General features: G+C 50.4%; 2 protein-coding genes across 6 annotated transcripts; one reads left to right on the top strand and one right to left on the bottom strand.

Annotated features, from left to right (window-relative positions):
• The first annotated feature begins 73,232 nt into the window (after window positions 1-73,232).
• On the top strand, window positions 73,233-200,177 carry NOL4L (nucleolar protein 4 like). 5 transcript variants are annotated; one of them, XM_070420133.1, is made up of 11 exons: window positions 73,233-73,614; window positions 122,657-122,812; window positions 129,166-129,277; window positions 138,258-138,367; window positions 171,911-172,052; window positions 188,968-189,245; window positions 191,213-191,398; window positions 191,473-191,664; window positions 191,936-192,058; window positions 192,381-192,582; window positions 195,772-200,177. In XM_070420133.1, exons 1-11 carry the CDS (start codon window positions 73,294-73,296, stop codon window positions 195,990-195,992), a joined length of 2,043 nt encoding a protein of 680 aa, XP_070276234.1. In that variant the 5' UTR covers window positions 73,233-73,293; the 3' UTR covers window positions 195,993-200,177. The 5 variants fall into 5 exon arrangements, with proteins under 5 accessions (XP_070276234.1, XP_070276236.1, XP_070276237.1 ...); XM_070420135.1 differs by lacking the exons at window positions 73,233-73,614; window positions 122,657-122,812; window positions 129,166-129,277; window positions 138,258-138,367 and adding an exon at window positions 163,807-163,868; XM_070420136.1 differs by lacking the exons at window positions 73,233-73,614; window positions 122,657-122,812; window positions 129,166-129,277; window positions 138,258-138,367 and adding an exon at window positions 171,315-171,368.
• A 4,229-nt stretch (window positions 200,178-204,406) lies between these two features.
• On the bottom strand, window positions 204,407-267,639 carry ASXL1 (ASXL transcriptional regulator 1). Its single transcript, XM_070420132.1, has 13 exons — window positions 267,498-267,639; window positions 261,678-261,760; window positions 260,609-260,611; window positions 258,391-258,499; window positions 215,488-215,608; window positions 215,314-215,411; window positions 214,671-214,764; window positions 214,059-214,211; window positions 212,654-212,817; window positions 212,460-212,556; window positions 210,824-210,929; window positions 209,902-210,535; window positions 204,407-209,170 (listed from the first exon to the last, which is right to left on the bottom strand). Exons 1-13 carry the CDS (start codon window positions 267,552-267,554, stop codon window positions 206,339-206,341), a joined length of 4,551 nt encoding a protein of 1,516 aa, XP_070276233.1. The 5' UTR covers window positions 267,555-267,639; the 3' UTR covers window positions 204,407-206,338.
• Between the last annotated feature and the right edge of the window lie 14,016 nt (window positions 267,640-281,655).

Raw genomic sequence — 281,655 nt, 5'->3', positions numbered from 1 at the left:
AAACCAGAAAAGGTTTAAACTGGGTGCTTTTGAGATTCCTGCTAGTGCTAACATTTTCCTTCTGAGATCACCTCACCAAGGCCCAGACTTTGAAGGGGGCTGACGCTAGCTTGTCTGGGGTCCTGATTGGCTGTGGCTACCAGGACAAGTTCCTGTGAGTCTTCCACTTGCCCTCCAAGGCTCGCTCAGCTCAGGAAAGGAGAGGAGCTGCTAGGAAATGGGAGCTGAGCCCTAACCCCAGCTTTACCTGGAAGGGTCTGCATGACCTTGGGAAAGCCAGTGGCCTGTTCAGGACTCAGAGAAAGGGATCCATGACCCATGCCCTGTCTCCCCTCTGTCCTCAGGGCTCAGGGGAGATAAGGATGCCAAGCGCCCTGGGACACCCAGTCCCCTCCCTCTCAGGTGTTGATTAGATTGGGCCTGCTGTGATTATCAACACTTGGAAGCAATTTGCAGGCGACTGCAGGCAGTAGGAGCAGAGGGGAGGAGGCAGCCTCTGGGGGGCCTAGAAAATCTAGTTGCTGAGGAGCATCTGGGTCAAGGTCTTCTCCCAGAGTTGTCTGCAGGCAGAGTCAGGCCTGCCCCCTCATCCTGGTCTTTGTGCCTCACCACTGGGAAGAGACCCTACCCTGCTAGCGGAGAGGGGCCAGAAGTAGCAAGAGTGTCTGGTGATGATGGAAAGAAGAGGGAACAAGTTGGCAAGTTTACACACACAGGGTCCCTGGAAGCCCTTGTCAATGTTACCTGGGATCCAGCATGTGGCTTTTCCTTTTTCCAGACCTATCCTCACTGCCTGAGGGCCCGTGGGCAAGTTGCTCATCTCTGTGCCTCCGTTTCCCCATCTCTGAAATGGGAGCAATGCCAACTCTGGGGCTGTTGGAGGAATACATGAGGCTAGTATGTGTTCTTGGCGCCTACATGAGCCACTCAGTGACAGGGTGGCTCTTATTGTCGTTGGCATCACACCTCGCCTGGCCCACCTCTTGCATTGTTTTGGACACTGTCTTTGGATGGACGACCTCCTTTGTCTGCCAACAGTACCCTGATGGGACTTCCATCTGAGCACCTGAACTGCGCTTGCTTCCTTATGCGGTCTCCCAACTAGGCTGTGAAGCCCTAGAATTCTAGGGCTGTGCACCCCCCACAGACACTGTTGTTGGATGGATGTTTTGACAGTTTCAGCAGGTGGAGGAGGGGAAGCAGGGCTTTTCCTTTTGCCTCGTCTTGCCAGCCTCTCCATCATTTCCTCTGCTGCTCTGGCTTCCTGTGGCCTCCCAGGCTAACTCCTCCTTCACCAGGTCTCAGCACAGGTGCCGTCTCCTCCAAGAGGCCTCCCTCCCATTCCTCATTGTTCTTTACGACTTTTGACAGCAGGTGCAACAGTATGTTTATGTGTTACCCCTTTTATTGTCTTTCTCTCCTTAGCCCAGAGCTTGGCCCAGAATAAATGATTGTTGAATGAATGAGTGAATACTTCACTTGGATGAATACAAACTGGAGGTAAAACCCAAGTGAGGAGCCAGATCCCATGTGGCCTTGCTCACCACACCAAGTGCTGCTCCTGGAGGGCGAGAAGCCAAAAGGATCTTAAATGAGGCAACAACACCACAACCAGGATTGTGTTGTTAAAAGGTTTCCTGTCACCTCCTGAGAGGTGGGGAGAGAGGAAGGCAGGAGCCCAGACTTGAGCCTGCCACAGTCTCTTCCTTCTCTCCCTCCTTCCTTTGTAGGTCTCACCCTTTCTGGAATGGCACTTTGTCAGCTCAAAGCCCAGCTCTTCATGAACTGTTATTGTAAATGTCCCGGGGCCAGGAGATTCTATTTAATTCTTTTCTCCTCCTTGAAAGACTAGCTAAATGAAAAGCTACTGCACTGGGGATAGAGGAGGAAAAAGTACAGTGTGCCTGGGCTGAGAGGAGCCTGTGGATCTTCTAGACTGGGAACCCAGACTGAGAAAGAACCCAGGCCCAGAGAGGGGCACCCCAGGGCCGGAGCAGCCTGCCCCGAAGCGGGGGGGATGGGGGTGCTGCTGCACCATGTGATGGAAAAGTGAACGGAGTGTGTGTCTGGCCGGACTGGAAGGGTAGGTGCTGCAGGAAGCCTGCAGGCTAGGAGGAAAGCCTAGAAATTCAGGACTCTCCTGTGGGAGGTTGGTTCCTGTGAGGAAGCATCCTCACTGCCTATGGCTGGGTGGGCGTTGGACTGGTCCCCTGGGCAAGTGGTGGGTCCTGCTGTTAACTAGCTTTAGGCAAGCCCCTGCTCTGCTCTCAGCCTCAGTGTCCTGGCCACATGGATGGGCCTTTAGCTGAGGATGTAGGGGTGGGAAGGAACCTCCAAGGGAGGTGAAGAACCCTTGCCTAGACTCCTTGAGGTAGAGACACAGTAGTGTGTGTATGTGTGTGGGGGGGACGCAGGGAGCGGAGGGGATGGGGAGAGTCCGGAGGGCGAGGGAGTGCAGGGGAGGGGCAGGTGGGGTGAAGAGTGGCCGACCAAAAGGGCCCCAAACCTCTGGAAGCCAGAGGATAGAGAGACAGGGGCCAAGAGAAAGGATAAGTGGGAGACTCACAGGAGATGGGAAGGAAAGATTGCATTTGGAGACATGAAAATGGGCAACAATGCAGAGGGTAGAGGAGGCAGCAGGAGAAGTTAGAGGGTTGAGAAAGCACCCGAAGCCCACGGTTAGCACTTAATTCATTTACTTTATTTAGGTTCCTCTGGGCCCCTGGATCTGCCATTGTCTTTTTTTTTTGGCCTTGACTGTGCAGGGCCTCAATCTGTTTATAGGAATAATAAGATTTATACCATCAGTTTGTCATGAAGCCCACAGAAGACACTGTACAAGTCAAGTTCCAAATTCTAACAAACTGAATTCTGACAGGGGAGGTTTGAGAGATGGGCTGGAGAGGAATAAGGCCAGCAGAACAATGTAAGAATTTAGGAGTTAGAATTGCCTTTTTTTTGGGTAAAGGGTATTGTTGTGAGGAGGGGCAACAAGGATGTAAAACGTAGGTATTGTCTGTAACAAAAACTTCGAGGGTGAGATGAGGGTGAGATGATGTCCTTAGAGAAAGGCTGGGTATTGGCATTTGTTTTTGTCTTTTAAACCCAGGCTTGCTAGGCTAACCTGACCAATCCCCGACCTAAAGGCGCCCCCTACTGGTTAGTTCTGAAAACACTGAATACTTTTTAGCTTGCTTTTTCTCCTCTATTAAAACAATACATTGTACTTTTTTCCCCTGAGCACCAAACCAATAAATCCAAATACAACATGTCTTCTGTAGGGAAAATTCCTAGAAGAATAGGGCTGGATTTGTCGACATGAGCATTTTAGACATAGGTAGGTTACATTTAAGCCTCTTTCCAAAAAAAGTTTGCACCAATTGGCATTCCTTTTTTGGCTTATTTAAATATAAATACCAAGCCTGGCCAGCATGGCTCAGTGGTTGAGCGTCGACCTATGAATCAGGAGGTTATGGTTCAATTCCCAGTCAGGTCACATGCCCGGGTTACGGGCTCAATCCCCAGTGTGGGATGTGCAGGAGACAGACAATCAATAATTTTCTCTCATCATTGATGTTTCTAGCTCTCCTATTCCCTTCCTCTCTGAAATCAATTAAAAATATGTAAAAATAAATACAAATAAAAATGAAAAAATAAATATAAATACCAACTTGGGACTGGATGGATCACTTCCCCTCAGAAAGACTTGAGAAGGGAAAGAACAGAAACCAGCAAAACAACAGGGCTGAAAAGGAATGTCCATAAGAAGCACACAGGAAGGGAGAGAGAGACAGAGCGAAGCATCCATGTAAGAGAGACAAATCGATTGCCTCCAAGAGGCCAAGGATCAAGCCTGCAGCCGAAGTACGTGCCCTTGACCGGAATTGAACCTGATACCCTTCAGTCTGTGGGCCAAACTCTACCCACTGAGCAAAACTGGCTAGGGCAGGGCCCATGTTCTTTAGAGAAGATTGTCTCCCTAACATTTTCTTTTTCTTCTTTTTATTTTTACTTTTTTTTTAATCCAGTAAATAAGAGCTAGAAATTAAATTTAGATTCTGCTTCCTGTTGGGCCTCAGGTTTGCTGAGTGACATTGGACAGCTCCCTTCTTGAACCCAGGTTTTAACTATCTCATCTGTTAATACAAACAACAATAATGGATAGCATGTAATGAGTGCCTTCTCTGTGTCAGGCACTGCTTGCTCTTAAGCACTTTTATAGGTATAAATCCATGTGCTTCTCCCAGTCACTCCCAGATGGAGAGATGATTATTAATGCCTCTAGTGTACAGATGCAGAAACAGAAGCCAGGCGACTTAAGTATCTTGTCACACAGCTAGTTAGAGGGGCAGCAGAGATTCAAACTCAGGCAGGCTGCCCCAGAGATCACCTAATGACTATATGATACTGAGCATCTAGAAGATTTATTTTTCTTGCTTAGAAATGCAATGATACTATGAGATACAGAAAGTGGCAGCCGTTTCAATTCTAGACCCTTGGCAAAATGTTTCTGGTTGAGTTCTTTAGGCTTTGTTAAATAGCAACCATGCGGATCTCTCCCTAGAAGGAAGGCAACTGTTAGGACAGGGTTACTTGGGAAGGAATTCTGGCAGAGGGGAGGAAAAAGGCAAGAAAAAAGGGCAAAGCCTGTCTCACTGCCTCTCCATGGCTATGTCAGTGTTCCCTGCAGTCCACCGTAGCCACCCTCAGTACAAGGTCCAGGCAGGCCACCTTTGGCCCTCTCCTGGCCGTCTTTCTGAGCAGCCAATCTCACCTGCTCTGAAGCATTCCAAGTGGGGCTGGAGTCAAGCTCTAAAGAGAGCAATCATAGCTCTGGCCTAGTGGCTCAGTTGGTCAGAGCATTGTCCTGATATCCCTAGGTTGCAGGTTTGATCCCCAGGTGTCTGTCTGTCTGTCTGTCTCTCTCTCTCTTCCACAAATAAAAATTTAATTAAAAAACCCCCATAGAGAAACCATCAACAAAATAACAAGAGAGCCCACTGCATGGGAGAACATATTTGCCAATGTTATTTTTTTTTTAAATATATATTTTATTGATTTTTTACAGAGAGGAAGGGAGAGGGATAGAGAGTTAGAAACATCGATGAGAGAGAAACATAGATCAGCTGCCTCCTGCACAACTTCCACTGGGGATGTGCCCGCAGCCAAGGTATATGCCCTTGACCGGAATCGAACCTGGGACCCTTGAGTCCGCAGGCCGACGCTCTATCCACTGAGCCAAACTGGTTAGGGCGCCAATGTTATTTTTTAAAAAAATATATTTTATTGATTTTTTACAGAGAGTCAGAAACATCGATGAGAGAGAAACATCGATCAGCTGCCTCCTGCACATCTCCTACTGGGGATGTGCCTGCAACCCAGGTACATGCCCTTGACCGGAATCGAACCTGGGACCTTTCAGTCCGCAGACCGATGTTCTATCCACTTAGCCAAACCGGTTTCGGCCCAATGTTATTTTTGATAAGGGTTTAATCTCCAAAATTTATAGGGAACTCTTTCAGCTTAATAAAAAAAAGATAAAGAATCCAATCAAAAAATGGGCAAAGGACCTAAATAGACACTTTTTGAAAGAGGACATACAGAAGGCCAAGAGACATATGAAAGCATGCTCAAAGTCACTAATCAACCGAGAGATGCAAACCAAAATGACAATGAGGTACCATCTCACACCTGTCAGAATGGCTATCAACAACAAATCAACAAATGACATGTGCTGGCGAGGATGTGGAGAAAAGGAACCCTCCTGCACTGCTGGTGGGAATGCAGGCTAGTGCCACCACTGAGGAAAACAGTATGGACTTTCCTCAAAAAATTAAAAATGGAACTCCCATTTGACTGACTAATCCCACATCTAGGAATAAATAAGAAACACCAATCAGAAAGAATATATGCACTCCTATGTTCATAGCAGCACAATTTACAATAGCTAAGATTTGGAAACAGCCTAAGTGCCCATTAGCAGATGAGTGGATTAAAAAACTGGTACATCTACACAATGGAATACTACACTGCTGTAAAAAAGAAGGAACTCTTACCATTCACAACAGCATGGATGGACCTGGAGAGCATTATGCTAAGCGAAATAAGCCAGTCAGAGAAAGATAAGTATCACATGATCTCACTAATTTGTGGAATATAATGAACAACATAAACTGATGAACAAAAATAGATCCAGAGACAGAGAAGAATCGAACAGACCGTCCAGCCTCAGAGGGAAGGCAGGGGAGGGGGAGTGTAAGAGATTAACCAAAGGACCTGTATGCATGCATATAAGCATAACCCATGGACACAGACAGTAGGGGGGTGAGAGCATGTGCTGGGGGGTGGGAATGGCTGGGGAGAGGTCAATGGGGGGGAAAGGAGACATATGTAATTCTTTAAACAATAAATAATTTAAATAAAAAACAAACAAAAACAAACCATAGAGCCCAGCCAGGTATGGCTCAACGGTTGAGCATCGACCCAGGAACCAAGAGGTCACCGGTTCAATTCCCACTCAGGGCATATGTCCAGGTTTCGGGCTCAACCCCCAATGGGGAGTATGGAGGAGGCAACCAACCGATGATTCTCTCTCATCATTGATGTTTCTCTCTCCCCCTACCTTCCTCTCTGAAATCAATAACCAAAGCACATCACACCTCTGCTTAAGGTGTCTTGGCATAAAACCCAAGGTGACCCCAGCCCACCTCTCTGAGTTCATCTCATGCCTCCTAGGCTGTGCAGTCCCAACCAGTGGCCACTAGCTGTCTGGGGCTGCTGAGCACTTGAAATGAGGCCAGTCCGACTTGAGATGTGTTTGTCCGTATAAAATACACACCGGATGTCAAGGCCATAGTACCAGAAAAAGAGGAAGTAAAATACCTCAACAATTTTTATATTGATTGCATGTTGAAATATAATGTTTTAGATATGCTGGGTTAAATAAAATATATTATTAAAATTAATTTCACCTGTATCTTTTCACTTCTTTATTCTGGCTACTAGGAAATGGTAAATTCCATGTGTGGCTTGCATTCTGTTACCATTGAATGGCGCTGTTCCAGGTGCACGGGCTTCCCTTCAGTTCCCGGACCACCAGGCTCTTCCCAGCCTCAGGCAGGGCTTTGCATGCTTCTCCCCACAGCTCTTCTCACCAGCCCCTTTCAGTTGCCTCCCCTCCCCATAGCACCTTCAGGGAAAACTCTACCTACCCTTTGCATGTTTATTGTCATTTTTCCCCATAGAGTGGAGCCCCCACTTCCACCCCTCCCAGCAGTCACTCTGCTCTTGGCTCAGCACCTGGCTCTAGGCCAGTGATGGTGAACCTATGACACGCGTGTCAGAGGTGACACGTGAACTCATTTTTTTGGTTGATTTTTCTTTGTTAAATGGCATTTAAATATATAAAATAAATATCAAAAATGTAAACCTTTGTTTTACTATGGTTGCAAATATCAAAAAATTTCTATATGTGACACGGCACCAGAGTTAAGTTAGGATTTTTCAAAATGCTGACACGCCGAGCTCAAAAGGTTCACCATCACTGCTCTAGGCTGACAGTCAGTCAGAGGCCCAGGGGAAGGAAGGACGGTAACTGGCCCGAATTTCTCAGCCTGGGTCCGTGGGAAGGGGTCTTCAGCCAGAGGGCTCTTCCTACTGCTGCTGGCCAGGGTTTAGCTGAAGCAGGAACAGTGATCAATGACTAAGCGAAACACATGGGCCGTAAGAGAGGGGCTTTGGGCTTTGCTGTGTCTTGTGCGCCAGTACAGCCAGGGTGAACTTGGACTTTGCCGAGGCACCCCAGATTCCATCTCAGCCCTGCTGCTCACCACAGGGTGACCTTGGTAGGTCATTCAGCTCCTCTAAATGAGGATCTGCTCCCTGTCTAGGGCTGGTGAGGACCAGAGGGAGGGCTGTGTCCAGCACCAAGGGAACAGCATGAGGCAGAGCATGGGGACACATAGGTGCTCAGGTCATCCCCAACATCCTCGTGAACAGCACCCTCCCCTCCGTCAGCCACCTCTGCTGGACACTGGCCACAGTGGGGATGGAAGGAACGCATGGCCTTGGTTCCTGAGCAAAGTCCCTGCTACAGGAGGACCACGTCATCGCCTCATTCTCTGTTATCACCCCGAGGTCCCCAACCCTGGCAGGATCTGGAGGAGGAGGAAGAGATACCACCATTTCTGTGAAAAAGGCCTGTGGGTTTTAATTGATGGTAAGCTTCGACTGAGCCAGCAGGTGAGTGGATTACGAAGCCAGTCCAGGAGGAGAGCAGAAGCTGCCAGGACCAGGAGGTGGTGTCCAGGATCACACCTGGAAGGAGTGAGGGCACCGTTCTTGGAACTCGCCTAACATGGTGGCTGCCTCTGAAGATCAGGGAGCGTCTTTTCTGCTGTGGTACAGCCCCTGAGAGTGAGAACAGGATGGGGCAGGAGGGGGCGCCAGCCAGAGGCAGGGCTGGATCCCTCCCTGAGTGTAGAACTTGGGAGGGCAAACACTGGGTTCTGTCCTTTCCCAAACACTGATCCTGAATGGACCCAGACAGCTTTTCTAAGACCAGGGGCAGCACCCCTGGGCCTTCCCCTCTCAGGTTAGAAGAAACCCAGAACATTGGGGTTGGAAGGGCCCAGGGAGACCAGATGGACCTGGTGCTTCTGCCCGGCGTCAGGAAGCTGAGAGCCTGCTGGAGGCCCACGGGAGAGGGTGACAGAGCCCAGCTCTCCTCCAGGCCTCCTGCTGCGCTCAGCAGCTTCGAAAGAAATGCAGGGAACACAGAAGATGGCTTCTCTCCTACAGGTGATAATGAATGTTCTGATCTCAGCCTTCAGAGGACGTTTACAAGCTGCAGTGACTCTTCCAGAGGGCCTGGGAAGGGCCTGGCTCCAGAGGGCAGTGTCCCCTTGCTGGTTCCTCCATGGACAGAGGTGGCTGGGGAGTGCTCTCAGCTGGGGCCCTGCAGCTCTGGCTGAGCCTGCGCCCGCCACTGGGCCCAGCGGCCTCCCGGCTCAGCATGGAGGGTGGGCGTGGAGGGAGGTTGGGGGAATGAGCTCAAGCAAGGGCAGCCCCCTACTTTGTTTTTTGGTTTATGTCTAATTATAAAAGCAATTCATACTCATTGTAAAATTTGGAAACTACAGAAATGTAGAAAGGAAAGAATTAAAATCATCTGTTATCCCACTGCCCAGAGATAACTGATAACTGTGGTTGCTATTTTGTCCTATTTTTCTATAAGGATCATATATCTGTATTTATATCTATATCTATATCTATCTATACATATATGTGTGTGTATTTTAACTGTAATCATACTCTATAACTGGCTTTTTTCTCCCCCACATTACATTATATTGTGAACATTTTCACACAGCATTAAAATTTTTTAAAGTTGTTTAATGGCTATATCATATCTATTAATAATTTATTTAGCCATTTTTTCTCATTCTCTTATTTTAAAAAATGTTTTTATTGATTTTAGTGAGAGGGGAAGGGACAGGGAGAGAGAGATAGGAACATCAATGATGGGAGAGAATCATTGATCAGTTGCCTCCTGCACACTCCCTGCACGCCAGTAACCTGAGCATGTGCCCTGACTTGGAATTGAACCATTGACCTCTTGGTTCATAGGTCAGTGCTCAACCACTGAGCAGCCCCAGCTGGGCTCATTCTCTTATTTTGACTCTCTCTCTTTTTTTTTACCAAGGGAATTTGGCAGTTTAAAAATTTTCACTTAACAATATAAGTCCAACTTTTTGGCTGCAAAGATGGGGCAGTTCTGGGGTGGCCTGTCTGCCATTCACACTGAAAGGGGCCCCTCAGTTTTACATCTGAGTGCAAAGGTTGAACATTTGGAAAAACCAAAACATGAAACCCACCCTCACCGGGGAGGTGTGAGGTTAGCCTGTGCCTGCGGCTCATGCGAGGCCCTGGCTGGAGTGCTGTCCAGCATCACCACCCTGCCCGGCCTCCGGGGTGGCACCCTGCGGTGTGAGCTGGTGGAAAGGGCTGGGCAGTGCACAGTTCACATTTTGCTTGTGCCACGAGTTGCACAGTGTGATTTTGGGCAAATCCTTTCCCTTCTCCGCTTCATTTCCTAGGCTGTAGCTGGAATCGAATGCCATCATCTGCCTCTGAGCCAGTCTTCTGTCGTGAGGAGCAAGGGAACAGAGGTATGGAGGCGCCTGGTGTAAGAGTCATGCAGCCCTGCCCGGCTCTGAGATTCTCTGATGTGTCCCCAGCCCTTTGGGTCTGTGGCTGCACCCTGAGTGGCCGGTCTTTGTTGGCCTTCTGTTGTTCAGGCTCCAGACCCCTTTGAACAGCTCTGTTCTCCCCGGGGCCCTGATGTAGTCCCTAAGGAAGGCACCAATCAGCTTCCCCTCCTTCTGGATCCCTGCTCCGTAGCTTGGAACCAGGCCTGAGTGTGACTCATGGAGGACCCCTAGGTCTGCTGTGTCCCCCCACCCTTCCAGAGACATTCCCCATGGTATTCAGGGCTCCAGGTCATGCAAGCAGGGTTTCTGGAGGCTCAGGGCTGAACACAGATGGAGCATACGCTTCAGGAGGGCAGGAGCCTTGTGTTTCTCAGTTACTTGGCTGGCCTACAGCAGACCCTCAGTAAATGCTAGCAGACCCAGGCAAGTGGTGGCCTCTGCCTGCCTCAGTTTCCCTTTCCATTCTGCCTTGCAGTGAGCTCTGTGGAAGCAGAGGTGAGCCTGATTTACCTGAGTCCTCAGTGCCCAGAAAGGCGACAGGCATGTGAAGAGGGTCCATGAATGTGTAAACGAACAGAGAACAGATAGATTGAGGAGCAAGTCATGTCCCAAGAGAGAACTCACAATGCAGGCCCTCCCTCTCCCACCTCCTCTCCACAAGGGTTTTGGATGGTCCTTTCCTCTGCCCCTCCTTGGTTGAAACTGGCCACCAGGAACCTCTGAGGCTTCCTGGCTGTGTGACTTTGGAAAAGTCACTCGACCTCTCTGAGCCTCCATTGCCTCTTCTGTAAAATGGGGCTGATATGACTCATTGAGAGGATTTTTGTGAGGTTTGATGCTGGGTTGCTGGGCACAGTCTGTGCCTGGCAAGTAGCGGGCACTTGTGCAGAAGCAGCCCCACTTGTTGGCAGTGGTTGGGCTTCTGTCCCTGGCGTGAGCTCTCTGATGACCTGGCTGACCGACTGCCGACTGACTGACGGAGGGGCACGGATGCTCTTGGGCTGGAGAGGAGGCAGTGCAGGGTTATGGTTCCCCTGAGGCCCTGGCAGCGGTCCCTGGCACCTTGCCCTGGACTCTGTCATTCAGTGTTCTTTCTCCTGCGGGGAAGGCACACACGGCAGCTGGGGGCGTGGCTCCTCTGAGAGCAGCTCGCCTGTCTCCCCTGCCACGGGGAGCGGAGCCTCCTAGAGCTTTCACACCAGGCTGCCCCCGCACAGGGCAGGGATAGCAGCTGCATAATGGAGACCCTCAGGCCCTCTTAACCTGTCACTCAATTCTCTGGGCCTCCAGACTTTAAAATGGAGGAAATACAGTCAGACTGAAGATTTACAGGTCTGATGAGAGGAGCAAATGAGATGGTGTACATGAAAGCACTTTGGCCACTGTCAGGCCTGCTCCTGAGGTTATAATACAATAACTCTATGAACATTTCTAGGAGCCAGGCCACCGGGGTGGGGGTGGGGGTGGGGGGCGGGCGGGCCTGCCCAGGGCTCCCTGCAGCGGGGAGGCTGCCTGGCCCTGACACATGGTTGCTGGGGGATGTGGACAAGTGACTTTCCTCTCTTGGCCTCAGTTCTCATCTGCAAAATGTGGGCAGCCACCCTTTCGGGTGCCTGGGAGGATCCACTGAGGCCACAGAAAAGGTGTGGCCAAGTCCAGCCTCAGAGACAGTGACTGCTCCAGGCACCCCTGCGTTCAGGACCTCAGTTTGCCCGTCTGTAATATGCAGATGATGATCCCACCCATTGCTCAGGTCATTGGAAGGACTCAAGAGATCAAACCACATAACCCACCTAGCAAGAGTGCCCGGATTGTAGAAAGTGCTCATTCAGCTATTATTATGGGGTTTTTTGCTGGTTGTAGCAAAGCCAGCCAGGATGAGAACTTGCTCCCACCTCTACTCACTCTCTACCTAAGATGTCTCCTCCTTGCTCGCGACATGGGAGCAGAGGGATCTCCATCAAGCTCACCAGGCCAGAATTGCATTTCCAGCATCTGGTGGGTGGGACCACTCTGAGCAGCTGCCACCAACAACTGGAAGGGGGCAGAATCTCCAGGAAGCCGCGGTGGGGGCTGGGCTTTGGGGGTCTTAGCCAGGCCCTGGGGGCGCTGAGCAGGCAGTGAACCTTGGTCTTCTCCTGTGCCATCGGCAGCTGTTCCAGCTGCTCACCATCCACCTTTCTGCTCACACAATGTCAGACAACCTAAGGAACCCTCCCAACATAGCAAATACTTTATCTTTTTTCCTAGCTATAAAAGTAATTCTTGTTTATTGTAGAAAAATAATGTGAACATTCAGAAAAATATGGTTCTCAACCTTCCTAATGCCGTGACCCTTTAATACAGTTCCTCATGTTGTGGTGACCCCCAACCATAAAATTATTTTCGTTGCTACTTCATAACTGTAATTTTGCTACTGTTATGAATCGTAATGTAAATATCTGATATGCAGGATATATTTTCAGGGGTCGAGAACCCACAGGTTGAGAACCGCTGACACCCCAAATACCAAAACCTTTGGATGAACTGGACATTTCACACAAGAATGGAATCTGCCCTGACCAGGTGGCTCAATTGATTGGAGCGTCATCCCTACACCAAAAGCTTGCGGGTTCAATTCCCAGTTAGGGCACATACCTAGGGTTTAGGGTCATCTCTGGTTGGAGTGCTTAGGGGAGGTGACTCATCAATGATTCATTCTCTCTCTCTCTCTCTCTCTCTCCTTCCCCTTTTTAAAACATATCCTTGGGTGAGAATTTTTAAAAAAAGAAATCTTATAATACTTAGTTTAATGTATATACTTTATTTTTTAAAACTTTTTTATTATAAAATATGACATACAAAAAGACCACGTACAATAATAATTCAGTTGATAAATTGTAAGACAAACACTCTTGTAACCACTGTCCCAGTAAAGAACTCTGACAGCCACCCCAGAAGCCCTCAGCGTGCCCCATCCCCCTACCTCTTCCCGAAATGTTACTTACCATTATCCTGACTAAAGATAATCACTTTCTTGCTTATCAACCAAGTGTGCACCCCTAGATGCTATAGTTTTGTCTTCTTTTAAGAAATCTTTTTAAAAAGTTAAATTGAATTTTAGAGTGAGAGAGCAAGGGAGAGAGAGAGAGAAACATCGATTTGTTGTTTCACTTATTGATACATTCATTGGTTGATTCTTGTATGTCCCCTGATGGGGCTCGAACCCACCATCTCGGCATATTGGGGCAACGCTCTAACTGAGCTTCTCTGCCAGGGCTAAAAAATATTTTACATCCTTTTTAATCTACGGGTCTATTTATGTATTTATTTTTGTTACTCCTCACCTGAGGATATTTTTTCCATTGATTTTTAAGGAGAGTAGAAGGGAGGGTGAGGGAGGGAGAGAGAAAACATCGATGTGATGTGAGAGAGATACATCGATTGGTTGCCTCCCACACAGGCCCCAACCAGGGTCAGGGATTGAAACTGCAACCCAGGTACATGCCCTTGACCGGGCATCGAACCCGAGAACCTTCAGTGCATGGGCTGACGCTCTAACCATTGAGCCACCAACCAGGGCTCTACGGGTTTATTCTGTTAACGTTCTTTAAAGTTTGACAGCATGTCTTAGAGCTTGTCCATATGAGTAAATGTGACTCTCATTTGTAATTTTTTCTGACGACCCCATTGTTCCATCCCAGGGTTGAACATGACTGACCTGGTCCACTGATGGGCAGTGGGTTTTTCTCACACTTCACTGTTAAGACAATACTGTGGTGGAAATCTTCATGGATATGTCCTTGTGCATGTGAATGAGTCCTAGATGCAATTTCTAAAAGGGGAGCCATGGGTCCAAAGGACAGGCTCTTTTTTTAAAAAAATAGTTTTATGGAGACATGATTCACATGCCATACAACTCACCCATTTAAAGCACACAGTTGGTAGTTTTTTCTGTACTCAGAGTCGTGCAACAATCAATTTTAGAACATTTTTATCATCCCATAAAGAACCCCTTACCCATTTCTCCCCAATCCCAGCCTTGGGCAACCACAGTTAGGAAAAAACATCTGTTTTCAGTCTCTATAGATTTGCCTCTTCTGGACATTTCATACACGTGAAACCGTACAGTGTGTGGTCTTTTGTGACTGACTTCTTTCATTTAGCATCATGTTTCCAAGGACTATCCACGTCATGGTGTTCTGGTAGTTAGTTCCTTGTTATGACTGAACGATAGTCCATTGTGCAGTCAGACCACATCGTATTTATCCTCTCGTCAGTTGGTGGACATTTGGGTTCTTTCTACTTTTTGGCTATTATCCTATACTAGTAGCCCTGCCCACGAATCCGTGGCCAGTAGGTCGCTGCCCCGCCCTCCTGTAGCTCCCCCCTCCCCCACACCTCCCTCATAGCTTGCTGCCCTGACCTGTTCTGTAGCTCTCTGCAGTCCACTTGTACCTCGATGGCCCACCCACCTGCTGATCAGTGATCTGTTAGTCAAGTGCTTGGTCGTTATGCCTCAGGGCATAACAGCTAATTAGCATATTCCTCTCTTATTATGTAGGATAATAAAAGCCTAATCTGCAAATTGTCCCTTGAGGCAGTTGTTCGACTGGGAGTTCAACCAGGAGATCAGGAGTTCGACCCCTTGCTATAATGTGTGCTGACCACCAGGGGGCAGCATGGAACATGGCAGGCATCGGTGATATGGCGCTGGCAGCAGGCAGCAGTGGAGGCATTGCCGGCCCCAATGGACCCTAATGAGAGCGGGACCTCGGTGGGATGGTGGAGCAGGTGAGTGGGCGGTGCCAGGCCAAGGCAGGTGCGAGCGGGGCCGATCACCCTGCCGATCACCCACCGATCGCCCTGCAGACAGCAACCAATGGTGGAGGTGGGGTGTGTGTGGGGGGACGGGAGGGGGGGCGCTGCCCAGCTCCCAGGTCCCAATTGATCCATCCTGCAGGCAGGATGGTGGAGCAGGTGAGGGGGCGGCGCCAACACGGGGTGCCAGGTGGGGCTGCAGGGCTGCAAGGCTGGGGGCGAGAGCTGGGGCCTGATCTCCACAGGCCACCCCGAGGGACCCCACTCTTGCACGAATTTGTGCACTGGGCCTCTAGTGAATAATACTTCTGTGAACATTCATATAAGTTTTTGTGTGAATGTATGTTTCATTTCTCTTTAATATGTGCCTCCTAAGTGTGGAATTGATGGTCATATGTAATTCTGGCTAACCTTTTGAGGAACTTCCAGTCTGTTATCCAAAGTGGCTGCAACATTTTACATTCCTACCAGTAGTATGGGAAGCTTCTGATTTCTCTGCATCCTTGCCAACACTTGTTACTATCTGTCTCTTATGATAGCCATCCTAGTGGGTGCAAAGTAGTATCTTGTTGTTTTGATTTGCATTTCCCCAATGACTAATGATTTTCAGCATCTTTTCATGAACCTATGGTCATTTGTATATCTGTCTATCTACCTACCTATCTTATCTTTTATATGTATATGTCTATTCAGATCATTTGCTCATTTTTTAATTGGGTTGTCTTTATTATTGAGTTGTGAGAATTCTTTATATATTCTGGTTAAAATTTCTTAACAGATATATGATTTGCAATTATTTTCTCCCATTCTCTGGGTTATCTTTTTTCCCCTAATTTTTAAAAATGTATTTATTGATTTCAGAGAGAGGAAGGGAGAGGGAGAGAGGGATTGAAACATCAATATAGAAAGAGAATCATTGATTGGCTGCCTCCTTCACACCCCCCACTGGGAATCGAATCTGCAATCTGGGCATGTGCCCTGATCAGGAATCAGATCTTGACCTCCTGGTTCATGGATCGACGCTTAACCAGTGAGTCACGTGGGCTGGGTGGGTTATCTTTTTCTTAATGATGCTCTTTAGCAACACAAAAGTTTTTTATTTTGATGATGTCTAATTTACCTATCATTTTTCTTTCATTGCTGTGCTTTTGGTGTGATATTTAAAAAATGAATTCTAATGCTGACTCTTAGGTCATTTCTTCTAAGAACTTTACAGTTTTAACTGTTACATTTAAGTCTGTCATCCATTTTGAGTTAATTCTGTTCAGCTTCCTTCTTTTGCATGTGTATGACCAGTCGTTCTGCATCTTTTGTTGAAAAGACTATTCTTTCCCCCATTGAATGGTCTTGGCACCCTTTTTGAAAAACATTGACTGTAAGTCTCTAATGGTTTATTTTTGGACTCTCAGTTTTATTCCATTGATTTATAGGTGTACCCTTATGTCAGTACCACACTGTTCTGATTACTGTAGCTTTGTAGAATGTTTTGAAATCAGAAATGTGGATCTTCCAACATTGTTCTTCTTTTTTCTATATTGTTTTGGCTGTTGGGAGTCACTGAATTTCCATATGAATTTTTATGATCAGCATGTCAATTTCTGCAAAGAAGCGGGTTGGAATTTTGATGGGGCTTGTGTTGAATCTGAAGATCAATTTGGGGAGTCTTGTCATCTTAACAATATTAAGGTCTTTGCACCCATGACCATGGAATGTTTTTCCATTTATTTAGGTTTTCTTTAATTTCTTTCAACAATATTTTGTAGTTTTTCAGAGCATAAGTTTTATAGTTCCTTGTTAAAATTATCCCTAAGCATTCTCTTTGATGCTAGTGTAAATGGTATTATTTTATTAATTACATTTTGAAATGTTCATTTCAAGTGGCTAGACATACAATTGACTTTGGTCTATTCATCTTGTACCTTGCAACCTTGCTGAACTCATTTATTAGTGTATAAACACACACACACACACACACACACACACACACAGTAGATTCTTTGGGATTTCTTCTTCCTTTGCAATATGGATGCCTTTTTTCTTGCCTGAGTGCCCTGGCTGGGACCAACAGTACTATGTTGAATAGAAGTGGCGAAGAGCAGATATCCTTGTCTTGTTCCTGATTTCAGGGGGAAGCACTCAGTGTTTCATCATTAAACATGGCACTACTGTAGGAAGGCGTATTTTTGTACTTTACAGCCTCACTACCAGCTGCATATGAGGAGGACCCCAGTCCCCTCACCCCTTCCAACACGGTAGCCACAAGCTTTAGCGGTGAGAAATCAGGGCCAGGGAGGGAAAGTGCTGCATGCCTCATCATACAGCTGTCCATAGTCACTGGGGAGTGAGCCTCCTGGAGACCCAGTTTTCCCTCCCCTGGTGGGGATGCCTTGAAACCCACCAAGACCAGCCATTGGTACGGAGAGAGGTCTGGGTTCTGTTCTGGGCTCAGCCACTGAGTTGCTCTATGACCTTGGGTCTCCGTTTTCCCAATTGTGCGACGGGAGGGGTGGTACATTTTGAAGTCCTCTAGTTCTGACGACCCACCCCTAAACCCACAGCTGCTTCTACCAGTGCCCATAGTGGACACCAGAGGGCGCCGCAGACCAGCATTTGGCCCAGCTCCACGCAGGGGCCCTGGGGAGGCTGAACGGCAGGGCGTGTTTTCCAGGAGCCACTAGTTTTGCTTGAATGGGCTCCCTTGTGGCTAGACCTGCCCTGCCCTCTGGCTGAGCCCCGATCACTAAGGAGGGAAGAGGGGGGCATCGCCCTCAATGCCAACGACTTGCACTCATCCCTGCCTGCTTTGGGTTGGCTGCCTAAGGCCAGGCTTCCCAGCGTCAGGGCCGGCAGCCTTGAGTTTCTCTGTCTCAGAAGGCTTTCACGGTCTCTGGGCCTCTTACAGGCGCTGCATTCTTTCTCCAGGGCAGTGTCCAGCAGTCGGAAGCCCCCTCCTGGTGGTGCCTGGTGTCCTGGAAAGGGCACATCACAACCCATTTCAGATGTAGATGGATCATTGCTGGGGGTCCTGGACAGGTCGTCTCTGAAACCACAGCCTCCCGGGTCCCTGGGCACCTCGAGTGACAGACCCCAGAATCACAGAAGCAGACCCCATGGACAACAGGGACCACTTGCACTCAGCAGAGCAGAGGCTCCGACCCCCTTGGGGAAGGGCTCTATCACCCCCTGCGGGCTCCCCAAGACTGACTTCCCTCCAAATACAAGCAGAACCTTTCTTTTGCAAATCGAGCTCCAAGACAAAGTAGCATTTCTCAGCCCCTGCTCAGAGGATTGCCTTCAGGGAGACTGCCAGATGCCTGCTGATTCTGCCTTGCGTTCTCACTGCTTGTGTAGGTGTTTTCTCCCTCCTCCCAGACTGGGTTTCCCATTCTCTTCAGTTCCTGCAAGAGTGGCCGGTTCAGGACTTGGAGTCCAGTAGAAGGTCAGCAAAGGTCATCCTGGAACACCACTAATCCCATCCTCTCCTCCCTCTCAAGGGTCTCAGGGCTGCCTTTGCCCCTTACTTAGCTGTGTGGCTTTGGGCCAGTCCCGTAACCTCCCGGAGCATCCACTTTGTTTTCTTCTTTGCTATTGTACTTCCCCGCAAAGGTTGCCGGCGTCAGGGAGGATGCCAGAGCCCTTGTATGAAAGGTGACATGCTCTCCCTGTGTCAGGTCAGGATTGTCACACGGAGGAGAGGTGGGTGGCCACGCCTGCGCAAGTGCTCCAAGTTGTCAAATTACAATGACTGTCGTTTCCTGGCTTGTTCTATGGACCAGACGCTGTGCTGAGTACCTTACCTGGATTCTCTCTCTTGACCCCCTCAGTGACCCTCTGAGTCGGCAGAATTATCGTCCCACCTTTGCAGATGGGGAAACTGAGGCACAGAGCAATGAGCTATGATGCGGAGGTCACACCGCTGGCAAATGGTGGGACTGGGACTTGTGCCCAGATGTCTGGTCCCTGGAGCCCATGCTTTTAGCCACTGAGTCCTTTGAGCTGATGCTGGGCAGGGACAGGCAGCTCTGGGGTCTTTCTGTCACTGCTCAGGGATCTCCAGGTGTCAGAGAACATTCATTCCAGTCTCCCTTTTTCCAGACTGGAGTGCTGAGGCTGGGAGGGCTGGCTCGCTGTCTCTCTCTCACACACACACCAGGGCAAAGCAGGACTCACTAACATCAGGGAAACTGGGTAGTGCCCAAAGCCCCCGAGAGTCTCAGATCTACGGCTCTAAACGTCGTTTTGGGACCTCACTTGCCGAGCCGGCCTCCGTCTTGGTTGGACTCATTGTCCAATTTGGGGTCTTGGGAGTGGGGGTGGGAGAGAGCACCTCAAGGCTCTACATGAAGCCACCCTCCAGCCCAGATGCTGGGCACCAGCAGGCCCCTCCTCCCCCACACAGGGCCCTTATCTGGAAAGCAATTTGGGTTGGTGGGAGGGGAAGTTTGAGGCCTCGGGCGCTGGCAAGGTGGGTAGGAGAGATAGGGAAGTGGGGAGGGGGCCCTGGGGCCCTGCTGTGTGGGCCTGAGGATGGAAGGCACGCCCAGAGCCATCATGGTGGGGGGCTTTCGCCAAGCGCTGTCCTCACTGGCCTGGCCCCTGGACACGGTGCCAGCGCTGCTCCTGCCTCCCATACTTGCCAGGCAAGACGCCTGCATCTTTAATTAGCAAGCAGCAGCCTCTCCCGATTCATCACAGTCACTGTTTAATTAGCCGCCCCTAGCCCCCAGCTCTGGGTTGAGCAGCCTGCCTCTCTCAGGGATGCTGCCATCACCTCATGGTGTCCCCTGTCACCCCCCCCCCCCCCAATACTTACTCTGCTCCCCAGATTGGGGGATGGGGCAGGCACGCCTGGCTGAAACCTAAAGGAGCTTCTGGGCATTGACGCTTGTATTCAAAGCATCCAGCAAACATTATTAGGGCCTCCAGTCTGCTCCAGGCTGGCGCTGGGCAGAACGCAGGCTGGGCAGTGGCGGCTGGCCTCGGGCCTATCTGACTGCTTGAGGATGGCTTTTCCCTTTGGGAGGTGCTGGGACTTCTCTCCAGCTGGTCCCAGGGTGTTGGGAAAAGACAGTGTAACCCTCCATGTTGCTCCGCCCACAACCCGAAAGAAAGGAGCATTTCTTCTCCCCCACCCCATCCCAGAGCCCAGCAGGCCCCCTGAGAAGGCTGAGTCCTCGGGGATGGGGAGAGCCCACCCCCACCCTACCTCTGGTAGCTAGAGCCCGGAGGCCCAGGCCGCAGGCAAAGGGGGTCTCAGCCCACAGCCCAGGCGTGTGTCTGCAGGGCCCTGGGGAGTCGGGCACAGGAGGGAGCCCCAGTTTGTGACTGAACCAGCTGCCCTCTGTCTCCCCGGAAGCAGGGCAGGGTGGGTGGCCGGGGAGAGGTCCCCGCCCTTCTGGGCAGAGCCTGGCAGCCTGGCCTGTGGCAGCCAGCTGGAGGCAGAAGCTCAGGTTCCACCCCAGCCCTGCGCTCAGCTCCATCCTGTGGCTTCAGGTAAATCAGCTGCACGGGGCCTCAGGGTCCCAGCAGGGCAGTGTGCAGACCCTCCTGCTCTGACAGGGGCGAAGTCTGTGGGAGGACCGGCATTTCACTCTGGAACTGACCCCTCCGCCTGGCCTTGGCCAGCTACCAACCTGGGCCGTGCCTCAGTGTCCCCACAATTAGTAGCTCCCTCATGAGTTGTCATGAGGAGTAAATATTTACAATGTTCAATGCACTCAGAACGGGGCCTGAGCGAGTCCTCTGGAACCACTGGCCGTTTTCCCATCATTTCCCCGCCTTTTACCCATCAATATTTACTCCAGGTCTGAGGGAGCTGGTGATGAGAAAGAGAGGTAACCTCCTGCTTTTCAGAGTTTTCCTTCCAGCGGGGGAAGCAGCTGAAAACAAGTAAATAAATAAAGGAAAAATGCAGTTTCACCTGAAGAACAGCTGCAGTTTAGTTCATGGTAATTCATTAGCGTTAATTTCTTAGTTTTGACAAAAGTATGGTGGTTAGGTCCTGGAATTAGGAAAACTGGGTGAAGCGTATACAGAAACCCTGTGGACGGTCTTTGCAGCTTTTCTGTGTATCTGAAATTATTCCCCCAAGAAAGTTTATTTTAAAAAATACAATTTTGGGTGAGGGTACAAACCATGAAGGAAATAACGGGCAAGAGAGACGGAGAAGACGTGTGGCCATTTTAGACAGGTTGGTCTGGGAGGGCTTCCCTGAGGAGGCAGCACTTGTGAGAAACTGAGTCATGGAAAGGAGCCAGCCTCGAAGAGACGGTAAGGGCCTGATAGGAGGAGGGAGCAGCAGGTACAAAGGCCCGGAGGCAGGAATGGCTGAGGAGGTTTGAGGTCCACTGGCAGGTGGGAGGGGGCTCGGTGGCTAGAGATGAGCTCCAGGAAGCAGGCAGCTCTCTTTCAACCTCATTTGTCCTTTCAAAGGACAGGAAGGAGGTGGGAGACTCAGCCGGAAACTGAATCTAGCACTTTCCGTGAATTTGTACCTCGTCTTAGTCCTTACAGTTACTCTGTGGGGGTGGGGGGGTGCCATCCTCTCATTTACAGGGGAGATGGTGGAGGAGCAGCCATCAGCCCAGGTCACCTGGGAAGCGACAGGCCTGTGCTTGGAAGGAGAGACCTCATGGACCTTGGGGCCCTACAGGGAGACAGGGAGTGGCTAAAAGCAGGGCCAGGACAAGGCCTGGGTGTGGCTACAGGCAGGTGGGCCAAGCTGGGAGCAGGGAGACCCAAGAGATGGGGGTCTCTGGCCAGCATCAGACGGTGTGTCAGGGCCAGAGAGCATCTTTGTACAAGTTACATAATCAACTTCAGTAACGGTAACATTACACGCATATCATACAAAATTCTGAATGTACAAATAACATACAGGGGCAAGTTCAATCCCCCGCCTCCCACTTTTCCTCCCTAGAGATGCCTTCTGAGACCTGTTTCTTGTGCATCTTTCCTGGATGCACAGTCTGGATGGCAGGACCTGGACCACAACAGCAGTAAACGGTCAGCCGGCCCCGAGGGCCGCCAGGCACCACCGACCAGAAAGCCACAGGCTCACTGTGGTCTCTCTTCATCCTCCACCAACCCTGCTGCATGTGCATCGAGCTCTCTGTTTTAAATTGGAATGGGCGGAGGCACAGGCAGGTAAGTCACTCACCCACGGGCACACAGCTAACAAGGTTTGGACTCAGGGACCCTTTGGCAGCATGATACAGATGAGAAAACGAAGGCACAGAGAGCTGAGTGACAGCTCCAGGGGACCCAGCAAGGAGGTCGAGGAGCCAGGACGTGAGTGAGTCTGGCAGTCTTGCTCCAGAACCCACACCCCTGACCACTGCACTGTGCTGGGAGAAAGGATCCCCCAAAAATCGGAGTCAGCCTGCCCTGGGAGTGATGCCCGTCACTGCCTAGGTGCCTGGCCATGGGCAATCACTGTCTTCGCTGTCATCTGGCTGCCCAGCGGGGACAAAGGAAGCCTGCTTCTCAGCGGCTTAAGGATGAGCCAGCGCGGAGGTCGGACCCGCCTCTCCCACGGCCTCTGCCTGTGACGGGCAGGGAGCAGGGTGCTGCCAGGTGGACAGTCAGGGAGCCGAAGCTCGGGTGGGCTTCCTTCCCTGCCGTGTGAAGACACAGCAGGCGAGGGGGCTCCCCGGGAGAGGGAAGGTGGAGTCCCTGCCCTTCCTTGACCTCCTGCCCAGCTCACAGACATGCTGCCCAGCCAGGAATTCTTTGGAATCAAAAGAGAGAAAGGGGTTTCCAGAGGTTTTCCCAAAGGTCATGTGCCCAGCCCTTAACCCTGACCCCAGGTGGTGGTCAGTGGACAGGACGCAGAGGAGGAGGCTACAGGCAGCAGCAGGCAGGAACGACACAGAGATGAGCGGCCAGGCCCAGGTGCCGGCTCAGGCTGGTTTCCAGGAAGGTCTTCACATCGCAAGGCCACCTCAGGCTGGTGGGCTGGCCTTCAGCTCAGCGGCTCAGAACACAGATTTATCTACCTGCACACCCCACCTCCCCCAAGGATGATCAGATTATGAGGCTGAAACAGGCAGGTTCTCCAGGACATGGAGACAAACCCAAATGCTAGTTTCTTCCCCTACAACATGGGCCAGAGCATTTGGGGCCAGACTACATTAGCCTCCCTTCAATCCCCTTCTTCATAGCCCCTGCCCTGAGGACCTGGATTAGTGATGCGAAGAGGGCCTGGGGACTATGTATGGGTGGTCTTGGGCATTTGTTTTGATCTCAGGCAGGCTGCCGCAGAAGGCGCAGTGGAGTGGGGAGCACTGGGGCTGGGGAGGCAAAACCAGGCTTGGGTTTGAATCCCAGCTCTGCTGCATTCCTGGGCATGTTAATTAATGCACCACCCCGAGCCTCAGTTTCCCCATCTGTAAAATGGGGTTGTTATCAGAATTGAAATCTCCTAACGATAGAGCTTCTGAAACAATGCATGATATGTAGTAGGTGCTTGATGAACGTCTTTCTCCTCCATTGACGAGCTGATTAATCTCGTTTTCAAACTCCACGGGGCCTGGAGACAAACTTTGGCACTTGTCCCGTTCACGGGCTGTCTGGGAGATGTCCTTTTGTTGCCAAATGTTGGAATTGCTGAAACATTTAGAGGGAGATGGGAGAGACTAGTTGCCAGTGGCACTGGCCCTGCTAATGGGGCCTGGTGGCCATGGGGCCTGTTCTGCAGGCGCCAGGAGACCGATCCTGCACACACCTCCCTTGCCGGAGGCAGGGCTGGCTCTACCCACAAAGGCTTCTTTGGGCAACTCTTTTCTCTGGAAGGCTCCTGGAAGGCTCTGCCTTCTGTCCTGACAATGTTCTGGGTGTTCTATCTGGTCTGTGGGAGGCAGCTGCAGGGGGTGGCAGGAAGCTGGGCCAGTCTCCCCAGTGTCCCCGAGGGGTCCTTCCTGCTCCCCTCCTCTCTGACCCCTGGAGCGGAGCTGAGAAAGCGTTGCAGGGGCTGGCGCTTTCCCATGGGTGGGTGTGAAATGCTTAAAAAACGGAAGGGCCTTTTCAAAGGCAGAGATGATGACTTTTAGAAAACCTCCTGTCTTTTCTGTGAGGCAGAAACTACGAGCTAGAAATGACCTTGACCATCAGTGTTTTTCCAGGAGGATGTTAAATTGATATTGGGCAGAAAAGGGCGTTCATGGTCCAATAAATTTGGGGAACACCAGCTTGAACATCTGACGGGTTCCTCTCTGCGGGGTTTCTCGGAGCCTTTCTTGTGCGTTTGTGAAGTTCTGAGAGGCAGCGGCTCGCCAGTGCCAGCAGCCAGGCCTATTTGATGTGTCCCTTCCAATTGTCGCCTGCACCTTGTGAGTCTGGAGGCTATGAAAGCCACCTTGGGAAATGCCAAAATCGTTGAGAACTTCCCCCTCCTCCACGTACCACAGCTGGAGGCATCTTGGGGACTCTGGAGGTCTCTGGGGGATCCGGGGTTTAAATAAGTGTAAAGGGTTCAGAGGATGCTCCGGCCTTTATTTTACAGCTGCGACTTTAACCCTCATTTTACCTGTATTAACGCTTTAATCTTCACAAGGGCCCTGCAAAGTAAACACCGTTGTCCTCTCCATTTTCCAGGGGGTAAACTGAGACAGAGAGGCAGTCCTTGCCCAAAGTTCACAGCTGGTACATGGTAGTGCTGGGCTTTGAACCCAGGCTGCTGGAGTGATCGCTGTGCAGCCTGCCTTCACCATGGAGGCCTGCAAAGCGCCCCCTCCCCCCGCCCCCCTCCTGCCCCCTCCATTCAGCAGTCGCACACTTTAGCTTTTGCCCTCGGGTGAAGTTTCCTGCAAGGAGAAGGTCTCAGGTGTTCTCAGGAGAGTAAGTGGCTTCCATTTCACAGGGTAATAGTTTTCTGGCTCTGAGTCCAGAGGCTGGGGACACCCCCTGGGTGAGTCCTGCCGGCCACAGCTTCCCCACCAGCAGCCGGGTCCCTCCCAGAGGCTGTGTTATGGTCTGTTTCATCCTCACCCTGGTTATCTTCATTCCACAGGAGAGGCTTAAAAGGGAACCAAAGCTCAGAGAGGGGAAGTAACTCGCCCACAGTCACACAGCGAGGAGATGGCGAGGCTGGGATTTGAACCCAGGCAGTTGGACTCTAGCTGGATGTTCAAGATACGAGTGCCCTGGGTGATGAAGCTGTGGGTTTCTGGGGCCACGGCAGTGGCACAGCTGTCGGGCCATGCCCCATCAGGCCCCTGCTCTCCTCTGATTAGCTGCTGCCCCTGCAGACTCACTGCAGTCCCCTCTCCTGAGAGATACACTCTTGGGTACCCTGCTAATCTCCCCAGGCATCCCCTTCCCAGCCTCACGTGGGCCAACAGTCAGTAGCATAAAAACAGGCAGATAGGTCACCACCCCTGAGGACGCAAGAGGCACTTGTCATGGTGGCTTCTTGGCTTCTCAGGGCTTTATCTCTACCTCCTGGAGCAGAGCTTCGGTCGCTTCCTCCTTCTGGGGTGCGGACTTTTTGTTCCCGGGGGTTTTTTCTTCCCCTTTGGCTCATCGGTTCTTAGAGATAGAGCTGCTTGCTGTCTGTCCACCTGTAGACAGTAACTGGACACCTCACTGGGCTTGTTTCTGTAGTGGCTGTTGCTGTGCTGGCTCTCCCTGCCCGGGGGCGGGGGGTGGGGGTGGGGGCAGGACTTGAGGGTGCTGCCAGGTCTCGTTGATAGATGGTAGAGCAGGACCTGGATTCAAATTCTACTTCCAACAACTTAATAATAAAGACACAACCCAGTTTTTAAAATGAGCAAAGGATCTGAATAGACATTTCATCAAGCACATGAAAGATGTTCAACATCATTAGCCACCTGGGAAATGCAAATCATAACCACAACGAGGTGCCACTTCACACCCACTGGGGGGGGGGCGGTGCTACAGTTAAAAGACAGATAACAGCAAGTGTTGGAGGATGTGGAGGTACTGGAACCCTCATGCATTGCTGGTGGGAATGTAAAATGGTGTCAACGTTTTGGAAAATAGTATGTCAGTTCCTTAAAAGGTTAAATATAAAATGACCATATGACCCAGCAATTCTGCTCCTATATACACCCAAAGGAATTAAAAACATACATCTACACAAAAAAAATCACACAAATACTAACAGCAGCATTATTCTTTTTTTTTTTTTTTTTTTAGTTTGAGAAAAAGGAGAGTGATCTTATTATTTTTTTTGCGATTAATTTTCAATTTTATTTTTTTTTATTCTTTATTGATTAAAGTATTACATATGTCTCTTTTTCCCCCCATTGACCTCTCCCCAGCCACTCCCACCCCCCAGCATATGCCCTCACCCCCTACTGTCTTGTCCATGGGTTATGCTTATATGCATGCATACAGGTCCTTTGGTTGATCTCTTACCCCCCCATGCCCCCCACCTTCCTTCTGAGGTTTGACAGTCTGTTCCAGTGGTTCCCAAACTTATTTGGCCTACCGCCCCCTTTCCAGAAAAAATATTACTCAGCGCCCCCTGGAAATTAATTTTTTAAAAATTTTAATAGCAATTAAACAGAAAGATATATGCCCCCAAATGCACCTGTGGCCATCACCGCCCCCCTGGATCGCTGCAGCGCCCACCAGGGGAGCGGTAGCGCCCACTTTGGGAATCACTGGTCTGTTCGATGCTTCTATGTCTCTGGATCTATTTTTGTTCATCACTTTATGTTGTTCATTATATTCCACAAATGAGTAAGATCATGTGATAGTTATCTTTCTCTGACTGGCTTATTTTGCTTAGCACAATGCTCTCCAGGTCCATCCATGCTGTTGTGAATGGTAAGAGTTCCTTTTTTTTTTTATAGCAGCGTAGTATTCCATTATGTAGATGTACCACAGTTTTTTAATCCACTCATCTGCTGATGGGCACTTAGGCTGTTTCCACATCTTAGCTATTGTAAATTATGCTGCTATGAACATAGGGGTGCATATATCCTTTCTGATTGGTGTTTCTGTTTTCTTGGGATATATTCCTAGAAGTGGGATTACTGGGTCAAATGAGAGTTCCATTTTTAAATTTTTGAGGAAACTCCATACTGTTTTCCATAGTGGCTGCACCTACATTCCCACTAGCAGTGCTTTTTTCTCCATATCCTCACCAGCACTTGTTGTTTGTTGATTTCTTTTTTTTTAAAAATATATTTTATTGATTTTTTACAGAGAGGAAAGGAGAGAGATAGAGAGCCAGAAACATCGATGAGAGAGAGACATCGATCAGCTGCCTCCTGCACATCTCCCACTGGGGATGTGCCCGCAACCCAGGTACACGCCCCTGACCGGAATCGAACCCGGGACCCTTCAGTCCGCAGGCCGACGCTCCATCCACTGAGCCAAACCGGTTTCGGCTGTTTGTTGATTTCTTGATGATAGTCATTCTGACAGGTGTGAGATGGTACCTCATTGTCATTTTGATTTGCATCTCTCAGATGATTAGTGACTTTGAGCATGTTTTCATGTGTCTCTTGGCCTTCTGTATGTCCTCTTTTGAAAAGTGTCTATTTAGGTCCTTTGCCCATTTTTTATTTTCATTGGATTGTTTATCTTCCTTTCGTTAAGATGTATGAGTTCCCTATAAATTTTTGGAGATTAAACCCTTATAGGAGATAACATTGGCAAATATGTTCTCCCATGCAGTGGGCTCTCTTGTTGTTTTGTTGATGGTTTCTTTGCAGCACTATTCTTAATAGTCCAAAAGTGGAAATAACATGAATGTTTTTCAACTGATAAATTGATAAATATAATGTGGAATTTTATTCACCATAAAAAGGAATGAAGTATAGCCCAGTCGGTGTGGCTCAGTGCTTGAGCATAGGCCTATGAACCAAGAGGTCACCAGTTCGATCCCAGTCAGGGCACATGCCCGGGTTTCGGGCTTGATCCCCAGTAGGGAGCACGCAGGAGGCAGCCGATCAATGATTCGATTTTATCATTGATGTTTCTATCCCTCTGTCCCTCTACCTTCCTCTTTCTGAAATAAATAAAAACGTAAAAAAGAAAGAAAATACAAATAGAAGAAAAAAGAAAAAAAAATATGAGGTCCATAACCCTACCACCTAGAGACAAGCACTGTTACATTTTAATGATACTCTCCCAAATTACACTCTGTTGCCTATTAAATTTTCATTCACTAATATATTGTAGCTATCTTTCCATGTCGCTAAATATACTTCTACACAAAAACCAAACTCTATTCCCACCACTCACTGCTGTGGACCTTGGGGAAGCCACCTCGCCTCTCAGCCTCTCCGTTTGTAAGGGAGGAGTAACTGGAGGACCCACCTCCAGAGGAAGTCAGGAGGACAAAAGGAAGGCGGTCACACACCTACAGCACCTGGGAGAGGCCAGCCGGAGGAAAACACTCTCAAAGGGGAGGCCCTGCTCTGATGACCTTCGTGCCAGCATTGAGCACTCCAACCAGAGCCAGCTCATCTCTGTGCTGCTCTTATGTTTCAAACACACCATAGATTCTGTAGTTTAAAAGTAGGGTGTGGCACTGGCCGGGTGGCTCGGTCAATAGAGTGGCGTCCAGTAGGCCAAAGAGTTGCAGGCTTGATCCCTAGCCGGGGTATGTGCAGGAGGCAGCCAATGGATGTTTCTCGCTCACATCAATGTTTCTCTACCCCCCTAAAAAACAAACAAACAAACAAAAACAATAAACATATCCTCAGGTGAGGATTAAAGAAAATGTAGGGCGTGAGTGTCAGGGACAGACCCTGGGAGAACCCTGGAGGTTGTTGTGACCTTCGGTGGAAATAAACCACCCTTCCTGAGAACCTACTGTGCGCCTGGCACTGGCTCATGTTGTCTTCTCGCCATGACCATTATCAACTCCATGTGACAGAGGGGCAAACAGTGACTTGCCTTTGCAAACAGCTGAGGGTGGAGCTGGTTCATTTCCAGGTTTTTGGGTTTTTTAAAAAATATATTGTATTAATTTTTTACAGAGAGGAAGGAGAGGGATAGAGAGTTAGAAACATCGATGAGAGAGAAACATCGATCAGCCGCCTCCTGCACACCCCCCACTGGGGATGTGCCCGCAACCAAGTACATGCCCTTGACCGGAGTCGAATCTGGGACCTTTCAGTCCACAGGCCAACGCTCTATCCACTGAGCCAAACCGGTCAGGGCCCATTTCCAGGTTTGCCTGGTCGAAAGCCAGTGTTCTTGTCACTTCTCCGTGCTCCCCGGAAGGGATGGCTTCGGAAATACTTGAGTCCTGTCCAAGTGAGGGATTGTGTTGTTATTCCCCAGACCTGGAGGGTGGCATCCAAAGGGGAAAGGCACTGCTCCTAGATTTCAAATCGTGTTTGTGTGCCTCCTGTGTGAGGGGCCTTCCACTGGCTGTGGGGACGTGGGGGGGGGGGGGGGGGGCTGGAATGTGGCGTCTGTGTCCTGCGCTGGGCAGGCTGGCAGGGCGGGAGCCGGGTGAGGGCTAGTGCACAGGCTCTGGAGTTGGTCAGGATTGGAATCCCCCTCTGCTGGCGACTAGGGCCATTACCTCTGTGTGAGAAATCAGAGCACCTTGAGTGGCTCAGTGCGACTGCTGACGCGGGATAAGCTGTGCTATCACCAGGGTGAGTCAGGTGGTGAGTGCAGGGAGCCCAGGAGGAGCGGCCCAGGGAAGGGGCCGCTGCCTGCCAGCTTTTTGTGTGCTTCTCTCTAAGCCCAGTGCATGGGCAGCCAGCCCACATGAAGGGCTGGAGATGAGTCATTCACCCCTGGCTTTCAGACCTATTTATCAGGAGGGAGGAGGGAGGGGGTTCATCTCCATCAAAAAGTCTGCCCCCATGGCCCCAGCCAGGCCAGGTCTCTCCTGTCCCCTTGTCCCAGGCCCTGCTCTGCAGGCCTTGACCATGGATTCCAACCCACCTGGCCCTGGGTCTTTGTACTCCTCCCCTGCTCCCTGTCTCCCTTCCTTTGGTCATCTTCAGTGTCAACTCCAGGCTGGCCAGCTGGTGGGACCACAGCTGTCTCTGGAGTCCTGTGGACCCTGGTGTGAATCCCAGCTCCCCACCCCCTGGCCTCAGGGAGTGACTCCAGCTCTATGAGCCCTCCTTCCTTCTGTGCAGCAGGGGTTCCAGACTCTAATTCTGACTCTGCTTACTCGACGTGGCCCCCTGAGAAAGTTACTCAGCCTCCCCAGCCTCAGTCTTCTCATCTGCAAAACAGGAGGACAATTGCACCTTAGAGATTTGAGAATTAACTGAAAAAAATACAAGAACTCAGAACAGTGCTGGGGACTTGGCAAGTGTTCACTATATGCTGGCCACGTTACCATGCTCCTGGCCTTTCGGAGCTGTTGCAGTCCACAGGGTCCTGCCCCAGAGGCTGCCTCCCTCAATGCCAGGTCCTTGGCCTCACACACAACCAGGCATGATGGCTGTTCGGGTCCTTACCCTGGCCTCTGCCTCTCCCACCATCAGGCTATCAGATTGGGCACGGGCACTTTGCAATCCCCTCCCCACCCCTAAAGAGCCAAGTGTAGCCCCAAAGCTGAGCTAACCCCAAAGAGTTGAGCCCAGCCCCAAAGGGCAAAACCCAGCCCTAGGAGCCAAGCCTAGCCCCAAAGAGCCTAACCTACAGCCTAGGCCAGTCCCAAGGGCGGAGCCAAGCCCTGAAGAATCTAACCTGGTCCCTAAGGGCCCAGCCCAGTCCCTGAGGGCGGAGCCTAGGTCCCCAGAGCCTTGTGATCTTTTAAGGAAAGTTTTACTTCACTTGATAACTTATAGAGGTAGAGAGGTAGCCCCAAAGGGCTGAGCCCAGCTGTAAGGCCTGAAGCTAGTTGCATCTGCATTTTAGAAGGAGCTTTGTTGTGCGAGGGCAGAGGACAGAGAAGGGAGCAATACCACGTCCTTGCTCCTTCTTTTCTTCATTCCAGTGGGCACTGAGCACCGTCCAGGTCTCCAGCCCCAGCCGAGCTGTCTGCGCTGGGTCAGCAAGACAGAGCGAGGGAGAGAAAGCAAATAGTGGAGAATCCAAGTGAAGGGCATATGGGTGTTTGTTGTACTATTTTCTGTAGGTTTAGACATTTTCAAAATAAAATGTTGGGAGGATAAATAAAAATGAATTCTGGAGCCCGTATGTAGCATTGGGGAGGGTGGAGCTAAGGCAGGGTTCTTCCCTCCAGCAGTTCAGGGTCGGGTGAGGAGACCGCGTGGGAGCTCAGTGTGCACGAGGTCCTTCGAGGAAGGGCCCCGGGGCAGGCTGGGAGGCTGCGGGAGTGTAGCCAGATGGAGAGGGAAAGGGAAGGGCATTGGCACAGAGGAACAGCAGGGGCAACAGCATGGAAGCTGGAGGTACAGGGACGTTGGGGCAACGGGTCATTGTGGATCAATGGAGGGTTCTCGGTGGGCCTGGAGTTACCGTTTGCAGGAGGCTGGAAAGGGAAGTCATGGCCTCCTGGAGCTTGTCTCCTGGAATTGGTCTCTGAAAATAAAAGTGATACTGGCCCACTGTTGCAAAATCAGAGAACACAGGAAATTATTTTTAAAAAGGAAGTACAACCCCTAAGTTAGCCCATCACCAGAGATAACCACTGTGAAGCATTTGATCAATTCCCTCCTAATATCATCATCATATATATCCCCCAAATTAGAATAATAAAGTAGGGTGCATTGTGCTGTTTCTTACTTAAAATTTCACTTTCCAGAACCACTGAGTAGTCTCTGAAAACCTGACTTCTTCGGGGATCACTCCAGCCAGTGGTGCATCTTGGCGATGAGGCCGTTCTCCTGGTTGGGCACCGAGGCTGATTCCACGTGTTTGCTCTAACAAAGACACCGTGATAAACATCCTTCATACATACACAATCCCGTGTTTCTTTTTGATCAATTCCTGGACATGAGATTCTTGGAAGCCCTGCTGGGCCCGGAGCTGGCTGGGTAACCAGGAGGGGGGGTGGGTTTCCCAGGACCACATGTCCCCACTTGAGGACAGCCTGGAGCTCAGCTGTAAGGAACAACTTGCACTTTCTGAGTGCCTCACATGCTCTCTTACCTCCAGGCCAGTTTGTCCCGTGTTACAGCCCCCACCCCCAACTCTCTCTCCTCCACCTCTTCCTCATCTCTCCAGATTTCGGCATAACCTCCTCCAGGGAGCTTTCCCCGAGACCTCAGGCTGGAGCTGCCCACTCACACCCTCTCGGCAGCTGTGCCTGGACCAGCTCCATCAGAGCTGCTGTCTTGCTGGGTTACGAGTGCCGTTTCTTTGTCTGGTTTCCTTTGTCCCCCGAGGACAAGGTCCAGGCTGGATTCATCTTTGAATTTTCAGCACCAGGGGCTGGGCTGGCTCATTTTGGTTTCAGTAAATATTTATTGAGCAAAGGAGTGAAGAGTTGGACAAATGACTGAACAAGTGAAACAAAATCCTCGAGAGAAGGCTGAAGCTCAGACGCTGGGCTCCAGTGAGCATCGGTCTAGGGGGAACACAGTGGGGTGCAGTGCAGGGCCCTGAGCCAGGAGTGGGAAGCAGGAAGGTAAGGCTCCTGTGAAGGGAGGTGGGCCAGGGACCTGGGCAGTGCAGTGAAGGAGGCTAGCTGGGGGGCCGATCTGAGGAGTCAGAGGCAGGGGGCACCAATGGGTAATGGAGACAAGAACATTCCAGAAGAGGGAAAGGTGTCATGGGCTCTCGAGGCTCTGTCCTGGTTCAAATCCTAACCCTGCGCTTATGAACTGTGTGACCCTGACTGGTGATTTAGCTTCTCTGTGCCTCAGTTTCTCCATCTATAAAATGAGGGTAATTAATGTTAGTACTTCATTCATACATTCATTTTTCTCTTCTTTCCCTCACTTAACAAACACTTGCTGTGTGTCTGTCCTGGGCCCAGGGAGGAGCTGGCCAGCCCAGCCACACATGCGGTGAGCCCTGCGGCTGAGATCAAACCCGGGTCTGTAGTTACAGGCTCCATCCATGCGGCCTGCGGACCTTGTCCTGGGGCTGCTGTGCGGACGAGGGTGAGGTACCAGCACAGAGGAAGCGCTTCCTAAGCAGTAGCTGCTAGATTGTCCTCCTATGGTCTCATCCTCTGCAGACGGGCTTTAGTTGCTGTCTCAGGCCTGCGCTGACCAGCCACAAGGTCCCTCCCCTCTGAGCTTCAGTTTCCTGTAAGGTGACCAACCCTCCTGACTTGCCTGGGAGTGAGGGTTTTCTGGGGATAAGGGACTCTCTGCACTAAAACCGGACAGCCCCCGGGAGACGAGGAGGTTGGTCCCCCTGGTTCCTTACCTGTAACGTGGAGAACCGCCTGCCTCCCAGGGCTGTTGTGCAGAACAGAAGTAAGCACATGGGAAGGGGAGGAAAACCATGGGACCAGAATTCCAGACCTGGATCCATGAGAGCAAAGAATGCCGAGTGCCATGGAAATCCAGGCATGAAACAGAATGAGCCAGCTCGCCTGTACTGCTTTGGAAGCAGCTCTGAGATACATATTTTAGGGAAAAAAGGCCAAGTACAGAGTGCTTAGTGGGTATGCGCCTGCCGGTGTTGAGGAGGGGTGTGGATACACACACGCATGCTGGTGGGTGTGGGATTCTCTGGGGAGGGAACTGGGCAGCTGGGAGAAAAGGTGGGAAGAAGGTTTGCTTTTCACTCTATATTCTTTTGCATTGTTGGGATTATTTTATTATGATGATTATTATTTTAATCCTCACCCAAGGACATGATAAACATGAGAGAGAGAGAGAGAGAGAGAGAGAGAGAGAGAGAGAGAGAGAGAGAGAGAGAGAAACATTGATCAGTTGTCTCCCATATGCACCCAGACTAGGGATCGAACCTGCAACCTGGGTATGTGCCCCGATTGGGAATTGAACCTGTGAGACCCTTCCATGCATGGGGATGACACTCTAACCAACTGAGCCACAGTGGCCAGGGCAGGGATTATTTTAACTCTTTGTTGTCATGATCTAGCCAAAAAAACTCTCCCATTTTTGTCATCCCCCCACCCCTGCCCCAAACAAAATTAAAAGGCCAAAGTGACAGAGTAGGAAACATGACTAGCCTTCTCCCAATCAAGACCTCTTTGACCACTGAGTTGAGTGGGGGCACAAGGGGACTGCTGGGTCCTTTAATGCAGAGTTTGTCAGGCGCAGGTGCAAGTGCAGTCTGGGGGACACCTGTGGGCTCCCCATGCCATCCACACCCAGGCCTGGGGTCCCGGGGTCCCTCACCCACTTCTCTGCCTGCCTGTCCCAGGTTGGCCTGCGTCAGGTCCCTGCCTCCGGGGGCAGAGGTGGCCCATCTCGAAGAGCAAATGGTCCAGGTTTCACATACCTCCCGGCCAGGGAATCTGTGTCTGCTGCCGCTGCCAAAGCCTGTTCGCTCTGCTTCCGGCCTTTGGGAGAAGGAGCCAAGCTGGTTGAGGAAAAGGCTCCAGGCGCAGCCTCAGACCAGCAGGCCTGGCCCCACAGACCCTGGCTCCTACGAGCTGTCCGTCCAGCCTGCCACGAGCTCCCAGCCACATGGCAGGCTCTTCTTTTTTAATATTAGCATCACATACATATTTTGGGAAAATATTCGTGTAATATCTCAAACATTAGTAAAATGTAGCAAAAAAAAAAAAAAAAAAAAAAAAAAGCCAAGTGATTCCCCGGCACTTTCTGAGCCCCATCCCCCTCAAACATCCTTGTAAGTTTCTTTCGGAATGTTTTACCGCCACATGTATGCATCTATATCTGTTTCTCTATATTTGTATTTATACCCCTATCTCTATACTCTATTTATTACTATACCTTTATCTCCACATCATCTGTAACTGTAGCTAGGCATTGCTAGTAGATATGTGTGCAGTGTTCGTGTTTCTCATATAAATGGTAACATTCTATACGTTTTGTCCTGCAAGGTACCTTGTTTTTCACTGAACATGTCATGAACATTGTTTGGGTCAGTACATACACAGCCACCTCCTTTCACAATGAGCCGGCCCGTCATGTCTTGGTCCAGTCCCCATTGCTTCACTCCCACAGACAGCCCTGGGCAGGCCTCATCGTGCACACTCGTTCTCCAGGAGAGGACCCGGCTGAGCCCCAGGCACTGCTGCAGGGGATGGGTACTGAATCGGTGACAGGTCCTAACAAATCTTGCCCCAGAAAGCCCGAGCTGTGCATCCGCCACAGGACACGGACGCCTGTTTTCATGCATGTCGCCAGCACTGAGCTGTCTGCTTTTTTTTTCTGCATCAGCATCAGCCCATCTTTCCCCAGCATAATCCCCACTCCCCAAGCCTCCAATCACTCCACCGGATTGGCTTTGAAACCTGGGCCACAGAGAACTTTCTAGCCACCTTAGCTTGCCCTGCTGGTGAATGGTCTCCTGCCTGGGTGATTTCAGGGAGAAGGGGGGAATCCACCAGCCCCCACATCTCTCCCCCATCGAAAGGCCAGCCCTCCTGAAATTCCTCCAGGAGGTGGGAGTTTGGTGAAGGCTCTGTCCCCTTTGGGAGCCCTCTTGCCTAAGGTTTCCTACCACACAAGCAGCGTGGAGCAAAGAGGGTTGGGCTCGGGAGCTGGCCAGCACAGGGGGACCCAAAGAAATACAACCATAGTAACAGCCCATTCCTCACAAGTGCCTCCGTGCGCCCGGCACCTCACCAAGCCCAAGGCACACACCCTGCGCGGGTGCTACCCCTCCTGCAGGTGGCTGGGGCTGGCTGTGATGTGCCCTCCTCGGCCCTCCTGATTCAAGTCGCCTTACCCAATAACCTGCGAGTGCCCAGGGCTGACGTTCGGTGCAGGGTGGCTCAGAACCCTCTCTCCTGAGTCTGCATCCAGAATTCTTTCTCCCACATCCCACATGAACACCCCACATGTTGCTGGGCAGCTGAGCCCAACAGAGCTCTGGGGATCAATGGGACTTACCCACCTAGTCCTGGATCTGGGAAACACCAGGCTCTTTGGACCTGGGCCTGGCCAGAGCCTCAGTTTCCCCATCTGTAAGATAGAAGTGGACTGGATAATTCCCAAGGGCATTCCTGTTTGTCTTAGGCCTGCTGTCCCTCTGGCTTCTAGTCAGAAAACATGCTGCTAAGGGGAGTGGAGCCTGGCCTAGCCTCAGGCTCCTGCTAGCCTTTGTCTCAGGAGGACAGGGCACCCCTGGACCAGGGGTCGGCTGTGAGTTCAAGTTCTGCTCCTCACAGGCTCTAGCTGTGTGCAAGTTTCCTGCCACTCAGTGGGTACCTGACACTGTGGCCCTTCTCCTCTCCCTTCTGGGGAGGTCAGCTTGCTTCTCCGAGCCTCAGTTCCCTCCCTGCCCGGCCTAGCACAGGGCTGCTTGAAGCTAATGGAAGAGCCTAGATGGGAAAGAGCTTTGCAGATGGAAAACCTCGGCTCATTAGGGAGACTGGGGAGGCCCATTGCTGTATCTGCAAGCATGAGGTCCAAAGGCCATTGGGTCGCTAAGACTGTGCTGGAACCTTCCATCAGCGAGGGGGGGCAGACGGCCTTCTCCCCGAGGTCCTGGCATCTGGTGGCACCTCAGGGCTGGCCCTCCCTTCCCCTCTTATTTAGAATGTCTGTTCCCATGCAGGGCCCTGGTCAGCACCTACATGACCCAGGTCCGGGGAGGGGGCTCCAGCAGCCTGAACCCCTGGATAGGTCTGGAGAGACAGGCCAAGCCCCCCTCTGCCCCCAGGCCTGTCTATTCTCCTTCTTTCCCCTCTAACCTGCTGCCCCGGGGCCCTAGCCTCACCCATGGTCAGCTTCCCACCTCCCTTGTGCCCCCTTCATTTCTACCCTGGCCACCAGGGGTCTTTGGAAATCAAGGATCCGGCGGATCTCTCCTGCTGAGCTCTCAGGAGCCCTGTGCCAAGTGTCAACCTGTACAGAGTCCCAAGGGTGGCAGGGGCCAGAGGAGGGGAAAGGGGTGTCCCTTGCTCTGTGGCCTACTGGAGTGACCTCCCATTGCTCCCAAACCCTGTATCCTGCTTGAGGTGCACCCCACACTCCCACCCACACACGGTGGTCCCAGGCCCAGACCATGCCCCTCCATCTCCCCTCTGCCTGGACCCCCAGCCCCAGTCCTGACATCTCACCTCCAACAAGCCTCAGTCAGGCCCTCTTCCCGTGCTGCCCCCAGGCTGTGGGAGGTGACCTTCCTGTGTCCCCTCCACAGAGTGAGCTCCGGTGGCAGAGCTGTGTCTCGCTGAGGGTCCGTGAGCCTGGAGGGCAGGGACACACCTGCTTCGCTGCTGGGACTGCATTGTGCCCAGGCCAGCAGAGGCTCCCGAAACGCCCGCTGGGCACCCAAACGAATGGACATCGTTCTCTGCCCCCCGCGTGGCCACCCCAGGCAGTGGGGAGTGCCTGTGACCTCAAACCCAGCCAGGCTGAGCTATATTTAGACACCAGGGCCAGGGTGGACTTCTGGGGCTGAGGAGATGGCGGCCCACAGTAGGGCCCCAGGGGAACCTCTTATCTCGGGCCTGTGTGACAGGCTGGAGCCCAGACCAGTGGCTGCTGGCTCCCACTGTCCCCTAAAAAGCTGAGGAAAGACTCCATTGGAACAAAGGAGGCTTTCTGGCTGGTCGTGTGTGTGGTGTGCGTGTTGATAGCTAGAAAAAATAAGTTCCGGGCTAGTTGGTCAGCTCCAGGGGTGGGCCAGAGATGGGGGGCAGGGGTGAAAGTGGGGGTCTTCCGGGCAGCCCCGTGCTGGCCCCGGCTGCAGCTGGCCTGCCCGTCTGCCCTGCTGCCTGCACACTTTCCTCCCCTTCATACCTCAGGTGGGCGCAGTGCCAGGCCAGGGTGCGGCCACCCGGCGGGTGAGGAGGGGCCACCCTGGCCTGGCTGCTCGCTCCCCTGCTCTCTGGGGCGGGCAGGAGGCAGGATGGATGTTCGCAATAATTACCCAGCTGCAGCTTCCCCAGAGCTGCCGCCATAGCAACGGTGCCGGGCGCCCCAGCAGAGCGGCCAAGTGGCAGGAGGGGGTGTGGGCGCTCTGGGCAGGTCGGGAGGGGGTGGCATGAGCCCCAAGCACAGTCCCACTGGCTCTCTTTGTCAGCTCCCTCCCCCGACAACCCCCTCCCTAGGGGCCAGGGGGTGGGGCTTGTCTGGGCATAGGGAGGTTGGCATGGCCCAGAGAAGGCTCCAGGGGAGGCTCCAGCAGACGCCCCATTCCCCTGAGCAGGTGTCAGGAGGGCTGATGCCCCCACCCGGGGGGCACACCCAGGACCTCTGGGTGTAATCACCCGGGAGGCTGTCTTCGCTTTTCGGAGAGGGCCGTGCGGTCATGGGTGCTCTCCAGGGAGGGTGTTTATGACTCCCTTCCCCGCCCTCCCAGGTCCGCTTAGAGCCAGATGGAGAGTAGCCTCGGAGAGCACTGGCTTTGGGTGGGGGTTCACCTGTTTCAGAGGTCCTGCTCCCAGTGTCTTGGGACACCCAGAATCCTGCCTTCATGGCACCTGTCTTCCTCTACTCTGCAGTAGAGGCCCTGTTGGCCTCTTCTATAACATTCAATCTGATGAAGGGGACTGTGTCTATCTCCATTTTACAGAGGAGAAAACTAAGGCCAGAGTCACGATACCTGTATCAGGCCACACAGCTAAACATGTGGAGCCTCAAGCCAGTTCAGCCTTGTCACCATTTGCCCTGCCATTGATGTGTTCCATGTGGTTGTTCTGATCCCTCTGCCATCTGATGGTGTCGCCCAGTGGTTCGCTGAGCGTAGTCTCTGTGTCCTAGTGGGAGGGGGGAGGGGGTGGTGAGTCAACCTCTCCCAGCCTTGGTTTTCTCCTCTGTGAAATGGGGATAGAATTGAACCTCCCCTTTGGAGTTGTGGGTATTAAAGAAAACAGTGCATGAAAAGTGCAGCACCTGGCATGTGGGAAGTGTTAGCTGTTGTCATTGTTGGAATTATGATTATTTTTATTATTGTTGTTACAACACAAGGAAGCAGACCTAGATGCTCACCAAGGCCCCTTTGGCTCTGGCCCCAGGCAGCTTTCTGAAGGCGAGGCCTTGCCAGCAGGCGCCAGTCAGGATGGGCGAGTGGGGAAGTGGGGAGTTCACAGCCTGGTGAGGAGGCGGGTGCTAATCGCCTAATCCCACAAGTGTGTCTGGGGTGCAGGCTGTAAGAGTGAGGGAGGAGAAGAGCATGAACACGGGGCTGAGATGCAGCCGGGGCTGGGCAGGGTGAGGCTCCGTTTACACAGAGGATCAGGAAGGGCCTGTGGAGGGGGCTGGCCTGGAAAGGTCAGGTGAAGGGCATTCTACAACATGAACTGAAGGGAGGCCAATGTTCTAGAGCACAGAGGGGAACAGAGAGGGTCAGGGAGCCCGAGGTGGGCGAGTCGCCTAGGATTGAATGGCAAATGAATGAGTGATTAAATGAATGGATGTGTTATTCTGCATTGATTTACACAGAGCCCTTCTCCCTCCATTTTTCCTCCTTCCCCATCACCCCAGCCCTCTCTGGCTGGTTCAGTTCAGTCATTTGTCAGCTGCTGCCCTGGGAGCCCACAGTCATATGGTAGAGATTCAACAAATAAATGGAAAAATTCCAGATCAGCTGTTTGGCCAATGTGGAGAAATGTTCCGAGGAAAGAGAACTGACACTAGTTAGGGCACTGCCTGAGAGGGGTGTTGAAGGATCAATAGGAGTTCACTAGGCTGCCAAGGCAGAAGACACAGCACCTGCACAGGCTCAGAGACAGGAAATAGCACAGCAAGGTAAAGTTTTGTGTGTGTTTTACTTTATTTCATAGGGCCAGCGATAAATAAGAATAGCTACCTTTATTGAGCACTGACTGTATACCCAGCGCAGGGCTACCGGCATGATCTCCTTGGAATCACACAATTAAAATCCTTCTCCCTTTTTGGCAGAGGCCTATTTCACTTTTACGAATGAGGGATTGAAGTTCAGATAAGTTAAGTAATTTGCCCAAGGTCACACAGCATAGAGCCCATGTTCTCAAACATCTGGGGTGGGGTTAGACAGACGTCCAAGTTGGGCCCTGAAAGGCCCTGAAGGCCAGCTAAAGGTTCAGGACCCAGTCCCTGGGTTCCTGAAAGGCCTCAGTAAGGTTTTGAGTATGCGGAGAGAGAGGTCAGAGCTGTGTGTGAGAGGGAAGACTCTGTGACCTTGGTGGAGGGTGGAGTGACAGTCCAGATAAGAGCTGATGAGGGCTTGGCTCCAAGGGGGTGCCTGGGGAAGGAAGGGAAGGGATGCCTTTGAGGGGCCCAAAAGGCAGGGGTAAGGACAGAGGGAGCGGAGAGGAGCCGGTGTCGTGGAGGCATGGATCATGATTAGAATTCACGTCCAATGGGTCTAACAGGAAGTTGGTGCTCTTTCTTCCCCTCTGGCCGGTTATTATCTCACTGATGTGTAAAAGACTCGGCATTTTCTCCCTTGTGAGATTGCAGGCATATTTTTTTTAAAAAAAAGGTAGCTGGGTCAAGGCGATTTTTAATCCAAAATGATGGTGCCTGATGGTGACATTTCAGGCACAATGCACCACTGTGGGCTTTCCGGAGTCTCCAAGGCCCCTAACAAGCCAAGGGCAGAAGGCATCGCCCTTGGTGGCAGCGTGTGTGCATGTGGGAGTCAGCACTTGGGAGGGGGTCTGGGCAGGGGTCAGGCTGCCCTGGGTCCATTCCAGAAGTTGCTGGGGCTGCAGAAATTGGAGAAGCTTCTGGAAGCCTGGCAGCAGCATTCCTGACCTCCCTCTTTGGACTTCCCGAGGCTGAGCCAGTGAACTGAGGCCCCTGGCCTGCCTGCCCGCTGCTCTGGGAATATTGTAGCCAGCAGGCCAGGCAGGCAGTGGGTGGCTCGAGCTGCAGGTGCTGTGTCACCTGAGCCCGGGTCATGGCCGCTCCACGGGGAGGAGGGAGCCATGTTCCCACACAGCCTGGCGGCTGGCCCACTTCCTCACGGCCGTGGAGGAACCGTGGCCCAGGGCCTTCCCTGGCCCAGACCTGGAATGAAAGTGTTGTTTTGTCAGCTCCCCACCACACTCCAAACCCCTCCCAGGCCCCTGGTGCCACCAGGAACTGGGATTTGGTGGGAAGTGCCGGTCTGGAATCTATCAGTCCCAGGTTTAAATCCGGGTTTAGGTGGCCTTGGACAAGCCACCATTTTCTCGGAGCCTCCATTTCTGCACCTGTCGGGGGGGTGGAGGGGGGGGTTGGTATAGGAGAGAATGAGATGCTGAACATCAAGGCCAGCTCAGTTCCTTCAGTTCCTGCAGAATAGACAGGGAGTGTGAGCTCCTGTCTTCCCTCCCTTCCCCTGTCAGTGCAACTGGGAGAGGAGATGGGCCAGAAAACAAAACAAAACAAAATCGCTGCAAGCCTGGTGAATCTGTGAACGATCGCTTGTAAGATGCCCTGCTTGAGCCGGATGTGCTCTCAGCTTGGCGTCCAGATGGGCACCCCAGAGCAGGACACGCCTGGCCAGCCGCAGCGCACAGATGGTGAAAGCACAGAAGGCCAAACCTAGGTCTGCAGAGTCAGAGCCCTGACTACCGTGGGACAGGCGATGGAGGTGCCGGGGCCTCCACCAGCCTCCACACCCTCTCTTCCCCCTGGTGGGCCTCAGCTGCCTGGCTCAGTCCCTGCCTCTGGCGGGAAGACTGCTGATCACGGCGCTAAGTGTCACCAGCCTGCTGGAGCCCTTCTCCGTTCCTGGCCTTGTCCCCCAGTGACGAGGCAGACAGCTGAGGCTCTAGCAGTGGGCGCTAGCTTCTGTCAGGGTGGCCAGGTCCTCTCCAGAACACGCCAGGATCCTCAACGGATCCTCAGCTCCTGCTGGCCTCACCACTCTGAGATGTTCTCTTCTCAGAATCTTTTGCAAGGCAGCCCATGCAGCTTAGGCCACCGCGGTCCCATCCCACAAACAGTACTGAGGGGGCAGCCTGTTCATATCGAGCCCTCTGTGGAGCATGCCAAGCCCCTGCTCAGAGCCCTCCAAAATGTCTTATCATCCCTGGAGTCGTCCAGTGCCTGAGAGCCCTGCCCGGCAGCCTCTCCCCACCAAGCACTCTGCTCTACCATTTGCTGTCCCCCAACCACCCCAAGCAGGATCCCAAGTCATGCCTTTGCACTTACCGTTCCCTCTGCCTGCAATGCGCTTCCCCCAGGTCCCACAGGGAAGCTCCTATATCCCCCTGAAGCCTCTGCTCTAATGCCCCTCCTCAGAGGAGCCCTCGCCGACCACCTAAAGCAGTGATGGCGAACCTTTTGAGCTCGGCGTGTCAGCATTTTGAAAAACCCTAACTTAACTCTGGTGCCGTGTCACATATAGAATTTTTTTGATATTTGCAGCCATAGTAAAACAAAGACTTACATTTTTGATATTTATTTAATATATTTAAATGCCATTTAACAAAGAAAAATCAACCAAAAAAATGAGTTCGCGTGTCACCTCTGACACGCGTGTCATAGGTTCGCCATCACTGACCTAAAGGCATCCCCCTCTCACGTGTTACCCTCTGCTTTGCTTTTGTTTCCTTCCTAGCACATACACATATTTCAGTTCCCATGTAACCATCTGTCTCCTCACACCCTGCCCCCCGAGAATGTGAGTTCCACGAAGGCGGGGGCTTAGTCTTGTTTGTGGCTAAATCCAGAGGCCTAGCACAGTGCCTGGCACAGAGAAAGCACAATGGTTGAACGAGTGAGCAAATGAGCGGGTGAACGGATTCATCACTCAGCAAGCATTTATGAGCACCCACTGAGGCATGATCTCGCTGTTAGTACAGGTCTGGGAACCAAATCCCCACACCTGGGCTCGAGCAGAATATTGCCAGGCAGAAGAGCCAAGGATAGGACAGAGACCCAAAGGGAGACAGTCAGGGACCTGACAGGCCTGGGTTCTCTCTTTTCTTGTTGTTGTTAATCCTCACCTGCGGATATTTTATCCATTGGTTTTTAGAGAGAGGAAGGGGGAGGGGGGGGAGACAGAGACAGAGAGAGAGAATCGAAGTGAGAGATCGACTGGTTGCCTCTTGCACATGCCCCGACTGGGGTTGGGGGTTGAGCCTGCAACCGAGGTGTGTGCCCTTGACCAGAATGGAACCTGTGACCCTTTAGTCCATGGGCTGACACTCTAACCACGGAGCCAAACCTGCTATGTTTCTCATTTAAGCCGAATCTCCATTTCCTAGCTATGCGGTTTGGGGCTTAGCACTTGACCTCTTTGAGCCCCACGGTGACCTCTTTGAGCCCTATGGTCCTCATTTGTAAACTGAAGCTAAAAATACTGGCCAGAAGCCCCAGCCTCCGCCCGCGCACCCCCCCCCCCCCCCCCGCCGCCGCCCCTCCTGGCTGCCCCCGAGTATCTATAATCCATTATCCACATTCAGCCAGAGGGGCCTTCTTTTTCTTTTCTTTCTTCTTTTACTTTCAAAAAAGTATTTGTTTATTTTTTGAATAGGTAACAAATTTGCCCGGCTCAAAATTCAAAAGGAACTAGAAAAAATGCAGAAAGAAGAAAGTAGCCCTCCCACCCAGTCCCAGCCAGCCAGAACTCCTCTCCAGAGGCAAGCACTGTTTCCTCCTATTTTCATCTATCATGCCAAAGATAATTTTATGCATATACAAGCCAGTGCATACCTTTCTCTCTCTCTCTTTTTAAGCGCACAGTAGCATACTGCGCACATGGTTCTGCCCCGTGCTTTTTTCACTTGACAGTCTAATCTAGAGAATTTTCAGGAGGTTCTTTTTAAAGCATATACTATAACGGGTCCTTCCCCGGCAAACTAGCCCCCCTGGTGGGTCCCCAGCATTCTCAGAATAAAATCCAAAGTTCCACAGGGTTCTCTGTGACCGGGCCACTGCTGGTACCTCGACCTCACCTCCCAGCTCTCTTGTTTGTACCAGATCACTCCACTCCAGCCGCATGACCGCCTCACTGCTCTTCCAATATCACAGGTACAATCCCACCCCAGGGCCTTTGCACTTGCTTTTCCCTCTGCCTTCTTCCTCCATAAATCCTCTCATCTCCCTCTCTTTCTTTCGGGTCTCTACTCAACTGTCACCTGCCCAGAGAGGCTCTCTCTGATTATCCTAGCAAGGGTATCCACCCTTCCACCCTGTCCCTTATTCTCCTTTCTTTTTCTTGATATGGGATGCAAATTTTAAAAATACCTTTTTATTGATTTGAGAGAGAGAGGAAGGGAGAGGGAGAGAGAGAAACATCAATGAGAGAAATGTCAGTCAGTGGCCTCCTACTGGGGATCAAGCCCACAACCCGGGCATGTGCCCTGACCTGGAATCGAACCAGCGATCACTTGGTTCATGGGACATCGCTCAATCAACTGAGCCACACTAACCAGCACAGGGATGCATTTTTTGTTCATCGTTTGACTCTTCCACCAGACTGAGCTCCATGGAAGTGAGCACTGGTTGTCATAGTCACACTCCATCCCAACAGCTGGATTTTAACGATTATTCATAAATAAGTGTTGTCGGAGTGAATAAACAGATCCCCATTCTAAGACAAGAAAACTGAAGCACAGAGGAAGGGAATCCCTTGCCCAAGGTCAGGGTGGAGTCATTGTAGTTCAACCACCCCAATCTGGGTTCTCATGTGAGCCCCATCTTCCGTGTTCGAGCTGTGCGCTCTGGGGCCGTGCTCTGGCCCTCTCTGAGCCCCGTAGTCCTCAGCTCCCTCCCCAGGGACTGTGAGGAGAGTGAGATGGGTGTCCATGGTGTTTTCCTGGGGAGCACAGCTTTCCTCACACACCACAATGGTCACTGTGGAGCTCTACCCAGGCTGGCCCGTACGGTCACCTAATGCGATGAGAAAGCTCCTGACCATTAACAGTATTTTTAAACAACGATCCCATGGAAATATTTTTTAAATCCCGCATCGTGCTGGGGAGCAGCTCTGAATTATTAACTATCCGGCAGCCCTGCTGTATTTCTTGACAGAGTTTATTCCGACACACACAATTTTCCTCCCGGTAATTTATGAAACTCGCGTTCTCTTCAGGAAATCACACCCTCTTCTCCTGAGCACCGCCTCCCCCACCCCAGCTGAAGTGTTTACTGCATAAACCAACAAACTTTTTTTTTTAATATTTTTTTAAAATATATTTTATTGATTTTTCACAGAGAGGAAGGGAGAGGGACAGAGACTTAGAAACATCGATGAGAGAGAAACATTGACCAGCTGCCTCCTGCACACCTCCCACTGGGGATGTGCCCGCAACCAACGTACGTGCCCCTGACCGGAATCGAACCTGGGACCTTTCAGTCCGCAGGCCGACGCTCCTTCCACTGAGCCAAACCGGCTTCGGCAAACCAACAAACTTTTATCTTAAAGAGTATCTGCTTGCTTGCCTGATGTCAGAGGACATTTCCCGGGGAGACACTACAACCGTGTTTTCCCAAATGCTCAGCCCGGGGCTTTTTAGGAATTCAATAAAACCCTGTCAATTAGGATGAATTAATCATTGGAAGATCTTTTTGCTCACGTCCTCCAGCAATACCCCCTTCCCTTCCCTGCCAGCCTCACACTGTGACGCTGTGGAGGGGGGGTGGGTCAGGGGAAAGCTCATATCTCCTTCATATCCAGGTGGTCACGGGTTCGAGTCCCAGTGGAATCCTGTTTCCTGGGATCCAGCAACTCTCTGTCTCCCTCTGCATTGCCCACCCAGTCCCAGGCCTGGCTGCCAAGGCTGCAGAGCTAAGGAACACAAATAAAGAGGCAGAAGCCCTAGGTTCCAGTACTGATGGTGTCACAGACTTAGCTGAGTGACTTAGCTAATCAGCAAACCTCTCTAATTTTTTTCCTGATCCAGTTTTTGGGGTTTTTTGTTGTTGTTTTGTTTTGTTTTGCTCATGAGGCAGGGAGTGATGTTCTGAATTCTAATGTGATGAGATGGTTCCTGGCCATTAACAGTATTCTTTTTTAAAAAAAATACATTTTTATTGATTTCAGAGAAGAAGGAAAAGGGAGAGAGAGAGAGAGATAGAAACATCAATGATAAGAGAGAATCATTGATCGGCCACCTCCTGCATGCCCCCTACTGGGGATCAAGCCTGCAACCCGGGTATGTGCACTTGACCAGAATCAAACCTGGGACCCTTTAGTCAGCAGGCCAACGCTCTATCCACTGAGCCACACTGGCTAGGGCTAACAACAACCACTCATCATATACACAGAGTGCCCTGTGCTGGGCACGGGGGATCCAAGTCAGTGCCCACCCTCATGGAGTTCCATCCAGGTACAGAGTCAGACCAGCTAAACACACAAATGAACTACAGAAATGTTGGATGCGCCTGGCTGGTGTGGCTCAGTGGTTGAGCGTTGACTATAAACCAGGAGGTCACGGTTCAATTCCCAGTCAGGGCACATGCCCGGGTTGCAGGCTTAATTCCCAGTGTGCGGCGTGCAGGAGGCAGCCGATCCATGATTCTCTCTCATCACTGATGTTTCTATCTCTCTTCCTCTCCCTTCCTCTCTGTAAAAACAAACAAACAAACAAAACAAAATAAAAGAAGAAATGTTGGATGCTGCTAAGGGAGAAAGTAACACTGGGGGTGGGAATGGAAGTGCTGGAGGTGGGGCTGCTTTTAGTAGGAGGTCCAGGACGGCGTGAGATGGGGGATGGAGCAGATCTGGTAGGGCAGCACAGTGGTTTCCCCACCCCCACCCCCACCAGGGAAGACTTTGCACCCCATCCAAGAGGCAGACATGGCAGTGTCCGGAGAGTTTTGGTTGTCACAGCTGGGGGTGGGGTGCTGCTGGCATCTAGTGGGCAGAGCCCAGGGCTGCTGCACTGGCATCCTGCAGTGCACAGGACAGCCCCACCACAGGGTCAGTGGCCAGGCATGTCGCTAGTGCGAGGTGCTGAAGCCCTGCTGTGGGGCCTGTGGGCCATTGCAAGGCCTTTGGCCTTGACTCCAAGTGATCCAGGAGCCACGGGAGGGTTTTAAGCAGAGGGAGGACATGACCTGAAAGGATGGAAAACAGGCTGCACCAGAGAGAGGGAAGGCAGCTGTCCCCTCAGGCGCCTGTGCAAGGACTACTCAGCCACCCCCACCCCCAACCATATTTACTACTGTGTGTGGACACCAGGGGCTGTGTGCACAGCAGGAATGAGGCAGACCAGAGCCTGCCATCACTGAGCGTACGTGCTACTCGGAAGGCTCCTCCCATCTCACTTGGGACAAGCTCCAGGGTTCCCAGACCTGCCTGCCCTCTCTCTGCCCCGTCTGGCTCTGTAGTCCTCCCCACTCCCTCCTCGGCCCCTTGGACACACCAGGTGTGCTTGCCTCCCTGTAGGTCTATGCAGTGTTCTTCCCTCTGCCTAGATATATATCCCCCCTTCATGACTGTTCTCAAATGTCACCTCCTTACCAGGCTCCCCCGGCCTCCACCACTGTTCTAAATAGCCATCACCTCATCCTTCCCCTCTGGCTACTTACTCTGCTTCCATCCATCCATCCCTCAGTCTCCCATCCATCTATCCTTCCATCTATTCATTTGTTCATTCATTTAACAGATATTCAGTGAGTCCCGGCTATGTGCTGGGTGCAGAGCCCCAGCCTGTGCAGGTTCACATTGCCAGGAGGATAGAGGGTAGTAGTCATGCGAGCACATGCCTGCAGCAGTAAGGAGAGCTATGAGGGAAAGGTCTGGGGCCAGGAGAGCATCCAATGGGAGTGCCTAGTACAGGTCAAGGAGGGCTTTTGTGAGGAAGCCATCCTTCCTGAGCTGCGGTCTTCAGGAAAGGGGGAGTTGAGTGGGTAAAGTGTGGGTGCACTGGTCATGGGGCTGTGGGTGGTAGTGGAGGAAGAGTGTTCCACACCTCTGAGGTGGGTGGGAGTGTGGTGCAGGTGAGGAACTGCAAGTAACCCAGTCACTGTGGAGGTGACAGGCATCTAGATTGGGAGGTGAGGAGGGGCAGGAAATGAGGACCAATTGTAACTGGGGCTCGATTGTGTGAGGTCTGTGGACCAGGGTAAGCAGGGCCAGCGGGGGGTTGGAGGAAAGGGAAAGTGGGGGCTAATTGACAACCTAACTTCTGTTCTTGGAGAATGATCTGAAGTGGGGTGAGGGAGGCAGCAGGGAGTTCAGTGAGGGAGGGTAGTGGCCTTAGCCAGAAGGTAGCAGGGGAGACAGAGAAAATTAGAGGTAAAATATAAGACCCTGAGGATGGAGTGGATGTGAGGCTAACAGTAAGTCAAGGACCTACTGAATTTCCCCTTTCCAGGAGCCAGGCAGGCCCCTTGCTGGGCATGAGGAGCCCACTGGCCCAGGAGTCCCTCTCCCCATCCATCCATCCATCCTCCCATCCATCCATCCATCCTCCCAACCATCCATCCATCCATCCATCCATCCATCCATCCATCCATCCATCCTCCCATCCATCCATCCATCCATCCTCCCATCCATCCATCCATCCATCCATCCATCCATCCATCCATCCATCCAAACATCCATTTATCCATCCATTCTTCCATCCATCCATCCTCCCATCCATCCATCCATCCATCTATCCATCCATCCATCCAAACATCCATTTATCCATCCATTCTTCCATCCATCCATCCATCCATCCATCCATCCATCCATCCATCCATCTTTCTATTCTGTGTTCCTCAGCACCTACCATGTGTCAGGCTGAGTGTTGATACCCAAGGCAAAGGCTGTCACTGAATCCAGTTAAAGGGTCTTAGCCAGGCTGGAAGGGGCCAGAGAGGTCAGAGAGGCCAGATGCCATCGCTCCAGGGTCACTGAAGCCTGGGAGAGGTTCAGGTCCCCATCCAAGGTTACATGGCCAGGAAGCAAGAGGATGGGGCTTGGAACCAGAGGGCCCCCATGCCTCCCACTGCAGCCCCTTTTGCTGGTCTCCTGGAAACCCTGCCAAGGACCTGTCACTCCCCAAGGAGGCCTTGCAGCTGGGAGGAGAGCAGCCTTCTGGGGCCCACAGGCCCCTCCTGGCAGACCTCCTTGTCCCACCCCCCTACACACCCAACAGCTGCAGAAGGGGCCTGGCTGGGAAAATGCTTCTGTGCCACAGGGAGGGCCCCTGAGATGCTGATTCATAGCTCACGGGAGAAGCCTATTAAATATGCAGAGCAGGGCTGTGGCCTGTGCCTGTCTCTTTAAGGAGGGCTCGGGCCTCCCTACCCAGCAGCATTCCCTAAGGGATAGGAACTGGGCAGGCCTGGTGTCCTCCCTGGCAGAAAACTATTGGCTCCAACCTGTTAAGGCAGCCTGGGTGGGGCCCACAGGTCTCTGGGTGGGGCAGGAAGGAACTCGGGCTTAGAGGGACCTTTCCTTTTTCAGGCTCACACCCCCAGGAAGGGAGGGAGCCTGGATCTCGGACCAGGCAGCCGGACTCCCAAGCCTGGGACCTAGGAGGTCCTGAGTGAGTGTGACTAACTGTCTAGTTTGCCTGAGTCTGAGTGGGCCAATCAGGAGGAGTTAGTGAACACTCTATTAAGGCCAGAGCCATCCCCATAATGACAGCTCTGTGGGGTGCAAAATCTCTGGGAGCCTGGGACTTAGAGGTGGGACCTCGGGCAGGGCCCCTGATCTCTGTGGACTTCATTTCCTCCGCTGTAACGTGAGGGTGTGCCCATCGATCGCCCTGCTCCCCTCGGGCCACTGGGAAGGTCCGGACTGCGAGTGACTTTGACTCTTCGTCTGGGTCAGTCTCTGAGCATGAGGGTCAGATGTCCTCAGGGACCTCTGGGTTGGCAAGTGTGGGGAAGGGGACCCATTGCTTCCCCAGCACAGGCCTGGCCATAAGAGGATTTGAATAAATGAATGCAAGCACGAATGAATGACTGGAAAGTTAAACACGTGTGTGTGTGTGTGTGTGTGTGTGTGTGTGTGTGCCTCCTCTGTGCAGAGCTGGAGGAGCAGGACAACCAGACCCGTCTCTGACATCAAGGTCGTCATCCTCAGGGAGAGGGGAGACAGAGAGGCGTGCGTTTGGGGTTATACTACTTACCAGCCAGGGGATCTCGGGAAGACCTGCGCCTCAATACTCCCCATCTGAAAACAGCTCAGCAATGGCACCTTCCTCACAGGCTGTTGAAAGAAGGAAATAAGGTAACGCAGGGAGCTCAGCACCTGTGTGTGAGGGAAGCCGATGGGAGGAGAGGAGAAAAGCGGCCAGAGGAGGGGCATTGGTGTGGGAAGAGCCAGGAACCTGTGAGGGTGACCTTGAGGAAGGCCCCTGGCCAGTCTCCGGCCCATTGCAGAGGGAGTTGGAAGAAACAAGCCTCTTGGGTCTGCTGGTCTGTGAGTTTGCACGGAGCCTTCAGGAAGCTGGGCTCCGGGCCTCGGGCCTCGGGCCTCGGGGGCAGGGGGCGGGGTCAGAGGCAGAGAAGCATCCCTGGCGCAAGCCCCTCTGCCCTGCCCACAGCTTGGCTGGCAGGGGTTAGATCCAAGGACAAACCCCGTGATTGGCCACTGTGCCGAGCAGCCTCCAGCCCTTCCATGGGACCACACTTTACAGATTATGAATCCCTGACAGCTTGAGGTTCACCAGCTGCCTGACAAGCCGGGGTGGGGCACCGTTTCCTGCCCCAGAGCCACCTCTGCCCTGACCCTGTCCACATAGAGCTCCTTCAGCTCTGCCAGGGAGGCGCTCTGATCCTGCATGGGCAGATGAGGACTGAAGCTTGGGGTCAGGGGGCCACCTGTGTTGCCCTGTGAACAGAGGACCTAGGTGGCCAGTCCCCACCTGCGCCTCAGGGGCTCCACAGGGCCTGTGGGGGGCAGGGAAGGATGACAGGGCTTCTCCCCAGGGAAGAACACAGAGGCACTAGGGCATTATCAGAGCCCACCACTGGTGCCAGCTGGCCCACTGCCCTCACGCTGCGGTGCCCACGGCTGCCAGTATCTGCCCTGCTTTAGGGTCCCCAGGAGCCCCATGCCCAGACCCATTTGTTGTTCAGGGGCCTGGGGATAGGGCCCACAGTGAATCGGCCAGGTGAGGGGCCTGGGCCTGCCACTGCACTGAAGGGTCCTGAGCCACTTCTGGGTACCGCTCACTCGCTCGGCAGCATTTGCCATAATTATCCAGCCATCCCCTTCAAGTGTACGGCAACCATAGCAACAGACAGATGTTCTGTCCCAGCCACAGTCCATAGTGAGCCAGGAGCCAAGCACGAAATTTAACCCCTTCTAGCTCAGGCAGGCAAGGGCAAGCCTGGACTGTGGGCCTAGAGGCCCGGAGTTCCCAGGCCAGGCACCCGACCGCTCTGGCCCCCCTCAGGTGGGACCCATTCATCTCTGACACTCTCTGCGTTTGCCCCTCCCATCATTTCTGCTCACTTCTTCCTTCTCCTTGGAGCTGAAAGGTAATGAGGAGGAGAGGTCCTATCCGAAAGGCTGAGGCGGGCCTGGCTGAGCCCTGAGTGCTAGTCATGGTGCAGGAGGAAGAGCACTGGACACAGTGTCAGGTCAGCTGAGCTGGGCTGCTGCTTTGGTTCTGCCTCTGATTTTCTGCCTGACTTTGGGCAAGTTACTCACCTTCTCTGAACCTCAATTGCTACCTCCATACGATGAGGAGGTAGACCCGCATGCCCTCATTCTACTGTGTGCCAGGCCCAGTGTAGGCCCCGAGGAGACTCCAGGGAACATGATACAGGGGAGCTCACACGACAATAGACAGGTAAACAACACAGAGGCTGTCATCTTTGTTAAGTGCCACCAGCACCCTAAAAGTGCCCTCTGATGGAGAGTAAGAGGTGGTGGGGGCTGACCTGCTTTAGACAGGAGGCCAGGAGAGCCCTCTGAGAAAGGTGACATTTGAACTAATGCCTGAGGCTAAGCAGGAACCAGCTGCGCAGCTCTGGGGGAGGAGGGTACCTGGCAGAGGGAACATCAAGGGCAGAAGCCCCCTGAGGGGAACTAGTGAGCATGTCCTGCCTCATCTGGGAGCAGGGCATGAGCAGAGGCCAGGGAAGGGGAGGAACCTGGAGTCGCAGCCAGTCTCATGGGCACACCTGCCCCAGGAAGGATCTGAGCAGGAGCCACCTGGTCCGATTGCTGTGTAGTCTCTAAGCCCTTGGCTGTGATTGGGCCTCTCTGAATGGCAATGGCTCAATGCAAGGGGGCAGGAGACAATGGCTCCAGCTGCTCCCCAGCAGGCCCCTTGCCCACTCACTCACTCACTGGGCTTTGCTCCGGAGGCCACGCAGCTGAGCCAATACCTGGAGGTTCCTGGAGGGCCCCGCCTAAGTTAGCTATTAATAAGCAGAGCATGGGTGAGCCCCAGAGAGCAGCAGGGAGGGCCCCACTTGGGAAGGGTAGCCCCGCGTCTCTGGCCCCATATCCCAGCAGGCCCGAGTCCAGTCCCAACTCTGCCACTTTCTTGTTTTGTGGCCTTGGGCAAGTCACTTAGCTTCTCTGAGCCTCAGTTGACCTGGAAAAGGGGCTAGGAAGACTTCGCTCCCTGTCCCCACCGACCCTCCTCGCCTCTGGCTCAGTCAGCTCTGCCTCACTCGTGTTTCACAGCACCCCAAGCTCAGCCCTGTCTCGGGGCCTTTGTAATTCACTGCTCCCTCCACCTGGAACTTTCTTCTTCAGACTCAGCCTTCATTTTCTTGAGTCTCTGCTCAATGACACCTCCTCAGAGAGGCCTCCTGGACCACCCCAGTCAAAATAGAGCCTTCCCCTCACTCTGCATCTGTTCACTGTGCTTTACGGACTCACAGCACTGCTAGATCACACCCCTGTAGTCAGCACATATTTCCTTGGTGCCTGGCACTGTCGTAGGTGTGGGGACAGAGCAGAGAATAGCGCAGACTATCGCTGACTGCCCTTCCCAGGGGGTGCATTCTGGTGGGTGAGACAGACAAAGACAAAGAAAGGAGGGAGGATGGAGGGGAGTTTGGTGAGGGGTGGGCCTCACAGAGATGGTGACATTGAAGCAGGGACCTGAAGAAGCAAAGAGGCAGAGTTTGGGGATCTGTGGGAAAGTCAGGCAGAGGCACTAGAATGTGCCTCCTCTGGGCAAGGACCAAGAGCGTCTTCATTATTGCTCCATCCTTGGCACCCAGCACATAGTAGGTGCTCAGTGAGTCTGGCATTGTCACAGTGGGTGGTTGGACAGCTAGGACCACCACAGAGCCTCTCACATGGGGCCGCACACTGAGGCCCTTGGGAAGCGCACCCACCATCACAGGGTTTCACTGACCAGGGTGTAAGGGAGCCCTCTATGGTGGAAGGAGCCATGAAGTGGCGAGGGCTGGAGGCGGAGGAAGAGGAAAGGGTGGTGGCTGGGGCTGCTCTTCAGGGACTCCCATGCCATAGGGAATCAGGACATTAGACAGGGGGCCATGGACAGTCATTGAAGGGCTTGGGGGAGTGGACAACATGACTAGATCCAGGCTTTTAAAAACCCTCCTGGTGTCCATGGAGGAGAATAGAGTGGATCTGAGAGAGGCTGGGGGACAGATGACAGGGGGCAGGGAGACAGTGAGAAGTAGGAAGGGCCCTGGGAGAGCAGGAAGGCCTCGAGTAGGCCCCAGAGTGGCTGGGGAGGAGTTGGGTCGCATTTATCATAAGCAGAGCTCCCACACCCAGCGTCCATATAGTGCTCTTCCCACTCACTCATTCACCAGGCGCATCTGAGCCCCTGACTACCAGCCAGGCCCCGTTGTAGACCCAGGGGAGGCAGTGGGAACACATGAGCCCAGGACAGAAATCCCGCCCTCCTAGCAGGGTCCAACTGTAAACATGGTAAGTAAGTAAAATACATGGAATGTGAGCGTGTCAGTGAGTGCTAAGTGGGAAGAAGAGCAATGGGGGGAAGGGAACAGAAAGTGGCAGGTGGCAGGTTGAAATTGTGGATAGGGCACCAGGGAAGGCCAAGGAGATGTGTGCTGCTGGGGGAAGACGCTCCAGGAAGCAAACACCCCGAGGCAGGAGCTGCAGTGGCATGAACCTTGGGGCGAGGGAGCAGGAGGGGACCATGCAGGGCTTCAAAGGTCTTTATACCGACTGGGCTTCTCTGCGTGGTGGGCCCACTGCAGAGTAGAGACACAGGAGGCCATGTGGGACTCTCCTAGCAATAGGGTCCCTCTGGCTGCCATGTGGAGAATAGGCTGCAGGCAGCAGGGCAGAAGCCGTGGGAGATCAGGGAGGCAGCTGGGGTGAAGATCTAGGCAAGAGATGGCGGGGGCTCGTCCAGGTGGAGACTGAGGGGATGGTGAGGAGTGCTGGGAACTGAGATGGAGTTAGAGCCGGCAGGACTCGCTGATGTTTCCCATGTGGGATATGAGACAGGGAGAGTCAGAATCAGAAGGAGGGAGGAATTTGGGGTGGCAGCAGGGTTTTGGCGTGGGCCTGGAGAAGAAGGGAGTTGCCATTCATGGGATGAGTAAGGTTGAGGGTGGAACAGGTCACTGTGCAAATCAGAACAGGCCAGAGAGGCTGCGGGGGGCTGTGGAGGAGAACAGCCGATGCAAGGCTTTGGAGCTCAGGGGAGACATCAGTGTGGGGCTTTAAAATCAGGCAGCAAGGAGGGTAGATGGAAAGACATAAAGGATAGGGACTGAGCCCGGGGGTGGGGGAAAGCGGGGGCGCCAGCTGAGGAGGTGGCTCCTGAGAGGTGGGGGCAAGATGGAGGAAGCCGCAGAAAAGGGACTGAGAAGGGGCAGCCAGAGAAGTAGGAGGAAAACCAGGAGGTTCTGACAGCCAGCAAGGGAGGTGATGAGGAGCAGAAGTAACCACGTGGAATACTGTTGATGAGGCCTAGGGCAGTGGGATAGCAATGTGGAGGTCCTCGGTTTCCTGGGAGGGGAAGTGAAAACCCGGGTTCAGGGAGAGTGGGGACGCGAGGAGCTCCTGTGCACGGTGGGAGAGGAACGAGGGTGTGGGCTCAGAGAAGCGCTGTTTTAAGAGAACAATCTGCAGTGTGCATGTTGTTAGGGTTGCTCGGTAGACAGGCAAAAGCTGGGGAGACCTAAGAGCTGAGGACAGCTGCTGGAGCAAAGTCTTAGGGAGGCAGAGGGAAGGGGTCACTCATCGCCCTCACGATAGGAGGTGAGTGATATTATTATTTCCACTTTACAGATGTGGAAACCGCAGCCCAGAGAAGCTGCGTCTCCTGCCCCAGGTCACACAGCTGGGCAGTGATGGCGAGTCTCCGTAACTCTGCCAGACCCTTCGCAGGCTGGCCCGTTTTCTGTTTGACAGATAAGGCCCAGAGAGGTTCAGTTACTAGTCTCAGTTCACAGAGCTGTTGAGCGACCAGATTGGGACATTGATTTGACAGGATGTGGGGGCCAAGAGGCAGTGGGGGGTGTCTGGAGTGACTCCTGTTCTCAGCGGGGTTGCCTGGGGCTTCAGGTGCCACTGCCTGGGCCGGAAACTGGGAGAGGAGCAGGTTTTCAGAAGGTGCTGAGCTCAGTCTGGGATGTGCACGAGTTTTCCTCTGTGCAAAATGGGGCTGGTCATAGAGTTGAGCTCACTGAGTTATTGTGACGCAAGGAGCTGATGTAGGTAAAGCCCTTAGAATGGGGCCCCAAACCCAGTAAATGCCACATTCGGTGTTGGTTCTCATGATTCTGAATCTGCCTAGTGAGACTTCCAAATGTGCACCGGCCGCAGGCTCCTGGGCGAGCCAAGCAGGACAAGAGGGCAGATGAACACGGACCCAGAGGTCCTTCTTGGAGGAGACGCAGCTCTGAGTTTAGTCCCTGGGTTTGAAGGCCCTTCTCAAGGGACCCCAGGAACCCTTAAGAAGCTCCAAGGGTCGGGCTCCTGGAGGATGGGGAGGGTGCTGGGAAAGATACTAGTACTTCTCTTCTCGAAGCCTACGCTCATCTGTACGATGGATGCCCTGATTCTCACTCTGTGGTGACTGCAAGATGTGCTGAGTGAGCCCTGGATTGAGAGTGAGGAGGACTGGGCACCCTACCAGCTCTGCCCTTATTTGCTGTGTGACCTTAAACAAGTAACCTAACCTCTCTGGGCTTTTCTATAAAACCTGGATGATGTAAAGGTCCCTGCAAACTGATAACTTTATTATTACTTAGAATTTCTTTATTCGGTGGCAAGTCCCCAACTATACCAGGGAAGTGTTCCAGCTTTGGAGGTCTGCTTGTCATCAGGGCAGGACAAGGGCCGGAGCAAGTAGAATGCAGGGTCACCTGGGTCAGAAGGGTCCCACCCTGGGGCAGCCCTGCCTCAGGCACACTCTGAGGTGTCTGGGGTGGCATCTCGGGTGGCCTATGTTTTATTGCTCTGGGACAGAGAAATTGTGGGTCCTATTTTCCAAGTGTCCCCATTTGATAGATGAGTAAACTGAAGCTCAGAGGAAATCCAATATACCTACCTTCAGAGCCTTCCTCCTGCCACAACTCCAGGCCATTCTACGGAGCTGGCTCTCAGGGGGCAGACCTCAGGCCCTCCAGGGCATACATCAGTCTCGCCCTTGGCTCCCTTATTCAGCCCCAGTATGTGCCATCTCTCACCTGTCAGGCCCCGTCCTGGGCAATGGGGATGCTAAGAGTACTTGGGTGGGTCCTGGCCTCCTCTAATGGAAAAGACACAGGCGAACAGAAACAAAGAGAAGGTGAAAGGGGTTGGGACACTGGGAAGGAGAGATTCATTCGGATTTAAGGATCTGGGGAGACTTCCTGGAGGAGGGGGCACCAGAGATGGATCTGGAACACGAGCATAACTGTTACCATCTTTTGAGCAACAGCTTTGGGCTGCAGGGCATGGTCTTATCATACCTCCCCAGTCCCCAGTGAGGTAGTTTATTACCCTTAGTCCCATTTTGCAGGTCAGAGAACTGGAGTGACATGTCCAAGGTCACATGGCCTGTGAGAGAGGCCTGGGCCTATTCCCAAGACCTCCCCTCCCCAGGCTGAGGAGGCAGGGAAGGCCCCCACCCCACAGCCTCAGCCCAGGAGGCCCAGGTCTTCCTCTGGCCGTGTCCCAGCACTCAGTTTCACTTCCCAAAACATAGACTTATTTTGGATCCTGCTGACTTCCTTTCTCCCCCATGGCGGTTCTGGCTCCGAGGACTGGGCAACCGTAGCATGGACCCGGTGCCCCTGGGCCTTTCCCAATGCCCCTCTTACACCACCACCCGGGAGCCTTCTCTCTGCTCCGCCTGCCCTGGCCCTTGGGGAGGGCACTGACCGCAGGGGCCGGGTAGGAGCTGCTCCCCGCACCCTCCCCATGAGCCAACGCAGAGGTCCTGCTTCCAGCCCATGTTCAGCCTGAACTGGTCAGGGTAGGAGGCGCCCACGTCCCAGACCCACTGTGTCCTGGTCTCATCACCTGAAGCAAGTCACTTCCTTCCCTGAGGCTCAGTGCCCGTCTCTGTGACAGGAGGCTAAGGCAGCCTCCCACCCAGAGTGGTTAGAACCGTGAGAGAGTGAGTGGAGTTTAACACCTCGGAACCAGACACTTCTGGGCACTGGCGAGTCAGAGATTCTTGCCCTCAGGACGCTGAAATCCTCATGTGAGGTGAGAATAAGCAATGTGAGCAGGCTAATTAAATAGTGGAGTAGATGAAAATTGTGGAGAAAACGAAGCTGAGAAAGGGATGCGTGCTTGATTGGGGGGCTGCCATTTTAAATAGGGTGATCACAGGAGACCTTCTGAGAAGGTGACATCGGATGACTGGAAGGAGGTGATGGAGCCAGCCCTGCAGACAGTGCAGGCAGAGGGAACAGCATGTGCAAAGGCCTTGAGACAAGAGGAGAGTGTGCAGCACCAGCAGCCAGGTGAGGGAGGGAGACTGGAGTCAAAGGGCCAGAGCACGAGGCCCCCAGGGCTGAGGTCAGGACTTGACCCTGAGGGAGGTGGGAGCCACAAAAGGCTTCAGAGCAGGGGAGGGATGTGATCTGACTTGTGTTTTAGCTGTTTCCCTGTGGCTGCCTGACAGGGGGTCTATGGCAGGGGCCATGCTGGCCACAGGGAGAGGCTGGTGCAACTGTCCTGCTGGTGACCAGGGTGGTGAGAGGTGGTCGGAGTCCAGTTATATTGTGAAGGTGGAGCCAAAGGGATTTACTGATGGGTCAGGGTAGAGAAGGGGGTGGGGGCAAGGATAGCTCCCAGGTTTTTGCCCCAAGCGGTAGGAAGAATGGACTTTGTGTTTACTGAGATGGGAAGGCATGGGGGGAGCAGACTTGGGGGTGGAAATCAGGAATTCGGGCTTGGGTACGTTCTGCTGAGGTGCCCTCAGCCCTCTGAGTGGTGAGGCCCCATCAGCAGGTGGGCAAGCAGGTCTGGAGGTCGTGGAGAGGAGCAGACTGGTTCCAGTGTCAGCCACCCTCCCAGGTCTCTGCAGTCCCGTCCCACCCTCCGGTAGGCCAGTCAGTCCCTGGCTGCCAGATGGGTCTCTAAGGAACAAGCCAGGTGGCAGATAGACCTTTCCAGTCCAGTGACTTCCCACTGCTCTGGCCTGGAGGCCAGACTCTCCAGCTCCTCTCTTCAGCCTGCTGTCCTGAGCTCATACTTTGCGCCTTTGTACGAGCTCGTCTGGATTCTGGTCTGTCCCTTCTTGTTTGGTGGCCCTGGATGCGACTCATCTTTTTTCCAGGCCTCAGTTTCTTCATCTGTAAAAGGGGGAGCATGGACTCGTTGAATCCTAAAAGTGACCCTTGAATTTCCACATTTAGGGGCTTTGGGAGCCATGAAGAAGCTGCCCTTCTTTGCTCTGTTCATACCTCGATAGACCTTGGGAAAGATGCTTCGAGTTCCCCACTCCCCTTGGTCTTACCTGCCTTCTGGAGGAGAGAAGCATGGTCCCTGGAGGAGAGGAGAGATTCCGACACACCTGTGTGGCCTAGGGCCAGTTCCTTTCCTGCTCTGATTCAGTTTCTTCACCTGCAGGGTGACGCTTGTGATTCTGGAGAGGTCTGGCAGCCACTGAGCGCCTGCCTGGGGCCTGGACTGGGTGTCCTGACTGTAGGGATGAGAGACTCAGCCCTGCCTCACAGTCGAATTTGCCCCGTGGGCACTGGGTGTGATTACCAAGCAGGGCACAGTCAGGATCCTGCCTCAGGGGGTATGGGGGCTCTAGCAGTACCTTCCAGAGCACCCGCTGCCCAGTTCTCAGCCCACAAGGCCTGACCCAGTACCTCCCTCTAGGAGTTCACTCCCAGGCCAACACATCTTTCTTCATCCTTTGGCCCCCGGGCCCTTCAGAGCCAAGCTGTCATCAGAGCAGGCTCTGGGCAAGAGCCTTCCTTCTGCAGGTCACAAGTTGTGGGACTTGGATAAGTCACTTGCCTAGGCCTTGATTTTCACATCTGTAAAATGGGATGATGTTAGAGTCTGCTTCCCAGGGTGGTTGTGAGGATTCAGTGGGTGATAAAGCACCGGAGGAGTAAAAAATGGTCGGTATGATTAGTGAAGCCGAGGGCAAGAGGCAGAAGCCCCATCCCTTCGGTATGTAGAAAGGAGTGAATCACTTCCTCCTGCTTCCGCCAGGTCAGCTCTACAGTTCACATGTATTAGAAATTACCCCAAACCACTCCCTGCTTTGTTCTATTTATGTGCTAACCCAGATTTCCTCCCTCTTACAGCTGAGGCACAGAGAGGTAAAGTGCCCCAGCCAAGGCCACACAGCTGGCAAGTGGTAGAGCTGGGGTTTAAACCCAGGCAGCCTGGTGCTGTGCCAATACTCAAACTCTTAGGATGCTTCTCGCCAGCATCATCCACTCCTAGAGATCACCCTGTGGGATTATTCATCATCTGAAGCCACAGGGTCATCCTGGGGTTAAGCCCAGGAATCCTCGCCCTCAGCCCAGCAGGAGCAAAGGCTGTGAGTTCAAGAACCACATTTCCCATCCCCCCCCTCCCCCCCTTGCTGCTGCTGCCTGGCCAGGAAAACTGTGGGCCAGTCCGTTTCCCTTCCATCCTTCAACTTCCACCTGAGTCCAATGGAGAATAGAAAGCCCTTCAGCATTGTTAACCCTGGGTCCTGTCCCAGCCCTGTCACACACTTCTTGTGTGGCCTTCCTCCAGCAAGCATGTCCCTTAAGGCTGCTTCCTTTTCTGCTATCTGGGAGTTGATGGTAACTGCCTCTCTCGAGTTCTCGGGGTGGCTGGGAGAGCCTCACTCCCATGAGAGCCTGGGTATGGGTGTGAGTTGTATGCAGGGGCTCCCGGTGCACTCCCAAACATCCTCTCAAGGTAGGGCCTGTCAGCAGTTCACCTCCTGGCAGAGAATGGGAGGTCATCCAACCATCCATCCATCCAACCATCCATCCATCCATCCATTCATCCATTTGATAGCTATTTATTGAGCATCTACTCTGTGCCAGGCCCTGTGCTGGGCACTGGGGACATAGCTGGGACCAAGACAGATCCAGTCCCTGTCTTCATAGAATTCACAGTCTAGGGGAGAACAGCTTTCAACAAGGAAATCACATAAATGTAAAATGCACAGGTGGTTAAGTATCACAAAGAGGAGTACAGGGAGTACCCCCGGAGAGTCCCTCCGTGGAGTGAGTCTGGAGGGGAATGATCTTAGGGCGGGGTTTGGGGGAAGTGACAATTCCACTGAGAGCTGTTGGATGAGTTGGAGTTTATTTGATGAACTTGTGGCAAGAGAGGAGGGTTTGAGCAAAGGTCCTGAGGTGGGAGGGAGTGACGTGTCCAGGGTGACATGGCCTGTGATAGGGGCCTGAGACCATTCTCAAGGCCCTGGCAAATTCAAGGAAGCAAAGGAAGTCCAATGTGTCGGAAACCAATGCCTGGCGGTGAGGTGAAGGAGCAGGGGGAGACTGGACTGGATTAGTCATGGGTTTCACAGTTTCAGGAGGGATCTTGTAATCCTTCTATCTGTATTCATTATGATACAGATGGGGAAGCCAAGATTCAGTTGGATAAGGGACAGGGCCAAGGTCAAAGCAAGTTGGGGGCAGACCCAGGGTTAGAACCCAGACTTTTTCACATCTGCCAAGGCTCTATCTGCCCTAAAAAATAACCCCAAAAAAGGGGGAGAAAAATCAAACACTAATTTAGCACCTACTATATGATCCAGAGTCCCGTGCATGCGTGCACGCATGCATACATACTAGTACATGCACATACACATGCACACATGTTTCTCTGGGCCTAAAGCTGGGGCCATGGCTCTGGGAATTCTTTCCAAAAAGAGAGGAAAAGGAACCTAGGAAGGTAATTTGATCCAGTTCCCTGACCCTGGCCTCAAGGCTTCATCCCATTGTTTCATTTTAAATCCTCCAAAGTGGCCCTGGCCGGTTTTATCAGTGGTTAGAGCATCGGCCCTTGAACAAAAGGGTCTCAGGTTCAATTCACGGTCAAGGGCACGTACCTCGCTTACAGGTTCAATCACTGGTCCTAGTCAGGGTGTGAGCAGGAGGCAACTGATAAATTGCGTCTCTCTCATATTTGTCTCTTTCTCTTACCCTCTGGCTCTTTCCCTTCCCTCTCTCTCTCTCTGTACCCCTCCCCCTCCCTTCCACTCTCTCTAAAAAATCAATGGAAAAATATGCTCACTCCTTGGGTAAGGATTTAAAAAAATCCTCTATGGTGACTAGAAATTATAGCTCCAATTTTGTAGATGAGCAAACCAAGGGAAGAAGAAAGCAAGGCACTCACCTAAAGCCCGACAGAACTCATCAGCCAAAGCTGTCTTGACTCCTAGTTTCGTGCTCTTTCCGAGGTCATGCATAGCCCAGGTGTGAGCTATTTGGCAAGGAGGAAGTCCTTCCTGTTATCTAACTGAAATCTCTCCTGCTTTACCATGTCAACTTCCCCTTAGTTTGGACCGCTGAAGATGTGAAGAAGCACTGTGATCCTTCTCATGGTCCATGGCTATCATCCTGGAAGAGACTGAGCTGGGGGTAGGAGACTCAGAGACACTCCCCTCCACCATGAGTCTGAATCCAGGGTGCTGGTTTGCTTGGTGAGGCGGGGAAGATAACCAGGCCATTTGCCACTGGAGCCTTCCTTCTACGAGAAGGTTCTGGGAAACCACTAGAAAGAATTCCCTGGGGACGAAATCCTTCTAGATTATCCCAAGGACACACACTCTCCCCAGGATGCAGCGGCCCAAGGGCTGAGCTCGAGGGCAGTAACCAGTGAAACCCAAGGCCTCAGACCCACCCCTGTGGCCAGAGGCAGTCTTGCGTTTCCCCCACACACATGCCTGTTCGACTTGCTTGTCAGAAACCACTCAACAAAATCCAATTTATAGAGCCAATATGAAATGGAAGAAAATACCTCTAAACAAAAAATGTCTCCTTTCAAACCGGAGAGGAGGAAGGCTCGGCAGCGGGGCATCCAGAGAAGCAGTCTCTATGTGGGGATCCAAATTCAAACACCACGGAAGTGAGCCCAGCCTGGAGTTGGCATTTAGTTGACATCTTTCTCCAGAGAGACCCGAAGCATCCCAAAGATGTCAGGGTTCAGTGTGTCTAACACAGTCAAACCATCTCAAACAATTTGGTTCTCAACCAAGTCGTTTACAGAAAAAATGTATCGGTTGTCGAACCAAACTTCAGTTATCGAACCGACAACCCTTTCAAGCGGATACCTCAGCATGACAAAAAGCATCTCTCAGGCAACAAAAGAGAGAATGCTTTTGTTGCTGGTGAAATCAAGGATTAGCACAATTTTAAAACACAGAGGCCATCAAGAGTGCTAATGCTGCTAAGGGTGTGAAAGAAGCAATGATCACAATTAAAGAGGTAGAAAAACTGTTGTTGACTTGGATAAACAAAAAGCAGTTAGCATTTCGTAGCAATGACATATGAACAAACAAAGATGCTGCATGCTGACCTGGAAGAGACCCTTGGAACAAATGCTAAAAATGATTCACTTAAGGCTAGTAGGGGGTACTTCGATAAATTTAAGAAAAGTGTTTGTTTATAGATTAAACAGTACATTAGACATGTACTGTATATGAAAAAGTTTAAAACAGGGAATCATTTGGGGGGGTCTGGAATGGATTTATTCAATTTACATTATTTCTAATGGGAAAAAATGATTTGGTTTTCAAAACAAATCACTTCTCAAACAGCCTTCTGAAACGAATTGAGTTCGAGAACCAAGGCTCCACTGTACTAGGTATACTGGTTAATAATGGCGAATTCTGTAATCAAAGAAAACACAATAATGTCAAGAGAAACATCAAAAGTGCTTTATTAAAGTAATGTCCATCGCTAGCTACACGTTTCCCCCATCTTTCAGGTAATTTGTGGATACCGTCCCAGTAGAACTTTTCTTATTTTGAGGCAGACTGTTCAGAGACCCAATTTTCCACTTCTTCGTACATTTTGAAGTGCTGCTCAGAAAGTGTGTGTGCCATTGATTGGAACGTAATCTGAAGGAGCAAGTTCTGGTGAATATGGCGGGTAGATTAATACTTCCCAGGCAAGATCTTTTAACGTGTCTTTAACTGGTTTTGAAGTGTGTTATGGTGCGTCATCATGAAGCAAAATTACTTTGCTGTGTTTTCTGGCACATTCTGGACGTTTCACGATCAAAGCGTGGTTCAAATTGATTATTTGTTGTTGGTAGCGATCAGTATTAATGGTTTCACCTGGTTTTAGAAGCTCATAATAAAACACCATACCTTCCTGATCCCACCAAACGCAGAGCATTGTCTTCTTTCAGAAGTGATTTGGCCTTGCAGTCGATGTTGATGGTTGACCTGGATCAACCCATGATTTTGTGCATTTGGAATTCTCAGAATGAATCCACTTTTCATTGCCAGTCACAATTCGATGCAAAAAAGACTGTCTTTTGTGCCGTTGAAGCAACATTTTACTGATGACTTTTCGGTTTTCCATTTGTCTTTCGTTCAGTTGATGTGGCACCCATTTTCCTTCCTTTAAAATCTTTCCCATTGCTTGTAAATGATCAGAAATTGTTTGCTTAGCAACATTTAATCTTTCTGCAAGTTGTTTTTGAGTTTGACATGCATCTTCACCCAATAATGCTTGGAATTGTTGGTCTCCAAACTTTTTCGGTTGACCTGGATGTTCTTTGTCTTTCACATTGAAATCATCACTTTTAAAGCGTTTAAACCAGCGTTCACAAGTATCTTGAGATGTAGCATGTTCACCATAAGCTTCCCAAAGTATATAATAACTTTTTCTTCAAAATAAAGTAATGAATTAAAACTTCCCGCGAATGCTCTTTTTTTGCACGAAATTCGACATTTTTAAGGGTAAAAATATCGAGGATGTTAACACCTTCAGCAAATTTGACATATGAAGTTTTGAAGCGTTTTGTCAATACAACAAAATGGCACACATATCAAATTGCATATATGTATCAACATATGTGTACCTCCACCTATTGAAAAAAATCCGCATTGTTAACCGGTACACCTAGTATTTCCTGAGAAAGCCGAGGTTGTGGAAATGCTGGCAGCCATTTGCTGAGGGCCTGCTTTGTGCTGGGCACTGCTAGGTGCTTCTACATGGACTACTTCACTTGACCTCACAGCAACCCCATGAGGTGGTGCTGTCATTGACAACACCTTACAGTTGAGGAACTCAGAGCAGTTAAGCCATTTGGCCTAGGTCACATGCTGGTGAGAGTGGGGACAAGACTCACATGCAGGCAGTCTGGCTCCAGAGCTCTTCCTCTTAGCATTTTGCTACAGAAGTGAGTTGCACCTAGAACGGGCCTGCGGAGTAGAAGGGAGAGGTGCGGAGGTGTAGAGGGAGAACTGCCTAGGTGAGTCTTTGTCCCTCTCTGGCTCTCAATTTCCCCATTCCTGAAACTGGATAAGATGATTGCAAGCTGGTGTATGGATTCACAGTGTCCATCAGCAAATTAAAGACCCGGAGAAGTCCTAAAGTGAAACAAGACAAAGCAAAACCGAACCGAAAAACACCAGTGAGTGGTTAACTTGAAGAGTTGATCAACAAAAATAGTTGCCTAATGGCTCACAAGGCCTCATGGCAGTATGACTTTGAGTTCAGCCCCAGTCAGTATCTTAGTCAGTGGACAACTATTTTTTGGTCCTTTGAGAGATAAGAAGTGAATAAGACATGACCCTATCTTTGAGGAGCATCTCATCTGGGGAGACGGGTAGCCAAGCAGAAGACAATAATCAGACCCTATAGTCATTGCTTCTGAAGGAGACCAGCTGGGAGCTCGAGGTGCCAGGGGGGAGAGACATTTCAGCTCACCTGGGGGTCAAGGGAAGTATGGCAGACAGGGCAACAGTCACATGGGATTCGGAAGAGTGAGTAGAAGTTCTCCAGGAAGAAAATTGGAGAGGGGATGGCAGTCCCAGTTCGGGAACAGCATATATAAGTCATGATCATGTAAAGAATTTGTTGTTCAGAGGAATGGAGAGGTCAGTGAGATTGGCAGACCAGAACAGGACAGCGGAGGACCTTGAATGCTAAGACTTTATTCTGTGGAATAGAAGAAGTCATACTTGAGAAAAGAAGAGAACCTTTGGGTTGAGGTAAAAGGGAAAACCTATAGACCAGTGAGGTGATTGGGCTGCCTGGGCCAGACCAGAGGGGCCACACTGCATTGAACAGATAATGTGTCTGACAAGGATCTTTGGGTTGCGAGATATCCAGCACAGAGACCTGAGTGAAAATAAAAAGGGCTTTCAGGCACAGCTGCATCCAGGGGCTCACATGGTATTGTCAGAAATCTGGCCACCATCATAGTGGTCAAGGGGAGGAGATGTTTTCAGTGGCCAGGGTTCAGGTGAGTCCAGCTCCAGCTACATGCTCTGAATATGGGAAAGGGTCCGTTTCTGAAAGGAATTCCAGCTTACCAGGAGAAGAATGTTGCTAGGCAGGTGAAAGCAACAGCTGGCCACTGTGGATGGCGAGAGCTTCGGCTTTTAGTGAAGGATGGGCCTTTGCCCAGCCCAGGCCTCTAAGGCCGAGGCGTGTAACCGAGGACTTGAATGGTTGGGGCCGGCTTCGTGGAGGAATGGGGCCTAGGAGGAGACCTGAGTGGCCTAGGATCTGGACAGATGAATGTTATTTGGGGGAGGGAGCTGTGAGAACAGAGGTACAGAGGTGAGAGGGAGAAGATATATTCTGGAGCCAGTGAGCCTGCCTGGCCCAGAATGCTGGTGAAGGGGAGCGGAGGGAGGTGAGGCTGCAACTAGAGGCCTGGTCCCCTCTGCCCTAACTCGCTGGTCAGGGGGAAACGGTGGCTTCATTGCTCAACCCCTTATGGCTCCCCATGGCTCACCCAGTGAAACCCAAAGCCTGGCCAGGCTTTCAAGACCCCAGAATGTCCACTGGCCCCTCATAGGGCCCCTCCACTCTTCTAAGTGGGCACCAAACACCATTCCCTTTTCCACCTCCAAGCCTTTACTTCAGCGGTTTCCCTGCCCTAAAACACTCTCCCTCTTTGGTATTTTCTCCCATACCATGAAGGCCAGTTAAAGGCCTCGGCTGTGGGAAACCTTTACTGAAATGGGCCTCCTCTCCCTTTTGAACTCGCAAAGCTCTTTATTTAGTTTAGTGTTTTGGGTTTTTGTTTTTTTTTTTACTGTCTCCTTAGTCCAGCCAACCTGATGGGGGCAGGGTGGCAGTAACATGGGGACAGGGTGCCTGGGCTTTGGAATAGGTCAGATCTGGGTTCAGATTCTCCCTCAGCCACTCACTAGCTGTGTGACCTTGAGCGAATCATTTGTCCTCTCCTTGATGACATTTCATGACCTACAAGATACAAGCAAGACCTCATTGAGGTTTAGATGTGGTTATACGTACAAATTTCCTGGCACACAGTAGGCCCTCCTGCAGTTCTATTTTTGTGGTTGTTCAAATCATGAATGATGCCCACCCTCCTAGGAGTTCAGGGCCGGTAGGGAATGCACCCGTTTCCTTCCTAGTCTCCCAGTGCCTGCTACTGGGTACTTGTAAGGGCTGACCTATCAGTTTTCCTGGGCTGTGCAGACCTACTCCCCCACCCTGCCCCACATGCAAGAAGCTGGGGGTAGGCCCCAATAACCCACACATCCTCCCTAAGGCTGACCCGGCAAGCTGCTAGGTGCCAGCATCCAGCATCAATAAATTACTGGCGAGTTCAGGTGACGGGACAGATCCAGTGTCAGCTGCTTCTGTGTCCTGCAGGAAGGCTCAGGCCATGGTGATCCCCCTGCATAAACCTCCCCAAACAAGGGCTCCATCACAATAACAGAGCTGTTCACATGGCACCTACTGTGTGCCAGGCCCCATCTTGGTATTTTGTACCACATTTGATTGACATCTCACAATGATTCTGCAAAGTCAGTACTAGCTCCATTTTACAGATGAGGAAACTGAGGCTCAATGAAGGGAAGTGACTTGCAATAGGCAAAATTACAAACAAAATAAAAAGCCTCCTTCCTTTTCAATTTGACATAAATCTTCCTGGATCTCATTGAAATTTTTAGTTGTAGCACGTGAAGAATACACACACACACACACACACACACACACACACACACACACACACACTTGGGATATATCCTCAATAGATTCATTGACTTATTCAACCAAATATGTACTGAACACCTACTATGTGCCAGCTGTTCTGGATATTGGAGATATTGTAGTCAACAAGATAGAATCCCTGCTCTTTTAGAACATACATTCCAGTGCATGAGATGTCAGAAACAAGGAAACAAACAATACATATTATAATGGGAGTTGGTGCTGAGCCTGTGAAGGTGAATAAAGCAGCGAAGGGGAGAGAGAGTCACTGAGGGACTATTTTTGAAAGGACAGTCAAGGAGGGCTCCTCTGGGGAGGTGACATTTGAATGAAATCCTTAGTTTTGGGGAAGGAGAGATCCTGGACTCAAGGGGTTCTCGAACTCTGCGAGGTGGGCAGAATGTTTTCCCTTTTGGTTATGGTTCCACGGGCACCATGGCATGGGCCACTGTAGGTATGGAGACATTTTCCTCCTTCCCTAGTGTCTTTGCCCTGAGTACCTCTGGCCAGGAACCCTTAGGGTAGGACTTCTCAAAGATGCTCACCTAAGCCCCCGTCAGTGTGATCTCACAGCACCTTTCCGTTTTTCAATTCTCAATCCATTTGTCATAATCTTTTGTCAAATCCTCATCCGAGGATAAATTTTTTATTGGTTGGGGGGGGGGGTAAGAGAGAGAGAGAGAGAGAGAGAGATTGATCCGTTGCTTCTGGTACACACCCTGACCAGGGATTGAACCCACAACCTAGGTATGTGCCCTGACAGGAATCAAACCCAAAACCTTTTGGTGTATGGGATGACACTCCAACCAACTGAGCTACCTGGCCAGAGCATTTGTCATGATAGATAGATAGATAGATAGATAGATAGATAGATAGATAGATTGATTTCAGAGAGAAGGAAAGGGAGAGAGAGAATTAGAAACATCAATGATGAGAGAGAATCATTGATTGGCTGCCTCCTGCACACCCCACACTGGGGATTGAGCCCACAACCCAGGCATGTACCCTTGACGGGAATCGAACCTGGGACCCTTCAGTCTGCAGGCCGGTGCTCTATCCACTGAGCCAAAGCGGCCTGGGCTTGTCATAATCTTTTAAGTCAGCTAGTCCCTGAGCTTCACCAGGGCTGGGGCCAGGTCCATCTTGTTTGTAGCTGTATCCCCAATAGCAGGCATGGCGTCTGACACACAGAGGATGCACAAATGTCGGAATGAATGGTAGACGGACATAGTGATAATAGCAGCTAACATTTATTAAGTGCTTATTCTTACAATAGCCCGGTGAGTTAGGACAAATTCCTATCCCCAGTTTACCGACATTGAAAACAAGGCTGAGAGAAATCAAGGTGCTCACGTAAGGACACTCAGTGGCAGCGCTTACTGGGAAGAGCACACTAAATGCTGATAGACGGGATGACTGTGGAGAGGCAGCGAATGCTGCAGACTTCAGTCTGAGATGTGCACTTTGAGAACCAGCTCATTTGTTTGCTCATTCATTCATTCATTCATTCTTTTTGTTGTTGTTGTTCAGTAATTATTCAACTTCAGCGCCTGTGCTGGGTATTGGTAGGTACAAGCAACCAGGCAATCATGATATTGTGTAGTCAGAGCTGGGAGGGGAAAGGCCCAGAGGTCTGTGGGCAACCACGGAAATCCCTGAACCAAACTGGCCAGTCAGGAAGCCTTTCTGAGCGAGGTGGACCTGGAACAGCAGGTTTGCGTGGCCAGGCAGACTACCGGGGGGAGATGCTTTGAGATGGGCGGTGGCAATGGCTGCACAAGTCCACGATGGAGGTGGCGCCAGTGTCTGGCAGTGAAAACCAGTCCTCTGCAAGGCTGCAGGGCCTCCTCCCAGCCTTTGGTGGACAGGCCTCTGTGGGTGCCTGAGTCACACTGCCCTGCCCCAGGCCTGGAACTCTGCCACACCTCAGGCCAGGTTGGGACATTCTCACTTCTGAGTTGCAGGCATTCCTGTTCACCTGGGCCCAGAGTGGGAGCTCAGTGAAAAGCAGGCGATTTGGGCCAACCCACAGGCCAGGTGCCCCACTCTGCCTGTGACCCTGAGCCTGTTCCCTTCTGTGGTCCTCCGTTTATTCATCTGTAACAGGCCGTTTAAACTATAAACTCCCTGCAGACCCTTCATCACTTACCTCTTGTGACCCAGAATGTTACTGTCAGTATTGGAAGTAGACGTGAGCCCTTTTTGCTTCAATCCCAGCCTCCCTTGGACATCAGGACTAAAGTTTAAAAAATATATATCCGGGGGCTCCACTGAATGATTAATGAGACAAACTACTATGTACGTCCTTTTGGCAGGTTTCTGGTATGGGAAGGCGGAACCATGGACCTCTAGGATCATGACTGCCCACCCCACCCCCATGCTGGGCATTGTGAGAAACCTTCTACCCAGCATGCTCTGGGGCAGGACCCCTGCTAAAGGATGCCACTGAACAGGCCAGAGGTCCAGGGATCTGTTTCCACAGAAGTGGGGATGGGCTGTAGCAGGCCGTTTGACTCCTTGGCTCAGCCACCTCCACTTAGGGCAAGAGGCTGAGGTGTGGCTGGTGTAGAGTGAGCTGATACATGGGAGGAGAAACCAAAGCCTCTGACCTGCAAGACCTTTAATCATAGACTTGGACTGTCGCTGCCCTCCACTTCTGAATTCCCCTCTGCTCCTCAGTGTCTCCCCTATTCAAAACTCACCAATGGCTTCCCTTCACATCTAAAATACCATCCAAAGTTTTCCCCATGGTTTACTGTCTTCTCACCCCGCCTCACTCACCTCACTGTAGTCACACTGGCCTCCTTTTGGCTTCTAGAAAATGCCAATCTCTTTCCCACCTCAGGGCCTTTGCACATGCTGTTCCCCCTGCCTGGAATGCTCTTCCCTCATAACATAGCATAGTTGGCTCCTTTTCATTTAAGTTACTGCTCAAGTCTACCTCCTCAGAGGGGTCTTTCCTCATTCCCATCCATTTTTTTTTCACAGCTCCCCATTTCCCTCATGGCCCTTTCCCCAAGCTGTAATCATTGATAGTTGGTTTGCTCAATGAATGGCCTTTCCCCCCCGCACCCCCGCCCCCCCCCCCCCACACACACACACATCAGTAAATTCCAAGGGGGAAGGACCTCGGTATCCCATGGCTATCTCCCCAGTACCTGGTGCATAATGACTGCTCAAGAAATGTTTGTTGCATGAATGAAACATGAAAAGTATCAACAATGCTCATCCTCTTCCTTGAATACGTTGCAGTCTCTATAAAGGAAAAAAAATGGCATTTATTGGTTACCTGTTATGTACCAGGCTCTCTCACATTTTATTCTGCTAAACTTTTACATTCATGACACTCTGTCCATTGTACAGACCATGAAGTTGGGGTTCAGTGGCCTGTCTGAGGTCACAGAGCAAAGGGTGGACTGATGGGTTAATTCAGTTAGGAGGCAGCCAGTGGGTATGAAGGGCATGAAGAATGCCATGGCATATAATAGTGGTCAGGATGTAATCCCAAGTCTGTTTGACTCTCCCCAAAGCCTATGCTCTCTTCACTATACCACACCTCTGCCACACCAGAGCACAGCCCAAGATTGACAACCAGGTTTTTAGATTCTGAAAGGCAGAGTAAGGCCCAGATTACATGGAGAGGCTGTCTGGCTCAATGCGGGTCTTGGAACTGGACAAAGAGACGTGGTCTCAAAGGGGGACCCTACCCCCTAGGCACCAGGGCAACCTTGCTGAAAGTGATCATTGGCATTGCTGGACTGAAGGAAGTCAGCTGTGGAGATGTTAAGGGGTATATTGGAAAAGTCAGGGCATGGGTTTCCAAATCACACAGGAGCCCCTGCACCCCTGGAGTTGGGTGGCCTTTGGGTAGTGCCTTCCCCGCTCTGAGCCCCAGTGGTCATCTCTGAAAAACATGCATGCCAGTATGGAACCAAAAAGAGCTCTTAGGAAGATAAAGAGGAAAATGACTGTGGGGTTGTTGGTATATATATATAAAGTAACATGGAAATGTAAATTATCTAAAATTAAGTCAATGTGAAATGCAGAGAGAGATTGGGACTTGGACAACCTCTCGGGTTCTTTCAGCATTTATTGGCACCTACTGTGTGCCAGGTGTTGTGCTAGGGCCTAGGGTATAGAGATGAGTCAGACATGGGTCCTGAGCTCCCTGTCTGGGGAAGGGTGCTGGGCACATACAGTGTTGGGATTCCTCCCAGCAGGATGGCAGGGGGAGACTTCTTGTGTGATGTGGTAGCAAAAGCTAGATAGACCTGAACTGAAACCTTCCCCTCCTCCCCGAATGACCTTGAGCAGGTCAGGCCACCACTCCAACGCCCTAGGCCTCTATCTGTAAAAATAGGCCTGTCCCTTTGCCTCTCAGAGTTGCCAGGACATGGTACACTGTAGGTACCAGGGTGGGGGACCTTGGGATGGGGGTAGCCAGTAGTTCCTAGGCAGAAAATGCTCCTGCACTGGCCAAAATCTGGGCCTCAGGCTTGAGTGGTGACTTGCAGGAGAAGCCTGGGAATGTGTGGGCTAGACCCCAGGGAACAGCAGGGAGAGAAACACAGCGATTCCTCATGACCTGTTAAGAAAGGAGGGCAGAAATGCTGGGGAATTGGCCTGTACCTTTATTTATGTTGGTAATTTCATTAAGGAGGAGGGGGCTGGCTCTACTCAAGCTCAGCCCTGCCCAGGGAGGAGGGGGATGGCAGGCCACCTGAATTTACTCAGCAAGAGATTCTAGGCCAAGGTGCATCCACGAAGACAGGTTATTTCAGGCTGAATTTATGGGTGTGTTGAGTGTCCCCTAAAGCCTTGGTGGGGTTGGACGGAGTGAGGCCGTGTTGAGACTTCCTTGGGGCCTGGGGCTGTCCCACAGCAGTGGGAATGGCAGAAGCAAGGTTAGCCAAACTTTGGGGAATTTGAGGTAAGGCCGAAGGGAGGAAGTTGGGGGGCCCCAAGGGCGGCGGTTAGGGGTTCCCCTGGGGAACACTGCTCTTCTGGCTCTGGGCTCGAACCAGAGAGGTCAGACCAGTGGCAGGGAGGGAAGGGGTCCTGCCCTGTACTGCCAGTGCCCGGCTAAAATCAGACGGGGCCGCCCACTGGGGGAGGCAGGGACGCTAGTGGCCGGGCGGGGTCTGTGCCCTACTCCCTGTGAGACCGCAGGTCCAGACAGAGTGTGGCCTGGGAGGCTTGGGCCCGGCCGGCCAGAGGAAACTCAGTCCCTGGGCTGAGCACTGTGCGCCTGCGGCTCCTGTCCTCTCTGTGGCTGCGGGCGCGGCAGCCCCCGCGCCCCCAGGGGCCGGGCCAGGGCGGAGGCTGGGCCCCGCGGGCGGGCGCGGGAGGGGGTGGGGGGAACGGCGGCGAGGGCTGCGACGCTCTAACAGGTGGGATCCCGCGGCGTGGTGGAGGCGGGCGCGGGAGGAGGAGGAGGAGGAGGAGGAAGAGAAGGAGGAGGAGGAGGAGGAAGAGCAGTGGCAGCGGGAGCCTGAGCAAGAGCAGGATGAGCCGCGCGAACTGACAGCCGCCGCCGCCGCCGCCGCCGCCGCCGCCGCCGCCCGCGCCCAGGCTCGGTCTCGCTCCCCGCGCCCCGGGCCGCTCCCCGCCTCCCGCCTCCCCCGGCCGCCCGCCGGGCGGCCCGCCCCCTCTGCACCTCCGGGCCCCGAGCTGCCTCCATCGCTCCTGCATCCCGGCCGGGGGGAGGAGGAGGCGGAGCAGGAGGCGAGCCGGAGCCGCCGCCGCCAACGCCGCCGCCGCCCGAGCAGGACAGAGCGCGTTGCAGCCCCGTGCGTCCGGCCGCCGCCCGTGCCCATCAAGCAGCCGCGCCGGAGCCACACCGCGGGACAGCCCCGGCCGCGGCGCGCCCCGGCCCGGCCCGGCCCAGCCCAGCCCAGCCCAGTCCCGGCACCGGGCGGCCAGGCGGCCGGCCCGCCCCCGAGGGCGCCGGGCGCGGCGGGAGGATGCCGAAGCCGACGCTGCTGCTGCGCGGGGGCTGGGAGCGCGAGCGCAGTCCCGGGGACTCAGAGCTGGGCCGCCAGTTCCGGGACTGGTGCCTGCGCACCTACGGCGACTCGGCCAAAACCAAGACGGTGACACGCAGCAAATACCAGCGGATCACCGAGGTCCTGCAGGGCGGCGGCGGGACCGGCGCGGGCAGTGGCCCGGCGGCCGGCGAGAAAGGCAAGTTCCAGTTCTGGGTGCGCTCCAAGGGCTTCCGCCTGGGCAGCGGCCGGGAACCCAAGATGGGCCAAGTGGTGTATGTGCCGGTCAAGACGGGCTCGGTGAGTGCGCGCGCGGCGGCCGCGGGCCGGTCCCGCCGCGGGGCTCCGGGTGGGCGGGGGCGGGGTGTGGGTGTGGATGTGTGTCCGAACCTGTGTCCCTGAGGCTTTCCGTGGGTCTGGCCCGCCCGAGACGCACGCTTCCCTGCTCACCCGCCCGCCCCGGCCCGCCCAGGCAGCGCTCCGGGTTCGGGTTGTCCCTGCCCCCCTCTGCGCCGCTGCCCGGCCCGTGGTCTTGCGGAGCGGGCCGTCCCGGGCTGCTCACCCCAGTGTGTTCCGTCCTCCTGTCCCCTCCCCCCGCCAGCAGGCGGCTTCTCCGAAGCCCGAATTCCCCCCCACCCCACCACTGCCCGCCCCGGGGCTGCCTGTCCCGGGCGCCTCGCGCTCCCGCCCCCGGGCCGGCTGGGCGGTGTGTGTGTGTGTGTGTGTGTGTGCGTGTGCGCGTGTGTGTGTGTGTGTGTGTGGAGGGTGGTGCCGCGGGCGGGGAGCAGGGGTAGCCACGGGACGGGGAGTCCGCTCGCCTTCCCATGGCCCGGGGAGGGGGCTCGCCCGGGCACTGTCTGCCCGACCCCACCCGGGGTTGGCCCGGGGAGGGGCAGCCTGAGCCGCAGCCTGGCGCAGGAGCAGCCTCCCGCGGGTGGGTGGGGCGCCCCCGCCGCCCCCCGGGCCCCTAGCTTTCCCCCTCCCTGGGACGGGGGCGGCCTGACCTATCCATCCCTTCCCCTCCCCCGTCCCTGGGGCAGCCCGGTCCGGGCGGGGTGGCGCGGGGGAGGGGGCGGGGAACCGCAGCCTCTGCGAGGGAGGGAGGCGGGCGGCCGGGCGGGGGCGTCCCCTCCGGCCCGGGGCGCCCTGGAGAGGGCGTGCGGCGCGGGCCCCGCGGCTCCCCCGCCGGGACCTCATTGTTCTGCCGCGGGTGGGGGCTTGGGAGGGGGGGTCGGTTGCTCCCGGGGCGCTGCTGAGCTTTGAACTTTCCGTCGCGGAGACCCTCCGTTAGTGCGTTCAGCCCCCGGCCCTCCCGGGCCGGGCCGGCCTCCCTCCCTGCCCCCCTCGCTCCCTCCCTGGCCTCGCCCGGCCCGAGTGAGCGAGCGGGGCCACCCCGCGCCGGCCTCCCTCCCTCGCTCGCTCTCCCGCTCCCCCCTCCGCGCTCCTCCCCCGTCCGGCCCGCCCGCCCCGCGCTCAGCCCGGTCCCCGGCCAGAGCGGGCTCTTCACACACAATTGATTCGGTCGTTACGAAAAGTGCACTTGTCCCCTCCCCCTCCCCCTCCCCCTCCTGCGGCCGCCCGGGCCCGGCCCGCGGGGTGAGGGGGCCGCGAGGGAGGGAGGCGGGAGCCAGGGAGCGGATCCGGAGGCGCCTCCCCCCCGCGCCTAGGGGACGGGGCTGCAGGCCGCGGGGAGTGGGGAGCCGTGAGCGCCGAGGGCGGGCGGCCCATCTGCGAGGAGCGCTGATAACCGCGCGGCTGCCGCTGCGGCCGCCAGCAGCCCATCTGCGCCGCTGCCGCCTCGGGCCGGACCCAGAGCAGAGGGCCGGGCCGCCCACGGCCGATCCTCCAAGGGGAAGGTGGGGCAGTGTCCCACCTCCCTGGAGTCAGGGACCCCTTCGACCTAAATCAGTGCTCTCCCCAAACACGGGGAGTCTGGGTCATTGCCCCCTCCCCGATCGAGTCAGGGATCCCGCCCCCAGCCCAAATCAGTGCCCACTTTCCCACAGGGGGAGTACGGGCTATTGCCGCTCCCAGCCTAGGTTGGCCCTCCCCACCCTAACAGTTCCTATCCCTCCTCGGTTCTCCCCCACCTCGGCCAGGTGTCCCCAGCCTAAGTGTGGGTCTTGGAGGTCAGGGACCCACCAGATGGTTGGCTGGGTCTGTGCCCCCCACCCTGGGTCATTGCCCTGAGCCATCCAGGCTTCCCAAACCAGTTGGTGCCCCCCCCCCCCACCCACACACACACATCAGGGTTATTCCTCCTTGGGGAGCTGCAAGTCTTGGCCGGATCTCCTTCTTAGTCTGAGGCAGGAGCCCCCACTCCTGGAGCAGTGGGGCAGGTGACCCTCAGACTTGGCAGCTGGTTCACTGGTTCTCTGTGTGGGTTGACCTCTTCTCTAGGGAGTGGCCATCATGGGACAGTCCCCTTAACCCCTTAGCCAAACAGCTGTCAAGGTGGAGCAAGAACACACTCGCCCGTGCAGGCCACATGCAGAAACTGGGTGCTAGGTCTGGGCCCGGGTTCTGCCAGCCCAGCCAGTCTTTTCATAACCTTCAAGAGGCCCACACTGACCCGCCCTGGCAGCACGGGCCTCAAAAGCCTCCGCCTGGCTTCCAGACCAATAATAAGCCTTCCCCAAGGGACCACCTGCTTGGGAGGCAGAGAAGGGGACCCAGGCCTCCCTGCCCAGGCTGCCAGGAAGACGACAAACACAAGAGACATGCCCTCCTGTGACAGCCTGCCCCTCGAGCTCCCCATGCCCTCCTGCCTGGCCTGCTGGTCCCCAGAGAGCCTGTTAGTTACCTGCTACCTGCCCAGCCAACCGGAGCCAGACACGGGAGATGCCCCTAGTTTTGCCACCCCCATCTTCAAGCACCATCCTGGTGCTCAGTTATTATTTTTACATTTCTGTTTTCCTTTTCACCGATCTAAGAGGAAAGAATCCTGCTGGGAATTCAGGGGCAACCATGGCCTCTTCCTGGGAGGGGTTGAATGGGACCTTTGACAGGTACAAAGGAGACCCCCCCCCTTCACTTGCCTACACACACACACACACACACACACACACACTCTTAAAGTTATCGTTGCTTCTGGTGGCAGTTGGGAGAGATCCTGTAGTTTTGTCCTGGGTGGGTTTTATGAAGGTCATTGGACCATAAACCTTTGTCCAAGGCATTTGTTTAGCACCCACAGGCCTTGCGGGGAGTGCTGGGGCACTGGGATGGGTTGGCCCCTGTGCCTGCTCATGGGGCACCCAGCTGGTGGGGGAGGTGGCCACAACTCAGGATATGATCAAGAAATCAGGCAGAAGAACATTTTCAGGGAAGAGGGGGTGTAGTGTAGGAGTTGGATCATCCAGCAGCTGAACAAGGTTCCCCGGCCTGGGCTCAGGTCCCAAGGGTGGCCATAGTGTGTTGTCTCTTTTCCAGGCTGCTGCCCCCTCCATGGGCCCCCTTTCCTCCTCCCACAGCCATATGCGGTGCTGTGGTCGGGCCCTTCCCTGAGTCCCGGCCAGCAGCGGGTCGATGATCTGACACCACTTGTCCTGTCCCATCTGGCCCTGAGCTTTTTCTGGGTGTGTGTGACAAAGGCTTAATCTGTCCGGACCCGGCCGGGGGCTGAGAGGAGGGCAAGGGGAATTACACTCTGCCTGGGCCTCCTGCAGCTGGGGCCCCGTAGGGGGTGGGGCAGGGCGGGGGTCGAGCAGAAGCCTGGGCGTGGGGGGTGGGTGGAGAGGCAAGTTGGTCTTCAGTTTGCAGGTTGTCACAGGAAATAGAAGTAGAGGCGGAGGGCTGAGGGGAGGAGGGCGGAGTCCTCCACGATGGGCAGGGGTGCTCAAGGGGATAAGATCTTTTTATGACAAGAGCCAGCCGGGCCTCCTGGCTGGGCAGAGCCTGGGTAGGATTTATTATTTCTTGTGTTTGGACTGCTCTGGCCTCCCTGGCCTGCCAAGCAGGGGAAGCAAACCCCTTGGAGGCAAGACCCTCTGATTCCGTTCCAGCGTCGGCCACAAAATGAACCCACCCCTTTCCTTTTCCTCTGGTCTCTTAGGGAGGGACTGTCCCCAGGGCCTGCAAGGGCCACAGGTTATGTCTAGGGTGGGGCCCTGGGCCATCTGTCAACTCCCTGGAACAGAGAGCCCCAGGGCTGCTTGGAGAAAAATGTTCTCAGCCCAACTCTACCATCTTCCAGATGGGAAAACTGAGGCCTCGAGAGAGGAAGTTTCTGTTGGTAGGGAGCCAGGACTGGAACACAGATCTCTGTGCTCCGCTGTGGCTTCTCTGTGGCCCATCACATGCCAGGATGCCTCCATTAGAGCCCCGTTCCCCGAGGGGAAATGCTGGATCGCCAAACTCCACTCTCAACACTAGGCTCTTTTGAGCAGGACCCCAGGTGTTCTTCTGGCCAAATTGACTAATGGTGGTCTTTTCCCAGTTTGCAGACAACGTTCATTTAGTGGAGAGCATTTTCACAGTCTTCAGTCTTTCTCCCCAGAGCTTTTGTGTAAACCTTTGGCACCTGCGGCCGCTGGTCTGGGCGGGAAATGGTCTCTGACTTAGCACAGTGTAATATGTGCTGTGACCTTCGGTCGGATACCTTAGTATTTCCTGCTTTTCTTCAAATTATCACCACGGCGACCCTTTCTGAGTTACGACTCTGTGCCTGTCACTGTGCTGAGAGGCCAAGACGCAGTGGCTTATTGAATTCTCACAGCAGCCCAGGTCAGTGCTGTTATTATTGCCATTCTTCAGATGAGTAAACTGAGGCTTAGGGAGGCTCAGAGCTTTCCTAAGGCCACTGCTGATGGGGGCAGGTCCTGCGCTCCGGTACTGCCCCCACATAGGTGCATTCTGACCCTGTCTGAGGTGCCTTGCAGCCTGACCCAATTTGAAAACCTGGGTCCTTTACGACAAGCTTTCAGTTCATTACACCTTAATCTGAATTAGTTGAGAAGAATCCCTCTGATCCACGTGTCTGTAATCTTAAACTGGTGCGGTTGGCTCTGTGTGAGATGTCTGAGGGCTTTCCTGGGGTTCCCTAGGATGGGAATGGGTAAGAAGAAGGGAGGAGGCCTCTGCTGTCCTGGGTCCTGGGAGGGCTTTGGGGAGAAGGTTGACAGTGGCATCTGGCAGGGCCCAATTTGGATTTCTCATGGCAGAAATGGGCTGTTTTGTTCATTAAGCCTCAGTTATTCTGAATATGGTCTTGGGGACTCTGGGGCTCAGTGTTTTGGATCGTGTGTGATGCTGGAGGATCAGGTTCTGCGTTCCTGGGACCTCCCTTCTGGGTCCTGGGTCAGGCCTCCCATGAACATCCCCTCCCTCGTGGCCCCCCATAGGCTGTCTAACTGCCCCCGAAAGTCTGGGAGTCAGGAAGCCCATCTGGGATCCTAAAAATGCTTCTGGGGGGCCTGAGGGTCAGGGAGCCTGTGGCTGGGCTGCCCAGGGACAAAGTGACCTAGCCTCAGGCAAACCTGGGCTTCTCCAAGGCAGCTCTTACCGTGGAGGTGGTGGGATTGAGGACTGTGCACGTGTGTGTGAACTCGTGGTAGAGCATGTGTGTGTGCATGTGGGCGCTGTGTGCATGTGCGTGTGCGGGCAGCAGTGTGACTGTGTGGGCGTGAGTGTGCATGTGCCTGTCCGTATGCAGGCTGGAGATGCTGTCTGCCTGGGGCAGTGTGTGTGTGTGTATGTGCTTGTACAGGTGGAGGGGAGACTGCATGCTCATGAATGTGTGTGATTGTGAGCGTGTGTGTTGGCAGATGTGCAAGCAACTGGGGTGTGGGCACTGGCAGACCATGAGTGTGACTGTGTGTGCATGTACACATGTTCAGGATCCTGTTGAAAAAAAACCCCATCAGGCTGGCCGCACCATATTGACAGAGGTGTCCTTCATCATAACGGAGCCAGCCTGAGCTGCTGCCCTGGCCTCTGCTGCTCCTCAGGTCTCAGCCGCTGCTGAAGCCAAGTGAGAGGGAGGGAGTGGACATAAGAGGGAGCACTGTGTCCCTGTCCCCATGACAGTGGCCCAGGCACCTCTCTGTTTCCAGCCTTCTTCCTCTACCTCCTCTATGCCTTGCCCTATAGGACAGCAGGGAAAAGCTTGTGACCTTTTGGCATTGTGGCACTTAGCCCAAAGCCAGGCACCATGGCGGGTGGGAGAGAGGGCTTTGGGAGAGAGGGCTCTGAATTTGAAAAGATGGGGCCAGGACCTATGGATCCCAACTCAGCCACTTCCTTGCATGTGACCTGAGTGAGTAGCCTGTTTGATCTCTCCAAGTCTCATCTGGAAAACAGACTCCAAAGCCCCACTTCCAGGAGGCTCAGTAAACTGGAAAAGGCTCTGCTGTCATTTGAGGAGGTCCCTCTGCTAACTTGTGTCAGAGCAGGTCCTACCTCTGGACCCCAAAGCAGGAGATGGAGCAGAAGGAAGCTGGGTGAGGGCCCAATGAGGCAGGTGGCTTATTAGAACAAGGGCTCCTGAGTCTGCTTTCTGCCCCTGGGCCAGTCTGACATAGAGAGGAGGTGAAGGGCTTGGGGTCTCAAGCCACAGGGCCCTGGTTTCAACTCCCAGGTCTGCTCTCTCACCAATCTGACCTTAGTTTTTTTTATATGTAAAATGGAGCTGATAATCCTGTCTCCTTCATAGGACTGGTGTGAAGATGAATGCATTAATGCATGTAGAGCCTGAAGCCTGTAGCCAGTCCTAGGAAATGTTAGCTGCTATGTGATCTCACGGAGCCTGACTTTTTCTCATCGGGAAAATGGGGATGGTGATTAAAGATGTCATGGACATTAGATGGGACAGTGGAAATAAAGTACCCAGCAAAGTTCTTGGCATGTTGTAGGTGGGCAGCAACGATTAGTTCACTAGAGGTTGTGTCTTAGTTATTTCTCTATCTTCAGTGCCATTGGGGCCTGGTTAATATTGTATTGAACTTCATGGAACACCAGGTAAGTCTTGGTGAAGAACATGGGTTTGGCATAGGCCCCCAGAGCTGGGGATATGAAGACTCGGGGTCTCTCTCTGCCCTTGCTGAGCCTCAGTGTCTCTAGGTGATGTAGGGAAGTCTCCTGTGGTTCCTCCTGCCTCTGAATCCCTTCCTGATGCGGGGAAGCCAGATCCCAGAGGTCAGGGTGCTAGAGGGAAGAGAGTGAGGACTTTACCAAGGTTTGTGGTCACTCACCAGGTAGAAACTAGGTAGAAGGATGAGCCTACCAGAGGCCTCTCATTCCCACCCCTGCCCCCCTCCCTGCCCGGAAACCCGAGTTCTGGACTCTGAGATCCTACAGAGAACACAGTGAGGCTGGTTTAATGATTTCCTCCCTGGGCAGGGATCTGAGCACATCCCCCATGTTCTTAAGCCCCTGCCATGTGCCAGATACTTTATTTCATTTACTCCCCCCTGGATTCTGTGAGGTGGATGAGAATCTGGCATCAAAGGCCAGAGAATCTCCCGAGTCCCACAGTAAGCCAGTGGCAGGGTGTGGGTTCTATGGCTGTCTGACCCTCTATGCCCCTGGGGCTTGGAGGCAGGCTTACAGGTGCTGTAGCCCACCCCAGGCTCATGGTGCCCCTCATCCAAGGGCACTCTACAAAAGCTTCTCAGGGCTCAAGGCAGCCCTCCCACTGGCCCAGACCGAGCCTGGTGGAAGACAGATGCCACCTTTCCCCCTTAACCCTTCCCTTCTCATCTCAACCGCAGCCTGGGCAGGCTGCCGGGGTTGGAGGCAGGGCCTGTCTTCTCCCCACGAGGTCCAGTCCTCTTGGCCACCCTGGGACACGGGGTTTCTCAGCTGTAGATGGGGACACTAAGGCCAGAGTGGCGAGAACAAGCTCGAGGTCCCACAGAGCACCAGTGCAGGGCGTGTGCCCGTCTGGTTTCAAAACCCGGTGGGTCATTCATTCAATCGCTTGCTCACTTATTTGCATCTTCCACTGTCCTCCCCATCTTTGCAGCTCCATGCTTTCCTTGCTCAGCCAAGCCTGGAGTCCTTGTTACTTCTTTCTCCTGCTGACTGCCCTCCCCATTCAACCATTTGCAAATCCTCTTGGTTCCACCTTCTACTAGTAAATACATCTCAAATGTTACCTGCTCACCACCGCCACTGCCACCAGCCTCGTCCACGCCTGGAGATGCATCTGCCTCCCCACTAGGCTCCCTGTGTTCACCCTGGCACCCCTGTCATCCCCTCCGGCTCACACAGCCAGAGGAACCTGCAAAAAGTAAATCAGATGCTTTCCCTCCTCTACTCAGAATCCTACATGGCTCCTGTCTCACTCAAAGCAAGAGCCAGTCTTTCCCAAAGCCTATAAGGCCCTGCATAGTCCGGCCCTGGCTGCCTGCGGCCCTCGCCTCCTTCCACTCTCCCCTTGCTCATTCAGGCTCAGCCACACTGGCCTCCGTGCTATCTGCAAACCACCACACACAGTTCTGCCCCAGAGCCCTTGCACTGGCAGCTCTCCCAGCCCGGAACACTCTTCCCCCAGATCTCTACATGGCTGGCTCCCTCTCCCGTTGCTCAAATGTTACCTCCTCCCTGATCACCCAGTCAAGACCATCTTAGGTCCCTTGGACCTCCTCCTCCTACCCTTTTCTAATGAATTTTTCTCCTTAACTCTTATCACCTCCTATATTATTTACTTATTTACTTATTTACTTATTTATTTATACTAGTTTATATGTTTGGTGTATGTCTCTTCACAAGGCTATGAGCTCTACCAGGGCAGACCTGTCTGTTTTCACTGCTGTAGCCCCAAGGCCCAGAACAGCCCCTGCCCTTGGGGGCTCCCCACTGTGGGGTGGGGGTGGAAGGAAACAGCAATGACAGCAGATGTCTCAGAGCTGACTCTGAGGACCACTCATTCAATCCTGCACTCAGAGGGCCTCAGGAGCCCCAGGCCCAGACCCATCCTCCTACCGGAGGCTGTCGGGGTGTCCTCAGGGAGGTGACATTTGAGCTGGACCTTGAGGCCGGAACAAACTTTTCAGCAAGAGCAGAACAGGGGAAGCTCATTCCATGGAGTGGGGCAGGTTTAGGCATGGTCAGCGCCCAGCGCCCGGCCACTTCCCTGGAGAAGTCTGTTCCTCGGAACATTTAAAATGGGATAGGGGCCCTAGCCAGTTTGGCTCAGTGGATAGAGTGTCGGCCCAGGGACTGAAGGGTCCTGGGTTCGATTCTGATCAAGGGCACGTACCTCAGTTGCAGGCTCGATCCCCAGCTCTGGTCGGGGCACAATAGGGAGGCAACCAATTGATGTGTCTCTCTCACATCGATGTTTCGCCCTCTGTCTCTCCCCCTCTCCTCCACTGTCTCTAAAAAATAAAAATAAAAAATCAATGGAAAAATATCCTCAGGTGAGGATTAAAACAATAAAATGGGGTAGGGATGGGTAACGGGTCAAATAAGCTTGAGAAGCATGTGGAGTGCAGGAGGGATGAGCTGGTGAAATTGGTTGAGGCCAGATGGAAGAGGAGGATTGGAAGGCCACTCAGGAGCTAGTGTGCCTCCACCAATGAGAGCAAGGCGTTCACAGGAGGGTGTTCAAGAGAGGGGAGGTAAGGTCAGAAACGAGTCTTAGAAGGAATCCTCGAAATGCTGCGGCAAGGAGATGTGTTCCGGAGAAGGAGAGGCAGGAGGCTGAGAAACGGGTGCGGAGAGAGAAGGCCAGGCCCAGAAGGTGGTGGCAGAGCTGGGGTCCAAGTGCAGGTCTGTTGTTGGCATGTAACCCTCTGGCCTTCCCGCTGGTTGCTCTGCCTGTCAGAGCCCCCGTGGCCTAGGCAGACCCCTCTCCATGAGAATGACAACCCACTGTTTAAGCATGTCACACCGTTCTTTGGCCTGGGTGGGGTCTGGGTAACATGGGAGGCGGGGGGATAGGGAGGCTAGAGGATCACGGATTCTTGGGTGGGAAAAGTGTTATGACACCAGAAATGTAGGAAGACGTACAGATCTGGGCCGAAGGCACAGGGGCAGGGTCCAGTGGGCAGAATCCAAGAGCTGTCCTTCAGACCGGCAGTGTGTGGCATGGGAGGGCCTAGAGGAGACCTGGTGACTCAGGCCTCGATGGGGGCAGCTTGGAAGTCATCATGGTCACGGGGCCCCCTTCCCAGCTTGGAACCTTTCCCGCCGCAGCTGGGACCCGATACAGGCTCCTGGGAGGCCTATGCTTGGGCAGATGACTCATCGTTTTCTCAGCATCCCTGGGCTGAAGAAATGTTCAAGGAAACATGGGGCTCTCCCTTTGCCAGGCCAGCCCCCGACTGGATGCTGGTGGGTTGAGAAAAATGCACTCGGGCCTCCAGCTTTGTCTGAGTGCACCTCAAGGACGTACCTCCAAGAGCCCCCGGCTTACACAATCTTACATAGGCCTCAACCACCCTGGGAGGCCATTATGACCCCATTATACAGGTTAGCAAACCAAGGCACAGCCTCTGCTGGGCACCCGGCCAAGGAAACACTTGGTGTTTCAGTTTCTTCATCTGAAAAATGGGTCTGATGATTATCCCTCCCCTACAGGGTTGTTGGGAAAACCAAAAGAGAGAATTATATGAGATCCTAAACAGTGGAATTGTCATTTTTGTGGGGATGTGGAGAGGAGCCTGCCCAGGCCAAAGGGGCTGTGCCAGGTAGAGCAACCATAGGAAGGCCAGAGGGTAACATGGCTAACAACAGATCCATATTTGAATCTCAGCTCTGCCACCAGTTTCTGGTTCTGGGCAGATGGCTTGCCTGCTCTGACCCCCGGCCCCTTCTGTATAAGGGTGACAGCCCACACCCTGTGGGTTGGTTAGGAAGATGGCATAAGACCAGCTGGCCAGGCAGGCCACAGAGTAGGGGCTGCTTACTCCATCTCAGGGTCCCTTGGAGGACCAGCCTCCCCACTGTGAAGATCTCCAAACTAGACAGCTGTTCGTCTCTCAGGGGTGGTTAGGAGACCCTGTGTGGGGTGAGAGGAAAGCCTGGGCCAAGGTGGGGAGGGAGGGGAGGCAGTTCAGTGAGCTCAGGCTCGGAAGCTCTGTGGGCTGGGGCCTCCCTGGGAGATCTGGAGGCTGGAGCAGGCCAAGGGACAGAGGGTTTTATGTTGAATATGTGGCTCCTGCAAATCAGCAGAGCAGTGGGGCTGTGGGGGGACAGAGGCTGGACCCAGCTCCGCCATTTACTGGTGTGCAATCCTAGGCAGGTCGTTCTTCACTCCGAGCCTGTTTCCTCGTCTGTAAAACGGGCTTATAACAGCTGTGGCTTCACTTCTTTCTCCTCCTCCTCCTCCTTCTTTTTTTTTTTTTTAATTTTTTAAAAATATTTTAATGATTTTTTACAGAGAGGAAGGGAGAGAGATAGAGAGTTAGAAACATCGATGTGAGAGAAACATCGATCAGCTGCCTCCTGCACATCTCCTACTGGGGATGTGCCCGCAACCCAGGTACATGCCCTTGACCGGAATCGAACCTGGGACCTTTCAGTCCGCAGGCCGACACTCTATCCACTGAGCCAAACCAGTTTCGGCCCTCCTCCTTCTTTTTCGTTCTCTCTCTCTCTCTCTCCCTCCCTCTCTCTCTCTCTCTCTCTCTCTCTCTCTCTCTCTCAGCACCTGTACCCGGGTATGGACATAGTCAAGTCCTCAGTAAAAGGTAGTTATAATTAGGATTAGGACTGTGATAGAATCCATAACTCTAGAATCTGTACAAGGCCAATATGGAGCAGTGCAGCTGAGTTGGGTTTTGGAGCTCAGACCCAGTCCCAGGTTTGAACTGAGCCCCACGAGTCATTAGCTGGATGATCTTGAACGAAGTTGTTGTTCCTCCCCGAGCCTCAGTTTCCTCCTCTGGCAAATGGACTCAGTAGTATTTCCCATCACACAGGGTTGCTATGTGGATATGAAGGGAGATTCCATGTCAGTTGCTCAACACAGGAAACAGGAGTGTTCTCTGCTTGTCCTGGGCTGTGACCAGTGTCCTTAGTCCTAGGGATGCGGGGTCTGGACAGGACCGGGGACACTGGAGCAGAGAATTGCCGAAGGGGCAGTGGACAGAGGTAGAAGAGAACGAAGGAGGGGTATGTGTAGGAAAACTGGAGGGAGGACTTCCAGGAGGAGGGGTGGTCAGCTGGATCTGCTCTGGAGGCTTGACAGACCCCCCCTCCCCCACGTCTGGGTGAGAGAAAGCCTTGATGGAAGCCAGAGGGCAGAGGGAAGGCGCTGCCCCAAAGCAGGTAGGAAGGAGGGGCCAGAGTCCTGCTGGTCCAGTCAGGGAAGGAGGGCGAGAGGAGAATTGGACTCCAGAGTCCAGGCTGCCCATTATGGGACTACAAGTGGGCATGCTCCCTGGGGCAGAGAGCCCTAGGTTCAAATCCTGCCTCACCAACCAGCTGTGAAAAACCTTGGACACATCTCAACCTCTCTGAGCCTCCATTTCCACATCTGTAAAATGGGGATAGTAATATCAACTATGTTTTAGGGTTGTTGTGGGGATCATTTGAGATACATAAAGCACTCAGTCAATGCCTGCTACCAAATAAAAACAATGATAACATGACACAGCCAGCATTTGCTGAATGCTTACGAAGTGCCGGCGCTCTGCTAAATACTTTATGCCCATGACTCCGTGTGACTGTTCAACCATTATAATTGTCATTATAATCCTCATTTTGCTGATGCGGATGTTGAGGCTCAGAGAGGTTAAGTAACATGCCTGAGGTCACAGAGCTGGTAAGCGCCAGAGCAGGGACTTGAGCGCATGCAAGCAGAGAAGTGTCGTGTCCTCGGCTCCTTAAATCACCCAGTCTCTCTTTTTTTAATTACTTTTTTTTTTAATTGATTTAGAGAGGAAGGGAGAAGGAGAGAGAGATAGAAACATCAACAATGAGAGAGAATCATTGATTGGCTGCCTCCTGCACACCCCCTACTGGGGATTGAGCCTGCAACCTGGGCATGTGCCCTTGACCGGAATCGAACCCGGGACCCTTCAGTCCACAGGCCAACGCTCTATCCACTGAGCCATACCGGCTAGGGAAAATCACCCAGTCTTTGACAGCGAGGCTTAGATGCTGGGGCCCCTCGTGGTAATGCATGGGCTTGGACAGTGACTTTTCTCAGGATGGGCGACAGGCATGGGTCTGTCTGGCAGAGTGTGCTGGCAGTAGGACATGCTGCTTAGGCACAAATAGGATCTATTGGTGGGGTTGACCCTCAGGGTTACCGAGGTATTCGTTGGTTAAGGGAAGACCAGGGAGTGGCATAGAGTCCCACAGCCCGCTAGCTGAGGTGTGTGTGTGTGGGGGGGGGGGGGGGGGGGGCGTGGAGTGTGTGTGCCCACCTACAGGAGAGAAGGCTCAGCCTTACACCCAGGCTACAGCCAGCTGCCAGCAGTCCCAAAAGGAGATGGGTGGTCAGTGCCCATTCTGGGCGGTACTGATGGGGATCAGTGCAGGGAGAGGGTGCCATGGAAGCTGGGGAGGAGCTAGGAAGAGCACTTACAAAGAGGGGAGCCATGAAATGGGAAAGGGGGGGTTAGGGCCTCCCGCGAGGGGCGAGTGGCTCTGTGGACAAAGCCCACACATGAATTAAAGCCATAACAACCACAAAATAGCAGCCCCAAGGCGGTAAGAAGTGCCCAGACCACCCTCTTCCCCTCCAACTAGTTTCCGAGCCAGAGGGGTTCAGTCCTACATGGCCCTAGGGCTAGGCTCCCCGGGTTTGAATCCTGAATCCTCTGTATACTTGCTGTGCAACTCATTCAACTTACTCAACCTCTCTGTGCCCTAGTTTTTGCATTTAGAAAGTGGGGGTGATGATAGGACCTGCTTCTCTAGATTGTTGTGAGAACCAGCTTCTGAAGCCTAGCAGAGGGCAAGGCCCTTGGTTGAGTGCTCTGTGAGCACTGGCATTGCTATCGTTGTTACTATTATTACTGTGATTACTATTGTGCACTGCCCAGCTCCCCTTTCGGGTCTGAAGCTCAGTTTTTGTGGCTTCTGCCCTTTTAAGCAAGAGGCAGAGGTGAGAGGTCAGCCTGAGGTCAGCCCGTGGCCTTGGATCTTGAGACAGGCCTCCGGTGTGGAGGGGTTTTCTATCATTGGCTGGGCCCCAGGAATTAGTCACTGCCTCGTCCAGGCTCATGATGTGGGGACTCAATATGCTGCCTCTGTGCTGCGGACAGACATGGGCTGGTGGTGGGGAGAGGCGGGGTGGAGGGCTGTTGGCTAGGCCCCAGAACTCGGGGTTTCAAGGCCCTCCTCTGCCACTTCTCAGCCTCAGCTCTTGAAAAAGTTCCCAGCTCTTTGCCTTGGTGTCCTTATCAGCGAGGTGGTACCAGGCTGTGGTGAGGAGCCAAGGCAGTCCCTCAGACGTGAGGGCGCCCTGGGGATGTTCTGCCAGGAAGCCCCCTGCAAGCTCCCTGCCCTCAGGGATTCGCAGTTGAGTTGATAGTGTTATTGATAAGGTCCCAGGGTGGGAGGTGTTCGAGTGTAGCTGAGAAGAACCCAGTCCTGGGTTTACATCTTGGCTGTGCTGCTTAGTAGCTGAGTGAACTTGGGGAAATTAATTAACCTCTCCAGGCCTCAGTTTCCTCCTCTGTAAATTGGGCATAACAATAGAACCCGCCATGCAGGGTGGTTGGACACAGGTAAGAGCCTGGGGCCTGGCTCATGATAAGACTCAGATTGGCAGCAGTTGCAATTATTTTCAGGAACTCTGACGAACATGGGAAGTCACCAGAAAACAATACAAGGCTCCAGACCATCTCTTCATTCACTGGTTCGTTCAGCAAACTTTTATCGGCACCTGCTATGTACCAGGCCCTGCTCATTCATTCCACAAAGATTTAATGAGCACCTGCTACATGGCAGGAGTGGTGAACAGGACAGACTTGATCTCTGCTCTCCCAGAGTTGGGAGTCCCAGGCACCCCTGTTTGGTGCTCAGGGCAGACTAGGGCCTGGCATGCCAACCAGCTAGTTGGCTCAGGCAGCTGGGCCCCTATCCAGTTGTGCCAGACTTGCTGACCTCAAGGGCACTGCTTCTGCCCGGGCCCTTACACTAGCTCTGTTGCCCCCAGGTCCAGCTCCTCTGAGTCCCTTTTCCCAGGGTATGGGGAGCACAGGGCCTTTTCATCACTCCCCTCCCACTCCAGTTCTTGTCACCTCCTCTCCAGCAACAGCACTCATTGTCCTTCCTCCTGCTTTCTTCCCTTTTCACACAGCTGCCTACGTGCTGTGTTAAAATGTAAACCTGACCATATTACTTCTCTGCTCAAAACCTTCCTATGGGTCCCCATCACCTCTGAGAAAAAGCTACCAAGGCCCGTGAGGCCCAGCTCTGGCCCTGTCTCCACCTTCCAGGCTCCTGCTCACTGCCCGTAGGCCACTGGTCTCCAGGCTGTTCCCTCAGCCCTCACTGGGCCCTGGTGAAACGTCACCTCCTCAGTGAGGCCTTCCCTGATTGCCTTTTCAAAAGGCCTTTGTCCCCCATCATTCTTAATCCTTTTACTCTAACTTCAGAACCCTTATCAACCTCTGACAGACACTGATTTTGTGTGTGTTCCTCTTGGGCTCCATGGGAACAGGGATATTTGCCATCTTGCTCATGGCTGTGTTCCCAGCACCTGGTGCATAGTAGGCAGTCAGTAAATATTTGTTCAATGAATGCCTCAAGCCTTTTCATCTTTGTGCCGCAGTTTCCTCCCCTGAAAAATGGAGGGTCAGGCCTGTTATGGGGCCTACATTCGGACTAGAGTGACGGCCAGGACGCATTGGGGCTGTCCGACCTGACCAACAAGCAGGCCCCTCCAGTCCAAGGGCTGAGAGAGCCGAAGGAGGCTGGCAGGTCAACAGGTGGGTACGAAGGCCCCTCGCAGAAACATCTGGATTTATTCCTTGCTAGAAGGGAAGCCCCGGCAGGGCCGGGACACAGCTGTGGGAAGAGCGGAAGAGAAGCTGGCTTGAAGGGAGCCCTGGGGCTGGGGAGATAGGGCTATGTGGTCCCTTAATGGAGCCCCAGAAAGCCAGTTCTCAGGCAGTGGGAGCTATTGCAGAGCAGGGGGACACAGGGATGGGGGTGTTTAGGGAGCTGAGTCTGGTCCATTGTGTGCAGAGCACCCTGTTCCTCTCCAACTAGTTCCTGAGCCAGAGGGGTTCAGTCCTACATGGCTCCAGGATCTCCCGGCTGTTCCCCCAGCCCTCACTGGGCCCTGGTGAAATGTCACCTTCATGTAGGACTGAACCCTCTGGCTCAGGAACTAGTTGGAGGGGAATAGGGAGTCTGAGGCCCAGGGAGGCTCTGGTTTCTAGGGGACAACAGCTCCAATGGGAGCAGAAGCTAGAGAAATGAGGTGAGAGGGCTGGGGGTCTGAAGGAATAGATCTACCAGGCTCTTCCTCGTCGTCTTCCTCCTCCTCCTCCAATCAGTTACTTTCTTCTCCAGAAAAGCCTCTTCATCATTCATTCACTCATTCATTCACTCATTGATTCATTCAACAACTCGGAGGAGCCTCCTGGGGTGCAGTGGTGAGCTCCACAGATGTAGGGAATGCAGGTCCTTTTCCATCGTATAGAGCAGAGCTCAGGATGCATGGTGAGGGGCAGATGCTGCCGGCAATGGTGCTGATAGTGGTGGTGGTGATGGTAATTATGGTAGCGAAGGTGATGATGATGATGATGATGGTAACTGTGATGATGGCGATGATCATGTTGTTGATGGTAATGGTGCCGGTGGTGGTGGTAGTGATGATGATGGTGAAGGTGATGATGGTATTTATGGCAGTGGTGGTGACAACGGTGGTCATTGTGATGGTGATGAGTTGTGGTGGTGGTAATGGTGATGATGACGGTGAAGGTGATGATGGTATTTATGGCAGTGGTGGTGACAGTGGTGGTCATTGTGATGGTGATGAATTGTGGTGGTGGTAATGGTGATGATGACGGTGGTGTGTCAGTTCGCATTTATTGAGTGCTCACTAGGTGCTGGGCGGCTCTAAGCGCTTCCCATGTGTTTGCACAACGGGCTCCTGCAACAACCTGTGAACCACGGAGGTCTTAAGCAACTTGCCCGAGGCCCCCTGTGAGCAAAGGGCGGCACCGGAAGTGAGCCCCAGCTTGCTGACTGGCCAGCAGCTGCTCCCAGCTATGGCCACCTGCCCCTTCAGCTGTAGCTCCCTCCCTAAGGTCCCTTCCTTGCCTCCTGGACCCAGCACAGGGCCGTGCAGGGAAGTGCATGTGCATGTCTGACTTGCCTGAGCAGGGTTTGTGGTCTGGCATTGCCCCAGCAAGCTTGCACGATTGGTGCCCTCACTCCTCTGCCCTCAGCACCTCGTCTGTGACAGGGAAGAGCGGTCCTCCAGGGAGGCCACCAGAAAGGCAAGGAACCATCACCCACACTATGGCAGGTGGTGTTTCCAGGGGGAGAGCCCGTTTTCTAAATCAGGAGGCAAGAAAGAAAAGAAGGTTCTATTCTGAGCCCTGCCTCTGGAATCTGGGATGGGAATGGGGCAGGGTCCCCTAGATGGGCATACTGTACGCACACACCCTGGCTGCTTCCCTTACAGGCCTGGGGAGGGGGCTCTTCTCCCACCCACCGCTGACTCCCATGCCTCTGGGGACCGGGGGGAGGCAGTATCCAGGCCCTTGCACCCTGAGTTCTAGTAAAACCCAAGCATATCCCATGCCAGTGACGGGAGGGAACAGAAGGTAGGGGTTGGGAGCAGAAGGCCTGAGCATAAATGTTCCTTCTGGGCTCCCTGTGTGCCTGGGGCCCCCCACTTTCCCTCTATGGGCTTCAGCATTATTCAGTTTTAAGATACAGGGTTGGGCAAAACTAGGGTTACAGTTGTGAGTACACAAAACACAGAGTTTATTCTTGTATTTTTATTTATTTGTTTATTTTTGGTTAACCCTCACCCGAGGATATTTTTCCGTTGATTTTTAGAGAGAGTGGAAGGGAAAGGGAGAGACAGAGAGAGACATCATGTGAGAGAGACACATTGATTGGTTGCCTCCTGCACGCACCCTGACCAGGGCTAGGGAACCTGCAGCCAAGGTGCGTGCCCTAGACCAGAATCGAACCTGGGACCCTTCAGTCCGCGGGCTGACGCTCTATCCACCGAGCCAAACCGGCTAGGGAGTATTATTATTTATTTATTAGGTATTATTTATTTGTACTACAACTGTAAACCTACCTTTGCCCACCCCTGTATTGATGAAGTAGCAGCTCTGTGGAGACACAAATGAATCTCTGCCCTCGGAGAGCTGACAGTCCAATGGGGGCTGACACTACATAACAACCAAGGAAAGCACCCAGCTGGGCAGACGCTGCGGAGAAAGACCAAGCAGAGTGAGAGGAACCGGAAGGTGCTGGGATGGGATGTACTGGAATTTTCAACAGGGTATCAGAGAGAAGGTGACATTGTCCACAAAGCCCCTAGGGAGGCACAGGAGCAAGTTATGCAGGTGTTTGGTGGAAAAGCACTCCAGGCAGAAGGAACAGTAGGTGTAACACCCAGAGGCAGGAGCTTGTCTCCTTGGGTTTGAGGAACAGCAAGGAGACCAGTATCCCCACCCCCTATATTTGGGAATCAAAAGACCACGTTTTACCCCTTGAGATCTTACACCCCAGGACAAAATTCTTTCTGAGCCCTCAGAGCCCACCCCAGTGGGAGCTGGTGATGCCAGCCTCCAGGCTGGGGCGGGGACTTGCTGCTGCTTCTTCAGCCGGAGGGTGGGTTTTTAGAGTGTGGGGGCTTGGAAAAGAGAACACCAGCCTGACTCCTCACTCCAAGTGGCTGACAACTCTGGGTTCCAATCCTGGGTCCAACCACTTTCCGGCTGTGTGACCTTACACAGATCATTCTCTGAGCCCCCGTGTTCCCATCTCCAGAAAGGGCATACAATGCCTATAGATCAGGTGGTGGTAAGACTTGGGGGAAACACACCAGGAAATGTGTGTAAGTGCCCAGCCTTGTGCCTGCCTGTAGGAGGTGCTCAGTAAATGTTTAAAATTGGAACCTAACATTTGTATGGCTTTGAATTATTTTCATCGCTGTTGGGAAATTATCATATCACTTGAGTCTTCTAAGAACTCCAGGAGGAAGAGAGATCAGAAAATAATATCCCGACTTACAGAGGGTAAACTGAGGCCTGGAGACGATGAGTGATTTGCCCAAGGTCACAGTGAGGCAGGGCCAGTGGAGGGCTAAGATGTGGGTGTCCTGGCTCAGGGAACCCCGGGGATCCAGGGGAGTGGAGATGGTCCAGAGCCTGCCCTCCCTCACAGGCGTGCATGTACACATGCGCACACATCACCACGCAATAAGAGCGACTTTCAGATTTGTGGTTCCCAAGCAGGTTTTGTGAGGCATGGCTTGATGGGTCGGGAGGTCTGTTGTAAGGATGTTGAAAAGCTCAGAGGGTGGGGAAGCTCAGGCCACAGGCAGGCAGAGTCTGGGGCAGGCCCCTGAGAAGAGGAAGAGGCCTGGGCTCATGTGATTGTCCACACGGCCTGCTTGTTTATCCAGTGTCCGGCCTTGCGGGGCAGGTCGGTCTGGGTCCACAGACTGGTCTCCCAGCACCCGGCTCCTAGAGCCTTGTCCAGATGATCGTCCCAATTAGCCTGGGAGCCTTGGGACAGCCCTGGGGGTGAGGGGCATTGCAAAAGAGGAAGCTGAGTTTCAGAGAGGGGCATGCCCAGCTGACGAGGGGGAGCCAGGGTTGGGACGCAGGTCTGCCTGACCTGGCCCCAGCACTGGCCATTCCTCCCACGGAGCTAGTCATAACTCAGCCAGGTGCTGGCAGGCAGGCTTTGTGCAGGAGGACCCCTTCCTCTCGTGGCCTACCTTCCTGGCCACAATCTGGCCTCTTCGCCCTTGACAGAAGGCCCTGCCCACCGGTTCTGCTCCTTGGTTGCTGCAGCCTGAATCTTCATCTCATGGGGCTCAGGGCCACGGGATCTGGCCCTGCCCTGCATCAACCTGCCATGGGCACTTGGCTGGCCATCTGACCCCTTGGATTGAAAAGTCAGTGAGCCCAGCCTTATTCAGTGCCTTTAACATGCGAGACGGCCTTTCCCCAGTGCCCGCATAACTCAGGGACTTCTAGGCCCATTTTCTAGATGAAAAAACTGAGGCATAAAGAGGAAAGGTTATGTCCTGAAGCACACCGGACATGAGAGCAGAGCTGGAGTCCAAAGCCCATGCTTTTTCTATAATATAGCTCCCTGCCCTCAGTTCTTCCGCTGCAATATAGGAGGCTGGAGCTCAATTTAGAGCACAATGGAAACAGCACAAACCGGAGTGGGCTGAGTTCAGATCCTCGCGCCTTCACGCCTAGCAGGGTAGCCTTGGTAGTCACATCTCCCCAGGCCTCAGTTTTCTGATCTGTAAATGGGGCTGAGAGCAATATCCCCCCACGAGCTGCAGTGAGGCTCAGTGAGCAGCAGGGCAGAGCGCCCAGAAAACGACGGACACATGCGTGGTCATTAGTGTGTGAGATCGCTGAGGTTCCTGTTTGCCCTTCCCTGTAGTGTTCGAGAGGATGCAGGGAACATACATGCTCAGGTGTCCTTTTGCCCTTCCTGAGCGGTGGCCCAGTGACTCGGGCTGAATGGGGACTGTGTGGATGTGTCCTGTGGACAGACAGCCGTCTAGGGCGCCTGTCGTGGTGGGCGGAGAGAGGCAGATAGTTCTGTGATGGGGACATGAGGCTGCACCGGGCAGCAAAGGGCGCCTTTGTCCCCTTTGTCTCCTCCCGTGCAAATTAGCAATTACCTTTTCTGCTCCTGCAAGCTCGGCCTTTCCTGGGAGAATTATTCCAAAGCAGCCACTGAGCAGGCAGAGCCGCCTGGCTAATTAGCGGGTAGCCACTGGGGACAGGCTCGGGGCCTGGTGGCCAGAATTGGGGCTACAGCTGCCTGCCGCTGGTGCCAGCCCAGCTGGGAGACGAGGCAACGTCTTGGGCTCCAGGACATTGTGGCCTTTCAACCATGGGGTTCAGATCCTCGCCATGTCGCTTGTGAGCGGTGGGACCTTGGGTAAGTCGCGTCGTCTCCCTGGGCTACAGTCTCCTCATCTTTAACTTCAAGGTTGTGTGGGTTTGGAGCCCGGCACCTAAATGGTGTCCATTATCAACAGGTAGTGTTACTATCACTGTTATTGTCACCACTGCCACTGCCTGTGCTGGCTCAGGTGGGAGAGCACAAGAAATGCAAGCCCGGTGACAGCCCTGGGGGCCCTGTAGAGCCACCTCACCAGCACAGGCAGCAGAAGCCCAGCGAGGCCTCACGCCCTTAGGCAAGAGAGGGGCTTGATTTCTCTAAGTCCAGTCTTCCTTTTGCTCCTCTAAGGATGGAATAATCCAGCTTTTGTGTAGTGATGTGCCTAGAATAGGGCCTGACCTGGAGCGAGTGCTGATAAAGGCGGTGCCCCTGCTCCCCGCCTTCTCCTCCCTCTGCTGCCCCCTCTCTGTCCTCCATCCTTCCGCAGGCCTCAGGAACACACAGGAGGGAGGTGGCAGCAACTCCTGCAGGAAAAACAGATTGAAGGGCTACCTTGGCTTGGGGTGGTCAGGAAAAGGTTCCAGAGGAGGGAGGGTCTGGACTAGACTCAGCAGGACCTGGGGCGTAGGGGTGAGGCTGCTGCTGAGAAGCCTGGGAGGAGAGAGAGAGAGAGAGAGAGAATGGGGGAGGGGGGTCCTATGTGAGGAGAGGAGCATGCATGGATAGTCTGCTCAGGAGCCGTGAGGTTATGAGCCTGGTGACCCAGGACAAAGACTGAAACCAGGCAGCTATGGCACGTTAAGGTGGAGCAGAAATTCAGGAGAGAGGGTCTGGATGCCAGGCCAGGCAAATGCTCCACTTGGCCCGGGACCCCAGGGCTGGGGCGTTCCTGGAGCATGAGAGACGGGTGGGAGAAGGGGACTCTGGCTCGTCCTGGGGACTGGTGGGCTGGGAAGGCTTCCTGGAAGAGTGAGACTTAGGGCTGAGAGTCAGCCAGAGGTAAGCAGAGGATGGGCATCCGGGCAGAGGGGACAGCCTTGAAGAGGCACAAAGCGCGGTTCAGAGCTCGGGCGAGCAGGGCCACCTTACAGAGCCTCTAATGCCCGCAGTGAGCCTGGGGAGCCAAGGAAGGTTGGGGCAGGCAGCCTTAGGATCTGATTTCCAACATCAAAGAGCAGTTCCATTCATTGGGGAGGTTGAGAAAGTGGTTGTGCAAACTGGAAACCTGACAGGGGGCGGGAATCAGCCGGGCATCTTATCCTGCCGGGTGTCCAACTGGGACAAACCCCATCCCACTTGCAGCCTCCGCTTCCTAGTGTGTCCAGCGAGTGGGCTGCAGACCTCCTGCCTCCCTGAGTGAAATCATCCTTATGAAACCCCGGGGCCGGACACCCTGAAGCATCTCAGAGAAAAGGCACCGCTGTCTTCCCTCAAGCACCCACTATATGCGAAGTATTTTACAGGGATTGTGTCATTTCATCCCCACACCTGCCCCTGTAGGCAGGTCCTCCTCATTGGTTGGAGAGGAAACTGAGGCACAGAGAGAGACATGTCTTGCCCAAGGGGCAGAGCTGGGATTTGAGCCCCGGCTGGGCTGGCCCCAGAGTCCTTGCTGGTAGCCCCTCCACACCCCTGTCCCCAGGTGAGTGACTCTGGCTGGGTGTGGCCCCGTCCTCAGCCAGTTCCCCCGGGTCTAGTTAACCCCCTCTCAGGGTCCACCATCACCAGAGCCGATCAGTGCCTGCTGAGCCAGGGGCACCACACCTGTCCCCCTGCCCCGGGCCCCCAGGAGCCCCACCCTGCCCGCATATCTGTGGCACCACCCTCCGCCCTAGAAGCCGATGCTGTCTGTATTGCACCACTAACAAAAAGGACTCAGGCTAATTTTTTTGTCAGAGAATCTGAGAGAAATAAAGGCAATGAGAGCAGCATCCCAGCATCAGGGTTTTTCTAAGCCTTGGCCTGGCCGCCCGTGAAGCCCTGTCTCCCCCACCACAGGCTCCCTGTCTCTCCTGCATCTGCCTTCCTCTCCCCAGCCTGGGGCCTTGGGCCCACTGTGGGCCCCTGTGATGGGGGCTGCTGGCAGTGCTGCCTGCAGCTTCTCACCTGCGTGCAGGGTCTGCCTCCAGTGAGAAAGGAGGAGGAAAAAAGGTCCTTGAGACGGTGACAAAGGTCTGAGTGTGGGCTGCCAGAGCAGCCTGTTTCCAGGCAACTGCTCTACCCCAGGCTCCCCGTGGCGGCGGGCACATCCGTCATGCCGCTGCTTGGCTCAGTGAGGGAGCTCGGGCGCCCCAGCAGCCTGGGCACACGGCCCAGGGCCCCCAAGCTCCAGCCCTGGTGGGGACACGAGGCCCCTTCAGTAGGGGCTGCAACAGAAAACACAACATTGTCATAGCTACTGCCTTCCAAGCTCCTACCGGGTGTGTGGCCACAGGCTTGGTGCACACAGGGCAGAGCTCCCATTCATTAGTCAGTCTGTCCATCCATCTGTCCATCCATCCAACCCTCCAGGATGACATGGCAGCCTAGTGTGCCCGTTCCAATGGCTGGGTTGAAACTCCACCACGTCCTCACTGTTTGATCTTGTTCAAGTTACTTTACCTTACCGGGCCTCAGTTTCTTCATCTGTAAAATGGGCATAATAGTTCTTGCCTCCTAGGGTTGTTTTGAGGATTAAATGACTTAATATAGGCAATGTCCTAGGTACAGTGCCTAAACAATATTAAGTGCTCAATAAATAATAGTTGTTTCTATTTTTATCATTAATTATTTGTAAGGAGACAGAGTAGTGGGAAACATTCGGTCTGTTGCACTCAAACCCTGGGTAGGGTTTGTGTTCGTGCCACTCTCAACTGAACGACTTCGGGCAAGTCACTTGGCCTCTCTGAACCTCAGTTTCCTCTTGGCTAAATCAGGGGAGTAATTAATAGATGCCTTGATATCTGCTCTCTTCTGCATAAGTCTGAAGCTCCATCTTTCATGGGATCAGTGCTGCTGAGGCTGCTGAGTGCCCTGGACAGCCCCAACCTGACAGCATTCAGTAGGCCTCATTTGGCACCTACTGGGTTCCAGCATAGGGGCAGCCCTCGCCAACACCCCACCCACCTGATTTCTGGGCTGCTTAGCCCTGCAGGACTGTTCTGCTCATTTTAATTGCTTCAGCCTCTGCCCTTGGGGCTGCCTGGCCATGTCCCTCATTCTTTCATCTACCTCCTTTTTGAAAACCTCTGCCAGTGCCCCCAACTCAAGCCCTGGAGGGAGAGGAGGAGGAAGAAGGAGAAGAGGAGGCAGCCTGAGTGCCAGAGATCTGGGCACGCTGCAGGCCTTTGTCTGGGCTGCCCAGCAGCGAGACTCTGTCCCCTGAGGCTGGCCGCGTTGCCAGCCTGCTGGCGGTTTAGGGAAGGCTGTGTGGGCGGCAGGGCCTGGGCAGGCCTGGGCTGGCAGCGTCTTCCCAAGACAGCCTGGTCCACTGGGGCAGGAGGGAAACCCAAGCCTAGGAGGTGAGCGGGATCACACTGCAGCTTCCTATGGCAGTGGGTTGGGGGTAACCATGTCCTCTTGGGGCCCAGTACAGGCAAACCTCAGCACCTACTATGTGCCAGGAATAGTGGTAGCTGCTGGGCCCTCAGCACAAGGCTGCATACTGCAGTCCTGAAGTCTGACAGTCTAGGTTCAAATCCCTGCTCTTCTATTTGACAACTGTGTGGCCCAAGCAAATTCTCAGACTTTTCTTGGCCTCCTTTAGCTGGTCTGAAAAATAAACATAGTAGTCCTACCTCAGGAGCTTAGAGCAGTGCCAGAACAAAGAAAGCACCCAGTAGGTGTTACTACTATTGTTGTTGACTCTCTGCCCTTGAGAGGAAGGGACTAAATATTTCTTGAACTTCTACTATATATTAGATCTGTTGGAGAGATGATCCATTTTAAGAAACATGTACTAAGCACCTACTCTATGCTAGCATCTAGACTGGACATTAGGGATACCCAAATGAAAGACCCAGGAGAAGGGGTTTTGTGGAGAGAAGGAAAAGGAAGGGGGAGGAAGTGATGTATGAGGTCCTATTGTGTGCCAGGCTCTTTGCTGAGCACTGGGAATCCAGGTGGGAGAAAAGTGGCCCTTGTCCTCACGGCACAGAAATCTGGAAACTGATGATTATGACCCAGGATAATCAGTGCTGTGATGGGGACATCCAGGGGGTTGCCAACCCAGCCTTTGAAGTCAGGGAAGGCTTCCTGGAGGAGGTGGCCTGGAATCTTGGTATTGTGGTCCAACTTGTCATGTCCCTGCTGTAACAGCTCTGTCATGTTGTGGTCTGGGCTTGGTCGAAACATGTCCAGAGACAAGGCACTCACTACACAAGGAGGAATATAATTTTCCCATTTGCAATCACTGCCCTTCCTTTAGACCTAGTCACGTCTCTGCTCTCCCTCTGGTTCAGGCTGCAGCCTCTTCTGCATCAGCCTCCTGCTCCCTCTTATCCCTCCAGTCCATTCTCCACCCAGCAGCCAGAGCAATCTTCGGAAACATAAATCAGACAACATCAGTTCCCAGCCTAAAACCCTCCAGTGGCTCCCCAGGGGCTCTTAGGACAAAGACCAGACTCCATACCGCAGTCTACAGGCCTGGCCAGGCCCCACACAGCTGACCCTCCAGCCGCCCCAGGCTGCAGAAGGACCACGTTCAGGCCAGATGCTGCACCTGCCCCTGCAGCCTGTTGAGGGGGCAAAGGTGAATTTAGTACAGCCCCCCAGCCCCCAGCAGTTGTGGCTGTCAGGGGTTGAGTGGTGCAGGGTGACAGGGTGGAGATGTGCCTGGCCTGGCCGTGCCATTTGGGCACGTAGTTCCTTTCTAGCTCCATGCCTCAGTTTCCCCATCAGTAAAGCAAGGAGGGGCTGGTTGCCTGGGTGATGCCCTCAATGGTCTCATTCAGAGTGCTGGGCCACTTGGGCTTTCATGAGCCAACCCCCTCACCCCATGGCTCCCGCGATGGACTGTTTCGTGCCTTCTCCACATCCGATCCAAAGATGAGACTAACAAATCGGGGTTCGATGAAGATGCGGATTTTAGCAGCTCTCTTGATCCTGAGGAGACACGTGCCTGTGAGATGAAATGAGCCTGACTGAGCTCACTCTGCCTCAGCCCAGCCCCTCTGGCCAGTTGTCATTTATCTGCAGTGATGACAAAAGGGTGGTGTAGGCTCCCTCCACCAGGATCATAGGTTCAGTTATTTTTAATTTAAGTTTTTGTTTTAAACACATGGTGCATTCACATGAGTTGGAATTTGAAAGTTTAAAAGCTACAATAAAAATCCCCTCCCCACCCCTTTTCTTTCCCCCAGATGCTCAGTTCCCCTCTCAGAAGGCACCACTGTGACCAGCTTCTGTCTGCCTTTCCAAAGACATCTGATGCACATCCAGGCACACGCACAGGACCTGTTTTCAGAGCTAGAAAGAACAGGTCCGTGTCCAAGTTTGCCCCCTGTCCACCGCTAAGGGCCCCCCACCAGCCTCCCCCTGCCCGAGCACTGCGCATACCCAAATGGGGAGATTCAGGGAGCTGTTGGGTTGCTTCTGACTTCCCTGCAAAGAGGCGAGGATCCTGCTTTCAGGGTGTGCCTCTGTGGAACTAGGAAGTAGAGACCAAGGAGATGCTGAGAACATTCTGAATAGCTACCCAGGCACCTTCGGCACCATCCACAAAGCAAGTGGTGAGGGGAGCTGGTGCCGTGACTCAGCAGATGGGACCACAGGGAAGCTCAGCAACAGGGGGCCCATCCATGGAGGTGGGAGTGGGGAGGAGGGTGGGCCCCACTTTTTGGAATAGGCTGGGCGGGTGGACCCCACTTTACATGGTAGACAGGCTCTATATTCGTGGCTTCACCCTTAACATTAATATTAATGAGTGAAGAAAAATAATAATGAATGGATGTTAACCTTAACATGGTTACATTTAACCCTCATCACATTCACACCACATCACCACCATCCACCCCATGTTATAGTTGTGGAAACACCGCGGGGGAGATGGAGTCTCTTGCCTAAGATCACATGGTTGGATTTGACTCAGGACAGCCCGATTCCTAAGACTCCCTGTCTGTCCTGCTGGGGGGGTGTGATCAGCAGAACATAACCCAGCGCCTGCGTGGTCGTGCAGCGACATGAAAGGGGCAGGGTGGGCCTGTGGTCAGCAGCTCAGCCTTCAGGGCCTCCAATGCCAGCTCCACTACTTACCGGCTGTGTGACCTTGGGCCAGTCATGTTCTCCTAGGACCTTTACTGCTCTTGAGGTCAGTTCCCGCCAGTCCCTTCTCAGTCCAGATCGGACCTGCTGGGTGGGGTAAATGGAGGGCAGTTTCCCCAGGGCTGACGACACTTAGGTGAGCAGATGCCTCAGCTGTGCCCCAAGGGACAGGACCAAGCCCAGAGGAGTCATACATGCACCAGCCTCTGCTTGGCTGTGTGACTTTGGGCCACTCTCTCCCTTTTTGAGCCTGCACTTCATGCCTCAAGGCTCCCAGAGGTAAGCTTTTCAGGGAGGGAAGCTTTTGGATATAAACCCAGTGAGTTGGCAGGATTTGGGCAGGGCTGGAACTGGGGTTCAGGAATAACAGGGTTGAAGGAGGCCCAGGGACAGGTAGCAGAGGGTGAGGCACCTTTTCTTTTGCTGACTCTGGGAATGAATTTGACGTTTTTCAGCAACGATTTGATTTAAAGTTGTGGGCAAAACTGAGCCTTGACAGAGCTGAAGCCCCTGAAGAAGAAATATTTGTTTCCGAGGAGGACTGAAGTTCAAAAGCCTCAGAGCCTTGGATTTGCTGTTTCATGGCCAGGAAAACAGAGGCACAAAGGGAGGCAAGGAGTTCCCCAAGGCCACAGAGCTTTGCTTGTCCTTTACTCTTTTATTGCCTCGCTCAGCACATATTTATTGAGTACCTACTGTGCGCAGGCACTGTGCTAGGCTCTGGCAAAGAACATGGCAGACCCCATCCTGTCTGTGACAGATTTGTCTCTAAGAAAAATTTGTTCATTTGTTAGGGCTTCCATATCAAAGTACCACAGACCAGGGGGCTTATGTGGCCTCCTCCTTGGCTTTCAGATGCCTGACTGCCTTCTCCCTGTGTGAAATGGGAGTAACCAAACCAGCCTCATGGGCTGGGAGCCTTGGAAAGAGGTCACATAGGTCTAACATGTCTTGCCATATTCCAGCTCCTTGTAGGTACTCAGGACAAGTTGTCCCCTTTTTCTTCCCTTCCTGGACCACCCTTAGTCTCCTTTATTTATCCCCCTTAGTCCCCATCCCCCAGTCCCTACCTTGATTTGTATGACCCAGCTTGAGATCATGAGCTACAGGGCCAAGAACCCTTGGCAAATAGTATGAACTGGATTGGCCATTTAGGCCTCTTGGACACAAGGACATTTCCTAGGGAGTTGCATGGGAGAGCACGCCTGACTTCTGAGCTCTACAGGGCCAGGCGTGGATTCTCAATAAAACGCCTGAGCGTCCTGTGGTCTTTGGAAAGAAAAGCTCCCCCCGCCCCCAGTACAACATTGCCCTTCATTGCAGAGGAAATGGGTCGCCAGTGACAGGGCCTCCTTCTCTTGGGGATGTTTGCCAGGTCCCTCTGCCCATGAGCCACTGCTTTTCACTGGCGAGGTAGCCTGTGCTTTCACGCAACACGTTTTTTAAATTTAAATAAATGGTTTATTTTAGAACAATTTTAGATTTACAGAAAGTTACAAAGACAGTCCAGCGAGTTCCTGTAGATCTCTCACCCAGTTTCCCCCATGTTAACATTTGACATTATTATGATGTGTTTGCCACAACTAAGAAACCAACGTGGATGTGTCACTGTTAACAGAACTCACCCTTTTTTCAGATTAGTTTTTCCCTAATGTTCCTTTCTGTTCCAGGATCCCAAGCAAGAGACCACATTACATTTAGTCATCACGTCTTCTTAACCGTCTCTGGTCTATGACAGTTTCTTAGGTCAAAAGTTTTTTTGACAAAATTTTTTGAGCACCTACAATGGGTATTGTTCTTGGTGTTGGAGAAAGAAACAGATTACTGCCTTCCATGGAACCTACATTTGGGGTTGGGGACCGCAAACAATACAATTCACCTCAAACAAGCAATTGTAAATATTAAATATGTCAGAGGTTATACAGAAAAATGAAGCAGGAGGGGCGATAGGGCTGGGGACTGCTATGAGACAGGGAGGTCTGGGAAGGCCGCTCTATGAGGAGATGGAGTGAGGTGTAGGAGGTAAGGAAGCCTCCATGGAGATAAATGGTGGGAGAGTTCCAGGGAAGGAGCAGAGCACGTACAAGGCCCTGAGGCAGGAAGGACCTGTAAGTCTGAGGAACAGCGAGGAGGCCAGTGGGTTGGAGCCCAGAGTGTGGGGGTGAGTGGTGGGAAGCAAGAGCAGATGTGTGTGGAATCCAGATCAGAGGGTGGAAGTCGGGAATAGGCTGGTGTCGTGAGCCAGGTGAAAGGGGATGGCAGCGGGGCCAGACGGTGCTCGTTGAGGGCGAGAAGTGGGCAGCTTCTAGGCCTGTTTTAAAGGAAGAGCCACAGGATTTGCTGGTGAAAACGGCTGGTACTGAAAGCTTCTGGCAGGGCTCGTGTGAGGAATAAGAGGATAGATGTTAGTGAGGCTTGAGAAACTGTAAAGTTGGGTTTCTCTCTGGATCTCTTGCCCAGCCCAACATGTTCTCTGGCTGAAGGCCAGTAATAAACCACTGGTGTGTGTGTGTGTGTGTGTGTGTGTGTGTTTAAGTGTAACATTTTGAAAAGGTAATAGAATCTCATTACTTAAAAAAACAATTCATCAGTTACCAATGCATAGTGAAAAAAGTCTTTCTCTTAGCCTTGCCTATCAGCCACCCAATCCCGCGCCCCAAGGAAAACCATGATTATTTCTTGGGTAACCTCCAGAGGTATTTGATATAAACATACATGCATATACATTGGGAGGCTTTGTTTCTATTTTTACACAAAATATATTGTGCACTGTTCTGTAGGTTGCTTCTTTTTTTCTTATAATGACTTTATTGAGATATAATTCACGTACTATCAACTCACTATTTAAAATACAATTCAGTGGCTTTTGGTATATTCAGAGTTATGCAGCCATCATCACAATCATTTTCATCACCCCAGAAAGAAACTCCATACCATTTCTCTCTGACCCTTCCCCACCCTAGGCAACCACCCATCTGCTCCTTTTTTGCGGGGCGGGGGGGGGGGGGGGGGGAGGAAGGGGGTTAATCCTCACCCCAGGATATTTTTCCATTGCTTTTTAGGGAGAGTAGAAGAGAGAGGGAGAGACAGAGAGAAACATCGATGTGAGAGAAATACATCGATTGGTTGCCTCTTGCATGACCCCCGACCAGGACCAGGGCCCGGGCTGGGGAGGAGCCTGCAACCAAGGTATGTGCCCTTGACCGGAATTGAACCTGGATCTGCAGGCCAGCGCTCTATCCACTGAGCCAAACTGGCTAGGGCGCCATCCATCTGCTTCCTTGTAGATTTGCCTTCTCTGGACATTTCCTATGGATGGGATCACACACTATGTGGTCTTTATGCCTGACTTCTTTCACTTAGTATGATTTTTTTCAAGGTTTGTCCTTATTGTAGTGTGTACTTCATTCTTTTTTATTACCAAATAATATTCCATTGCAAGGATATACCATATTTTATTTAACCAACAATTGATGGATATTTGCGTTGTTCCCACATTTTGGCTCTTATGCATAATTCTGCTTTGAGTAGTCACATACTACTGTTTGTGTAGATGTGTGTGTTTTTTTAAAAATATATTTTTATTGATTTTTTACAGAGAGGAAGGGAGAGATAGAGAGTCAGAAACATCAATGAGAGAGAAACATCCGATCAGCTGCCTCTTGCACATCTCCCACTGGGGATGTGTCCGCAACCCAGGTACATGCCCTTGACCGGAATCGAACCTGGGACCCTTCAGTCCGCAGGCCGACGCTCTATCCACTGAGCCAAACCGGTTTCGGCAGATGTGTGTTTTTACTTCTCTTCTACCGCGGAGTAGAATTTGCTGGGGCATATGGTAACCATGTTTAACCTTTTGAGGAACTGCCAGACTGTTTTCCCAAGTGGTTTCACCATTTTACAATCCTACCAGCAGTGTGTGAAGCTGCTGATTTCCCCACATCTTTGCCAACACTTACTATTGCCTGTCTTTTGATTAGAGCCTAGTGGGTGTGAAGTGGTATCTCCCTGTGGGTTTGATTTGCATTTCCCTGCCAGCTAATGATATTGAGCACCTTTTCATGTGCTTATTGGCCATTTGTGTATCATCTTTGGAGAAATGTCTATTCAGATCATTTTATTGTTTTTTTAAAAATATATTTTATTGAGTTTTTACAGAGAGGAAGGGAGAGGGATAGAGAATTAGAAACATCGATGAGAGAGAAACATCGATCAGCTGCCTCCTGCACACCCCCTACTGGGGATGTGCCCGCAACCAAGGTACATGCCCTTGACCGGAATCAAACCTGGGATCCTTCAGCCCGCAGGCCGATGCTCTATCCACTGAGCCAAACCGATTAGGGCCATTTTATTGTTTTTTAATGGTTGTTTGTTCTTTTATTATTTAAGGGCTCTTTATATATTCTAGATACAAGTACCTTATGAGATGTATGATTTGCAAATATTTTCTTCCAGTCTGTCAGTTGCCTTTTCATTTTTTATGGTGTCCATTGGAGTACAAACGTTTTTAGTTTTGATGAAGTCCAATTTGTCTGTTTTTTCTTTTGTTGCTTGTACTTTTGGTGTCATATCTAAGAAACCACTGCTTAATTCAAGGCCATGAAGATTTAGCCCGGTGTTTTCTTCTGAGAGTTTTCTAATTTTAGCTTTTACATTCTTCAGGTTGTTGTTCCATGAAGCAGTAGATCTATGTGCTGTCCATGCATAAGCATGTGAGAGCATAAAGAACTTTCTCATTCTTTTTTACAGATACCTAGTATGCACTTTTATGGATGGACCGTAATTTATTTACTAGTCCTCTGTTGGTGGGCATTTAGGTTGTTTCCAACATTTTGCTCTCATAATAAGACTTCAGTGAACATTCTTGAAGATAGATGGCCATTTCACAGACATGTGAGTTTATATCAAGGGGTAGAATTGATGGGTCTCAAAGAATATGCTTTTGGTCTTTAATAGATGATGCCAGATTGCTCTCCACTCCTGGCATCAATGTCTAGAATATGAATCATTAATCGATAAACAGGGTTACTGTATATTGTGTGCTCACTATATACTGGCACTGTTCATCCCCACCCAGTGACCCTGAAAGTCAGAATTAAAATCACCGTGATCTTAGGTCATATGGTTTGTCTGACTCCAGACCTTGCTGACTTCTCACCATCTTATCCAACCCCTGTGCCTTCAGAGTGCCTCACACCCCTTAGAAATAACTGCAGAAAGAAAGCAAATTCAGCAGGTGTTGCCTGGAACATCTTTTTCTAAGACCACACTTAATCAGAGGGCAAAGTCTGTTCTGTTTGGTGACTAAGGAATCTTGAAGGAGCACCTGTGTATGCTTGACACTTGGATGGGAGTGAAGGGTGGCCTCTGCCCTCGGGCTGCATCCTCCTAGTAAGGCAGTAACACCCAAAGACAGACTTCTGGAGATGTGGGCTGACTCAGGGGTTTGGAGGTCTAGCTTTGGGTCAGTCCTGATTTCGTCCCATGTCATTTTGGGCAACTCACTTCCCTTCTCGGTGCCTCAGTTTTCTCATCTGTAAAATGGCATTGTTAATGGTACCTACTGGCACATCAGTGATACCCTTGTTGACCAAGTGCTATAGGAAACTGAAGGCAAGAAGCATGGCAGGGGGTCAGAGAAGTCTTGTGGAGAGGGGGAGGAGGGATGGGTGGGAGGCGGGTGGGCGGGGCCGGGGGAGAAGGGCATTGGAGGGAAACTTGGAGGGGCATGACTCAGAAGCCTGGTGATGGCATTCTAGGCACAGGGAACAGCTCGTTTGTAGGCACAGAGGCAAGACAGCCATGGGCTAATGGGGTAGAGAAGCAGTTAGGGCTGCTTGAGTGTCAGGTTTGTACTGAGGCCTGAGGGAGGAGGAGGTCAGCTGGAGCCACTTCCAGGGGCCTTGAGTCCGGAGGTGGGTGTCTGGGTGTTATTGGATTAGCTGTAGGGAGCCGTGGAAGGATTGTTGAGCTGGCAGCCCTGCGCAGCATATTCCCATCGGCAACTAGCGCTGCCTCCTTGGAGCAGGCTTTCCCAAACCTCATTTCTTCTGGAAGGGCTGCCTGGAACAGTGTTTAAGAATGAGAGTTCAGAAAAAAAAAGAGAGAGAGAGAGAGAGAGAGAGTTTGGCCCGGCTGGTGTGGCACAGTGGTTGAGCGTCAACCTATGAACCAGAAGGTCATGGTTCTATTCCTGGTCAGGGCACATGCCCGGGTTGCAGGCTTGATCTTTCTCATCATTGATGTTTCTACCCCTCTCTCCCTCTCCCTTCTTCTCTCTGAAATCAATTTTTTTAAAAAAGGATGAGAGTTCTGGGGCCAGGTTGGCTGGTTGGTCTGTGGCTCAGGTACTAATGAACTGTGTGACCTTGGTTTTGTCACTTAACTTCTCTGGGTCTCAGTTTCTCAACCATAAAAGTTGTTCCTATTTCCTGGGGTTACAGTGAAGATTAAACGAGTTAATATATGTAAAACGCTTAGGCCAGACCCTGGCACATGGTGTCCAATAAATGTTACTTGTTATAGAGAAGGAAGGCAAGATATCAGGTTACTCTGTTTCGCAGATGGGAAAATCAAGGCCCTCTGAAAGTGAATGAATACCCAGAGTCCCTTTGGAGGGCCAGGACCGTTCGTTCATTCGTTCATTCATTCATTCATTCATTCATTGGTTCTCGTATTCAATAACTGTTTCCTGAGAACTACTCTCTCTGGATATTGGAAATTCAGTCAGTGGTGAACAAAACAGGTTTCCACCCAGGGAGCTCTCAAAACAGTCATTGCCTCAGATACCCACACACTCTAACCTCGTCTCACCTGTGCGTCCTGCCCAGGCCAGAGGCAATTAGAATTTTAACAGGAAGTATCTTGTGAACCAGGTTCTTCCCAGCTCCCAAATCCGAACAAAGGGTAACAGGGGTCAAAATGACCTTCTTCGTCCCCCCCTTCCTACAGGTGAAGAAACTGAGACCCAGGGAGGAAAGGCGGGAGCCAGGCCCCAGGGCCCTTACTGTCAGCACATGCCCTGCCCTGCACCCCCCAGGCCCTGGGCAGGAGGTCAGAGCCGGGGAAGGGATAGAACGCAGTGAGGTTCTGGATATAGTTTAAACATGGAGCCGTAGGATTTGCTGGTGGATGGGATGGGCATGGAGGGATGTGAAAGGAAGAGGAAGGCATCAAGGATGATTCCGGGGGGGAGATGGAGAGGCTTCTGGTGGAGGAGATTTAGTGGTGATGACTGGGCCGTGGACAGGGTGGTGGTGGTGCACGTGCTTGTTGGGTGAATAGATGGATGCCTTCCCTTGGCCCTCTGACACACACTCACTTTCAGATATGTCTGGTCAGCTGAATGGAGGCAGAGGAGCAATGTGTGACCTGCTAGAGGTGTGACCCTGGGGGCATGACATGGTGAGATTCAAAGACTGGGTTCTGGGGCTGCCAACGTCAGGAAGTTCCATCCAAAGTTCAAGTTTTCTTCCACGAAATTTCCCAACTTTTAAATATTAGCAATAAATCCAAGATTGTAATAAACCTCTGCCTGCCCCCCAAAATACATCCATAAGCCATTTGACCTGTAACCTGGTTAGGACCATCTGGTGTGTGAGTCTGGAGTCAGACTTCCTGGGTACCCTTAGGCGAGTAACTCTCAGAGCCTTGGTTTCCTCGTCTGTAAAATGGGAATGATAGTACCCATCTCTGGGCTCATCCTAAGGATTCTAGCTGACAGTTATGCTGAAACACTATTTATGATGGATTCTGTTAGTGACCAAGACAGTTGCTGCCGAAGGGGAAGAGCACCAGGCTTCAAGTTTGCCCGAGGGTGAGATCCCTTCTCTGTCTTGAGAAGCTATGACCTGGGACTAATTTTCAGACCTCTCTGCGGGAGAAGTTTGTTGCTCTTGGAGTTGGGCAATGGTTGGAATGCCTGTTGAGGCCTCTGAGCCCCCACAGCCCCTTTCCCTCCCTGCCTCCTTCCCTCCAGCCTTGCCCACCCACCACCTGCAGCCCTTCCACCCGCCACCAGAATGATCTTCGGAAAGCACAAATCCCAACATGGTCTTTCTCTCCCTTGAGGAAAATGGCGTTGGCTTCCTGCTGCCTTTGAGAAAAACGTCCAAGAACCTCAACCTGGTGTGGGGAGGCGGGAGGCGGCTTCACCTCTCTCTGTCATCTCCCTCCACTAGCCCTTCTTAAGCACCAGCTGCACACAGCCCCTCATCAGGCCGAGAGTGCCCCGTGTTCCTCTGCCTGCCCATCATCGATGCAACACATAATAAGCATCTGCTGTTTCTCCAATCCAACTACTTACCTCCCATGGTGACACTACCACTGGCCCAGGATCCCCCTGAGTTTCCTCTTACCCCTTCCTCTTTGCAGCCCATTTTCCACAAGCAGCCAGAGGGATCTTTAGGAAATTAATTTGGATGGTGTCATCTGCCTGCTTCAAATGCCTCCATAGCTGCCTGTTTCACTGAGTAAAGCCACAGCCCTATCCCATCTCCCCAGCCACATGCTGCAGGTTCCCCACTCTCCACTCTCCACAGCCTAAGATGCCACTGCCTGGCCGGCCCAGCTGTGGGCCTTTGCACGTGTGGTTTCCCTTCCCAGATGCTTTCAACAGCACTCCTTCAGCAGGGTCTCCTTGACCACCTGCCCACACGTACAGAGCACTTATTTGGGAGATGTGGCCGCAGAGTCGGCCTGTGGCTTGGTAGCTGCAGTGCCGGGTAGGGGGGTAACCACCTTACTCTTGGCCACTCATCCAAAGCCCAGCCAAAATGTCACCAACTCAGTGAAGCCTGCCCTTCTTCTTCTTTTTTTAAAAATATATTTTATTGATTTTTTACAGAGAGGAAGGGAGAGGGACAGAGAGTTAGAAACATCGATGAGAGAGAAACATCAATCAGCTGCCTCTTGCACACCAAGGTACATGCCCTTGACCGGAATCGAACCTGGGACCCTTCAGTCCGCAGGCTGACGCTCTATCCACTGAGCCAAACTGGTCAGGGGAGCCTGCCCCACCCTGTTCCCAAGGCCCCTCCTCCTGGTCCTTCCCTCCAAGGCATCCCCTGACAGCAGCGACAGCTCCTTCCTGGCTTCCTGTGAGCTTTCTTTTCTTCCCTTTCTGTCTCCCACACTCAACACTATAATTATCACTGGATGGCGAGCTCCTCAAGGCCAAGGAGCATCACAGTAAAGAGAGCTAACGTTTACCATGCTGCGTCTGTGCTAAGCATTTCCCTGTGCCCTCTCCTTAGATCTTCACAACCCTGTGGGGTTGGCTCTCCTCCAAGTCCCACCTGGAAGAGAAGCCAGTGGAGGCTTAAGGAGGTTAGGTCACACGACCACTGTCACCCAGCAAATCTGACACCAGAGAGCGGAAACTTTTAATGAACAGTGGCACTAACTTACGTGCAGCACCTTCCACCTGCCAGGCCTTCTACTGAGCCCTCCCTATTCAGTTGTTTCCTGCTTATAATAACTTTTATTGCAACTCCATTTTATGGCCGAGGCAACAGAGGCGCAGAGAGGTTAAACAACTTGCTGAAGCTCAGGAAGCTAGTAAGGAGTGGGGTAGGAATTGAACCCGTGCTGTCTGGCTCTGAGTCATGCTCTCAGACCTCGAGCTGTGCTTGCAGTTGTACCCCCCTCCCTCTGACCTGCCTGGGAGGGTTATCGGTGTCACCGCATCCCCAACACCTGGAATATTAGCTAGCCCTCAGGTGGCACTAGTGAGTGAGTGGGTAATGAATGAGGAAGCAGGTAAGCCAGTGGACATGGGACTCCAGCCCAGCCATCCTAGAACCCTGTGTCTGGAAGCCCAAAGATGTGGCTGCCCCTCTCCAAAGGTCTGTGCCCAACACCACCACCCAGTTGTCCAGACAGCCCCAGGGAAGGACCAGATCCATAAACATGAGGCTCCTCTAGGGCCCAGGAGGGGCTCTGGGCACTGTACAGGTCCTCAATATTATTGCTTTATTGTCATTTAAATAGAGCCTGCCTCAAACAGGCCACCCAGTTTTAGCCACCAGCACTGGACAAAACCCCCATTGAAAAGCCAATTACAATCACTCCATCTAAATTGTCATGGATTTGTATAGAAAATTACATCTCCATTTAGTTCTGAAGCGACATCCTGGGCACGGACAGAGGGGAGGCTGGCCCATTTACCCCATGGCTTAGCGCGGGTGCCTCAGGCAGCGAGAAAGCCCAAGCTGCTGGGTCTTGGCCGGCATGGGGAACAAAGGCCAGTTTGTGGGGGCCCAGAGAGAAGCTGGGCCTCTCAGGGCGGCTCAGATTCCAGGCTGGGCCGATGGACCCTGCACCGCCAGCTGGTCTCCCCTGCTGGCGGCTGTGGCCAGACGAGCTCCTGACAGCCGGCTTCAGGCGGCCGGCCGTCAACCCCATCACCATCGGAGGTGGCTTGGCTTATGTTCACGCCCACGCTGCCAGGAAATGAAGGTGGGTTAGCCCAGGGAACACTGGACTGAGATCCTGAGATCTTGGTTTCATTCATTCATTCATTCATTCACAAGTTATTAAGTGCCTGCTGGTGGCAGTGAAAATTGCCATAGGGTAGACATGAGCTCCAGTCTGAGTGTCCTGGGTTTGGTTCCGAACTGTTTTCTTATTGGCTGTGAAGAGCAAGCCATACATGATTCAGGTAGTTCTGAAGTTGTTGAGCACCTACTATGTGCCAGAGAACAGGACAAAATCGTCCAATGGTAAGCTTTTGGGAGGAGCTATGTAAGGAGGCAGCTCTGGAGCCGGTCACACCAAGCGTAAGTGGCAAGGGCATTCCAAGCAGAGGCAACAGTGTGCATGTGGGCGGGTAGTGAGGCAAACTGGAGCAGCAGAGGGAGAGTGTGGTGGCAGACAAGGTTCGTGGGGGCACCCTGAGGACTCTGTAGACCCCTTCTCTGAGCCTCAACTTCTTCATCTGCAAACATAGGAATGACGACCTTAGCCTCCGGGGGCTCAGGCTGGGACTCGGGGAGATAGTGTTTGTAAGATCTGGGTGGGAGCTGGGCACAGGATGCTCCTGGCTAGCTAAGATAGCCTCACTTAGAGGGTGCTCTCCCTGGGCCAGACAGGGACGGGGGCTCTGCTTATTGTCACTCATTAACCCTCCCAACAACCCTTAATAGGTAAGGCTGTTATTCCCATTTCAATGATAAGGAAACGGAGGGAACAGCATGGCCAGCTAAATATTTGTTATAATTCCAATCATTCATACCATAGGTTAGCCCAAAACCTGACACAGAGAAGACCCTCAAAGAGTATTTGTTGAATCTGAAACTAGGTGTAACTCTCTATGTGGGAGTCTGACTGTGACTCTGCCAATGACTGTATGGTTGTATGTGACTCTGAGTGCAAGTGACTGTGTCTGGAGCCCAAGTGCCCAGTAGCTGTGGGGGGACTGTCAGACCAACTATGTGTGTGGCTGTGTCAGACTATTCATCACTGTCTACGTACATCTGTCTGGACCTGAAGGGACATTTGGCACCGTTCCTGGGACGGCTGGCAGGCCCAGAGACTACCGAGGGGCAGGATGGCAGGTTCAGAGGTGAGGAGGGCAGAGTCCCCATCCTCCCCCACCCAGCTCCAGCAGGCATACAGGCAAATGGAAAAAATGTTCACACCCAGGGCAGGCGGATGGCTGCCCCATCAGGGACTGCTCTGTGCACAGAAAACAAGTTCTTCTGGTATCAGCTCAAGTTTGGCAGGAAGTGGCTTTTGGGTGGCAGGAAGTTGGATTCAGCTCATATCAACCCCAGCGAGGGGCAGGAGAGCAGTTATCTGGGGTTAAACAGAGTAACCGAGAAGCGGGGCCCCCCACACACTATACCCGATAGAGCTGAGGGCACAGCCCACCCCTCCTGGCCATTTGGGATGATGGGTGGGGAGAGGAGAGTCCTTGTAAAGAAGAGCTGCCACCCATCAAGTGACTACTGAGCCCCAGACCCCAGACAGAGCTCATCGTCCACCTCCCATTACCCCCATTTAGCAGATGTACACACTGAGACTCTGAGAGGCAGTGACTTGCCTGAGGAAACGAAGACAAGTAGAGAGAAAGGGAAGAGGGAGACGTAAGAAACTTACAGCTATATGGAGACAAGAGAAAAACCAGGACAGAGAGCAAAGAGGAGAGGGGAGATGGGAACAGGATAAAGTAGTTGAATGAATGCAGAGAACAATGAGACCACACCAGTGGGAAGACTTCTGGGGTGCCCACTGCTTGCCAGGCCCTCACATGGAATTGCATGTAACCTGGAGATCCTGAACCCATTTTCCAAATGAGGGGTGTGAGACCCACAGCCTCAATGGCTGAGCCAGGCCTGGAGTTCAGTTCTGATTCCAAAGTCCTTGTTCTTTCAGGCCATGTCCCTGTGCCCAACTTCTAGGGAAGGGCAGTGGCTACGCTAAAACAGATGCCCAGTCCCATTAGCCATTTGCCTGGGTACGCTGTTGCATTCACCCAGTTGGCCAGTGGAGAGCCAGGGTTCAAACCTGGGCAGAGTGGCTGCAGAGCTCATGTGCTTCACCATGTGACAGGGTGTGCCAAGTACTATGCCAGAGCAGGCAGAGAAGGCCATGGCCCTGCCCTCAGGCTGGGATCCGGAGGGTCCAGCTGCTAATCTGAAGCCCCAAAGCCACACCTGACAATAAACTGAATCTCCCAACTCCCAGCCGTGGACCCCCTGGACCCCCAACGCAGCCCCCACTGGAGCCCCTGGGGAGTGGGCCACTGGTCCTTCTGTTCTCATCCCAAAAGCAGCACCCAAGCTGTTCCCTGGTTGAGATGTTGATTTGAAGCTCAGTTTGCATATCGTTTGCACATTACTCAGCGCATGTCAGAAGGTACGAATATCTCCTTTTCAGGGGGAGGGCTGTTGGGCCCCCCTGCCCTCCTCCAGACAGCAAAAATGCCAGCCGGCTAGACAGGGAGCTGCGCCCTGGCCTCTGACAGCACCCGCCTGCTGCCACCTCCCCCATTCCCTCCTGGAGCCAAATTTAGGCAGCTCTGTTACTGAGAGGTGGGGAAAGCGGAGGCAGGAAACGGAGGCAACTCAGCCTTGGTCCTTGAAGGGTGGGACAGCCCCAAGGGTGCCCCTGTCCCTAAAGTCTTTGGCCCAGCCTCCCCCCATCCCTCCTCCCACAGGAATGCGGCTGGGTTAGAGAACGCTGGGTTCTCAGCTGTAGCCCAGGGTGCTGGCTACTCTGGCTACAAGGGAGGAGGGAGAGATGCAGGGAGGGAGGAGGTCATGGCCAGGGCAGTGGGGAAGGGATCAGATAGCCTCCTCCTACCCCAGACACCGCTGCCACTGGGGACAGGAGCCTGCTCTGCTTTTCAGCACTTCCTGCCCCCTCCTTGGCATGCCCCCCCCCCCCCGCCAGGCCTGACTGTTGATGGGGGGTAGGAGGCACGGCTAGGCCTGTGGGGGCTGAACTACCCCCAAAAGGCCCCACTATCCATCTCTTCCTTGGGCCTAGCCTTGTGCCTTGTGGTCTTACTTTCCTACCTAGAATGATTTTCAAGTGGCTACCCACACTGAGAGCAAGGGTTTCTGGGAGGCCTGGCAGAAATTAGGGACATGGCAGTGGCTTAGGCCTAGGAACTTCTTAGAAATCTAAGATTTCTTAGGATGGCTAAGAGAAGCAGCCCCTCACTGATGCTGGGACAGGATGTGGGTAGACTGAACATTGAAAGAGGGAAAAGACCTAGATTGGATACCAGCCACCATGAACCCGGGGTGGAGTTAATAGTGCCCAGTAGCTGAGAGCATGGATCAAGGCTCCGACTGCCTGGGTCACTCTGTTCTTAGTGACTGTGGGCAAGTTGCTTCAGCTCTCTGTGCCTCAGTTTTCTCACCTGTAAGATGGGGGTAACAAAGCTTCCAGGGCTGCTGGGAAAGTGAAATGAGACAGTGCATGTTTGGCTCACATCAAGTGCACCCGATGCCAGCCACCAGTGTGATTGTTTTGTCTCCCTGAGCAGTTGAGAAGAGCCCCCCTCCCGCCCCCCAAGCTATAACGGATGTGGACGCGATGGGGGGGGGGGGCGCTGTAGCTTGGTGGTTAAGTGGCCATCGGGATGGGGGTTCAAGTCTGCATGACCCTGGGCAAATGGCCACACCCCGCTGCGCCTTGGGCGGGGAACGGCAAAGGCGCCTGCGGCAGAGGGTCGGTGAGGATTACACAGATCGGGCTTGGCACCGCGCCTGACATAAAGCGGACGCTCCCCGAAGGAGAGCTGGTCAGATCGAATGGTACCGCCCCCCACAAAGGACAGGTGGGCAGCGTCCCGGGGGTGGCGGGGCGGGAGCAGGGCAGGTGCGCCGGGAATGGGGGAGGCGGGACTGAGAGAGGGGGAGCTCGAGGGCGGGCGGGCGGGCGCGCGCGCGCGCGCGCAGCAGGTGCGCGAGGAGTGGGCGGAGCCCCGCGCGGGCTGGGTCTCCAGGTGAGCGGGCGCGAGCCCGCAGGCAGGGGACAGGGGGGGGGGGGGGGGAGGGGGGGGGGGAAGGCGCGCCTACCGGCCCACCGCGGAAAGCGTCCCTGTGTCTTTAACGCCCTCCTCCCCGCCTCCCTCCACAACCCCCTTTGTGCGCCCCCCCAGCCGGGCTGCAGCCGCGGAACCGTCCCCCCTGCACTGACAGCTGGTATCTAATTACTGTGTGAGAATGGAAAGTCAGGCTGTCCCAGCTCGGGGGAGAGGGGATTAACGTCTCCTGCAGAATACACTTCCTCTGGTGGGTTGCCATGGTTACTCTCATTACCTGCCTGCCCGCGAGGAGCCCGCGCGAGCCGCTCCAGCAGGCCCTCCGAACCCGGGCCGGCGCGCGCGCCCCTCCCCGGCCCTCCCCGCCGAGGCGCACGCGCGTGCGCCGTGGGGGGAGCGCCAGCGCCTCACCCCTGCCCCGCGCCCGGCGCCGGACGCCCCGCCCCCGTCCCCCGCCCCGGCAGCTGTCAGCGGCGCGCGCGGCTGGGCCGAACCCAGCGCGCGCTGTCAACAGTCATTAGCGCGCGGGCCGCTCCCTCCCCTGCCCGCCCCTCCTCTACCCCCTCCCCGTCCGGGTGGGGCCCGCACCTGGGGCCCCTGCTCGTTAGCGCTCCCGGGCCGCCCGCCACCGCCCCGTAGGGACCCGCCCGTGGGGCCTGCTAGACTCAGGGCCGCCCCGTTCCGCCCGGAGCCCCTCCCCGCAGCGACCCCTTGCCTTGTCCTTGGCCGGCGCCCAAGGGAGACGGGGGCCCCAGAGTCCTGGAGCGCGCCCCTCCAGAGAAGTGGTGGCCCCGGTCCTTTACGGGTGTCTCGCCCAGGGCAGGAGCTATGTATGTATTATTTGGGTTCCCACGGCCATCCTGCGAGGTGGTGAAAGCCATTGTGCATATTGTGTCACCTCCACACAGGAGAAAAGGGAGGCCCGGGCAGGCCAGCTCCTTGCTCCAGGGACAGGGCTGAATTGTCCTCAGGCCTGTGACTTCAACCCTTGAGCAACTCGTCCCTCCTGACACCCCCAGACCAGAATCCTCAGGGTCAGCCCTGATCTTGTCCTGCCTGAGAGTGCCATTAGCTGCTCCTTCCCTCCATCCCTAAAACCGGGGTCTTTGCCCCTCTCCTGCCAAGAGGGGGATACTTTTGCCCACCACGCCCCTCTGTTCCTATCCCTTCCTCCCTTCCCCCTTTCCAGACATCCCAGAGTTAACAAAACCAAAAAAGGAAAAAGAAATATTCAGAGCTGCTTGACGGATATGGCATCCCTCAAAGGTAGTGCTGTCATTTGGGGGCTGATCCCAGAACACCTTTCTCCGTGGCCCTGGGTGTGCATCTGGGTCCCGGAATGATTTGAGCGAGGATGGAGATTCAGTGAAGCAGAAAGGAGCGTTGGAATATTCGAGGCCTGTTCCAGATGGCAGGTGCAACTCGGTGGCGGCTCCGCACTAACAGTTGGAGATTGTGCACAAGGGTGGAGAAGAGGCAGGTGCTGCGTTGAGTCCTCAGTGCCTTGTTGGTATATTTGTTTGGGTGGGGGCTGTCCTCATCCCTCTGTACAGACCTACAGAGCGCAATGCAACATGGGCCCTAAAATTCTGGTGTGAATCTTTATTTTGGAGGGTTTTTTGGTTCCTGGTTCACAGTAGGGTAGTATTCATAACCCAGAGACATGCAATACTGTCTTTGTCCCACTTAAGCAATACCCTCTTCTCAATCATCTGATTGCCCTTTACAATTATGACTGGCTTCTCTAGGGGGTTCTGAGGAGAGAATTCTGGAGATTTGGGTGAGGATCTTCATTCTGAATTTCTACTCTTCTTGTTCTCTCCATTTTGTTTGGTTTTTAAATTTCTCTCCACCTCTTTCCTTTCCATCTGAGAACCCTCTGCAGGAGGCTGACTCCTCCCCTCAGGACTTCTTTCAGTCCTGCCAGGAGTTAGTTAGACTGGGACTTTGTAGGAAACTCCTCTCTCCACACCCCCACCCCAAACTGCTACCCAAACTTCCAAACGCTGGTCCTGCCTGATTTTATTAAAGTGTGATTTGAGGGGCAGGAGGAGAAGTTAGGAGGAGCATGAGGCTCATATTAGACGTAGCCTCTGCCTGTAATCTCAGCCACCTAGCCGACTGGCCCAGATGGGATGGAGCAGCATCTTCCCATTTGTCTGCACAATCAGCTCCCACACAGGGGGTTGCCAGAGGTGTGTTTCCCCTGGGGTGGGTTCTGCTGACGGACCTTCTCCTCTGATGACAGTCTTGTTGGTTTTTATGCCTTGTCAAAAGCTGGATCTGAAATGCCCCGAAAGGGCACATTCTAAGGATTTTGTGGTTTCTTCCTCTACCTTAGGAGCCCAGTTGAGAAATGTCCCTGCTATTTGGCCACATCCTCTCAATCAAGGCCTTTTCATTGCTGGAAGGCATACGCCACTAATATGGTGATGGTGGCCTGAAGCGGTGAGCCCACCTTGATAAGTATGTATCTTATTATCAGCAAGTGGCTTAGAAGTTCCAATGGAGAAGACAGAACTGCAATCCATTAGCATTTGGACCTCACCTGCCATCAAGGGCAGGGGCCCATTTAGTTGGCTTAGTGGGATACAGACAAGGTACAGTCAGATTCAGGAGCTTACCTGAGGGATGACTCCTGACAACAGCTCATGAGGCCACCCTAGCATTGCCTATCTAATGGCCTGGTAAAGCGTTCTGTCTCCCTTGTAAGTCTGCAGCCCTGAATGTAGCAGCCTTCCTTGTGCTAAGCATTCAGATCATTTGAGGAAAGTGAGGAAGCCCTAAAAGACCTGTCAAGGGATGACCTGGTTAAGTAGTAACTAACTGTGCCAGGGAGGACTTAAAAGTCTGATGCCAGGATGCTGGGCACGCCTGCCCTTTCTATTCATAATCCACATTAAGTTTCTGGGCAGGTGTTTTGAATTTATACTAATGTTACCCAGTAAGATTCTTTTGTTCACGCCATTAGGAAAATTGGCCTTCATTGAAGAAGAAAATATTAATATGTTAGGCCTAGAAGCACAGAGCATGTCTGTATTTAATGAGTCAATGCCAGTTTCCTTAGTAGTTACCTTCCTGTCTCAATTATGGAGACATTACATTCATCAGTTCTCAAAATTGGCTGTGCATCAGAATTATTTGATGCCTTTTAAAACCCCCAGATTTGGTAGGTATTGGGCCGGGCCTGAGAATTTGCATTTCTAACAAGTTCCCAGATGATGCTGATGATGGTGACCCTGGGAGTCACTTTGAGGACCACTGTCCTAAACATTTGGTGACTTCTTCAGTGACTTGCAACCTGGCTTTTAGTTTAGAACCCAAATGGGCTGGGTTTAAAAAAGATGGTGTTGTCCAAGAAAGGTAGTAGCTCCATGGATTTTTTATTTATTTTTATTATTTTTAATATATTTTTATTGATTTCGGAGATGAAGGGAGAGAGATAGATAGATAGAAACATCAGTGATGAGAGAGAATCATCGATCAGCTGCCTCCTGCACACCCCACACTGGGGATTGAGCCCACAACCTGGGCATGTGCCCTGACTGGGAATAGAACCATGACCTCCTGGTTCTTAGGTCAGTGCTCAACCACTGAGCCACACTGGAAGGGCTCAATGAATTTTTTAAAATGATTGCCATGCCTGGGTTTTGTTGGCCTGGGTCTGGCCAGCTGTTTGGAATTGGCTGGTTCCAAAGGCTGGCGTGTGTTACCATGGTAATATTCGTCCCCATGCAGGAAGGCCCCGAGGTTGGTTTTTCGCAACTGCCCATGTGTTTTTCTCATGGCTTTTCCCATAGGGTGCTGCATCTGGGGTTCCATGACATCACTCCTGGTTGGTGTTCCCAGGAAGCTGGGTACAGTAAGGAGGCTCCAGGCCCTCTCTTTATCCAGCCTTGTAAATGAAGTGAGCTTCCTTTGTCAATGCAGGACCCAGCGTGCTGAGGGCAATGGATTAGATGAAGCTCACTTGGGTGCAAAGCAGAAGTGGTTGGCAGGGGCATCCCAAGGCTGTGGGGAAGGTGCTTTCCGCTCCCTTGATTAGCAGCTCTTGCCCTGTAGAGCTGTGTCTGGATTCTCAGCTCGGAAAGGCATGCCTCCCCTTTAGCATTTAGCATGAAGGTTATTACCTCTCTGGATGCAGGGCATGGCGGAGATGTCTGTGGCACGTGACTGCCATGGGATTTCTTTGTTCTCCTGCCAGGGTTCTCCTTAAAGGCCACACAGATATCCTGGTGTTCTTCACTTAGGGTGTAGCACACATCGTGTCCAGGTGGCCACAGCTCGGCAAAGGACAGTTCAAGGTGTGGCTCTGCATATCTTGTGTGGGTAGAATTCTGGTTGCTACAGGCCCTCTCCTTTCCTGTGTACCTCTCAACAGGTGAGATAGACCAATCACAGGGCCCAGGTTTGAACATCAGGGGACATCACAGTCAATTTTCAAACAGGGGACTTTTAAAAATGCTCCCCTGAAGTGTTTCTCTGAGATAACTTTCTGGTCACATTGGACCAGGTGCAATGCTTTTGGTTACTCATGCCTGCCTAAGAATGGAAGTGGAAGCTAGGACAGACATGGGATGGGCACTGGACAGTGTTTCACTATTTAACCCGGGTTGATTAACAACACCGTGACTTTAGGAAAGCTTATTGCAAGTTTGTGCGACAGCCTTAGCATGTTACTTAGGACTTACATAAGACTCTCTCTTTTTGTGGTAGATATTACCTTGGGGTCCTGTTCTATAGCCTGAATGGATCAGAGTGCCCAGAGATAAGAGCAGATTCCTAACCATAACGTGTTCAAACTCAGTGGGTCTAAGGGGAAGAGATGGATGTTTACAATCCTATGTGTGACAAATGCCTGATGTGTACATTCTTACATAATCCTTGGAACATCCAACGAGGACTTTTTAGGCCCATTTCACAGGTGGGGAAACTGAGTTTCAAGAGGTCGAGAAGTGACCTGCCCAAGATCACAACCTGATCAGGGAGCACTTTCCAACTCACCTGTGTACAATACTGTCTTCCACCAGATTTCCTTCTTCATTCCTTCCCACCAAAATACATCTCCCTTTTTCAGAGTATCTGTGGCCTGAAACAATATTATGATCAGGGAGGGCTATTCACTTTTAAGCAGCTAAATCCATCATTATGCCTCTGGATTCAGATTACCAAAATGTTGTGGAACTACCCACTATACTTTTTAAATATACATTCTAAAAATTAAGTTTTAACAGACATACAGAAAAGTACACAGATTATAAGTGTTCAGATTAATGACTTTTTGTAAACTGAACATACCTAGATAACCACCACCAGATCAAAAAAATAGAAACCCAGTTATATTTTAATTCTTAAGATTCTTTTGTTTGTTTTTGCCAATATGAACCTCTGTTAGAAGTATCTTATAACTGACCTGTCATAACATTTGTGCCACCCAACTCACTCACAGCAATATTTGAAGATCCCCAGAATGCTGGGTAGTAACAAGTCAGCTAATGAGTGAGTCAGTCACCGATAAGCCGTGTCTACAAATGGTCCAGAACTGCAGAGGGGACCTCAGGAAAGAGAGAACAGTAACTCCTGAGAGGACTTAGGAGCAGAAGAGTCATGGAATTTTACAGCTCATCTCATAAGTGGAGCTCAGGGAGGTTGAAGAGATTGCCCCCAACCTCACAACAAGGAAGCAGGACCAGCAAGCAGCTACACACACGCACACACCCGCGAGTACACATGCACACACGCATGCACACCCCAGATGCATGCTGCTCTCTGACAAGTCCCCATTGAAATGGATCCTGACCAGGAAGGAAGCCATTGGCAATACTGTCTGCACAGGACCAGTGATGTCACCACCCATGGTCACCACTCACAAACACTACCCACCAGCTCTAGGGTTTGGTGCCCTACATCCCAAATGCCCAGATGCCCTCCCTCCCCCATTTTCCTCTCAAATGGGTCACTGGCAAAGAGACAACACTGTTCACCCATCATGGCATGTTGGGAAAGTTGCTGGATAAAACTAAATCCTGTCTGTGGCCAGAAAATGTCGTGAGCCAGGATCCCATTCAGCACAGCCTCTAGTCTCCCCAGACTGCAAAGACCGAGGGACTAAGCCAGCTGTGCCACTTCCCAGCCACCACACCACAGGCGGCCCAAGCTAGGAGAGGCTTGGCAAATGGCATAGCACTGCTTCATGACCATGTTTATCCAGCAGCTCCTATGGGCTGAGTTGGTGCTAAGTGCCGCACACGGATCTCATTTTTCCCCCTTGTAGCTCATGGGAGAGGTGCTTCTGTTCTCCCCATTTTCCAGATAAAGGATCGTAGGCTCAGAGAAGCTAAATAACTGCTCAGGGTCACACAACCACCTAAATGATGGGGCCTTATTCAGAGCAGGGAAGAGCTGGTCTAAACTACATGGCCTGGCTGCTGCTGGTAACCAGTCAGTCAGTCTGCTATGTGCCAAGCGTTGTTCTAGGCGCCGGGGAGACAGCCGTGAGCCAGTGGGTGCAGCCTTCGCCCTCACAGAGCTGACGGTTCTTGAGCAGGATCCTCTGGGGAAGAATTATCTTGGAAATTTGTGTTTCAGGAACTTTCAGAGAAAGGCTTTCCCCCCAAATTGTGCCCCAGCTTCCTCTTTATCTTTGAAACCCCACCCCCACCCCAGCCCTCCAAGCTTTTCCCGCGGGGAGATGATGGCTGAGAGCCAGGTGTACCTGAGCTTGTGTGTAGCCTTTGCCCTATGAATAAGGAACTCACTGAGCAGTCCGCTCCCTTAAAGCACCTGCCCATCCTCACGTCCCCTGGCCTCACACCCTGCAGTCTCCCCGTTCCACCCCAGCCCTGCTCGTGGGAGAGGACAGGTGTGGGCCCAGAAGCTCTTCAGCTGAGGGACCCACCTCCATCCTGGCACACCTTGTCGGGCCAGCCGACAGCACTCAGGCCAGACTGACAAGAAAGTGGGGGGCGGGGGGGTACGGCCACCCTGCTCACACAGCCCTGCCACCTCACGTGGCCTCATGTCTGTTATCCCCGACACCGCACACAAAGAGCCCGGTGCTGCTGCTGGCACTCGGCTGCTGGAGTGGGGAGGGCGAGCCCTGGTGAAAAGCTTTTCTGAAAGGCCAGGGTGGAGGCAGGAGTCACCCAGGTGATCCAGGCTGGTCCCCTGGGACCCCAGCCCAGGACCGCAGTGAAAGGTTACTGCTAATTGGCGAGCTCCTGATGCGGCTGCATCTATTTAGCACCCCCCTCCCCAGAGACTCCCAGGATGGTCTTGGCACAGTGTGTGATGCGAGAGCTCCCCGCCTGAGTCTGGCACGATCTGCCTGAAATTGTGAACATGGAGCCTCTTGGTTTTTTAATTTGTATGTTTGTTGTTGTCATCCCCTGCCCATTGTGTCTGGTAGATTTAGTAGCAGCAGCCCCCCTGCCTCTGGTAGCCCCCCCCGGGCCCTCTCCGTGGGCTCTTTCCACCCCTAGCCATCCCCCTCCATCTATCACCGGAGACCTTGCTGGGGTCAGAGAGCAGCGCTGTCCTGCCCCCGGCCCACTGCCCATCCTGAGGGCCCAGCTCTCACCCCGCCATCATCCCTGACACTAACACAGCTTGTCCACCCTGTCGCAGGGGGCAGATGGCCTGTCGGAGCCGGAGGGCATCTCTCTGAAGCGGGTCGCTGTGGTGGAAGATTTCTTTGACATCATCTACTCGATGCATGTGGAGAGCTCAGCGGAGCCAGGCAAAGCCCCCAAGCACGCTGGGCAGAAGAAAACCTACCGAGCGGTGAGATTTCTGCCCCTTGCCTCTGCTGGCAGCCCCAGGCCTTGGCAGGAGGCCATGGGCTCCGCACATGTTGGGGGGGGGGGGGGCGGGGCGGGGAACTGAGGCGTGATGAAAGGCCTTTGGGGACCCAGGGGGGCACAGGGCAAGGGCATGGCAGTCAGAGATGGCTCACAGGGCAGGGGGCGGGTTCTGTGGTCTGAGCACAAAGGAGAAGCAGGTTGAAGGGAGTGAGAGGGAGGGGAGGAGAGGGAGGGGGGCAGGAGGGAAGCCTTTCTCTCCCCATTTCTGCTTCACTCACCCCCCACCCCCCCAGCCCTTCACAGCCTACTCTGCCACTCTGAGGGGCAGGAGTTGTGTGTGGCTAGATAATATAATCGTAAGGGCAGATGCTTTCATGGCATTTACTGTGTACCAGGCCTGTCCTGAATGCTTTCTGTGTGTGAGTTTTTTTGATCCCCTGCCGCCCTGTGAAGTCGGTATTGGGAGTTCCCCAGAAAAAGTCTGAGGACCTGGTCCCCAGCCTCAAGGAAATCCGTTTGATTTGGGGTGGGGAGTTCTGAGAGAAAAACAAAAACAAAAAAAACCGCACAGAGATGTCTCTAAAACTAGGAGGGAACAAGAGCCTCGGTACCTGGGTATTTAGCAAAGGTATCTCCAGATACTGTGCTAAGCCAGGGGCTTCCTGAGAAAGGTGGATGGAAGCCAGCATTCTAAGCTGTGGGTAGGCAGAAGGGAGGAGAGACAGCTAGACTGCTAGGGGTGGGGACGTCCCACATGGGGAGGTGGGGAACGTCACATGGGGAGGCGGGAGGGATGGCGGCCTGAGCACAAGCACGAGGGGCCCGCCTGTGTCCTGGCTCCATCTCCCTCTTGACCCCCATCGCCATAGCTTGTGCACAGCTTCGAACCGTTTGTCCAGTGCCCACCACTGAACCAGGAAAGCCAAGCACTTCATGTTCATTTAAGCCTGACAGCAGCCCTGTGATGGGCTGTGGTCCCATTTCACAGTTAAGGAAACTGAGACCCAGAGAGTTCAGCTACTTGTCTAAGGTCCCTCCGCACCTGAGTGGTAGTCAGCCAGTGTCCTCATGGCCCCTCTGCGTTGGCTTCCTCGTTGGCTTCCTAGAGACCTGCCCCTCTGGGACCAGGCTTCCCCCGCCCCGAGGCAGATACGACACCCCTCCTACCCCAAGTTCTTGTCTAGATAGCCGTGGACTGCAGGGGAGGTGGCCTGTGTAAGTCTGTACTTTCTCCATCTGGCCTGATTTTTTAAAAACCCAACCATCTGCCCTGGCTGGATGGCTCAGCTGGCTGGAGTGCTGGTTGCGAGTTCAGGGGAGCATACAGGAGGCAACTGATCTATATTTCTCTCACGTCATTGTTTCTCTCTCTCTCTTTCTCTCTCTCCCTCTTTCTCCCCTCCCTCCCTGTCTCCCTTCCTCTCTCTCTAAAATCAGTAAAAACATATCCTCCAGTGAGGATTTTTTTACAAATCCAGCCCTAGCCAGTTGTTCAGTGGTTAGAGTATCTGCTTGTGGACTGAAGGGTCTCGGGTTCGATTCCCGATGAAAGGCACATACCTCAGTTGCAGGTTCAATCCCTGGCCCCTATTGGGGCGTGAGGGAAAGGCAATAAATCGCTGTGTCTCTAACACATCAATGTCTCTCTCTCTCTCCCTCTCCCTCCCTCCCTCCCTTCCCTCCCCTGTCCCTTCCACTCTCTGAAAATCAATGGAAAAAATATCCTCACTTCTCAGGTGAGGATTAAAAAAAGAAAAGAAAATCCAACAATCTGCTGTGTCCTTGTCCTCAGAAGATGGCCTTTGCCCTAAGTGAGTCTTAAGGACGAACCCTTGTGCCAAGGGCCTTAGAGAGAGGAGGGTTCGGGCTGAGGGAAGCAGGAGATTATTATACCATCTGGCCCACCTCTCCTGCTTCTCAGCACATGTGGGAAAGTTGTGGGAAGGGAGCTGTGAGGGTATTTCCACCAGAGGGTCCTGGGCAAAGGGAGGGCCACCCAGGCTGGGGCCAGTGTGGTATCGATGAGACCCAGCACATTTGCTCAGCGTTAAATTTGCCAGTGCTGGGCAGGTAGCATATGCCAGGCCCTGTGCTCAGCACTTCCCAGGCACCAGCTCTTGGTGCTGTTATCCCCATTTTGCAGATAAGAAAAATGAAGGTCAGAGAGATGTGGACTCTGCCTGAGGTTGCCCAGTTGACATGCAGAGCAAAGTAGCTGGCCCCAGAGCCTGCACTCTGAGCACTACACAGCCTACCTTTCTTCAAACCCCTGTGGTCAGCTCGTAAGGCCAGTGACTTGCTGCTTCCAGGTAGATGGGTAGGAGCCAGCCAGACCATGTGATTTCCCTGGTTCCCTTGGTGTCCAGCACCACGCCTCACCTGCAGGCACCCCCTGGCTATTTATGAAGGCCAGGGGCTGTGGGCTCCATGCTATGGAGAGGGCAGAGCCAGGCTGGTATTGGCAGCATTTGTGTCCCTGGGCCAAGCGGCCGTCCAGGCCTTGCTCTGCATTTCCTGGCTTCTCGGCCATATGCCCGCCGCGTGCCCCACTTCCCGCTGCCCAGCCTGGAGCTGGCACATGACTGGCAGTGAGCCAGCTGGGCTGTGCACAGAGCTGGAATTTCAGCAGCGGGGCCAACGCTGAGTGGAACAGGCCAGGGCCCTCCTGCAGTGGGTGTGAGGCCAAGGAGGCTGCCGCACCCCCCTCCTCCCTGTGTGTCTCCTCTCCCTTCCCCCTCTCCCCCATCTGTCACCCTTCTCCATGCCACCCTTTCCCTTCTGGGGGTGGGGGTGGTGCCTGGATGTTTTTGTCCCCCTCTTTTCATCTGCCATTTCTTTCATCCGAGCCTAACTCTTCAGGCTCACGAGTGGACCTGCCCCGCCCGACCCGGACCTGGGGACAGGGAGCTCCCAGGAAACTGTGCTGATGGCTGCAGAGGGGACAGCCTGGCACCACAGGGTTGGTGTCAGGCTCTTGGCTGAGGTGTTTGGGGACCTGTCTCTCTGTGTTTTGCCAAACCTGAATCCTGGGACTGCCTTATCTCCAGGGCAGCTGGGACTTTCGGATCCTTACAGGCCTGGGGTGCCTTCGGGAGGCAGGGGGCTGGAAAGGAGATGGGTCAATGCTCAGGGCATTGAAAGAGGCGCATTCTTCAGAGGGAAAAAGAACTTTCTGGCGCCTACCACTGTTCAGCAGTGGATCAGGATCAGGTAAGGAGCTTTCTGAAGCTGGAGGTGTATGAGCTAATGCAGGGGGAGTCCCACTTTGGGTGGCAAGCCCGGGCCTTACTTTTTGCCTCTGATGCAGTGTGACTTGACGGCCAGAGGATCCCAGGAGGTCTTGCCATTGCCGGGGCCTGGGGAGGTTTCCATGCGGTTCTACAAAGTTCCCTGGACCCACATTGAGACTGGTCCTTTCTCAAGGGGCTTTTCTGGGGCCTGCACCCATCTGGGTCAGAGTGAGCCCGTTTGCTTCCTCCCTCGCCCCCAGGGTGCTGGTAGGCAAGATCAGGTTCCAGAATCCGGATCTGGATGCCCAGACGACTTTGGAGTTGGGGCCAGATGTGGTCAGTAGCTACTCCAGGTCCACCACGTGCTAATCCACCCACGGGGCAGAAGGAGGATCTTGTAAAGTGGTGCAAATCCCCCCAATTGGCCTCATCTGTCTTAGTCGGCCTCCGGCCTCCGAGTTGGGGAGCGAAATGGAGCCTTACAAGTCAGCGACTCTGTAAATAGCTTCTGCTCTTCCTGCCAGCAAAATCTCTCTTGGTTTTTATCACTAGGAAGAAGGTAAGAGGCAAATTCACATGTAAGTGCCAGGGTCCAGGCAGAAGGCCCCGAGGAGAGCAAGGCAGCAGGCCCCCAAGGCAGCTGAGGGAAGCTAAGTGGAGACAGGGGTCCTGGAGCTTCCCCTCCTTAAACACAGCAGCTCTATCTTTATCTGTTTCATGTTTTGGACTTCAGCATAAGAGTCTATTTCTGAAAACCACCATCTTACTGACTAGAGCATCCGCTGGGATTGTCCTTCTCATTTTTAATCAACCTGTGATCCTGTGGCCTTGGACATCTGTGCATCGAACAGAAATGGAGGTTCAATTTCTCGTGTGCACAAGCCAGGAGGGTGCACCAAAAGATGCCCCCAAAAGGTCGCAGGCCCCACTGGGGGAAGCATCCTCCATGCAGGTCCCTACAGCAGTGCAGAGCTGGGCTGACTCCCCAGGGAGCTCTTAGCAAGGCCACAGACATTCTAGCCATGCGAGACAGGGCTTCCTTCCTGGTCTTCAGACAGCTCGAAGGACCTCTCACCTATCTGCCTCCGGCCAACCCCTTCTTCCCCCTGTGGAACAGGGTCAAAGGGGGTTGCACCAGCACTCCCCCTGCACGTGGCGCTCCAGCCAGCCTTTGCATACTGCTGGGTCTGCAAGGCCAGGAAAGCTGGGGCCACCATTCTGGTCTGTGTCAGAGCCCTCTCTGGGAACCATTCCTGTACTCTCAGCAGGCCAATGGACAGCCCTCAGCAGAACAACCAGGCCAGGAAGGCCCTCTCTGAGCCGTATAAAAATGGTTTCAGTGGCAGTGAGCTCCATGTGGAGAAGTAGGGCTGTCCCTATGGTATGAACCTCCCTTCGTTTTCCCGCAGGCTGCAACCCTCCTCCCCAAGTCCTCTACTCAGCCGTTCTGAGGCCTGGCCAGGAATATCATGCCTCGGGGCACCTACAAGGTCATCTGGTTGGCCCAAGTTAGCCATAGCCCTCTGCTTTACTCCTACAGCCACTAGCCCTTCCGCAAGGCCCATCCCTCCCAACCCTGCAGCCCGAGAGGGATGTTCTTCCCCTAAGACTTCCAGGCAGCTTTGGGCTGGGATGAAGGTGTGCATGTGGGTGGCAGGGAAGCTCCCATCTCTCAGCCCTGACATCTAAGAAGGCCTGGTGCATGGCTGACCACCACCTTCCCACCCACCAGCTCCAATCAGAGACCAGGGTTTTGCCCTTGTCCCTGACCTCCAAAGAAAGGCAATCAAGACAGGGAATTTGGAAGGGAGATAACTCATCAAGAAGCCTGCCTGCTCCGCAGAGCATCAAATCAGCTGAGAAATAACAATTGTGTCACCAAAATTAACTCTGCTTTTGCAGCCAGCTGCCAGGCAGGAGTGGTCCCTGGTGCTCCACAGGCTGGCTGAGCTGGGAGCACAACGGAGCTGGTCCTCTCAGGGCCTGGCTGCAGCTTGGGGTGCCCTGAACTTCCTACATCCCCACCTCCCACCTCATCCATCCACTCCGCCCTACACTACCCAGCCCCCTGGCCACCACAGAGATGGAGCGGGGCGTTTGTGCATCCCTAAGGAGCAGCTGGGCCAACTTTCCCAGCTGGGTTGCAGCGAGGACTGTGGAATGCTGGGGCGATGCTGCCCCTTAGTGGAGAAGAGTGGGAGGGCCTGGGCTCTGGGAAATGGGTAAAAACCAGCAACTGGGCAGCTATGGGCCTCAGCCAGGGAACCTGGGCCTCAGAGGTCCTTCTGGACCCCTCAGGCAGCCAAACCAGGGCCGGTGGGTTTCCCAAAACCCAGAGCAAGAGGAGAGGGGTGGGCCAAGGAGCCCACCTTCCCCACGCCCCCACCCAGCTTCTCTCTTGTGTTCTCTCCCATGCCCCCCCCTTCTCTTCTCCCGAGCTAGGGGAGGCCCTCTGGAGGCCGGTATGGGGTGGTGTGACCTGAAACATGGGCTTCAGTCTGGCACTGCCTCTAGAGAGCTGTGTGACCTTGGGACAATAGGTTCACCTCTCTGGGCCTCATGACCTAACTTGGGACATGGGGGTCCTAAGAGTCTGTCCTGTTTGAAAAATCTGATCCCTTGGCATCAGCCTTTCACAGCTCTCCCTAGAAAGGTTCTTGATCTGTGAGTTTGCGCAGAAAATAGCTTGTAGAACCTTGGCCCAGAGCCTGTAGATTTATAAACGGGTCTCAGTTTATCCATCTCTGGGAGGGGAAATTGTTTCATCCTACCCTAGAGCGGTGCTCATAAAGCTCATTTCTCAGTAATGGTAATAAAATGTTCTGAGAGGAATATTACTAGAATATAGGTTAAAGACTAGATAATGTTTAAATGCTTTGCTTTTTTCATTTTATTCAAATTTTTAAAAACAAATTTTCTGCAAAAGCACTGACTCATTTCCATGACTGGGAATCGAGGACATCTGCCCCTTACTCCTCAAATCCCTGCCCTTCCTGGCAAGGGCCAAGGGCCTGCCACCAAGTGCAAGCACAGCCCTGTTGACGGGGCGACTGAGCGGCTCCCCACGGATCCATATAACAAGCGAACCTCCTCTCCCCTCCAGATTGCGGAGACGTACGCCTTCCTTCCACGGGAGGCTGTGACCCGGTTCCTGATGAGCTGCACAGAGTGTCAGAAGAGGATGCACTTTAATTCCAACGGCCTGGAACCCAAAGGTAGGGGAGGAGGTGGGCGCGCCGGAGGCTGGCAGGTGCGGGGGCTGTGCGGGGAGAGGCTCTCCCGCCAGCAGGGCCAGCACAGACAGAAAAGTGCACGTCCAGCCGTTGTCACAATTCCCAGAGGCTGGTGTGAGTCCATGGGGCTGCCCAGAGAGCCTTGTTTTTTATTTGTTTGTTTGTTTTGTTAATCCTCACCCGAGGACATTTTCCCATTGACTTTTAGAGAGTGGAAGGGAGAAGGGGGAGAGACAAAGAAACATTGATGTGAGAGAGACACATCAATTGGTTGCCTCCCGATAGAGCCTGCAACTGAGGTACATGTCCTTGACCGGAATCGAACCCAGGACCCTTCAGTCCGTGGGCTGATGCTCTTATCCACTGAGCCAAACTAGGCAGTGCTGTTTTTTTGTTTTGTTTTTTTTTAAGGCAAGTTACACTGAAAAACAAATAGTACATCCTGACTGCACTTCCGGGCCCGGGTCACTGTTCTTCTCCCACGAGGCTCTGAATGGAAATGCCCCCCTCGCCCGCCCCATTCCCTAAGCTCTAATTCTTCCACCCAGGCCTCTCCCTCAACAGTGTCCCCTGGGTTTGGTCTTGCTGACCCAACTGTAAGCTCTCAGAGGACAGGAGCACAGCCCTATCCTGCAGCCACCCAACTGCCAGCAGTAGGTCCACCCTCAGTGTTTGTCTCTCCTTGTGTACAAATCGGAAATCTAGGGGGATTGGTTAGAATTTAAAATGCCCAGAGCCCTTGTGACCAGCCCTGTTGGTCCCTTGGACCGACATCCGTGCTGTCCAGCTCTGCCGACACAGTGAGAGGCAGCAGAGACCCCCACATTAGTCCCCCACACGCTGAACCCCAACATCCCGGAGGCCTCCAGGAAGTCCCAGGGCCATCTGTTCACGGTCGGCTTAGGCACAGTGAGATGGGCCAGTGCATGTGACCGATGTGGTATAACTTGCCCTGAGAAATGGTGCCCACGTGGGCGATTTCTCAGGGCTTCTAGGCTGCTCCTGGGCATCAGGCCTGCACAGGTTGCTGCAGCCCATGGGTGTTTTGCCTGAGGACGGGAATAGGCTCAGAATGAAGGGTGAGCAGTTTACTCAGGTGCCATTCGACAAGTCTGGAAAGGGAAAACCAACAATGAAGCCCAAACAGGAGACCACAGAGGAACTGGAGCGCAGGAGTAGAGTTTCCCTCACTTTGGTTGTCCCTGCGGCACATGAATATCAGGGACAACTTCTGACATCGGCCAACTCATCAGGTGCAGAGGCTTTTCTGCCCGTGGGGGCCGACAGGCCACCGCCGCTTCGTCAGGTACATCAGAGAGCTTCTAAAGCTTGAGGGACAGGAACAAATCTAGTTAATCCCTCATAAATGCCGGGTTCCTGGTTTAAGAGCAGGGCCTCCAGGCCACGCTGGATGAGTTAAAATCTCAGCTCTGCAGCTCAACAGATGTGTGTCCTGAACAAGGGACTTCATCTTTCTGAGTCTCAGTTTCCTCATGTGTAAAATGGGTTAATAATGGTAGTCACCTCCGGGGCTGATGAGGTTTGAGAGTTAATTGCTGTTCCTGGCGCAGGGCTACCATGCCCAGGAGGGGTGACCTGTGGCTGTTGCCGTTGTTGTGATAACCCTGGATGCTAGAGTGAGGCCCCTGCACCATGCGTCCTGGCCCGGCTGACTGGCTGTAGCCTCGGGGCCAAGACAGCAGTTGGTACCTGCAGATGGTACTAGAAAGGCTTTTCCTGCTGCACTCCCCACCCTGCCCGGGCCTGGGTCCCAGGGGTGCCCACCCATCCACCTGTCCTCTCCTGTTCTGTCCTAGTCGTTTCCATAGCAACTGGCTTAGTCAGATACAGAATCTGTTCGCCTGGGGGAACAGAGGCAAGGCCAAGAGGGGCCTTTTGTGGGCTGCTCGGGTATCTGCAGGCTCCATCTCTGCTGCTCCCTTGCTCTCTGCTGGTGTGGAGAACATTCTCACCTCCCCCAGTCCTCAGAGACGGCTGCGAGGTCTCCAGCGCTGCAGTTCCACTCCTCATCTGTGGGCTTCCGCGTGGCTGGGAGGGCGATGCCAGCACAGCAGCAGCCTGTTTTTTCGTAGCTGCCATCACCATGCCTCCACCCCAGGGTAGAAGGAGGGGGAGAAGGAAGGGAGGGAGGTGGGGAGGGAGAGAGCACACAGCCGGAAGGAGCCGCCTCGAATATAAACCAGCTCTGTGCGCTCTGGGCTGGAGCCTCTCTTCCCAAGGGCTTGCTCCGGGCAGGACCGAGGGCAGACGGAGGGAGGCTGTGCCTGGCCCATCCTGGCCTGTCCTTGGGTGGAGTGCCACTTCTCTGTCCCCAGGAGCGGAGCTTTCCCACCAGGGAGAACAGGAGACACTGGGGAAGCAGGAGACGGGGCGCCCGTGGAAGGGCGTGAGCTTGGCCTTGCCTCTGTTCCCCCCGGCAAACAGATTTCGTATCTTACTACTCAGTTGCTGTGGAAACAATCAGGACGGAACAGGAGGGCACAGGAGGATCAGTGGTCACCCCTGGGACCCAGGCCCAGGCAGGGTGAGGAGAGCAGCAGGGAACTCTGTTTCCTGCTGTGTGTCCCTCAGCCGGTTAGAGGACCTCTCTGAACCTCACCTGCTCATCACAGCTCCTAGGAGCCTGGGAGGTATCTGTCCCGGTTCACAGCTGAGAAAAGGAGGCATGGAGAGGTGTCATGGTGAAATCACTTGTCCAAGGTCCCCAGAAGGCAAGAGAATTTATCTTCTCATCAGCACTTCCCTCCTGGGGCTATTGTAAGGACTCAGTTGAATTAAACAACCGTGTTCTGTAGGGCACCTGGTGCAGTGGGAACATCAGCCTGGACCCCATGTTGTTACACATGGAACCCAGACACAACACTGCCAGTGTCCAGGTGGTCCCACAGGGAGACACACAATCAGTCACCCCACCCAGGTGAGCACCCTGGGTCCACAACCTGGACGCTGGGCAAAGAGAAGGGAGGGTTTGTTCCTGGCAGCTGCCAGAGGAGAGTCTTAGACTCTGAAAAGCTTCCCTGTCTGCTTAATGGCCAGAGGCATTAGCCGCCTGGACCACCCTGGCCAGCTGGCAGGTTCCCCTTTCTCCTGCCCCAGCTGAGAGCCTGGGGATCCTATCTCTGCCCGCCACGCTGGCCTCTCTGGATGCACTCAGCTGCACCTACCGCTTTCACAGGCACCCCTGCCAGGCCAGCCCTGCCTCCTCCCTCTCCCACCCGCCCACAGGGAAATCAGAGCCTGCATCTGGCCACAGAGGCCAGCCCTGTGTTCCTGTCCCAGGAAGGTGGGGCAGGAGGGGGACAGGGAACAGGATGGAGAGTTCTTGAGGGGCTGCCGGGAGAACGCCTCGCTTCCTGGCCGAGTGTTAAAAAGAAAGAAAGGAAGCCAAGCAGCCTTCCCTGCTCAGCAGTTTGTCCCCTGCCGAGTGTGGGGGCCTGGACGGCCCCAGGTCCTCCCCCAGCACCAGAAGCACAAACAAAGGAGTCTGCTGAGGATCAGGAAGTCCGAGGATGGGAAATTCCAGGGCCTCCCAACTCCACGCTCTTCCCCTACCAGCTCCTGAGCAAGTCCAGGGGGAGAGGAGACAGAAAATGGAGGCACGCTTCTGTTTCCCCCGATGTGACAAAATATTGTCTGCATGGCTGCAAACTAGGAGTTAGCACTGGGCAGTGCCAGTTACCTATAGGAAGGTTCCTTCCTCCACAGCAGAGCCGTCCACTCAGAAGGAGGCTGCTTGGCAGCCAGGCCCAGACTCCTCTGTGTGGTTTCCAACCCCTCGGGCCTGGCTCCTCCAGATGCCCCGCTTCCAGCCCGTTCTCCGGCTGTGCAGAGGCTCCGTGCTGGCCTGTCCTCCCGGCTCTCGTCCTCACTTGCTGGGTGGCATGGGAGATTGCCCGGCCTCTCCACGTGCTGTTGACTCTCCTGTAAAGGGGGTATTAATGCTAGTCCCCACCACAGGGAGTTCTTGGGAGCATCAAGCAGAAGGGTCTGTGGAGCTCCTTGCGAGTGCTCAGTAGCTGTCAGCTGAGTGCACGCAAGTCCTGTTCAGACCCTCTCTCCACAGGGCTGCCTTGAGTGCCTTCTCCTCTGAGCTCTGATGGACTGGCCATCAGTCCCACCCTGCTGAGTTCAGGGACTGTACCTACAGGGTTCCCCCACCTTCCCCACCCTGAATGCTCACACATCAGTGCTCCTTGAGGACTTGCTGGTCCACTGATTTACTTCCTCCTGAAGAGTTTTTTTCGTCGCCTTCTGAGTTGGCCTCAGGCCTCGATCTCTCTTTCCATATCTGAGACCCATGACAGGCTGGCTGGTCTCAGGGCTCCTGTGTGCCAGGCCTTCATCACACATGTCCCTCAACACCCTGCCCTGCCTGGGACAGCTCCTGCCACTGGCTCCCAGAACCATTCCTTACGTGACGCTCATGAGAACTGCCACCTTGTATTCCACCTTCAGGTGAAATTTGCACCCATTAATGAATGCCATTGGCGCCCAGCTGTGGAGGTCAGAGCTCAGCTTGGCCTGTGTGGCTTGGCCTCGGTAAAACCTCTGCATCGCTGATGACTTTCAAGGCCTGTAAAACTAGGTCTTGCGCTTGGGCTGGTTTCCATTTTCCTTAGCAAGGAGGTGTTGTGTTGAAACGTTTCTTTGGGTGGTTCCTCTGCCTCTCTCCCCAGCAGCCTGCCTGATTATTTCGGCTCCGTGACCCTCACTAGCTCCTAACTCACCAGTGGTATCGGATTATTTGTGGCGGCTGGAGCATGGCCACTGTATGTGTTGATCACAGCAGGGGCCTGTCCTGTCTCAGCAGAGCCCAGGAAGCCGCTTGTCGGCGTTCACATGTCTGTCTCAGCTCATCCCCCATCCTGGCATTTATCTCACCTGTGAGCGCCTGACCCCTCCACAGAGCTCCCACTGGCCCCTGCTCCTTATCTCTTTCCCACTAAGCTGATCCTCTCTGTGGGGGCATTTATCACCTCCAGAGCAATGGGGCTCCCCACTGTTCTGTGCTGTCGCTGAGTTCTGACCTCCCACAACCAGCTCCCTGGCGCATTCCCTCACCTGGAATGTCCCCTGCCCGCCAAGGTCCTGCCTCCCCCACAGAACTCTCACTTCTGGAACTGCAGACGTGAGCATTTCACTGCATACTGACCTCTGATGGATGTGTGTGTGCTTCAGGATGTCCCCGCTTTCCCAGACGAGGGCTCCCACCTCTTCTCTGTGTGCCCTCCGGGCTCGACTCTGGGCACCAGAAGCAGTTTCTGATCTGTGGACATGCTGGGAGGGAGCAGGCCAAGGAAGACCCCTTCTCCGGCCTCCCACAGTGCCATCCCAGCTATCGCTGTTTTTGTTCTAACCAAGCTGTACCTGACTTCATTAAAGAGACTTTCTCATAAGCAGCTGTGGCATTTCAGGGTGACCAAACACTGAATCCCCGTGACACCGGGTGCAGCCTGCATTTGTGGCTCTGACCAGGGACCCTTCTCACATACCATGTTGTCTAACTGCTTTTCACCGGAAACCCCGTCTTTGGGGAAATGAAATGGGAATGGCAGAATTCTCCCTTCTAAAACCCGTGATCTGACAACGGGAGCCATGGCTTTTTTGAGTGACACCATCTCAGTGTCGTCGCTGGGCTGTCTGCCTCACATACTGCATCCGCCCCCTGTCGAATTTGGGGGGCCAGGTCGTCTGGGTTGACGGTGGGACAGCGAGAAGAAGAGGCTGCGAGGACACTGGAGCACACCTCGGTTCCCCACCGCACTGGGGTCTGTGCCAAAGGGTCATGTGCATCTGTGTCAAAGAGCCCTTTTGCCACCAAACCAAGAGGAATTCTCTGAAAAAAAAGTTTGATCCATTCAAGTTTCTGAGACATTCTATGTTAGTGACATTTACCTCTTCCTCAAGAACAAAAATCTTCATCAAAGAACACAAAAACTGACCCTAGCCAGTTTGCTCAATGGGTAGAGCATTGGCCTGCAGACCAAAGGGTCCTGGGTTCAATTCCGGACAAGGGCACGTATCTTGGTTGCAGGCTCCTCCCTGGCCCGGGCCCTGGTCGTGTGTGTCCATGTGTTTCTTTCACATTGACGTTTCTCTCAGTCTTTTCCTCTCTCTTCCACTCTCTCTAAAAGATCAATGGAAAAATATCCTCAGGGGAGGACTAACAAAAACACACACGCACACACACACAAAAAATTATGTGTGTGACAACAAAAAGCTAAACAAAGCTCTTGTATAAAATTTGGTAAGAAATGTTATTTAGGCTGTGTGTTCACCAGATGTACACGGCCTCAGAATAGCACCCCTAGTCTCCGGGCCCCATCTGCAGGGACCCCATTTTCTGCAGGCCTTTCTATCCTGGCCAGCTAGGAGCCTCCCTTCTCCCCTTAGGCGTCCCTCCCCCTTATTTGCAGGGGCCTTGCTTTCCTTATTCTGGTAAAATATTTATAATGTAAAACTAGCCATTTTAATGATTTCAAGTGTACAATTTAGTGGCATTGGTTCTTTTCACGTGTTTGAGCAACTACCACCACTATCTATTTCCAAAACCTTTTCATCACCCCAAACACACTGTGTGCCCATGAAGCAATGACTTCCCATCCCTGCCCCCATCCCTCATAACCTCAATCCTACTTTCTCTGTGACGGTGTCTGTCGTAGATATTCCATCGAAGTGGAATCACACAGTAGTTGTCCTTTTGTGTCCGGCTCCTTTCACTCAGCACAGTGTTCTCAAGCTCACAGGGGCTTTCCGGCCTGGGCTCCGGCGCTGGAGCAGCAGGTTTAGCAAATCACCTTGGAGAGCCTCTGCATTCCGCCACCTGGGCCCTATCACTTGCTTCATCTCCAGCCCATCTCTTGGTGGTGATGGTGGAGGGGAGGCTTTGGCTAGTCCCAGTGTCGTTCGTACACTCAAGTCCCAGCTCATGAACAGAAGTAGGCACCAGGGAGAACTGAGGCCTGGAGTCCTGGAGGCAGGAGCTGGAGGCCAGAGAACAGGTGACCAAAACTGTTTCCCCAGGGAGAAGGTGAAAGCAGGGTCAAGTGACTAAATGACTAAGTGAGATGGGTCCCAGCAGGTGGCTCCAGGACTTCAAGCTTGGTCGCAGCAAAAGACGTCCAACGCGGGACCGGGACTGGGGAGAAGCGACAGGCTCTCTTTTAACCATGCTTCCTGTCCTCCTTGACTTATTCCTGTGCCGTTGTCATCTGCCCTGTGTGCCACCCACAGGGCCACTTTTTTTTTTTTTTAATATATTTTATTGATTTTTTACAGAGAGGAAGGGAGAGAGATAGAGAGCCAGAAACATCGATGAGAGAGAAACATCGATCAGCCGCCTCCTGCACATCTCCCACTGGGGATGTGCCCGCAACCCAGGTACATGCCCTTGACCGGAATCGAACCTGGGACCTTTCAGTCCGCAGGCCAACGCTCTATCCACCGAGCCAAACCGGCTTTGGCACAGGGCCACTTAAGATGCAGAACTGCGCAGTGTCCATTGGCTGGATTGTCCATGGCAGCAGCCTTTGAAGAAGGCAGCTCAGCCAGAGATTTTAAGAGTTACCGAATATTCCTGCCCTTCAACCCATGAATTCCATTTCTTGGAATTTGTTTTAAAAAGAAAATGATCAGAAATTTGGAACAATACCCACACACAAATATGTTTCTGGCAGTGTTGTTTATAATCGCCAACAATAGGAAACAACATAAATAGTCATTCATAAGGGAATAACTTAAGTAAACTATGGTAAAATAGTACACAGCTATAAAGATTACATTTGTAAAGCAAAACAAGGTTTTTATTTATTTTTGTTAATCCTCACCCAAGGATATTTTTCCATTGATTTTTAGGGAGAGTGGAAGAGAGAGGGAAAGACGGAGAGAATCATCGATGTGAGAGAAACACATCAATTGGTTGCCTCCTGCACACACCCCAACCAGGGCCTGGGCTGGGGAGGAGCCTGCAACCAGGGTATGTGCCCTTGACTGGAATCAAACCCATTGGTCCGCAGCCGATGCTCTATCCACTGTGCCAAACTCGACAGGGCCAAAACAAGATTTTTGATCGTGAAGGAAATGCTTATGACAAAATGTTAAACAAAAAAAATTTTTTTTAAGCAAACTACAATTTTCTGTGTGCATTCTGATATCAAGGACATGAAGAGAAATCACAGGGGGAAAAATAAACAGAAGCATATGCCAAGCTGCTTAGTGCAATTATGGTTTTTTTTTATTTTTTCTTTACATCTTTCCACACTTTGCAAATGCTCTACAAAAAGAACACACATTACTTTGATCTTTAGGACAACAAAGCAATAAATGGGAGGAACAATGTTCCATGTGATAAAGGAGGAACCAGAATTTTGGGGGTGGAGGCCCAGAGCTGTGAGCCATATGGTACCTGACAGTGCTTTTGGGGGATGCGGTGGGGGTAGGAGACGGGTTTCGGGGGGGGGTGGCATGTGTGCACCACGAAGAGAGCTGGCTTAGCTCGAGGTTGGAAACATAAATGCCTTCCAGGGCCTGGCCAGTATCATAACGGAGTGAAAGTGAACAAAACAATAGGGAGTGGTGGGGACTGTGGCAAAATGGAGAGCTCACACCCTCTAAAAGCAGCGGCTGCCGCCCAGCTGCAGTGGTTGGTGTGGGAATATGGGCCCAGTGTGTCCAGACCTTCCGTTTTTCAAAGCCAAATATCCCTGAGTTTTTCAATGGGAACTCTCTTTTTAAACACCGGCACCTAATTGAAAAATATTTTCAGTGGCATGCAGTCCGCATCTACGGGCCAGTCATGGTGGGCGAGCTGCCCAGGTGTGGCCTCTGGCCCGTTCTTTCCTTCTCACAGGCTGTGTTGAGTTCTCCATGTGGGTGACAGGGTGTGCTGCCCCGGTGGCCCACAGCGCAGACTGAAAGGAGTTCCTTTTGTTCTTTCTGCCAGAAAACGAGCCTCCCTCTCCTCTGGTCTCTGGGATTATTGATTACAACATGCCCCTCACCTCCACATACCTGAAGCAGATGAAGTTGCGCGTGATGAATTCCCAGGAGCAGGTAAGTCTCCCGTCTCCCCTCACCCCACCTGGAAGCGTCCTAACTTGCCTGGATGTGGCTGATCCTTCCCAAGATGTGGGGCCACAGCCTGTGTAAACACTGGAAATCAAAGAGGCCCTTATCTGGTTATCTGGGCCGTGCCATCGGGGCTGAGAGGGGAGGGAAAGAATGTGCTCCTAGTTAAAGGGTCTGCTGGGCAGACAGCCCTGCTGGGTCTTCAGTGAAACCCAGGGAGCTCACGCTTCACAAAACTTTCCCCGAGGGCAGGGCAGGGAGGGGGGAGGCGCGAGCTGCAGACCTTGGCTCTTGGGTGGTTCTGTCTCTGCTCTGCCCTTTGTCTGCTACTCCTCACCCCAGGGAGACGAGGGAGGAGGGGCCCTGCCTGCCAGCCTGTGGCCTCTGTCACTCTTGGGGCCCAGACAGGCCAGGAGGATGGGCCCTGGCGGGTGGCCCGAGTAAGATAAGGCCCCTGGCTGTCCAAGACTCCCCGGCTGTGGATTGCCAAGGGCTGTCAGGCACCGTGGAAACAGGCTATTAAAAGAAAACCACTCTTGCCTCCCTCCCCACACAGTACACCTTCTAGCCCTTTGCAAAGCCGGTAGCCTGACTGTCTCTCAAAGGGGGGCAGGTGAGCGCCACCCGCCCCCCCCCCTCCATCGCCGCCTAAAACCAGGGCCATAATCTCTCACCTCCAGCTTCAAGGGTTCTCGTCTGTTGTGACATCTGAACTCACCCTGTCTTTGTGGCCTGACCAGGGGAATGGGTTCTTTCATGGAGAGTCTGACTTCCAGCCCTAGGTGCATGCTGTCTCACTTACTGCTGGTCTCCTTGACAACCTGAGCATGTGCTGTCACGGGAGCGAAGGGGGCGAGGGGGTGATAGCTCCAAGGTGACGTAGCAGGATGTGTCCTGGTAAGGTCTGGGCCTGTGGCACCCAGTTTGGGATTTGAGCTGGTTGGCTTGAACATACCAAGTCTGCACTCCCCTAAGGAGGAGGGATGGCGTGCCAACCACGATCAGCCCCTAAAGGTCGAGTGAAGTACGCTTCGCTCTGGGTGGAAGAGCTGTTTGTGCCTCTGTGTCTCCAGTGTTTTCTTTCCTGAGAGTGTCTGTTCTGTGATGGTTGCATCCCTAAGAAATGTCCAGCAATCAAAGATAACGTCAATGGGGAAAGTGGCGTTGGGGTTTCATACTCGCAGAAAGAACTTCGCCGTGGCGCTAGAACCAGCCTGTGGCCCCTGTCACTCTGTGGCTACCACCAGGACCAGCAGTAGTCAGCATAGCCCACCTGTGATCCCTCATTAACGGATCCTGTTATATTTCATCTGGTTATACAAAGTCTTACCGTCTGGGGGGGATTAAGACTGTTGGCTAGATATATTAGCAAGGATCTGGGCCTTCAACAAATATTTATAGAGCCCTACTCTGTGACCTGGGCATGAGCAAAGGCAGCACCATTCCTAGTTCTTCTGATCTAGGGGGAGACAGACTCTAATGATAAAATCACACACAAATACCCAGCTCCTAGCAGGTAGCCATAAATAGTCGAGGGAGAGATTAATCAGGCATCATGGTCCAGCTGTAACAAGTGTCCTGCAGTGGGGCACATGGTGCTCTGAGTACTTAGATGTGTGTGTGGGGGGGGGGGGGGGGGAGCAGGGGCAGGGAAGGTTTGCCTCAGAAAGTGACGTTTGAGCTGAGATCAGGACCTGAAGGGAACAGAGCGCTAGGCCTCAGCTTGTGCAAGGGCCCTGTGGCTCGTGGAAAGATAGCACCAATGAGAACCTGAGGGCTGGTGAGGCTGGTGCAGAAGCTGTGAGGAGTTCTACTGCTAAACATAGGAGAGAGCACAGTGTTGGGCACTTGGTGGATATCTGTGAACGAACTGAAGTTCCTGAATTGAGATGGATAAATTGTCCCAGTGAGGTCTGGCTACTCCCAAAGGAAGGGAGGATTGTGGGAAGGTATTTTTCCCAGGGTGCTCTGAGAACCCAGCTGGGCTGAGGCTGAGACTGCGGTGGCCTCTCCTTACAGTGGCGTTGACTGTGTCTTCCTCGCCTTCATTCTTAGCTTCCCAGATGGGGGCTCTCTGAAAGTAGTTATTTCTCCTGTGTGCTGCCGGAGATCAAAGGGGCAGACCCTCCCTGCACACCTGGCAGAGAAGCCGCATCCTGCCTCGTGCCTAGGGCCTTTCATCTGTCAGTCTCCCGCACTCTGTGCACAGCAGTGAGCGCTCATGGCCTCAGCCTCTCCGGCAGCACCGTTATCCCTCTTTTATAGGCAGGCTCATAGCAAAACAAAAAATCACATTGCTCACCAGATTATTTATCTACAGCAGCAAGGAAGGGCCAAGGACCCAGAAGTCTTGGATTTTTCAGCTTGTAAAAATACACATATTTGAACTGATAGCTTCTTTCCTATAGCAAAGCCAGAACAGGCCTCCCCTGGGGGTGGGTGGATAGCCCCCTATTCGAACTCAGCCAGGGGACTGGCTCTGCTCTATCAAATCTCGCTTCTCAAGACCAGGCTCCAAAAGTAGTTTCATTCCTTGCCCATCACTCTGACCAGGACATGCAGAGGACACCTGGAGTGTTTGCAAATCAATCACGCAGGCTACATGGAAAATAAACCAAACCTAAACTCACTGGGAGCCAGGACAAATGATATTTTATTAATGCCGAACAAAGCTCTACATCTGAAAACTCTGGTGAAAAAAATCCCAATAATTCATCTTTCCCATCCGAGAGACAAACAGTAAGGCAAGTAGAACATTTCCCTCGCTTTGCTTTGGGCAGACAAGGACAGGTGGTGGGGTTTCCTTGTGAGACGGACAGAATCACATTGCTTGTGCTCTGGTCATGTCAGGTTAATGTGCTGGGAGATGGGTCCTTCTCCACAAGGGTGTTAGGTAAAGCGAAAACCCAGCACAGCAATAGTCACACAGAGGAAACATGTTCTTCCTGAGTTCTGATTCAATGCGGCAGAAATTTATGGTGCCCTCAGTGTGCAAGGCATTTAGGGGTCAGCCTCCTCCCTCGCAGGACTTCCGTCCTAAGACACAGACCAGACCCCAGGAGCTGTCATTGAAGTGGCCACATGGAGCTGAAAATAAGAGAGTGTAGCCTGAGAAAAATCTTTTTTTTTTTTCATTTTTGTTCTTACTGGTGAAACTCTCATAAAGATATAAAACTGAAATTCACATTCAACTGTACTGATGACGAATGCATTTCTTGTAGGGGGCAGGATAGGAAGGGTTCTGTGAATGTAGACCTACTCCGCGCACTCTCTGATAAGAGGAGGGTGCAGGGAGGGATGCAGGCAGCACTCACAGGGCAGGCCCACCAGCAAGCGCCATCCCCGGCAGCTGATCTCCCAAAGCCCTTTTGGGGCTGTCTGTGTGCGGACACTCCGGGAGTGCTGGGCCTCTTCCTCACGCTGCCGCTGGTTTTGTTTTCTATCCCGTTTGGGTTCCTTTCATACTCTCAAAAACATTAATTACACAAGTAATACACAGATAATACCTTCGTAGAAGAATCAGTAGCCAAAAACGCAAAAGCACGGTGATAAAAATCACCATCATCCCACCACTCAGGTCACTGAATAGCTTGGTATCCACCCTTCCAGGCTGTTGAATAGGAAGGGGATTATCCTTTATGCTCCCTTTTTACAATCTGCTGTGTTTCTCTGGTGCTTATTTTCCATGTTATTTGAAGTCTCTCTTTTTTTTAATATATTTTTTATTGATTTTTTACAAAGAGGAAGGGAGAGGGATAGAGAGCCAGAAACATCGATGAGAGAGAAACATCGATCAGCTGCCTCCTGCACACCCCTGACTGGGGATGTGCCCGAAACCAAGGTACATGCCCTTGGCCGGAATCGAACCCGAGACCCTTCAGTCCGCAGGCCGACGCTCTATCCACTGAGCCAAACCGGTCAGGGCTGAAGTCTCTTTGACCTTCGGGCCTTGATGTTTCCACTTGTCAAATAAGCTGGTTATATAATTTTCCTGTCGCTCCCTCACTTCTTCACCCATATCCACCCATCTATCCATCTATCCATCCATTGTGCACCTGAGCCAGGTGCCAAGGAGACAGTGGTGAATAGAGCCCTCTCTGCCTTGCCTACTCTCACAGTTCAATGAGGGTGGCAAAGAGAAACAAAAGAAAGAGCTTAGGAGAGGAACAGACCAGGAACAAGGGAGCCAGCAGGGTGGGTGCTGTTTCAAGCAGGAGGGTCATTAGAGGGGCACCTGTTCTGTGTGCAGTACTGTCCACACTTTGCCCTTCACCCTCACAATTCTTCAGGGTCATGTTATTGTCCTCATCTTACAGACGCCTTGGCTGAGGCTCCAAAAGGGTCCGCACTTGCTCAAGGTCACACAACCACTAATGTGAATGGAAACTCAGATCTTTTCCATCCCGGAACCCGTGCACCTGCCTGGGCCCTAAGCCCTGCTCCTCTCCCCACCTCCTGGAGGAGGATGCGCTCTTTAGGATCGAGTATTGTCCCAGGCGCTGGTGGAGGGAAAATGTCCGAGGCAGCGATGCTAGCAGGGCAGGCTTTGTTTGCCCGGGAACGGGGACCACCTTAAATATATGGTGCCTAAGGAAATACGTGAAGAGGAATTTGACAGGGGCCAGGGTTGGGGTGGGGGTGGTCTTCCTTACCTCGTGAAGGCTCAGTTATCTGCAGAGGCACATCTGTAATTTGATATCCACATTATGGGTGACTTTATTCTGATTGTTCCTGAGATCCCAGTGTTTGGACCCGCGGTAGAAATCAGATCCAGACCCGGAAGGAGAGAGACAAATCATCTGTGCCTTCCCGGACACGCGCTTTCATTTTATAGAAGTGGAGGCTGAGACCCCAGAGGTGCAGCGACTTTCCCAGGGCGCCCAGAGTGGGAGGGCATTCAGCACCTTCCTCCGCCTCCCCTCTCTCCCCCCGTGCTTGGAGCAGCGCTAATGTCCCACTAATGGTTTTAATGGTTCTCCCAGCAGTGTGTGAAGTGGTGCACGGCTCCATTGTTTAAGCCCGCGTGATGGAGGCTCTTACTTGCTTCCATTAACCTCTGCCTCCCTCCTCCGCCTTGTGCTCTTGTCCCGGAGTTTTCCTTAGGTCCTGGAAGGTCCGGGAGGAGGGGCAGGACTCCTCCTTCCCTTGACATGTAAGTGGGGTCCGCGACTTTCCCAGGGCACCCAGGGGTCCTGGCATTGCCGAAATATTGGCCCTCCTGCTTTTTTCCGGGGGCAGTGTAGAGCATTACTGTTCTCAGCCAGGATTCCAACCCACCCACCTAAACCAAAGACCCTGGGGTCAGGCTGACAGGACCGTTTCCACCAGCTACCAGCTGTGTGACTTTGGGCAAACTGCTTCACCTCTCTGTGCTCCCCCGCCGCCCCTCAGTTATTTGAGAGTAATATAAACACACCTACCCCATAGAGTTATTTTAAGAGTTAATGACACAAAGCAAGCTCAGTGTTGAGTACAGTGCCAGGCATATTAGGAGCACAGAGGAAGTTTCAATGACCTCTACTACTATTGACAGTAATACTATTATGCAACCTTTGTTTAATAGATACGGTGAATGACCTCGAACAAGAAACCAGGGCCATAAAGAGGAATAAGACAGTGCAGTTGTCTCAATGAGCTCTTCTTAGTAGAAAGGACAAGGCAGCAGCCCTGAGCTATAACCAGGACAGAAAACAGAAACAGGAAGGGGCTAGGGACCTGCCAGGTGGCTCAGGGGACAGGCACTTACTTCCTATGAGATTTGAACAGTCAGAGAGGGTCCAGGTGAGGGAAGCCGAGAGGCAACAGCTCTGATGGACCTGAGCTGGGGAAGGCCAAGCCAGTTTGGTGAAAGAAGAAGGAAGAGGAAGAAGAAAGAGGAGGAGGAGGAGGAGACACAGCATGGGCCTTTCTTGGCAATGAGGCCATGAAACAGCCTTTCCTTAGTCAGCACAGGGGAGCCAGGCAGGGACTGGGCAGCAAAGGGGCACAATCGAGGACGGAGCCTTCTGAGCCTCCCATCTCTCTAAGTGGAGAAGGAAACAAACCCACTCTGAGTAGCTCTCCACATTCACTTTGTTCTTAATTGTGGTAAAATAGATGTGACATAAAATTAGCCATTTTAACCATTTTAAATGCACAGTCCAGTAGCATTAAGCACATTTGCAATGTTGTGCAACCATTACCACTATTTATTTCCAAAATTTTTTCATCACCCCCAACAGCAACTCTGAAACCATTAAGCAATGATTTTTCATTCTCCCCTTTCCTAGCCCATGGTAACCCCTGTTTTACTTTCTGTCTCTATAAATTTGACTTTCTAGGTCCCGCATATAAGTGGAATCATATATTTGTCTTTCTGTGTCTGGCTTATTTCACTTAATGCTTCCCAGGTTTATCTGTGCTTTAGCACCTGACAGAACCACCTTCTTTCCGTGATTGAATAATATTCCATTGTATGGATAGGTCTCATTGTGCTTACCCATCCACTCCTTCATTGACAGACGGTTGGTTGTTTCTATTTTTTGGCTAACCACATTCTCTTTTTTCTCTCAGTATCTTTTGGACCACGTTGTGGGACGGGGAGAGTAAAGCGGGGTTCTGTTTCTTCTCCCTCTGAACCCATACCCCTTTTTGTGGCTTTCTTTTCTCCTGAACACTTTCAACCTCCCTGCTGCTCGTTGGGGGAGAGCCCCAAGAAAATGGGCAGACCCACAGGAGAAACGCAGTTAATGGGTTTGATAGTGAAAGCCTGGCACTTACCTAAATGGTGCCTGACTCACAGGACGCCTACCTGTGGAGCCACCTTACCAGGGTGGTGACTCTGACACCAGACTTAGAACTCGATAGCGATGATGATTTTCTCTTTCCCCTTTCTCAGGCTGCCCTGCAGCTCAGGCAAGGTATGGACTCGGGGAAGAAATGGCAGAATGGAAATAGCCATGTCCCCGCTTTGGCTCAGTGTGTGTAAAGCTTTGATGGTCTCTTAAGAAAGCAGCGGTTCTGATGTCTTTCTTTAAAGTTAGAGTATTCTCCATGAAGTAAAGACAGAATGTAGGACTTCTAAATCACTGGAGAAAATAAAAGGAACAAAGGAAGATTGACCAGCCCAGCAAGAGTAATTAAATGGAGAAATAAAAGAAGAAACAACCAAAAGAGACAATGAATTAAAAACATAAGTAAGCTGCCCAGCTGGTGTGGCTCAGTGGTTGAGCATCGACCTATAAACCAGGAGGTCACAGGTTTGATTCCCGGTCAGGGCACATGCCCTGGTTGTGTGCTCGATGCCCATGTGGGGTGTGCAGGAGGCAGCCGATCCATGATTCTCTCTCATCATTGATGTTTCTATCTCCCTCTCCCTCTTCCTTCCTCTCTGAAATCAATAAAAAGATACACATATATTTTTAAAAACCCACAAAAACATAAGTAAGCTAACAGAAACAAGACCAAACACTGATAAATTACAATAAGTGTCAATGGGTTAAATTTCATTACAGAGTGAAAACACTCAAATGTATGCATTTTTTAACGGCAAAATTTATTTGGTATTTATAAAAGACATTTATTTTTTGTTAATTTTCACCTGAGGATATTTTTTCCATTGATTTTTTTTTTTTTAGAGAGAGAGAAGGTAAAAAAGGAGGGTGGGAGGGGAAGAAAGAGAGAGGAGAGACACAGAGAGAAACATCAATGTGAGAGATACATCAATTGGTTGCCTCCTGCACACACCCCAACCTGGGCTGGGGATCAAACCTGCAACTCAGGTATGTGCCCTTGGCTGGGAATCGAATCCGTGACCCTTTGGTGCACAGGCCGATGCTCTAACCACTGAGCTGTGCCTGCCAGGGTAAAAGACATTTTTTTAATGGTTTTTGTTGTTGTTGTTGTTGTTAATCCTCACCTGAGGATATCTTTTCCCATTGATTTTTTTAGAGAGAGACACATCGATAAGGTGCCTCACAGACAGTGGCCGATGAAAGAACCCTCAACCCAGGTACATGCCCTTGACCGGGAATCAAACCCTCAACCCCTCGGTGTGTGGGCCAATGCTCCACCACTGAGCCATGCTGGCCAGGACAGGATACATTTTTAATGACACAAAAAGGAAGATGACAACAGAATAAAGAGTGCTATTAATGTCAAATAAGTAAATATTCAAGGCAAAAAGGGCATTAAATAGGGCAAGGAGAGATAGTTTATTTTGATCAAAGACATCATTTCCCAGTAAAATTTCAGAGCCTCTTGACCTGGGAGTTCTGCCACTTGGGGAAGTTGGGGCAGGGGTCCTGTTGAACATAAAGAGTGCCTTAGGCTTCACCATGATTTTCACTGGGAAAATCATCATTGCTATCGAGTTCTAAATCTTTCATAGCCCTCAGCATCTTCCCCAGCACTGTTCTCTTCACCTTTTGTGATCTTTGCTACTGTCTTGCTGTAGTCTCTTTTCTAGACCAGTGTCTTCAAATGTTGAGCACCTGTGTCTGCTCTCTAGAAATGTGCATGTGTGGGCCCTGTGGACTTTGTGAGAAGGTGGGCTCTGCTGTCTTAGACACCTCGTCCCTCCCACTCATCCTCTTCCCACCGCGGTATGCTGGGACCACTCTCTCTGTTCCCAGCCTTCTTCCTTCTTCCTGATTCCTGGCCTTCGTCATCCGCTGCTGGCCTGCTTCTCTTGCTCCACCCAGCTCTCGCCTCCCTCCTCTTCAACATCCTCTCAGGCCTCCAGGATCAGCTGGTTACTTGTTATGTAGTTGAGCCTTGGGGGCCCAGCTTACTTCCATAAGAGCCCAAGAAAGGCCCTAACCAGTTTTCTCAGTGGTTAGAGCATCGGCCTGCAGACTGAAGGATCCCAGGTTCGATTCCAGTCAAGGGCATGTACCTTGGTTGTGGGCACATCCCCAGTGAGGAGGTGTGCAGGAGGTAGCTGATCAATGTTTCTCTCTCATCGATGTTTCTAATTCTCTATCCCTCTCCCTTCCTCTCTGTAAAAAGTCAATAAAATATATTTTTTAAAAAGAGCCCAAGAAAGGCCTGAAATGCCACTGGCCCCATTTTCAAGATCTGAGAAGCTATAGCCCAAATCTTTTGCTGTTCAGTAAACTCCTGGCACTGTGGAAGCTTTGTGCTGTGGCAAGAAAAACAAAAAGCAACCAAAACACTGCCCTTGACCAAGGCTGCTTGGATTTCTCCAGGCAAAGAATAATCCTCGGAGCATCTTTGTTGTAAGAAGATTTGCAGGTGAGGTCGCTGCTCTCAGGTTGGCCTTATGCCCCTCCCCATAACCCGGGGCAGCCGGCCCTCAGGAACAGCTTCTCAGGTAGCCCTTGGTCTTTTTTTTTTTTGGCTTATTTGTATTCATTTTTATTTTTGTCAATGGAATACCTATTTTAAAAATCATATCAAAAACAGCAGACCCTGCCCTGGTCTTCCCACTTCAATTTCTGCTCTCCATTGACAGCTTCTTTTCCTTACCTTTCAGCCATCTCTTCTGGTGTTTTACCTCCTGTTTCTAAATAACACGCTCATACTGCTAGTTCTTGATTTTTCAATTTGGATTGTTTTGGTTGTTTAATTTCCTGCTGTGGGAGATCAGAATTTACACTCTTATGTCCTCTCATAAAAACACATATTATTTCTCCTTCCTCTATCCCTCAATATATCTATACCTCTCTATCTAGATAGATCACTATCATCATTTTTAAATGTATTGATTTTAGAGAGGGGGGGGGAAGAAGAGAGAGAGAGAGAGAGAGAGAGAGAGACATTGATTTATTGTTCCACTTATGCATTCATTGGTTGATTCTTGTATATGCCCTGACTGGGGATCAAACCCGCAACCTTGGTGTATCGGACAACGCTCTAACCGATTGAGCTACCCAGCCAGGGCATATCATAATTTATATTATTGTGACTGTGTATATATTTTTCATAGCTGAGCCAATTAGCATACTACATTATGTGATTACATTTCCTTTCTTTTGATTCCCTGGAGTTGGCCATGGCCTCTTTTTCTCAACCATCGCCGATGTTGTGTGTATGTCAGAGGGACCCTTACCCCTTGTTGTGTGTGTTGTCTTTTCTTTAATGTTCTCAGATTCATCAATTTTTTTTTATTTAATGTCTTTTGCATTTGAGTCTTAAAAGGGCTAACTCCACTCTACCTCCATCCATTGTTTTTAATAACTAATGTTTTCTTTTAGTATTTTCATGTGTTTTTTTTTCTTAATAGACTGGGTTTTTTTTTTTTAGAACAGTTTTAGATTTACAGGAAAATTAAGATAGTACGGAATTCTCATATTACCCATCCTCCCACAGTTTCCCCCATTATTAACATCTTACATTTGTATGATACATTTGTTACAACCAATGAACCAATAGTATTACATTATTGTTAACTAAAGCCCACAGTTTATTTATATTTCCTTAGTTTTTACCTAGTATCCTTTTTCTGTTCCAGTGCTATCTGGGATATAACATTACAGTTAGTTGTCATGTCTCCTGAGGCTTCTCTTGACTGTGACAATTTCTCAGAGTTTTCTTTGTTTTTGATGACTTTGACAGTTTTGAAGAGTACTGGTCAGGTATTTTCTAGAATTTGGGGATTTGTCTGATGTTATTCATAATACATAAAACTGGGGTCACAGGTCATTAAGAGGAAGACCACAGACATAGTGTCACTTGTACCATTTCATGTCAAGGGTTCACACTGTCAGCATGATCCATGGTGTTGGTGAGGGTCACACCTGGCTGCAATAATGTTTGTCAGGTTTCTTTACTGTAAGGTTACTCTTTCCCCTTCGCTACAATGTAGACTTCGGAAGGAAATCACTGTGTGCAGCCCACACCTCAGGTGTAGGGGATTATGCTTTCTTTCCTAAGGACGAAGTATCCACCTACATTATTTGGAATTCTTGTGCATGGGAGATTTTTCTCTCCTTCCTCATTTATAAATTCAATCATTTATTTATATGGTTATTTATTTTCTGTTTTGGCTTATAATTCAATACTAGTTTATTCATTTTATTGCTTAAATTGTTTTAGCTTTGGCCATTGGGAGCTCTTTCAGGTGGCTTCTGTGATATTTTGACAATACCCTATTGCTTCTTGGGGAGTGTTTTTTTAAAAATAGGATTTCTTTTTATTTTGTTTTGCTTTAATGTTTCTTTACTTTCTGGCACTACAATATGCTCCCTGTTCATCTTATATATTTCCTGCCCCAATCCTAGAATCAGTCGTATTTTCATGGAGCTCTGGTTCCTTCAGTTGGAGAGTCATGTTAAAAACCAAGATCTGGGTGCTAGGTAAGCTTAGTGCTCCTGGGGTGTCCTTTCTTTTACACCCTCTCAGCTGACAGAGCAAAAAATAGATGTTTTTATTTTCCACATTTGACCTTTGATCCGTTTGGACCTTATTCTGGTATATTCTGAGATGCGGGTCCTGCTTTACCCTTTTATGTCAGCATCGTTTATTAGAGAATCTGTTTTCTCCCCACTGATTGGAGATGCCACCTTTAAAATTTACTACGTTTCCATCTGAAATAGAATCTACTTCTGTTCAGTCCTCAGTCGCTTTGTCTCTTCAGTACCAGCTCCACACCGTCTTAAGCATTACGACTAATATGTGTTCATATGTAGTAGAAATGGTTACCCTTTGGTGTCCTTCTTTTTTAAAGTTTTCCTGGCTTGAAAAAAAAGTTATTTGGGGGGAAAAATTGATTAATGCCTAAAAATTTTTGCATCTTCTTCTTGGTGGGGGAAAAATACTGCAGAGACACTGTTGATATTACCATATAAACAAGATACTTTTACTGCAGGTCTTTCTGTTCATGAAAAAAATAAAATAAAATAAGGGGAGGGAGGCCAGGAGCTAGTGTTGGAATCTGGGGGCTATAAATATTGACAGCCCCTGCTCCCACCCTCCTAAAGATGGTGTCAGGAAAAACGGGGCATTTCTAAACTTGAGAGGGAATGTTTTCTTGGAAACCTCTGTTTTGAGGAGACAAGAGGGGAGTGTAAAACCCATTGTCAAACATCTTTATGAGGCATTCACTTAGTGATCAATATAGATTTTTGAGAATCTTCAGGTGCTTTCTGGAAACTTGCTGCAGCTTCAAAACACACAAAGAAAATGAGCGTTGCCAGGGCAGCCTGGGCTTGGAGAGGTCTGTGTCTCTTCTTTCTTCCTGCTTCCCTGAAGCGGTGTGGGGGGAAAAAAGCAGAAAACAATTGACATCCTGTCTCGAAAGCTGGTTGCGGGATGGAGTTAGTAGATACCTCAAACCTGAACAGCTCATGCTCTCCATCAGCATCTAAAGGCTCATCCCCTTCCAGGCTGCCGACATCCGCCCCGCCCGCTACATGCAAGGATGCCGATGTGGCCTTTCAACTTCATTATCCAGGAAAAAAACGCACGCAGTGCCCATAATTTACTGGTGCAGCAGGAGAGCTGCCTGGTGCCATGAGCAAAATCCTGCACGCAGGGCTGGCCTTGGCATGCTTTATTTGCATCGAGGGAGAAGCCAGGAGCAAGGTCAGGAGCTGCTACCTGGGCCTCCATAAATGGGAGGCAGCAGCTCTCCTCAGATCTCTCACTGTCAACAACCCCGCGAGGCACCCCGGGCAGCGGACTCCCTGCTCTGTCCCTCAGGATAAGAGGCATCTCTCTGGCCTGACCGGGAAGGGGTGGCTTGAAACAGCCAGATGGGCACTGAACCTATTGCTGACCCTGGGACCCCCCAACTCTGGGCCTGGCCTGAGACCCAGAGGGGCCTTAGTGTGTTGTGGCTAAGTCCTGTTTTTGTTGTTGTTTTTAATAACGAATCTCCTAATTCCAGTTTCCAGAATGTCGCCTTCATCTGGAGAAGTGGGATGTTAGGACAGGGTGCTCTTTCCAGCTCTCCCTGACTTTTGTCACATTTTTTGAGGAGGAGGCTCTTGGTGGCTTTGTCGGGACTTAAGCTCTGAAACACCAGCTGCTTGGCTGCTGGCGGCTGAGCATTTATAACAGTTGTGGCTTTTGACCAGGGTCTGGACCCACCCTCACTCTGTCAGTCTGATGGTTCCTTCTCGTGTGGGGCCAGACAGTTCCCAGCCCCCAGCAAAGAGCTGCTGCAGGAGGCCTGACCCCCCTGGGTGGGTGGGTGGGCTGGGGCTTTGTAACCAGACCTGGAGGATGCAGGAGGGTTTCAGACACTTCAGCAGCTGACGTCTGGAGATCAATTAGAGATAATGGCTTTGGGTGGACTGAAGAAGCACCGCCAAGATTTTTCCTGGTTATGATTGTGTTTACCTCATTAACAGGCCTTAGGTCTCTCTCTCTCTCTCTCTCTCTCTCTGGGACAGCATGATGTTGTGCTGTGAATTTGTGCTGCTGGCTGCATTGTTTTTGCTCAAGTGTGACCAGTGGTGGATCCCCAGTGGGCTAGTAGCTCCCCCACCTCCGCTCAGGAGAAGACAGGCTCGCGCTTCCTCTCACAGTCCACCGGGCCCTTGTCCTTCCTGTGACCCAGTGTTTGTATAATTTAAAAAAATTTTTCTTCATTCATTCATTCAAAAATCATTTAAGTTCCTACAACAATGTCCTGGATACTGTTCTAAGCACTGAGGATTCATCAGTGAATGAGACAGATACAAGAGCCTACGCCCGGGGAGCTTACAGTCAATCAGAAAAAAATACACAAAAGTGAGGAGTTTGGGGCAGAGAATTAAAACAGGGGCAGGTGATAGACTGTACCTCTGGGTGAGAAGGCCTCTCTGAAGAGATGGTATTGAGCCTAAACTTGAATAAGTGGCAGGCCCTATGGCCATGAAGAGGAAAGGGCTTTCCAGGTGGAAGAGGCGTGAGTGCAAAGGCCCTGGGGCAGGAACAAGGGGGCTAAGACCAGGGAGGGAGCGAGGGAGCGGCATGCTTGGGATAAGTGAGCAATCTGCAGAGGACAGTGCTCGCAGGGGCTGCCGGCTGGGTACAGAGTTTGTTCTGTGCACCGTGAAGCCTCAGGGTGCATCGCCCTCTGACACAGGACAGCAGGTGCTTGACCGGGGGTGATCGCAAGTGGAGACGAGCACCCGAGAGGGAGTGAAGTGACTCTGGTTGTAGGTGTGGCCCTGCCCCTGACCAGCTGCCTAACTTTCGTTTCTCCGTGCTGCAGCTTCCCTGTTAGTAGAACAGGAGGTCTGGGCCAGACTCCAGTGGTTTACAAAGTTTGCTTTTTGACAGAGGAACTCCTTTCTTCAAGGAAACCCTTCAGTGGAGGAACTCCAGTGTCTCAAGGGTCAGCAGCAGGCGGGCATGTCACTGGCAAAAGCTGGGGAAGGGGACCAGAGCTCTGCCCACCTGTCCCTCCCGTCCTCGGGCAGCCGCTCTCCACCTTTCCTGCAACCCAGTAACGTGGCCTGGCTAGCCCTGAGCTTTGGACTGGGGTACAGAAGACAGCCAGGGAGAGCGGCTCAGCCCAGCGCAGCCACAAGCCTGGGCACTCCTCTCTCCTGCAGTCTTTGCCTTGGCAGAAATGAGTCACAGGCCCCATGCCTTGCTAGGCCCAGGGTCATTTTAAGCCTTGGATGTTTGGAGTGGCTTCAAATGCCTCAAGAAAAAAAAAAAAAAAAAGGCTTAAAACAGAAGATACTGTTTAACTGGAACACTGCTGTAGCTCCGGAAGTGCCCAGGCAGGCACACCTGTGCACCAGCCTTGACACCTTTCCCTCTTGCAGAGGCCATAGGTAACGGAAGTCAGTGCCCGTCTTCCCCAAGAACCACCGTACGCACAACAGGAGCCCGGACACAGCCCCCTGCCCAGTCTCTCTGAGAAGTGGACACTCTAGAGCAGGGGTGGGCAAACTTTTTGACTCGAGGGCCACAATGGGTTCTTAAACTGGACAGGAGGGCCGGAACAAAAGCATGGATGGAGTGTTTGTGTGAACTAATATAAATTCAAAGTAAACATCATTACATAAAAGGGTACGGTCTTTTTTTTTTTTTAGTTTTATTCATTTCAAACGGGCCGGATCCAGGCCCGTGGGCCGTAGTTTGCCCACGGCTGCTCTAGAGAAAAGGCCCCCTGGAGTGGGGGAGTGGGGGCTCTTGCTACCCAGTTCATCCACAAACAGGAGCACTGTGATTCAGTCAGGGATGTACTTTTTGATTAAAAAGTACAAAAGTTTAGCTGACTGTATAGCAAAACATGAAGTTTTTTACTCCTGAAACAAGGATGGAGGAACCACTGGTGGTCCTAATGTTGGCAGTGTTGAGTTGGTGTCCCTGTGATATTGTTGACCTTCCTGGTGGTTACAAGTTGGCTGCTGTTTCTCCACATTCAAGGTGAGGGAAGATGGGAAGGGGTGGTGTAAGCTTAGTCCAGCAAAGCAAAAGCTTCCCCAGAAAATTACCGGTAGACTTTTGTTGACATCTCATTGGCCAGAACAGCTACAAGGGAGGCTGGGAAAGAAAGAATTGCATTTCCCTTCCTAAGCATACATCATAAAGCATTATAACTTTTCCTGTTTTTAGGTTTTCAATAAATGGAATCATACTATTAAAAAAAAAAAAAAGAATTGCATTTCCCCACTCTCTGTAGTTAAGAAAGGAAAGGGAGAGGTGTTGAGTCTCGGCAGCAGGTAGGTTAGTTCACAGTCTCTGCTGTGGCCTAGGCACCCTGAACGGAGTTTGACAGTGCCCTTTGGTGCTAAGTTGCCAAGGCACCACAGTACACACAGCCGGTGCCCGGGCGCAGCAGGGGAACAGAATAGCGAGGGAAGGAAACAGCGAGGAAGCGAGAAGGAAGGAGAAGAGAGGAGAGGGAGGGGAGAGCTGGGACGGTTGTGGAGGGGCTTCTGTGTGTCAGCTCCCTCCCAGGGAACATGGGGAGACCGAGGCTCGGTTTCAGAGAGCTCAGTAACTTGTCCAAGGCCATAGTTAACGCTGTCCTTTCCCAAGGGAAGGGGAGGAAGAAGAGAAAGGAAAAGGAAAGTGCTAGTGAGGGTAGGGACAGGCCAAGGCCGCAGCGGAACCAGCACCACCAGCTTCACGGGCAGGCCCAGGTCAGCTGATCTCACCACCACAGCCCCTGCCCCTGGGTCAGGCCCCCGCACATGGTAGGGGCCCAATCAATGTTTGTTGACTAATGTCTAAAGTATTGGTTACTTATTTTCCACGTTATCATCATCATGAATGATAACTGAGTTGTAGGCAGGTGCTCTGTGCTGGGCACCGGTCCAGCTCGCTGCAGGCATCACTGCATTTGTGCCTCAGGGCAGCCTAAGAAACAAGTCCCTGTTGTTGTCCCCATTTTAGAGATGAGGAAAACCAAGGCTCAGAGCAGTCACTGTCACCTACCTGCCTGAGGCCACACTGAGGAAAGGCCTGAATGCAAACAAAACACATCCTCCGCCGCCTTCCCCGCTACTCTGCTCCCCCACCCTAGATGCTGACCAGCAACCACAGGACTCCGGCCACCAGAAAGGTCTCTGAGCAGCAGCTCTGGCCCCAGAACCCTTGGCTGTTACCCACCCACCCACACACCCCTTGTGGGCTCTGTCGTGATGGGATTTCAGCCGAAACGGGAAGTGCTGCCTGTCTCTCTCTCTCTCTCTCTCTCTCTCTCTCTCTCTCTCTCAGCTCCTATTTCCCAGAGAGCCTTCCTGGGAGCAGCAGGTTAAGTTAGCATCTCACAGCCTGCAGAGGGGCCCTCTCCTGTCCCCAGGCACCCGCCGAGGAGCCAGCTGGAGTTTCAGCCCAGCAGATGCTCCGGGCCCAGCCTCCTCAGGGGTTGCCTGGAGAAGCCTCGGGTCCAGCAGAGGCTGAAGGCCTCCAGCAGCCCCAGGCCACTCCCAGCTTCCAGCCTGAGGGAAACCGCTGGCTGCACTGTGGGCCCAGCCCTGCTCTGGTGGCTTCCTCTTTCTGCTCTGCTGGAGGTCGTGAGGTGCAGCGTCACAGTCAGCTCGGTGGCCCCACCTCAGCAGGGCCCACCACGTGCTCTGGAGACCCACGCACCGCTGTGCCAACCCCAGCAGGGCCTCTAGCTTCCAGCGCAGTGACTGCGGGCATGTCCCCTCAGTGCCTGTATCCTCACTATTGGGCGACTGGATGAGCCATTTCTTCTCCCTCATGAGCCCCTACTCTTCAGATGTAAAAAGGCAGTCAATACCAACCGTGTTATTTGCCTGATTAAAGAAGGGAACCTGTACCACCATCCGGCTCGGGGGCCGGTGTCGAGTTGGTCGCAGTTCATTGTTATGCCAGCTCTAAGCGGTTCAGCCATGGTAACTGCCTTGGCTTTTTCCTCTTTTTCAAACTTCTATTGAAGTATAACACACATACAGAAGAGAGCACATATCACCAAGTGGACACTCAGTAAAATTTTACCAACGGGATCCACCTCCTGTGGCCAATTCTCAGAGCAAGAGATAGGCAGTGAGGGCGAACCTATGACACGCGTGTCAGAGGTGACACGCAAACTCATTTTTTTGGTTGATTTTTCTTTGTTAAATGGCATTTAAATATATAAAATAAATATCAAAAATATAAGTCTTTGTTTTACTATGGTTGTAAAGATCAAAAAATTTCTACATGTGACACGGCACCAGAGTTAAGTTAGGGTTTTTCAAAATGCTGACACGCCGAGCTCAAAAGGTTCGCCATCACTGAGATAGAGCATTGCCAGCGCCTCGAAGACCCTTTGTGCCCCTTCCAGTCACTGCCCCAGCGGGGGCGGCCACTGTCCTGGCCTCGAACAGCATAGATGGGTTTGCCTGTTCTAGAACTTGATACAGAAAGAATCCTGTGGCATGTGCTCTGCTGCTCGTGAGCATACGTTTGTGAGAGCCATCTGTGCCGAGGCGTGCAGTCGTAGTCCACAGTGTCGATGTCCCACGTTGTCCCTTCTCTGTTGGGAGGCAGTTGGGGCCACCGTGAATGCTGCTGCTGGGACCATTCTAGATGTGTTCTCGTTTCTGTTGTGCGCACACCCAGGAATGGAAGTGCCAGGTTGTGTGTGGTCTTGGATTTTTGGCTGAGCCTCTCCAAAGGTGCTAGGAAGGAAGGAAGAGAGAAGAGGGTGCATGCTCTGTGGGAGTTACAAAGCATGGCCCACGGTGAGGATGGTCTGCGTAACTCAGAGTTCTGTCACAGACCTCAGGGCAGTGGGCAAGACAGGCTCCTGCGTCAGGCAGTGGTGAGTTCCTACTGTGTGGATGCCTGCCACGAGGGACTCTGCCGTCTAAGAGCCTGTCTCAGCCCCTGAGAGCTCGCTTCCAGTTGGAGAAATGAGATGTCACGCAGGGAATGGGAAGTGCCACAGTGCGTTGACTGACAGAGCCCGTCACCAGAGCCAGTTGGGTTGTCTGTGAGATTGACATTCTGAGTTCAGGGGGCCTAGATTTGGCAAGGGTGGATGGTGTCTTTGCCAACTACCCAAAGCATCTTCCCACCTCGTGAATGCCCGTGCATCCTTCGATGCCCAACTTAAGTGTCACCCGCTCAGTGGAGCCCTCCAGTATCCACTATGTCAGTGATGGCGAACCTATGACACGCGTGTCAGAGGTGACACGCGAACTCATTTTTTTGGTTGATTTTTCTTTGTTAAATGGCATTTATTTTTATTTTTTTAAAAATATATTTTATTGATTTTTTACAGAGAGGAAGGGAGAGAGATAGAGAGTTAGAAACATCGATGAGAGAGAAACATCGATCAGCCGCCTCCTGCACACCCCCCACTGGGGACGTGCCCACAACCCAGGTACATGCCCCTGTCCGGAATCGAACCTGGGACCCCTCAGTCCACAGGCCGACGCTCTATCCACTGAGCCAAACCGGTTTCGGCTGTTAAATGGCATTTAAATATATAAAATAAATATCAAAAATATAAGTCTTTGTTTTACTATGGTTGCAAATATCAAAAAATTTCTATATGTGACACGGCATCAGAGTTAAGTTAGGGATTTTCAAAATGCTGACACGCCGAGCTCAAAAGGTTCGCCATCACTGCACTATGTCCTTCTCACATGCTGGGTACTTCATTCTTAGCAGGTCCCACAATTGTCAAGTACAAACTGAATATATATCCTATGACCAGAAACTGTGTGGTCATTCGTTTAATCTCTCTTTCCTGCTGGCCTGCAGGCTCCAAGTGGGCAGACCTGCACCTGGATTATCATTGCTGTGTCAGTCACACTTATGGTAGTGGGTTTATGCGTATCTGTGGAAAGAACATGGGCCTGGAAGCATGCATGATGAAAGGTATGGACATGGGTGATTGAAGGGCAGGAGACGGTGAGTCTGTCTGAAGCACAGTTCACCGTTTGGAACAGGCTATATGGCCAGCAGAGCTGTGGAAGGCCTCGAACACCAGGCCAGAGAACTCTCATTTGATTTTGCCAGCAACTGGGAGCTGTTGAAGGTTTTGGAGTAGAGAGTGAAATGGAGAGATTAATTGATGACATTTTTAAGTAACACATTCCTGAAAAGATTGATGAAACTAATTTTGACCTTTGTTGTGGTTGTTAGGAAAGTACACTTCAACAAGTCAGGCTCTTTTAGTTATAGTCATCATGGGAAATTATCTAAATAGAGAAGGAATGAGGAAAGAGTACTAGTGTCTCCTAGATTTCAGCAAAGGTGTCAAACTTACTATGAGGTTGCAGCCACCTGTGCAAAAATTGGCAAATGTGAAGAATAAATGGATGAGCTGAGCTACAACGCAACCCGCAGATCAAGGAGTGTGAATTCAGGCACCTGGGAAGCTGTGGCGCTTCTGTCCATGCTCCTCTTTCTGCCTGAATGCCCTCCCCACTTTGCCACCTGTCACATTCCTCCTGCCTTCTTTTGGTTCTGAGTAGATGTCACCTCTTCCAGAACCCCCCCCCACCCCCTCCTTACTTAACCTCTCAGGCGGAAACATTCCCCCTTTCTACATAATTGTGCCTCTCTGCTATGGCATGGGTTTAATTGTCTTTATAATGCTGGGGGCAGGGACAGTTCAGGGGGGTAGAGGTGCTAGCCCCACCATATATTAAAATATATTCTAGAGCTATAATATTGGGACAGGAATAGACAGATCAATAGAATAGAATAGACAATTCCAAAAATAATGGAAAATTAATGTACTGTAAAGATGGCATTTCCAATCAGTGGATGAGTTATTTAAAATGATGGTATTGGGACAACTTGGATAGCCATTAAAAAAAAAAATAAGCTAGATCTTCACCTCACTACTTATATGGAGATAAATTACAGATGGAATAAATATTTAACTGTAATGAAGCTATAAATGCTCTAGAAGAAAATATGAGTGAATTACTTTTATAATCTTGAAGTGGAAAAAAAACACACCTTTGTTTTGACCTGAAATCCTAAAGCCCTAAAGGGAAAATAAAACTAATGGGATAATATAAAATTTTCATATGGCAAAAAAATCCTTTCATAAACAAAGTAAAAGGACAATAAAAAGAAAACATATTTGTAAACTATATGACAAAAGATTAATTTCATTTTCCCAAGACTTCTTACAAAAAAAAAGACCACCAACCCACGTAGAGAAATAGACAAAGAATATGAACAAGTTGTTCTTAAAAAAGAAAAGAAACAAAATACAAGTGACCAATAAACACGATACACATAAACATATGCTCACATCCCAAAGGAAAATAAGAGATGCCATTTTTCACCTTTCAGACTGGCAAAGATAGAAAGGATTACTAAGTGCTGACAAGTGTGTAGTGAAATGAGAACTGCCAGATATTGCTGGTGGCTGCGTGAACTGGCACCGCATTTGTGGAGAGGGATGTGGCCATGATTGTGAAAAGTCAGAATCCTGGTGATGATAACAGCTCCCATTTACCAAGCACTCCCTCTGGGGAAAAGATCAAGCTGTATTTTATGACCTAACCTCAGACGTCATACCCCCTCCTTTTCATACTCTCCCACTGGTTTCACGGCCCTATTCGTTCTGACAGCTCTAAAGTGTGACACCAGGAAGTGAGGATCATCTGGGCCATCGTGGAGGTTGGCTACCATGGTTTCTAATTTCAAAGGGGACATTTTGGTATCAAATACTACATTAAACACACCATCTTATTATTTACTTTGTAGATGAGGAAACGGAGGCTTAGAGAGATTTACATATGCTGCCCAAGGTCACTTGTCTAGTGTGAGAACCAGAATTTGAACCAGTCCCATTAGGCTAGATTATTTCTAGACTCTTGGCTAGACCTCCTTACTGGTCTCCCCACTGCTACTCTTGCTTCCTTATAATCTCACTCCTCTGATCTAAAAACATAATTCAGATTGCCTCATTTCCTTACTCTTAGAATAAAATCCACACACCTCACATTGGTGTACAAGGCTCTGGGTGCTTGGCCCTGCGTGCCTTCTCACTCTCATCTCCTCCTCCCCTCCCCATGGCCCACTCTGCTGTAGCCACATTGGTCATCTTTCTATTCCTCAAACATTTTAAGCCTCTTCCCACCTCAGAGCCTTTGCACCAGCTGTTCCCTCTGCCTGAAAGATTGTGCCCCACATCTTCACCCAGCTGTCAACTTCTGCCATCCCAGGGTCAGGGCACTTGTTGGCTTTCTCCTAGAAGGGGCCTTCCCTGACTACTCAGCCCAGAGCACACACTTGTCTCCCTCCTCAACCCCTGTCTCCACTCCACCCCTCCTATCTCTCCTTCAACTGTCTCCACCTCAATCCTTATGTCCAGGGTCCAACCAAGATTCAAACTTTGCATTTAGGTACTATTTCTCTTTAGTCTCATAATTTAGAATAGTCAAGTGCATAACAGTGGATCTTTTGAAGAGTTCAGGACAGATCCAGGTTATGATCAGATCCAGATGGAGCATTTTGGGGGAGAACACAACATAGGTGATGCTGTATCCTCTTATTGCATTTCTTCAGGAGGTGAGCACATCGCATCAGGTGACCCCACTTTCCTGTTTGATTGCTCAATTGGGGTATGTCTGGCAGATCTTTCCATTGTGCAGGTACATGTTTCCTTCTGTCATTAATAAGTAGTTTGTTGGATAAATGTGTTTTTAAAATATATTTTTTTATTGATTTCAGAGAGAGGAAGGGAGAGGGAGAGAGAGAGAGAAACATCAATAATGAGAGAGAGAGAACCATTGATCGGCTACCTCCTGCACGCCCCCTCCTGGGGATCGAGCCCTACACCCGGGCATGTGCCCTGACCCAGAATTGAACCTTGACCTCCTGGTTCATGGGTGGATGCTCAACCACTGAGCAACACCAGCTGGGCATAAATGGGTTTGTTAATGCTTTGAGATGCTTAAACAGCGTCTGCTCTGGTCACATTAAGATTCCCAATTATAACAACCCCCTGGTTCCATGGCTAGGTCCCCACTTGTGGAGCAGGCCCATGTCATATAGGAAACGGTAAGGAAAGGTTGCTGCTAAGAAACACCATAGAGCAAATGCCCCACCAACTGTTCCTTTACAGAAGTACCCACCATTTGCAGAGCCTGGAGGAGACATGAAGGCAGTTCTGCCCCGATGGGCAGGAGGGAACCGCCTTCTCTGCCGCGGTCTCCCAGCCGACTGGGACACATCATTGCGGGAATCAGTGGTCAAGAAACTAGGTCACACCATTCCTTGTTAGGACGCACGCACGCTGTGGCCACTTTAAGGATGGGGGGAGTTGGCCAGAGGCACAAGGACGCCGGAAACAACCTGCACAAGGTTACTCAAGGAGTGGCAGCTCCTGCGGGTTTCTGCAGCTCCAGCACACACAAAACCTGTCCAATTCCCGGTGCCGCTCAGCAGCCAGGTTGGCCCAGGGCTCCCAACTGCTTTCTGTGGGTCGAGCGGGGCCGGGAATGTTTTATCTCAGGGATGGTAAATGAGTTCACATTTCATGCTTAGAGAAAATCACTGCTCTGCCCTCCTGGGCAGTACTATCTCTCTTTTATTAGTCAGAGAAGAAGTGGGTTATCTGGGTTCAATTCCACCTTTGAACTTCAGTTGGATTTGGCTTTATATTTCAAGCCCAGATGTCCACCACCACTGTGAAATAGTGACTCAGGCCAGGAGAAGTCAAAGGTCTCTGAAAATGTGGTGGGAAGAGATGGGAAATCCTGGCCTGAATCATCTCATTTTCAGAGTGAAGAAGGACCGCCCCTGTATTGGAAATGTTCACATGTCCCTGGGTGAACTGAGTTGTGGCCACTAATTCTAAAAATCATTATTGGTCACCCACATGTGTGGCCGTTCAGGTAATGAAGTCTCCAAACTGTCCCCCACCACAGAGGATGTGAAGTAAAAATCTCACAGAGAAACGGGAAAGAGTGAATTTGTTTGAGCACACATTTGATTTCAGGGATAAAAGGTGCTAATGAGTAGCATGTGAGGTGTATATTGACAGTAAAATCTTCAGCATGTGCGGAAGTCAGTCTGTGCTTTAATTTGATGTGTTGTCATCCTTTCATTTTTCTAATGGGTGAATCTATTGAGCCCTGAACGTGTGGTGGTGTACTTCCAACTCTAACCTATAGAGGGAGCCTTGTTTTCCTCGGATTGTTCACAATGCAAAGCTTTCAGTGGAAGAAAGAAAAAGGCTTTTTACAAAAAAAAAAAAAAAAGTTGGAAGGTTAAAGGCAGTCTGTTTCAAAATTGCGAACAGTCGCGGTGGCTGTCTCGTTTTCTCTTTGTTGTTTCCACCGTGAATGAGTGGTAGCGTACAGTCAGTAGAAATTGTCCTTCCTTTCCGGATGCGACCAGAGGAACCGGGAGGTGGGGTCGTTACTGGTTTTTGTTTTGGTGTTTGGCCATTTCCTCACAGAATTCCACGAGAGCAGCACTCCATCCCTGTTAAAGCACAAGATTTTCCCGAAGGCTGGTCTGATGTAGAGGAGGATGTGAATTTGGGGAGGTGGGCATCTGCCCGTGACCCACCTTCTCCGTCGGCTCTAATTCTGCTGTTTGGGGACGAGCGTGTTGCTTCAGGCTGAATCTGAGGTGGCTCGGAGATGCAGCCCCCCACCCCTCCACCCCCACCCGCACCCCCACCCCGCGACGCCCCATACCGCCTTCCCCAGCACCCTAGGCTGATGCGGTCTGCGCGGAGGACAGCGTCTCGGAGCCGCGTGGGTCTTCCCCCTCCGGCGATGCCGTGTCTCCCTGCACAGTGCGCGCCTAGGTCTGGGATAGAGCTGCATTCTTGATGTTATCCCATTACTTTACAACTGTAGCTCAGCTAGCGCTCGGTACGGAGCCTGCACGGTGTGGTCTACGGGAGCACAATGACCGGAGGGAGGGAGCCGGGGGCGAGCCGGTGGTGGGCGCTCGGGAGAGCTGCAATGTTTGGGTCGGACAGGTGAGCCCAGCCTGGACTCTCAGGCACCTGCCTGGGGGAAGGAGGGGCGCAGGGGTGGGTGTAAAATAAGTGGTGGGAAAGAGACAAAGGAAGAGTGAAGAGGCGAGGTGGTGCGGAATAGAGAGCGGGGGAGGGGAGTGGGCAGCGCGCCGAGGAGCCTGAGCTTGAACTTGATCAAGAAAAGGGGGGCCCTGAGGTGGGGATGGGGGCCCGGGAGAGAGCCAGCCGTGTGTCTGGCTTTCCCAGACCTAGGTCTCGCTTCCACCGCCCGGGGGCCCAGCCCCCGGCCCAGCATCTCCGCCCAGCGAGGACCCGCATCCCCCAGGAACCCAGAGACGCGCAGGGTCGAGTCCTACCCGAAGGCCCCGGGAGTTCCTAAAGGTGCCCGAGTCACTTTCTTTGGGCCAAGTCTCTCCTCTCCTGGCCTGAACGCGGAGAGCCGCTGTGTGCCCTCCAACCCTCACCCCAGACCCAACGACTGCGGCCTCCGGGAGCGACGGGAGGGCACAGACCCCATTGCCTTTTTCTTCGGGCTCAGCACCCCCCGCTCCCCCGCCCCTGCCCCCCAGCTAGGCTCTCCCTTGAAGCGCTTCCCCCTTAAGAGTGCTCTCCCACAGAAGCGCATGGCGGTGCGTCCAGTGTGCCCTCATCCCTCCCCCCCTACCTGGCCCAGCACCCCCTTCTTCCTCCTCCTTCCCCCCCGCCCGCCTCTCCCTCCTTTCTCCTCTCTCTGGGTGCCTCCTTTTCCTCTCCCCCTCCCCCCCGTGCCCACTACTCCCTCTGGCCCGCCCCTCCACCTCCTCTTCCTGCTGCTCCTCCTACTCCCCTAGCGTGCGCCCTCCCGGCGCTCCCCTCCCCCGGCCCCCGCCCCGTGCCGGGTCCCGCCCCCCCCTCCCCCGCCTCCCCGTGCCCGGTGCCCCCCTCCCCCTTCCACCCTCTTGGCCACGGCGCCGCCGCTGCCGCCGCCGCTTGCCTGGGCCCTCCCCCTGGCCACCCCCGCCCCCGGGCCGGGCAGTGACGCGCCGCGGCGGTGCCAGCCCCTCTCCCCGGGCGGCCGCGGCGGCAGCACCAGCACCAGCAGCAGCGGCAGCAGCAGCAGCTGGAGCTGTGGGGCTGTCACCGCCGCTCACTCGCGGAGCCCGACCGCCAGTCTCCGCCTCGCCTCCCGCCCAGGTACGGAGTACGCCCCGGATCCCCGAGATCGGGCAGTTTCTGGGCCCCCGGCCGCCGCCCCCCCTCCTCCCGCCGGCCGTTGAGCTGCGGTTAGGGGGCGGGGGGCTGTGGGGGTTCCGGGGAGGGGGACGCGGGGGAGCTTCCTGCGCCAGGGCAGAGGAGGGGGGCTCAGGGGAGCGGCTGCGCCCTAGGCGGAGCGGGCGGGGGGCGGGGGCGGGGGCGGGGGAGGGTGCCCGAGTGATGGGGCAGTGAAGGCTGCGCTCTGGGGGCCGCGCGGGGCCGAGAGGTGTGCCGGGCCCGGAGCGCCGGGGCCGCCGGGCGCACTTCTCTCCCGGCCCGCGCGCGCCGCCGGTCCTGGGGGGCGGTGATTGTGCGCGCCGCGCCGCGGTATTGTGCGGCGGCCACACCGTTTGCAGCGAGCTGGGCGCCGCGTCCCGGGAACGAAGGCGCTCTCAGGCGGCGGGGCGGGGGCCGGGCTCGGGGGGCCGCCGCCGCCGCCGCGGCCGCGGCCGCGGCGAGAAGGGAAGTGGACTGTGTTTGGGGATGTGAGGACGGGAAGCATCGAGCGGCAGGGAGGGGCGCCCTGCCTGGGCGCGGGGAGTTGAGTCGAGGTTTGCAGAGTTGAGCCCACTTGGGCAGGCCCCTGTGCCTGCTCGGAGCGAGCGGACCGGTGCCCCGCTCAGGTGGACGGTGGGAGCGGAGGCCGGGGGCGTCGGCCACCTTTCGTGAAGGGGCAGTTCCTTCATGAAGGGTGCACATGGGTCGGGGGCAGCTGTCCAGAGTGAGGGCGCGCGTCCGGATTAAGTTAGGTTTACACCGCGCTCGCCACTGGGCGCTTGCCACCTAGTCCTCCAGAGCCCGACACTTTGACGGGGGGCGGGGTGGAGAGTGCCATTCGCATTTTTATTCCAGCCGTTCGGGGGCAGAAGTGACACCCCCCCTCCCACTCCCACCTGGAGCTGCGTTTGCCTGAGTCTGGTAGCCCCTACCGGGCGGCGCTTCCTGGGGGAAGTCCTCATTAAGCGTCGCTAATTAGCATTATTCCTGGAGAAAGGTTAAGGTTAGACTGTCCTTCCCCTTCTCGGGAGGCCTACCCCCCTCCCGATTCCCCTCTCTCCTTCCTCCCCAAGAACACAAAAGCAAAAAAGAAAGTGTGAAGAGGCGGAGATCAATGGAGAAGCCACAAACCCATTAATTCAAATGGAATGCCCCCCCCCCTCTAAAAACATTGATTTTTCTTTCTGTCTGCCATGAGGGGAGATTAATAACCTCCTGATTTCACCTGAAATGGTGTTTGGACTCTGTGATTTCCTCCTCTTTCTGAGAAGGATTGTGGCTTGAAATAGATTCTCCCTTGAGATAAAGCCCTACTTATCCCAGAATCAGCTGGAAACCCCAGCCTGGGCCCCACCAGGTGGGGCTTGAGACAGGGAGAGGGGTGGGGGGCTCGCACAACTCTGGGAGAGCCATCTGTGGATGGGACGAGGGGCCCCATCTTGCCTCTGCTTCTGGGCTGTAGGCTGTGGGGGGAAAGGCCTGTTTATGACCCAGGCCCCAGTGGTAGTTTAACCCCCAGGTAGTAAATCACCCCGTCATTGGAAAACCATTAGGGCCTAAATGTGTCCTCGAATACTATCAAGCTCCTGTCCAATCCCAGCTCGGGCTGGGCTTATTTTATAGAGGAGGGTTGCAAGACAGCTCCTCTCCCCACACCCACTGCACCAAGGCTGGGTGATGCCCCTTGAGTACCTTCCTGCGTCTGAAGCTGGGAGCAGAGCACCCCAGGACTTTCCCAGCTGAGAAGGCTGACTTTGGGGAACTTATCCAGCCTGGCCCACCCTGGGGCTATGTGGAGCTGGACTGCCCCTGAAGTTGCTCAAGAACTTTTTTGTCCTGTCTGGGCCCTTTTCTTGGAAAGAAACTCCTAAAGGGCATTGTGTCAGAGTGGTTCCTCTCCAGCCCTCCTTTTGGCTGGATGAACCTTGTCTGCTAAAGCCCATCTCTCCAGCCTCCATTTAAAGAGACCCCTGTTCATGGCAGGCCCTCGTGGTGAGGAGTGCTGGGAAAACAGCCAGTTGCCTTTGCTTGGGGAACAAAAGCCTGTTTTACACTCCATACACTAGTAGGAAGGTGTTGAAAATGCTCACCCCAGCATCCAGGCGTCCATGACAGCAAGAGCATTCCCATGTTTATATGAGTGTGTTTCTGGCAGACAGTGTGTGTGTGTGTATGAGAGAGAACACACCTAAAATTGGTAGGTGATTGGCTATGTCTCAGCTCTCCCCACTTCACATTTCCCAGAAGAGCTTGTGCTTTTAAGCAGAGGGGGTATGTTAGCAGGAAGGAGTGGAATTGTGCAGGGTGTGTCCCTGGGAGGCTGGCTTCCTCCCCGGCTGGCCATCTGGGCTTGGGGTATAGCATGAAGCTACAGTGTTGGGACCCCACAGCTCCCAGGAGTGGTGGGTGACTCGGACCACCCTACGATTTCATTTGTGCAGTCCCTTCACAACAGGGATTTGAACCCTGGTTGCTTTAGATCCTGGTGGGAGTGGGGGTTTGTCTTCCATGAATAAGCCATCGGATGAACTGAAGTGGTTAAGTTGGGGTCAAATGTGGTTCAGTACCTTCTTGGCATGCCCGGAAGGCTGTGTGTGTAATGCTCGCTGACATGGAGACAAGGGAGGAATTGCCTCGTATTGAAAAATTTCCAGGGCCTGGAAGGGCCTGCAGGTGTTCCAGAAGGAGGTGCTCACTTCCTACGCCTTGGTGCCCGCCTGCTTGGGTAGAGCTGGTACTGGGGAACTGCCCACGTCTGGTGGTCTTTTGGCAGGAGCTTCAGCCTCTCATCAAACAGACCCTGAAGCTGGACGGAGAGGAGTCTGTTTCCTGCCAAGCCCAGAAACACCCCCTGCACATCCCTACCCGTCCTCTGAAATACATACCCAAGGCTCCTGGTCAGGGCTTGTGGCTTACAATTGCACTAAATTCTCAGCAAATCCTCCTCCTCTTCTTTCTCAAAGCAAGTGGTAGAGATAGAGTTACAGCTCTGGGGAAAGGCCTGGAAAATGTTGTGTGAGGCACGCCCCAGGATCCCTGTCCTGAAGGATGCAAATGGCTCAACTTCAGAGGCACCAGGAACCCAGTTCCCGAGAAATTGACCCCAGTTGTAAAATAATCATGTTACTGATAGCACCTGCCCATAGTTACACACCATGGATACAGGCGTGTTTCCACCATTTCCCCTCTGCTCTCCTGTTTTCTCCTCCTCCTGGGCTGGGCCGTGGTTGGTGCTAGTTTGCTTGCAAAGGAGGAAGAGCCTCAGAACCTGGGCAGAGAGAAACTGAACCTGCCCATGAATTTTGGACCGCAGATAAGAGCAGAGAGGGTTTGGGCTCCTCTCCTTCTGCGCAGATTTGGGTGTGTCCCAGGGGCTGGCTGGGTGCTGTCTGCCTGCCCCCTCCCATTCTGAGTTCTCTTTTCAGAAGGGCAGTTGGCTCTATCCCTCTGTGAACCACAATGGCTCAGGCCCTTTGGTGCCGAATAAATGATGCACTTTACCAGCACGTGGGCAAGGCTGCAGGCTTCAGGGTGTCTGAGGTCAGAGGTAAGAGGAGTCAAGGGCAGCTATCCAGCCAGTCACATGGGATCTGAAGAGAGAGGGCCCAGAAGTAATGGATTGTACTCACTTATTTTCTAATGCAAGTGTCACTAAAGTTTGTTTACAGAGAGAAATTAGTAGACCAAATTCCCTTGAAATTCCAGGAGGGGAAAGCAAGATGTACCTGGCTATGACTTAGGATTTCTGGGCGAATAGGGGGAGCACTCGAGGTCTGGGCACAGGCCTGGGGGGCCCTGCCACTGGCAAACCTGTGTACCACCTCCCACAGATGCCTCTGGACTTGGGTGTCTTTTGCCCCTCTGCACAGGTGTTGATGGGCTCTGAACTGTGAGTGCTGGTAATTGCATGTGTAATCAGCTTGCTCCTGGAGCTTTGGCTCAGTGTAAGGCGGTGAAGTTACAGTCTACCCTCTGCAGCTGGGGGCTCTGTTGTAGCAGGTGAGTTGCAAAGGCATCTTGGGAAGGCTTCTCTCCTAGGTCAGTCCTGAAAGTGAAGGTGTGGAAACTAAGTTTGATTGGGACTTGCTCTCTCTCCCCGCCCTCCCCCCCCCGCCCCCCCCCCCCCGCCCAGGTTTAATGGACTTGATTGCTCACTTTAAAATATTGCTGTAGCAGCAAGTGTCAAAATCTTATATAGAACCATCACTCACATAATAGGGACTCATGTAGCAAAACCCTGGGGCCATGAGAACACTGCTGGGGAGAGTATGATTGTCAGTAGATACTAGTAACTGTGGAGGGGACTTCACAGCCCCCTTTCTCTCTCTGCACTTACAAGTGGGTCAGAATTTTTTGCTGTTCTCTTTCCCTAGATAACAGGGTCTTGGAGGAAAGGAACCCTGCCTTAGTCATTATGTCCCTAGCATAACACCAGCACATATTGAGTATATGCTCAATAAATGTGTGTCAACTTTGGGGAGAGAGAGAGAGAGAGAGAGTGTTAATATAGTTTAGTCTCCCATGAGTTCCTTTTGGATCTCATCTTGAGACACATTGTTAAGGAATCTGTTTTTCTTGGGTTTTTTTAATTGAAGGGAGGAAGTGTGGTGAGGCAGCCTCTTGGTGTGGTGACACTGTGATGTGGGCTCTGGGCAGACTGTCTGGCTTCAGATCCCAGCTCTGCCACTAGGTATGGCGCCCTTGAGCAGGTACCACATCTAGAGATAGGCCTGGCATGGATGCCTGCTCTATGGAGGGGGGCTGTTGCAAGGAAATCTCGTAAGACCCTTGCCCTGAAACCCCTGTGTGTGGACACTGGAGGTGACCTTCATTATCGGGTGGTTGCAATGTCAATGTCAAAGTTAGCCCACCTCTTCCCAATGTGAGCCATCAGAGCAGGGGAGAGAAAGGGGGATCATTGTGTGAACTGTTAAGTGATCTGAGCTTAGGCTCTGCTGTAGGAAGGAGACCCTGCCAGCCAGGGTCCAGTTTCCTATGGTCTCCACTCAGGAACTGTATGCAGTGGGATCGAGTCCTTAATTGTCAAACTAGTGCCACATTGTCATTAAATACCAGTATCATGCCAGGCGGTTCAGCCAATTCAGTAAGTCTCCCTTGCTTTGCGGGAGGGTCTAGGGAACATACTGCTTGGTCCCCACTCTTTGTTGTTGTTGTTGTTGTTTTGTTTTGTTTGGTCCCCACTCTTAAAAAGGCTTAGAGTTTTTCTGGGGAAGACAGGGCAGAGACTTGTGTGTTGACATGCTACAGCTGCGGGGGGTGCCTGACTGACTGATGGGGCTCATGGTGCAGGCAGACAGGTTGTGCAAGAAGAGGAACGATGGAGACTGAGCTGGAGTTGATGGAGAGGAATTTGGGCCATGGGGCACCACAGTGGTACGGGCATTCCAGGTGAGAGAGACAGTTGAGCAGAGGCAAGGAGAGTGTGTCTGGGCCTTCAGGATTGTACACATCTGGCTCTGCCACTTGTTAGCTCATGACCTTGGGCGAGTGCCTGAACCCCTTGGAGCCTCAGTTTTCTTATCTGTAGAATGGGCTGGTAACTGTACCTACCTGGTGGGCCTGTGGTAAGGATGAAATGAGGTGGTCCAAGGAGCACTTGCCACCCGATAAACTCTGACTTCTGCTCTTCTTTTAAACTTGACCAAGTGGCGCAAGAATGTGGGAGCCGTCGGTGCTGCACTTAGTGGTTCTTACTCTTTCCTGCTTCTCGGCGAGAACACTGTGTGTTCAGTGGGACACTCTACAAGCCTTTCTCTGAGCTGGAGACAGCCCAAGGTTTTGTGCATCTTGGGAGGGGACACTCCTGTGTGGCTACTCCTCAACTGCACCAGCCTGTGCCGTGGCCTGGATGTTCCTGGGCAGACTGCCCACGGCCACCTTCCTCGCTCCCTGCAGGCCTCTGCCTTTGTCCCCTGACAGCGAGGTCCTCCCTGGCCACGCAGACACAGTCCTGCAGGCCCCTCTCCCCTCTTATTAAGCTTTATTTTGCTTTGTACCCCTCATCACCACCAACATCATGTGTTTTTCCAACTGGGCAGAGTGCACCAGGAGGACCAGCTGTCTTATCCACAGCTGGATCTCCCGGCACCTGGAGGTGCTTGGTTCATAGTAGGTGTCCAGTATATACTGTTGAATGAGTGGATGGGGCATTTTGAGTAGATGGTGCTTCCAGGTGTTAATAGAATACTCCGTGTTTCAACAATCAGAGTCAGGAGAGGGCCTTCCTGCTCAACCAGGACTTCAGTTCATACCCTGACCACAGTGTCCCTTGGGTAGCCAGGGGCCCAAGTGAGGATGTCCCTGGTCCTGACTCCAAGCGCCTGCATGGGCTGGGTGCCTCTAAGGGTCCGCTCCCCCACCCAGCAGTCTCACTCTCAGGTTCTATCCAGTTAGCATAGGGGAGAGTTTTGTTGGCCCTTTGGACCCTTTGTGCAGAGAGAGCTTTTGAACGGGCATGTATCCCTCCGGGTGTGAGAACACTGTCTGAGCGAGTGTAAGTGAGCGTGTTTTCACCCAAGGAAGAGTGTGGGTGGATGTGCTGTGGGAGGGAGGCAGAGTGAGTGCATATGGGGGGTGGGGGGAGAGGGGATGAAGATACATGGTCTCCAGCCCCTGAGGCTCTGAGTGTGCTGTGTGGTGACCCCGGAGCTGGGCAGAGCTGGTGTCCTGGCCCAACTTGAGTCCTCTGGATTCAGCTGCGGAGGGTACACACTCTTGCTGCACAGAAGCCGTAAATTCCAGGAAACTCCCTGCAGCCCTGCGGAGTGGGGGAGGGAGTGGAGGCTGAGGCAGGCTGGTTCCCTAGCACTTGGAGAACAGATGTGTCTGCCTCGGGGATAGCAGCAGAAGAAAGTTCAAACTAAAGTGTGTTTGCTCACTATAAAAGAGATGTTTGTGAGGAGGCCCTGGAGGGGAGGCCTGGTGTGGGGGTGCCCTGCCAGACGTCCTTACTGGGAGCCCACAGAGACCATTGTATCTTGCCGGAGGGGCAGGGGAGTGGGCAGTCAGAAATCAGGGGTGTGGGAGCTGCTGGGTCATCTTTCTGAGATTTACAGCTACCTCCAAACACAGTTGCTTGCTGCTCCTGAAAGAGGCTGGGCCAGAGGAGGTGGGGTCCCTTCCCACTGGAGGGCTGGATTGAAGGGGCCCCGCCCCAGGGGTTCCCGGATGACTGGCCAAGTGCTCACTGAAGCCAGTGAGGGGAGAGGAGGCAGGCGTGGTCCTCCCAGCAGGCTCTCCTCTCTAGCAGGCCCTCCGGCTGTTTGGAAGGCCCTAGCGGTCCCCTAGGCCCTTGAGTCGAACCCCCTTTGCGGTCTGATCTGAACCCTTGCCTGCCCCACCCCCTTCCTTCTCTACACTTCTGGGGCTGGCCTTTTCAGCTCTGGAAGCTGCCCAAGAGCATATCTTTGAAGCACAGCAAAGGTTAGGAAGAAGGAAGACAGAAATGTCCTCTGGGCCGGGGGAGTGGGAGAAAGGAATTCCATGCATGCTCCATGGGGGTCAGGGTGGTAGGCCTGGTGGGACGATTGGCTTGGCCTGGGAGGTGCCCAGCATGTCCTGCTACCCACTTCTGGCTGCCTGGCCCTGTTCACAGTGAGCCCTCCTCCCCAGGCTGTGGGTAGGGAGCAGGGAGCCGTGGCCTTTGTTTACGGTGCTTGTTTCAACCTTGGCTCGCAGGGTAAGAGCCAGGCCCTGCCATCCGCCCCTACAGGATGCGAGACCTCGTAATTGTCTTCAATTACAGAGCTCCGGCCCTCAGCCCTGACTTCCGACAGGAACCAGAGCCCGAGCCACTTCCACGGGGGGCTGGGAGCAACCCAGCCCCCTCTGCAAGGTTTGGAGGCTCCTGTGGTCTCCAGAGCTCTGGCAAATGCCCACGGGCCCTGGGCTTCACTCACAGGGTGGCCTAAGGGCTACTGAGAGCCCATCCCTGTTGAACACCCACCTTCTTTGTCCCTGATCAGGATGAAACTTCTGTGAGCAGTGAAGATTTTGATATGAACGACTCCACATGGATGTCAGCTGACCCACACCTGGCCTCCAGCCTGAGTCCCAGCCAGGACGAGAGGATGCGGAGCCCGCAGAACCTCCACAGCCAAGAGGACGGTGAGTGTCTCTCGGTGGCTGGTGGGGGAGAGGCCGTGCAGGACAACAGGGGCCTAGGAATCTGGGCCAGGACCTCTGGGGGGGGCCCAGGCTTACAGGTGCCCCCACAGTGTTCTCCACATCTCCGTGGGCCCCGCTGCCCGGCTCCCGGTTCCAGGGAGACCACGTCATTCCTCCCAAAGATAAATGAATGGCTCTCGGGGACTGGTCGCCTGACGGCGGGCATCATGCCGGCTTGTTTGTCCTGATGCTCAGGAGCTGATGTGATTTCTAAGTTACCACGATTCAGGTCTGGGATGGTTAACAGTGTGCTTGGCCCGGAACAGTTCATTTGTACAGCAGTGAAAGCAACGCCAGGCTTCTGTCGCTCCGAGGGAAGGCTGTAGGGACAGGGTCCCTGCCTGTCACCTGGCGATGGAGCAGGCCGTGCACTTGTCCACGTGCCCCCGGTCCCTGGGGATGAGATGTGGCCGGGCTGAGGAGCTGTCTGGACTCTTCCCTAACCCTGGCCCTGCTGCCTCCAGGGCCTGCCAGGCACCACCTCCAGCCTCCCTGAGAAGAGAGACTTCCTCTTTGGGGTGGGAGAGTTGGGCTCAGAAGTCACGCCCAGAAGTCTACTCCAGTGCCCCCTCGTGGCGGCCCCGGATGCTGGGCACAGGGGCTCCAGTGCCTGCCTCAGTTAGGTGCAGTGGTTGGCCTCAGGGGGCACCTATGGTCAGTGTCCTGGCTGGGTTCCGTTTTCTGGGGAGGAGGTGACTGGGGGTAGGGGATGAGCCACACCAGGCCTCAGAGAACTGGGGTGTAGAGCTGGCAATTAGGAGGGGTCGAAGGTCGGGGCCTGGAATGTGAGAGGGAGGTGCAGGGTTAAAAAGGGGTGTAATGTTAACTCTGTGAAACGGGTTAGCCTTAAAGAGTAAATAAGGGGTAGGAGCCTTGCCGTTTGGGTCAAAGTTCATCTCCATGGCAGAACCGCTCGCCTCTGACTGCTTTCTCAGACCTGAATCCGGCTTTGTCTGGGCGGAGACTCCGCCCGGAGGCAGCTGGGTGGCTGGGCCAGGGCCTGGGGAGCTCAGGAGGTGCTTCTTTGAGAAGAGGGTGCAAGGCTGCTGGGAAAGAAAAGGCTTTTGTGCCTTGCTACCTCGTGAGGTCAGCACGACCCCTTGTGCTTCCAGCCTCCAGACCAGTACTACCTTCCAGCTTTCCCAGCAGGTGGGGACCTGGGCCGAGGCCGCCACATGCTGCTGGGGGCCTGAGGCTGGGAAGTGCCCAACAGCTGACCTCCCTCCTCAGCTGAGGTGATTGAGAGCCACACCCAAAGGCTACACCAAGGGCCCCTACAACAACGCTCAGCCTAGGGCGTCAGTTATATTTTCCCAAGAAGAACCCAGAACATGTTTTTTTTAAAGAAGGAGAGTATTTTATTTATTTTTTATATTTTTATTGATTTCAGAGAGGAAAGGAGAGGGAGAGAGATAGAAACATTAATGATGAGAGAGAATCATTGATTGGCTGCCTCCTGTACACCCCCTACTGGGGATCAAGCCTGTAACCCCGGCATGTGCCCTTGACCAGAATCAAACCCGGGACCCTTCAGTCTGCAGGCTGACACTTTATCCACTGAGCCAAACCATCTAGGGCCAGAACATTTATTTTATTTTTTTTCAAACTCAGAGTAGTAGGACTGAATGGGGCCCCAGCTTATTCTCAGACAAGTCTTGTGGTGTTGTTCCCCACAACCACCCTCGGAGGTGTGGCCTCTGTTGGAGACAGTTCCAGGGAGATTTGGTGATTTGGGGCCCTCCGAGATCAGGGAGCAGAAGGGAGTGTTTCTGTGGTGGTCACGGGGCTTCCTCAGCATCATTGGCCCGCTGCCCAGAGGCAGCAGAATCATGAAGATGAAGCAGAGAGAAGCGCAAAGAGGCTGGTGGGGTCAGCATGTCCTGCAGCTGGTCCCCCAGGAGCCTTGTGGGGAGCCCAACCTGGGTGTGGTCACTAATATTCCCCTCACCTCGCCCCCTGCCATTCAGGTCCCTCCTGGCCTGGGTGCTGGGGCTGAGGCAGGCTGGCCTGCTGACAGAACATGGGTGTTTATCAGGGCGGGCAGCCAGAGCTGGAGACAGGGAGGATGGTGTTGACCATGATACCATCAATTTAATTATTTAATCAGAGGCTGTGTCTGGAGGCTGTGGGCTGATGTGCTGGCCAGAGGCCAACCTAAGCCCAGTGCAGGGGGTCGCAGGCCTTGAGAATGACCAGCCTGCTGGCCCTTCTGGTCCCAGATCTGTTGGTGACTGCCATGTCAGACCAAAGCAGTGGGCTCCCAAAGGGTTTTGGCTGACACAGCCCCAGCCCGGAGTCCTCGTCCAGCCCTCCAGCCCCCACAGTGGCATGCAGCCAGCGTCCTTCTCTGAAGGTACTTAGAGTGCAGACACAGCCTGAGCTCCTGCTCCCGTCAGGGAGTCAGTGGGAGACCATCGGGGCTGCAGGGTGTTCTCATGTCCCCTCGTGTTAACGAAGGTGGGGACAGGCCAAGCAGGAGCTCTGGTTGGCGCTGCACTCCACACCCAGCCACAGCCTCCACGGTCTCCACTCCCTGCTCATATGCCTTCGTCCAGAAGCTTCCCCAGGCCCACTGACCATCTCTAACCCATGGAGGTGGCAAGTTGGAACGATGATGTCTGAGGCCCCCACCGTGAGCTCTGAGATGTGGACCGTGTCAGTGTTGCTCTCTGCTCCGTCCCAGTGACTGGAGCTGCATGCCAGGCACACTGGAGGGGACTGCTGAATACTCGTGGTCTGGATGAATAGAGGAACTACTTTTTTGAGACCTACCAGAGAGGGTATAGGTCTGCCCCTTGTTGAGGACAAGTTGGGTTTTTCCCTCCTCCTCCTCCTCCTCACTTTTCAAGTTTTAACAAAGGCAGATGAAGGCAGGGCAGTCCCAGGGCTGAGACCCAGGGATGAGTGATAACCAGGCCAGCTCCCCTCCCCCCAGCTTTTCTGAGGTTTGCCGGCCGGTGGGAGTGTGCGGCCAGTGGGAGTGTGCGTGCAGGGAAGTAAGCCTATTTTTCTTCCCCGAGCCCCCCCTCCATTGCCTGCAAGGCTTTACCTCCCAGGTCTCTCTGCAGCCATTCCCAGCTCCCTGAAATCACAGCACTTGGCCGGAGCACCACTTGCAAGGCACTTCCTCAAGGGCTGTAGCTGCCGTGGCGAGCACATCACCCTTGTCTCCTGTCAGGAGAGGAAACAGGATGAGGGAGCGGATTTGGGCACCTGGCCTGAGGCAGGAGGTGCGCAGGCTGCCCTCTTCCTCCTTGGCACGCGTCAAGGCCATGTGTGAGGTTCTGGGGACCAGGTCTCGATAAATAGTTGTTCCTGCCCTAACCGGTTTGGCTCAGTGGATAGAGCGTCGGCCTGCGGACTGAGGGGTCCCAGGTTCGATTCCGGTCAAGGGCATGTACCTTGGTTGCGGGCACATCCCCAGTAGGGGGTGTGCAGGAGGCAGCTGATCGATGTTTCTGACTCTCTATCCCTCTCCCTTCCTCTCTGTAAAAAAATCAATAAAATATATATATTTTTAAAAAACAGTTGTTCCTCTCTTCCCCAGAAACGGGCACGGAAGCCTGGGAAACACAGGAGGCCCCCCACACACCCAGAGCATTGCCTTTTCAGGGGCCCAGAGTGACCCCTCCGTGCTGCTCACACGCAGCCAAGACCCCTCCAGGCCACCGCTAAGCCTGCTGAGGCTTTGCGCTTTCTGGGGAGTCCAGACAGCACTCTGGTCTTGACACAGCTGCCTGGAAAAGCACTCTGGCCGAGGGCTGCCTTTTGGGGTTGGAGAGAGGATGCCTGGGAGAAATCAGCTGTTGAGACTTTGCCCAGAGATACTGTGGTCTGGTGCTGACTTGGGCCTGAACAGCATGTAGGTCTGTAATTACGCTCTGCCAGTGGATTATCTGATGCCCGTCTCTTCCCGGATACCATGAGCACCCTGAGAGCACAGGGCCTGGCCCAGAGCAGGTGGATCAAAATGTCTGTTGAATGAATGAGTGAATGCAAGAGTGAACGAGGGCAGGCACGCAGGCCGGTGAGCCAGCAGGCCCCCTGGCCGTCAGGTATGTGGCGAGGCCAGGTCCCCACTCCAGCAGGCAGCGCCAGGCCAGGCCCCGCCTTCCCTTTCCTCAATGTGCTTCACCAGGCCCCTTGCTCTGCCCCTTCCTGAACGGAAAATGTGAGGCCCGGCCTTCAGAAGGGACGATGGGGGTGGGGAGCGGACATTACTCACCCCCCGGGCAGACAGGAAATCAGCACCAGGAGAACTGAGGGTCCTGCTTCCTTTTTCCTGCAGGGTCACCAGGAGCTGCCGGCTGGGTGGTGTCCTGGGGCGTTCCAGGGCCTCTTGTTTGAGTGTCTCAGATGAGACGCTCCTCTAGCCTCGGCCTCTGGGACCCACGGGGCCTCAGAGCTTCCTTCCCTCTGGGGAAAGGGAGCCAGCTGACCCGCAGGCCTGGGCCTCCCCTCCAGTGCCCATTGCCGGGCTGTGAGGCCTTTGGTTCTTTCAGGCTCGTCATCAGGTCTGTCATGGGAATAGCGAGCCTCCACCGTGACATGCAGACAACCGTAAGCCCACCCTGCCTTGAAGGAGCCTGCCCTTGGGGCTATAAGCTTTCTGAGGGCAAAAGGGGCATCTCCGTAGAAATGTATCTTATTTTTCTCCTTATTTCTAAAGTATTACATTCAATGTAAAAAATTTAGAAAAAGATAGAGGAGGAAAAAAAAAGAAAATAAAAAAGACCAATGTTTGGGGCATATTTTTCTTGATCTTCTCCGTGTGTATAATCAATCATTTTCTTCAAAAAGTGGGGAGGGGACCACGTCGTTGCAGCCATCTTTTTTTCCACTTAATGTCGTTTGCGTCTGCCCCTGTGACTGAAGTGGCATTTTTAAAGGTGGTTTGGTTAGTTCAGTGACTGGGGGCCCCTTCCTGGGCCCTCTGTGTGCTGGGTCCCCAGCTGGTGACAGGCGGGGACCCTGTGAGTCAGGGCCATGACTCTGCTCTTCCTACCGAGAAGGAATAGCCTGCCCAGACCACAGCCTCTCTGACTCCAGAACCAATGTTCAGGCCACTCATGCCGAAGGACATTTAAGTCCCCCTTTTGCTTCATTAAAAGCAGGGCCTTGCCCTAGCTGGTTTGGCTCAGTGGGTAGAGCACCAGCCTTTGGACTGAAGGGTCCGGTTCGATTCCAGTCAAGGGCACATGCCTCAGTTACAGGCTCCATCCCCAGCCCTGGTCAGGGCGCCTGTGGGAGGTAACCAATCGATGTTTCTCTCTCACCTCACCGATGTTTCTATCTTTCCCCTCTAAAAAGTAAATGAAGACATATTTAAAAAAACAAACAGTGCCTCAGGGAGCGTCCTCAGGACTAAGGCTTGAATCCTAAGTGCACCCCCCAGAAGTGATCAACAAGTGGCTTTTGAGTAACCAGGGGCAGAGACTGGGCCAGTGAAAGCCTCTCGGAGCAGGCCATGCGGGTGTGATGCTGAAGGCAGCTGGAGCCGGCCTGAGGCATCCACGTCAGGAGGAGGCCTGGGAGGGAGGAAGATGCTGAAGGCCAGGATTGGGGCCCCTGGGTCGCTTGTCTCCAGAAGCTTCGTACGCAGGCAAGGGTGTGGCCTGCGAGAATGCTGGGAACATGGAGAGGGGTGGAGTCACCTCTGTGGGCCTGAGGTCTGAACTGGACACGGCTCCCTGCAGGTGGGCCCCTGGAACTCTGCTGTGGCTCTCCTGAGGGGGCCCTGGCCTGCCCCGCCCCTGCAGTGTGGTCTTAAAGCAAGTTGCGCCCCTCTGACCCCTGGCTCCTGCCTCTAGTGTGGCCTGGGTGACGATAACCGTTAGTTCTGTGTCCTCAGAAGCTCTTTGTGAGACCAAGGCTTTCTGCCTCCCGACTTGCTCCCCTCAGGTGGGCCCTCCACTGCCCAGAAATGCGAAGTGGGCGGCAGGGCAGTCCCCGGGGGCAGGTGTGTGACTTGCTTGCCCTGGGCCCAGTAGTTACAGTGGCGGTGCCTCTCCTTTCCTCACCGGCAGGGCCTCTGCTCTGCCCTGCTCCCCCGACCCCCACAGTGGTCTTGGGGTGGGGGTGGGGGGATGTGTGCAGGCCCCAGGTCCCAGCCACCAACCTCGGATCCTGCCTCCACTCCCTCCTCCCTGGCTGTGTGGCCTGGGCCACATCACTTCCCCTCACTTACGATGGGTGAAGACTGGGTGATGGTGGGCAGGGCTCAGCACACCCCTGGTGCCGGGGGAGGCTCAGTGAGCGGTTATAGGGTCGTTTCCTCTGAGGTGGCCAGGCTGGTGCGAGCGGCTCACCGAAGGAGCAGAGGCTGGGGTCCATGGCCACAGGCTGAGGGGCTGTAGGTGGATCAGCACAGACTGAAGAGTCGTCCTCCTCACCTCTGCCAGCTGCTATGGTCCCTCCTTGCTTGGTCCAGTCCTGCCTCCTCACCTGTTCAGGTCTCTCTTGGTCCCCTCTGCCCCCGGCACCCTGTAGGGTTCTCACCACAGCTTTCTATTCAACACTCACACCAGTGCCTTGAGCCCCTGCTCTCAGTCCCCTAGAGCCGTGGTTGGCAAACTGCGGCTCCCGAGCCACACGCGGCTCTTTGGCCCCTTGAGTGTGGCTCTCCCTAAGCCTTAGGAGTACCCTAATTAAGTTAATAACAATGTACCTACCTACATAGTTTAAGTTTAAAAAATTTGGCTCTCAAAAGAAATTTCAACCGTCGTACTGTTGATATTTGGCTCTGTTGACTAATGAGTTTGCCGGCCACGGCCCTAGAGTTTTATCTCTTTGGAAAGGGAGCTGGGCGTGGAGGGTCCGGATACCCCCAGTTTCTCCTGAGTTCCCATCCCATTCCCCACCCACATGTGCCAGAGCCCGTCAGGGAACCCCAAATCTTGCTCCTTGATCTGCAAACCCCAGATCTGTCCCAAGCTCAGCTGCAGATTTGTTCTGCTGTCCAGCTGTTTGGGCAGTCACTGTGCCAGGCAACCATGGGTGCCCCAGGAGTGTTCTCAGCCAGTGGTGGAAGCTGCTCGTGCGAGGGAACGGGCAGGGGACCATGTGCTGGTGCTGAAGGGGAGAGTGAGAGTTGGGGCCGGGCCAGGCAGACTCAGTCACCGCATTACCCCTGAGCCTTGGCCACTGCTAGTGTCCTCTGCAGACGGTGTCCGCCCTCCCACGGGGTCACCTCTGGGGTTGGAGCAGCTCTCCCCCTCCAGGGGCCATAGGATTCCATGGCCTATGCAGCCAACTCCCACGGCCCCACACCCGAGGTTGGGCATCCACCCTGGTCATTGTCACATGGTGGGAGGATTGTGGCCGCTTCACCACAGCCGTCCTTTTCCTGCGGTGGGCTTTTAAGCTGAGCCTTCTTCTCTCCCCCTCACAGGCACATCTTGCCCTGTCCTGCCCCTGACCCCACTTGTCTGAGGTGAGGCTGGAAACTGGGTCTGGGCCGCCTCCTCCGGCTACAGATCACCCTCCTCATTCTAGAGCAAGAGCTGTTGCTCCTATTTAAGGCTCTAAATATCCACACCGGATGGAGAGGCAGTGGCCTCCTGCCCTCCCCTCCCCCCAGGAACAGAGAACTGGGGGCCCAAGCCCTTCCGGGAATTGGCCACGGGCCACCCTGGCAGTCCTGGGTCACAGGAAAGTGTCCATCATCAGCTGGGCTGCAGGCAGCACAGACAATGCTGGGCTGTCCTGGTCTCTGGACACCGAAGACGAAGAGAGGCTGGGAGACAGCACTGAGGGATCCTTTATCCCAGGAGCAGGCCAGGCCCGCACAGCCCTGGCCTTGTGCAGGCGGCCAGGGTCTCAGGCCCCTCAGGCTCCCAGACACCTGGTGAGGAATTCATGCAGGACAGGCTCGGGCCTGAGAGATGAGAGAGAGGGAGACCCCCCTCCCCCACACACCTCAGATTCGCCTGGGCCATCAGGACACCAGAGCCTGCCCCTGCCTGTGCCCCTCAGCCCAGGGTGTATGTGAACCCCACTGCCTGCTGACCCTCTGCGGAAGGCCCTGCTGTGCTGGGGGAGGGCATGAAGGAGAGGCATTGCCACCCTGAGCCTGTCCAAGGGCAACTTTCCCAGGAACCAGGAAGTGACCAGGGCCACGTTGGCGTCATCACTCTGACCTAAGGACTGGGATCCACCGAACCCAGACCAGTTTCCCTGGCCCTCACAACCCCCGCCCCCCGCCTCCCTCCCCCCCCTCCCCCCCCCCCCCCCCACACACACACAGGCTCAGGGGCAGGGCCCTGCCCCATGAATCATTCACACATGGTTGCCCGAAGTGGCTTTGTTTGCTCTCAGAGCACATGATTGGTTTTGGGGTGGGAGGGTGGAGTGGGCATCTCATCTAGAGCTTTGCACATTGAATTAGCATTGATTTTCCACTGCCTATGCTTGGCCTAGAGGGCGGGGCCAGGGGGAGTGTGGTCCTTGGGAAGACACAGACCCAGGCAGTGTGTCCTGGGACTGTTTCCTCCTGGGCACTTAGGCCAGTGTGTGCTGGGGGAGAGGCTACAGGACGTGCGGTGGGGACAGGGGTGGGGTCTGCTCCATAGCACAGATGGGGTAAACCGAGGCCTAGAGAAGAAGGAGCACCAGGGGTGAGTCAGGCAGCCGTGAGGCCCATCTGGGCTCTGCTGCTCGCTCAGTGTGACGGCTGGTGAATTCCCTCTGGGAGCCTCTGGTTCCTCCCTGATGCCTGCAGTGGGGGTGGGTATGCACAGTAGGCATGACGGGCGTGCTGGCCTTCCACGCAGACTTGGTGTCCGCCCCACCAAAGGTGGCGCCGTCCCCAGTGCCCTCACTGGCCCTGCTCAGGCCCGCTGCCCCAAGACCCCAACTCTCCTCTCCAGCTTGGACACCTCTCTAGGGGCCAGGATCTGCACTGAGAGAAATCATTTTTGTTTCAGGTGGAAGTCACAGAAATCTAGGTCGGCACTGTCTAATACAGGAGCCACAGAGGCCATTGAAAAGGGCTCATGAAAACGGAGGTGTGCTGTCCTGTGCATAACTCTGAAACAGGGAGTTTCAAAGTTAGCATGGAAAGAGAATGTAAAATACCTCAGTTTTAACACAGTAGTAATCACTTGTTGAAATCACAATGTTTTAGATATATTGGGTTAAACAAAACAGGTTGTTAAAATTCATTCTGCCTATGTCTTTTCACTTTTTTAATGTGGCTACTAGAAAATTGAAAATTTCCCAGGTGTGGCTCGCATTCTGTGTCTATTGGACAGCCCTGCTCAGAGTTGGCACCTGCTTAAGGAATGAGTCACAAAAGCTCAGGCAGGAAGGCGGGTGCTGTGAGTAGAGGTGCTGGTGTCCCTGAGCTGGTGGCTTTAGGTGAGAGTGGAGCCTTTGGAACCACAGGGATGGGTGGGGTGCACAGGAGGGGCAGCCAGGCGGGCAGTCAGGACCCGGAGGCCAGATGGTGGGGGCAGGTGCCCAGTGTGACCCCCTCACCCATGAGGCTGGGATCCCAGTGGCACTGCCTCACCCAGCCTCTGAGTGTCTCCACCCCACCCCCATTGAACCCGGGGCCCTCCCCCTTCTTTCCGGGAGGAAGAGCAGGGTAGCCAGCCAGGAGCCGAGCACTCCCAGGGAACTATGCATCATGTAAACACGGCCTAGGCCACTGGCCTTTGTCAAAGCAGGCGGAGGCCAGCCCAGCGAGGTGCACACCCCAAATTCAGAGCAAAGTCTGCCCCAGACTGCAGCCCAAAGCCACTCTGGCTGAGGGAGGAGAAAGGGGCCGGCTCTTCAGACATCCAGCCCGGCTCCTCTGGTGCTCACACCTCCCTGGCCCAGGCACGGTGGGGCTGCTGGCTCCAGCACGCTGCACTCCCCCACCCTTCTCCTTTGTGTGTGAATTATTGATGTCCCCTGTTCTCCCCTGCCCGGCTGCTGCTGCTGCTGCTGCTGCTGCGATGGAGCCATGAAGGAGGGAGGCACTGTCTCCAGCAGCTGCGCCTCTGCCCACAGAAGGCAGCCTGCACCAGGCCGGCTGGGCTGGCATGGCCATATGCCCATGGTCCCGGGGATGGCGGACCAGCCCACCTTGGGAGCCAGTGTGGGTCTCACACTGGGAGAGGGTGCCACTGGCTGTGGCCCTGGAGCCTGGTGTGGCGATTGGCGGCTCGCACAGAGCTGGGCTTGTGCAGGCTGCAGGGCGCTGGCGCCCACATAAGGGCATTGTTTGCCGAGGTAAAAGGGGTTTTTGTCTTCTTCTGGAGATGGGACAGAGGGAGAAACAATTTCCCCCATTCATCACTAATTCCCCCATTTGAATAGCAGCACATTGCCCCACGTTAAATAGATGGGCACAGCAGGCCTTCCCTGCCCGTAGGCATTCCGGGCGCAGGTGGGGGGCTCTGCGTCCTGCCCAAATCAGAGCCAGGGAGGCCCCGTTTTATGGACGTGTCCAGAAGGGGTGCGGTCCCCAGCCGCTCCCCTGCAGCCCCCCAGTCGCCCTTCCCTCTATGGCTCGAGGTTGGGACAGTCTTGTCCTGCTGGTATTGTTCTGGGCTCTAGCAGGCTGGCCTCAGGTGGGGTGCCTATGCTGGCACAGCAGCACAGGTGGGAACAAGAGGGTCACCCCCAGCTCCAGGTCTGGGCGTGTTTAACCAGAACACACGCCTGTCCAAAGAGCCCTGAGGCTGGAGGCCTGCACCCCTAGAAGGCCCAACTCCTACACCCCCTGTTCCAGGTCCTGAGTGCCGTGGGGCCAGCTGGGTTCTTTCACAGGGTCATAAAGTGTCAGAGCCCAATAGGGCGGCTGCAGCAACTTCCTGGACTGCAGATAAGAGTTGCCAAGGAGGCGGGCTGTGCCCAAGGTCAGGAGGCAGCGAGGCCCCGCACTGCCCCTGCCTGGGCTGCCACAGCTCATGCAGCAGGGGTTTGGGTGTGTATCTGTGTCTTCCTTCAAGCACATGTTTTTGGAGGGGTTGAGAAGAGGAAAGGATTAGGAATGGGTCAGAAACCTGGCTTGCCCAGCCTGGGATACTGACATTTCTCTGTCCCTCCTGTCCCTCTCTGTGCCAGGTGCTGCGCTAGGTGCTGGGGGAGGTCCTGTAGCCAGCCCCTCCCGCAGGTACCCGCCACCTCAGGACCACGCTGGGGGACAGGCCTGGGCTGTGCTGGGCCACGTAAGGAGAGAGCCGACTTGGGCTGCAGTCCTTTGTCCGGGGGGCGGGGAGGGGGGGGGCGGGGGGCAGTATGAATTACTCAGACCAAACCAGACACATGTGACACAACCTCCCTTTAACTAGCACCAGCCCTAAGGAAATTATTGGCTTCCATAAGTGAAAAGTATAAGGCCTTTGGCTTTGTTTGGCACAGATGGGTTTGGGGGATTTGCCCTGCCAGCCTGTCAGGCCAGCCTTCCAGGTGTGGGCCTCCCTGCCAGAGGCGTTCAGCTCCAAGGGGGAGAGCACTTCTTCCCATTCATCCCAGGACAAGCCCCAGGACTGACTTTCCTCGGTTGAAATTGGCCTGTCGCTAAACACCATGATGGGCGGTGCTGAGTGGCCAGGCCTGGGGCACGTGCTTACTCTGGAAGACTAGGGATCCTCCCCAGATAGAGGATGTGGTTTCCGGAGAGTCCTGCTGACCTCGGGTCGGACCAGAGAGACAACATGTGAGAAATGTTCTAGGAAAAATAGGTAAAGGGGTCAGACTGGGCAGGAGGCTAGGCAAGGAGGTCTCACTAGAAGGCGATGTTTAAGCAAGGCTCTGAAGGAGAAGGAATGTACCTGTGAGAGAGAGAGAGAGAGAGAGAGAGAGAGAGAGAGACAGAGAGAGAGAGAGACAGAGAGAGGAGGGAACAGCCAGTGCAAAGGCTCCGAGCACAGCTGGAGTTGAAGGGATGGATCAAAGCCCTCGATGCTCCCTTTGGAGCCCCATCTCCTTCAGAACCCTTGTTTGATCTCTGGCTTAGTAGAGCGTGAATCCCCAGGACAGTGGCCACCCCTATCTTTCCACCACTGTGTCCCCAGTGTCTCTCATGGGCCTGACACCCAATAGGAGTCCCAGAAAGGAAGAGAATGGGGCAGAAGCGGCATCTTCCAGGTGCTGTCCTCTCCCCCCTCCCCTCACTGTGCCTCCTCAGATTTGGCACCGGCTCCTAGGGATCTCAAGAAGCCCACGTTGCAGTCTGGGAAAGATGTGTGTGTAGGCAGTAGATCTGTTCTGAATTGAGAAAGTGGGGTATAGGGAATCAACTTTTTTTCAGTGCCTACTGTCTACACCAGGTATTGTACTAGTATACACCTTACAAAGACATGACACCCATTTGGAAAGGGAACTGAGGCTCAGAGAGGTAGCACCGTGTCCATCCCCCTCCACCAGCCCCTCCGCTTTCTGCTTGAAACCCAGTTGGCAACAAGAGGACCCGAGTTGTGGGCAGCCCTGAGCGGGTGCTGCTGGGCAGGCTGCACAGGCAGAGGCCAGCACGCCGGTCGAGGGTGCTTAAGCGGCGTGATCGGAGGGCACCCGCTCTGGGGACTCGTGTCCCTCCGATGTGGGCTCTGTGTGTAGCTGGCTTGCCCTGCCTCCAGGTGCCGGGTGGAGGTGGCAGAGACTTGGCCTTTGGGCAAATGGGGTGGGAGGAAATGGAGCTTATGAACTGGGGCCTACTGGCCTGCTCAAGGTTTCTTTGTTTTGGGGGGATTTTTTTGTGGTGAAATACATAAAACATAATTTTCCCCTTTGAACTTTTTTTTTTAAATATATTTTATTGATTTTTTACAGAGAGGAGGGAAGAGGGATAGAGAGTTAGAAACATTGATGAGAGAGAAACATCGATCAGCTGCCTCCTGCACGCCCCCTACTGGGGATGTGCCCGCAACCAAGGTACATGTCCTTGACCGGAATTGAACCTGGGACCCTTGAGTCCGCAGGTCGTCGCTCTATCCCAGCCGTGGGCAAACTACGGCCTGCGGGCCGGATCCGGCCCGTTTGAAATGAATAAAACTAAAAAAAAAAAAAAGACCGTACCCTTTTATGTAATGATGTTTACTTTGAATTTATATTAGTTCACACAAACACTCCATCCATGCTTTTGTTCCGGCCCTCCGGTCCAGTTTAAGAACCCATTGTGGCCCTCGAGTCAAAAAGTTTGCCCACCCCTGCCGCTGAGCCAAACCAGTCAGGGCCCCTTTGAACTTTTTAAGCATGCAATTGAACAGCATTAAGTACATGGACAGTGTTGTGCAACCAGCACCATTTCCAAAATACAGCGGGTCTTTGAATAACATCTGTCGTTTTGTTCAATGTTGTTTTGTTACGTGATAGGAAAAAATTGAGTCTGGTTAGGGCCACTGCCTGCATGGGTTTGCTCCGGTCACTCATGACCCTGAACTGGAATAAGCGGGTTGGAAAATAATCGTCTTGTTTTTATTAATCTTTCTTTTTAAAATATATTTTATTGAATTTTTTACAGAGAGGAATAGAGAGTTAGAAACATGGATGAGAGAGAAACATCGATCAGCTGCCTCCTGCACACCCCCTACTGGGGATGTGCCCACAACCAAGGTACATGCTCTTGACCGGAATCGAACCTAGGACCCTTGAGTCTGCAGGCCAATGCTCTATCCACTGAGCCAAACCAGTTAGGGCTATTAATCTTTCTTAAATGTATGTATAGCTCACATTTATTTCAGTGTTTAATATTAGAAGTCTTTGGGGGTCTTTATTTAGAAATTTGGTGATATTTTTTTTACCAGAAATGTGCCATAGGAACTTAATGCTTGTTTATATCAATTAGCCTGTGGTAAAATCAGTTTTCTTATACATTGTTTTGCTTAAAGCCTCAGTTTCCAAGAACCTATAGATGAATGTAGAGTTAGTATCACTCTGAACAGAAACTCTGTATCCATTAAGCAATAACTCCCATCCCCCCTTCTCCCAGCCCTAATATATATCTTTTGTCTCTATGAATATGCCTATTTTAGGTATTGTATACAAGTGGACTCATTCAGTATTTGTCTTGTTGTGTCTGGCTTATTTTACTGAACATAATGTTTTCAAAGTTCATCCATAAGGTAGCATGTGTCAGAATTTCATTCCTTTTTTATGATTAAATTATGTTTCATTGCACAGAGAGACCACATTTTGTTTAGCCATTTATCTGTCAGTTTTTCAAAATGTAAATATTGTATGTCATTCGCTAATATTTTAAATCTGCATATATACTGTTGCAGGTTTCCAGTTTCTTCTAAAAGCTCGGAATGCTTGGCCACATGAGGTCTGGGCTCCAGGCGCTCACAGGTTTCATCTGCCCAGCCACTTTGCTTCCCAAACTGGGTGGCATCTGAGTCGTGGGAGGGGGGTGCCACCACCTGTGGTTCCTTGGCTGGACAACCCATGGGAGAAGGACACTGGCAGCTCGAGAGTCTGGGCCACCACCCTGGGCCCCTGAGCTGGGAGTACCTGCCCGTGTGTCCTCCCAGCACATGAGTCTCCTGCTCACTCAAGCCTGGGGAAGCACAGGACAAAGGGGGTCCACCCTCCCGGAGAAAACCTGGTCAGGGAGGCAGGTGGTCGGGATGTTGCCTCTGGGGTGTGGCCCCGCAGAGGAGAAGGGGTGGCTGGGCCTCATCCCCATGCTGAGTGCAGTGAACGCTCACCGAGGGCCAGATGTGGTACCGGTTGACCCTTCTAGCTACATCCTCCTCAAGTGGAGGAAGATGCTACCTCCAAGGTCAAACAAGTGGCTTATTGGGGTGGTGCTAGGGTGTGAAGTGACAGGAGCTCAGTGGATCGGCCAGTGTGAGTGTCCATCGTTACCTGGTGGAGGACTCGGAACCTTGGGTGTGGGGGCCTCTCCAGCAACAGGCCCTGCCCTGGTGGGGGGAGGGCAGCTCCCAGGACTAATCCTGGGCCATGTGAAGGAGGCATGGCCAGGGCTTGAGTACCTCCTTCCTAGGAATAGAGGGAGAAGGAGGGTGGCTTTGAGCCAGGCCTGAAGGGTGACCGACATTTACTGAGCTGGAAGCAACATGGCAGGCAGGCAGCAGTGCCCAAAGCAAAGGTCTGGAAATGTAGGTCCAGTGGTGGCCAGTAGAGTGGGACCTGGGCTGGGGAGAGACTGCAGCGGCCATGGGACCGAGAACACACTGGGCAGGCTGGGGGGAGCAGGGAGGTTACTGAACAGGGCAGTGATGATTAGGCCAGTGCTGGGAAACAGTGGGGCGGGGCCATAGCATAGAGGGGAGCTGGGGTGCTGAAGAGGGAGGGCAGTGAAGGAGATGGGTGGGTGGGTGGGTGTGGTCTGGAGGTCGGAGGGTGCTTGTGGTTCAGTGACTCACATCTGCCCCCAGGAGGGCCTGCACCTTGGTTGTAGTCCCCAGGGCCAGCAATGCAGTAGATGCTCAGTAAATACTGCTGGTCTGGATTGGTGCTGGAGATAACTACCAGAAGAAAGCCAGGCCCATCTGTGATGGGGGAGAGGGGATGGGCCGCGAGGTCTCAGGGTAGCAGGACCCAAGGCCTGGGGGCTATGGAGTGTGGCTGAGGGAGGGAGTAACAGTGGGGCAGCTTTGCGCAGACCAGAGCTGCCCTGTAGGAGGATGGAGGGAGCGGTGGCTGCATAGAGGAGGCCAGGCAGCCTGGCCCAGGGACCTGCGGCAGCTGAGGGGGAGGAGGCCTGTCCCATCCCCCTCTGCCCAGGGACCCGGCTGCTTGACTGGCAGTCCGGCCCCGCCCCCTGGCAGCAGGGAGGCCAGTGATTGGTTGAGGCTCTAGAGCCACTCAGTCGCCATGGGGACGCTCTGGAGGCGCTGGTGCGCCCAGCACTGAAGACTAAATCTTCATAATCTGCCGGGTGGAAGGGTGGGGGTGGGGTCCTGCGCTGCGCGACCCTGGCCTTAGAGAAGGGGTGGCCTGGGATACGGTCAGGGTTCCCTGTGGCCGCCCCTCCTCCACCCGTTCTGGGTGCAGGTGCAGAGTCGCACGGGCACCACCGAGAACCACATGGTACTCACCTGACACTGACCTGGGAGTTCGAGTTAGTACCCCTGGCCTCTGCTGTCTCAGCAGATCAGCAGGAGGCTGGGCTGGGCTGGGCGTGGCAGAGGGGCCTGGAGTCTATCTGAAAACGTCTAGCCCACCAGTTCAAGTGTGTCCTCCAGGATGGGCAATTCTGTCTCTCCGCAGCAGGGGGCGCCCTCGACAGAGCTTTATTAGGCTGTCACCTCATGAAAGCTGGGATGGCCCACTGAGGTGCAGGGCATGCAGACCCTGTACCCTGCAGCACTGTCTCCGTGTCCAAGGTCACTGCACCATGGACAGAGGGCAGATCTGGGGGCCCCTGGGTCTGTGTGCCTAGGCGGCCAGGATTGCGCTGGGCCTGCTTGCAGGAGGGAGCTGGGAGGTTACAATGGAAGGAAAAATTCAAGGGCCTGCTATAAGGAGGAGGTCCTGTGGGGAAAGGGTGTGAAGGGGCAAGGTTGTGGTGAGCTGGGGAAAGCGGGGTGGGGGGGGGGGGGGGGAGGCACTGGCCAGACTCCAAGCAGCCTCTGGGGTGACCAAGGACCTCTGGTAGGCAGCAGACCAGTCAGACCTGAGGTCATAGCCACTCACTCCCAAGCCCTCGAAGCTGGGCCTCCCATGAGCCTGGACGTGGTGTTTAAAGTTCATGGCAGAGGGAGCCTGCCCCCACCTCTGGCCAGGTTAGCCTCTTGGAATATCTAAAGGGACAGCAGGGCTCGCTTCCTGCCCAGGGATGCTTGGCACAGGGCAAGTCCTCCCTGTGGCTGTTGTGCCCATGGTACCCTGGGGGGAAAGGGTCTTAAGGGATAGTAGGTACTGGGGTGGAGCCTCACACCCAGGCCTCTTGTTTCAGACGACTCCTCCTCCGAGAGTGGCAGCGGCAATGGCTCCTCCACCTTGAACCCATCCACTTCGAGCAGCACGCAGGGCGACCCTGCCTTCCCCGAGATGAATGGCAACGGCGCTGTGGCCCCCATGGACTTCACGGCCGCAGCTGAGGACCAACCCATCAACCTGTGTGATAAGCTCCCGCCAGGCACGTCCCTCGGCACGCCCTCCTACCCCTCGGACAGCTGCGGCACAGATGGACTGCGGAGCCGTGTCAAGTACGGGGTGAAGACCACCCCTGAGGTGTGTGGGGCTGTGGGCCCACCTGAGCCTGGACACCTCAGGGTGTGCAAGGCTAAAGTGAAATTGTATGTGCCCAGAGTTGATGCCAAGTCAGGGTGGTGGCCAGGGTGCCTTTCTGAGGAGGCTCTGGTATGGGGGAACCACACTGTGTGACCCCAGCAAGGCCCTCATTTCTCTGAGCCTGCGTCCCCGTCTTAGAGGAGTGGTGGGTGATGTGTCCCCTTCCACCCACATGACAGAGTCTGCTTTGAATAACAGCACAAGTGCCACCTCCAGCAGAGTCCCAAGGCCTCACGTTTCCGGCTACTCTGCAGGCCCCTCCCCGGTGTTACAGACGGTACGGGAAAAGGGCGAGGTCTTTGTGTGTGGCCAAGGGGTGTAGAGGTGGGAAACTCCATAGGCCAGGCTGCAGGGTAGGCAGGACAGGTGCTCCCACCATCTGGTACTCCCCCCATACTTTTTTAAAAATTGATTTCAAAGAGGAAGGGAGAGAAACATCCTGCACGCCCCTAGTGGGGACTGAGCCCACAACCCGGGTATTGCCCTGACTAGGAATTGAACTGGCCACCCCTGACAACACCCAACCAACCGAGCCACACCTGCCAGGATACTGCCCCACTGGTGCTGTGTCTGACCTCTTTGACTGGGACTACGGGAAAGGCATAGCTGCTGTCCCCGGTGAGCAAAGAGCTGGAGAGGGAGAGTTTGTCCCCAAGCCTCAGGCCACAGGTATGGACCCAGGAAGATGACAGCATGAGTGCCACCAACAGCTCGTATCTTAAGTTTCCTGCCTCCTCTGACCCTGCCAGAGGATTGGCTAAGGAGCAGTTTGGGACGTGACTTGCACAAGTCTTTTGACTCCATTGCAAGTCTGGCATGAGCCAGTGGCAGGCCAGAGGACCTGGGTGTTGCTGTCCCCTTTCAAGTCTATGTATGGATCAAGAGATGGGCACAAGGCCAGCGGTTCCGGAGAGGCCAAGCCTGTGGGATTGGTCACAGGGAGGCCTGGTGGTGTCCATTTTCTTCATTTGTCAACAAGAGCTGTGACCCCTGCCAGACCACCCTGTGGCCATATCGCGGGGTCTGACCTGTAGCTATTTGTTTCCTGGGCCCAACGACCTGCTAGATGCCCACCTCCTGGAGGACAGGGACAGCGCTAGTCAGGATCCCAGTAAGTGAAGTCAGTACTCGCCAGAGATGCAGACTTCCTGAAAGGCAACGACAGTGTCCTCAGGTGGGCCCTGAGCTGCAGAGGGGGACACGGTGGGAAGCTGGGAGGAGAGGGGAGTGCGTTCCGACGGGGGTGGTGCTGTATTCAGGCGAACGCCCCTCCCCTCCCCGTGTGCGACACCTGGTTGCCTTCCCCCTTTTATCCTCTCAGCGGCTCGGTGTCTTCCTCGCAGAAAGGGGGGGTGGCAGACAGGAGGACCCCCGCCAGGAGCTCTGGGAATGCACTTTGCCTAATGGACCTGTCGCCTTGGCTGGTTCCCTCTCCCAGCCCATCTGTTCCTCCTCCCCAGCAGACAGCACACGGCTGCTTCTGTGACAGCTCGGTTATCACCTCAGGGTTGCAGCCCCTTGGGGGTTGGGGAGAAAACTCCAAAGCAGAACAGATCTGGCACAACCGGAAGAGGCTGGCTGTTGGTGGGAACCCTCTCTGTGTCTGCCTTTCCCTCACAACATGGCTGGTCATGGTGTGGACTCTTGCTGAGTAAACCACTAACACCCTCCACTCAGTGCCCGGGGACGCCAGGCCTTGCGTAAACTGTTGTAGGCAGTCCTCCCTGCAGCCGCCAGGAGGGGGCAGTGTGGCTGTCCCCATTCCACAGGTGAAGGGGAGGGTGACTTGCTCAGGGCCTTGCAGCTTTGGCTCATGAGCAGGGGGTGTGTTGGTACCCAGTTCCTAAGCTCACCGAGGCCTGTCGGAGACCATGGAGGGCCTGCCTGACTGCCCCCTCCTCTCTCAGTCCCCCCCCTACAGCTCAGGGAGCTACGATTCCATCAAGACCGAGGTCAGTGGCTGCCCCGAGGACCTGACTGTGGGCCGAGCTCCCACAGCAGATGACGACGACGACGACCACGATGACCACGAGGACAATGACAAGATGAACGACTCCGAGGGCATGGACCCTGAGCGCCTCAAGGCCTTCAACGTGAGCACCGGGTCGGCCCGGCGGGCGGGGCCGCAGCCAGGGCCAGCCCTCCCCACCGCCTGTCTCTCCCACAGATGTTTGTGCGTCTCTTTGTGGACGAGAACCTGGACCGCATGGTGCCCATCTCCAAGCAGCCCAAGGAGAAGATCCAGGCCATCATCGAATCCTGCAGCCGGCAGTTCCCCGAGTTCCAAGAGCGGGCCCGCAAGCGCATTCGCACGTACCTCAAGTCCTGCCGGCGCATGAAGAAGAACGGCATGGAGATGGTGAGCCCTCCCAGCCCAGCCCCCCACTCACCTCCAGCTACCCTCCGGGATGGCTGGGCGTCCCCTTGGCCAGACACTTTACCCATCATCCTCCCAATGTCCCAGGAGCCGCATCATGATCCCTGTTTCACAGCGTGGGGAGCTGAGGTCCCTAAAGAGGCCCCGCTCCATAGATAACGGCCCTGAAGCCTGACCCCGGCCCTCCACCAACACCTCTAGGGCAGGGTCTCTGTGTGGGCCCAACACTGCCCTGTTCCCATTCTGCCTGCAGACCAGACCCACACCTCCCCACCTGACCTCAGCCATGGCCGAGAACATCCTGGCAGCTGCCTGTGAGAGCGAGACGAGAAAAGCAGCCAAAAGGATGCGCCTGGAGATCTACCAGTCCTCGCAGGTACTGCTCGCTGCCGCCACTGTCGGGGTTGCTTCCGGGCGGGCGGACATCAGTCATTCCAAAGACATTGGGGCCCCCAGTGCAGAGGGACCAGGTGGACCTACCAAGAAGGCAGCAGTGATGGAGTGGGATGGAGAGAGCTTGGGCACCCAGGCCCTGCAGACCCAGGAGGGCATCTGGGCTTCATCCCGAGGGCCCTGCGTGAGACGACCAGGGATGGGAACAGTCCTGCAGGACACAGCACTGTGTCTCAGAAACTCTTCATCCACCCCGTCCGGCTTGCTGCCCCTCTGGTTCCTCAGTATCTCCCTCCCCCCTGCAGGACGAGCCCATAGCCCTGGACAAGCAGCACTCCCGGGACTCTGCAGCCATCACCCACTCCACCTACTCACTGCCAGCCTCCTCCTACTCCCAGGACCCCGTGTATGTCAATGGCGGCCTCAACTACAGTTACCGCGGTTACGGGGCCTTGGGCAGCAACCTGCAGCCCCCTGCCTCCCTGCAAACAGGAAATCACAGTAATGGTGAGTGAAGGAGGCTACGGCCTCGAGAAGGGGTAAAAGTAACTCCTTCATGGCTCAGGGACCCTTCCCATCTCATCATCTTAGCCAGTCCCTCGATAGGAAAGCAAGGAAAACTTCAACTGATTCAAACAAAAACCCTCCCCCCTCCCCTCCCCTCTCCAAGGAGGTGTGCTTTGTTCATTGCACTGTGGGCCTCTCTGCCCCACCCCCCTCATGGCCCCTGTGAGCTGAGCACTGTAGTCTATCCAGCCAAGACCCTGCTCTTTATCGAGTGGAATCCTCTCCACACCCCCATTTTACCTCCCTGACCAAGGCTCAGTGAGATGGTGGAGCAGGACTTGGTGCAGGCCTGGCCCCATTCACTTGTAGCCTCAGCTCTGGACCTTACTTGTGAGGCGAAGGTGCTTACCCTCCGATGCAGGGCCCAGCCCAGGGCCGTGAGTCCCTAGGCGCTCCCCTATAACTCTTCCCAGGCGACTCTGAGGCCGCCTAGCCCTAGACCAGTGTTGGAGAAATATCCTTGAAAAGGTAGAAACCTCCCCATGGAGTTAAGTGCTCCCGAGTGGGACCTGGAGCGGAGAACTCAGGCCCATGCCCACTGAGGCCAGGTGGGGGTGTGGCAGGGAGATAGCAGGTCCCACTGGGGGAGAACAGCCTGGGGTGATCTCTGTACTGATAGGTTTTAAGCAAAGGAGGCTGTGAATTGTACTCTGTCTGCCCCCGTGATATCTGAACAGGAGGGCAGAAGCAGTATGCACTGGGGGGCGGGGGGAGGGGGGGCGGGGCGGGCACCGGGCTGGGGATGACACCAAGATGCTGCCTGAGGAATAGTTGGAGGAAGGTGCCAACCACAGGCCAGGGAACCCTGGTTCTAGGTCTTGGCCAAAGAAGCCTGAGAATTCCTCTCAAACTCTTGGCTGCAGAAGGGCCCAGGGTGTTCCTAGTCAGTGATGGAGGGAACTGGCCCCTGCTGATCGCAGAGAGCCAGGCACCCTGCACTCACCTTGACCCCCAACCCCCCAGGAAGTATATGCAGGTTCCTGGAAGATTCCTGCCTGGGCTTAACTCCTCATCCCTTCCTAATGCTCTTAACCTAAAAACAAGAGGCTGCCCGGCCCTAATCCCTGAGCCTGAGGGGTGGAAGCTGTCCAGGTGGGCTGCTTTCCTTCCAGAAAGAAGGGCTAGCTGACAGGTCCCAGGACAGGGAGGCTAGAACCCCACGTCCCTCCCAGGCAGCAGGCGATGGTGATGAGCCTCCACCTGGCACCACGAGGCATGGCCTGTCTCAGGGCTGCAGCTGTCAGGCTGCTCCTGCTCGTAAGAGCACTGGCCTGCTGACTCCCTGTCCTGCTCTCACCCGCAGGGGCCCCCCTGAGCCTCAGCCTCCTGTCTGTGGGCACCCTGGTTCCGTGGAGGCGGCTGGCAAGATCACTGAGACAGAGATCTGCTCATTTACCTCCTTGCCAGTGGGCACTGGGCTTGAGTCAGTTGGAAAGCAACCAGCAACAGCATGGCTGTAGGGCTCCCAGTCCCACTCCCTCCCAGTGCAGCCTCTAAATGGCAGCTGGGCCGCTGGGTTGGGCAGCCATACAAGTGGCTCAGAGCTCCTTACTTTGCTCATTAGGTTGTCATCTGGAGATGCAAATCAGCTTAGACAGACGTGGGCTCTGCCTGCTCGCCTGGCAACCTGAGCGTCTTCCTGTAACCAGAGCCCGAGAGCAGATAGCTCCGATCAGATGGGCTGCAGGAAACGGACTTTCTCCTCTCGGGGCTGTAGCTAAAGCCCAGGAGAGATGAAGGACAGCCCTGAACATGGGTGAAGAGGACAAGACTTGGGGATGGAGGGAGGAAGGAGGAAGCCCAGGGCCAGCTCACCACCTGTGCAGGCGGTTCCAGCCTCCCTCTGCCATCCCCAGGCATTGTCTGGAGGGACTGGGAGCTGCCCCAGAGGGAACCAAACAACCCCTGTCACTCTGAGTCCAGCCCCTGCCACGTCCAGGAGACCCCAGAGGCACCCCTGCTCCCACCTGGCCTCTCATTTAGCCACCAACAGGGGAGTCGGCCGCCTGCTTGGCTGCTGTTTCCAGCAAGTCACAACCCCACTCCTTCCTGGTTTCATTTTAACAGACTTAACTGTTCCCTTGACTCACAATTCCAAGGATATTCCTAGCAAGTCAGTTCCTAGAGCCTGCTTCCCTATGTCCGTGTTCTCAAGGGAGAAAATAACCTCATGTGACACACTGTCCCATCTTAGACTCCAGCTTCCTTCCCCATTTGGAGTCTGCACCAGCTCCTTTTAGCAGCAGTCTAGTTTCCATCATTTCTCCCAAGGCGTTACTTCTGGTCTAGATGTCTCCATACAAGAGCTTGTCCATCTCTCTCTATAGCAGCATAAAAGCTGCCACTGTAAATGCCATAACGAGTGAAACCGCCACAAGAACCTACGGGGTGGGGTGGGGGGTGGCTGATCATCGAGAGCCTCACACACCGTGGAGATGACCTCTGCACAGGGCGGTGGGGAGGGAACGGGGCACTGGCCTAGTTGGGTCAGAGAAGGCTCCATAAGGAAGCCCCAGCTTCCAGATCCTCACTTCTTGGATCTTTTCTTACCTAACACCTCAAAAGAATGCTTTTCCAATTCCAGGAGCGTCCATGTCTCCCGAGAGCCCATTCAGAAAGCCTGGCACCTGTCTGAAAGCTCTTTCCCAGGGGCCTGTGCAGGCTGCGCATTCACAGGCCAGGCTCAGCCCCCAGCTGCCTCCTCATACTGCAGACAGGGAACCAAGGCTCAGGGAAGCTACTGTACAGCCTTGGAGTGGAAGGGCAGGCCGAGCCCAGGCTTGCCTGTTTTAAAGCCAGTGGCCCACCCTGTAGAGCTGCTTGGAAAAGGTGGAGAGGAAACAGGGCCAGTGGGCCCCCCAACATACACCCCGAGTATATTTCAGAAGCTGTCAGACTCCCTCTTTCCTGCAAAGGGGAGGTGATTTCTCCAGATAGCACTTCTGGGTCCTGTCCTGACCATTCTAACCCTCACACATCCATCCCACAACTATCAAGATAGACAAAGGCCTCAGGCCCCCAAGTGCCTGGTCCACAGCAGGCCCCCAGGACAACGAAAAGGATGGCAGCACCTCCCAGGTGCCCTGCAAGGTGTCCACTCCTTCTCACCCTCCCTCTCCCTCCCCACAGGGCCCACGGACCTCAGCATGAAAGGCGGGGCCTCCACCACCTCCACCACGCCCACCCCCACACCCTCCAGCAACAGCACCAGCAGGACCATGCCCACCGCCCAGCTCAGCCCTACGGAGATCAGTGCTGTGCGGCAGCTCATCGCTGGCTACCGAGAGTCTGCCGCCTTCCTGCTGCGCTCGGCGGACGAACTGGAAAACCTCATTTTACAGCAGAACTGACCCAGCGGCACCTGGAGTGCACTACCCTCGGGAATGAGGCTGTCCCGCCCGACCCAGCTTCCTGCCTCACCAGTTGGTACATTTTGTTTTTTGCAAGAGGTGGGATCCGAGAGCTGTTTCTAGCCACACTCCAAGCACCTGAGACTTTGGGCACAAGGACACTTTTTTTTTGGAATCTCACCACACAGGTGCTCTGACCTGCTTGGAAGAGGCCAATGGGGCAGCTTTGGAAGGGCTGGGCTCCCCTGACAGGGCGCTGGGGCCACAGCTCTAGTTAGATCATCTTCGTGGACCCTGATGTTAGAATCCCACTCCCAGATAATTACCTTTCAAGTCTTAGGTGAGCAGAATTGCATATTTATTGAGAAAAACAAAGTGGACCCTTTCTTCCTCTCCCCTTAGTAATTTATTTTTTTGAAAATGGATTCTTTTGTGTTTGTACAGATTGCCAGTCTGTGTCTGTCTGATCGGAAGGATGTCTCCCTGTGCCCTAACATTCCATATCACTACACTGGCGCGGGTGGGGCCGCAGGGCGGGGCGGCGGTGGGCAGGCGCCAGGGCTGTCCCTCTGAGTGCCCAGCACCACCAAGCAGGAGGACCTCACCCACACCCACTGCAAAGCAAAGACAAACACACGCCCCCCTCCCCCCATCTCACAGAAGCCCCAGCCATGGCCACCTGTATTCTACCTCACACTCCAGCGGGGGCTTTTTCCAGGATGTGCCCGAGCCTGCTCTGAATGGCTGTCTCCCAACTCCCCCACACAGGGTGTGTGCCTGGGGTGTAAGCCCAGCCCTCCCGGCTGCACGACAGGATGGAGACTGGGAGACGGGAGGCCGGTCAGCAGAGTCCCGGCCCTCACCCTGCCCAGGGAGTTGAGTTACACTCCCCGCACAGACCCAGGCCCTCAGGCCCTTGCTGGGAAGACCCTGTTTCCTCAGGGTGAGCCTCTAGGTGTCAGGCAGCCACTGGCCAGGAGAGGCAGCTGGGCGCCCCTGGACTGGCTTGGCTCCCGTCCCCGGCCCCCGTGGTGGAAATTAAGGGACCATCATGCACCGGAGTAGCCAATTGGGTTCTAAGACCAGCCCTTCTGGTGGGACCAGTCCTGGAAGAAACCTCTCATCCCTGGAGTGTGAAAGGGGCAACAAGGAAAGGCTGGCCTGGTTTCCCTCCTCCCGATAGGCACTTCCTCTTGCTCAGTGCAATACCTACCAGTGCTGCTAAACCAGGGATTCGCCCAGACCTCAGCAGGCCCCCGGGCCTCTCCATGCAACACTCCGTAGCCATGACCGCAGCCTCCGCTGCCGCCCCTGCCCAGAGCTGGCAGAAGCCCTCTGTTGCCTTTCCTCCCTCAGAGCAAAGAGGCCCCAGGGAGCCAGGGCCGAGTGGACCCTGGGACGGCCACTGAGAGCCACCTGACCCCAGAGTAGGTATCCCTTCTCAAACCAGCTTCTCCGCAGCCAGCTGCCTCCTGGCACTGTGGCAGACCCCCCCTCAGGAGGGGCGGGGAGGGCGCTCCGGTATGGGTGTCCCACCCTGTGCTGACTCCCAGCCCCTAGAGGCTGGGGTGGTCTTTTATCTCTCAAGTGGCCTCCAACACCCCATCCCACCACACCACCTCTGCCTTGCATCTGACCCATCCCCAGGCCTCTGGTCGGGCCAGGACACCCGAGACTCCCCCTTAGCACAGCACAAACTCCAGTGCCCACGGCCTCTCCCATACCCAGCCATCCGCACAGCCATCCTCCACCTGCTCAGTACACTCCCTGACGTTTTAATTTGTGTAAATATTTATTTTTGTGTGTGAACAATATTACAAAGTAATCAGTAGATCTTTTGCAAAATGTTACCCCAGGCAATTTGTGAAATCTTAATGTTAAAAACTGGCAGAGACAATCGCCGCCTTAGAATTCTTGGTATCAATTGCTTAACATGTCATTTCTCCTCCCAGAGGCAGTACCCAAGCCAGGCATGAACGGTTTGCTTTTCTTAACAGCCAGGAGTGAGAAGGACTGGGGAAGGGGCTCCTGTGCCACCACACACGGAATTAGACCTAAAGATCACATAAGCTACAGTTTGAAGTCGCGTTTTTCCGAGTTTAGGCTGCCCTAACTGATCACCTTCAGCCGACCTAATGCTGCGGTAAGAGTGGAAGTTCCGTGTGTTAAAGAGAAAGGAAAGGGACGCCAGTGGCACTGGTCCCGGGATCTCCCAGTGGCTCCCCCAGGGCGGGTCTGAGGTGGGGTCCTTCCCACTGAAGTTGCGCCAGAAGCCCTGGAGATGGCAGCATCAGGAGTGAGTCACTATGTGAAACAGGATCCCATTAGCTAGTTCAGTCAGGGAACTTGTTCGGTTTGGCTTTTGTTTTAAAAGATGCAGCTTCAACCCAGTCCCTCTCCTCCTGACTTGGAGAGTACCTGAGAGCTGGTTCTGCTGAACCTCGCTCCCACTGCACCCCCCTCCCCCCAATCACCCCAGGGACAGCCTTCTCCCGAAGCCCTGCCCCAGAACCATTTAAAATCCTTATGGAGGGGAGGCCTCGGTACAAATTAGTCATCTGGGATCCAAAATTTAAAAGATAATGTGAGTAGAACACACCAATTCCAGAGTCTTTGCAGGGGCCTGATCCTGAGAGGAGAGAAGGGCAGAATCCAGAGAATAGGGATTGGTCTTAGACCAGAAAGAGTGTGGCGCACCTGAAACTCATTTACCCTCACCACTCCGACGAATGGACAGTGCACATCCGAGGGCAGCAATGCGGGGGCGGGAAGGGGGGATCAGGCAGGGGGCTCAGAGGGTTTTAGAGAATTTCAAACAGGTGGAACCCAGCCATCCCTATTCCCAAGGGCCACTTACGACTCCAGGGGTGGTTACAGGATTAACTACCAGTTCATTTTCAAAATGCTGCTTTGAACTCAGAGGGTTGATACATTTAATTTGTAATTTTTTGTAAAACTTTTTACAAGATAGTAAAGTATTTCACCAGAATACCAGTTTCAATCCGTCCATGGTCTGATTTTTATATAATTTAGTGGTGCTTTAGAAACTTTGTTTTTGTTGTTTCTGGGCTAAACAGCTCAATCCTTTTTCGCCTGTATCTACCTAAGACCAATGTGAACCTTTGTATTTTTGCTCCTAATTTTGGACTCAGTGAAAGTGTACTGTTTACATGTACAGATGCCCCAGTCCCTGTGTGTTCTGCAAGACTCGCTCTTGAGGAGGAAGGTGCACCTCACTAAGCTCATCTGCTTAGCAAAGCCACAAAACAAAAACCTCTCACTTTTTACCTGTTTCCACCTAAAAACAAAAACAAAAAAACCTACAACACACAGAACTCGGATTTACTGAAAAACACTTCTCTAAGCTCAGAAAAATCTCTGTGCAAGTAGATGGCCCGCGTGTGTCTGTATGTGGTCCATGTAGAAGCAGGGTCGGGACAGACCTCCCACGCCATTGGTGGGTGACTGCACGGGCAGGTGAGCAGTGAAGCAGGACTTGGCTGCAAAGTGGTGAGTGGAGATAGTTCTCCCAGCAGCCTGGGGTGGGCAGGTTGTCCTCAGTCCTCTGGCATCACTCAGACAGGTTCTGGGAGAGCGCGAGTTCCCTACCTGGGCGAGGCTTTAAGAGTCTCCAGTGCAGATGGGATGAGCTTGTCTTCAAGGTTCCCCTGGAGGCATCACCTCTGGCGAGGGGCAGAGGGCTCCAGACGATAAGCATATGGCACTTAAGGCAAACAGTGGATGGCACCAACTTTTAAAGGTGACTCTTTATTACTTAATCAGTGGCTTCACCTCTAAATTATATTTTTACAGATATGCACCTATGCAACTTAACGTGGCTCTTCTAAGCAGGTGAGAACTTCCTCTTCAATGCTCTATAAAAATTCTTTGTGTTCTGTATAGTGAGTTTTTCCAGTAAATGTGGCTCAATATTTTAATTCTTAGACTGTGTCTTCTCTATGTGATGCAACTAAATTCTGTTTTGTTTGTGGAATGACTAGCACAGGCCAACTCCCTCTCCCCTCACTTAACAAAAGACCAATGAGCTGTTAATCGAGCTGTTTCTCCATGGTATTACTTGCTAAATGCACTGATTTCATAAGTATGTGGAATCCTTTTTCTTTTGAATCTGTATATCATATATAAGACTGAATCTACTTAATAAACACTGAATAACAAACTGAATGTGTTCTTTCCACTTGTCCTCTTCAACAGTCACACTGCCAGCTAGACCTCTTCCAAACCTAGATGGGCACTGAAACACCTTTCCACTAGTAGATTCCACCTTTGCCCGGCCCAGCAGCGAGCACACGGAAGGTCCTTGGTAAATGTGTCATGCCCTTCGGCACCTAGCCTGCTAGAAAGGGAAGGAAATGCATCTTCCCTGGTGCTTGCCAAGCGCCTGTGGGCACCATGTTGAAACCTCACCGTGACCTTCCCAGAGAGGCGCCCTTGCCTCCACTTGCAGATGAGTCAGCAGGGGCGCACTGGGGGCTACCTCACCTAAATTCAGCCAGTGGCCAAGCCAGGTCTGAACTCAACTGTTTGCTTGTAAACCGTGCCCATCCCACTCCCCAGTTTGCAGCTCTTCAACCATCAGAACCAAAGCTTGGGAAACAGGAAATGCCATCCCTGGTCCTGAATCTTCACTACTTGACATTCCACTCGACCCCTAACCCCAGATCCTGCTTTGAAGGCAACAAAAAGGCTGCTTTTTCCAAAGACGTCTACTTGTACACTTACTTTTTTCATCCTATACATTATCATTTAGGTTAAACTTTAAAGGAAAACTTATAGGAATATGGGTAGGAACAAAACTGGTTGTCATGATTTTAAAAACAAATTTGACCGAGTTAAATGCATGAACATGTTTTACTGTTAAAATTGTGCCTGTCACACAATATGGAAGTTGTTTTCAAAACATTTATTTTTCGTCACGGCAGAATAATCTTTTTAAAATAGAAATTCTGTGCAACTGCCAAATACATAAAATAAAAAGAGAGGAGCCAATCGTTTGAACACCCCAGGAGTGCACTTTGGGGCTAAGATTCAGACCAATAGTAGTAAGAACAGCCGAAGCAGGGAACCTCTCAGCACCCTATCTTTCCACGCGCACATGGGGACCATGGGCAGCAAATCCTCAGTACTACCATGAAAAGGTCTGTCCTACTGAATCCACTGCTGCTGAGAATCACCAAGGGACCACACACCCCAACAACAGGACAACATCTACAGAATCCAGACCAGCCACACACAACCACACTGGTCGACCGGGACAGCACTTACCTCAGATAAGCCACAGCTCCGAGGGAGCACTGGTATCCTGGGATGAAGCCACAGCTCCGCGGGAGCACTGGTATCCTGGGACCAGAGAAGGTGCTGGAGGACAGAGAGGCACTGCTGGATCCCCAGCTGGCTTCTTTAATGGAACTCCCCACCACGGCTGTCAACAATGTCCAGGACATCAAATGGGAATGCCCCTTAGAGCAGGGAAAGCAGATACACAGTGACCAAACAGGGATCCTCACTCCACTCTGTGGACAGGGAAGACATGCATGCACTACAGGGAAGGAAACCTGGAGCAACACTGGTTCACCTAACTCACTGACCTCTTGCTGGCCATTTACCCAAATTATACAAAAGAAAGGAAGAGAACTCCGTTTTGAGAGTACAAAACTGGTGTGGTTGCAAACGTCACAAAGGCTGGTAAACTTAGGAAACCAGTGTACACAACAGAAGTGGCAATGGTTTTATTTTCAATTCTGACCTTTTAGAGATCTGAATTTAGATTGTGTTTCATGACGTCGTACAGTAAATAAATTCCAGTTCCCAGAAATGCTAGCTAAATCCTATCATACATAAATATACCATCATAGCCCAAACTAGGTAAAGGGAACATCTTCAAGTCCTGGTTTCTGGCTCACTTCAAGAAATATTAAAAACAAAGATCTTTCATTTGTAGAGCCCGGATACATGGAGACAATTATAATGGGACTTCACTTAAAGCAGCATAACAAACCTTGACAAGTAAAAAAAATTTAAGTACTTTAAAATGTACTACGGAAGGTTAGTAGTTACTGAAACTTAAGTCATCTCTCCCCTCCTTGATCTTTTGAATAAACTCAGATTAGGTTTATCATCAGTCAGAGGCTCTTAAATGAGAGGCCCCAGATGCCTAAGGAGCTCTTGCACCCTGAAACAGTGCACACAACTTACAGCTCAGTGTGAACGCACATTCCTGGAGAGAGGGCCCAGACCTTCCATCAGGCTTCCATCGTGTTCCCATAAAGGCCAAGAGCCACTGCACTGACAGCTTTTTGTTACTCTCCTTTAAAAAAAATTTTTTTTTATTGATTTCAGAGAGGAAAGGAGGAGATAGATAAATCAATGAAGAGAATCATTGATCGGCTGCCTCCTGCACGCCTCCTATTGGGGATGGAGCCTGAAACCCAGGCCAGGAATCCAATCATGACTTGGTTTATGGGTCAATGCTTAACCACTGAACCACAAAGGCCAGGCTCTCCTTTTTCTTATACAGCTTCTGTCTACACCTTTTGGTAGAGACGTTCATTCCAGGCTTTCAAATTGATCCATAGAGCCCTAGCTGGTTTGGCTCAGTGGATAGAGTGTCAACCTGCAGACTAAAGGGTCCCGGGTTCAATTCCGGTCAAGGGCACATGCCCAGGTTGTGGGCTCAATCCTCAGTGGGGGGTGTGCTGGAGGCAGCCGATCAATGATTCTCTCTCATCAGTGATGTCTCTCTCTCTTCCTCTCTGAAATCAATAAAAATACATAAAAAAAATAAAATCAACGAATTGATCCATAGAGATGAGAGGAAGCATTAGGCACTATCGTTTGGTTTCAACTACTAACCAGTTAACTGCCACATGTCCAAATCAAAAACCATCCCCACACACCACGGTATATTGAATTTGATTGCATCTATAGACACTAATGGCGTACAAAGTGTAAATCTCTAAGGTCATAAAGCCCACCTTGTCACTTTAAACGGTGCCCATACAGGAGGACAACACAGCCTGTGCCTCCTCCTCTCAGGGCACAGGGCAGGCAGATGCTTGGCCCCTAAAGCCCCTGATGCAGGAGGGCTACTCTATGAAGCACACACACCCCTCAGGCAGGGTCTTTCTAAAGAGCAGGTTGGACATAAAGCTAATGACACCTCAAAAAGGCCACTGAGGTTTTCATATTCTGAAACATCAGGTTTCCTTGTCCTCTGAAGGAAACGTCTCCACTACCAACCACTCCATCTCTAAACACGGTGCTGTGTATTCAACGACAGCATGAGGCCACGAGCCAGATGTCCACTCACAGGCCCGCGCCTCCACAGCTCCCCTCTGGGGTGAGGGTCAAGCAAGAGCCATATAGATCCTATTATAAATTCATGTAGTGATTGCCTGGCTTGGTGCATTTAACCGTCTGGAGTACTTACTATGTGCCAGGCCCTAATAACTTTATGAAGTAGGAGCTACCATCCCCATTCAGATGGAAAAGTTGGCAGAGGCTGAGTAACTGGCAATCACAGTGTGGGCAGGCAGCAGGGCCTGTACTCTAATCCACCGCACTATTCTGCCTCGTTAATGAGATGCAACTCTGGCCCCTAATGCATTCTAAACTCCTGCAGACTACGTGCACAGATCCTATGACATGAAGGTACACGGACACATCTTCACCACCAGGTGGCTGCCCATGGAGCCCGACCATAACTTCTCCAACTGCACCTGCAGCACCACAAAGTTGCAGCTTGAACTGGCCCCAAGGGATTCCACCACACAGTCTATTTTCTCCAACTCATAGGAAACAAGTCAACGATCCTTCTTTCAGTTCATCTTTACTTCCCATCATGTTGGGTTATTTTTTTTTTTTTTACTCTTGGCATATTTAGATACTAAGATAGATCCTACGAAGCACAAAATCACGTATTTAAGTACTCCAGTAGGTCTGAGGACTGAAGTCAACCCCTGCAGGCTGGAAGCCACTTGGCCTCAGTCTGCAGGCAGCACCTCCCTCACTGCTGCCTGCTGCTGCGCAGATGCCCGTGTTTATGGCTTTTCAAGGTCAGAACTGTTCACCCTCTCACAGATCATCAGCCATTAGGAAGCTCTCGAGCAATCTCAGGCTCAGTGAAGCAGTGGAGATGAGCATCCTCACCACTTGCATTAATTTCCGCTTCCAGTGCACAGTGCCAAAGTTTGCCAAGTCACTCCGTCTAAAGAGTGAAATTGACAAGTTACGGCTCTAAGTCTCACCTCACAAAGGAGCTCCTGACACCACATGAGCTCGAGCCGAGGGGAGGGAGCTGACATTTGCTCCTTCAAAGCAGCTTCTACATTCCAGCTGAACCTTCCTTCCCACCGGGAGGGGGTGGGGAGCCACAGAAGATGACAGAGACCGAGTGCAGGTTGTACAGGTTTATTTTTCCAAAACCACAGGAGACATACAAGAGCAGCGCTTTCTCTGGGCAGTCCCATGGACTAGACCCTAGAGTGGCCTCAAAGGTCACAACAGAAGGAAGAAGAGGATCAAACACGCTTGGGCCTCTGCTCCCTGTCTTTGGTAAACAGACTCTTAAAGTTGACAACTTGGACTTGGCCAATACTGCATTTAAATCACCACATCACTGCCAACTTCTCACTCATGCTTCAGATGACAAAAATGCCACACTGGATGAAATGGGAAGGGGAAGACCTCTCAGATGAAATGAGATCTGCTGAAGTCATACCAATTTTATACTTCACACATAAGCACTCACACAGGGAGACTGGAGTTAAACAAGGACTCAACTCTGCAACAAGTTGAGGTACAAGAAATAAGGCAGGAAGCAGGGTGAGGAAAGACAACTATGGAGACATCTATTTGTTAGAAATGTGTTGGGAGAGAGGCAGGCAGCAGGCCTGCCTGTTTCTTCCCCAACCTGCTGTCAAAAGGAGCTCTATGGCCCCAGGAGAACATGGTCCCAGGTATTGCTGACAGTGGCCCTGGAGCCAGGTCTAGAAGGCCCACCTGGGGCTGCCCAGGGCACTCACCCTCGAGTTCAGAAGCACTTAACACTGGTGGTGGTGATTTGTCACATATGGCAGTGAGCAGCCAGTGAAGGTTGGAGAAGAGATGTGAGGAGCAAGATGCATTTGCTCAGCAGCGGACAGGCAGGCTGACTGGCTCTGCAGGCTGCAGCAGGTCCCCCGGGTGCACCGTGACAGGGCACCGGGCCAACCTAGCAGATCACAAGTTAATCACTCAAGTCGGGCAGCACAGCATGCAGTGGCTCTGACACAGGTGGAGAGAAGTCTATTACACCACTTTAATGCAATGATGCCCAAAACGTAAAGTAAGGGGGAGACGTTCGTGTTGTCTATATAATACATCCATTTACAGAATCGGCCAGTACTGTGTACAACATATAAATACATGATAAAACATTAGAGGTGCATAGAGCATACTTACAGAAGCCAAAAAATTCACTTTATACATCCAAGGATAGAGTTAAAAATATAAAAATAAGAAACACACACTGCTTTGAAATGTAAAATGATTTTTCACATACATAGGTGTGTGGAGATGCCCGCTCCCATGAGTCCAAAGTGACCGGGAAGGTGTCAGGCAGAGGCATTCACCTGCCAAACATCTGGACATGTGACTGACAAGGTCTACAAGTGGGATTTTCAGATAGATGACCTTATGCTCAACCCTATTGTCCAAGCAGGTCTATTCAAAGGTTCCAAAAGCTCCTGTGGGCCAGTGGGTTGTAATGAGTCAGCAAAGTCCCATATTTGCTTCAGCAACAGAACCAAAGGTTAAAAATCCATCAACTGGCATCAGAATGAACTGTGACCCTGAGGTCAGCAGGTACTCGAGCCCCCTGGTGGGCACTGCTGGGAGTTACCTTAACCCTGTGCTGGTTCTTCCCCAACCATCACCTCCCCAGAATAGCAGGAGGAAAGGTGGCAGGGAGGGGACGGCGGAAGACTGACATTTCTACTTAGTTCAGGTAGGTTTGTTCCCTGTGTGGAGAACAACCTTCTTTCTTCAATTTCAGGTCCCTCTGGGTGTCAGGCAGGCCCCCTACACCTCACCAGGCTCTGTCTACATGAGGGCTCAGCTGGCCAGTTGCAGCTCAACAAGTTGCCCTGTGGAAAGCCCCTCCAGCACGACAGGAAGGTTGCTAAGTGACAGAGGCCTTTAGCACTATAAATGTTAGGGAGAGGCAAGAGTGCTCCTGCCTGAAGAGACAGTCTACTGTATCAATGATATTCTGTATACAGACTTAAGATCAATCATTAGCAAAATACACACACTAAATATACAACTTTTCCCATGGCCATAATTTATTATCTTACCACAAGGCACAATACACAGAGCTTGGAGGGTCCAATACAGTCGTCATGACAGAATGCACCACAGCCCTGGCACATGATCATGGCTTTCAGGCTGCACGCACACTGGAGCGAGATGCTTTCCACTGTGCTGCTGTCGGTGAACATTTGCAAGGAAAGTGATGCACTGTGGTTCGCACCAAAGTTTGCTTTGTGGCTCAGCTGCACCACACTTCCAGCAAGGCCTTTGGGAAAGGCTGGGGAGCTGGAGGAATAATTAAAGCTGGTGGAACTTAGCTGGAGTTTAGAAAGCTTCCCATAAAATGCCTGTTTAATGTTGAGTTGGGAGGGAATAGACGAAGGCTCCAGAGGTTGACTGAGCCCTTTCCCAGGCTCTCGAGGCAATTTCCAGAAGGGCAGGTCAAGGACAAAGGGCATCGCTTGCAAGTGATCCACCAGATCCCGAGGACCGGGTCCAGCTTCATTTCTGTTCTCTGCATTTGCCTTGAGAGGCGCCCCCACAAAAGTCTTTTCACTCTTGATGCTGCCAACAGAGGCAGGTGGTGTCTTTGGAGCCCAGTCTTCCCTGGCAGTCTGTACCCCACCAGACACAGAGTTTTTACTTGGCCCCAACTTCCTACTGGGAAAACCAGGAGGGGCATCAGCGGGCAGCGGCACTGGTGCCACAGGCTTGGGGCACTGAAGGGTTGCAGCCAGGTTTCTAGAGCCAAAGAGCTTCTTCCCTTGACCTCCAGCACTGTTCTGATCACCCGGGGCCCGGCCTGTCTGATCAGGACCCAAGGAGATCACATTTGGAGATGAGAAACAAGGGGCTCTCGAGGTAGTGAGATTTCCTGGACATTTGCCTGGGGCAGCATTTGAATTACTGCACTGGGGCAGATCTCGGCCTTTCTTCTGTTCTTCACAACTAAAGGAAGAGACCTGCTCTTTGGAATCCACTTCTATTTTCCCAGAGGCAGCTGTAGGATTGGTCACTGGATATAGGGAATCTAAACTTGGGACCATCTTGGAAATCTTTTGGGGTGTTCCAGGAGCCTGGGTGACCTCCAGTCTGGCAAGACCAGTGTTGGCTTCACAGCTGTCGGGTAGAAGAGGTTCCTTCAAAGCTCTTAAAGGACCGGGGCTGCTCCTGCCCACCGCACAACTGTTTCCCCCAGGATCTTGCAAAGATCTCATCCCCTGCTCTTTGGCAAGTGGGAGTCGTGGGAGTTCCAGTCTGCTGCCAGAGAGGGCTGGAGGAAGGACCTTTTCTAGGGGCAAGTTGCCCTGCAGCAACTGCATCACGAGTGGGTTAGTGGCCTCCACTGAGGACCCAGGCCTGCCCAGGGACACAGGCCTTGGCTGGTACTCGGTACTGGCCAGCAGCAGGGAATCTGGGATCTTTTGGGGGACTGCACATACGCGAGACACCCAGCTCTGAGGAGCAACCATCCTGTCTGTCCTTTTAACCAGACTATGGTCACCATTCACTTTGGCAAGTGAGGCAGAGTGGTTCCAATCGTGTTTCTCCTCTTTGTCCACCACCGAGGACCTCTCCATCACTGTGGCTTCAGTAGGGTCAGCCTCACTACTGTTCTCAGAGAGGTGGCCTTCAAAGTCAGAGGCTGTGTCTGTGGATTCGCTGTGAGGACTCAGTGCTTCAGAGTCTCCGTTGATTTTCACTTTTTCAACTTCCACCTGTTGGCAGTCGTTACCTGGGCTGTCACTGCACCCGTGAGATGGCACTGTCCCAAGCGAAGGACAGCTGGGGAGATCTAAACCATCTTCGGCTGTCAAACCCCCAGGCAATGCAGGAATGAGGGGAGCAGCCTTCTCCCACTCTTCTCCAACCTGGGGCTGGACAGATGGGACGTTCTCTCTGGAACCTGGTTCAAGCTGTCCCCCATTGGAGAAGCCAGTCTCGGTTTTCAGGTCTTCTTGTATAGTAGCTCTTCCCTTCATGGGTGGGCACAAGTCACCAAGTCCTAATTGTCTGTCCTGTAGGCAGCCAGTCAATGACTCAGGGGTGGAACTGGGGGTCACATTCACAGGATCCTTCACAGTTGGATTACCATCCCTGTCCAGAGCCTGGCCAGTTCCTCCTCCTAATACATCATCCCCCACCAGAGACTGAATAGGACCATCGTCAGGGAGAAGAGTGGGCCTTTGCTCTTTATTATCCCTTTCCCAGGAAGTAGTATCAGACTCACCTTCAGTTCTAACATCTAGATGCAATGTAGGCTGCTCAACTAACCTCTCAGGTGCTGGGGTTTTGGAGGACAGTGGGGGCAAAGCCTGGCATGGCTGGTCCCCAGTGGGAGCCATGGGGAGTTGGGAGACATCTTCTCGCCTGCTTGCATCTGGTGCCCTCTGTAGGGAGTTCTCCTCCTCTCTGAGAGAAGCCAGGTGCTCCCTCCTGGCTCTGGGTGTAGCAGTTCCAAACTGGGTGTGCTCCCCATTTAGAGGACGAGGCGGCAGTAGTTGTGTTCGCTGTAGATCTGACGCACACTCTCCAGGGGTGCTCGGGGCTCCTCTGGGCTCAAGGTGGCCACAGGCCTCACCACCATCACCACTGCTGCTGCCTCTGCCACCTCCCTCATCGGTGGTCCTGCCGCCACCTCCACCCGGGCCACCCCCCCCTCCGATGGCAGTGGTGGCCGCCTCTCGATGACAGTGGTGGCCTCTCGCCCCTCGGATCTGCAAAGCACGGGCTTTAATGTCTGCGAGGGTCCTGGCACCAGTCCAGCCCCGGCAGGAGGACTCCGTGATGGGGACAATTCGGGGGCATATCTGGTAAGTGGGCTGACCTTTAACCACCCAGGGTGGTTTGATACGTGAAAGTTGTATCTGCAAGAGAAGAATTAGAAAACAGTTTTAATTGACTGGATGTTCTGACCTAAGCACTGTAAAGCTAAATTAGGAGTCTAGTAGCTTAGGGGCCATGGCCTAGAGAATTAAATCATTTTCCTTAACATATTGCGGACCAGTAGTTTTATTACTAGCTTTACCCAGTGCCAGATAAGTTTCTATTGAACGAGTACAAAAAACGTTTTACATAAATGCTAAAGGCACGCTTTAAAGTTAAATACCCGTTGCATTTTAAAGTTATTTATTACATTCTTACAAGCTAATATCTTTTTAAAGTATGATACTTTGTAAAACACTGTGTAATATGAAGCGAGAATTCTAGTGACCTGTCCACAATGTGTTAAAAATGAAATTGTCATGGTGAAATGGCGGTCCACAACAGCACACCATTCTCAGAAGGCTCTGCTCAAGGGCTATTACATGCCACACTTCTAAATTTAATTTCTGGTGGGACTATGGGAGTCACTACACAAAGAATCTAACACCACCTAATAAAAAATGTAAACCCCCCACAGGATTCTGACCTCTAGAGATAACTTCAACAGAGTGAACAAACCAGTGAAGCAGAGAAGACCCTCATCCCCAATTGTCAAACTGGTCTCAGGAATGGCTCTCTTGTAGAGGGCTCTACACGCCCACTTAATCAACACAAGGGTCCTGCAAAGGGGCTCCACAAATCGCCTGGCCCTCAAGGGGAAACGGCCTCCTACCCGGATGGGCGGGACTTTGGGCTCCTCTTTGGTGGGCTGTGGCTTTTCGGAGTGAACACTTTCAATTGTGTTACGAAAGGACTGACGATCTTCAAGCCGGGGCTTCTTTTCGGGAAAGGATGCAGAGGCTGCCTCCTCAAAGGATTTCCTCTTCTGATCTCTAGGTTCCTGATCAACAGTCTCCTGATGCAAGCTGGGAATTCTGTCTGGAGAGGCAGAGGCCCGTGCCAGGTCGTCAGGATCGGTTTGGATCTGAGAAGCCCCCGTCTCCACTGTGAATCTGGGACCCTCAGAGTCAGGCACTGCAGAGGATGTGCCAGGCAGGTGGGGACTGCCTGCCCCTGCTGAATCAGTCTTAGCCTCCCCATCCTTGTAGAGGGGGATGTCAGGTGCCACAGACTGTGTGTCTTTAACAATCCCTCCTTGTTCTAGCTCCGGTTTCTTGTACAGATTCCTTCTGGCTCTGGTTCGGAGATCTGGCCGAGAGCGTTTCTTGAAATGCCCGTCTCGCTGCCGGGTGGCTGGACCACGTTGTGGCCGTGCTGATCCTCCTGGGACTCGCAAGTCACTCTTGATTTCAGCCTCCTCCTGGCCCACATTCTGCTGCAACAACTCTTCTCTGGCCAAACCCAACCTGCAAACCAAACTCACACCGTCAGTTACAGGGCAGAGAAAGCATGCTTATTTTATCTATGAATGACACACCCAGATATTAGATATCTCAGAACCAAGTGAATCTAAATGGTGCATAACATTAACCATAGGCTCTGGTAGCTTCCTTCCATATGGCATTAGGCTAAATGAGCCACGGCAGGCAATCTCCACATTCTCATTCAACACAAAAGTATGCACAACTTGGAGAACATCTGCCTTTATCCCCCCCCAATCCCAGACCAACACTCACAGCAACCAAGTGCCTTACTTCTGTCCATAGTAGTCCTCAAAGAACTTTTCTTTCCATTGTTCTACCTTCTTTTCCTTCTCCATTTCCTGCCGTATCCTGACTTGCATCTCATGAGTGAATTCACCTAGAGAGAAATAAAACTTTTGAGCACATGCATTCAGGATATTCATGTGTCTTATAGAAAGTAGTTCTACTTCCTCCATTTTCAAAATACATATGACTTTGGTGGATTTAGAGGTCTTTTTTTTTTTTTACCCTCACTATCTTCAACACTGGTTTCCGTCTCCTCCAAAGGATCTCTCACATCATGCTCTTCTCAGGACAAAACTAACATGTCTGTTACAAGGGAAACTTAGTCTTCAAATAGCAACACGTTGTTCAAAAAAGCAAAACAAAAACAAACCAAAGCCAAAACCGGTTTGGCTCAGTGGATAGAGCGTCGGCCTGCGGACTGAGGGGTCCCGGGTTCGATTCCGGTCAAGGGCATGTACCTGGGTTGCGGGCACATCCCCAGTGGGAGATGTGCAGGAGGCAGCTGATCGATGTTTCTCTCTCATCGATGTTTCTAACTCTCTATCTCTCTCCCTTCCTCTCTGTAAAAAATCAATAAAAACTATATTAAAAAACAAAACAAAACAAAAAAAAACAAACCAAAGAACCATTCTTACTTCCTGTGCAGAAAAAAGTTAACCTAGCAGGCCTGATTGCTTATCCTTAGAAAGGGCTGCTTACAAGGTTGGCCCTTGACTGACATCTGGGAACCTGGATTTGGGGAGGGTTCCCACCCCCAAACTGATATGAATGGCTCACTGTGCCTGAACTGTTTTTGCAAAAACAAGATGGTTTATGGCGAGCACCTGCTTTCCTTTGGGGAATCTGAAATTTGGGTATGTGCCAGGCATAGGCATGCTACATGATCAGCCCTGGATAAAACCCTGAGCACCAAGTCTTTAACAAGCTTCCCTGGTAGACTACATTTCACATGTGCTGTCACAGCTCGGTGCTGGGGGAACTGAGCGCGTCCTGTGTGATTCTACTGGGAGAGGACCTTGAAAGCTTGCTCCTGGTTTCCCTGGACTTCACCTTTGCTGAAGTCCTTCACTCTGTATTCTTTCGCTGTAATAAACTACAGCCATGAAGAAGACTCTATGCTGAGTGCTGAAAATCCTCCTAGTCAAGCACTAAACTTGGAAGAGGTCTCAGGGACTTCCCAACACACTCTCCTTGTACCTTCCCCACAAAACTAAAGTAGGAGAAGCTAACAATCACTCCAATGGTGATGTCTAAAAACAGAGCATCTGGTAAAGATTAACATTGTAGCTCAACGCAACAGCACACTTTCCTCCGTCCATCCAGACAATGCCATGTTTAATGGAAAGAATAGGAGTTGACAGGTTTAATGATGAAGAGGCAATGCAGATGGATATTTACACACAAAACAATGAAAGCCCCAATACCCTGTATCTTCTAAAGCTATGAAGCACATTAACACCTGCCACATTTATTAGTGTTGTGAGGAAAGCCTGCCTTACACTAAATACCCCTTGGAAAAAGAGATAAATTGGTAAAAACGGGGTTTTAAATATCAGGAAACAAGTGATACCACACATGGCAGGTACCTCTCAAACAATCTGAGATAAGAACGTCTACTCACCATCAGCCAGGCGTTCCCGCCAGCTCTGAGCCGCGTGGGTGAAAAACTCGTTATTCAGTGCACTGCTGCTGAGACGCAACAGGCCATCCGTCCCCACCTAGAAGGATCAGGCACATAACCCGATAAATAAAAAACTTAGAAGGACAACACAAGCTCGCTCAGAGAGAAGCACAGAAGAGGCGGCCTATCCATACCTGTCTGTCCACTTCAGGCAGGAGGAAAAGGAGCTGCTGCTGGAAGTGGGATGGCAGGGCGTGGAAGGTCCGAGAATTTATCAGGGCCCGAAGGTTGGTATTGACAAGAATGGACCCAGGTGTCTCAAAATCTACCTCTTCCCCTCTGTTGCGCTTCATTTGACCTGTGATTTTTGAAGCAATAAAAAGCAATGTATACATTTTCAGCTTCTTAAAGCAGAAGAAACAAATGCTAACTTTAGGGGAAAACTTTGGTGGCACCCAAGCTACTCAGAACTTATCGGCACACAATCTGCTCGACTACCCAGTACACCCTAACCTATATGTTACAATTATTCTTCCCAGGTAACTGTCATTGCCAGCAAACCCAAGAGAACACTTGGGCTGCATCTTCTCACATAAGACTGTACTAGGCTGTGTCACAGCCTGAAGAGGACACTCTTCCCCATAAAACCAGGCAGGGGCAGGCCCTGACCCTCCCTCCAAAGCTGAAGAAAAGTTCCACAAAGTCAGCTGGTGAAATGATGGAAGTTGTCTAAAAGCAAATCTATTAGCATCCTATGGGAAAATCCGCAGAAGCCTTCTTGTGAATGGGCCGAAGAGGTACGATCTCCATGCAGAAAGGTACTAAGGGTTGTTTAAAGCCCACGAAAATGTCAATACCTCTCACAGAAGCCTCAGCAAATGTTACTTTTATTTATTTTTTTAAATCACTTAGAATAGACACCTGTTAATCTTAGACTGAGCACTGCTGAGGAATTGAAAAAGCAGACCTAGTTCCGACTTGGGCAATGGTTTATTCTAATTTCACAAGCCAAGGCTAACTCTTAATGGTTTCTTGTGGCCCATCTACAAACAGCCAGCACGTGGGCTTTGAGATATAAATCCTGAAATAGCAAACAGTGTATTGGCCTTGTAAGTAAACCTACTGGGTATGGGAGGTGCACACTACTGAATTTGTTTGCATCTCCCAAATTCAACTTAGGTTTCCACTCAATATGCTGACTGGGCTGTAGAAAAGGGCATCTGACAGAGACTACGATGTTGAGAACAAATATGGCAGGATGTTAACAAAGAAAGAAAATGGACGTTGGAATTCTTCACTGAGAAGCTCAGAAGCAATTTTCACTCAGATAGACACTGACTGAGCAAGACCACTAAAGCAGGCAGACTAGGCCATACAGGGACATACGAGGAGCAATGTGGCACCATCTCTGCCCACAAGGAACTCTCTCTCAGTCTAGCAGAGACTATCTATATGTGGAATAACGAAAATGCAAGGTAAAATTAAACAAAAAACAGAGGACCACCCAAGATAAACTGGTAAAAGAAGTAGACTTCCTCATGTCACTTGGCCTGTAGGGGCCCCCTTTACAGGCAAAGAAATGAGTGCCAAGCCACTCACCTGTGGCCGGCTTCCGGAAGCCTCTCAGGAGCGGGGCAGGGTCCCGGGCGACCTCGGCCTGGCCACGAATAGAAGTGCTGCCCAGGGCCAGAGAGCCGCTGCTGCTGCTGGACGGGCTGCCACTCTCGCCATCAGCGTGGCGGCCCGAGAACCCTGAAGGCACATCATTCCACTGGTCAAAAGTATCACCCGCCATGCCCATGGCTCTTAGACAAGCTTCCTTCTCCCAACTCTCCCTGAGGTGCTGCCAGCTATACCGGGTGCTTCCATGGCCCAGGCTTGGGCTGTCAGAGCTCAGCACCGCATGCGCTGGCTTTAAAATATCACGTAAGAATGCCAAACTGCCATCTTAGTTTGTACAGCACTGCACCTTTTACAAAAAGCACCTGCATACTCCATCCGACCTTCACAGCCACCTGTGAGGCAAAGGGGAGGGCACGACAGAGCCCAGCACTGGAACCTAGGTCAGGTCTCGCCACCACAGAGTGCTGCTGCCAGAGGAGGGTCTCCTGACTCCACTGGCATCGCACTACCTAGGTCAGAAACTGCTGCCGCTGGGAGGCAGCCCCAGGCGCTGAGGAAGAGGCACCACAATCCAGATCTCATACATACCTGATGCAGATTCCACGTGGGCCCCGTTTACCTTCAGAGGAGTCAGGACAACTCGAGGCAGCATCACACCAGTCTTTTTCTTTTGCTTGTTTGCCTATATCCCCAGAGGAACCCAAAGAATCTGAGTCACCTGCAAGGCCACAGCACAGTCCCTCTCCACTATGTCTCCACTCACCGTCTTGTAAAACAGAGTTTGTATTCGATGAACTCAGGCAGGTAATGCTAACAGCAGCACTGTTATTGGGCCAGGTGCCAGTCCCTGTGCCAAGCATCACCCACTCTGAGAAGACTCTACCATTATCCCCATTTTACAGATAAGGAATTTGCCCAAGGTCCCAAAGCTAGTGAGTGAAAGGGCCAAAATTCAAACCACTAACTCCCCGACTCCCGTTCTCCCCATTCTGCACAATGCTCTACTTCTCCCTGGTTATCCAGCCATGTAAAGAGAAAAAACAACAACAAATCACTCTGCTGTCAGATCTATGACCCACTTTTTCTCCGGCCCACTTTTAAAAGGTACTAACAGGTGGAGACCAAATTGATTTTCTCCACTCTTCAAACACTCTCAGAATTAACTACAGGATGGACAGTCCTATCTGTGCCTGGCCTCTCTTATCCCCCTGTCACCAACTCTCCTCCCTACCTGTGAGGAAGCTCTGTAGCTGTCCCTGGGATTGGAAAGAGGCCGACTCTGAGATTCTGTAGAACAGGATGCATTAGAAGATGTTTCATCAAGTGATACTGGAAGGGAGGGAAATAAAGGTTAGTACCTAATAACTGCTTATGGCTCTTCACCCACCTTGTTAAGGGCACTTACCATCATTTTCACCACTCACAGTGCTGGTTTCATTAGACCCACAGCTCTCTACATCAGCTGTGTCCTCTGGCTCCTCTCCCTCCACTGCAGCCGGATTGCGAGACCACTGCAGGGCATCCTTCTGTGACAGGAAGGAAAACTTGGGTGAGCAAAACCCTACAAATCGATCAAGCATAGTAGTAATTTCTAAACATGTATTGCTTTTCCCTTTCTAACTGACTTTCTCAGCAAGTTCTTTTCAAACATATATCAAGAAAGTGAGATAAAACTTTGCACTCAATCATTCAATATATATTTACGGGTGACTCCTATAAATGCTAGTTTCTGGGGACAGGGTGGGATATCAGGAGTAGGAAACGGGCCTAGCCTCAAGGAGCTGAACTGAGTAGGGGAGAAAAATCAAACCTATTATACTCCAAAGCACAGTGAGAGAGGTATACAGAGAAATGCAGCAGCTCAGAAGAGGGGACATCTAAGTCCTTAAGTTTAAGAGGGCATGGAGTACAGAAAGTGAATTAAGAATCGGGGAGATAACCTTCTAAAAAGCTAAGTTTTAAAAGGTGTTAGCTAAGCCCTGGCCTGTATGGCTTAGTTGGTTAGAGCACTGTCCTCTACACCAAAAGGTGGCAGGTTTGATTCCCGGTCAGGAGTGCATGCAGGAGGCAACCAATTGATGTTTCTCTCTCTCTCTCTCTCTCATATCAATTTACTAAAATAAATTCTTAAAAAGAAAAAAAGATGTTAGCTGACCTAACTGGTTTGGCTCAGTGGATAGAGCATCAGCCTGCAGACTGAAGGGTCCCAGGTTCGACTGTGGTCAAGGGCACATGCCTGCGTTGCGGGCTTGATCCCCATTGGGGGACGTACAGGAGGCAGCCGATCAATGATTCTCTCTCATCATTGATGTTTCTATCTCTCTTTCCCTCTCCCTTCCTCTCTGAAATCAATAAAGATATTTTTAGAAAAGATGTTAGCTAAAAAATGAACAAAAGACATTAGCTAGCAAGCAGACGGGTGGCAGTGGGAAGAAAGAAGTAGTTGATAATGAGATGAGCACTGTGGAAGAATATTTCAAACTCAAAGAAACTATAGATTTCAGCAGGCATATGGGGAACTGAGTATGTTGAGGGGGTTAGAGATCTCTCTAGCAAGAGGGCAGATAACATACTATGTGCTGAGGGATTAAGATTTGATTGTTTTGGAGTCTCTGTAGTCAGGGGAATGATTTGAGTTTTAGGAATTTCATTCTGTTAAGCATGGGAAGTCTGGAGGAAGAAGAATCACACTGACAGAAATGAAAATGATGAAGATCTAAAGTAAGATAGTGAAAATGAAGCAAGAGTGTGGAGGAGTGCTCCACTCCAAGTTTCAACTAATAAATGCTGCTTCTAGCAGGCTCTGTTGTAGAGTCTCAGAATTAAACTCCACCCATTCCTAAGAAAAAATTAGGAGCTATCTTCCATCTTGAAACTAGGATGAATACTAGAATTTGGAGAGAAGAGAAGATGAGCAGAGATAAGTTGGAACGGGATGTCTTCTTTGAATAAAAGTATGTGAAGGTTAGGTAAAATCATGACTTTACCTCTTACAAATATACCAGAAATTTATAAAGGACATCCACAAAAGTCTAACTCATCAATTTCATGGGTTCCTTCGACTACTATCTTGTTTTCATTAATTTAAGCCCAAATCAGGCTGACTTAAAGTAATTAAAAACCCCCCAGCTTTTTAGATCTGTATCTCTTTTCCCTACTGGCTAGAAATGCTCCTCTGAATCAAAAGCTAAAGAATATTTTCAGTATTAAGCTTGTAATTATGGTAATTGACTGCCATGTTCTTGGAATGATGCAACAAATTTATCTCTGAGAAAGTAAACTGTAAACCAAAAGTCTAAAAAATGTACATACCTTCTAACCAAACACTTCTATTTCTGAGACTTAATGTGTTAAAGCATAATAAACTTAAAAAGAATAATCCTTCAAAATAAGAAAATTAATCAAGTGAACTAAATTAAGATCCTTTGTTCATCAAAAGACACCATTAATGCCCTGCTGGTATGGCGCAGTGGTTGAGCATCAACCCATGAACCAAGTGGTTCAATTCCCAAACACATTGCGGGCTCAATCCTCAGTAGGGGGCGTGCAGAAGGCAGCCAATTGATGATTCTCTCTCATCACTGATGTTTCTATCTCTCCCTCCCTCTTCCCTCCTCTCTCTGAAATCAATAAAAACATTTTTTTTTAAAAGACACCATTAAGAGTTAAAAGGGCAAGCTACCTACAGAGATGGGGAAGATATCTGCAACTCATATAACCCCAACAAAGATCTTGTAGCTAGACCATAAGTCAGTAAGAAAAGGGCAGCCCGGAAGAAAAATAGGCATAAAATGCGAATATGGCATTATACCAAAGAGGATATCCAACACTCACATTAAAAGGTACTTAACCTAACAATAAAAGAAAGACACAAAATTATGCAAATTAAAACCACAATGAGGTATTATCGCATCCTTAAAAGGCTAAAATTAAAGTTTAGCAATGCCAAGTAGTGTTACTGTGGATGTAAAACGGTTATACTGAAAATGGATCCAACCATTTGAGAATACAGTTTGGCATTTATCTGGTACAGTTGAAAATACAAACATCCTATGACTCAGCAATGTCAGTTTGGATTCCCTAGAGAAATACATGTTTATACACATCAAAATTCACATCCAGATATTAATGGCAGCATCGTCTGTAACTTGGGCTATAAACAACCAAAGTGTCCATCATCAGTAGAATCAATACATGGTTAGTGTGCTCAATAAATGGACGTTATAAAATAAAAAATGAATGAACTACTCACAACAATATGGATGGTTCTTAAAAACAAATGAAATAGAACAAAAGAATGCATACTGTAATTTATTTCATTTGCAAAAAGTTCAAAAACAGACAAAATTAAACTATAGTGTTGGAGATGCAAATATAAGTAAATAACAATAAAGAAAAGCAAGAAGCCCAGCAGGCGTGGCTCAGTGGATAGAGCGTCAGCTTGCGGAGTGAAGGCTCCCAGGTTCGATTCCAGTGAAGAGCACATGCCTAGGTTGCAGGCTCAATCCCCAGTGTGGGGCATGCAGGAGGCAGCCGATTGATGATTCTCTCTCATCATTAATGTTTCTATCTCTTCCTCCCTTTCCCTTCCTCTCGGAAATCAATTAAAAAATATTTTAAAAAAAGAAAAGCAGGAAAATAACTTCTATGAAGTCAGGGGAATGAAGGATGTTGTAATTAAGAAGGGGTACACGGTGGCTCCTGGCCATGTTAGATGTCTTGATCTGAGTAGTATTTAGAAAAGTGTTTACAGGCATACCTCAGAAATATTGTGGGTTCGGTTCTAGACCATCGCAATAAAAAGTAACATAAATTTTTTGTTTTCCAAATGATATGAAAGTATGTTCACACTATACTGTAGTCTATTAAGTGTACAATAGCATTATCTCTAAAAACACAATGTGCCCTGGCTAGTGTTCTCAGTGGTTAGAACATCAGCCCGGCAACCAAAAGGGTCTTGGGTTCGATTCCCATCAGGGACACATACCGGGGTTGCAGGTTCAATCCCCAGCTCTAGCCGCAGCACATACAGGAGGCAGCCAATCGATGTGTCACTCTGATGTTTTTCTTTCTCTCTCCCTCTCTCCCGCCTCCCTCCTTCCCCTCCACTCTCTAAAAATCTACCTTAATTACAAAGCATTTTATTGCTAAAAAATGCTAACCATCATCTAAGTCTTCAGTGAGTCATAATCTTTTTTGCTAATGGAGGATGTTATGACTAGGGTGGTGGTTGCTGAAGGTGGGGTAGCTGTGGCAATTTCTTAAGACAACAATGAAGTTTGCAGCATCGACTGATTCTCCTTTCATGAACAATTTCTCTGCAGCATGCAATGCTATTTGATAGCATTTAACCCACAGAACTTCTTTCAAAACTGGAGTGAATCCTCTCAAACCCTACAACTGCTACATCAACTAAATTTATGTAATATTCTAAATCCTTTGTTGTCATTTCAACCATCTTTATAACATCTTCACCAGTAGATTTTTGATATTTGCAACCATAGTAAAACAAAGACTTATATATTTTTTATATTTAAATGCCATTTAACAAAAATCAACCAAAAAAATGAGTTCGCGTGTCACCTCTGACATGCGGGTCATAGGTTCGCCATCACTGCCTTAGATCAATGTATACTCCTTGTGTCCTGTCCTCTCCCTCATTCTTAAAAATTGAGGTATAATTTACATAGAATGAAATGCATAAATCTTAAGTAGACTATCTGATAGGTTTTGACAAACACACATCAAGGTATAGAACATAGCCCTAGCTGGTTTGGCTCAGTGGATAGAGCATCAGCCTGCAGACTGAAGGGTCCTGGTTTGGTTCTGGTCAAGGGCTCTTACCTCGGGTTGCAGGCTCCTCCCTGGTCAGGGCTCGTAAGGAGGCAACCAATCAATGTGTTTCTCTCACATCAATACTTCTCCCTGTCTTTCCCCTCTCTCTTCCACTCTCTAAAAATCAATGGGAAAAAAACTAACCTCAGGTGAGGATTAAAAAAAAAAAATGATATAGAACATAGCCCTAGCCGGTTTGACTCAGTGGATAGAGCGTTGGCCCGAAGACTGAAGGTTCATGGGTTCGATTGCGGTCATGGGCACATAACTTGGTTGCATGTTCCCCAGCCCTGGTCGGAGTACGTGAAGGAGGCAACCAGTCGGTGTGTCTTTCTCACATTGATGTTTCTCTCTCTCTCTCCCTCTCCCTTCCACTCTCTCTAAAAAATCAATGGAAAAATACCCTTGGGTAAAGATTAATAAAAAGAATAATAATAAAATAAACTTTAAAAATGTTTATTCTAGAACTGAGCAAATAAGTATACTTACAGTAGATAATGGGAGGCAAATTTCTCAGTTTTGAGTAGCAAATTACTACATAAAGGGGTAAAGCTAGTGGTTCTCAACCTTCCTAATGCCGCGACCCTTTAATACAGTTCCTCATGTTGTGGTGACCCCCAACCATAAAATTATTTTCATTACTACTTCATAACTATAATTTTGCTACTGTTATGAATCGTAATGTAAATATCTGATATGCAGGATGTATTTTCATTGTTCACGACCCACAGGTTGAGAACCGCTGAACCCTGTAATAAAAGACTGGAATTGAAGGTATCAGTATGAACCAACATATGTAAAGAGAGACAAATACAGAAATAAACATAGATGTGTACATGTATACTGTTCTTAACTAAAAGGACCCAGAGCTCCCTGGGAAACAGCTTAGCTTGTGAATATACAAGCTATGCCGACATCTTACTGGGCCAGAAAGCAAATAAGTAAAAAATGTTTAGGACATATTAGAAGGACACAAAAACTAGAGTGAAGGGAGTCCTACTGGGCAACACTGTACAATCTGTGCATTAAAGTTAAAAATGATAGGAACAGATAATTCAACAATAAAATAGGAAGCCATAATGAATAAACAAATGTGGGAGGAAGGAAGGCTCTTCCTTACAGTTGAATGCCAATTAATAAATGTCATATGAATGGTGGAATTTTAAAAAGTACCACTTGACCACCATCACAGTAATAATGGTTGTTTCAGGAAAGAATCATTCATCACTAAAACTAGTGAATGCAAGTTTGACAAGACTATCTATATCTCACAAGATAATTTTATTTCTAGTGCAGAAACACGACAGACCATCCTAACCAAATGACTGAAGTTATCATGATCAGAAATCAAACAAATCATTTATTTGTCTCCTGATAAAATACACTGAGAAAAAACATCACTTCTGAAATATTCCTGTCAAAAATGTACTACTTGAATCTGATAATGAAAAAAACATCAGGCCCTGGATAGTTAGGCTCAGTTGGTTAGAGCATCGTCCCAATGAGCCAAGGTTGCATGTTAGATCCCCAGTCAGGGGACATACAAGAATTAACCAATGCAATGGGGAAAAAAGGAGCCATGTAAAACTTTCAACAATAAAGAATAAAAAAAAGAAAGAAAAAAGAATCAACCAATGGATAAATGGGTGAAACAACAAATTGCTGTTTCTCTAAAATCAATAAAAATAATTATTTAAAAACCTTTGTTTAAAAAAAAAATCAGCTCTAGCCAGTGTTGCTCAGTTGGTTGAGCATCGTCCCAAAAAGATCACCAGTTCAATTCCTGATCAGGGCACATGCTCTGGTTGTAGGCTTGATCCCCAGTAGGGGGTGTGCAGAAGGCAACCAATCGATGTTTCTTTCCCTCTCCCTTCCTCTCTCTCTAAAATAAAAAAATGTATTTGTTTTAAAAATCAAAGAAACCCAAACTGGTAAACTTTTTAAGAAACAATATGGTATGTCAACTGTAACTGAAAAATAAATAATATTAAGGTCACAAAAAATTTGTGGGAACTTTTCCAGATTAAAAGATATGACCTGGTACTATCGGCGTGGCTCAGTGGTTGAGTGTGAATCTAAGAACCAGGAAATCATGGTTCAATTCCCGGTCAGGGCACATACCCGGGTTGCGGGCTTGATCCCCAGTGCAGGAGGCAGCCAATTAGTGATTCGCTCTCATCACTGATGTTTCTATCTCTCTCCTTTCCTCTCTGAAATCAATAAAAATATATTTTAAAAATAATAATAAAAAAAAGAAATGAGCCTGTCCGGCTGTCAGAGAAAGAAAAGAACTTGCATGTTGGTGAAGGAAGAAGCTAGGTGGGACAACAGTTGAAATCTACAGTAAAAACCAGATGGTCCAAGGTGTCTTGTAGGCTGTAAAATGCAGTGTTAATCAGAATGCCATTTATTTTTTGTTAAAATCATTTTGATTATTGAAATGCGTAATTTTTAAATATGTAAATAAAGTTTTAAAACCTGGAAAAAAACAAATGAAAGAAACTTGACAAAAAAATACCATATGATCCAGAATTGGATGGCTCCTCACCAAAATCTCATTTAATTACTATAAAATAATATATAAAATAATAGGAAATTTTGACTAAAGTATCCAGATTAGATAGCAAGCAGTACTACTACTTTATCAATGTTAATTTTCTGATTTTGATAACTGCCTGAGGATTATGAAAGAATTTCCAAATAATATGTAGGGAAAAGAGAATGATAAAGCAAATGTGATGTCAGAAATTAAATAAAAATGTGAGTTTTTTAAAATCAACTATATATATGCTAAAGCTGAAAAACCATTTCTACTTACAATAGAATCAAAAATTTAAAATACTTAGGAAACTATAAAATACCGCTCAGAAAAAGTAAAGAAGACCTAAATAAATGAAGAGATGTGTACCATGCTCATAAATTAGAAAAATCAATGTTAAGATTAGGTCTCCCAAAAATGATCTATAGATTCAACACAACCTCAATCAAAACCCCAATAGGCACTGTTCTGTTAAAAAAGTGGCAAGCTGATTTTAAATTTTATATGAAAATATAAAGGGTCTTGAACAGTAAAAACAATCTTGAAAAGGAAGAAGAGAGTTAGAAGACTCACACCACTAGCACTACTTGATTAAAGACCTAAACACAGCCACACAAATACAATCAACTGACTTTGGACAAAGGTACCAAGGCTATTCAATGGGGAAAGGAAAACCATTTCCACAAATAATGCTGGAACTAGATAAACAAAAACACAAACCTGAACATTACCTCAAACTACACACAAAAATTAAAGGTGAACCACAAATGTAAATATAGGAGCCAGAAATAGAAAGCTTCTAAAATATTTCTAAAAACATAAACTATATATTTTTTAGTTTGATAAAATGGGCTTTCTCAAAATTGAACAGTTCTAATCAAAGACTCCTTAATAGAAATGAAAAAGTAGCTAACAGGGTAGGAGAAATTGTTTATAATACATATATTTGAACCACAGTGCATTAAAGAAAAATTTCAACAAACTCAAAACAAAAAAACAAAAAAAAACTATTTTTTTTTTTTTTAAAGTGAAGAGCTGCCATTTTCTTCCCCAAATTAATCTTTCCTTCCATTGGGAGGAGAATAGCATCCCCAGTGATCTAGAGTAGAGTATCAGCCTGAGTGGGACACAGAAAATATCCACATATGAGAGTGACATGTGAGAGTTAGAGCTCAAGAAAGATGAAATGTCCAAACAAAAAAATGACAAGGGGCCCTAACCGGTTTGGCTCAGTGGATAGAGCGTCAGCCTGCGGACTCAAGGGTCCCAGGTTCGATTCTGGTCAAGGGCATGTACCTTGGTTGCGGGCACATACCCAGTAGGGACTGTGCAGGAGGCAGCTGATCGATGTTTCTCTCTCATTGATGTTTCTAACTCTCTATCCCTATCCCTTTCTCTCTGTAAAAAATCAATAAAATATATATTTTTAAAAAAATGACAAGGGGCAGAGCATCAAAGCCCAAGTTGAGTGAGGATGGCATACAGTATATGAGAGGGCAAACTGGTGTGGAGGATCAGAGCTTGAGCAGGTGAGGCAACCATCCATGGGGAGCCAGCCAATGAGGATTCTTTGTGAGGGAGGGCCAGCAACAGCGATGGAAAAAGAGATTAGTTATTTAAGAAGGTGTGAGGATTAAACAAGTAAGTTACAAATATGGAAAGGGAGAAAACTAGAACGAACCCTCTGGACTTGCATTAGAATTTGGCACTGGTGTAAACTCATGATTGTTACCATATTTAGTTAGATAAAACTAGACATAAATATAGATGTAAATGCATGTATGTATGTAAATATATCCAAATATTTCTTAGTCTCTTCCCACTAAGAGGAACTGGGCTCAGCAACAGCCCAACACACACATCTAGAACCTAGATCTTGGCTTCTAAATACCACTGTATATTAAAATAACCAAACAATCAACAATTAGAAAACAAAATTAAAAGCACAATACCACTTACAATAGCTTCCCCCAAAATTAAATACTAATGTATAGAGAAATGAAATATTTTCCCACTAAAACCTGCATGCAAATTTTATTTGGATAGTCCCAAACTGATAACAAACAACCCAAATGTTCTTCAATGGAAGAATGGCTAAACAACCTGTGCCTATAAAATGGAATACTGCTCAACAATAAAAAGAAATAGTGTAGATACACAACCTGGATAGATCTCAAAGGTATTACTCCCGTGAAAAAAATAATCTCAAAGGGTAACATTATATAATTTTTATTTATACTACATTCTGGAAAGGATAAAATTATAGTCAGTATTAATAGTTTTCTATAGTTATATATCAAATTACCACAAGTTTAGGGGCTTAAAACAACACACATTTATTATCTCAAGTTTCCAGGGGTGAGGGTCTGGGGGTGGTTTGGCTAGATACTCTCCTCAGGGGCTCAGAAGGTTCACATCAAGTAGTCAACTGAGTTCTTTTTATGGAGCTCAGTTTCCTTTGCCAAGGTCACATGCTTATTGGCAGAAAACAATGTCTTGTGGTTGTAAGACTAAGGTCACTTTCTTGCTGGCTGTCAACTGGGGCCTACACTCAGGGATCACTGCAGTTCTTACCATGTGGCACTCTCATGATATAGCAGCTTGCTTCTTCAAAGCCAGCGGAACTGCTCACTTCCTCTATCTGACTTTCAGGTCCTCTTTTAAAGGGCTTGCCTAATTGGGCCAAGCCAACTCAATTTCTTTGGGCTAATTTAAGTACATCTGACCTTAAGCACATTTGCTAAATCTCTTCACTTTTGCCATGTCCTATTGGTAAAAGCAAATTTTAGTTCTCATCCCATGCAAGAGAGATTATAGAAAGGCCCGGGTATTAGGGATCACCTTAAAATTCTGCCTAACACATCCAGCCTGAAGGCATCCCTCCAGCTGACCAGAGTTATGAGAGCCCAGCACAGATCATCTCGAATAATCTAAGTCAGGCCAGACCAGAAAAAAATGCCCATTCAACCCAAGGAACTGAGAGTTAAACATACAATTGTTGTTTTAAGCACCAAGTTATGGAATGGTTTGTTCCACTGCAAAAGCTAACTGATACAAAACACATAAAATACTTAGCCATCCAGAATAATCAGAAGAGGCTCAAGATCAGGCAGGTTTCTATAAATGGGGCCAGCAATTGCCAAAATGAAATGTATACACACAAATTTCTAATCTAAAAATAAAACAAGAAATTAAGTTTCAACCATTTACTATACTAGAGGCCTGGTACACAAAAATTTGTGCACTCGGTGGGGGGGAGAGGGGGGTCCCTCAGCCGGGCCTGTGCCCTCTCGCAGTCTGGGACCCCTCGGGAGATAATGACCTGCTGGCTTAGGCCTGCTTCTGGGTGGCAGAGGGCAGGCCCAATCCCTAGGTGCAGCCCCTGGTTAGGCTCAGAGCAGGGCCGATTGGGGACTTGGGGCGCCGCCCCCTGTCATGCACAGAGCAGGGCGGATCGGGAGGTTGCGATGCTACCCTCAGTCAAACTCAGGGTGGGGCCGATTGGGGGGTTGGGGCACCGTCCCCTGTCACACTCAAGGCAGGGTCGATGGGGAGGTTGTGGCGCCACCACCTGTCATGCACAGAGCAGGGCCAATCAGGGGGTTGGGACACCACCCCCTGTCACGCACAGAGCAGGGCCAACCAGGGGGGTTGGGCGCTGCCCCCTGTCATGCACAGAGCAGGGCCGATGAGGGGGTTGAGGAGCTCCCCCCTGTCACGCACAGAGTAGGGCTGATCAGGGGGTTGGGGCACCGCCCTCTATCACCCACAGAGCAGGGCCGATCAGGGGGTTGGGGCACCGCCACTGTCACACTCAGGGCAGGGCCGATGGGGAGGTTATGGCTCTACCCTGTCACACACAGAGAAGGGCCTGTGGGGGGGGTGGGGGGGTGGTGTTGGGGAGCCACACCCTGTCACACACAGAGCAGGGCAGATAGGGAGGTTGTGCTCCCCCCCCCCCCCCCCCCCCCCGTCACACACAGAGCCGCAGGGCGATCAGGGGGTTTGGGCGCTGCCCCTTGTCATGCTGATCCGGTGACAGGAGGCCTCGCGGCTCCGCTGATCCCGGTGCTGGGAGGCATATTACCCTTTTACTATATAGGATAGAGGCCTGGTGCACGGGTGGGGGCCGGCTGGTTTGCCCTGAAGGGTGTCCTGGATCAGGGTGGGGGTCCCCACTGGGGTGCCTGGCCAGCCTGGGTGAGGGGATGATGGCTATTTGCAGCTGGTCACACCCCCTTCAGGGTGGGGGTCCCCACTGGGGTGCCTGGCCAGTCTGGGTGAGGGGCTGAGGGCTGTTTTCAGGCTGGTGGTTGTTGACGGAAGCTCCCAACCGCTCCTTTTTTTTCTCTTTTTTTTATTTTATTCTGGGCCAGCTTTAGCTCTGGCTCTAGCTCTGAGGCTTCCGCTGGTTTGTTTGCGTTTTATAATCGAAACAATGTATAACTCCAGCTCTGAGATCCCGGCTGGCTATATTTGTTACAAAGTTTCAAACTGCCAGCTCAGAGGCCAGCAAGTGAGGCGGGAAACGATGGAGTCCGCAGCAAGCAAGCCTCATGTTCGCTTCCAGCTGCCTGGCTGCCGGCCGCCATCTTGGCTGACAGTTAATTTGCATATACTCACTGATTAGCCAATGAAAAGGGTAGTGGTCGTACGCTAATTACCATTTTTCTCTTTTATTAGTGTAGATGGTTTGACGCTGCTGCCCTTCCACAATTCCTACATCATATTTCAGTATTCTTAAATTCACTTATTTTCAGCATGTTCTTTATGTCTAATTAGGTGGATTAACAGATTTCATCTAGTTTTAACTAGGCTTAAAAACATTACCATAATGAAAAGACAGTTTGGAAATAATACTGATAATGGAAATACAAGAGACACTAAGAAAACAGCAGAGCTGACATTTTTACACCAAGCATTCTACATAACAAAAGGCTAATATGCAAATTGTCCCCTTGACCAGGATTTCAACCAACTAGGGGGCGGGGCCGGCCAGACCCCACCCGTGCACGAATTCGTACACCAGGCCTCTAGTATATAATAAAAACAAGATCAATAATGAGAAAATCATGCCTGAAAAGTTAGCCAAAAGCATTAAAAATTAGATAAACTAGTTGAGCCCTAGCTGTATGACTCAGTGGATGGAGCATTGGCCTGCGGACTGAAGGGTCCCAGGTTTGATTAGGGTCAAGGGCACATACCTCAGCAGCAGGCTTGATCCCCGGCCCTGGTCAAGATATGTGCAGAAGGCAACCAATCGATGTGTCTCTCTCACATCAATGTTTCTCTCTCTCTCTTCCCCTCCCTTCCAATCTCTCTAAAAATCAATGGAAAAACATCCTCGGGTGAGGATTAACAAAAAAAACTAGTTGAAACATAATATATCTTCTATCATTTACTAATTTCACTCTAATATTAACTAATTATTTTTAAAATATAGCATAATTTTAAAATGCTTTTACCATTTCACCCAGCTGGCATGGCTCAGTGGTTGAGTGTCAACCTATTAACCAGGAGGTCACGGCTAGATCCACAGTGTGGGGCATGCAGGAAGCAGCCAATCAATGATTCTCTCTCATCATTGATGTTTTTCTCTCTCTCTTCCTCTCCCTTCCTCTCTGAAATCAATAAAAATATACTTTAAAAATATATACTTTTAAATTTCCACTTTAGGGTGTACTTCACAATGGACATATTATAAAAGAATATAGCTAACTTACATCTAGATGTATATATAATCTATACTAATAAAAGGGTAATATGCTAATTAGACCAGACGTCCTTCCTGACAAAACCGGGCCAGGGCAAAGCTGCCTACCCACAGTCCCGGATGCCAGCGGCTGTGGCTGCAGCCTGGGAGAGGGAGAAGCCTGCCTGCGGCCCTGGGCACCAGCGCCTGTGGCCGGCCCGGGTCCCGGACACCAGCAGCTGGCTGGAGGAAGGAATCCTGGGTCCCGGGTGTGGGGCCGAGCCAAAGGTGGTTAGGGGCGTTCAGGCCAGCAGTGGAGCAGTTAGGGGCAATCAGGCAGGCAGAGGTGGTTAGGGGCGATCAGCCAGGTGAGCAGTTAGGAGCCAGCGGTCCTGGATTGCGAGAGGCAGTCGGACATCCCCTGAGGGGTCCCAGACTGGAGAGGGTGCAGGCTGGGCTGAGGGACCCCGCCTCCCAGTGCACAAATTTCGTGCACCAGGCCTCTAGTCTATAATAATAAAGGCATAATATGCTAATTAGACTGGACATCCTTCCAGACAAAGCGGGACTGCAAGGGCCGAGGCAGCCATCACAGTTGTGAGGGCCCAGCCCCATGCACGAATTTCGTGCATAGGGCCTTTAGTGTATAAATAAACATGTGCATAGGTGCACTCTCCTGCTGGGAAGCACACCTGGGCACTTCTCTTCCCCCACTTCTTCTTCCATGGGCACACATCTCCTAAACTCTAAGGGACCCCATGAGACAAGCTACAGGGAAGCAATGGGCAGCAGCAGCAGTTTGTCCTGGGCTAACACCCTGAACATATCTACAAGGCCCCCTTTTCTCTGACTTCCCAGCGAGCCAAAGCAGCCCAGCCTAAGCTCTCCTGTTGCTTCTTCTATGCTAAGCCCTTCCTTGCTTCACTATCCTGAGTGTGCTTCTATGGTCAATAAATTCTTGCTTGCTTTGATGCAAAAGTTAAAAAACAAAAATAAGCCCTAGCTGGTTTGGCTCAGTGGATAGAGCTTCAGCCTGCAGACTGAAGGGTCCCGGGTTCGGTTCTGGTCAAGGGCACAGGCCTGGGTTGTGGGCTTGATCCCCAGTAGAGGGTGTGCAGGGGTCAGCCAATCAAATGATTCTCTCTCATCATTGATGTTTCTATCTCTCTTTCTCCCTCTCCCTTCCTCTCTGAAATCAATAAAAAGATATTTTTAAAATGTTAAGTAAAAAATTTAAATAAAATAAACGTGTACATATGTATGTGTATGTATGTACACACACACACTGAGGATGTGAACTCAAAATTTTTTTTATTACCACTAGGGGAATAAAACAAAAAAAATACCTGAATACCACTGCCGTAGGTAGTGAAAAACAATGCAGTGACATGATCAGAGATGTGCTTTAGAATCATCTGACAGCAGTCACTAATGGAAAGAGTATAAAAATAAGAACACTAATTAAGAGACCAATGCAACAATCAGGCCACAGGTAATTACTGCCCGAGTAAGAATGAAAGAACTGTAAAAAAAACAACTCTAATTAGCATTAAATTAAAATAAAAGGAAAGAACATATCTAAGCTATTTGTGTAAAAGAAAGAAAAGGAAATAAGAAAACATGTATAGCTTTACAAAAATAAACATAGAAAGGATAAACACCACTTAACACAGCTTAAAAGAAAGACTCAAAAGGATACATTCCCAAGTAACTTTACTCACATTCCAGAACAAAGCTCAAAAATAGACATGAATACAAAAATATTCCCAGAACCCAAAATTTAATTCTCAGTGTCTGTCGACAAATCAAAAATTATTAAGAATGCATAGAAGCCATAACCGGTTTGGCTCAGTGGATAGAGCATCGGCCTGCGGACCGAAAGGTCCCAGGTTCGATTCCGGTCAAGGGCATGTACCTTGGTTGCGGGCACATCCCCAGTAGGAGGTGTGCAGGAGGCGGCTGATCAATGTTTCTCTCTCAATATTTCTCTCTCATCGATGTTTCTAACTCTCTATCTCTCTCCCTTCCTCTCTGTAAAAAATCAATAAAATATATATTTTTAAAAAACCCCCAACAACAACAAAAAAAGAATGCATAGAAGCAGGGAAATTGGACCCATAATGACAAGAAAAATTAAAAAGTAGAAACAGACTAAAAAAATGATAAATGGTAAAATAAGAATTGAAGTTATTATAACTATATTTCATGTGTTCAACATGTAAGAAATTAAAAATACCCAACTAGAACTTCTAGGAATAAAAACTATAGCAGGAAAAAAAGTTAATGACATGAAGGTTAACCAGTAGAAACTACCCAAAAAGAAAGATAATGAAAAGACTGAAAAAAATATGAACAGCTCATTTGTAAATTGAGGGACAACTTCAAGTGGCCAAATATATACTGGTATGTAATTACAGTCCCCAACGAGGAAGGGGAGCTATAGAACAATTTTTGAAGAAATAATGACTATATATCTACCAAATTTGACCTAAGAAGTTTAATAAAACTCAGGCACAAGAAACATGAAGTAAACCACATCCTAATGAAACTGCTAGAAGGCAGTGGTAAAAAGAAAATATTAAAATTAAACAAAAGAAGGTAGAAAAGATATATTACTCACAGAGGAAGGAACAAAGATTAAAATAACAACAGAGGTCAAGCCCTAGCTGGGTTGGCTCAGTGGATAGAGCGTCGGCCTGCGGACTGAAGGGTCCCAGGTTCGATTCCAGTCAAGGGCTGTGGGCTTGATCCCCAGTAAGGGCCATCCAGGAGGCAGCCAATCAGTGATTCTCTCTCATCATTGATGTTTCTCTCTCTCTCTCTCCCTCTCCTTTCCTCCTATAAATTTAAAAAATATATTAAAATAAACAAACAAAGTAACAACAGCGGTCGAATCAGAAATAATGCAAGCCACAGACATAAGGTGAAGGGAATTTTTAAAGTACAGAAAGAAAACACAGTCATCCTGGAATTCTGTATCAAGTGAAAATATCTTTTAAAATAGAAGATAATTTGCCCAGGCAGTGTAGCTCAGTGGTTGAGCATCGACCCATGAACCAGGAGGTCAGGGCTCTATTCCTGGTCAGGGCACATGTCCGGGTTGTGGACTCGATCCTCAGTAGGAGGCATGCAGAAGGCAACCGATCTATGATTCTCTCTCATCATGGATGTTTCTCTCTTTCCTCTCTCTTTGAAATCAATAAAAACATTTTTTAATATTTTTAAAAATAAGATTGAAGATAATTTTTCAGGCACACAAATGCCTTACTACTGCTGTAAGGTTCTTATAACAGCGGTATAATATTACTTGAAGGTAGACTGTGATAAGTTAAGTATCTATATAATAAACACTAAAGCAACCACCAAAACAACAAAATAAAGTTATAGCTAAGACAAAAAGATATAGCAAAACTTCTCAAAGAACAGTAGTGGCCACTGCAATGATTCCTTCTGATAAGAATTGATGATAACACAAGGCAATCAAAGGCACTCTGATCAATCAAGCTGTAAACCCATTAGTGATGTAAACTGACATAGCCCTTCAGCCTAACACATGCTATCTAGACAAAATGAAACCATCTCAGCAATACCACCACTGCATTACCAGTATCACATGAATCCTGGCAGAACTCAGAAACTTGTGTTTTAGTGAGTTACACCTAATTTACAGGATGTAACTACATATGAGCAATTTGTCACACATCTTCCAGTGAATATACAGGCCTGACACAAAAGCATTCATTTTCCAACCCAAATACATGGAAAAGCTATGCAAAATATAACACATACACACAGGCAAGCCCAAAAGCAAGAAAGAAATATTCCCTGATGCTAGAAACAACGAAGCTACTCTAACCCAAGTAACTCTCAGGGCTACTAAAATCAGATACAGGTCTTAGGGCTTGGGACATGTGTTTTAATGCCTACAAAAGACTAACAGACAAGAAACTGAAAATGAGTTAGATCCATAAAATACCAAAAGATACAAAGAACTACACAGAAATAACATGAATTCCAAGAGAAGTCAGAGGTGAAAGAGTCACCTTGGAGAAACTGAAACTCCATGCTACAGGTATGGGTTCCAAAATCACTCCATCCAAGAGGTCCAGGAACCCCAATCCAAGAAATTAGTCTAAGAACAGGTATGGCACTAAGGAAACCAATGGGTTGGTTCAACAGAAATGCAAAACTTCCTTAGGACACCTCTACCATAAGACGGGTAAAAATAAATCCCACAGGTGATAAGCATTAAGTCAAAATTTTTAAAGAAGAAATGAACCACCAAAGCTAGGGAGGGTTTTCAGCAGACACAACAGAAAAATTGAGACCTCAAGATCTAGGTAGACTAGAACAGCAGTTGCCAACCGATGGTCCGTGAGGTCCGAAAGGTTGGCGACGGCTGGACTAGAACAATAAAGAGGGTATAAAATGGCCTGACCTCCGTGGCTCAGTGGTTAAGTGTCAACCTATGAACCGGGAGATCATGGTTCAATTTCTGGTCAGGGCACATGCCTGGGTTGCGGGCTCAATCCCCAGTGTGGGGCATGCAGGAAACAGCCGATCAATGATTCTCTCTCATCACTGATGTTTCTATCTCTCTCTCCCTCTCCCTTCTACTGTGAAATCAATAAAAATATATTTTAAAAAATAAAATAAAATATACAGAAATAGGGGGTGTGGGGTAGAAGAGGTCAATGGGGAAAAAGGAGACTATCTGTAATACTTTCAACAATAAAGGTAATTTTTTTAATGTACAGAAATAAAAGAAATGAAAGCTATAAGGATAGAAGGAGAATAAGCAAATTTCAAATAAGAATCAGAAAAATATAAGAATAAAAATGTGATAAAAAGCTGAATGTTCAGTCAAAACTGAAGTATTAGTGAACTATATTATTAATCTGAAATAATCTCAAAGAATGTAGCACAAAAAGATAGAGATGAAAAATAAATGGAGACAGAAAAGGTATTTAAGGACACACTGGCCAAAACTGAAAACTTGAGTCTTCAGATTGCCAGAGTAACTTACTCAAATATACACTATAGCAAAACTGCAGAACAATAAAAGCAAACAAAAAATAGTAACAGCAACCAAACAGAAATCAATAAAGCAACAATTTAGTTACTAGATTCCTCAAATGCAACAATAGATGCCAGAACACTAACAGGCAAGGACGTCTTCCTCTGAGGGAAAATAACAGTCAGCTACAAATGACTGCACAGCTAAAATGTTGCCTAAGAAGTAAAGGCAAAATAGAGGCCTTAAGATATACAAAGGCAGTTTATTACTTACAGATCCTTACTGAAGGAACTTGATAAATGATACACATTAATACAAAAGAGAAATTAAAAACAGAATAAAGGAGTGGGATAAAAGAAGCAAAGGTAAGCCAAGAGATCTGTAATATTTCAACATAAATATTAACTTCAAATTTTTTTTTATTAATGCCCAACTTTAAGAGATTTAAAAGTAAGGTGAATGCCCTAACCGGTTTGGCTCAGTGGATAGAGCGTCAGCCTGCAGACTCAGGGGTCCCCGGTTCGATTCCGGTCAAGGGCATGTACCTTGGTTGCGGGCACATCCCCAGTGGGGAGTGTGCGGGAGGCAGCTGATCGATGTTTCTCTCTCATCGATGTTTCTAATTCTCTATCCTTCTCCCTTCCTCTCTGTAAAAAATCAATAAAATAAAAAATAAAATAAAAAAGTAAAGTGGAGCCTGGCCAGCATGGCCCAGTGGTTGAGCATCGACCTGTGAACCAGGAGGTCACGGTTCGATTCCCAGTTGGGGCGCATGCCAATTGTGGGTTCGATCCCCAGTGTGGAGCGTGCAGGAGGCAGCCGATCAATGATTCTCATCATCGATGTTTCTCTCTCTCTCTCTCTCTCTCTCTCTCTCTCTCTCTCTCTCCCTCCCTCCCTCCCTCCCTCCCTCCCTCCTCCTCCACATTCTCACTCCCTTCCACTCTCTAAAATTCAATGGAAAAAAAAATATGCTAGGGTGAGGATAAACCAAAAAGAAAAGGTTAAAGTTGTAAATTTTGTGTTATGTATATTTTACCAAAGTTTTTTACAAGGCAGTAATTTTTTTTAAAGAAATTAGTCCAGCCCTGGCTGGTTTGGCTCAGTGGATGGAGCACCAGCCTGTGGACTGAAGGGTCCCGGGTTTGGTTCCGGTTTCGATCAGGGGTGCATGCCTAGGTTACGGGCTTGATCCCCGATGGGGGACATGCAGGAGGCCGCCAATCAATGGTTCTCTCTCATCATTGATGTTTCTGTCTCTCTTTCCCTCTCCCTTCCTCTCTGAGATCGGTGAAGATATATTAAAAAGAAAAAAAGAAATTAGTCTAGCCCTAGCCTGTTTGGCTCAGTGGACAGAGCATCAGCCTACGAACTGAAGGGTCCCAGGTTCGATTCCGGTCAAGGGCACATGCTCGGGTTGTGGGCTCGATCCCCCTAGGCAGCCAATCAATGATTCTCTCTCATCATTGATGTTTCTATCTCTTTCTCCCTCTCTCTTCCTCTCCGAAATCAATTAAAAATAAAATAAAATAAATAAATTAGTCCAATAAAAGCCAGAAAAGCAGTAACACAAGATAAAGCATGGCTAGTATTAAAAGAGACAGAGACAAAAATATATTAATCACAATAAATGTAAATATATTTAATTCACTTATTAGAGAAAATCCAGACTAATATGCTTTTTAAATCCAGCTATAATCCATTCACAAGCAACAGTAACAACAGAGCACAGTTTAAAAGGTTGAAAGACTTGAAGAGTATATAGCAACCATATCCCACCCAAAAAACTAAAGAATTTAAAAAACCATTAATATAGATAAAGAGGAATATTTTTAGCAATAAAAGAAACTATTTAAAAAGCTATCATCAAAAACCTGAATGCATGGCTAGTCTCCAAAGATGACCCCAATGAAATGAAGCTGCCTCGTATTTCTGTCCTCCCACTGAATTTGGAATGATTCCTTGATTTGCTTTATACAACACAATGTGGTAAAAGTGGTCCTGTGCCAGTTCTGGGCCTGAGCCTTAATTAAGAATGCCTGGCAACTCCTGCTTTTCCACTTTAGAGAGCCCTGACCTGCCCCCTACAAGAAAGTTGGATAGCCATTCTGGCAAAATAGCATAAACTGTGGGAAAGGGAGACCCCATAGAAAGAAAACTCAGCCATCTCTGTATCCAAGCTAAGCCCTGCCTTCCAGCCATTCCTCGTTGCCAAATATGTGAACTGTCTTGTACATTACAGTCTACTAGAGGCACCACATATCTGCAGCCCCAGCCTGAGATCATGTGGGGCTGAAGAAACACCCTACTGAGCCCAGTCAATCCCAGATTCATGAGACAGGATAAAATGTTATTGTTTTAAGACACTAAGATTTTGTACGATTTACTACACCATAATACACAACTACTGTAAAAACATCAATAATATAGCCTCAAAATATATAAAGGAAGAACTCTCTGACCTCAAGGAGAAATAGACAAATCCACAATAAAAGGGATATTTCAAGTTGACACATAAAGCAGATTTAAAAAATTAAAATTTTAAAACTTAACTTAAAAACTTGACTGATAATACATATATAGAATATTGTGATGCAGAAAGACAAATAGAAAATACATATACCATTAAAGCGTGCCTCATACACTCAAAAAGAAAAGAAGTCAACAGAATCCAAATCACACATACCATGTCTTTGACACTGATTTAATAAAATGGGTAAAATGGGAGGAAGGGGACACACTATCTATTATGAAACTAAAAAAAAAACCACTTTAATTCATAAAATTAAATAAGATTTTGTAATAGAAATCTCAAAATATTTAGAACTGAAGAAATATAAAGTCATACATGTCAACACTTATGTGGTCATGTCTACCAACAGGTATTCAGAGTCAATACACGCCTCAATCTACCTGTGGTAAAGGACCAGTTTTGCTTCCTGTCCCCCCCACCCCCCCCAATCAAAGACCAATATGTGGCCTGGCTGTCATGGCTCAGTGGATGAGCATCAACCTATGAACCAGGTGGGCATGGTTTAATTCCTGGTCAGGGCACATGCTCTGGTTTCAGGGTCAATCCCCAGTGGGAGACGTGCAGGAGGTGGCCGAGCGATGATATTCTCTCATCACTGATGTTTCTCTCTCTCTCTGTCCCTCCTCCTTCCTCTCTAAAATAAATAAAAATATATATATATTTTTTAAGAAGTAGAGTGGGGAAGAAAAGTGTGTATTATTTCATTCTAATAGAGGAGAAAGAGCCCTGGCCAGTTAGCTCGGTTGGTTAGGGCATCGTCCCAATATATCAAGGTTTCGGGTTCGATCTATGGTCAGGGCACCTACAACAGACAACCAATGAATTGTATGCATGAGTGGAACAATAGATTGATGTTTCTCTCTCTCTCAAGTCAATTAAAAAAAAAAGAGGAAGGCACAAATGTTATTTGTTTATATTTCAAAAAAGGAAGGAAAATAATTTTTAAAAACAATAAAATGCTTACCCATAGGGCAGCGATTTTCAACTGTTCTCATCTCATGGAACACAAATTATTAAAATTCTGTGGCACACCAGAAAAAAAAACATTATCCGTTATTTTTTTTGCCGATCTGACAAAAAAAAGGTATGATTTTGATTGACTTACAAAAAATAATAGGTAATCATTTTTGCTCCAAACTGACTTAAAAAAAATCAGATGCCTATACTTGAATATAAGGATTTCTGGTACCAAGAATTAACCAATCAAATGCAACCTTATTATGTGATGTGACCAATAAAATGCAAATCTATTACATGACATATATTGATGGTTCAAGACAGGGCATTCACACCGAACAGCTAGTGTCATGTTGGCAGTTTTCATTTTTTATTTGACAGCCTAAGGAAAAAGAGGTCAGTGCCCCTGACTACACAGTCAGGTACTGAATGTTTTAAAAATTCTTGTGGCACACCGTTTGAAAATTGTTGCCATATGGGAAAGAAGGAACAGGTGGAAGGGACTGGATATGACTTAGACTTAACCAAATGTTATATTGTGTATTTAAACATAAGCAAATATTTACATCATTATAAAGCATAATTAAGTTTATAAAAGCAATCCTTTAAAATAACAAGTAGACAAAACTAATGAACCAAACTGTTTATCAACTTGATGGCATAACCACACATAAATGAATTAGTTCAAGTGACTTTAATTCTTTTTAAATATGTTTTTATTGATTTTAGAGAGGAAGGGAGGAGAGAGAGAGAAAGAGAAACATCAATGGGCTGCCTCAAAATCATTAGGTATAAGGCCCTCAAAACCATTCGATCTGGCCCTGGCAAGGCAGTAGGGGTGAGTTAATTGTTTGACTAAATATAGCAGGCTATTTGTTGTTGTTGTTGTTAACCCTCACCCAAGGACATTTGTTTCCACTGATTTTTTTTAGAGAGTGTGTAAGGGAGGGGAAGAGGCAGAGAGAGAGAAACATCAATGAGAGAGAGAGACACATCGGTTGGTTGTCTCCTGCAAGCACCCCGACCTGGGCCAGGGACTGAGCCTGCAACCAAGGTATGTGTCCTTGACCAGAATCGAATCCAGGACTCTTCAGTCCCGTGCGCTGATGCTCTATCCATTGAACAAAACTGGCCGGGAATAACAGGCTAATTTTTAAAAAAATACATTTTATTGATTTTTTACAGAAAGGAAGGGAGAGGGATAGAGAGTTAGAAACATCAATGAGAGAGAAACATTGATCAGCTGCCTCTTGCACACCCCCTACTGGGGATGTGCCCACAACCCAGGTACATGCCCTTGACTGGAACCGAACCTGGGACCCTTCAAGTCCACAGGTCGACGCTCTATCCACTGAACCAAACTGGTTAGTGCTAACAGGCTAATTTTTAAGTTGATAATTTTGTATGGTCCTCAAACGATGTTATAAATATCCAAATGGCCCTTGGCAGAAACAAAGTTCCCCACCCCTGCTTTAGAGTAATCATATTGTTAGTGGTAGTGCTATTTTAATTCTGAGGCTTTTGAAAAAAGCAAATGAGTAATTATGTGGTTTCACTTGGAACCAGCATTTTCACATGATTGAGAAAGAAGGTACACATGTCAGATTAAAAAAGGTCAGGCAAAAAAAATCTAGTCTTGAATTTGATTTGGGACTATCAGGACACCCTGAAATAATTTATAACAAGTAGTATATCCAGTGGCATCTGGTCAAGATGGCGGGAAAGGTAACCGTGTAATTGGTACCCTCCCATGAGCACATAAAAATTACAATTAGGCTACAGAACAGCCACCATTGAGAACCTGCTGAAGTCTAGCTGAACAGAAGTCCTACAACTAAGATATACAGAAGCCCCATCAGGATTGGTAAAAGGGGCGGGGATTGGAAATGGGTTGGTCACACACAATCCCTCCAGTTTGGCTCTTAAAAATTAGGAGAGACACCCGGCCGGCAAGGCTCAGTGGTTGAGCATCGACCTGTGAACCAGGAGGTCACGGTTTGATTCCAGGTCAAGGCACATGTCCTGGTTACGGGCTCGATCCCCAGTGTGGAGCATGTAGGAGGCAGCCAATCAGTGATTCATCATTAATAATGAAACATCATTAATTTTTCTCTCTCTCTCTCCCTCTCCCGTCCTCTCTGAAATCAATAAAAAATATATATTTTTTAAATTCGGAGGGATATTTCACAGCTTCAGAGATGCCCCCTGAGGAGCAAGGAGTCCTAGCCCCACACCAGGCTCCCCAGCCCAGGGTTCAAGTGCTGGGAAAAGAAGTCCCATAACTTCTGGTAGTGAAAAACAGTAGCAATTGTGGCTGAGACAGAGGGCTTCTGGAGTCCCAGCCTTTCCTTTTAAAGGGCCCATGCAAAGACTTACTCAGCCCTAGACGGTTTGGCTCAGTGGATAGAGCGTTGGCCTGCAGACTGAAGGGTCCCAGGCTGGATTCCAGGCAAGAACACACGCCCGGGTTGCAAGCTCAATCCCCAGTAGGGGGTGTGCAGGAGGCAGCTGATCAATGATTTTTCTCATCATTGATGTTTCTCTCCCCCTTCCTCTCTGAAATCAATAAAAATCTATTTTTAAAAAATAATAGCCCAGCTGGTGTGGCTTAGAGGTTGAGCATCGACCTATGAACCAGGAGGTCAATCAAATCAGGTTCAATTCCCGGTCTGGGCATATGCCCGGGCTTCGGGCTTGATCCCCATTGGGAGGGAGTGCAGGAGGCAGCCAATCAATGATTCTCTCTGATAGCTGATGTTTCTATCTCTCTCTCCCTCTCCCTTCCTCTCTGAAATCAATAAAAATATTTTTAAAAAGAATAACAAATAAAAAATAAATAAAAGGTTGAATTTTACTGTATGTAAATGTAAAACTGACGTTTTAGAGAACCATGTTAGCACCAACGTTTACTGGAATAACTAAAGCCACGTATGGCATACCTTTTTTTTTGTTTTTTAATTGTCACCCAAGGAATTTTTTTTAATTGATATTAGAAGGGAGAGAGAGAAACATCGATTGGTTGCCTCCAGTACATACCCCAATCAGGATTAAACCCACAATATAGGTATGTGCCCTGACCAAAAATCGAATCCGCTACCTTTTTTTTGGTTGTATGGACGACACTCCAAGCAACTGAGCCACTCAGCCAGGGCTGATATACCTTTAAACAGCACTATTAAAACGCCAAATAAAATGTCAAAGCAGATGTGAACTAAAAACACAAAACAAACAAAAAATCAATCTAATGAATTTTTTAAAAAACTCACAGAACTATCCACTAACACATCAAAATGGGTACTACCTGTAAATAATTCCATAATTTAAATACAAGGGGGGAAAAAATAACTATTTTATACCCACAACTAGTGACCTGGTGCACAGATTCGTGCACATTGAAAGGAAATTAATTAGAAGGTGGCCAGCGGGGCGGGACACGTACCCAGGCTGCAGGTACGCATCAATGTTTCTCTCTCTCCTCCTCCCTCCCCTCCTCTTCCACTCTCTCTGAAAAGCAATGGAAAAAGATATCCTCAGGAGAGGATAAACAAAATAAAAAAAAGTGAAAACAATATATTCTCAAAATAAAACACACCATGCCCAGTAGGGATTACAGGCATGTTCTACTAAAGAAAACAAGTAATCTCTGTCTTAAAGAGATTACTGTACAATCAAGATAGTGAAAACAACACAGCTTGTTTTGATACCAAACCAGAACAAGGTCTGAAATCGAAATATCACAAATAAGTCACTTCCTGAATACATATGTAAAAGTCCTAAATAAAATATTCATACTCTAAATCCAGCAATGTGTATTTGAAAAGAAAACCAGCCCTAGCCAGTTTGACTCAGTGGATAGAGCCTTGGCCTGCGGACTAAAGGATCCCAGGTTTGATTCTGGTCAAGGCACATACCTAGGTTGCAGGCTCCTCCCTAGCCAGGACCCTGGTCAGGGCACATGCAGGAGGCAATCAAATCGATGTTTCTCTCACATTGATATTTCTGTCTTTCCCTCTCTCTTCCATTCTCTCTAAAAATCAATGGAAAAATATCCTCAGATGAGGATTAAAAAAAAGAAAAAAGAAAAAAAAATATTAAAGTGAATTTATCCTAAAAATACAAGGACGCTTTCACACTGGGGAAAAATCAATTAATATAATTCACTACATTACCAAATGAAAAAAAATAAACTATGATTCATTTATTCACAAATATCTAAGTGCCTACTTTTTCCCTAGGAGCTAAAGAGACAACAGTAACTAAAATTAAAAACCCCTCCCTAGTGGAGCTTATGTTGTAGACAAAGTAGAGAAACAACAACAATAAACAAACTATATACCATATATACAGTATATCAAACAGTGATAAATACTAAGAAGAAAAACATAAGGCAGGAAACCAGGATTGGGAATGCTATGGGGCATGGTAGAGTAAGAATGCAATTTGAGCAAAGACTTGGAGCAAGGCATGCAGGTATTATTTGGGAAAAAAATCATTTCAAACAGCTGAAACAGAAGGGTAAAAGCCCTGAGAGGAATGAATAATGGAGACATGTTTAAGGATCACCAAGGAGGCCACTGTGTTTACTGAGCAAAGTGAACCAGGCGGAGAGAGTAAAAAGAAAAGGCATGGGAGTGAGGGTGGGAAACAGATCCCACAAGGGCATGCAAGCGACTCAGGATTTTGGCCTTTACCCTGAGTGAAGGGGGTGGAGGGATAGAAGGGTTTTGAGCATAGAAATAACTGGATCTGATTGACATTTTTCAAAAAACCTTTCTGGCTCCAGTGCTGAAGAGCATGGAAGAGTGGAAGCAAGGGAACCTTAGGAAGTTACAATAATCTGGGAGAACAATAATGGTGGTTTAAGCCAGAATAATAGTGGTGGGGGAGTGGTAATGGGGTATATTCTGAAAGTTAAGCCAACAGGATTTATTGATGAGAGCAAAAGAAAGGAATCAAAGATTACACCCAGGTTTGTAACCTAAGCAACATAAAAAGTGGAATCCCCACTAATTATCATAGGGAAGAGAATGTTAAAACAGGTTTGAGTTGGGAAAATCTTGAGATGGGTTTTGTACAGGTAAATTTTGAGATGCCATTAGTATCCAAATAAAGACATTGAATAGACAATTGAATATATAACAAGTCTGATGTTCAGGGAGGAATATCCAGGGTGGGAATATAATTTGGAAGTTGTCAGTGACAGAGAAACAAAGAAACAAAGGAGACAAGTTAGCAAAACAAAGGAAGATGACATCTTTAAATGTTGCAGAGGGAGATACTGAAAAGAACTCAGGGTATTCATCCCCTAAATTCCAGCCGGGCTCAGAACTTAAACCAGGTGCCATGGCAGACAAGAATGAGGTAGGATGAGTTATGCAGTTGTGAACATGGAGACTGTTACAAGTCTGTATTGGGAGACAGACACCCTCACTCCAGCACCACACATTTAACTGACAACTACTATCCACAGCTGCAGGAGACAAATGAAGCCATAAAACGATGACGCACTGAATCTCCCACTAGTTTAAATTTAAGAGCCTGAATCTCACAAACAGCCTTCAACCAAGGACCATTCGACATTTGAGTAAGGCACACGGTGTAAAAATACCCACACTACAGTATATAATCATAGAAAAGAGCCTAAAAGCTTTCAGGGAGAGGCAGTAGGAAAAAAGAGGGGGGTGCATATAGAAGATCAAGAATCAATATGACACTAGATTTCAAAAGCTACATTGGACATTACTTTTTTCTTTTGAGAAAATAAAGCTTGCTCTTTGGAGGTTTTCAAATACTCCATTCCATGGAAAAGAGATCCTAGTAAACACTCTATACAACATATTTCAATTTTAATACTGAAAATTACTATCTTGAACATTTTAACTCTTTGGCATAGAGGACTGCTACCAATCAAGTTAAAACAATCTCCTTCTATTGTGTCTTTCCACTGCAAACATTCACTGAGCACCTACTATGATAGATGCTGAGGATATAACCAAGAATAAAATAATACAGATTCTCTGCCCCTAAGGCCTAGTCCAGAGAGACACATCAAACGATCATGCAAATAATTATGTAATTATAGACTTATAAGTGATAAGAAGTAAAGTTCAGGGCACAACAAGAAAATCCTATTTAGAGATAAGGCTCCTCTCAAGAACTGACATTTGAGACCTGGCAAAAGTGAAGAGAGTTCCAAACAGAGACCCTGAAACTGGAAAGAGCTTTAGGAATTCAAAGAATTGAAAGGGGAGTATGGTTGAACAAGGTTTGGATTTTGGGGTATATGCTATAGGAAACCATTGACAGGCATCAAACAGAAACGTGTCATGATCAAATTATGTTCTTTAAAAAGAAAAATCCCTCTGGCTGCTGTGTATATTTTAAAGCAGCAACATGGATTCCAAAGGGGCTAAAGGAAAAGTAAGTAGACCAAGCTGGAGCTATTTCATATCCAGCATACCACAATAAGGTGGTGGCAATGGAAATGGAGACGCCCCCCTAAAAAAGAAGTTTTAAAAGGAGTACTTGTCAGAGTTAATTTATACACAAACAAACAAAAAACCTGACATGAAGTATCAAACTTAATAAAAAAAAAGACCACATCTTCCAGAACAGAAAAAAAATAGACATCTTTTCGCTCCATATTCCTCTCCCATCCCATGATGAACAAAGAACTTGAAGTGTTTTGTTTTTTTTAGAACCTTGAGTATGTTTCTCAAATGTTTGAAAACCAACTCAATTAGTCAAAACTTAAAAGCTCCAACCTGTCCCCCATGTGTTAAATTCAAATCTTGCAAATAACAAAAAATGTGACTTTGTACCGTCTATTTAACTCTCTCAGGCTGTTTCCCCATTAGTACAGACAGAGGAGACATATTTATCTTTCAAAAAAGACCAATATGAGGAGTATGATGCCTGGCTGGAATATAGTTAGCACTCAATTAAACATCAGTTTCCATCTTTTCTTCCAGATTTAGCTCTGCTAGATTAAAAAGCAACTTTCTTAGACTAAACAAGTTCCTCAAATAACTCTCCCAAAAAGTCTGATCTGAAGGACTGAAAAGAGATCAAACGCAGTTTTCATACTGGCTGATCAAAATAAAGGTATTTTTTCAAACACAGTCCCAAGGAAGTCCTGCAATATGTACAATCTCATTTTCCTAGACCCTGATCCTTTAAAATCATACTTTTAAAATGTGATTACCTTTGCTTCAAAAAACGTCACTTAAGTAACCCTGAAATTATCAACCTACACACACTCCTCCCTCCAGCAGCCACAAAATCATTCCAGTGGTAGTGCTTTCCAAGCCTGTTACCTGACCTTCACCAATTCATTCTTACAGGTCTTTGAACATCAGGACAAAAGACAGTTCATCTCTTAGGCATAAAACCAGAGTCTGACCAGGGCTCCAAAAACAATCAAGTTCTCTCTTTTCCCTGAGCTGGCTGGGAATACTGTCAGATAATGGAATACCCCTATTTTAAGAGGTAGTTCTAGATATCCCTTGAGAATCACTCAAATAAGGAACCTTTTACCGAATGGTGAGTCAAAACCTTCATCAAAACTAAACTGCTGCTGCCTTGGCCAATGTTTCTCAGTGATTAGAGCATCTGCCTGTACACCGAAGGGTCTCAGGTTCAATTCCTAGTCAAAAGCATGTACCTGGGTTGCAGGTCTTTCTCACATGGATGTTTCTCTCCCCTCCCCGCATCCTTTCTACTCTCTCTAAAAATCAATGGGGGAAAATATCCTCAGGTGAGGAGTAACAAAAACAAACAAAAAACGAAATTGCTGCTACCATTATCCAGAGCACATGGCATTGCTCTACTAACCAGGCCTTCTGTGCAGAACTCCCTCCTACAGTACAAAGCGGAAGAGGGTTTGCAATGAGTCAGCCTCCAGTAGATACCAAATGCATTACAAAAAAACAGGAAAAAAAATATTCAGGGCTGCCTTACTTGTCACACAAAATAGCCTAGATATTAGAATGTGAACTCAGGAAGTATCCTTACAGATTTTTTACTCTAGGACAGTGGTCGGCAAACTGCGGCTCGAGAGCCACATGCGGCTCTTTGGCCCCTTGAGTGTGACTCTTCCACAAAATATCACGTGAGGGCACGCATGTACAGTGCGATTGAAACTTCGTGGCCCATGCGCAGAAGTCGATATTTTGTGGAAGAGCCACACTCAAGGGGCCAAAGAGCTGCATGTGGCTCACGAGCCGCAGTTTGCTGACCACTGCTCTAGGAGGTTTTCAACAGAGCTTCAGGGTCTGGGAAAGATGCCTGGGGTGCTTGGGGCATGAGGTGGGGATAGTAGAACCTAGAAAAGGAGAAGCTGGGCCCTCATGCTTGTTTGAAACAGCGTAGTTTCACAGTCATCTATATTTTCATCTCCATTTCATGAGATGAAAAGGTTTTACATCTGATACATTTAAACGACCAATCAAATCCAACTCCTTAATGTTAGCAAAAAAGATGTATAAGTGGAGAAACTATATTCGGTAAGACATGAGGTGCTATGCTAGAACCTTGACTTCTGGAATCCAGTTACAATCACCAAATATTACTCATTCTGGCATGGAAAAGAACATCCATGATCAGAAATGCCCCAATATAATTAATGTGAAGTGTAGAAATTCAAACCAACCAGCCATAATAACTAAAGAATTCACATATTTCTAAGAATATGAAAAACTACTTGTGCTGAACAAGAATTTTCATTAAAGCAGGGGTGGGAAATGTCTGGCTCACAAGCCGTATTAAGACCCACGAAATTATTTGGTCTGGTCCTGCCAAGGCATTAGAAATGAGTTAATTAAAATGTTTGACCAAAAACAGCAGTCTAATTTTTAAGTTGATAATTTTGTATGGCCTTCAAATCCTATTAATAAAAGTTAAAAAATGGAAACACATCAATGTTCCTCAAAATTAGAATAGATAAATTGTGATATCTATATTAACTAATAAAAGCCTAGGTGGCCCTCATGCACGACCTCGTCATCACAAGATGGCCGAGTGCACAGTGGAGGCTGGACCCAGCGGCCGCTCTGCTCAGTGAGGCCTGGGTGTACGGCAGGCTGCGGCACGAAGGAGGCCGGTCCCCGCAGTCTGCCGCCTCGCATGGAGGAGGTGAGTCCCGGCAGAGGAGGCAGATCGCGGCAGGAGAAGGCAGTTGTGGGTGATCAGGCCAGCCGGGGAGGGCAGTTGGGGGTGATAGGGCCAGCAAGGGAGCTGTTAGGCGTCAATCAGGCCATCAGGGGAGTCATTAGGGGGTGATCAGGCTGGCAGGCAGAAGCAGTTAGGGGCAATCAGGCAAGCAGGTAGGCGAGCAATTAGGAGCCAGCGGTCCCGGATTGTGAGAGGGATGTCCGACTGCTGGTTTAGGCCCGATCCTGCAGGGGTTTAGGGATCAGGCCTAAACCGGCAGTTGGACATCCCATGAGGGGTCCCAGATTAGAGAGGGTGCAGGCCAGGCTGAGGGATGCCCCTCCCCTGTGCACAAATATTGTGCACCGGGCCACTAGTGATATTATAAATATCCAAATGGCCCTTGGAGAAAAAAGGTTCCCCACCCCTGCATTAAAAGAATAAAACCAACATTTTGAGAGGAATACCAAGCAACTCACAAGATGCTTCAAAAAAGGTGAAGTAACCAAAGATCTTAAAACCTGAAGAAAACTATATTCTAAATTGGCATAATGAAAATAAATCAAACTCAAAAAGTGGGGTCCTGGGTTTTAATCCCAATTCAACCACATGCATTTGTCACACAGATGTATGGTCATAAATTATTTGATTTGTTACAGCTCAGTTTTCCATCTGCAAAATGAAGATGATTTGAGAGCCCCTGCCACACCAGAACTCTACAATTATAAGTATTTAAAAGATTACATATTTGATAAGGCTAACACATACTATAAAAGACATTGTCTAAAATGTCACTATCATTTGAAGTGAAAGTAGAAAAATTCTTTTCTAACAAGCAAGAAAAAGGAATAACCACACGATATCTAAAACATATCTAAAATGTTTAAATAGTTTTTTTATTTAAATTTTTTATATTTCTTTATTGATTTCAGAGAGGAAGGGAGAAGAGAGAGATAGAAACATCAATGATGAGAGAGAATCATTGATTGGCTGCCTCCTGCATGTCCCCCACTGGGGATCAAGCCTGCAACCCAGGCATGTTCCCTTGGCCGGAATCGAACCTGGGACCCTTCAATCCACAGGCTGACACTCTATCCACTGAACCAAGCCGACCAGGGCTAAATAGTTTCTAATGGCTCAGTTTCTGCCTTCAGCAATTAAGAGGAACCAGATTATGGCTACAATATGGGAAATATTTATTTCTAGTCAGATTTTTTTCACAGATTTATCTGTAACTGCTCAAAGAAGGCAAGAAAAAAAAAAGGTTCTTGAAAGTCAACCTGCAGAGTGTAAGAAAAAATAACCCCAAATATGCATATCTGTCTATATAAAAGCTAAAGCGACCATCGCAACCAAACGGGCGACCAAACATGCTGCGTGGGGCGACCAAACATGCTGCGTGGGGCGACCAGGCCGGCACAGGAGTTAGTGAGGGGCAACCAAATGACCGAGCAGCAGGCAGCGTGGGGTGACCTGGCTGGCAGGGGGTTAGTGAGGGGCGACCAAACAACCAAGCAGCAGGCTGCGTGGGGCAACCCAGCCGGCGGGGCGCGGGGGGTGGGCAGTTGGGGGTAGTCAGGCTGGCAGGCAGAGGCAGTTAGGGGTGATCAGGCCGGTGGGGGAGGGCCAGTTAGGGGCGACCAGGCTGGCAGGGGGGGCCATGAGGGGTGACCAGGCTGGCGGGGGGGGGGGGGGGGGGCAGTTAGGGGCAGGCAGGCAGGTGAGCGGTTAGGAGCCAGCGGTCCAGGATTGTGAGAGGGATGTCCGATTGCCAGTTTAGGCCCGATCCCCAGGACACCCCCCCCCCCCCTGAGGGATACTGGATTGAAGAGGGTGCAGGCTGGGCTGAGGGGACACCCCCCCTCCCCCATGCATGAATTTCGTGCACCGAGCCTCTAGTCCTATATAATAAAAGGGTAATATGCAAATTGACCCTAACGGCAGAACGACCGAAATGACTGGTCGCTATGATGTGCACTGACCACCAGGGGGCAGACGCTCAACACAGGAGCTGCCCCCTGGTGGTCAGTGCACTCCCACAGGGGGAACTCTGCTCAGCCATAAGCCAGGTTGACGACTGCAAGCACAGCGGCGGTAGCAGAAGCCTCTCATGCCTCCTCAGCAGCGCTAAGGATGCCCGACTGATGGCTTAGGCCCACTCCCCACAGAAAGTGGGCCTAAGCCATCAGTCGGACATCCCCCAAGGGCTCCTGGGCTGTCAGAGGGAGGTCTGACTGCCAGGTTAGTAGGCCTGATCCCCCGGGGAGCGGGCCTAAGCTGGCAGGTGGACATTCCCCAAGGGGTCCCGACTGCGAGAGGGCACAGGCCTGGCTGCCCCCACCCTCCAGTGCACAAATTTTCGTGCACTGGGCCACTAGTTTTATAATAAAACTGATATAAAAGGTTAATTACAAGAACTAGCTGGCTGAAGATTTTGATGATGCCATCTTCTACTTTTCATTCAGCCAATGTGTATTACGTGCCAGATAGGAGATACAGTGAAAATAAAGCCCTTGTGCTTATATACTAATGGGGAAGGATAAACAGAACCAAGTAACCAAACAAACAAGGTAATTACTGATACTGATAGGGATATGAAACATCTTCTATAAAATAAAAGCGTAATATGCTAATTAGACCGGGCAACCAGAAGACCTTGCGGACTAAGCCGGGGCTGCATCGGGCCTCTAGTATTCCACAACAACTCATAATGTTGTGGAATTAGATAGGTAATTAGAATTAAACTGGAAGTATCTGAGAAGATATTTTTGGATAAAGAACCAAATGATAAGAAGGTACCACAGAGCTTTCTAGGTAGCAAGTGCAATGGCTCTGATGGGGAAACAAGTTTAGGATGTTTGAGAAACAGAGTGAAGGCTAGGGTGGCTGAAGTATAATGACCAAAGTGCTAGGGGAACAGATCAGAGAGACAGGCAAGGGTCAGTCAGGATAGTGACATAATGTGATTTGCATTCTTATAAGACCACTCACTCTGCTTGCTATGTACCTAACAAAAATCAAAATGGGCCTGGCTGATATAGCTCAGAGGTTGAGTGTCGACCTATGAACCAGGAGTTCACAGTTCAATTCCTGGGGTCAGGGCACATGCCCGGGTTATGAGCTCGATCCCCAATAGGGAGCATGCAGGAGGCAGCTGATCAATGATGCTCTCTCATCATCGATGTTTCTATCTCTCTCTTGCTCCCCCTTCCTCTCTGAAATCAATAAAAACATATTTTTAAAAAATCAAAATGGATTCTGCTACTGCCTCTCAAATGACAGACTCAATGATTTAATTTTATCTAAGTCTAGGATTACTCTATTTATTCTCAGTATATAATAATATAGTTCTGAAATTGCTGAAAATGTGGAGTTAGATATGAATTATTTTACTTGTAGTTCTACAAATAACATTGTGAGACTACAGTAATTATTTCCCTCTGTTCCTCTAATTCAGTGGTTCTCAACCTTCCTAATGCTGCGACCCTTTAATACAGACAGTTCCTCATGTGGTGGTGACCCCCAATTTCGTTGTTACAAATTGAACATAATTAAAGCATAGTGATTAATCACAAAAACAATATGTAATTATATATGTGTTTTCCAATGGTCTTAGGCGACCCCTGTGAAAGGGTCGTTCGACCCCCAAAGGGGTCGCGACCCACAGGTTGAGAACCGCTGCTCTAATTGCTTTCCACTTTATTTGTAAACTGTGGATTTTAATGGATGAATATTTCAAGTGTAGTAATCTATTTCTTTTACAAAGAAGGTTTTTATATGCTTTTTAAACAGCCTATATTATATATTTATAAGATTAAACTGAGTTTAATTAAAAGACCCTGAAGGCTGAGCCTACATTGACACGAGATATTAATAAAGTGCAAATAGCCATAAGTGACCTAAGTGACATTTTTAAAAAAAATATTTTTATTTATTTCAGAGAGAGGGAAGGAGAGAGAGATAGAAACATCAATGAGAGAGACTCATTGATCGGCTGCTTCCTGCACACCCCACACTGGGGATTGAGCCCGCAACCCCGGCATGTGCTCTTGACTGGAATCAAACCTGGGACCCTTCGGTCCACAGGCTGACACTCTTATCCACTGAGCCAAACTGGCTAGGGCCTAAGTGACATTTTGATTTAAGCATTATCCCACAATAAAACCATATTCAGATGACTGCAGTTATGCCTGACAGCGTGTGCTAGAATGACTACTCACCAACAACACAACCATCAAGTCACAAAAGCAAAGTAGTTCAACATGAAGGTCCTAAAAGTCTAGAACACTACAAAGGAACTCACAGTGATTTTATAGGACGGGAAATCTAAACTGTAAAAAAATAATATAAATCCTACCTCTAACCAAGCAATGATGGACAATGACAGCTGACTTCAGGAACAGCTTAGGAAAGCAACTAAAATCAAAGCATAGACAGATTTCATCTATCCCATACATCCCTTAAGACTATCTCTCTAGACCAGTGGTTCTCAACCTTCCTAATGCTGCAACCCTTTAATACAGTTCCTCATGTTGTGGTGACCCCCAACCATAAAATTATTTTCATTGCTACTTCATAACTGTAATTTTGCTACTGTAAACAATATATAATTATATATGTGTTTTCCAATGGTCTTAGGCGACTCGTGAAAGGGTCATTCGACCCCCAAAGGGGTCGCGACCCACAGGTTGAGAACCACTGCTCTAGACTGATGCAAGCCATCTATTAACAGACTCATAGGTAGAGAACAGACTGACAGCTATCAGAAGAGAGGGAGGTTGAGGGACTGGGTGAAAAAAGTGAAAGGAATAGGAAGGGGGGGGTGGAAATGCCCTGGCCCGTGTGTATAATGGTTAGGGCATCATTAATGCACAGAAGGGTCTCGGGTTCAATTCCTAGTCAGGGCATATACCCAGGTTTCGGGTTCAATCTCCAGCTAAAGTGCATGTATGAGCACAGATCAATGTTTCTCTCTCACATCAATGTTCCTCCCTCCCTCTCTCCCTAATCAATGAAAAACATACACCGAGTGGCCAGATTATTATGACCACCTGACGTTTGTAGGCAAATTAGCTATAATTTCCCACTGAAGTTGCTAGAGGGCCAGACCATTATAAATAGGGAAGCAGGTTGTTTACCAAGACAGTAGAAGTGATTTTTTTCTGTGAAGATATGGGTAAACAACGCGTTTTAACACCCTCTGAACATGGGATATATCTGAACGTGAGTGGCCAGATTATTATGACCACCTGACGTTTGTAGGCAAATTAGCTGTACACTGCCATCGTATGGGATATGGAAGCCGAAGGCCTGTTCGAACACCTTTGCTGTCTGCAGTTACCAAGATAAAACGTCTCCAATTCGCACAGGAACACAAGGATTGGACAGTTGAGCATTGGAAAAAAGTCATGTGGTCTGATGAATCACGTTTCCAGTTGCATCATGCAGATGGCAGAGTGAGAATTTGGCGGAAACAGCATGAAAGCATGTACCCCACATGCATGAGTACAACCCTTCAAGCTGGTGGGGGCAGTGTTATGGTTTGGGGCATGTTTTCCTGGCATGATTTGGATCCTTTAATTTATGTGGAACAACGTCTGAATAGCACAACATACCTAAGTATCCTTGCTGATCAAGTTCATCCTATCATGTTGATGGTGTATCCCAATGGAGATGGCTTCTTCCAACAAGACAATGCGCCATGCCACGGTGCTTGTATTGTGCAGGAGTGGTTTCAAGAACATGAGGGAGACTGTACCTTGCTTAGGTGGCCTCCACAATCACCAGATCTCAATCCAATTGAGCATTTGTGGGACGAAGTTAAAAGAGCCATCAGGCAGCTGGTTCCACAACTGTTAAATCTCACAGAACTGGACAGTGCTATTCATCAGTCATGGTGTCAGATTCCTCGCATCACCTTTCAACATCTTGTGTAGTCAATGCCAAGAAAAATCGCCGCAGTATTGAAGGCAAAAGGTGGCCCAACAAAGTACTGATGGGGTAGTCATAATAATCTGGCCACTCAGTTGATATATATCCCACGTTCAAAGGCTGTTAAATCACGTTGTTTACCCATATCTTCACAGAAAAAAATCACTTCTACTGTTGTGGTAAACAACCTGCTTCCCTACTTATAATGGTCTGGCCCTCTAGCAACTTCAGCACGAAATTATAGCTAATTTGCCTACAAACGTCAGGTGGTCATAATAATCTGGCCACTCACTGTATCCTCAGGTGAGGATTTAAAAAAAAAAAAAACAAAAAACTTGTAGACAGACGACAGTATGGTGATTACCAAAGGGAAAGGGAGGTGGGGGGAGGTAGAAGAGGGTAAAGAGGGAATAAATAGTAATAGAAGGAGACTTACTTAGGGTGAAGATAATACAATATACAGATGGTGGATTATAGAATTGTATACTTGAAACCTATATAATTTTATTAACCAATGTTGCCCTAACGAACTCAATAAAAAATTTTTTAAAAAAAATTTTTTTAAAGTATGTGTCAAATGTACTGTCACATTACCCAGAAAAACTTTATCAGAGAAAGAACCCTAGCATACCCCAAAAGACTCCAGTTTATCAGAAAACCTTTGGTAATCATGGACAAGGCTACACAAATGTACCCAGAACTGAAAAAACTTCTATTTTCAACTAAGTAGCAAAAACACACAGATAAATATAATACTGACCTTGATGACCCACTAGAAGAGATTTACAAAGGGGGAGGGGGGTGTTGGGGGAGGGGGAACTACTAAGCCATTCTGAATATGCCTTTTTCCTTAACACATGAGAAAAAACTTAGGCCAAAAAAAAAGCCACAGGATTTCAGAGGTGTCACTACCACATTCAAAAGGAAAAATGAGGAATGTGTATTAAATAATCTGTGTCTTCCTGTTCCTCATTACAGGCAAGAATCTGACCCTAAGTAGACCACTACACAAAAACATTCCATCACTTCCATCCTTCATGGCTGAATGGCTCTGGGCTGCAATCTACAGTAGACTTGATCTAGCAGTACTAACATAAAGGAGTCTGGAAATAACCAAGATTTCTACACTTTCATTAGTCCTTTAAAAATGTATTAAGACAACTGACCTGGACTGTTCAAAAATATCAATGCCATGAAAGAAAACAAAGTAAGGGTACTGTCCAATATTAAAGGAGACTAAAGAGATATGAAAAACAAATGTAATACATGACTCTTAGACAATGCTGGAGTTAAAAAATAAGCTATAAAGAATATTTTTAGAACTAGAGAAAATCTGAATACAGACTATACACTATACATTATATATGTTTCCTGAATGTAATACTGATGTTGTGGTCATGTAGGATAATGTCTTTGCTCTTACAACATACATTCTAAAATATTTAGAAGTGAAATACCAGTACTAGTTAACACTTCCAAATGGTTCTGATTAAAAAAAAAAATGTAGAGAGAGATAAAGCAAATGTGGCAAACTTATAACAATTAGACAGCTGGAAAAAAAAAAAAGAAAGCTGGATGAGTGGGGGTGTTCACTGTAGTTAGTACTCCTTCAATTTTTGTTTGATATTCTTTTTAAATAAAAAAAAATGGGGGCCCTAGCCGGTTTGGCTCAGTGGCTAGAACACTGGCCTGCAGACTAAAGGGTTCCTGGTTCAATTCTGGTCAAGGGCACATGCCTGGGTTGCTGGCTCGATCCCTAGTTGCAAGGTGTGCAGGAGGCAGCCGATCAATGATTCTCTCACATCATTTATGTTTCTATCACTCTCTCCCTCTCCCTCCCTCTCTGAAATCAATAAAGAAATACTTTTTTTAATGGGGGATAAATATTGTGTTTAAAGTAAACACTACCTTGAACTTGAGTGTTTATTGGGCAGACCTGGGTTCTCAATGACCAGGATGGTAATTAGCTGGTTCAGATTTTTGGTACCCTTTCTTATTCGCTCCTGAATAACAAAGTAAATGCCTACACAGCTTCTGGAAGATAGCGCTGTAATAATGAGGCATTTAACAAGAGACTAGTGTTTAACACACATTCATAACCTAGAATCTAGAATCCTACAAGTTTTTAATAAGAATAAGGTATGGCTATATGTACCATCATGCAAATATATTAATAGAATAAAGCAAACAGCAAAGCTATAAGAAAAGTATGATCCAATTTTTTTCAAATACTATTATTATAAATTATTATTTAGTTTACAGGTAGCAGAATTCATGGTTTACTTTCACTTTCTGTTACATTTGCATATATTGCTTTTATAACAGGTCAAAATTAAGACACAAACAGATAATCAAACAAAAATTCTACCAAAGCCATAGCAGTAAATACCTTTCATTTTAGCTGAGATAGGAGCTAGATGCCAAAGGCAGATGTACGGGTAGTTTCATCAAAATTGTGAGTATTTATCATCAAACATCAAAACAAAAGGATAATAAAGTATCAGAATATAGCCATTATGTACTAATTCATTCATTATATATACATTTGATAGCTACTTTGCATTGTATCCTAGTGGATACTGAAATAAGTAAGAACTAGTCTCTGCCCTCAAGGAGTTTACAGTCTCACTGGGGAAACCAGACAAGCAAACCATTACCCCTAAGAGAGCACAAAGAACATCAGAGTGGTGATGTACAACGCCAACAAGCAAGACACTATGAAGATCAAGCAACAAAGCCAAAGGCAGATGAGAGGACATGCTGAGCACATCTTCAATCAACTCATCTCAAACAGAACACTGCAGACTAACAGAATGCCCCAAATTTACAGCAGATTCATACAATAACGTTTATTCAGATATATTGAAATTAAAATGAAAAATTTAATTCAGTTCAAATATTTCTAAAGCACGGACCATGCCAAGAATTCTGCCCAAAGCCAAATTACAAAGATAAATAAAACTCAGTTTCTGCCCAGCTGGTGTTGCTCAGTGGTTGATTGTCGACCTATGAACCATGAGGTGAACTGATTCCCAGTTAGGGCAAAGGCCTGGATTTTGGGCTCCGTCCCCAGTAGGGGGCATGCAGGAGCCAACCAATCAATGACTCTCATCATTGATGCTTCTATCTCTCTCTCCCTCTCCCTCCCTGTCTCGGCAATCAATAAAAACATATTAGAAAAACAAAACAAAACTCAGTTCCTACCCTTCACAGTGTTCATAGAAAAAGGTATTTTTCTTCTCCCTCTTAAAATACAAATATGTCATTAAGAAGCATTTGTATAATATGGATCATTATAATTACACATAATTACACAAAACTGCATCATATATAAAATAGAAAACTGCCATTAATCAGCAATTAAGGATGAGGAACCTAAAGAAATACCATAAAAGCTACCATTTATTAAGAACTGATTCTGTGCCCTGGTCAGGTCGAAACGGCCCCGGTGTGGTAGGGACGACCCCGGTGAGGTCGAAACGGCCCCCGTGAGGTAGGGACGACCCTGGTCAGGTCGAAACGGCCCCGGTGTGGTAGGGACGACCCCGGTGAGGTCGAAACGGCCCCCGTGAGGTAGGGACGACCCCGGTCAGGTCGAAACGGCCCCGGTGTGGTAGGGACGACCCCGGTGAGGTCAAAACGGCCCCCGTGAGGTAGGGACGACCCTGGTCAGGTCGAAACGGCCCCGGTGTGGTAGGGACGACCCCGGTCAGGTTGAAACAGCCCCGGTGTGGTAGGGATGACCCCGGTGAGGTTGAAACGGCCCCCGTGAGGTAGGGACGACCCCGGTGAGGTTGAAACGGCCCCCGTGAGGTAGGGACGACCCCGGTCAGGTCGAAACGGCCCCGGTGTGGTAGGGACAACCCCGGTCAAGTTGAAACGGCCCCGGTGTGGTAGGGACGACCCCAGTGAGGTTGAAACAGCCCCTGTGAGGTAGGGACGACCCCAGTCAGGTCGAAACGGCCCCGGTGCGGTAGGGACGACCCCGGTGAGGTTGAAACGGCCCCCGTGAGGTAGGGACGACCCCAGTCAGGTCGAAACGGCCCCGGTGTGGTAGGGACGACCCCGGTGAGGTTGAAACGGCCCCCGTGAGGTAGGGACGACCCTGGTCAGGTCGAAACGGCCCCGGTGTGGTAGGGACGACCCCGGTGAGGTTGAAACAGCCCCCGTGAGGTAGGGACGACCCCAGTCAGGTCGAAACGGCCCCGGTGTGGTAGGGACAACCCCAGTCAGGTTGAAACAGCCCCGGTGTGGTAGGGACAACCCCGGTGAGGTTGAAACGGCCCCCGTGAGGTAGGGACGACCCCGGTCAGGTCGAAACGGCCCCGGTGTGGTAGGGACAACCCCGGTCAGGTTGAAACGGCCCCGGTGTGGTAGGGACGACCCCAGTGAGGTTGAAACAGCCCCCGTGAGGTAGGGACGACCCTGGTCAGGTCGAAACGGCCCCGGTGTGGTAGGGACAACTCCGGTCAGGTTGAAACAGCCCCGGTGTGGTAGGGACAACCCCGGTCAGGTTGAAACGGCCCCCGTGAGGTAGGGACGACCCCGGTGAGGTTGAAACGGCCCCCGTGAGGTAGGGACGACCCTGGTCAGGTCGAAACGGCCCCGGTGTGGTAGGGACAACTCCGGTCAGGTTGAAACAGCCCCGGTGTGGTAGGGACGACCCCGGTCAGGTTGAAACGGCCCCCGTGAGGTAGGGACGACCCCGGTGAGGTTGAAACGGCCCCCGTGAGGTAGGGACGACCCTGGTCAGGTCGAAACGGCCCCGGTGTGGTAGGGACAACCCCGGTCAGGTTGAAACGGCCCCGGTGTGGTAGGGACGACCCCGGTGAGGTTGAAACGGCCCTGGTGAGGCTCAGACAGCCCTGGTGAGGTTGAGACTACTCCAGTGAGGTTGGGACAAATAAAGGGGACCAGTATGGACTGATGAACAGGGGTAGATACAGAAGCAGAGCAACATTGAACAGAATGTTAAACTACAGTGGGAAGCCTGGGGAGGGTTGCGGGGGGGATTAAGAGATCAACTGAAGGACTTATATGCATGCAGATAAGATTAACCAATGGACACAAGACACGGGGCGGGGGGGGGGGCGGGGGGTGGGGGTCGGGGGAATGTCAAGGGGGGGAAAAAAGGAGACATATGTAATACTCTTTGTAATACTCTAAGAAATAAAAATTATTAAAAAAAAAAAAAAAAAAAAAAAAAAAAGAACTGATTCTGTGTGCCGAAGCCGGTTTGGCTCAGTGGATAGAGCGTCGGCCTGCGGACTGAAAGGTCCCGGGTTCGATTCCGGTCAAGGGCATGTACCTGGGTTGCGGACACATCCCCAGTAGGAGATGTGCAGGAGGCAGCTGATCGATATTTCTCTCTCATCGATGTTTCTAACTCTCTATCTCTCTCCCTTCCTCTCTGTAAAAAATCAATAAAATATATTAAAAAAAAAAAACTGATTCTGTGACAGGAATGTATATACCACCATAAAGAGACATTAAAATCACCTCAGGTTACAAAGCTAGGTTTTAAACTCAGAGCTGTCTCTCCTAAAGCTCAGTTCCTAACATTACATTATGCTGCCTCAACCAAAATAAGTTCGAAATATTAGAAATAATAATACAGAAAACAGCACAGACATCTGAACATAAGATACACTTGATATATACACAAAGATCAAGTTTTATGACTGCAGGTTATATAGTTGATAGATGCTCAAGTTTTTAATCTTGAATTAAAGAAAACAAATCTACAAGTAAACAAAACAGGGAAACGTTTGAATAAGGACTACTGCAACTTAAACTACATTATGGAAGAGTATAAGGGTCAGCAACAAATTTTCAGTTTCCTCACTGTCAATAGATTATCTTAAGTCTACATCAGGAGTCTGGAAACGACAGCCCTGAGCCAAATCTGGCCTGTTGCTGGGTTTTCTAAATAAAGTTTTATTGGAACACAGCCAGGCCCATTCATTTGTGCGTTGTCTATGGTTGCTTTCCTGCTACAGTGGCAGAGCTGAATAGTTGACAAATACAGTCTGATCCTCAAAACTTAAAATATTTATTATCTGGTCCTCTACAGAAAAAGCTTGCCATCTCCTGGCCTAAATGATAGCCATATATATATATCACAAATGGTAGAAAAATAATTACCTTGTCATTTCAGCTTTATTATGAATTATTAACGCTTTATTATGAATTCTACCTGATTTAAGTTCTCTTCCTTTGTAATTAGTGTCACTTAATAAATGCTAATAAGTTTTTGAATTTCCACAAGTATGTTCACATTTGTTATTTTCCATAGTGTAGGTCTTACTTTAGCTACCCAGTAATTTATCCTTCATAATATTACAAACAACATCCTAATTAAGGAACATCTGCAATTACCTCCACATACACACTTATCCCTCTATTGCACACAATCTACAGACAAGGAAAAGCTTAATATATACACAACATTTTATATGACTAAATATTTCCTAATTCCCTGTTCACACTAGAATACCTCTCAGTCAATTGCCATTTAGGACTAACAGCATCAACACCACCTGCTTGCTTATTAGAAATGCAATTCATGGGCCTCATTCCAGACCTACCAGGTGATTCTTATGCACACTAAAAGCTTAAGGATCACTACATTAAAACAAGGTTTATATTACTTACCTTGAGTGTGAAAAGGCTGATTCGCCCAGGCAGTTTATAAAATAGCCCCTCTCCTCCTCTTGAATTGGAATGTAGCATGGCATTGAGACATGCGAGAGGGGATGTCCCACTGTAAAAACATACAAGGATGGGTGAGGGTCACACAAGTTCATATGCCTACTTACTCAAAGATCTAAGACTTTCTGGCTCCTTAAATTAAGAAGCGGAGCAAGAAATATAGAAAAAAAGATCCCATCACAATTCCAGTTTGAAAGTAGCAAAAGAGTAACAGATGGAACTCGCATAAATCATACCCAGAGAATTCAGGAGTTTGAAAAAAACACGTTACCCAATATTTAAATTAAAATTTAATATTAATTAAAAACAAAACCGAGTTTTCTAGCCTCTATATCATACGCAGAAACCGCCACATAACATTATAAAAAACAAAGGCGACATAATGAATGGTGCCATCCCAAGAAAACAAGCACACCTTTTTTGCCCCCTAGTTAAACATTTTCTAATAAGCACACAAACAAACAGTATTTCATATGCTTTTTCTCTTTTGGGAAGAGGGAAGGATGGGTTTTATTCTACATAAATCCTGGAGCAATCACTGAAATTTGAAGTACAAACAAAAGTAAGTCAAATGGCCCTGGTTTGGCTCAGTGGATAGAGCAGCCTTGTGCAAACTACGGCCAGCAGGCCGGATCCGGCCCATTTGAAATGAATAAAACTAAAAAAAAAAAAAAAAAGACCGTACCCTTTTATGTAATGATGTTTACTTTGAATTTATATTAGTTCACACAAACACTCCATCCATGCTTTTGTTCCGGCCCTCCGGTCCAGTTTAAGAACCCATTGTGGTCCTCGAGTCACAAAGTTTGCCCACCCCTGGGATAGAGCGTCGTCCTGCAGACTGAAGGGTCCCAGGTTCGATTCTGGTCAAGGGCATGTACCTTGGTTGCGGGCATATCCCCAGTGGGGGGGGGGTGCAGGAGGCAGCTGACCGATGTTTCTCTCTCATCGATGTTTCTAACTCTCTATCCCTCTCCCTTCCTCTCTGTAAAAAATCAACAAAATATTTTTTTTTAAAAAGTTGTCAAATGGATTTGTACCCAAGAGTGCTCAAACATTAAACTAACAACAAAATGGCAGAACCCGTCCAGTGTGGCTCAGTGGTTAAGCATCGACCTATGAACCAGGAGGTCGAGGTTCAATTTCAGTCAGGGCACATGCCAGGGTTGGGAGCTTGATCCCTGATGTGGGGTGTGCACGAGGTAGCCAATCAATGATTAGCTCTCATCATGGACATTTCTGTCTCTCTCTCTCCCTCTCCCTTCCTCTCTGAAATCAATAAAAATATATATTTAAAAAATTAAATTAAAATTAAAAAAGATTACAAATTAAGTTATTTCATTGTCCCTGCTACAACAGAAGGCTGCAAAACAATGACAATTCAGTGAATGAAAGGCTACTTACTGGACCTTAAAATAGAAAATGTCAAAAATACTAAAAACTGCCCATTATTAATGTTAACTGAATTTGGCACTAGCATGTGCTTAGTGGTAGGGTTCACTTGTGCACCTTCTCTTTCCTCTCCCCTTAATATATAAATATAGTAAGTAAAGCCTCTTAGCATTTTTTTAGAACTAGCACTAGCAGAGTGTTAAAAATAATTTGAGATTAAAAAAAAACCCTATTACTTATTCTGCTTTGGAACACACTGGATACTAAAAAAATTTTCACCAAGAACCAATCTCTAAAAGAAACCTTGAGCAGAATCTGGTTTTTCAAGTGGGTGTGCTAACATCTCTGTTACAAGGAGGAACGGCATGTTGGCAGAATCTTTTTGTGAACGTGACTCCTACACATTATGCCTCTGTCTACAAATTACAGAGCTGCTCACTCATCACAGCCACCATGACTGCTTCAGAATTCCTATAAGAGCAAGAAGCAGCCCTAGCTGGTTTGGGTCAGTGGATAGAGTGTCAGCCTGCGGACTGAAGGGTCCCAGGTTCGATTGCGGTTAAGGGCACATTCTCAGGTTTCAGGCTCCATCCCCAGTAGGGGGCATGCAGGAGGCAGCCAATCAATGATTCCCTCTCATCATTGATGTTTCTACTCTCTCTCCCTTCCTACCTGAAATCGATAAAAAGTACATTAAAAAAAAAAAAGAGCAAGAAGCAGAAACAAGTTAAGGTTCTTAATCCCATCTGTCCCAAAGGGACTAATTTACCTTCTATAGGCATAGTGGTCCAACAGCAATGCAGACGACAGCATGAAGGGAAATAGCCCATAAAAACAAAAATAAAGCACAATTATAACACTACACAATGCATAAATGAATGTGATCTAGATAATACTGATCTTCCCTCCCCACAAAATGTCAACTTGAGAATGTTTGAACTGGTAACTGGAAAGTGAGTATCTTTTAACCCTAAAAGGTCAATTCCAAGAAGCTAAAGCTTAACCAGCAAAAACATATGCTGTTTATTCTGAGTCCCAAGAAGAGACTGTTGAACTCTCCTCTTTCATTTAAAAGAAAACAGTCATTGGTTTTCATGCCTGCAATTCCTTTTGTGTTTCTAACTTGTTGCTTCTCCAAGAAAACTACATTGAACTCTCCTCTTTCATTTAAAAGAAAACAGTCACTGGTTTTCATGCCTGCAATTCCTTTTGTGTTTCTAACTTGTTGCTTCTCCAAGAAAACTACATCATAGGATAACAAAATCAAGGTCATAGGATAACAAAAGCAAGGTCACCCCCAATTTACTATATTCATATCATAAATGGTTAGAATCAGGAGGGAAAAAAAGGCCCTTGGGTTTATGGTGATGAAACCACCCTTCTTTGATCCTAAAACAAAGTACTTCAGAGATACAGTATAGAGAAAAGGGTACTTTTAGATTCAATACAGCCCCACCAGAGTCCACCCCTTCTCTATTATTGAAACTTAAAAAATAGAGTACAAGAAAAAATGTGCAGACTCCTTACACAAAAAACAAGCTCCATTGTCAAGATTTAAGGGAAAACAAGGATGAGGAAAGCCACTGGACCTCTGATAAAAACAAATGGATATTCACACTCCCACCTACACTTGGGAGGACATACAACCTGAGATAGTTCCACATTACCACCAGGCACGAGTGAGAGTGTGTGTGTGCGTGTGTATATACACATATATACATATATGTGTATGTATATATATACATACGCACACACACATGTGGACTTATCGCTATATCACTATATAACAGACATATGCCCTATGAAACCCTCATGTAAGCAACAAAAGCAATACAAACCTCATTTCCTTTAGTCCTTCTGCTTCTATGACCTGCAGAATCTGTTTTGGTGTCATCGGAGCATCTGAGTAGTTTTCTAGTACCTGAAGAAATACAAATGCTCTGAATTCAGTATACTATTTCCATTACCAGTCTATATCATGGGCGACAGTTCTGCCATGAGGTATCACTGCTGACAATTTAGGTATTTCCACAGTTAAAATTACTTCAGAAACCAAGGCGAAACATTCTAATTTCAATTCTAAAACACATCTTCTTAGCATAGATGTTATCATATGTAGGGCCTTAGCAACGTTGGTTAGTGCTTAACTTGATAATGCTAATATGACTAAACCACAGAATAGGTAGTGCCACACACTAATTTATAAGACAGACATGCATTCAGATTTTCTTTCCCAAGGAAGTTTGATTAGTACCCATATTTTTAAATGATTTTTTAATTTTTTTTTTCATTTCTTCATTGATTTTAAATGATTTTTACCAGTGAGTTGTGAAATTCTGGTGTTAATTGCCACAGCAGATTTTGCCATTTGGCAACATGATGCTATGGTTCTACATGGTTGGTGCAAGCAAAACAATGAACCAGAATGTCCCATTTCTGTTAGCATCACCTAGAAGTCATGGCAGTAGTTTCTCATAAGCAACTGCAGCTCTTTGACTTTAGGAGGTTGAATTGTTTTAGAAATGTTGTCTTCCTCAGGGAGAAAAAGACAGGCTATCAATATCTTTGTACTGTCTCTACCTGAGCAGGTGCTGAGGTTACTCCAAACCATACCAACATGTTGCAGTCATTCACAATGGTAACAACTAAGTACTGCTCTGTCACAAATAAAACATGAAGCAAGAAGCCTGACAGGACTGCTGCTGAAGGTTCCCACTATTAGAACACGAGCCCTTAGCACAAAAGGAAGTCAAGTTTTAGAGAAGTAGGTGCTCACATAAACCTCTATTTACCATTATCCCATTCTTAGCTTCTTTCTTTTCAATTTTTACATTCTCCTTTGGTAACATTATCATCTCTCATAGTTACAACTATTACCTAAACTCTGATAACTCCCAAATCCTTCAGCCCAGATTTCTCCCCAAACTTCAGACTCAAATATTTAGTTCTGTACTAGGCATCCCCCCTTGATGGTCTAATTCATCTCTCCTTCTTCCAGTATTCCCCACTTTGGTTGGCAGCCTAATTACCTAATTCAGAAACCTGGCGGTCATCCTTCACTCTCACCTGTCCCCCAATTCCCACAGCCAGTTTCATACTAAACCAAACACAACCACCCCTTTGCTAATATCCCTGCAACCAGCCCTGCTTCCCTCAAATCCATTCTTACTCTGCTGCCATTCTTCATTCAATAAATACATGAATACTTTGTACCAGAACAATTATCAGAATTCATTAGTAAACAAGACCAAATCTCTACCCTCACAGAACTTACCTGCTATAGCCTGACAACCCAACAATCACTTCAACAACAACCTAGCTTCCTGAGAATCCACTGGCCAACCAGAATAACAGACAGAACAGAAGTCAAATTCTAGACTTCTAAACTTGGGCAGTCACCTACCCAATCTGAGCCTGTTCCCTCAATTATGAAGGAAGGATACCGGTGTCTTTCTCTCAGTTGTTTTACAGGATAGAGATGACATAAGTGCCTACAGTGTCTGGCACAAAGTAGGTGGTCACTGGCCTGGCATACAAGGCCCTCATAATCTGGTCTCTACCTGTCTCTCTACCTGATTGCCAAACATACTCCATCAACGTTGTCCCAATAACTAAGTGTAGCTCCACCCAACTCCCACACTCTCCACCCTGCAAATTCTCTCATCCTCCCTCCTTCCCTCTCTCTCCAAGATGCAGTTTGGGAAGCACCTTCGTCCTGGAAGCCTTCTCTGACCTCTGCCAAGCAGAGGTAACTGTCTTTTCAGTGTCCCAATAGTTCCACACACATATAATTCATCTTCCAAAGCAGAGCACTGGAGAGGGAAAGGAGGAACTATTCGTAATTATGCCTGGACAATAAGCAGGAACAAGGATGTCTGTTTACCATTTACACATCTATAATGGCGCTTTACCATGCCTATAGTAAAATTATATTCATGTGTCTAGACTTTCCCCATCCCCAGAAGACCATAAGCCCCCCAAGGGCAAACCTTATCCATCTTTGTATTCCAAGAACTTAAGTACCAAGTTAGGCAGTGTTGACTTAGACCCACAACAAATCCTAGGACAAACTACCAATGTTCACTGTCACAGATATATTTCTTTGATACTAATTAAGTGGGAGCTGAGCTAGTGAATTTTTGTAGGATAACTTTTTTTTTTAAGAAGCATGAATCTGAAAAATTAATTACCAATTATTTAAACAATTAGGAAGAGCCTGAGAATCTCAGATAGAGGAAACAAAATCTCTCAAGGGAAGTTGCATTAAAAGATACAAAGTATTCACTTTTCTTAAAACTGTATATTCCTCCAGCTTTTAGTATAAGATCAATTCAGCGGTGTTCTATTACTAGTTTCTGTCTTTCTAGAGCACATTTTAAAGAAAGGGGGGGGGGGAGCAGGAATCTCTCTCCTACTTCAAAGAAGAAAAAAATGTTTGATGTAAGAATGGTCAGTCATGAATCAAAATGAAAGATAAAGCCGTGCAATGAAGAGTTTCTCAAAGCCAGGAAGAATCCATTTAAGGGCATTCAATCTAAAGGGAAATCCCCTTGGCCACTTCTCCCAAACTGTTCCTAACAAGCAGGAGGATTTACACCCATCCAACCTCTAAAGTCTACCTCTTAAGTCTAAAAAAGACAATATTACAAAATGTTTGAAAGAATATCTACTTTTCAACGACATAATTAACATTTGCAAAAATCAATCTTCTGGGGCATACTGCAGTCGTCTTTTCTTTCCTACCAAAATACTTTATAAAAGGGTTCCCAGGCCCTAGCTGGTTTGGCTCAGTGTATAGAGCGGTGGCCTGTGTACTGAAGAGTCCCGGGTTCGATTCCAGTCAAGGGCACATGCCCAGGTTACGGGCTCAATCCCCAGCAGCGGGCGTGCAGGAGGCAGGCGATTAATGATTCTCTCTCATCATTGATGTTTCTCTCTCCCTCCCTCTGAGATCAATATATATATATATATATATATATATATATATATATATATATATATATATATTTTAAAAAAGGTTTCCCAGTATCACTCTCGCCATTTGCGCAAGGTCAGAAGCAATATGAAATGCCCCCGAGCAAGTGCATCTGATTGCCATGGCAAGCACTCCAAATTCACCTGTCGAAAGAGCAGTTAAATCTAATCTACTGCCCTCCCACCTGAGCTTACTCTAGTCAAGCTTCTCTGTCCTGTGTAAGCTCTCACAAAGCTCCCCAGCACTCAGTCACAGCAATTTTTTTTTTAATGAGGAGAGAACCCTGAAAAGTTCCCCCTCACCCACCAAGAAAAATTCTAAACAAAATACAACAGCCCTAACCGGTTTGGCTCAGTGATAGAGCGTCAGCCTGCGGACTCAAGGGTCCCAGGTTCGATTCTGGTCAAGGACATGTACCTTGGTTGCGGGCACATCCCCAGTAGGGGGTGTACAGGAGGCAGCTGATGGATGTTTCTCTCTCATCGATGTTTCTAACTCTCTATCCCTCTCCCTTCCTCTCTGTAAAAAAATCAATAAAATATATTTTAAAAACAACAACAACAAAAGAATGCAAAATTATGCACAATGTTCCCGAGTGTTATCTTTCACATTTTTAGGTGCACCACAAAATATTTTCTATTCGCATTACTATTTTTTAATGAAGAGCCACAGAAAAGAGAAAGAACTCATTCAGAAAATGCAGCATAAATCTGAGCTAATGATAAAACAGAAATAGCAACCTGGATACTGCCAAGTTCATATCACAGTCAATTCAAGAGCCTAAAGAAGCTTAACAAAATAGTGAACCCCAAATTCCTAAAGTCTTTCAACTAGTAAGAGCCAAACCAACAAAGCTTTGAGACAAGTAGACTTTAGAATTCTGTCAGGACATAAATAACAGGATTTAAAGGTACTTTCACCTACCTCTAACAAGCAAAACTCTGGCAAGCAAATTTCCTTTTGGTGCCCAGAGCCATAAACACCTGTGTAACAGGAACTCAGAGGAGAATTTCAATGAACACCCAAGACTCAACCTGGAGGAGAAAGCGCGCATCCTTTTGGCTCCCCGCTCCTCTCCTTTAGGCCTACATTTGTTTTCAGGTGAAGCAACGCTGGAGGAATCCTGAAAGCCAGCCAAAGCTTCCAGTTTTGATTGAATCAGAAAAAAAAATAAATTAGGAACTTCAAAAGCTTCAAATTTCATATGCTGAAACAAATTACATGAAGCACAAAACTTCAGCATAGAAACAACTGTTATTTCTGTTCCTTGGGCAACACATGCCCAGGAAAGACCATCAGGGATACCAGTGAAAATTCTCCTAGAAACCAGATAGCTTGAATTCTTGCAAGTCAACAACTGAGTTTTACAGACTTCACGCAAGAAAAAGGTGTGGCACAGATCTATAACAAACCCCAATACGTATGCATCTTTTTTTGCACAACACCTTCGAGGCAGGAACCACGCTTCCCAATAAAATAAAAGATCAGATGGTTGAGCTTCACTCGTCATTAAAAGTGGATTACAGCAATTACATAAAAACTACAGGCTGTCAAGAGACAAGCCGTGTGCCTATCTGCACTGTAACCCTGCTCCGTGACAGTTAGAACTGACATCCCCGAGCGAAACAGAACCCATGCGACTGTCACCGGCAACCGTGGATCAGAACCTGTCCCAAAGCGTTTGTGGCGTGGGGGCAAATCCAAAAGGGAGACATTGCATTGGACGAGGCCTCTCCACACTTTGGAAACACAAAATTCACAGCCCCCCCCCCCCCACCCCCCAGGCGGCTTCCGACACTCCATGACTCCCTCCCTGGCTCAGTGCCCTGCAAGCGGCACCCTCGCACAGAAGACACCTGGTCTTTGTCCAACGCTGCGCGTGCACACGCACCAAGGCGCTCAGGAACACCGAGCGCACACAGACACCTTCTTCGCAAAGTGTCGTCAGCTCCCTGCCTCCCTCCAGTCTGACTGAGGAAGGAAAACACGCCCGTCAGCGTTTCTCAAAGTGTGGTCCTTGGGTACCGGCATGAGCCTCCACCTGGGCGGCGGGGCCACCGGAAGGCACTCAGGCAGCGCCCCAGACCCCCAGGCTCGGGTTCCCCCCAGGAGGCCTCAGGACGGGCGCGCCTGACCGTCCCCCGGTGTCCCCAGGGAAGTTGGAGGACCACCGCTCGGGGCTGCAGCGAGGCGTCAGCCAGCCCTTGCTCCCCCCACACACCTGGTTTAGATTGGGAAAGCTCCAAATGCCACTCGCGTCCTGGGAACTGGGGGCGCTCCCCCACCCCTGGAGTCCCACGCACCACCCCGCAGCCCACCAGGAAGCGAGGGAGGAGCTTCCGACCCTTCCCGGAAGCCTAACTCCCCCCCGAATACGGAAAACAAGCTTCCCCAGACCCCCCGACGCTGCCAAACGGTGGGGGAGGGGAGGCTGGGCTCCGGCGCCCGGAGGGGGAGGAGCCGGCCGGCAGGCTCGCCCCTCCGCAGGAATTTAGAGGTGGGGGGTTCGTGCGGAAAAAGGCGCCATATCCAACCCGGTGGGGGACCTTTCCCCACCCAACGCCGGGGAGGGTAGTCGGGTTCCCACAGGCAGAGTGACCCCGCCCCTCCCCCTCCCGGTGGGGGGTGCGCGGCGAGCCCACCCCACGCCCCCCACTGAGACCCCTCAGGCGACCCGCCTCACCAGGCGCGCGGCCTCGGCCCACGTGCGCTCCTTCTTCCTCTTCTGTTTGTCCTTCATCCTCCTCCTCCGCGGCGGCGGCTCCACGCGGGATCTCCGAGTGGGGCGAGCTGGGGCGGCGACGGTGCGGGGCGGTGAAGGCGGCGGCGGGGGGTGCGTGGCGGCGGTGGTGGCGGCGGCGGCGGCGCGAGAGAACTCGGGTGCGGCCGAGGATAGGGGGCGGGCGTGTGGGGACCGGCTGGCGCGAGACCGGGGCGAGGGCGGCGATGGGGGAGGGGTGGCGGCGACTCCACGCGCCCGCGCTGCGTCAGTCGCCCACGGCGGCGGCGGCGGCGGCGGCGGCGGCGGCGGCTGCCCCACGATCGCTAAGGAATGCGGCGGCTCTGCATAACCATGGGGTCAGAGGTCACGGCTCCGGCCTCCGCTTTCCCGCCCTGCTGAGGTGCCGAGACAGGACTGGAGGTGGGGCAGGCAGGCGAGACGCAGCTTTTCTTTCGGCGCCCGGTTGTGTGAGTGTGTGCCGTGGGTGTGTGTGAGTGTGTGTGAGAGTGAGGAGGGGGAGTGTGGGGTTTTTTTTTTTGAACAAAAACAAACCGAAAGGGCTGCTGGGAGTCGTAGTCCCAACTGCCTCTTTGGCCTCCCCCACTCCGGAAGAATATGGCTGCGTGAAACGCTTGGACCACACTTCCCGGCGTGCCCCGCGGTTCGCCTTTCTCCCCTCCTCTCCCTTCTCTGCCTCTCTCAGACCTCCGTCTGCTAGAGAGACTGCAGATGTTCGGGGAAGGGCCAGGGCGGAGTCTCGCGAGGTGCTGGAACTGGCTTGGGCCTGAGGCATTGTGGGAAGCGATGCTGGAAAGAGGCGGTGGCTGGGCGCCACCAGCCATGTTTAACCCTTTCGGTGCTTCTCGCCGCCGGGCGGGTTAGGGTGGCGACCGAAAATTGATAGCTTACTTACTCCCAGCACCCACTTTGTGTCTCGACCCGCCCAAGCGGTTCTCACTGGCAATTCTTTTAGGTGACAAGAGGCAGGACTTTCCCATTTGGTCCTCCCCTAAATGACTCATTGCTGCATAATAATGAGACAAAAACACTCATATCAGTAAAACGGTTATTCCACAATTGACAGACCTGGACAGTTCCCCATTTCTTCCTGTGCCTTCATGTCGCTTTGTGTTTGCAGAAACTGTATTTGCAGAAGTTGCACTTAGCAGCCTAGAGCGTTGGTGAATTCAGTGATACGGTGACAGGTAGTGTAAAAAATTTGGATTTGGGGGCCCATACTGCACAGAATGCACCTGAGGCCTTTTTCGAGGCGCTACTCTGGAGAGAACACGGTCCTGGAGTTAAACCGGCCCAAACTGGGTCCTGGCTAAGCCACTCCCTGGCTGTCAGCCTAAATGTAGGGGCTCAACATGGGCCTCAATTTTCTAATCTACATTAGTCTAGTCGGACCTGACGGTATTATTGGGTTAATTAAAATTAACATAAAACAACTGGCAGATTGGAAGAGGGTGTGAAGGGAGGCCTTGATATTAGGTCTATATAATTTGGCTCCTGGCATAGAGCAAGTGTTTGATATTGACAGTGGGCAATGGTACTTCACCTCTTTGAGTCTTGGTTGCAGAGCATGAAATGAAATGAGGTGGCCAACACACAGGTCTCCTGTTCCTATTTGTTGAATCAATGTCCAGAAACCTGCCTCGGTTCAGTCCTAAACTGGATTAATGGCCAGCTCTTAAGTAATAGGGAGGCAGGGTCAATGGCCACATTTTAAAGGTTTCCCTGGGTGAGGAAACATAGCCTCCACTCCCTGGTGTTAGCACAGGAGAGAGCCAGCGCTGAAAGAAGACTGATAACTGTGCTGCCCAACACCACAGAGTTCAGTGCTCCTGCTTTTTATGCTCGTCACACAGGCTCCATGTCCAATAAAATTCTGCAAAGTGAATAGACTGTAGGAGGTGAAATAAAGCATATTTTTAAGTCTCTCTCCATCTTAAGTTTACCCCCAAGATGGGAAAAAGGAAGAACAACCCCATCCACCACCAAAATATTGTTGGCCTGATTTTTTACAAAGGGTTGTTTTGTTTTTGTTTTTAATTTAAAGCTGACACAGTAACCCAATTTGACAAGTCATTTGGCTTGTTCAAACATTTTCTTCTTGAGTAGCTTCATTTCTCCCCTGCCCCTGACTTCCAAGTAGTAGCAAGAAGATTCATTCTAAAGTGTACATGTTTAGTACAAGCACTGTGGTAGAATAATGTCCTCCCCCACTCAAACTATCTATACCAGTGATGGCGAACCTATGACACGTGTGTCAGAGGTGACACGCGAACTCTTTTTTGGTTGATTTTTCTTTGTTAAATGGCATTTAAATATGTAAAATAAATATCAAAAATATAAATCTTTGTTTTACTATGGTTGCAAATATCAAAAAATTTCTATATGTGACATGGCACCAGAGTTAAGTTAGGGTTTTTCCAAATGCTGACACGCCGAGCTCAAAAGGTTCGCCATCGCTGATCTATACCTTAGTCTCTGGAACCTGTGAAGGTTGCATTCCACGGCAAAAGGGATTTTGCAAATGGGATGAAGGACCTTAAAATAGGGTGATGACCCTGGACTATCTGGGAGGGCCAACTATTACCATATGAACCCTTAAAAGCAGAAAAGGAAGGCAGAGAACAATCAGATTCCAAGCTTAAGAGGAACTCAACTTTACTCCCAAGATACAGGGGCTTAAAACAAGCCACTGTTACTTTGAAGGGAGCCATGAGCCTGAGAATGTAGGCAGCCTCAGAAGTTGATAAGCTCTGCCAACAAGTAATAGAACCTCAGTCCTACAACCCCTTGGCAGTGAATTTTGATAACCTGAATGAGCAGGAAGCAGGTTCTCCTACTCTAGAGTCTGCAGAAAGGAACACATCCTGTCAACACTTGATTTTAGCCTTTTCAGGTTCAAAGCAGAGAACCACACTCTGGTCAACTTCTAGCCTACACAAAGTGTGAGATGTAAATGGGAGTTGTTTTGAGTGGGTTTGAGCGTCGTCCAGATATTCGAAGGTAGGTTCAATCCTTGGTTAGGACACATACAAGAAGCAACCAATGAGTGCATAAATAAGTGGAACAACAAATCGACATTTCTCTATGTCTTCCTTCCTCTCTCTAAAAATCAATAAAAATTTTTTTTTTTTTTAAATAAATGTGCCCTAACCAGTTTGGCTCAGTGGATAGAGCATCGGCCTGTGGACTGAAGGGTCCCAGGTTCGATTAGGGTCAAGGGCATGTACCTTGGTTGCGGGCACATCCCCAGTAGGGGGCGTGCATGAGGCAGCTGATCAATGTTTCTCTCTCATCGATGTTTCTAATTCTCTATCCCTCGCCCTTCCTCTCTGTAAAAAATCAATAAAATACATTTTAAAAATAAATAAATAAATAAATAAATAAATAAATGGATGTTGTTTTAAGCCATTCTATCTGTGGTAACTTAAAGTAGCAAAAGAAAGCTGATTCAGGCAACATTAAAAATGCCTTTACTTAATTTACAGCCAGTACTGCCTCATTCTCACAGTTGGGTCAAGCCCTGGGAGAATCCAGATGTGAATATTTCAAGGTCTCTGCCCTTGCAGAATCATACAGAAACTAATCACAACATCATAGTTAAGAGTAAAAAGAGAATATGAGTTGGAAAATTGGCTTTAGTCATTAAACCTTAAGTAGCTGTGATTTTTTTTTTAAAGCTAATAACACTCATGAGTCTCTTGTCAGAAGCACCAAAAAACAAACCTATACATTTTTTGGTGTCTGTTTTTATCACAGTGCTTTTATTACAAAGTATCTTTGAAGTCAACAAAGGTGTCACAGGGCAGTGTAAGATAAACAGGACTGATAATCAACCCTGTCCTGTTTGGGATGAGTCACTTTTCAAACTGCACAGTTATGAGCAAAGCACGTATTCAGAAATCGGAATAAATACATCACCAGCAGACACCGAGGAATTCCCCAAAAGACACACGAGACATCCTGAACCTTACTATGAGATAATGTATTGTCACTGGCTTTGAACTAGAGCAGGCCTGGGTTTGAATCTTGCAGTCATTCTCCAGCTGTGTGGCCTTGGTCAAGTTATGCAACCTCTCATGGGCTCAGTGCCATCATTTGGACAGCAGGATTCATATTAAACTCAAAGGATGCAATTGGGATTAAATGGGATCTTTGTAAAGCATTTTGCACACAGTAGACACAGTAAATGCTTCAGTGAATCAAGCCCTGGAACCATTTTCCACCCTAACAAATGTTCTCTTTCAATAACTGCATCTTCAAATGAAGTTGAGGTTCGTTCAGAGAGGTCAACTTATCTCCCCTAGGTCCAAGATGATTAAATGAGATCACATTTACTAAATTTCCAGCATAGCAGATGATCAACAAATGTATATCACTTCTGGCCCCTCCCTTATTTCCTTTCTTTGTATGATCGTTAGTTTACTAGTGTCTGTCACTTGCTAGCATCTTCTTGCATTCATTATCATACCCCCAACATCTGGCACAGTCTTGGCACAAGGTAGGCACTCAAGTGTTGAATGAATGTCCTTAATAATTACTTTATTGGACAAAATCCCTGAGGACTAATTTCCCATTGAATGAGCCCTAAACAGTATTTAGAACCTGGCAGAACTGGGAAAGACTGAGGTAGGACTTCAACCAAACCTATCTATACAAGTTGCAAAGATGCTCAGGAATAGAGACTTCATGACCTCACTGTTGTCTTTAGGCACTGCATCTGCTCATGTGATGGACAGGCCTAACTCAGCTTACCTGCCATTCATCATTTAAATCACTCCTGTTTTTTTATTCTCCTATAAGGCTGAAAAAGGTGTTTAAATTCCATTTTACTCCTCCAAAATGTTAATAATGGTTATTTCTGGGCTGTAAGACTATGGTTGATTTTTTGTTTTCTTTTTTTTTCTACAAAGTATTACATTTTTTAATTTTAAAAATTCTCTTTTTCTGTTGACCCACAAAACAGCATTTAGATTAAGGTGGTAGATGTAATGTTTTTTGCTTCTTTACACTTGTCTTTATTTTCCAAGTCTTCAAGAATGAGTATGTACTACTCATATTCACATGATGAAAAAAATTTTAATGCTCAACAGTGTGAGGACATTTTTTTGTTGTTAATCCTCATGCGAGAATATTTTTCCATTGATTTTTAGAGAGAGTGGAGGGGGAGAGATAGAGAGAGAAACATCGATGTGAGAGAGATCAATTGGTTGCCTCCCATACTGGGATTGATCCTGTAACCCAGGTATGTACCCTGGACCAAATCAAACCCAGGACCCTGCCCTAGCTGATTTGGCTCAGTGGATAGAGCAACAGCCTGCAGTCTGAAGGGTCCCAGTTTGATTCCCGGTCAGGACACATGTCTGGGTTGCAGGCTCGATCCCCAGTAGGGGGCCAGCAGGAGGCAGCTGATTAATGATTCTCTCTCATCATGGATGTTTCTGTGTCTCCCTTTCTCTTCCTCACTGAAATCAATAAAAATATATTTAAAAAACAACAACACAGGACCCTATCCACTGAGCCAAACTGGCTAGGGCATTGAATTTAATCACGCCACCTTACTGCCAAGCATACTTTGAAGAAGAGTAATGAGTTGGGACTTGTTCTAGGTATTAAAATGCATTAGGTAGTGCAGTTTTGACAAAGGAGCAACGGACATATTCAGACTAACAGAGTACAAAAATAGGGCCATGCATATAAGGAATTGTAGTACATAAAGTTAACATTTCAAACTGGTGGAGGAAGATGAAGTTAATAAATGGAACAGGACTACTGGGTACCATTTGGAGAAGAATTAAGTTGGCACTTACCTCCCTCCTTAAATCTGAATTCCACCTAGATCAAAGATTTATATGTGATAAAAGAAACAACGAAAGTATTGGAAGGAAATAAAAGTGAATATTTTTGTAATCTTGGAACTGGAAGTCTTTCTAAACATGTTATAACAGTTTTTAAAAATCCAAGAAGTTGACTAAGAGCTAAGATTCCTAATAAACAGAGTTCTTAAAAAGTCATTAGGAAACACCTCAATAGGAAGATGGCCAAATAACAATGACCTGAACTGGCAATTAACAAAAGAAAAAACACAAATGGAAATACTTGAAAAGATTTTCAACCTCGTGAGTAATCCTGGAACTACAGAGAAAAAACAAAATTGGTTGTGGGCACATCCCCAATGGGGGGTGTGCAGGAGGCAGCTGATCGATGTTTCTCTCTCATTGATGTTTCTCACTCTCTATCTCTCTCCCTTCCTCTCTGTAAAAAATCAAAAATAGCCGAAACCGGTTTGGCTCAGTGGATAGAGTGTCGGCCTGCGGACTGAAAGGTCCCAGGTTCGATTCCGGTCAAGGGCATGTACCTGGGTTGCGGGCACATCCCCAGTAGGAGATGTGCAGGAGGCGGCTGATCGATGTTTCTAACTCTCTGTCTCTCTTCTGTCCTATCTGTAAAAAATCAATAAAATATATTTTTTTAAAAATCAAAAACATATATTTAAAAACAAAACAAAATTGAGATGTCATTTTTCAATAGATCAGGCTGGCAAACGTTGAAAAGATCGGCAGAACCCAGTGTTAGCAAAGATGTAAGGAAATGGGCACAATTTATGCACTGTTGGTGGGAATGCAAATTCATCATCATTTTGAGAAGCAGCTTAGTAATATGTAACAAAATTGTCATGGGAAAACCCTCTAATTCTTTAAATGTTTCTGTATTGTCTCAGTGTTCTACCATCAGAATATTTATTCACTGTTTTCACATTTAGAAATAGCACTTAACTGAACACCTATTATACAGCCTAGAAACTTCATTATCACATTTATTCCCTTCCTCAACCCTACAAGGAAGGTATTTTCATTCATTCATTTTATAGGAAAGGAGACAATCCAAGGCTCAGAAAGGTTAAGCAACTTGCACTGGATGTATTTGTACACAGGTCTGGCTGCCACAAAGAGCTCTTTCCATGTGCTGCACTGTTACTAATAATATTGCTATTAATACTTAACATATGTCGTTTATTGAGTCCCTACTAAGTGCCAGACACTTGATGGATGTTTCTTTTAATCCTTTTAGCAACCCTGAAGGCAGCAGGGTCAGTAGTAACCCTCCTACCAAGGTGCAATAGCTTGCCGCGGGTAATAACTGCCAACCTAGGTTTGTCTCACTCCAAACCCCCTTCCTCCATTTTTGCCACATTTCCTGCTCATCTAGTGGCATACTGTCTTCACCTTGAGACATTATTTGCCCTGAGGTCTTTGCTCATCTACATGTCTTCAGATCTCCTTCTTGGAGCTCTCCGGGTTTGACTGTGGTGCTTAAATATAGATCTTGCATTTGACCATAATGCAAATGTTTACTTTTACCATGTAGCATTCAAACAAGAATGTTGGGAAGTCTTAGTTTTGCTGCTAACTTTATCACCCAGCTCAGAATTCTTCGGGGTCTCCTCGGGCAGAATAAAACCAAGGCAGCCAGGCTCCTTCAGTCTGGCTCTCATCTTCATTCATGCTCCTGACCACACCCCTCCTGGGTGTTTCAGCTTAATAACCCCAGCACCCAGCAGAACACCTGGCCCAAAGTAGCCTTCCGTAAATACCAGCTGGAGGGAGGAAAGAGGAATGCTCTACCCTTGAAGACACATAGATTTCAACCAGGCAATGTGAGAGAGGCCTTGGAGGCTGAGTGAAATCTAACTGAGCAGAAATGAGGTAAGACTTTAATGAAGGCCACATGCTTGCACAGCCAGTCACCTAGAGACCCGCCTCTATGCTGTGCTGTCCAGCTTTAAGAAGTACTTTCACATAATAATCATAACTGCTATCATTTATGGCATGCTCACCACATGCCAGGCACCAGATGCTTTACATATATTTTTTTCTTTCTGTATTTACTTATTATGATCCTTATGATTATTATTTACTTTCTGTTCTCTCCATCAGCTCCACACAAGTTCTAGGAGAGCAAAGCTTTTTTCCTGTTATGTTCAAACAGTGCCTGGCAAACAGGTGCTCAATAGGTCATTGAATCTTCCAGAGCCCTATGAAGTAAGGCTGACTTTAACCCTCACTTTACAGGTAAGTAACTTGAGGCTTAGAGGGAAGAAGTGACTTTTACAAAGGTACAGATCCAACAAGAGGAAAACATTAAAAATAGATCTATGAGATATCTCTCTCTCTCTCTCTCTCTCTCTCTCTCTCTCTCTCTCTCCAAATGGCCATTCCCAGCCTTGAAGTTGGGAGTCACCACCTGCTTGTAGGACTCCTTAACTGACTAATAATGGGAACAGCACCACACCAATGACCATTTACTGAGCACTTGCGACATACCAGGCATGGCTCCACACATTTGAACTCCCAGCAACTTAGGAAGTACTTGCTATGGGCCCTTTTTGACCATTGAGGATTCTGAGACCCCAGGGAGGTTAAGAAACTCTTCATCATCACAAAACTAGTAAATGATGAGTTCAGAATTCACAACCCAGCAGTCTGGATCCAGTGCCCACACTTTTCACCACTACTCACACTGCCTCAGGAAGATGGCGAACGGAGTCAGGAGCACTTACTAAGGCCAAGGCCAGTCTGCTTGGCCCATTAGACACATCTCATGTTTTCATGTTCTCTCTCAAACCTCACAATCACCCTGTGAAGTTACAGATGAGGAAACTGGATTCTAAGACCCTAAAAGAGCCAGATGTAGACAGAAAGTAGATGAGTGGTTGTCTAGGGCTTTGTGGTTGGGAGGAAATTGGGAGTGGCTGCTAATGGGTACTTTTTGGGGTGATGAAATGTTTTAAAATTGATGGTGGTGGCCCCAGCTGGGTGACTCAGTTGGTTGGAGCATCAGTCTGTGCACCAAAAGGTGGTGGGTTTGATTCCCGGTTGGGGCACATGCAGGAGTTTCGGGTTTGATCCCCAGTGAAGGGCATGCAGGAGGCAGCCAATCGATGTTTCTCTCTCTTCCTCTCCTTTCCTCTCTCTCTAAAAGGTCAATAACAACATATTTTTAAAAAATAATAAATTTTTAAAAACTAGATCACGAAAAAAAGCGGGGAGGGGAGATGGTACATGGAAGAAAGTGGCAGAGGTGAAATTTCCATAGGCTTCAGATCAGAAACCTTGGGGCCATTGTTGCCTCTTCTTTTTCTCTCACCACAATCCAGTTATCAGCAATAAACATATCCTAAGGCATGTTACCACTGCTCTCCTCTCCTATGGCTTGGTCCTAGCCACCACCTCTGGTCCAAACTACAGTCCCTCTTTTTTTTTTTTTTTTAAATATATTTTATTGATTTTTTACAGAGAGGAAGGGAGAGAGATAGAGAGTTAGAAACATCGATGAGAGAGAAACATCGATCAGCTGCCTCTTGTGCATCTACTGGGGATGTGCCCGCAACCCAGGTACATGCCCTTGACTGGAATTGAACCTGGGACCTTTCAGTCTGCAAGCCGACGCTCTATGCACTGAGCCAAACCGGTTTCGGCACAGTCCCTCTTCTAAGCAGCCTTCTTGCCTGCCCCATTTGCTCTGTTCTCTACAAAGCAGTAGAGGGATCAGGTTTTTTGTATGATTTTTTGTTAATCCTCACCAAGGATATTTTTTCCATTGATTTTTAGAGAGAGTGGGGAAGAGGAATGGGAAGGGAGAGAGAGAGAGGAGAGAGAGAGAAAAACATCGATGTGAGAGAGACACATCAATTGGTTGCCTCCTGCACATGCCCCAACCAAATCTGCATCCCAGGTATGTGTCCTTGACTGGGAATCTAACCTGGGACCCTTCCATGTGCAGGCGGATTCTCTAACCACTGGGCAACATGGGCCAGGGCTAGAGGGATCATTTTAAAACATTCCTATCAGATTTCCCTCTTTTGCTTAAAATCCTTTAACTGTCTAAAAATAAAATTCACTTATAATTCAGAGTTAGCCCCTGGCCACCTTTCCAACCTCACTGCCCACTAGCCACACTTGCCTCCTTATCCCCAGTACACTCCCATCTCCAGACCTCTGCACTGTGGTTCCTTTTCCCTGGAATACTCTTCATTCCAGCCCCAGATACTCACACACTTGCTCCCTAATTTCACTCAGGACTCTGCTCAAATGTAACATATCACCATTGCAAAGAAGCCTTCCCTGACCTCCCAATCTAACCCAAGCCAGCACCTCCCCCAGCTTGTCACTCTAACTCCTGACCTGCCTTGTTTGCCTTCACATAGTGCACATCCTTCTGTTACCCAACTACCTCCACCACTAGAATGTGACATCCCTAGGGACAGGGGCTTACTCTAGCTCTCTAGGACTAGAACAATGCCCAGAACATTGTAGATACTCAAAGAAATGAATAAATTAATCTGAGGCTGAAACCCTGGCTCCTCTTGCTGCTCCTGGGATAATCTAGCAAAGAGACTGTCATTGCATTTAACATGCTCCTTACTGAAATCTGCGACCCTCTCTGCACCCTGTCAGTACCGTATCTGCGCTGATTACCTTGATTTGTGCTTATTGGAGAATGGGGTAATTCCCTGCCAGACTGGGAGCTCTGGAAGGGCAGGGTTCTGAGCTGTAGGCCATGACACCTAGCACAGAGTCTGGAACAACATATGTAAATCTGTTGACTGGACAAGGAAGGTAAATTTTAAAACCAATGGTAGAAGTTTAATTTCTCTGTTCTCAAATGCAGCAAAGGGCTCTCCTTCCAGACCACTACCCTGAAAAATCCCTTGGCCCCACTGTTAGGGAACTAGGATACTGAAGTCAAGTTCAAGTGCTCCTTGGAATTCCTTGGGTGGTGAGCTGTGCCAGGGAAAGCTCCTCGCAGAAAGGAATTTGCCAACTGAGCCCTGAAAACCTGTGTGAACAGCAGGGAAACTTAAAGCTGCACTTAGTGAAATTGCTTTCTGCGTTCTCAAAGAGAATAATAGCATGTGAGGCTGCCATAAGAAGAAAATGCTAAATTGAGGCGTGCTTCACTCCCACAAGGAAAGAAAAAGGCTTCCAGGGCTCTCCTATCTGCAGGATGTGCCATGGAGTCAAGACCCTTCCCAGCCCAGTTCTCATTTCTCCATTCCCATCACCAGCAAGTCCTCATGTGTTCATTCACATTCCCTTTGTCTGGCATGCTCTTCCCTCCTTCCCAAGTGGGTGACACCCTACCCATTCTTACAGAGCATGACACAAATGCTTTACAAAGCCTTTCTCCACCTCTCCTGGCACATCATTCCTTCCTCTGACAGAAAATGCTGTGCTGAGCCGTATCCAACCATTAAACTCAGGTGTCAAACTTGGAGAGGACAATAGGACATGCCTTCAGGGAACTTACAGTCTGGTGGGGGAGACCAAAGTAAAGAAATATATAATTGCAAGCTGGGAAAGGGAATAAGAAGGAAACAAGGTAAGATAAGGACACCACACAGAGGTGGAGATGGAGAGAAACCAGAATGGATGGTGGGGGAAGGCTTTTTGGAAGAGGTGACATTTAACTGATACCTGATGGATGAGTCGGAGTTAGCCAAGTAAAGCGTGGGAAGAAGCCTCCAGAAAGAGGTTATAACACATGTGAAGGTGCCAAAGCATGAAAGCTGTTGGCATAACCCAAAGGAGGCCTGTGTGGCTCCAGCTTCGGAGGGCTGGAGAGTGGTGTGAGGAGAGGAAGCAAGTCTTCTGGTAGGTCCTAAGCACTCTGTCCTCAGAAGGGCGGGAGTACATTTCATTCCTCTCCATCCCCAGTGCAGAGCAAGACACCTGGTGCACGACAGGCATTCAACAAGTGTCCTGTGGGCTACACTGTCCCCAGAGATGCAGGTGATCTCTCGCTCTGCCCATTTCTCCCACCCCAAAAGCAAGTCCCCAGTTGGCTCACTTAACTGAAGCACCCAGGGACGGTTAACCACAAGACTGGTGACAGGAACAGAGGGTGAAACAGGAGCAGCTGCGCGAGCTACAGTTAGATCCTTGACAAATTCACTGGCAGGTGTGACCACAACATGGTCCTCGGAGACCATTCTGGGGGTAAACTTCAATCTGATGGCAACTCTAGTATAAGTGGGCCTCCCCAAATCACATGTCCCAAAACAAAACCATCAGCATGGAGTTCAAAATATAGTCTCCAAGGTCAACTGTTTTTATTCACAACACTTCTGGCAACCAACAACCAATTCTCCAACAACCAATTCTCTGACTCTCCAGACACCAACTGCATATCCTACAGTTCTGGCACTACCTGGAGTTAGCACAGGTTAAGGACTCAGACCCACAAGACTGCCCCCACTTCAGATGCCAGTCAAAAGTCCCAGGTTGCCACTTTTATTTCTGACTATAAATTGGCTTGATATTTAATATCAAACCTCTCTTCAGGCTTGATAATTGCTAGAATGGCTCACAGAACTCAGGAAAGGGCTTTAATTACTATTACCCATTTATTATAAAGGATGCAACGCCCAGGAAGAGCAAATGGAAGGAATGCATAGAAGATGGGGGAGTGGGAAGCCTCCACGCCCTCTTCGGACAGGCCATCCTCCACTGTGTTGACCAACCTGGGAGCTCTCCAAACCCCCGATGTTTAGGGGCTTTTTTTGGTGGTTCCATTACATAGCCATGACGAAATCATTGCCATTGGTGATTAACTCAATCTCCAGTTCCTCTCCCCTCCCTGGAGGTCAGGGAGTGGGACTGAAAGATCCAAACCTCTAATCACATGATCGGTTCCTCTGGCAACCAGCCCCCATCCTGAAGCTATCTAGGGGCCCAACTAGAGTCACTTTATTAGCATAAACTCCGATGTGGTTGAAAGGGGCTTTTTAGGAATACCAAAAGATACTTCCATAACTCAGGAAATTTCAAGGGTTGTAGAAGTTCTCCAGGGACAAAGACCAAATATTTTTCTTACAGAATCATACAAGGTTTGAGTAGATTCTTGATTTGATTTTTTTTTTTTTTTAACATTCCAGAAGATGCGAAGACAACTTGGTGAGTGGCAGGAATTTCCAAGTTGCTTAGCTTCCCTGTCTTGCACCACCGAATTAGCCCTTGGCCCAAAGCTCATAATTCTTCAAATCACACTTTGAACTCTTGCTTTTTGGCTAATGAATTTTGAACTATTCTACACTAATACTTATTTAGGCTAAAGCAAGCCATGGTTTTTAACTCTTTTTAGAAAAGGGGGGTATAGGGACATTACACATAGTTTGGAGGTATCTAATGAAGAAACACAATTAAGAATCATTTGCTTAAGACACATAGGCCACTATCCTCTCTGCTCTTTAAATACTAGTATCTTGTTGGTATTTTTTAAAGTCCTATACTGTAATCTTTTCTACAATAGTTCTCCATGCTTCCCTCTAGTGCAGTGGTTCTCAACCTTCCTAATGCCGCGACTCTTTAATACAGTTCCTCATGTTGTGGTGACCCCCACTTTCATTGTTACAAATTAAACATAATTAAAGCATAGTGATTAATCACAAAAACAATATGTAATTATATATGTGTTTTCCAATGGTCTTAGGCGACCCCTGTGAAAGGGTCGTTCGACCCCCCCAAAGGGGTCGCGACCCACAGGTTGAGAACCGCTGTTCTAGTGAGAGTAAAAAAGGACTGCAGATACCTTCTTCTTTAAAGAAAAAAAAATGCTTTAATTGACTTGTTAGAGAGAAAGGGAGAAGGAGAGTGGAACATCGATGAGACACATTGATAGGCTGCCTCCTGCATGCCCCCTCTACTGGGATCGAGTCCTCAACCAGGGCATGTGCCCTGACCAGGAATCAAACCAGTGACTTGGTGCGTGGGACTATGCTTAAACAACTGAACCACACTGGCCTGGGCTGCAGCTATCTTCTTATGAAACTCTACTACTCTGTTATACAAGGCCTTCACAAATGCTGTTCACTCACAAATTCCTTTCCAAATTTCTTGTCTCGCTAACTCCTTGTTCTCTAGATAAGCGGTCACCAACCAGTGGTCCGCGAGGTCCGAAAGGTTGGCGGCCGCTGCTCTAGATCTCACTGTAAATGTCATTTCTTCAGAAAGCCCTTTTCTTATTTACCCACCAATCCAAATTAGGCTCCTGTTATTCTCTTATAATATCCTATAATATTACTTCATGGCATTTATCATAATTT

This window comes from Myotis yumanensis, unplaced genomic scaffold (genome assembly GCF_028538775.1).
Source record: "Myotis yumanensis isolate MYYU_CA2020_CCGP unplaced genomic scaffold, mMyoYum1.0.hap1 SCAF_7, whole genome shotgun sequence".
In the NCBI taxonomy this organism is placed as follows: Eukaryota; Metazoa; Chordata; class Mammalia; order Chiroptera; family Vespertilionidae; genus Myotis; species Myotis yumanensis.
The sequence above is the reverse complement of the archived record's forward strand: the minus strand, read 5'-3'. Positions and strand labels throughout refer to the sequence as shown.

What these genes read in the sequence shown, in the direction of transcription:
- NOL4L (XM_070420133.1), top strand. Translation starts at nt 73,294, where the DNA reads ATGCCGAAGCCGACGCTGCTGCTGCGCGGGGGCTGGGAGCGCGAGCGC. An exon ending in CCTCCACAGCCAAGAGGACG is followed by an intron (nt 172,053 to 188,967) that starts GTGAGTGTCTCT and finishes CTCTTGTTTCAG; the next exon opens with ACGACTCCTCCTCCGAGAGT. An exon ending in AGAAGAACGGCATGGAGATG is followed by an intron (nt 191,665 to 191,935) that starts GTGAGCCCTCCC and finishes TTCTGCCTGCAG; the next exon opens with ACCAGACCCACACCTCCCCA.
- ASXL1 (XM_070420132.1), bottom strand. Translation starts at nt 267,554, where the DNA reads ATGAAGGACAAACAGAAGAGGAAGAAGGAGCGCACGTGGGCCGAGGCC. An exon ending in GGGCCGAGGCCGCGCGCCTG is followed by an intron (nt 261,761 to 267,497) that starts GTGAGGCGGGTC and finishes GTATTTCTTCAG; the next exon opens with GTACTAGAAAACTACTCAGA. An exon ending in TGTGAGTGGTGAAAATGATG is followed by an intron (nt 215,412 to 215,487) that starts GTAAGTGCCCTT and finishes CCTCCCTTCCAG; the next exon opens with TATCACTTGATGAAACATCT.